At 35.6% G+C, this 288,358-nt stretch overlaps 7 protein-coding genes, 5 long non-coding RNA genes and 4 pseudogenes across 71 annotated transcripts; 10 read left to right on the top strand and 6 right to left on the bottom strand.

Moving 5' to 3' along the window:
- Positions 1-10,557: 10,557 nt before the first annotated feature.
- On the bottom strand, positions 10,558-14,198 carry LOC126723944 (disease resistance RPP13-like protein 4). The gene is made up of 2 exons (XM_050427966.1): positions 13,985-14,198; positions 10,558-13,026 (listed from the first exon to the last, which is right to left on the bottom strand). Exon 2 carries the CDS (start codon positions 13,018-13,020, stop codon positions 10,702-10,704), a length of 2,319 nt encoding a protein of 772 aa, XP_050283923.1. The 5' UTR covers positions 13,021-13,026; positions 13,985-14,198; the 3' UTR covers positions 10,558-10,701.
- A 44,152-nt stretch (positions 14,199-58,350) lies between these two features.
- On the top strand, positions 58,351-61,276 carry LOC126722744 (uncharacterized). Its single transcript, XM_050425896.1, has 7 exons — positions 58,351-58,974; positions 59,062-59,403; positions 59,498-60,127; positions 60,214-60,280; positions 60,706-60,762; positions 60,883-60,887; positions 61,196-61,276. Exons 1-7 carry the CDS (start codon positions 58,351-58,353, stop codon positions 61,274-61,276), a joined length of 1,806 nt encoding a protein of 601 aa, XP_050281853.1.
- An 11,669-nt stretch (positions 61,277-72,945) lies between these two features.
- Positions 72,946-75,831, bottom strand: LOC126724321 (uncharacterized). Its single transcript, XR_007654922.1, has 3 exons — positions 75,709-75,831; positions 75,430-75,499; positions 72,946-73,388 (listed from the first exon to the last, which is right to left on the bottom strand). It is a non-coding gene; the product is annotated as an uncharacterized LOC126724321 (long non-coding RNA).
- An 888-nt stretch (positions 75,832-76,719) lies between these two features.
- On the top strand, positions 76,720-81,946 carry LOC126722743 (stromal 70 kDa heat shock-related protein, chloroplastic-like). The gene is made up of 6 exons (XM_050425895.1): positions 76,720-76,740; positions 76,967-77,179; positions 80,129-80,271; positions 80,330-80,455; positions 80,665-80,854; positions 81,212-81,946. The coding sequence occupies exons 1-6, from the start codon at positions 76,720-76,722 to the stop codon at positions 81,449-81,451; spliced, it is 933 nt and encodes a 310-aa protein (XP_050281852.1). The 3' UTR covers positions 81,452-81,946.
- A 13,508-nt stretch (positions 81,947-95,454) lies between these two features.
- On the top strand, positions 95,455-97,154 carry LOC126724317 (uncharacterized). The gene is made up of 3 exons (XR_007654916.1): positions 95,455-95,670; positions 96,656-96,751; positions 96,831-97,154. It is a non-coding gene; the product is annotated as an uncharacterized LOC126724317 (long non-coding RNA).
- A 503-nt stretch (positions 97,155-97,657) lies between these two features.
- On the bottom strand, positions 97,658-98,158 carry LOC126724328 (uncharacterized). Its single transcript, XR_007654928.1, has 2 exons — positions 97,990-98,158; positions 97,658-97,889 (listed from the first exon to the last, which is right to left on the bottom strand). It is a non-coding gene; the product is annotated as an uncharacterized LOC126724328 (long non-coding RNA).
- A 19,700-nt stretch (positions 98,159-117,858) lies between these two features.
- On the top strand, positions 117,859-120,477 carry LOC126724322 (uncharacterized). The gene is made up of 5 exons (XR_007654923.1): positions 117,859-118,786; positions 118,945-118,969; positions 119,173-119,253; positions 119,584-119,904; positions 120,397-120,477. It is a non-coding gene; the product is annotated as an uncharacterized LOC126724322 (long non-coding RNA).
- A 168-nt stretch (positions 120,478-120,645) lies between these two features.
- On the top strand, positions 120,646-122,897 carry LOC126724287 (stromal 70 kDa heat shock-related protein, chloroplastic-like; annotated as a pseudogene).
- A 131-nt stretch (positions 122,898-123,028) lies between these two features.
- On the bottom strand, positions 123,029-124,932 carry LOC126724325 (uncharacterized). The gene is made up of 3 exons (XR_007654925.1): positions 124,800-124,932; positions 123,958-124,023; positions 123,029-123,172 (listed from the first exon to the last, which is right to left on the bottom strand). It is a non-coding gene; the product is annotated as an uncharacterized LOC126724325 (long non-coding RNA).
- An 11,175-nt stretch (positions 124,933-136,107) lies between these two features.
- Positions 136,108-285,663, top strand: LOC126724263 (putative disease resistance protein RGA4). 46 transcript variants are annotated; one of them, XM_050428791.1, is made up of 31 exons: positions 136,129-139,818; positions 140,069-140,157; positions 140,316-140,404; positions 140,761-140,849; positions 140,944-141,253; positions 143,288-144,261; positions 144,701-144,760; positions 144,865-145,276; positions 189,465-189,544; positions 189,697-189,777; positions 189,864-189,961; positions 190,082-190,256; positions 190,378-190,537; positions 191,193-191,525; positions 191,684-191,741; positions 235,167-235,240; positions 235,335-235,434; positions 235,506-235,628; positions 235,991-236,094; positions 236,221-236,640; positions 236,776-236,888; positions 236,975-237,090; positions 237,234-237,273; positions 237,372-237,557; positions 237,887-238,004; positions 238,140-238,207; positions 238,701-238,764; positions 239,058-239,159; positions 239,266-239,354; positions 239,687-240,024; positions 240,754-241,313. In XM_050428791.1, exon 1 carries the CDS (start codon positions 136,143-136,145, stop codon positions 139,755-139,757), a length of 3,615 nt encoding a protein of 1,204 aa, XP_050284748.1. In that variant the 5' UTR covers positions 136,129-136,142; the 3' UTR covers positions 139,758-139,818; positions 140,069-140,157; positions 140,316-140,404; positions 140,761-140,849; positions 140,944-141,253; positions 143,288-144,261; positions 144,701-144,760; positions 144,865-145,276; positions 189,465-189,544; positions 189,697-189,777; positions 189,864-189,961; positions 190,082-190,256; positions 190,378-190,537; positions 191,193-191,525; positions 191,684-191,741; positions 235,167-235,240; positions 235,335-235,434; positions 235,506-235,628; positions 235,991-236,094; positions 236,221-236,640; positions 236,776-236,888; positions 236,975-237,090; positions 237,234-237,273; positions 237,372-237,557; positions 237,887-238,004; positions 238,140-238,207; positions 238,701-238,764; positions 239,058-239,159; positions 239,266-239,354; positions 239,687-240,024; positions 240,754-241,313. The 46 variants fall into 46 exon arrangements, 45 of the variants coding, with proteins under 45 accessions (XP_050284760.1, XP_050284761.1, XP_050284762.1 ...); XM_050428790.1 differs by having other exon boundaries at positions 235,335-235,407; positions 235,522-235,628; positions 237,887-238,207; XM_050428786.1 differs by having other exon boundaries at positions 235,335-235,407; positions 237,887-238,207.
- Positions 149,727-205,305, bottom strand: LOC126724294 (uncharacterized). 12 transcript variants are annotated; one of them, XR_007654860.1, is made up of 7 exons: positions 205,211-205,305; positions 204,952-205,096; positions 204,774-204,843; positions 201,711-201,799; positions 201,552-201,612; positions 201,004-201,090; positions 199,918-200,338 (listed from the first exon to the last, which is right to left on the bottom strand). XR_007654860.1 is itself a non-coding variant. In XM_050428889.1 (4 exons), the coding sequence occupies exons 1-3, from the start codon at positions 203,763-203,765 to the stop codon at positions 201,576-201,578; spliced, it is 372 nt and encodes a 123-aa protein (XP_050284846.1). In that variant the 5' UTR covers positions 203,766-203,780; the 3' UTR covers positions 200,785-201,090; positions 201,552-201,575. The 12 variants fall into 12 exon arrangements, 3 of the variants coding, with proteins under 3 accessions (XP_050284846.1, XP_050284845.1, XP_050284844.1); XR_007654861.1 differs by lacking the exons at positions 199,918-200,338; positions 204,774-204,843; positions 204,952-205,096; positions 205,211-205,305 and adding exons at positions 149,727-150,183; positions 203,520-203,765 and having other exon boundaries at positions 201,711-201,934; XR_007654866.1 differs by lacking the exons at positions 199,918-200,338; positions 201,004-201,090; positions 201,552-201,612; ... (2 more) ...; positions 204,952-205,096; positions 205,211-205,305 and adding exons at positions 149,727-150,168; positions 150,877-150,963; positions 151,459-151,519; positions 151,617-151,705; positions 203,529-203,760.
- On the top strand, positions 156,300-189,072 carry LOC126724310 (stromal 70 kDa heat shock-related protein, chloroplastic-like; annotated as a pseudogene).
- On the top strand, positions 205,836-210,827 carry LOC126724312 (stromal 70 kDa heat shock-related protein, chloroplastic-like; annotated as a pseudogene).
- On the bottom strand, positions 223,233-228,502 carry LOC126724291 (wall-associated receptor kinase-like 8). Of its 4 annotated transcripts, none has more exons than XM_050428884.1 (3): positions 228,355-228,502; positions 224,318-224,390; positions 223,233-224,230 (listed from the first exon to the last, which is right to left on the bottom strand). In XM_050428884.1, exon 3 carries the CDS (start codon positions 224,158-224,160, stop codon positions 223,507-223,509), a length of 654 nt encoding a protein of 217 aa, XP_050284841.1. In that variant the 5' UTR covers positions 224,161-224,230; positions 224,318-224,390; positions 228,355-228,502; the 3' UTR covers positions 223,233-223,506. The 4 variants fall into 4 exon arrangements, with proteins under 4 accessions (XP_050284841.1, XP_050284838.1, XP_050284840.1 ...); XM_050428881.1 differs by having other exon boundaries at positions 223,233-224,144; XM_050428883.1 differs by lacking the exon at positions 228,355-228,502 and adding an exon at positions 225,467-226,058.
- On the top strand, positions 250,841-254,353 carry LOC126722741 (putative disease resistance protein RGA4). Its single transcript, XM_050425894.1, has one exon. The coding sequence runs from the start codon at positions 250,841-250,843 to the stop codon at positions 254,351-254,353; it is 3,513 nt and encodes a 1,170-aa protein (XP_050281851.1).
- Positions 257,984-260,336, top strand: LOC126722740 (stromal 70 kDa heat shock-related protein, chloroplastic-like; annotated as a pseudogene).
- Positions 285,664-288,358: the final 2,695 nt, after the last annotated feature.

Genomic DNA, 288,358 nt, shown 5'->3' with positions numbered 1-288,358 from the left:
ATTGTGTAACTCCAACTCATCAGATTAATATCCAACAATTAATTTTGTAACACCCACTATATCAGAAAAATGGACCTAATTAATCAGATTAATTTAGGTAATAGCTAATCCAAGTTACAACAAAATATACACATAAAAAAAGAAAAAAGAAAAAAAGAGAGGTACTTGGCAAGGAAGAGTGTTCTTTCTAGTAGAGCTTTGGGCTTGAACACTTTGTGCAGAGGTTGTTCAAGACATACGACATTTGTTGGGCTGTTGTATCTTGGGGGAGACAAGTTAGAGAAGGTCTGACCGGTTACAAAGTTTAGCCAGCCAAGGGCTTGAATCTCCTTAGAGAGGGCGAGTGCCGCACCTCAATCCAAATAGGGTTGTGTAAATTTTCTCTTTATATTAATAATATTCAGAAGTATTATTCAGTTTCTCGTTGTGTTATTTCCATTATTATTGTGTTTGCACCAACACCTATTTTGACACCCTTGATTTCCTTATTTCTTTTAGCTTGCATCAGGGCAATGGAAAGGACATTAGCACATAAAGAAAAAGGTAAGGGGATAAGGGATCGCCCTATCTGAGACCTTTGTCAGGTTTAAAAGATTGTGATGGACTACCATTGATTAGGAGGATATAGGTAACTGTGGTCACACATTCCATAATCCAATTCACCTAAACCGGGCTAAAATTCATGGTTAAGAGGATAGCCCTCTAGAACAACCAATCAACCCTATCATAAGCCTTGCTCATGTCAACTTTCATAGCAACAAAACCTTTTTTTCTACCCCTTTTTTTTTCCAATAAGTCAAAAACTTCATGAGCAATGAGGATCAGTAATAGTTCTCCCTTGAATAAAAGCATTTTGAAAAAGGGGTAATAAGGCTATCCATTAAAGGTCTAAGTCTACTAACTAGTAGTTTTGAGATGACTTTGTAAATGACATTGCATAGGCTAGTAGGTCTAAAATGTGAAACTTCCTCAGGAGAGTTGGTTTTGGGAAGAAGAGTGATAAATGAGTGGTTAAGGGATTTGAGAAGAGAACCTGAATGGAAGAAAGATTGCATAGAGTTAAAGATGTCGTGCTTGACAATGCCCTAAAACTTCTGATAGAAGAGAGCAGGTATACCATCAGGACTTGGAGCTTTACGAAGGCCAGGAAGGAAGACAATGTTCTTAATTTCTGCAATTTTAACAGGAATCTCCAAGCAGAATTTCATTTGTTAAGTAAGCAGGGTAGCTAGCTCCTACTAAAGATGCTGCAAATGTCTAGATTCTATAGAGTGAAAGTGATGCTTAAAATGATTCAGCAAGATGATTTCAATTTCTTCTGGATTTTTAGTGAGAATTCCTTCAAAGTTCTTAAGCTGTATGATACACGTTCTTGCCCTTCTTTGCTTAACCACAGTTTAAAAAAACTTAGTGTTTCTATGCCCTTGAATAACCCAAGTATTGCTAGCTTTTTGAGCCTACATTAGTTGTTCACGTTCTAGCAGGAGTTCCAAATTTTCTCTAATTTCCTTTTCACTGCGAACATCATCAAGACATTGGATGGCATTTTGAATGGATTGCAAAAGTTTTTGTTGGTGCCAAATTTCTTGTTCAACCTTTACAAAGACTTGATTATTCCAAGTAGTAAAACCCTTCCTCACTTCAGTTAATTTGTTCTTCAAACAAAAGCCTCTTGAACCAAAGCTTGATGTGTTCCAAACCTGTTGGACCACATTTTGCAAGTAGGATGGGTAAGCCACATAAACTCAAATCTAAAGTTTCTTTTCCTAAAAGGGGTTTGAAACTCAAAATCTAAGATAATTGGGCCATGATCAGAGTGCAGAATAGGAAGGTTGTGAATAGCATAAATAGAAACCAAACATGGAAAAAAAAAAGTGTGTGTGTGTGTATATATTGATTAACATTTTGGTTTGATTAATTAATTTTTGGGATAATTACACTTTGCCCACCTGTGGTTTGCGTCTAATTCTATGTGCCTACCCGTGGTTTCAATTTTGACACTTTACCCACCTGTGATTCTCACCGTGAGTGTGCCGTAACCCACCTCTCCACTTCCTGTTACTCTAACACAGAATAAGTAAAAAACAAACCCCAAAATGGATCAAAACACTCTCACTCAAATCTTGAACATAAAGAACATGAAGAACATAACAAAAATTTGAAAAATTACAGGAAGTTGAACCCAAAATAAAACATCTAAATCATCAATAATAAAAAATTACTCTAAACTCCTTCGATGATGCTAGACAACTCCTCCGGTTCTAGAACACCTGTCATATATACCAACAAAGTCATGCTCCTCACAATTGAACTTTAAACAAAAAGCTTCCATATTTTCGAGTATATGCAGAAAGCATACTTGCACTTGTGAAAAAGCACTATCCCACGCTAAACTTGTGGCGAGCTCGATTCAAAGCTATTCAAAAACTCAATTTTAGTAAAAAAAGCAAAGATCAATTTGGCATCTGAAACTTTTTTCTCTTTACATATGTTTAGTATGAAGCAGTAAGTTTTTCAAAAACCTATATCACTCTCACTCAAACCCACTGCCCACTGCCCCTGCCACCAGCCACCACAACGCACTGCCATAGCCACCACCGCCCACAACCTCAAACCCCAACCACCAAAACTACAAACAAGTCACAAACCCAAAATCAAACCACAAACAAATCACAAACAAGTCATAGACTCTAACCCACAACTGTTGAACCACCAAAACTACAAACAAGTCACAAACCCAGGCAGTGAAACCAAGTGGTGGTATCGGGATTTGGCGTCTCTGTCGGGTTCTGATTCGGAGTCTAGGTGTTTTAGGTGGACTGATCAGACCCACACTGATCAGAGACCGACACCGAACTCCAAGCAATTGACCCACGCCGTTCCCAGGAACTCGAAGAAGGGTGCGGTTTCGTCGCAGCTGAATCCAGATGAAGATGACATGTTTGGTTGTGGGAATTGGATGGAGATCTATTCTTGGGTTTGGATCAGGAAGAAGTTCAAGGAGTGGCCGGTGAAGGTGATGAATGATTGATTGGATTTGGAGTCACTCACGGCCACGGGAAACAAACCAAATAGTCGTTGGGGTGTGCTAGTTGTGATTTGACGCACAAGGTGGCTTTGATTGTGAAGTTTATAGCTTTGTTGGTTATTTTGGATGATTTAGATGTTTTATTATTGATGATTTAGATGTTTTATTTTGGTTTCAACTTCCTGTAATTTTTCAAATTTATGGTATGTTTTCATGTTCTTCATATTCAAGATTTGAGTGAAAGTGTTTTGATCCGTTTTGGGGTTTGTTTTTTACTTATTCTGTGTTAGAGTAATGGAAAGTAGAGAGGTGGGTTACGGCACACTCACGGTGAGAATCACAGGTGGGTAAAGTGTCAAAATTGAAACCACGGGTAGGCATATAGAATTAGAGGCAAACAACAGGTGGGTAAAGTGTAATTATCCCTTAATTTTAATTATATTAATGGAAAATTTTGGAATTACTTTGTCCTCAACTTTTTTATTTTAATCGTGCCACTAAAACTAAAATCTTGGTTCAATCGTGGTACTACTATGAATGTGAATTATGAAGTTTGTTTCTTAAATGTGCCAGTATATTTAGGCATATTTCTCTGCTCTCTTCTTGTAACACCCCCTGATTTTATTACTAATATAATTCTAATACGCAAATAAAAAAGGAGGCCCACAATTAAATGGATTTAAGTGATTTGGGCCTAAGATATTTAAATCTGATAATTATTATGGTATAAGAGACCTAAGTGAGATGGCATAAGTAAATATATATGGGCCTTGACAAGCTCTAAAAAAAAAAAAATTCTAGCCTTTTTCCTATTAAGTTACACGTGTATATACATAAGAAGGTCTCTTTTGTTTCAGCCACAATACACGATTAAGGTTTTCTTTTCTTCTATGCGGCTGTGCATGGAAACCTGCAGGTATGATTTTCTCATGCTCTAAATTTAAGAAGTTGGAATATTTCAATGGCTAGCAATTGTTCCCACACCTATATGAAGCATCTATTATTTTCATAATTGATAGAAAAATACATGCTGCTGTTATGGATTTAAAGCTATGATTATATTAATGGGAAAAGGATGCTTTGTGGTTATTTTATAATTGTATATGGCCTCACTAATTTCACCACCATCTGTCATGCACCTACACCCCTGTCATTGTCCAAATATGTGTCCAGCAATATTCTTATGTCTTGCGGCATCAAGGGATTTATGGTGGCAGATATAGGTAGACACTATAATTTGAATAGATGTGAAAATTTTGGAAGCATGATGAACAAGTTCCCAAATGGGGTATTTCAATGCTCCCATCTATCAACTTAACAACTGCAACTCCAAGTAGTGATGGCCATGAATTCAATAGCCAAGCCCACTAATAAAGCTGAAGTGTATTTCAAGAAACTAAACACGTCTGTAGGCTTTAATGTTGATAGATTAATCTATTTAAGTGTGAAAACAGATTTTTAAGTGGGAAATTTGTGTATTGATGAACCTATTTTTAGTGTTGCTAGGTTCTAATTCTACTGATTTATTGTGACTTAAAGGTGGTTGATTTCATTTTTGCAACTAAGAGGTAAGTGATGTTTACTAATTTTGGAGGGCTTTCCCAATATAGTTTTGATTATCAAACTATTCTTATATCAAAGAAATATGTTGATATTCTATAAATATATTGATATCCTATAAATGTTTGATGTGCACATTGTATGGAAACGTTGACTATTTATTATGTGAAAAACTTGTGCGACAACCTAAACTTATTCAAATTTGTATGTGTGGAGGAAATTGTTGTATTTTTGAGTATTATGCTTGGATTATTTGTTGTGAACATCTTGAAATTTGTTTTGAATACTATGGCAAGTCATGATTAAAAGCTCAGTGTTGTATTTAGTTCTTAGCAAGGGACAATCAAACTGTAACTAGTTCTTAGCAAGGGATGGTCCTAGAAAAGGGGGACAATGCACAATTGGTAGCTTCTTAGCAAGGGAGTATACCAATAAGGATTTGAAAAGAGAGCTCCTTAGCAAGGGAGTGCACCTTCAAGTTCCAAAGGAGTTATCCTTAAGAAAAGGGAAAAAAGGAGGTTCCAACACTAAAAGAGGATAGCACAACTCTGTCAACGGGACGTAAACGTCGACCACAAGAAAAGTCTAGGAAATTGTTTGTATAATGGTGTGGTATATCATAATGGCTCACAATACAATGATATTTTTATATGAAATATTTGATGTTAAAAATATTGATGGGTTATAAGTTATAACCTTTATTTAAAAAGGTTTGTTCCCACACCCCAATGTTAGTGAATTCCATTTATTGAGTTATCTCACCCCATTTTATTCCCCTTTACAGATACATTAAAGGGATCATTGGAGTAGAGATTCTTGAAAGACAACAATTACAAATTATTTTATGAAACTGAGGATTTCATTATTATTTTTATGGTATTGAATATTGTACTAGAGAATTATTTTGAGGATATTTTATCTTTGGTGAAATTAGAGCTCTGACAATTGTGATGAGATTTTAGGTTGTTGGTTGCATTTATTTAATATTTTTATGGATTATTTAGATTGAATAGACATTTATTATTTATGATTTGGGGCATTACACTTCTCATTTTATTTTTTTAATTTCACTTTGTTTAGTTAGCTATGTCTTCATCGATGGATCTCTCTCCACAAACCTATTCTAATGAAATCTTGATCAATGAGAGTATCACCACCACCTTGCTTGCTCATCTCCCTCAAGTCTAGGACTTTGTCCCTTAATCTAGCAGCAATAATGACACAACTGCAATGATGAGTAACTTTCACCAAAAGCAATAGGTCGTAGATTCAAGTCCTACCTCTTTAATAATTTGAGAGTAAGATTTCTATGAGAGATCGAGCCTTCGGCCTGTTTTTGGTCTTAGGCCAAACTTATGTGACTATGTGGAGTCATGTTACTAACACTCAAAAATGGAGGTTCGGCTGATTATATATTTCACTTTAGATTAATAGTTTTACAATGGAGTTGCTACTTACTTAATTATTGGAATAAATAAGATAACAAAATTTGAAAAATTCCTCATTTTATTGATTTGCAAATGAATGTACATTGATCATAGGAAATTACATGACTTTGGTCCTAAATACAATCTAAGTACATGGCATTGTTTCCTAGTTACAATCTAGAGTTTGAAAATTACATGGATAAGCAATTGATCTACTTATTCTTGATCTAAGGTCGAAGGCTATGTAATAAGATGGGAAGGTGTTAGGCACTTATCTTGCCCAGTGAAACCGATCTTTTAGACTATGGTGGTCAATATTTATGTCATATCATCCAACATGTTGTCAATCAATTGCATATTCATTTTTTGCTTGAATTTAATGTGTGTGCATGCGATCAACCCTAATTCAATTTAATAATCCTTGCATTTGGATTGAAAAATAAATTCTAGTGAATATGTGTGAATGGTGATATCCTATATTAAAGGATTTGAGAGAATAAGAAACTAACATGTTTTTCATATTTTGGATGTGGATTTAAGATCAAAACTAATGTCATGCATGAACATGTGATGAACAACTAAGAACATATGAAGAATGCATATGAACATTTAAAAACATTCAAATATATTCAAGGAATTTAAATATTCACGAGCATGATTTATTCTTAAATTCTCATCATAGAAACATTTAAAATAAGTTAGGGAAATGGATTATACTTGCATGCAAGATCCACATGGTGGAGGAGGCTCTTGGTGGAGGTCCTAATGGTGGAGTAGAAAAGAAGAACTAGGAGAGGGAGAGCGAGTCTCATTCAATACCTTAGGTTTCAGGAAGATCAAGATATGACAAGACTACTATACTTTACTAGAACTCTGAGGAAAAGCTAAAGAGAAGGACCACAAAGAGGCACCGAAGGGGATGAGGGATCGACCTCTACCATCGGGCGAGGAAAGAAACCCCTTTTTCCCCTCCCTTAAGATATATGGCATGCTTTACTAATATAATAGAAAGTCAAGGCTCTGGGCAACGAGTAGGATGAAGTGGAGCATTTGACTTGCGCATTGTATAAGTGCTTAAGGCTCCTTCGGGCCATGGCCACAACTATTATATATGAATGGAATGAAAGAGATGATGGATTTATGTAGTAGTGGTGGAGAATATATGAATGAAATGACATTTAATGAGGGTTGACAAAGGATCAAAGAGAATCATAAACTTAGACCCTATTTCATACTTTGGGGAAAGCTGGTGCATTAAATTTGGGGGTTGGTGGGAGTGGTAAGCAAGCATAATGACTAAGAATTCGGTTTTTCCCGTAGCTCATGTAATAGCCCATAGAGCCAAATTTAAAAAATCATATCCTGCTTAATTCTGATCGAAATTGTCTTGTTCTTATACTCAAATTGAAGCCCTAGATGTCTAGTTTTTGGAAAAATTAACCTCAATCACAAAGTCAAAATATTCTGAGAAATATCAACGAAATTGTAAGCAGAGGTCATTTTTTGGAAAATTAATTTCAGCATAATTAACATTAATAGACCCCAAATTAGTTTCCAATTAACTTTAATAGGCTCCATTCACTTCCATTTCAGACTTTATTAGTTCCAAATTTACCCCACTTAAAAAGATAATTACACAAATACTCATTGAATAATTAATGCCTGATTATCTAATTAATCTAGTGTGTGCAACCTTACCATAAGATGTAGTCCTAGCCAATCAAATTATGACACGTCATTAATATCAAATTGATTATAATTATGATCAATTAGAATCAATTGTTCATAATCATATATAGTCAGACTCAATTTGTGATAATGCATCTCGGTCATTAAAACTTAATTTGATGATAATTTTTAATTTGATAGTTCGATTAGGGCTTATGACTAGTCAATTTAATCATTACAACATCAAGATCATTTTGATGAAATGAAATTAAGGATCAAGTGGCCACAATTAAGATGCCTATTTCCAAGGTGAAATTACCTGTTTACCCTTCATGTGAGGTTAAATGCAAGTCGCAAAATGGCGTGTCAACAATTGCGTACCTGTAACATGATGTTTAAAGAGATTGTATGATGTTTTTAATTTTTAAATAAACTTAAAAGTGCCTATGGTAATTCTTTTTACCTTAACTTTAATTTCCAAATATTCAAAAGGTGGGTTATTGCCAAAAAAAAAAAAATTATAGAAGAATCAAAAAAAAGAAAAAAGAAAAAAGAATAGCGACAAATAAAATTTGCAAATTGGGAATGGGATGTTTAATAGAACATTTTGTATAAGCGTAAAAACTATTTCACAAACATTATTGTACACTCTGGACTGATGAATAGGCACACAGATGGATGCTCGGCAGAGAGAAAATTCAGAGAGTGGAGATTGAAAAAGTGAAAAACTGATTTGTGATGGGCTATTTATAGAGGCCGGAGGGGGAAGAGAGTGTCCAATCAACCATAAATGGGGCTTAGTTAGCGAAGAAACTTTATAGATGCCAACGCCAACTGACACACGCGTCGCCTCGGTTCACGAACCGTCAGGCAATGATGACAGCTGAACCAAACGGCCCAGAACGGCACGCCTTTTGAGAGTGCATTAATGGATTTCTGAGGCTGCCCATACTTCCACCTGTTAACCTACTAAAACGTAAGTGCCTTTTGGATTCCTTGATTCTTCCCAGTAGCCGAGCATGAATCAAGGGGGGGCTAATGTATAGCACCAAGGTACCCAGATCCCTTTGGGCCCTGAATTCTGATCTAGCAACGTGGCCCATGGCCCCAATCTCTTTCTACCTAAAACCCCAGTTGAAACCCACACAAACTGCAGGCCCAAGTTTTGTCACCTGATCCTTGCTTGGCAAAACATTCCCGAACAATAAAGAAAGAATAATGTCCGAACACACCATCCATAGCATGCCCGACAGCACTTAGGAAGCACTGTTTCTGGCCAAGTCTGCTGGAGCTGAAACCAAGTTCCAATGCCACTTTCACCACATTCCACTCCCACCTAACCATCCACTGACAATTGATAATATTGGACCTCAAATTGCACTAACTATGGTAGTAATCATGATTTCTCCACTAATCTAGAGCTATAAATATGAGAAGTTGGGGATAGGAAATGGTTGTTGAAAGGTTCTCAAGAAAACAGAGAGTAAAGAAAAAGAGTGATTCAGAGGTAGAGGGCGAGAATGAAAGAGGCAGTTTCGTTGAGTCTCTGTGCTGAGAACAACCCAACGTAGGAAATCCTAAACCCACTTTACAAATAAGTTGTGAGCCCAAGTGAGGTCAGGCCCAACAGCCTCATTTTAGGTGCGCACAGACTAAATAAGTTATAAATTTGAATGATTAAGGATTTTTATTTTATTTTTATTTTTTCAAATAGGTTTTTTTTGTTGAATAATTTGTTCACTTTTTGTTTGGTTTAGCTTGTTTTTTTTTTTGGATTTTTTTTTTTGGTTATTTTGGCTAAATTTTATTGTTGTTATTAAGCCTTTTTTTTTTTTTTTTTTAGGGGTTGGGGGGGGGGGGGGGGGGTTAAGGAGTTAAAGATTATGTTTTAGGGCCAAAATTTGTTTTGGAATAATGCTATGTCCATGATATTTTTACAACAAATATTACGCAACAAGCTATTATTGAAAGGTTTAAAAGTGGTGTCAGTATTGGGCCCAAATTAGAATCAATAACTACTTACTACATAAGATTTGTTATGAAATTATTGTAACATTGTTGTAGAGTAAAGGTGTTCAACATTTTTATTAGGATGGTTACAATAGGTTAATTTAGTATATAATTTTTTTTTTGGCAAATATATATACATATTTTTGCAAGTCTGGGTGGTCCAGTGACTACCCCCTGGCTTAGAGGTGGAGCTACCACTATGTACACACTAGTCATTATTTCTGTGCGTTTCAAGTGTGTATTAGGTCTGTCCATGGGTTGGGTTTGTGCCCAACCTGGAATCAACTCAACAACTTCGAGTGATAGGGAGATTGACTAGCCATCAACCATAGGGAACCATGGGTTGATTCGGTTTTGTTTTGGATGGACAGCATTGGTTTCAGTCGAAATCGATGGAGCAGCAACGACGATGAGATCTTGCCGAGAACTAGTTGGATCTCAACGGATCTCATCAAGAACTGGCCAGATCTCGACAGATTTGGACAGATCTTAACAGATTTCGTCGAGATTTGGCCAGATCTTGACAGATATCATCGAGATTTATGGTTGAGAGAAGGGGAGAGCAATGAACGGTGACCTTTGGAGAAGAGTTCTATTGGGTCAGTTGGAGTCAGTTTTTCATGCGAAGACCTGCCAATCAACCTGCCAGATTTGAATTCTAAAAATGGAAATCCATTGCCCGAGCGTTGCCTACAGTAGGTCAGGCGGTTTTTGGTCCAGGTCGGACAGTTAGGGTGGGTGGTTTGGGTCGCAGGTCAGGATGGACAGCCCTGTGTATAATAGGGTGTGTAATAAACACCCCCCAAACTATATAGATCATTCTAGATGTAGTACACTTTAATGTAAAGCTATGCAAGAAACTAATGGTTCAGAAAACTTCATGAAAATACAGACATGATTGTGTAGGAACAAATTGAATGAGAATTAACCAGAAATACACAACATTTTGATATTGTCAATCTTTTAAAGAAACAACCAGGTGAATTGATAATGTATTGGTGACATTGCTCAATGCTTCAGCCACACTCCAAACTCATCACGTGGCCAAGTGAGATTAGGGCATTTGACATTCTCCAAGAAAATCAACTTTGGAAATGATGTCTGCAGTTCATCCCAGTCCATATCAAATGCATTCAGGTACTTCAAACGTAAAATCTCAACTGTCCACATGTCACTTCCCTCTGGCATTTGCCTTAAATTCATTTGCCTTAAATTATTTAGTTTTCCTCCTCTAATGTACAGTTTCTTTAGGCTCTGCGGTTTTCCGGGTATCAACCACTCAGGTGTTCCTGTGTGAGGAAAACACAGAAGTTCGAGTTTCTCTAGTTTTGTAGGAAGCTCCAGTGGATTAGTGTTTCTCCTCATTGCTAGCGTGCGGTTGAGTTTTCTTGGTGCTCTGGTGGCTACTCCACTGTCGCGCCATGCTATTGCTAGCTTTCGTAGCTCCTCCAACTTATTTAGATCCTCTAGCTCTTTGATTGTAGGGAAATCCATACAGCTTGTATTGACGCTCAACTTTCTTAGCTTCTTTAATCCTATCAAATCCCCAAGAGTACACGAGTCTCTCTTTTGAGGGAAACACATTCCCCCAAGAAATCGCTGTGGCAGGCCCTGATGATCATCATCTCTGTCACTTTCCACATTACCAATTACAAACCCCTTGAGGACTTGGAGTTCTGAGAGAGAGGCTAGCGCCTTGGGCATGCCATCTAGCAAGTAACATTCTGAAATATCCAAGTGTGACAGCTTCTTGAGTAAGGCTATCCCATCTGGAAGTGCCTCTAGATTGTGACAGGCTTTGAGATCTAAAATTTTCAAATTTGTTAGCTTGCCTATGGAATTGGGAAGCTCATTCATTCTAGAAATTCCTTGTAGGCTTAAAAGCCTTAAATATTTCATATTCTTCAACCCTTGTAAGAACTCAGTGCTTTCTACTTCAATGTGATTCTCTAGTGAGCCTTCCCTTACAATGTGATGCTGATCTGAGCTTTGCTCTTCAATGCTATGCTGATCTGAGCTTTTCCACCTTCCCAAATAAAGAACATTGATATTTTTCATCTTTGAAAACCAATCCACAATGTTGTCATTTTTCATCTTTGCAGACCACTCAAATCTGAGATCAGGAAAAGACTCATTAACATTGAATATAGTATGTAGTTTTTCTAGATCTAATTTAGGAGCTAATTCTTGCTTTAAAGTTCCATTTTCAGCCTTCACTAAACATGCCCTGTTGCACCGCAAAGATTTTATGGTTGGATTCCCATTAGAATCATAATGAAGGAGTTGAGCCTCCTGGGCGAGCATAATAACCACACAGTGCACCAGATGCTGCATCTTAAACCTGTCTGCAATCAGTTTGTGCCTTTCTTTAACTGGCTCAATAAAGCCCTTCACCTCAAGTTCTGTAAGAATCTCATCAGAAATATTTTCAGCTGTCTTTTCTCCGGTGACTGGAGGATCCACTAAACACTCTCCGACCCACCAATTTATCAAAAGCCTCCTCTTTACTACCGTATTTGCTGGAAGTACAGCAAATGACAACAAGCAAAGCTTTAACCTAGTATCAAGGTCCTTAAAAACTTCCTGAAATTCAGTGAAAACTGAGGTACTAAGAAACTTATGACTCACATGAAGGCCATGTAATTCATCAACTTCACCATCAGACCCATTAGCCGGCAAAGAATATCGATGGCCATCAGAATTTGTAGAAAACTTTTTAGGTCGCCACAATGGAAAGTTTAACTTCACCTTCAACTTCAAAGCATCTTTCAAGATTGCACTAAGCTTGTCTTGAACTTGCTTGTTGGGGAAGGAATCATTAGGAGCTTCTACAACTACCCTGGAGATGTCATCAAGGCAGCATTTAAGCTTCTTGATTGGTCCACTTGGTCCACCTGGTCCATCAGCATCATGTTCAAAATTCTTGAGTTTGCTGAAAGCATCTTTAATTTGATAAAGATCTTTCTGTAACTTATCAAATTGACTGCGTGTAATGCGATACTCATCAAGTAAATGACTGTTGTTGATGTTGTTGAGATAACTACTGCCACTATTGTTGTCAGTAGTGGTGGTGTTGGTGTTGTTGTTGAGATCACTACTGCCACTATTGTTGTCAGTGGTGGTGGTGGTGATGGTGGTGTTGCCGTTGGTGAGATCACTACTGCCACTATCGTTGTTGTTGTTGTTGTTACTGCTGCTGCATTGAGGAACAGAGTCCTTGTATTTAGGGAGACGAGCAAGCAAGGTGGATAAGGTGGCAATGACGTTCTCAATGGTCAAGACTTCATTAGAATTGGTTTGTGGAGAGGGGTCTACAGGTGGAGACATAGCTAACTGTGCAAAGTGAAATTGAAAAACGGATGTGATAAGAGAGCAGAAAACTATGCTTGAATATACTGGCACATTTAAGATACTATCTTCACAATTCACAAATCACAATCATAGTAGCACCATGGCCAAGCTTTAGTTGAGGACAAAGTAATTCCAAGAATTTCCATTAATGAAAGTAAAATTAATTAATCAAACCAACGTGTTAATTAACCACACACACACACACACACATACATGTGTGTGTGTGTGTGTAAACTTTTTTTTGTCATCCACTCATCCTTAAGATACTTCAAATTCTAAGGTGACAATAGAAGTATATATTTCAAACAAGTAAAAGACAAATAAAAATAATCAATATATACTCTTTATTAGATTAAGTTAATAAGATTAACCTAAATATACGATATTCAAATAAGTCATTTGATTACAGTGAAATGAAAAATAAATTAACTTAGAAATTTCAAAAGTATGCTAATAACCTTGAAATTTTTTTATGTTCTTTATTTTTAAAATTGACTTAGAAGTATCAATGATTATTCTTTTTTCCTTAGCTTTCATTTCCAACAATTCAAAAGATGCAGGGTTATTGCCCAAAAAAAAAAATAATTAAATAAAACGTACAAAAGTGTATATAACATTGTCATTGTGAAAGAATAATAAAATAAAATAAAATAAAAACAACAGCAGCAAATAAAATTTGCAGATTTGCAATGGTTGTTGTAATAATATACCATTTTATAAGTCTAAGCTAAACATAAGGGAAAAAAAGTTATTGATTATATATTGAGAGAATTAAAAAATAAATTAGGAACATATTTCCATGCAAATAAGCTATGATGTTGATCTAAAAAAAAAAAAAAAACAAATAAATAAGAAAACAAGAGAGACAATGTAAGAGACAAATAAAAATAAAACCCAGATTCCTCAGACACAAATTATTTTCAAATAAAAAAAAAAATACCGATGAGCGAGTGATGATGCTTCAAATCTTGAATGGGTTTTCTTGAACTCAAGCTCTGAATATCTACGGCGGAGTATTAGTGAAAAAGTGCTATGTTCCCAACCAGCATGCAGGGATTTAGTTGTGATGAGTAGAGACTAGAGAGACTTGTTTTGAGAAACAGAGACTAGAGAGACTGATAAAGACTTCCAATAGTGACTGTAAAAAGATGGTAAAGTAAAGAAAGCATTATAAAGGATCCAAATCTAACCTGTGCAAAATTAGTTAAATATTAATTGCAGGTACACAATTTGACAGACCTTTTCTTTTTTTTTTCTTTTTTTTTTTTTTCAGGTACACGGTAGAAACAATTTGACAGAACTTAAAGAGCGTACGCAAAGGAAAATGGTATCTTATCCAATTTTATCACTTTAAAAAATTATTTTATCAATTATATTATACCATTTTATAATATATTCAATATTTTTATTTTTATTTTTCTATTTTACTTATTAAAATAATATATACTACCTACTAAAATAATATAATATATTTCAATACAACTCTCTCTCTCTCTCTCTCTTCCAATTTATCAATTAAAATATATTATAATTTTTACAATTGTGTTACATTTAGGATGATACTGTAACACAATTGCCAAAAAATTTACCATTCGGCATTTCACAAGTCTGGTTGCCTACACCTTTTTGAGCCTTGATTGTACTTTTCTCCTACATTTCCTATTTGCAATTGCCAATGGGAAAGCTCTTATAACCTATAGGTATTGTAAAAAATTTGACGGACCTTTATAGCCTATAGGTATTGTAAAAATTTATTTAAGTAGGCTAAAATTCTCCCTCAAAAAAAAAGTAGGATAATAGACTAGTACATTTATTAGCTAAACATGTTTTTGGCATAGTTGATTTTACTGCTTAGATGGAAGAGAATCATTGCTTTATTAAAAACTAGCGTTGGCTGCACGTGTAAGGCATGTGCTACCTCAGTAACGAGAAAATTAATATAAATTTTGTGTGTGAAATCGTGAATTTTGACTAACTTAATTTGATTATATTAAAAAAGAAGTTTAAGAATACAACAAAATATCACAATATTTTTACAATATCTTCATTTTTAGGATCCGAATAGATATTTTTTTATTTTATTTGAGAGAAATGCTACATTCATAATATTTTTAAAACAAATTCTAAATGACAAATTATTATTAGTTTTAAACTAATAACATTGTTATTGTTATTCTCAAAACATTTATTTTCAGTTGTGGTTGGTCACAGTCTCATATTTTATTATTTTATTTCAATTTGTAAGAAATTGATACTTCAATATTTGTAAAAATATTGTGATATTTGTTATGTTAGTATAACAATATATATGCCAACTTACATAAATATTTAAAAGAAAAAAAAAATCGATTGCTGGGAAAAAAAAAAACTTTAGGCACGGTAGAAATTAATGTTAAAATGTTTTAGACTTGGCATTTTTTTATTTGATTTATAAGAAACTGAGATTTCAACAATTGTGAAAATATTATTGTGAGGACACAAAATCTGTAACGGCCCAGCGACGATGTTGGGCTCGCACACGGAAAGTCCCTCACAATAATATTTGTAGAGAGTGGGGTTAAAAAGCCAGCGTTGGATCACAGGATGGCATTTTGGGCCGGACTTTAGATGAACCAACATGAGATAAAGCTTTGGGCTGGATATTCAGGCCCTTCGATCTTGTATTGAGGAGGATCTGGCTCCTCGGATACTGTCCGAGGAGCGGTGGTGTTGTCCCCGATTGCCCGTCGGCGGGCTTTTTAGGTGATGTCCGGCGTATATTCTTCAGACATTCTCTTTCATCAAGTTCTTTTTCAGGAGCTCCATGGGAGTCCCCTCTTTGGTCACATAACATTCTCTTTTATACTAGCCTACGTTCGTTGTCCTTCGTCCACGTGTAGGGTCGATCTCTCCTGGACAGATATCTGTCCCATCAGTCTAGTCCAAAAATTGCTATAGATGATCCATAAAGCCTAAGATCCCGGCTCTGTTAGGGGCAGTGTCATGTCAGGGAAGGGTATTAAAGACAACTTCCCCAGGATATTTTCTGATCTTTCTAGCGTACTCGTGTTTCACTCCTACCCCTGAGATTTTGGGCCTGCCGAGGACGAAACCGTCCTCGGCTATGTCTTCGGGCTATTTCTATGTTTCCTAGTTTCGAGCGTGGGTCCTGACCTCCTTCAGTTTAAAACCTGTGGGCTTCCTATAAGCGTGTGGGCCGGACCCATAAATTATTGGACCCCACATTAGCCCCTCAAAATCCTGCTGTCCGACATCATGGTAGGACAGGTGGATTTTGATGATGTCAAGCCCTTATTGCCGTTCACTTTCTTCGGATCTTGATCAATTCTGGCGACTCTTCCCCTCCACAAGGAACGCACCGGTCTACGAGGCGTTTTTCCTGGATTTACGCACGTTGCCGTTATACTGCGTGATTATCTGCAGCGTGTCTTTAATGCCTTCCCATTTACGAGGCTTCCCAGATGTGACGGTTTCTGATGGTGTGGGAGGACGAAGCGGCGCGCTATACTCTGAATTCCCCTGGGGATCTGAGTGCGTCACGTACCCCCTTCTTCGTTCCCTATATAAAGAGAGAAGAGTGAGGGTGACACTCTCATATCTGAATCCCTCACGTTCCTCTCAGAATCCACTTCCTCCATCCGGTTACTTCCTATTCCATAATACCTCTCTCATAGTAATCCACCATGAACAGATCCTTCTTTTCTCAGAAATACCATGTCCTGATAAAACTTGAGATGGCTCGGTCGGGGCAAGGATGGCGGAGGCTTAAGATTTGCCTCCCCATTCTTTTAGCCAAAATCCGAAGCAGGGACTCGTCACACCCCATTTCTGGTGTGACTGAGTCGAAAACCCCCCTTGTCATCTCCATCTGCTCTCTCATGAGCATACCTAATATGGCTCCCCTTCTCCCTCTTTTGCTCCTTTTACTTTCTTTTCATTGCTTCCCTCTTCTTCTCCTCCTTCCCGCTCATGTCCTCCATCTTCTTTTTCCCTTGCATTCTTCAGTGACAAGAGCTTGCTGAAGTGCTTCCATGTCTTCTAATTCTTCTTCCTTCTCCTTCATTATTTTTGTATAAGGATCTTCTCCTGATATGAACAGTTCTGAGGCATAGATTTCAGAGAGACTTTGAAGACGAGTTCAGAAGACACTTGATGGTTTACTTATTTGTGTTACGGATGTTGTTACTGTTTTAGCAGCTCAATTTTTTTGTATAGGCTTGTTTAAGCCCTTCCTTGTATGTTGTAACAGTTTTTCATATCAATAAAAGTGATTGTTACTCTATTTCGTATGTCTTGTCTATATATTTTAACAAATGTGAAAGCGCTGTTCGGCACAGTAGTATAGCATTTGAATCAATAATAACTAAGGCCAAAGTAATCGTTCCTAAAAAGATGTCACGATAACTCTAACAAAAATATTATTTAACATGGCAATCCGACCAGTAAGGAATGAGACTTATCTTAAAATTGGTCGTGATGTGTGTTAAATGCTTCGATAAGATGTAAGAAGTAGCTATCCGAGGACGTGCTACCCACCGGATGAATGGCCTCTTTTGGTTGACGATCATTAGGTTGTTCTGCTATTTTCATGATACGCGAGACTTAACCCTTTCCAGTATTGAAGCCGAGAAATTTCTTCATTCGGGCAGTTGATCTCCCAATGAGCCTGAGTCCGAGGACTTTGTAAAACCTGGGTTTTGTTCTAGACTTATGCGTTTTATCCTATGTACTTGACTTTTTCCCTTTAAGCTTGAGTCCGAGACTTGGGTCTTTATCGGTACTAGGTTTTCCCTTTTTAGCTTGAGTCCGAGGACCATGCAAGCCTTAGGTTTTGTCCGAGACCGATGTCTGCATTAGTACTTGGTTTCTCTTTTAGCTTGAGTCCGAGGACCATGCAAGCCTTAGGTTCTGTCCAAGACCAATGTCTGCCTTAGTACTTGGTTTTCCCTTTTATTGAGTATTTCCCGAGGTGCCAAACAGGGTGTCCGTGGGCCTTCACGCAAAGCGGGCCTGGGTCGCGAATCCAATGAGCCCGCGTATTAAGAGATATTTCTGCAACCTCTGGCCATGCAGTACTTTTCTGACGCCCCAAAGATCGAGGCGCGCCTTTACGAGGCTCCCTCAGTCTTTTGGCTGCAGTTGACGTTGGAAGTTGAGCCAAGACCACTTTGTCTGTAGCGCTCCTTGGGACGCCGCGTGAGTTGACTGCCACTATCTTGTCTTTTCAAATAAATAGGAGGGAGAAAGGGTTGCTTTATATATACGCCCAGTCTTTTAGTTTTCTCCCACATCAGGCTTCCATATCCGGAGTTCTCCCTTTTTGGCATAACATGTTGAAAGTGAGGGTTGGGAAGAAGGAAGTGTCTTCGCCGCAGAAGCGTCGTGCCTTCATGAAGCTTATAACAGTAAGGTATGGGCGCAGGAAGCACAAGTTCAGGAGAGTATTCCATCTCCACCGAGGGAGAACGGCGTCTCTCCCTCTTTTAGCCAAAATCCGAAGCAGGCTCTGTTCATGCCAGCACTTTGGTATGGCAGAAGAAGGGTTTTCCTCCATCAGCGCCTCTGCTTTGCGGCAGGTGTATATTTAGAGAAAGCCCCATCACCTCCAACTCCCTGCACCTTTTCTTCAACGGTGTCAGGTTCAAGTCGGGTCTTTTTGGCTGCCTGAGTTATGGGCATGTAAAGGTGCAGGGGAAGAATAAGGTCTCGGAGCTGTAGCCAACCTTTCCTCCGACATACCTCCTCGGCTTTCTCCAGCTTTCTTGTATTTTTCTTTTTTTTTCTTTTTTTTGTGTAGTAAGCTCTGACGTAGGCCGACTCCAGCTTTTCGTTTGTACACTGTACTATTTCTTCATCGTAATAAAAATGGAAATTGATTTACATGTTTTAAGCGTTGATCTAGTGGGCCACACAACTTTGTGAACGAATGTGCTCTATGTATGTGTTGTTTTGAGAATATTTGTGATAAAGCTACTTTGAAGCATAATCTAATCGAATCTCATCTGTCAGCACTATCAAGCATCATACCGATAATTTGTAATAAATCAAACTTAAGAAACTCACCGGGATATCGGTTGGACATTCTGTGATAAGCGTGTGAATGTCGTCCAAGGCTGATGGTTTAATAATAATCCATCCGAGCAGTCGACTGGGAGTTTGGGAGCTCCAATGGCGCTTTTGTGTAGTTGGTTTCCCTCATTGATTCTTTTTAAGTAGTTGGTTTCCCCAGAGGCTTGGGTCCGAGGATCATGCAAGGCCTTGGTTCTGTCCAAAACTTGTATGATTCTTTGTAAGTAGTTGGTTTCCCCAGAGGCTTGGGTCCGAGGACCATGCAAGGCCTTGGTTCTGTCCAAAACTTGTATGATTCTTTGTAAGTAGTTGGTTTCCCCAGAGGCTTGGGTCCGAGGACCATGCAAGGCCTTGGTTCTGTCCAAAACTTGTATGATTCTTTGTAAGTAGTTGGTTTCCCCAGAGGCTTGGGTCCGAGGACCATGCAAGGCCTTGGTTCTGTCCAAAACTTGTATGATTCTTTGTAAGTAGTTGGTTTCCCCAGAGGCTTGGGTCCAAGGACCATGCAAGGCCTTGGTTCTGTCCAAAACTTGTAAGATCTCTTTGTAAGTAGTTGGTTTCCCCAGAGGCTTGGGTCCGAGGACCATGCAAGGCCTTGGTTCTGTCCAAAACTTGTAAGATCTCTTTGTAAGTAGTTGGTTTCCCCAGAGGCTTGGGTCCGAGGACCATGCAAGGCCTTGGTTCTGTCCAAAACTTGTATGATTTCTTTTTTGTACTTGGTTTCCCCACAGGCTTGGGTCCGAGGACCATGCAAGGCCTTGGTTCTGTCCATTACTTGTAAGATCTCTTTTTTGTACTTGGTTTCCCCACAGGCTTGGGTCCGAGGACCATGCAAGGCCTTGGTTCTGTCCATTACTTGTAAGATCTCTTTTTTGTACTTGGTTTCCCCACAGGCTTGGGTCCGAGGACCATGCAAGGCCTTGGTTCTGTCCATTACTTGTAAGATATCTTTTTTGTACTTGGTTTCCCCACAGGCTTGGGTCCGAGGACCATGCAAGGCCTTGGTTCTGTCCATTACTTGTAAGATATCTTTTTAAGTAGTTGGTTTCCCCAGAGGTTTGGGTCCGAGGACCATGCAAGGCCTTGGTTTTGTCCAAAACTTGTAAGATCTCTTTGTAAGTAGTTGGTTTCCCCAGAGGCTTGGGTCCGAGGACCATGCAAGGCCTTGGTTCTGTCCAAAACTTGTAAGATCTTTTTGTAAGTAGTTGGTTTCCCCAGAGGCTTGGGTCCGAGAACCATGCAAGGCCTTGGTTCTGTCCAAAACTTGTATGATTTCTTTTTTGTACTTGGTTTCCCCACAAGCTTGGGTCCGAGGACCATGCAAGGCCTTGGTTCTGTCCATTACTTGTAAGATCTCTTTTTTGTACTTGGTTTCCCCACAGGCTTGGGTCCGAGGACCATGCAAGGCCTTGGTTCTGTCCATTACTTGTAAGATATCTTTTTTGTACTTGGTTTCCCCACAGGCTTGGGTCCGAGGACCATGCAAGGCCTTGGTTCTGTCCATTACTTGTAAGGTATCTTTTTTGTACTTGGTTTCCCCACAGGCTTGGGTCCGAGGACCATGCAAGGCCTTGGTTCTGTCCATTACTTGTAAGATCTCTTTTTTGTACTTGGTTTCCCCACAGGCTTGGGTCCGAGGACCATGCAAGGCCTTGGTTCTGTCCATAACTTGTAAGATCTCTTTGTAAGTAGTTGGTTTCCCCAGAGGCTTGGGTCCGAGGACCATGCAAGGCCTTGGTTCTGTCCAAAACTTGTAAGATATCAGCCCCTAGACCATGGCGGGGGGGATTTGGCCTGAAGCCGGGAGCCCCTAGAGCTGTCCGCGCTGTTGACACTGCAGGGCGTAGCCCCTAGCAGAAATTCGGGTCGGAGCAACGACGGCATGTCGCCGGAGACGGAGGGAATTCCACAAACCTCAGCTGGCTAGAGAGTTGACTCAAACACCTCCTACGCCAACGCGCAAGCCTTCCCACAGACGGCGCCAATTGTGAGGACACAAAATCTGTAACGGCCCAGCGACGATGTTGAGCTCGCACACGGAAAGTCCCTCACAATAATATTTGTAGAGAGTGGGGTTAAAAAGCCAGCGTTGGATCACAGGATGGCATTTTGGGCCGGACTTTAGATGAACCAACATGAGATAAAGCTTTGGGCTGGATATTCAGGCCCTTCGATCTTGTATTGAGGAGGATCTGGCTCCTCGGATACTGTCCGAGGAGCGGTGGTGTTGTCCCCGATTGCCCGTCGGCGGGTTTTTTAGGTGATGTCCGGCGTATATTCTTCAGACATTCTCTTTCATCAAGTTCTTTTTCAGGAGCTCCATGGGAGTCCCCTCTTTGGTCACATAACATTCTCTTTTATACTAGCCTACGTTCGTTGTCCTTCGTCCACGTGTAGGGTCGATCTCTCCTGGACAGATATCTGTCCCATCAGTCTAGTCCAAAAATTGCTATAGATGATCCATAAAGCCTAAGATCCCGGCTCTGTTAGGGGCAGTGTCATGTCAGGGAAGGGTATTAAAGACAACTTCCCCAGGATATTTTCTGATCTTTCTAGCGTACTCGTGTTTCACTCCTACCCCTGAGATTTTGGGCCTGCCGAGGACGAAACCGTCCTCGGCTATGTCTTCGGGCTATTTCTATGTTTCCTAGTTTCGAGCGTGGGCCCTGACCTCCTTCAGTTTAAAACCTGTGGGCTTCCTATAAGCGTGTGGGCCGGACCCATAAATTATTGGACCCCACAATTATGATAATAATAAGTGTTGTAACATTTTCTTAAAACGTTTATTTTCGATTGTGGTTAGTCATAGTCTCATATTTTATTATTTTATTTCGACTTGTAAGAAATTGACACGTCAATAATTGTGAAAATATTGTGAAATTTGTTGTGTCAGTTTAACAATATATATGCCAGCTTACATAAATATTTCAAAGAAAAAAAAAACACAGACCGATTATTAGGAAAAAAAAAAAAAAAACTTTAGACACTGTAGCTACAGTGCCAGTTGAATAAACCAAAAGCACTATAACTCTAATGCTATCCATCAATGATAGTTTACCTATGATTTGTTGTGAAATTAATGTTAAAATATTGTGGATTTAGAATTTTTTCATTTGATATATAAGAAACTGAGATTTTAATAATTGTGAAAATATTGTGATAACAATAAGTGTTGTGACATTTTTTTAAAAATATTTATTTTCAGTTGTGGTTGGCTACAACATTATATTTTATTATTTTATTTCGACTTGTAAGAAATTGACCTGTCAATAATTGTGAAAATATTGTAAAATTTGTTGTGTCAGTATAACAATATAAATGTCAGTTTACATCAATATTTAAAAGAAAAAAAAACACAAACCGATTACTGGAAAAAAAAAAAAAAAAAAAAAAAAAAAAAAAAAAAAAAAGACTAACTAAACCAAAACATTGTTGTAGCTATAGCGCTGCACAATGCAAAAACACTAGATGTACAGTGCCAAGACGCTGTGCGCGCATTCACGCTTTTATTATAAACATTTATTTTTAGTTGTGGTTGATCACAGTCTCATATTTTATTATTTTATTTTGATTTGTAAGAAATTGACACATCCATAATTGTGAAAATATTGTAAAATTTGTTGTGTCAGTATAACAATATATATACCAGCTTATATAAATATTTAAAAGAAAAAAAAAAACACAAACAAATTACTTTTAAAAAAAATTAGGCACTGTAGCTACAGTGCCACTTGGTACTGTATCTACAAGGCAAAAATACTATACTAATAAGTGTCACAACATTTTCACAAAATATTTATTTTCAGTTGTGGTTGGTCACAATTTCATATTTTATTATTTTATTTTGACTTATAAGAAATTGACATCTCAATAATCGTGAAAATATTGTAAAATTTGTTGAATCAGTATAACAATATATTAAAAAAAATACAAACAGAAGACTAAAAAAAATGCAACTACTGTAGCTATAGTGCCAAGCGGCACTGGAGCTGCTGTGCAAAACTTAAACAAAAGGGTTGAAAATAAAAAAAGCAAAGTGCCTCACCAAAGCACTGTTGCCGCTACAGTGTTTGCACAGTGCAAACACTCTGAGTGCACAGTATCGAAGCACTGTAGCGGCATTGGCGCTTTTATAATATAAGATCTTTACTATCTTTTTCACATTTGTAATAAAATTTCAGTCTTCCCATAAAAAAAAAAATAAATAAAAAAATAAATAAATAAATAAAAAAGAAGAAGAAGAAGTAGGGCTCGATGGGCTTATAAAATATTTTGACTAGGACTTCCTTTCATAGTTTATGTGCACAGTAAGTGTCTTAATGTACAAGGGTACTAAATACAATCCAAACCCAATTACTTTAGCCTGCAATAATCCTTTATAGTGAAAGTATGTCTCATTTGTAACTTTCTCCATAAGTAAATTCCTCAAAGCCTAATCATAAGTTAATAAATTATATTATATCCGACTAAATAATTTTGCTAAGAAAAAAGGTCAACCACATTTTAGGGAAACAAAATCAAATCCATCTGCAAGAAAGATGCTTTGACATTATTGTTGGTATAAAAATGGTTGACGACAATTTAAAACTGTTTCATGTAAGTATTGTCATTATTCATTACATGGACCGTACTCTACTCAAGTTTTTAATTTTGTCAATTAACATTTCAAACTTATGAAACTATTTCATTTGGAAGTCTCTATCTATATTCATTATTTATTTACCTTATTATGTACATTTTGTAGAGCAAAATAAAAGGGGAACGGTTGATACGAAAATTATGTTTCACCAAGGTAATCAAATTCTATATTTAGATAATCACTCTCACACTCTAAGCTAAACTTTCTCTCTCTAAATAGGGCATCTCTTCTTTGATCAATGGCCATTAAATTGATTTATGAATAAGACCTATGTGAAACACAACCTTTAATTAATGAATTCTAACTTTATATGGTCTATTAACTTCATAAGTATAAATGCTTGTGGGGTGTGGGGCGTGGTGGGGTAAGAACTGGGGTTCAAGTCTTCAAAAGGTAGTTTCACACACATATATGCTTAGATTAGGTTTGAATAGAATTTCTATATTGTAAAAAAAAAATAATAATAATAAAAAAAAAAAAAAAAAAAAAAAACGTTTCAAGGCATCTATCCATCCTTATTATTTATTTACATTATTTGGACAATTTCACTGATTTGGGATAATAATTGAAAAAATTAAAAACCTTAAACCTAATCTAAAATATAATTTTTTTAAGGAAAAATCTAAAATATGATATAAACTTTGGATCTTTATATATGTAATTTACTCTAAAAAAAACTATGTATATATTCGGAAAGCGTTACAAGGAAGGGAGTATACGTACTAATGGGCCAATCCAAGTAATGTGGGCCCAAGTTGTGTCAAAAAGCAAAAGCTCAGACCTGGCAGACTAGCATTGAAGGATCTCAAAAACATGTTTCCATAGCCATTTTGGTTTAGGGATTAAATTATCAATCGTGCTATTCACATTTTCTTACTTCTATAATTTTGTGTGCTAACATAGAATAAGACACCACACAATATGTGGATGTATCTTCAAAATACTATTATCAGAATTATAATGTTTAATGAAAATGTTTGCAGATTTATTTCTCAATTGGAACTACAATCAAATTGAATTATAGAGACTAGTCCCAACATTGAAAAATTATTCACTTTGATAACAACTTAGAGTATTCTCATCAGCTCTCTTATAAAAAATGCTATTTTGATACACCAAAAACCTACTTTATTATTTTAGCACATCATTTTACAATATATCATTTATTAAATATTTAATCCTTCAATTCTATACATTAAAATAATATATTAACTACTCCCTATCATCGTCATTGTCAACAACAACAACAACGACACAACCACCACTGCCGCAACAACGGCCACCAACAACTACTGTCGCAACAACACCGATAGCCACCACTGGCACAAACCCACATCCACCAAACCAAACAAACACACATCCCAAACCCACATCCACCATCGACACAAACCCACATCCACCATCAACACAAACCTACATCCACCAAATTAAACAAACCCACATCCCAAATCCATCAAATCTTTTATAAAATTAATTACAATTTACACTAAAATCATAAATTGAATCGGACATACACCAAGACATTTTGGGTGGGTTTAAGCTAGACATACACCGAGACATTTTTTTTTCTCTCCTCCTTCAGTGTTTGTTACCTTTCAAGAGCGACAATCAAATCAGGACAACCACCTCCGTCGCCGTCGCTGATGGAATTTTTCACTTCCAGCTACCGTGTCCTTCACACTGGAGTTTCTCTTCGTCGCAAAGTGGGCCAGTGATTAGTGGTGAGCTTGGGCAGTCTTTGTCTCTCGACGTGGTGAGATCGACGAGGTGAGATCGGTGTGGCAAGATCAACGAGGTGAGATCGGCATGGCAAAACGACGTGGCGAGACGGTGATGAGAATGCCAGATAGAGAGAGAGAGATGTGTTGCAAACGGAGAGAGAAAAAAATGAATTAAATAAGCCAAACAGTGTTTGGCATTGATGTCCGTACCGTCTCAAATGACGGTATTATAGATATGTGTCAAATTTTTTGAGATTTGGAATAGCTGATGAGTGTTGGTTTTTGGTGTTTAGTGTGCCAAATGCCAAATCCAAATGCCAAATATTTGGCATTTGACACACCTAATGAGACTGCTCTTAGCAAGGACTTTTGGAGAGGGACATTGAACAATTATTTAATGGATGTATCTTTAAAATAGTTGCATCTGTTTCACTTGAAGTAATCACGGAACATAACATGATGACAACAATACCTACTAGTCATATATAAAAAATAATGCACAAATCGGTCCTTGCCAGGCATAAAGATTTTTTAAACTAGGATGGTGCCTTTTCTTGGCAAGAAGGGCACATTGTGTCTGTAGACCTTGAACTAATTAGTATTAACAAATGAAATCAATTAATTCAATTTTAGAGCTTTTAGTACAAAGTTCAAGGAACAATTGATAATTTAAGTACAATTTTAAGTAAAAATGCATCTGACAATTAGAAGATATTAAGTAAAAATTTTCTTCTTAAAAAAAAAAAAAGTACAAATGGGTTTTCTGTATAGTGAGCTAGGTAGCTGAAATGGGTTTTCTTTATAGCGAGCTGTGAAGTCATTTATTTTATTCAAGCTGGATAAGAAAAAGGGGGGGGGGGGGGGTTTAGGAAATGATGGAAGAAAAAGGGTAGCTGAAATCACGTTGAAAAGCCACTGTTTACTGAAGCAAGACCTGGTGGATATGTCTGTCTGTCTCAGATTATAAAAACCAGCATTTTTTCCATGATTAATGACAAATCAGTTAGCTCATCCAGTAAAATTTATGATGCTTGAATAAAAGATTTATAGTTCAATCAATGCTTACACTAAAAACTGATTTTTTTTTTTTTTTTTAAAAGACATTTTGATAAATTTGCTCATCGTTTGTCCATGCATGCTGGAATTATTGATGTATTAGACTATTAGTAGATGAATAGTAGATTTATTTATTATTATTATTTTTTTTTAAGGACATACAAGAAGTAAGAAGTGGCGAACTATAAAAAAAAAAAAAGAAGAAGAAGAAGAAAAAAAAAAAAAAAAAAAAAAAAAAAAGTGGCATGAACAAGACCGGAGAGTTCTTCAAATTATAGAATAAAGCAGAACTAAAAATCGAAGTGGGACATTTAAACAAAACAAAACCCTGAGACTGTGTTCTCCTTAGAGCAGCCAAGGCATCCATATACACCTATGCACAATGCACTTCCCTAGTTACATGCTTGACTTCTATGTGAGGAATCAACTGCAATAGAAACCCATAAAAGTAAATGGTTTGGGTTCGTTCACATTTTATCTTGTCAAAACATTTACAAATTAATGTGAGAATCATTGTGATTGGTTTTGGTTTAATAAGTGTGATCCACTATTGTCCAACATTATTGTACTCCAGAAATATCGTCTAATTACTCATTGGCAGCCTAGAAACTACTTTCTTTTATTTGATGATTTTGGTCACAATTTTTATGAATTTTCTTTTACGCTGTAATGGTTTCCATGCAACCCCCAAAACAAAGTGATGACATGATGCTATTTCACATGATTAGTTGCAGTGGAAAATTAAGCATTTCGGATGCATGAAAAAAGAATAAAGATATAACTATTGCTGAAACAAAAATTATATTTCTTCATCATGAATGGTTTCTTCTACAATGTTTCATTAATTAGGATTCATCATAGAACCCACTTTTAGTACTAAGGAAATTCTTAATTACTCTTGGAGTATAGTAAAATAGTGGTTTTTATTCTCACAGTAATGGTGAACTTCACCATGAATTTAATAAATAGACCTCATCATCAATGAAGAGAAGAGAGTACTAATTAATGAAGAGAAGAGAGTACTAACTATTATGCTCCGACAGTACCTAAAAATCACTCGTACTTCAATGTGAGTGCATTTGCATTGAGAGAGTGTAAAACCACCCAAATTACTATTTTACATCTAAACACGCCCAAATTGCACTTTACTCTAGTTGTTATTACTAAAACTTTTTAGTAATTGTGAATAGAAAGTTGGTATATTTAGCAGTAGTTGTAAAACAATATATATTATCTCTCTCTTCTCTCTCTTTCTTTATTTAATGACTTTTCTCTTCTCTCTCTTATTTTATTGTATAGTTATATTTTTAATGTGTTAGATGTTAAATAAAAATTAGGATGTTGGGTATATTAATTGCAAAGTAATATAGTATAACAGATAAAGTAACTTTTTAGATGGTAAAATAGCAATTTTATACAAACCCAAATATGAATGTTCAATGGTGTGAAAGCAACTATTCATTAATGTGAAAATAGAATCACCTTGTTAAAATTTCCTTTTATTCAACTTTAATTAAGGAATGAAGCAAATGCATACATTTGAAGGTTTGGAAGCATTTCAAGCATTTCCATAAATTCATTACTTTGGAAGATATATGGTAGTTACCACCCCCCCCCCCCCCCCCCCTCTCTCTCCAAATATAACTAAATATTAATGGTTGGACCGTTGGAGTATAACTATAAAGTAATTAAACAGCAAAGTAGCTGACTTTATTATTATTTTTAATTAATGAACTGACAAGTGATTTTTTTCTTTCAGTTGATGAGTATTGAATTTACAATAAATGTTAATCAACTATCAACTTATTTATAAGGGTAAATTGTAAAGTACTCTCTTAAATATTTAAGGTTGCTTGGATTTTACATCTTAACATTTAAGAAATAGAATTTTACAGCCTAAAATTTAATTCCTTTAGCAAAACTTTACCATATGATAGTGACTCGCTTATGTGGCAGTTAAATGGCATGCAGTAGATGTGTAATGTTTTTTTTGTCAAATCACACTCCAAAACAAAGTCGTTTCAAAGAAAACAAAATGGCACTACAGGCAGCTTCCAAAACAGCGTCGTTTGGACGAAAACAAAACACAATATTAGCTAGCAATGACCCCATTTCACCAGAACTAAATTCCCAACTCATCGCCTTCAATCTGAAGCGATCTCTCACCATCGTCGGCGAGTTGGAACAAACAAGATGGAGATGCTTTGTGGGGAGCCATCTGCAGTAATTATTAGTTAATTCAAATGTTTAATTCTACAAAGTACACAAAACGGAACCTTAGATTAAGAGAGCTTACTGTGCTAGATGAGATGAAATCCATGGAGGTACTTGCTTTAGTAATTTTTTTTTGATTATTTGGGTACAAATGGCATCCTTAAGGGCCAAAATACCCTCTGTAACTTGTGAAACTGTTGGCCTCCCTGCATAAATTTTTGGTCATATGGTAGTTCTCATTTTGCTAAGTTTTTTTGCTTCTCTCTGGTAGTTTATATTCTGAGAAGAGAAGAAGCTGACCGAAGAGGATGAACCAAAGAGGGCTACGTGAGTGGGGACTAGGGAGCATCAGCAAGTTTGGGAATGGGTTTTGGATTTCTGGTGGAATGGCGCCGCAACACTTGTTTTGTGGTTTGACCTCAACCAAAACGGCGTAGATCAGTAACCCAGGTGTCGTAGAATTCAAAGATACGTGGAGCCACCTCGTTCTGGGAGTGTGATTTAGCCAAAAAAAAAAAAAAAATTCCACATCAATTACCAGCCTGTTATTTATCAGCCACATATATGAGTCACTAATGAAGAAGTGGGTTTTGTTAACGGAATGAAACTTTAGGGTGTAAAATTTAATTTTTTAAATGTTAGGATATAAAATTCAAGCAACCTCAAATGTTAGGGGTGTACTTTGCAATTTACCCTATTTACAATGTTCCATCAAACTATCAGTTTACTCAATTGACACCTTAATTCGAAAGAAATGTATCAATATAGTGGAGATAAGATTCGAATTCATGATTGTATGTTTTGTGATAAGGGTAATTTTAAAAAAGGTGTTAAACTCGTTCACATGAGATAAAGCAGTTGGTCTCAAAGAACCTGTCAGCCATATTATAAAAATGACGACATTGTGAGGCTGATGAGTCTTTTTCAAAGCCGACGACTCCACCTCAAAGCCAACGACATTTAGGTGGGACAACTAGAATGCCTAGACGTGGTAGGAAACTGACGGAAGGAAGCTGATGGGGATAAAGAAGCTTTTCACGGATCCAGCGTGGTTTTGCTTAGAATCCACGAATGAGTATATAAGGAAACATCTTATGCCCTACGGTTAACCCTAATTAAGAGGGTCCCTATAAGGAAAGGATTCCGCAAGATACGCTCATTAACGAGGATCTTCCCCACAAGGAAAGATCCTCTCCACCAAGAAATGAATGTCAACTGTACACTACTATAAAAACCTCAAAGCCCTCACAAACTAAGGTACGCATAATTTACCCCAACTTTGGCACTCTAGAGTTGTGAAAGTTTTTTAACTTAACATTTGGAAGGAATTTGGTCGGTATTACTCTCTGCAACGTCTTCTTTATTTCTGTTTTGCAGGTTCTGTTTAGAGCACATGAGGACCGTGCGGCTCACTGACAATTTTTGGCATCATAATTTTGTTACCAACTTACCATGGTATTTTTTTTTCTTCTAAAGTCTTAAGCTACTAGGAGTTTGATGAATTTAATCATTTAACTTTGAAGCTCCCAAAAGCTATACCTCAAAACCATGAAACTTCAGTTTAATTCATGTTCTATTTTTTTTTTTAAAAAAAAACTTTGATTAATTTAGTCTCTCCACATTCCACATTATTCTATTATTATTACGCTCCATCATATATGAATGATCAAAGTTTTATGCTTGCTACTACATGATTTGAGAATGGTACAGGTTAATGAATAAAAATTGTTTATTTCGATATTGGTTATAGTTTCTTCATATTGAATAGTCACTCAGTGTTGTAATCAAGGAATATTTCTTTGGAATTCAAACATTGCTAACCGATGGAAAGGGGTGATCACACCATAGCTATGATGGACTCCTTGGCCCCAAATCTCTAACTTTGGAATTTGTATGGTGATGAATCTATCATGAATAAGAAGCTTTTGTTTGGAGTTTGAATTTATTTCAATTTTCAAATAGAATCATTTGTAGAGACATGTTTACAGGTGAATGGGCACCTAAAGCATCTTAAATAGATGCACATGGATTGGTCTATACCCTTAGATTCTAGTCTTATTATTGAGATGAACACACAGGTGAGACAGGACCACTTGCTCTAAAAAGGGCCTACATAATACATAGAGGAGAAACAAACCAAAACTAGTAAGGTACATTGGCAGGATTAGGTGATGGTGTTGAAGCTGGTCGTACCATGTGTGGGTAGAGAGCAAAGTTATATTCGTAACAAAGTAGTATAGTTGCTAGCATAATGGAATAGATATGGTAGAATATGACTTTATATTGCGCACCAAATATTCTTTCTATTTATATATACAAAACAAAAACTATCCAATCAAATTACCCAAACCTAAATCATATATAAGCCCTTAATTTTTTAATAAAAAAATTACCTATAGGGATTTCGACAGCTTGATGGTAGTGGGAAGCCAGGATGACGGTGGTGATGGCCTCTCAGGTTCCTCTCACTCTTACAAATATTTTGTCAATCTTACAAATATTTTGTCAATCTTAGATTTTTTATTTTAAAATAATAAAAATAAATAAATCTTTAAAGTCCCCCAAAAAAATTGCTCTAGGCTTCAAACTTGAAAGCTGCATTTTGTTATCATTTTTTTCTTTACATTATTTGTATAATTGAGATTTTTGTATGTTATAAGACCTTCAAAATTAAAAGAAAATATACAAGTTTATTTAGAAACGGTTTATTTAACTTCTTTTTTTTTGTTTTTTTTGGCTAAAAAAAATTCGCTAAAAAAGTGTTAAAAGATAGAAGCAAACAAAACACTATGCTTTTCCCCATAACTTGCATCAAAAGTGGACAAAACACATCATTCGCTAGTGCCACCGACGCCTCTAGTCACAACCATCCAACTACCTTTCAAACTCCAACAAAGTCCAATACTCTCTCTCATTTTTTTCTTGGTTTTCTCAAAAACTTAACATTATGATTGGTTTTGATCGGTTGAGTGCTTGCTTGTATGATACTAAGACACGTAAGAGTACTGGTGTCTAACGATGCGAATAAGACACTCCCATTTCCTCAACCACGTGAATGTAGGGCCATGATCATGAGCCTTCTCTAGAGTTTGGATCAGAAGAAAACTGTACGGATCGGCCTTGTGACCATTCGTTTCATAGCTTTTTTTTTTTTTTTTTTTTTTTTTTTTTTTTTTTTTTTTTTTTTTTTTTTTTTTAAGTATGACCGTATGACCGAATATTTTACAAAAAGTGATACCTACGCAATGGGCAGATTGTTACGAGCTGAAACACTACCACTATTTAGCAAAAAAAAAATAGTAATTTATCATTATTTTGAAAATATATAAAAATTTATTATCTTTTAAAACTTAAGTATGTGAAACTCAAATTTGCCGTGAAACTTGAGTTTAAGTTCTAAAAACTCGAGTTAAAAAGATATAGTCTGAAAAATTTTTAAAGTTTTTTATGGTTCTGGATTTTATGGAACTCATGTACCATAAAAAATTTTCAAAATTTTTCAATGGTACTTGAGTTCCATAAACTCGAGTATCATGGAAAACTCAATTTTGCCAAACTCTAGTACTCAAAAATTGGTAGATCCCTACATATTTCTAAAACAGTGGTAGATTGTAATATAGTTTGCCAAAATGTGCTATTTGGCTATTTGTGCCTTGTTACGGTCTTTTAACTTAAATATACCAATGAAATTACTTTCTTGCTCGACAGTAATAGCAAGCAAAAACTTATTACTTAAAATTTGTTGTAAAAATATTATAGATATAACATTTCTCATATTTTACAACTTTATGAAAAAAAAAAAAAATAAAATAAAAAAAAAACAAAAGCAAAAAATAAGAATTGAACTATCCACTAATTTGAGTACCTTTTGTTTTGATGCTCATTGACCTGACTCGGGTTCGGTCGTTTTAACAATGCGGTGAATAGCATATAAATTCAATGAGTGTGTGTATAGTTATAAGGGCATGTATGATTTGAATTTTTCAATGGGTATATTTTTTTATATTATTTATTAAATAATCAAATATCATTTTTAATTGTGATCTAATCAATATCAATATCAAATATCATATATAATAGCAAAAGCCTTTTCCTGCAATTAAGGAGGTGTTGCCATGTAGGAAAAATACCCATCTAAAATTATGCCACATATACAGTTTAAAAGGTTGGAAAGACCGATTGTTACATGGATTGAAAGCCCATTACACCGTATGAGGGAAAAAAAACGTATAAAAACCCAAATTACGGTTAAGAGAGAGATACTTTGCAGAAATACAAGAAGTACTAAGAAAGAGAACAATGGAGAGAGAGATTCGATCTATCATAGATGGTGGAGAGAGAAAAATCTAAGAAGACAGTTAGGCCTTTGCCACCATTAGACCACCGTACCGTCCACCGGTATAGTCTCTGTTTTTTTGTACCGAAGGTCAACATACTACTTTCCTCTTCAAATACTGTTTTTGTTGTTTGAAAGATTGAAAATCCTCACCAATGCTTTTCCTATTCAAATTAAAACTTTAAATCTTCAATATATCTGTGTTTTTGAATTCAAAACTGGCAGTTCCCTTTACTTAATTTTCTAGGGTTCTTCTTTTATATCTGTATTTTTTTATTCTCTTTCTTTGGATGCTTTGGTTTCAAATTATCCCTTTATATATATATATATATATATTTGCTGTAACATTAGGGATTTTGCCTTTGATTTTTTGTGGTAGAAAAGCCCAATCATTACATTGTTTCGATCTCAATCGTTACAAAGTAAGGCAAAAAAAAAAAAAAAAAAAAAAAAACATAAAAACCCTAAAACGGTTTGAAAATTGACATCAGTGATAAACTTGTCTGTTTGGCCCCGCATCAATCCCAATCAACCCGATAAAAAGAAAAAAAACGAAAATCAAAAACTTCCATTGCCATATATCCATAATACTCTCAATTTCTCTCAAGATTAGAATTCACATAAAGGTTTACTTCCTCAAAATGTCTACTGTCCTTCCGAAACTGCTATTGGTTAGTTTTTCTCTTTGCTTTTCAGTCTATACATTAAATTAGATCAGTTTTTAATAATTTGGCTAGATTGTTTTTTATTTTGTTGAGGTCTAAAAAGGATCATAGTGAAGGAAGCCCAAAAGAATGAGTCAAGCCCAAAAGGAAAAATCAAGCTAAGCCCAAAGTAGCAGATGTAGGAGACCCATGAAGGAATAAAAAGGCCCAGGGGATCTTGAAGCCCAGACGAAAAAGCATCCAAAAAAAAGAGAACCATGGTAAGGGATAAGAAGCAAGGATCCTCAGGAACCATCAAGAGGCGCGGATCCTTTCAGGCACAAAGACAAAGGAAGACTAGGACAGCTCGAAAGAAAAAGACAGAAGAAGAAAAACAAGAAACAAAAGCAAAAGAACGCAAGCGCCAGTAGAACCCAGCGACCTCTCATGGCACAGACAGAAAAAGTCTCGGGGAATCAGAACAGGAAAGCACAAAAAAAAGAATGATAACAAGCGGCTTTCAAGTTGGCAGAACAGGATTCCGCCCAGATGGGAAAGAAAAAGGAAAAGTGGAAAATGCCAGAAACGGGGATGCTAAGAAGGGCATACCTCAACACATCCCAAAGAAGATGGCCAACCAGGAACTTTCAAAAGAATTAGAGCTGAAAGAAGGAAAGAATGAGAAAAAACGGAAATGGGACTTACCGAGATGATGGGTACAGGACGTGCTCTGTTTGCAAAAGGGTAAAACAGGGGAACCAACGGTTCCCCGGGAAGACCAAAAACTCCATTATAAAAGGAAGGGATGGGTTGCGAAGAAAGGGCAGCGAAAAAAGAGAGAAACACAAAAAAGAAGAGATTTTCTAGAAAAACTATCAGTAAATCTGTGGTGAAGAGAAAGAAAAATACCAAGGGAAAAACAAATATTGCTTCCCGGTATCCTGTAAAAGCCACAATTGCACATACTCGGATTCAAAGAGAATCAAACTTTGCAAGTTTTGAAGGCTGACATAGCCACTTAAGACTGTAATTTTTGAGCTTGATTGAACCTTGTATCACGTCCTAGTGAGCTTTCTGTAATTTAACAGACAATGTATTAATGAAATATGCTTCATATTTCCCAGGATCCCCTCAGCATTAATTTTTTTATCGCTTTGCTAATCCTGTTTCTTTCCTTCTGAATTTACCTTGTCGATTTTTTGGCATTCTTCGATACGAATATCCTTGCTTGTCATTTTTTATATTGTCAGGAGCATCCCCTGTATTCCACTTGATTCTTAAACAGCTCGTTAGTTACGGTGAGTCAAGGCCCGGTTCACCAAACCTTTTATTTAGGCCCGAGATCCTTGGGCCTGAGTGTCACAAAAAAGGGCACTCTCACATTTTGGCGACTCCACTGGGGACTGGGCAAAGAAGAAGGAAGAAGCAATCCCTTCACAGAGTATGCCTCTGAGACAAAGAAACAGTAAAGGAACTAATGTGCCACCTACGGCCTCTGAGCCTGTAGGAGAAAACGAGGTAGCTTCCAGGCAAGGAGGCGGGATACCCCTGGTAGAACAGGAGGTTGTGTCAGAACAAAGACACGCAGGGCAGGAACTAGAACTCGTAGCCAGGATGACAGCAATGTTGAAGGTTCTGGAGCAAGAAGTTCGTATTCTCAAAGAGGGCAGGACACAGGAAATCAGAGACAATGTTCCCCCTACTGGCCACCAAGATGGGACGTAGCCAGAAGGAGGGTTAGCAGTGGTAGGAAGAGCCAACCCTCAGTACTTAACACTAGCAGATGTCAATGCCCTCCTGGAGCAAGAAAGGGAAAAACTATCAGGGATCCCAAGCAATTCTCTCGGGATCCCTCGTTCCCTCCAGAACTTCTTGGCCAACCATACCCTAAGGGGTACGAACCCCCAAAGTTCCATCCTTTCGATGGAAGAAATGGAAGTGTCGTGGAACATGTGAGTAGGTTTGTCCATACTATGGGCCCCTATGCAAGAGACAGAGAATTATGTCTAAGGAAGTTCGCCAAGTCCTTAGTGGATAGGGCATACACTTGGTACACCACGCTAAGACCCGGGTCCATCAAAACCTGGGATGAGATGATGGAAAAATTTGGCGCCAAATATTACCCTGGTGAAGACAAGATCACTTTCCAGAATCTGCAAATGGTGAGGCAGAGACCTGAAGAGGATCCCGTCTAATTCATTAAAAGATTTGAAGATGTGTTCCTAGACTGCTATGGGGACCATGAAGAAAAGGAGCTCGTGGAAACCTGTGTAGCCAACATGCTTTTTGATTACAGGCTCAACCTTGAAAATCTATGTATCACGCAGTTTGCTGACCTGCTACAGAGAACCAAGAGGACGACGCAAACCATGAGGACAAAAAGGCTGCCCGCGTCCCAAGCTATGACAGCATCAGTTTGAGAGAAAAGGAAGAGACCAGATGGGAAGGTGTTCGAGGAACCACCGGTGATCCCATGTACAGCTGAAGAGTTAAGCCATGTCTTAGACAAATGGATCGGAGATGGTGTTGTTAGGCCATTCATTGTGTCCAGGCCACCAACTGAAGAAGAAAGGAAGAACCCTTTATTTTGCAGAATCCATAATTATGTCAAGCACTCCACCAAGGATTGCTGGACCCTTCGCAGACTCTTCCACAAAAATTTGAGGGAAGGAACCCTGGAACTCACTCAGAAGGAGCCAGAAGTGCAGAGGAACCCCTTGCCTAATCACAAAGGAAAAGGGGTGGTAGCAGTAGTAATACATGGGAACCCGGCAGAAGCAGGAGAATCTGAAGGATCCTTCCACCCGAGCACAGTCAGGACCCTCCAGAAGAATCTTAAGTTCAGGTCACTATTCAATCAATTAGGATTCGGACCAGAAGCAAGAAGAGTGGCCACAGAGTCTCTCATGAGCATAGCGGCAGATTCAGGGATGGAATGCTTTACAGCAGAGTCACATGCTAGTCGAGCTTTCCTGGAGACAACTAATGCAATAACCTTCACTGATGAAGACATGGAGATTGAGCACCCAGACCACCGTAGACCCCTTTATCTAATGGCCACCATAAACGGCGTTCAAGTCAGAAGAGCACTGGTGGACACGGGGGCATCACTCAATCTCATAGCCTTGAGTACCCTGGAAGCTGTGGGCTTAGTTGACAGAAGGATCCTGGGGGCTCCCATGGAAATAACGGGATTCTGAGGATCGGTAGAATCAACAGAAGGATACGTGCAGCTAGCCTTAAGGGTAGGGCCAATAGTAGCCCTGACAAGGTTTCATGTGATTAATGCAGAAGCTTCTTATCATGTGTTGCTGGGACGCCCGTGGCTTCATAAACATCGCCTTATTCTATCAACGTTCCATCAATGCATTAAAGGGAGACTGAATGGGAGGCCCATAAGGATCCCTGCCAACCATAATCCTTTCAGCCAGGGAGAAGTGAACTTTGCAGAAACGATGTTTTATGATGAATTGGAGCCAAATGTTGAGAACCCCACCCCGGGGACCCCAGGGACACCTATCCTAGAAGAAGAAGAAGGAGGGAGGGGCACCCGTGACCTGAGGAACCTTCTGGAAAGAAAAAGACAAAAAAAGGAGCCCAGCTCTTCAGGATCCCGAGAATGTGTGGTGGTGCGGGAACCTGGGGGGAGGCTAATCTATCGTTTGTGAAGGTGCACGGGACCCGAATGCATTATGCAGGAAGGTCCCGGACCACCAAGCTGCATGATGGCCCAAGATGAAATTCCAGAAGAACCAGTTAAGGAGGCCCAAATTCAGCCTGAGGAAGAATTAAAGGAAATAGATTTGGGAATAGAACCGGGATCCCGAAAGCCTGTCTTCATTAACAATCAATTGGTGGCGCAAGAAAGGAAACAATTGGTAACCTTGCTTCAAAAATACAGAGATGTGTTCACATGGACCTATGATGAGATGCTTGGTTTAGACCCAGGGTTGGTAGTCCATTCTCTTAATGTGGACCTAGGGATGAGGCCAGTAGTTCAACCGGCTAGGGTCTTCCACACTAAGGTAGAAGCTCAAATAGTTCAAGAGGTCAAAAAATTGCTAACAGCTGGTTTTATTAAACCCATCCAACACCCAAAATGGCTTTCCAACATTGTACCTGTGAAGAAGAAAAACGGTCAGATCCGTTGCTGTGTGGACTTTCGCAACTTGAATAAGGCATGTCCTAAAGATGAATTCCCCTTACCCAATATTGACCTCCTTGTAGATTCAGCTGCAGGAAGCTCAATGTTCTCATTTATGGATGGGTATAGTGGGTACAACCAAATCCGCATGGCTGCCAAAGATGCAGAGAAGACGGCATTTAGAACTCCAATTGGGAACTTTTACTACACTGTAATGCCCTTTGGCCTAAAAAATGCGGGGGCTACGTATCAGCGGACCATGACAGCCATTTTCCATGACATGATGCACGAGGAGATGGAAGATTATGTAGATGACATTGTGGTAAAGTCAAAGACCAGAACAGGACATTTCCAAGTACTTGAGCAAGTCTTTGAAAGATGCAGGAAGTACAAGTTACGTATGAACCCCATGAAGTGCGCCTTTGGAGTGTCTGCTGGAAAGTTCCTTGAGTTTCTGGTACATCACAAAGGCGTAAGTGTGGATCCAGCCAAGGCCACAGCTATCGCCACAATGAGAAGACTAACTACTGTTAGGGAACTCAAAAGCTTCCTGGAAAGGGTCTCTTATATTAGGAGATTTGTGCCTGGTTTGGCCTCAGCTACAGTAGGTCTATCTAAGCTGTTGAAAAAGGGGAATGAATTTACCTAGGGGACGGAGCAGCAGGAAGCTTTTCAAAGAATTCAGGGCATCATGAATCATTTGCCCACCCTCCAGGCACTAGTACGTGGGCGACCTCTGCTGCTATACTTAGCATCAAACTCCTAGGCAATAGGAGTTTTGCTGGCACAAGAAGACGACCAAGGGAATGAGCAGCCTGTATATTATGTAAGCAGAACACTCAAGGATACCGAGACCAGAATAGAGAAAGCCTGCCTAGTGATCATTTATGCGTCCCAAAGGCTAAAGAGGTACTTCTCAGCTCACCAAATCCTTTTGGTAACCAAGTCCCACCCCATAAAAGCACTCCTGCACCAGCCCCTTCTTACGGGAAGAATAGCACAATGGCTAGTGTTGCTCTCTCAATATGATATAGGCATAAGAACTCCCAAGGCTGTCAAGAGCCAGGCCATAGCAGATTTGCTAGCTCAATTCCCAGGAAAGGAGGAAGGCCCGCTGAGCGAAGAAATCCCTGGTGAGGTAGCAGTAATGGAGATCCCAGGGAAGAAATGGACCATGAGATTTGACGAGTCGGTTACAACAACTTCAAATGGGGTAGGAATTGTACTAAGTTGTGAAAATAGGGATATCATGCCCTTGTCTTTCAAGCTTGGTTTCTCGTGCTCTAATAATGCAGCTGAATATGAGGCATACTTAATCGGGTTAACTATAGCACTCAGCATAGGAGTGAAACATATGAGAGTGTTCGGAGATTCCAATCTTGTAGTCTCCCAAGTGAAAGGTGACTTCGCGTTACGGGAATAAAGCTTAGCAACCTACAGGACTTGGGCACAAAGACTAGAGATGGAATTCCAGACCTTTAGCATAGAGTACACTCAAAGAAGTGAAAACAGGTTTGCTGATGCGCTCGCCACCCTGGGATCCCAAATACCATTTAATGGGAGAGATACGCTGATAAAAATAGGAAGGCAGGAACATTCTATTGTAAGGATCCTCCAAGGGATGTACCCTGGAGAGTCCAAACAGTGGGACTGGAGGGACGAAGTCAAAGAAAAGATGAAAGAGGCAGGGCCTAGAGGGAACATCAAAGAACTAATGGATTACACTTAGATAGAAGGAGAATTGTATAGAAGGCTGCTAGGAGGAGTATTGTCCAAATGTATCACCGAGAAGGAAGGAAAGTCGAAACTAGAAGAATTACACGCCCAAGCATGTGGAGTTGCAGAAGGTCAGCCTATATAGAAGGATGCAACGCATGAGGTATTACTGGCCAGATATGGACAAGGAAGCAGCAATTATACAGGAGAAATGCCAGGAGTGTCGTTTGGCAATTGATAAAGTAGAAATCTACGCGGTGTTTATCGCAGAAGATTGGCGGGTTCCTTTCATAGGATACCTGGCTCAGGGGATCCTGCCTACTGACAGAGAACTGGCCCACAAGCTCAAAAAGCTAGCAGGTAGGTATTTCCTGCAGAACGACATCTTATTCAAAAAGGGATACCATGGGGATCCCTTAAGGTGCCTAAGACCAAAGGAAGCTAGAGAAGTAGTCAGAGAAGTACATTCTGGAGATTGTGGAAGTCACCCGGGGAAGAGAAGGCTGTACAAGCAATTACTGTTGTTGGGATATTACTAGCCAACGATGAAAAGAGACTCTGAGGAGCTGGTCAAAACATGTCATGCTTGCCAAGTCCTTGGAGATGCAATTCACACTTACCCAAATGTTCTACAGGATATGACGACACCATGACCTTTTCACACTTGGGGGCTTGATCTCATAGGGCCTATAAACCCTCCATCCAATGGTTATATATGGATCCTGGCAGCCACCGAGTACTTTACAAAATGGGTAGAGGCCATCCCTTTGAAAAAAGCCACTGGAACAGCCGTAGCAAATTTCATTCGAAACCACATCATTACAAGGTTCGGAATCCCCAGAAGATTGATCAGTGACAACGGAACCCCATTCATAAACAAAGATATGAAGGGGTTAACTTAAGCATACCACATCAAGCATGGGAGATCTACCCCATACTACCCATAAGGAAACGGCCAAGCTGAAGCTACTAATAGGGTAATGTTGAAGATCCTTAAGAAAATGAAGCATGAGTATGAGTATGGAGGGAAATGGAGTGGCCATCTAGCAGATGTACTTTGGGCATGTAGAAGCTTTGTAAAGACAGCCACAGGATTCTCCCTATTCTCCCTGGTCTATGGAATAGAAGCCATTAGCCCCGTGGAGTTAGTCATTCCTACACATAGGGTAGTTTTGGAGGAAAATCAAGGAGAAAGTGAGGACACAAACAATGAAAAGAGGCTAGCAGATCTGGAAGGGGTAGAAGAAGAAAGAGAGCTGGCCAAGAAAAGAAGCTAGAGGTACCAGCAAAGAATGACCAGAGCATATGCACAAGCAGTACGCCCAAGAATGTTCACTGAAGGGCAATTAGTACTAAGGATGGCGGAACACATGAGGAGGAACCTGCTAGGGCCTTCAAAGTTCATCCCAAAATGGGAAGGACCCTATATCATTAGTGTAGCTCATGAGAGTGGGTATTATTACCTTACCAAAGAAGATGGGACAGTCCTGACAGAACCCATAAACGGGAAATGGCTGAAACAATATTATGCATAAGGACGAGGGGATCCTAGTACCTCAGGGTCCTTTTACCAGCTTCACCATCTGCTAAGTTTTTTATTTATTTATTTATTTATTATTTTTTAATCTTTTTATTTCAGCCTTTATCATGAATTCTGGTCTAAAATGATTTTGTTCAGGAACATATGATAGATTGACACTTTGTGGTCAATACTGCACTAAATGATTTTTTCTTTGTTCCTTAAAAATGACCATATTTTAATGAAGTTCTTTTTTCTTCAATATTTAAGTCTTTCTTTAAATATTGCAAAGACCAAGTTTGGATAGATTTAAGGGAGGATGCCTGAGTCAAAAAAGAAAAAAGAAAAAAGGTATGTAATACCCTTTTACATATGGCCCAGGATTCACCTCACAGATAATTTCAAATACCCCACAGACAGTTCCAAGTGCATAGGTCTAGGATCACAGATAAAAGTAAAGTATCCAAGATACCTAGCCTAGCACTTGGCAAAAGGGGGGAACCTGTCAAAGTTCATGAACTGGGACCGTATCTCAAAAATATATAAGATACCAGTGTACCCAGTTCAGTACTTGCATAATAGATTACCAGGTACCTGGACCAGAACCTACAGTGAAGCCTGTGGAAACCATGGTCCAGGACTCAGGAAAGAAAAGAGAAAAGTCATAGGAAAGAAAAGGCAATATATCAAAGAGAAAGGCAGATTCACATACTAAGAAATGAGAAGCAGTTTTGAAACACCAAAAAAAAAAAAAAAAAGAAACAAAGAGGAAAGCAATGTTAAAAAAAAAAACTTATACAACCCCAAATTGTTTATGTAAATCTAAAGTAAGCTAAGGAATAAGGCCGGCCAACAGGGAGGCATCCGGAGAAATAACAGGCACAGTCGAAGTAGAAAGGATCCTCTGCCGCTTGACCTTCAAGTCTTGTAAAACCTTGTGAGCATGAGCCAAAACTTCCTCAGCAGCAGCTATCTTGATGTCTATACTCTTGGATGATTGCCTCTGAAACAGCATATGAGCCAACAGACGCAAGTGATCCAACAAAAAAGACAAATTTAACTTGGCCTCCAGAAGGTCTTGGACCACCCCTCTCCACTCCAGAAGCTTTTCTTCAGACAAAGAATCTACAGAAGAATTCCTCAGGGAAACCAGCACAGCACATAGCAACTCCATCAAAATATTACCCAGAAAAAAGCCTTCCTTAAAGCCACTGGTGAAATCCCCGTGACTCTTGAGCAGACTCTCTAACAGCGGCAGGCCTTCAACAGGAACAGAGAAGCGCAGGAAGCTGCCATAAGAAGACCCAAAAACATGGAAATGGCTGGCAGGAAGACTGTTAAATTCCAAGAGATCAAAGCGAGCCAGGAAGGAGGAAAGCCTTGAATCAAGATCTGAGGCAGCCACTCTCGAGGCGTCCCCCATCATTGTGTCACCACTTGCAAAGACTGGAGGACTTGCAGCCTTTCGCTCTGGCTGGAGATCAGCAATTCGAACAGGTCTCACAATTCCTTCGGGGATAACAGGCTCAGAATCTGTAAAGCCTGTATCAATATTCAAAAAAGAAAAGAAAAGGAAGAACAGATTTAGTCTTAAAAAAGAAAAGGGGAGAAAGAAGGACAAACCAGTATCGGCTTCTTAGGGCAGAGCCTCTTCTTCCTGATCCCCTGATTTCCCCGAAGATTTTGGGAAAGAACATAAGGCAAGTTGGAGAAAGGATGAAGAACCAATGACAAAATGGCTAAAGGAAGGAAGAGATGCAGGGGGCTTCGCCATTTTTTTTTTAAAAAAAAAGAGAAGGGCGAAGGGAAGGAAAGAAAGGAAAAAGAAACACAGTGGGAGTAGCTCGCACTCACCTTCTGAACTTTCTGATTCTAAAGAAGAGGCAACACTGGGAGCAGACTTCTCACTGGTTTGACCTAAAAGGAGAAAGAAAAGAAGGAACTTAAAAAAAAAAAAATTGAAAAGGAAAATAGAGATGTAACGCTATTTCAAGGAAACATGGCTCACCTGTTTGTTTGGATAGAGGAGTGTCTCCCAAAGCGCCTTTATCTGACAATGTTTGAGGAAACACAGTCCTGATGGGACTAGGAGTGCGCTTAAGATGGGGACTTTGAGATGTAGGGAACTTAGAGGCTTTGGGATCCTGAGAATCCTGGGAACCCTGCATCGGTTGCCCGGTTTCCTCAGCCAGACCACCAGTAGGGGGCTCCTCCCCCACAGTAGAAAAGGCAACAGAAAGAGCTGTGACAGTTTCCTCTCCCAGAGCCTTGCCGGTCATAGGAGGAGATACCTCCACCTAGAGGAAGAAGAGGAGGAAAAAAGCAGTGCCAAGTAAAAAACAACGGGGTAATGCTAACAACACAGTGCCAGAACAAAAGGGAGATAGCATAAAAAAAAAAAAAGAGGGGGGGGGGGCACACATACCACGTCGTCACCAGAAGATTGGCTTTTTCCCTTCTTGTAATCAAACTTGCGTTTGGACTGCAAAGGAAACCACCACTCGTCAGCAAAATAGAAATAAGTGCAACAAGGTGAACAAGTGAAAAAGAGAGAAGAAGGAAAGAAGTCTTGCCCTTTTCTCTCTCTCTATAGATTCTCTGGAAGTCTTTTGCTTACTACGAGTACGCCCAGAGGGTTCTAAAGGAGGCTGGGATACAAAAACAGAGGATCCTAAAGAACCATGGATTGAAGCAGTCACAGGAACCTAGGAAAAAGAAGACTCTACCTTGGTCTTCTTCCGGGTCCTTGAAGCCAAAGGTTCCCCGACATCCTTGCCTTCCTGAGATGCCAAGTGTGTTTGAGATTTCCCAATTTTTCTTCTTTTCGTCTCAGAACCTATCTGCACACTCTCTGTGCTTTCATCAACATCAACAACTTTCATTTTTTTCGGCCTGACATCCTTACCTTTACTGGGAGCGGTGGCGGCACCTATTGTCTCCACTGCACCTTTCTTGATAGGCACTCCAGAGGAAGTGCCAATGACGAGACTATAACCCAGCCAAGTCTCAGGAAAATCCTGTGCATAAGTCACCTAACCTCCCCCGGAGGCATGCCACTCTGCAAACCCAGTCTTGCAGCTTGCAGCAGCAGAAACAATCCCAGCAGTAGGAAGGGATAAACGCCTATTGGATGTCGGAGCAGAAACAATACTAAGATTCGGGGTTTCCCGAACTGTGCCGGAGCCAACATAGTCAACGAAAGACTTCTGTACTCTTCTCCAATAACTGGTATAGCCACTAGAAGCAAAGACTCCTCTCTGGGAGTTAGGCACTGCAAATTGTGGGCTCCTCCGTGACCAATAAGAAAAGGCCTGCAGCCTCAGAAAAGGATCCAAAGAAGGAAGGGACGGCACCACGTCCTTAAAAACTGGAGGAATGTCCTGGTCAAAACCAAACTGTCGGAGCACCCGGTGTGTTGAATAATGGGTATATTTTGGGCCACTTGAAGAAGGCATAGGAAGCCAAGAGGGGCTAATGCAGGCAAGATAAGCCAGACTGCCCTCATCACCACGGCGCAAGTCAAAGGTATTACCTGTAGAAGATAAAAAAGAAGACAATACAGAATCACACGCAAAGCCAGGGCCAAACTCACGAGGGGATCTCCAATGTAAGTTTCCTGCTTGGTCAAATAATTCCACAAGATTGAGGCCACCACCTTTCAAGCTAATCCAACGAAAGATAATGGGAAAGGCATCAGTAGAATTGCCACAAAGACCCTTCACTATGTCAGGGGATCCTTGGAATTTGTCCTTCACAAATTTCAAATTCTTGCATCTGGCCAAAGTAGCTGCAGAACGGTCCCACATGAAAATCTGAAGGATAGCACAGTGAAGAGATGAGGTAATCACATAACAAGAATCACCCTCGGTCTCATCTCCATGAAGCTGGTCCAATTGAGAGTAAACATGACCCAAAAACAGAGGGGCCAAAGGATATTGGGTACCTCGAGCCAACTTGATTGCTAACGGAAAAAAGGAAGACTTAACTTCGTACCCAGGAAGCTCACTAAACAAGAACTTGCTAAGCCAAAAAGCCAGAAAACCGACCCACCTCACTTCCTTATCTTTCTCACGAGAGAGGGTCATCACCCATTTCCCCATTCTAGCTGGCTTACCACCAGAAGAGGCAGCACGACCACCAAAATGACCAAACAATTTATCTTCCACCACGAGATCCTCCCCAGAAAGGTTGATATCAAAGGGGCTCTCGTCACCAAATACCGGGAGGAGGAAGTTATTAACCACATCTTCCAAGGTAATCATCAATTCACCAACAGAAAAGAAAAAAGTATGAAAGGAAGGGCACCAACGACGTACCAGATGCCTGAGCCCTTTGGTGTCTCTAAAGCCCTCAAGGTTTCTAGAAATAGCCACTGCCTTTAGCATACCAGCGCGCTCTAAGCGACCCATAAACTCAGCATCAGACAGTTCCTTGTCTACCCAGATAGGCCAGCCCTGAATTTTTCCCGGGACAAAATCAAAGAAGATAGGAACCGCCTCTCGAACTCCTTGTCTAATCTGAAGGTCAAAAATCTCTCTAGGGTCAGGAACCTGGGCGGAACCGGCGAAACCCGCTTGGCCAGAAAACATCCAAGCATGAGGAGATGGAGGAGCCTCACCATGAGATACATGAGGGAAAAATGAACTGAGAGAATACCAATGATCCCGTAAAGGGAAGGCCGGACGTTCGGTAACCTCGCGAGAATCACTTGGAGCAGAACCAGAAGAACTTTCGCCCTCAGAAGGACTGGGGGTACTCTCTCTCCTCTTTCGAGAAGAAGAAAAAGCCATTGGAACAACACGTACAATGAGAAGAGAAGAGATTAAAAGTGCGAAAAGGGGGAAGACCGGAGTAACAGAGAAGAAGAGAAAAAGAAAGAGAAACCCAAAGAATGAAAGACTCAGAGAAGCAAAGTGATAAGATGAAACGGCTACAAGAAAGGCGCAAATAGCAGTTGGAGAAGACAGTGTATGGAAAGATGCGCCAGTTGCCAAAAAATTTAATTTGAAGAAGGGATTAATCAGCGGTTATTAATGAGAAGTAACGGGAAACGAGAAAAGTGGGTAGAGGAATTTTACCTCAAATACTCAACTGCCACGTCCCGTGCAAAGAGGAAACTGCAAGAAATAATAATTATAAGGGAACGCAACACGCAAAAAGGAGGTGACCAAAAGCAGCAGGCCGGGATCCCAAGTAAAAAGGAAGGGAACCCAGTAGAAGTTAAAAAAGGGGGATCCTACGAAAATCTTAGAAAACCTAAATCACTCACGCGTGAGCTTCAGGCAACCCACGAGCTCGAGGGGCTAAATGTTGAGGTCTAAGAAGGATCATAGTGAAGGAAGCCCAAAAGAATGAGTCAAGCCCAAAAGGAAAAATCAAGCTAAGCCCAAAGTAGCAGATGCAGGAGACCCATGAAGGAATAAAAAGGCCCAGGGGATCTTGAAGCCCAGACGAAGAAGCATCCAAAAAAAAGAGAACCACGGCAAGGGATAAGAAGCAAAGATCCTCAGGAACCATCAAGAGGCGCGGATCCTTTTAGGCACAAAGACAAAGGAAGACTAGGACAGCTCGAAAGAGAAAGACAGAACAAGAAAAACAAGAAACAAAAGCAAAAGAATGCAAGCGCCAGTAGAACCCAGCGACCTCTCATGGCACAGACAGAAAAAGTCTCGGGGAATCAGAACAGGGAAGCACAAAAAAAAGAATGATAACAAGCGTCTTTCAAGTTGGCAGAACAGGATTCCGCCCAGATGGGAAAGAAAAGGGAAAAGTGGAAAATGCCAGAAACGGGGATGCCGAGAAGGGCATACCTCAGCACATCCCAAAGAAGATGGCCAACCAGGAACTTTCAAAAGAATCAGAGCTGAAAGAAGGAAAGAATGAGAAAAAACGGAAATGGGACTTACCGAGATGATAGGTACAAGACGTGCTCTGTTTACAAAAGGGTAAAACAGGGGAACCAACGGCTCCCTGGGAAGACCAAAAACTCCATTATAAAAGGAAGGGATGGGTTGCGAAGAAAGGGCAACGAAAAAAGAGAGAAACACAAAAAAGAAGAGATTTTCTAGAAAAACTATCAGTAAATCTGTGGTGAAGAGAAATAAAAACACCAAGGGAAAAACAAATATTGCTTCTCGGTATCCTGTAAAAGCCACTATTGCACATACTCGGATTCAAAGAGAATCAAACTTTGCAAGTTTTGAAGGCTGAAATAGCCACTCAAGACTGTAATTTTTAAGCTTGATTGAACCTTGTATCACGTCCTAGTGAGCTTTCTGTAATTTAACAGAAAATGTATTAATGAAATATGCTTCATATTTCCCAGGATCCCCTCAGCATTAATTTTTTTATCGCTTTGCTAATCCTGTTTCTTTCCTACTGAATTTACCTTGTCGATTTTTTGGCATTCTTCGATACGAATATCCTTGCTTGTCATTTTTTATATTGTCAGGAGTATCCCCTGTATTCCACTTGATTTTTAAACAGCTCGTTAGCTGCGGTGAGTCAAGGCCCGGTTCACCAAACCTTTTATTTAGGCCTGGGATCCTTGGGCCTGAGTGTCACAAAAAAGGGCACTCTCACAAGGTCTAAAAAGGATCATAGTAAAGGAGGCCCAAAAGAATGAGTCAGGCCCAAAAATCAAGCTAAGCCCAAAGTAGCAGATGCAGGAGACTTGAAGCCCAGACGAAGAAGCATCCAAAAGAAAAAAAAAAAAAAAAAAAAAAACCACGGCAAGGGATAAAAAGTCAGGATCCTCAGCAACCATCAAGAGGCGCAGATCCTTTCAGGCACAAAGGTAAAGGAAGACTAGGTCAGCTCAAAAGAAAAAGATAGAAGAAGAAAATAAGAAACAAAAAAGCAAAAGAACACAAGCGCTAGTAGAACCCAGCGACCTCTCATGGCACAGACAGAAAAAAAATCTCGGGGAACCAAAACAGGGAAGCACAAAAAAAAGAATGATAACAAGCGGCTTTCAAGTTGGCAGAACAGGATTCCGCCTAGTTTGGAAAGAAAAGGGAAAAAGTGGAAACTGCCAAAAAACAGGATCCCGAGAAGGGCATACCTCAGCACATCCCAAAGAAGCTGGCCAACCAGGAACTTTCAAAAAGATCAGAGCTGAAAGAAGGAAAGAATGAGAAAAAACGGGAAATGAGACTTACCGAGTGATAGGTACGGGACGTGCTTTGTTCGCAAGAAAGCAAAACAGGGGAACCAACGGTTCGCCAAGAAGACCAGAACTCCATTATTAAAGGAAGGGATGGGTTGCGAAGAAAAGGGCAGCGAGAAAAGGAGAGAAAAAAGAAGAGATTTTCTAAAGAAAACTATCAGTAAATCTATGGTGAAGAGAAAGAAAACGCTAAAGGGAAAACGAACATTGCTTCTCGGTATCCTGTAAAAGCCACTATTGCACATACTCGGATTCAAAGAGAATCAAACTTTGCAAGTTTTGAAGGCTGAAATAGTCACTCAAGACTGTAATTTTTGAGCTTGATTGAATCTTGTATCACGTCCTAGTGAGCTTTCTGTAACTTAAGAGACAACATATTAAGAAATATGCCTCATTAATCCCAGGATCCCCTTAGCATTAATTTTGTACCATTTTGCTAATCCTGCTTCTTTCCTTTTGAATTTACCTTGTTGTTTTTTTGGCATTCTTCAATACGAATATCCTTGCTTGTCATTTTTTTATTTGTCAAGAGCATCCCTTGTATATCACTTGATTCTTAAGCAGCTTGTTAGCTTCGGTGAGTCAAGGCCCGGTTCACCAAACCTTTTATTTAGGCCCGGGATCCTTGGGCCTGAGTGTCACAGAAAAAGACACTCTCACATTTTGGCGACTCCGCTGGGGACTGGGCAAAGAAGAGGGAAGAAGCAATCCTTTCATAGAGTATTCCTCCAAGACAAAGAAACAGCAAAGGAACTAATGTGCCACCTATGGCCTCTGAGCCTGTAGGAGAAAATGAGGTAGCTTCTAGGCAAGGAGGTGGGATACCCCTGGTAGAACAGGAGGTTGTGTCAGAACAAAGACACACAAGGCAGGAACCAGACCTCATGGCCAGGATGACAGCAATGTTGAAGGATCTGGAGCAAGAAGTTCGTATTCTCAAAGAAGGCAGGACATAGGAAATCAGAGACAATTTTCCCCCTACTGGTCACCAAGATGGAACGCAGCCAGAACAAGGGTCAGCAGTGGGAGGAAGAGCCAACCTTCAGTACTTAACACTGGCAGATGTCAATGCCCTCCTGGAGCAAGGAAGGGAAAAACTCTCGGGGATCCCCAAGCAATTCTCTCGGGATCCCCCGTTCCCTCCAGAACTCCTGGGCAAACCATACCCTAAGGGGTACGAACCCCCAAAGTTCCATCCTTTCGATGGAAGAAATTGAAGTGCTGTGGAATATGTGAGTAGGTTTATCCACACTATGGGCCCCTATGCAGGAGACAGAGAATTATGCCTAAGGGAATTCGCCAAGTCCTTTGTGGATAGGGCGTACACTTGGTACACCACGCTGAGACCCGGGTCCATCAAAACCTGGGATGAGATGATGGAAAAATTCTGCGCCAAATATTATCCTGGTGAAGACAAGATCACTTTCCAAAACCTGCAAATGGTGAGGCAGAGACCTGGAGGGGATCCCGTCCAGTTCATTAAAAGATTTGAAGATGTATCCCTAGACTGCTATGGGGACCACGAAGAAAAGGAGCTCGTGGAAACCTGTGTAGCCAACATGCTTTTTTATTACAGGCTCAACCTTGAAAATCTATGTATCACACAGTTTGCTGACCTGCTACAGAGAACCAGAAGGACGGCACAAACCATGAGGACAAAAAGGCTGCCCGTGTCCTAAGCTATGACAGCATCAGTAGGAGAGAAAAGGAAGAGACCAGATGGGAAGGTGTTCGAGGAACCACCAGTGATCCCATGTACAGCTGAAGAGTTAAGCCATGTCTTAAATAAATGGATCGGAGATGGGGTTGTTAGGCCATTCACTGTGTCTAGACCACCAACTGAAGAAGAAAGGAAGAACCCTTTATTTTGCAGAATCCATAATTATGTCAAGCACTCCACCAAGGATTGCTGGAACCTTTGCAGACTCTTCCACAAAAAGTTGAGGGAAGGAACCCTGGAACTCACTCAGAAGGAGCCAGAAGTGCAGAGGAACCCCTTGCCTAATCACAAAGGGAAAAGGGTGGTAGCAATAGTAATACATGGGAACACGGCAGAAGCAGGAGAATCTGAAGGATCCTTCCACCCGAGCACAATCAGGACCCTCCAGAAGAATCCCAAGTTCAGGTCATTATTCAATCAATTAGGATTCGGACCAGAAGCAAGAAGAGTGGCCACAGAGTCTCTCATGAGCATAGCAGCAGATTCAGGGATGGAATACTTTACAGCAGAGTCACATGCTAGTCGAGCCTTCCTGGAGACAACCAATGCAATAACCTTCACTGATGAAGACATGGAGGTTGAACACCCAGACCACCGTAGACCCCTTTATCTAATGGCCACCATAAACGGCGTTCAAGTCAGAAGAGCACTGGTAGGCACGGGGGCATCGCTCAATCTCATAGCCTTGAGTACCCTGGAAGCTGTGGGCTTAGTTGACAGAAGGATCCTGGGGACTCCCATGGAAATAACAAGATTTGGAGGATCGGTGGAATCAACAGAAGGATACGTACAGCTAGCCTTAAGGGTAGGGCCAATAGTAGCCCTGACAAGGTTTCATGTGATTAATGCAGAAGTTTCTTATCATGTGTTGCTGGGACGCCCGTGGCTTCATAAACATCGCCTTATTCCATCCACATTCCATCAATGCATTAAAGGGAGACTGAATGGGAGGCCCATAAGGATCCCTGCCAACCATAATCCTTTCAGCCAGGGAGAAGTGAACTTTGCAGAAACGATGTTCTATGATGAATTCGAGCTAGATGATGAGAGTCCCGCCCCAGGGACCCCAAGGGCACCCATCCTAGAAGAAGAAGAAGGAGGAAGGGGCACCCGTGACCTGAGGGACCTTCTGGAAAGAAAGAGACAAAAAAGGGAGCCCAGCTCTTCAGGATCCCAAGAATGTGTGGTGGTACGGAAACCCGGAGGGAGACTAATCTACCGTTTGTGAAGGTGCGCGGGACCCGAATGCATTATGCAGGAAGGTCCCGGACCACCAAGCTGCATCATGGCCCAAGAAGAAATTCCGGAAGAACCAGTTAAGGAGGCCCAGATTCAGCCCGAGGAAGAATTAAAGGAAATAGATTTGGGAACAGAACCGGGATCCCAAAAGCTTGTCTTCATTACCAGTCAATTGGTGGCTCAAGAAAGGGAACAACTGGTAACCTTGCTTCAAAAATATAGAGATGTGTTCGCTTGGACCTATGATGAGATGCCTGGTTTAGACCCAGGATTGGTAGTCCATTCTCTTAATGTGGACCCAGGGATGAGGCCAGTAGTTCAACCGGCTAGGGTCTTTGACACTAAGGTAGAAGCTCAAATAGTTCAAGAGGTCAAAAAGCTGCTAACAGCTGGTTTTATTAAACCCATCCAACACCCAAAATGACTTTCCAACATTGTACTTGTGAAGAAGAAAAATGGTCAAATCCATTGCTGTGTCGATTTTCGCAACTTGAATAAGGCATGCCTTAAAGATGAATTCCCCTTGCCCAATATTGACCTCCTTGTAGATTCAGCTGCAGGAAGCTCAATGTTCTCATTTATGGATGGGTATAGTGGGTACAACCAAATCCGCATGGCTGCCAAAGATGCAGAAAAGACGGCATTCAGAACTCCAATTGGAAACTTTTACTACACTGTAATGCCCTTTGGCCTCAAAAATGCGAGGGCTACGTATCAGCGGACCATGACAGCCATTTTCCATGACATGATGCACGAGGAGATGGAAGATTATGTAGATGATATTGTGGTCAAGTCAAAGACCAGAACAGGACATTTCCAAGTGCTTGAGCAAGTCTTTGAAAGATGTAGGAAGTACAAGTTACGTATGAACCCCATGAAATGTGCCTTTGGAGTGTCTGCTGGAAAGTTCCTTGGGTTTCTGGTACATCACAAAGGCATAAGTGTAGATCCAGCCAATGCCACAACTATCGCCACAATGAGAAGACCAACTATTGTTAGGGAACTCAAAAGCTTCCTGGGAAGGATCTCCTATATTAGGCGATTTGTGCCTGGTTTGGCCTCAGCTACAGTAGGTCTATCCAAGCTGTTGAAAAAGGGGAATGAATTTACCTGGGGGATGGAGCAGCAGGAAGCTTTTCGAAGAATTCAAAGCATCATGAATCATCTGCCCACCCTCCAGGCACCAGTACGTGGGCGACCTCTACTGCTATACTTAGCATCAAACTCCCAGGCAATAGGAGCTTTGCTGGCACAAGAAGACGACCAAGGAAACGAGCAGCCTGTATATTATGTAAGCAGGACACTCAAGGATACCGAGACTAGGTACCCCAGAATAGAGAAAGCCTGTCTAGTGATCATTTGCGCGTCCCAAAGGCTAAAGAGGTACTTCTCAGCTCACCAAATCATTTTGGTAACCAAGTCCCACCCCATAAAAGCACTCCTGCACCAGCCCCTTCTCACTGGAAGAATAGCACAATGGCTAGTTTTGCTCTCTCAATATGATATAGGCATGAGAACTCCCAAGGCTGTCAAAAGCCAGGCCATAGCAGATTTGCTAGCTCAATTCCCAGGAAAGGAGGAAGGCCTGCTGAGCGAAGAAATCCCTAGTGAGGTAGCAGTAATGGATTCCCAGGGAAGAAATGGACCATGAGGTTTGACGGGTCGGCTACAGCAACTTCAAATGGGGTAGGAATTGTACTAAGTTGTGAAAATGGGGATATCATACCCTTGTCTTTCAAGCTTAGTTTCTCGTGCTCTAATAATGCAGCTGAATATGAGGCATACTTAATCGAGTTGACTGTAGCACTTAGCATAGGAGTAAAATATATGAGAGTGTTGGGAGATTCCAATCTTGTAGTCTCCCAAGTGAAAGGTGACTTTGCGTTACGGGAACAAAGCTTAGCAGCCTACAGAACTTGGGCACAAAGGCTGGAGCTGGAATTTCAGACCTTTAGCATAGAGTACACTCAAAGAAGTGAAAACAGGTTTGCTGATGCGCTCGCCACCCTGGGATCCCAAATACCATTTAATGGGAGAGATACGCTGATAAAAATAAGAAGGCAGGAACATTCTATTGTAAGGATCCTCCAAGGGATGTATCTCGGAGAGTCCAAACAGTGGGATTGGAGGAACGAAGTCAAAGAAAAGATGAAAGAGGCAGGGCCTAGAGGGAATATCAAAGAACTAATGGATTACACTCAGATAGAAGGGGAATTGTATAGAAGGCTGCCAGGAGGAATATTGTCTAGATGTATCGCCGAGAAGGAAGGAAAGTCGAAGCTAGAAGAATTACACGCCCAAGCATGTGGAGTTTCAGAAAGGGTCAGCCTATATAGAAGAATGCAACGCATGGGGTATTACTGGCCAAATATGGACAAGGAAGCAGCAATTATACAGGAAAAATGACAGGAGTGTCGTTTGGCAATAGATAAAGAAGAAAGTTACGCGGTGTTTGTTGCAGAAGATTGGCAGGTTCCTTTCATAGGATACCTGGCTCAGGGGATCCTGCCAACCAACAGAAAACTAGCCCACAAGCTCAAGAAGCTAGCGGGTAGATATTTCCTGCAAAACGACATCTTATTCAAAAAGGGATACCGTGGGGATCCCTTAAGGTGCCTAGGACCAAAGGAAGCTAAAGAAGTAGTCAGGGAAGTACATTCTGGAGATTGTGGAAGTCACCAAGGGAAGAGAAGGCTGTATAAGCAATTACTGTTGTTGGGATATTACTGGCCAACGATGAAAAGAGAGAGAGTGAAAGTGAAAGAACACAAGCGCTAGTAGAACCCAGCGACCTCTCATGGCACAGACAGAAAAAAAACCTCGGGGAACCAGAACAGGGAAGCCCAAAAAAAAGAATAATAACAAGCGGCTTTCAAGTTGGCAGAACAGGATTCCGCCCAGTTTGGAAGAAAAGGGAAAAAGTAGAAACTGCCAAAAAACGGGATGCCGAGAAGGGCATACCTCAGCACATCCCAAAGAAGGTGGCCAACCAGGAACTTTCAAAAAGATCAGAGCTGAAAGAAGGAAAGAATGAGAAAAAACGGGAAATGGGACTTACCGAGTGATAGGTACGGGACGTGCTCTGTTCGCAAGAAAGCAAAACAGGGGAACCAACGGTTCCCCGGGAAGACCAGAACTCCATTATAAAAGGAAGGGATGGGTTGCGAAGAAAAGGGCAGCGAGAAAAGGAGAGAAAAAAGAAGAGATTTTCTAAAGAAAACTATCAGTAAATCTGTGGTGAAGAGAAAGAAAACGCTAAAAGGAAAACGAACATTGCTTCCCGGTATCTTGTAAAAGCCACTATTGCACATACTCGGATTCAAAGAGAATCAAACTTTGCAAGTTTTGAAGGTTGAAATAGCCACTCAAGACTGTAATTTTTGAGCTTGATTGAACCTTGTATCATGTCCTAGTGAGCTTTCTGTAACTTAACAGACAACGTATTAATGAAATATGCCTCATTAATCCCAGGGTCCCCTTAGCATTAATTTTGTACCATTTTGCTAATCCTGCTTCTTTCCTTTTGAATTTACCTTGTTGTTTTTTTGGCATTCTTCAATACGAATATCCTTGCTTGTCATTTTTTTATTTGTCAGGAGCATCCCCTGTATATCACTTGATTCTTAAATAGCTTGTTAGCTGCGGTGAGTCAAGGCCCGGTTCACCAAACCTTTTATTTAGGCCCGGGATCCTTGGGCCTAAGTGTCACAGAAAAAAGACACTCTCACATATTTATATTCCTGATTAAGGTGACTGAGTTAGATGTGTGGATATCTATTTATGGTGTCCGGTTAAAACTCATATATATAAAAGAAGAGACCTCATGTGGGAGAGCATGAGATTCTATCAAGTGGCGTCTTTTATAGCTCTATTATCTAAGCCATCCATCTGTTTTGTTTTTTTTGTTTTTTGTTTTGCCTTTTTTTTTTTTTTTTTTTGCCTCCTTTTGTTTTGGTTTCAAGTTATTACATTTACACCTCATATGTTATTACTCCTCCTCACTCCTTAAACGTTTAGGGGGTGTTTGGCAGAGTAGTTTGAGAAATGTTATTTGTAGTTTTTTGAAATACATGTGGGTGAAAAAATGTATAATATTGTTTAAAATGTAAAAATGTGAATTTGAGATATTAGACCAAATAGGCCCTCAAACTTTCAAGTATACCATTAATTTAGCCCTGCAACGTCTAAGGGCATCTCCAGTAGCTTATTCAAATTTTTGTACTGTTTGGAGAATAAACAGTGACATTTAGCTTTTACCTACTCACTTTTTCAAATATACTTTCCAACAAATTCTCTATCTCATTATATTATTTCTTCATTCATTGTTTATTCTTTTTTTAATCACCATTTATTCTTTTTTTAACAACTATATATTTCAATGAGAAGTATTATATTCACAACATTTTATGCAATACTTTCACAACAAAATTTATGTAGAAAGTTGTTACTAGTTCTAATTTGAACCCACCGTTTAAATTATTTTTTTACTCGCCAATATTAACTAATAATAATCTGTTACTTAAAATTTATTGTGAAAATATTATGAAAATATTGTGGTAGTATTTTTCAATTATGATTTTTTATTTTTTAAATTATTTTTCTTCCTTTCATTTCATTTTCATCCATTCACGTTTCATTTCTTTTTTCTTTTTTCTTTTTCTTGCTTTTCTCCTCCACACAAGTGTCCAACCCCCCTTCTTTTATTTTATTTTTCACCTCAAGAACATTCTAGCAACTCATTTGCTTCACATCAGAGAGAGAGAGAGAGAGAGAGAGAGAGAGAGAGAGGGCAAGCCGGTGGAGATCGAGGTCGCCGAAAGGACAAGTCGGTGGAGATCGGCGTTCACCACGCAGCGCTACCACGTCTGCCGCCCCACCGTCGCTCATCCTCCTCCCCACCACCTGGGTCAAATCAACGTTCTTTTTTTTTTTGGCAAAAAACACATTTTGGTCCCTACATTTTGAGCCGATTCCCGTTTTAGTTCCTAAGTTTTTTTTTTACCGCTTTTAGTCCCTCTCCTGAAAAACGGTTCCATTTTAGTCCCTACCGTTACATTATAAACGGATATTACTGATGTGGCAAACGGCATTGATAATCAATAATAAAATAATGTCTACAGTGTCACTGTTAGTTACTCCCACCCTTACTAGTCACGTGCCACTCACGTGACGGTCCCTAACCAAACAAAACCCCAAATCACCCAAATAGATCTAACAGCGAACTTGCTGAAAATCCCTAATCTCTTACCTTACTCGTTGCTCATCACAAGACCGATCAAAGAACCCACAAATCGGCAAGCACAAAAATCCCATAAATCGGCAAGCACAAAAAACCCACAAATCGGCAAGTTTCAGTGTGTTTGTGCTGAGCAGATTGCGAAGGTTGTATTTCTCTCCAACTCTCTCTCTCTCTCGTTATGTTATGAATGCCATTTTAAGTGCTGGGTAATCGTTCTGGGTTTCAATCTCAGTTGTTGGGTTTTGAGAATTTGAGAATTTTGAGATATTGTGTTTTGTTATTGCTCTGGAATTTCAATCTATCTCTGTTTCTCTCTCGTTGTGTCTCACTTTCACTCTCTCTCTTCCTCTCTCCCTTTATAACTTTTGTAGTGGACATAATATTGACCGTGATAGTGGAATATTGTTAGGATTTGCATTGTTTGGCTGTTGCGTGTTGCTTTTGTTATTTGCGGCTCTGTTTGTTTTACTTTTGTTTATCAGGGACCACATTACTGACTGTATTTTTGTTGGTAATTGCATTGTTTGTCTGTATTATGTGTCACTATTATTTATCAGGGACCACTATATTGATCTTTGATAAACCGTGGAATCTTTGTGTTGGTATTTGCATTGATTGTCTGTATTGTGTCTTGCTTTTCAAGAAGTGGCTGGGTCCATGTGATCCCTTTGTTGGTATTATATGCTTTTTTATTTGTTTATTAGCCTAAAAAAGTATTATTAATATCTGTTTTCATTTTCATTTTGTTTTCTTCCCGTGACTTGCATGTAGGATGAATGAGCTTTTTACTCTGCATGTCCACCATGGTGGGCATTTCATGTGGAACCCTCAAGTGTATGTGGGAGGGACAGTTGATATAGTGGATAATTGTGACCCAGATAGGTGGTAAAAAGTAGAGATTGAGAGTATATGTAGGGATTTTTGCTACTCTGAAGTAGATAAGCTATAGTATAAAATGCTTGGTGTGGACCCAGAGCGGTCAAATTTCCATCAGGTGGTTGATGATGATGCTGCTATGTTCATGACTGACTTAGTGAAGGGATATGGGGAGATTCATGTCTTTGTGGAGCATCCAGTGCATGAACCAGTTAAGTTACCAATGGAGGATTTTGATCCCTTAGCTGCTGGAGTACTTGGTAGTGAAGTAGAAGGTGTAGGTGTAGAGGTTTTTGCTAGTGACAGAGTGCTTCAAAATGATAATGAAGAGTACAAACCTGATTTTTCACAATTTGGAGGCCATGATAATGCTGAATTTGTTAATGTTGACCATGGTGAGCCACATGAGGTAGATGATGAGCAAGTTTGTGCTAGGAGGGCTGGCAAAGCACCAGTTGTTGATGACCAAGTTAAGGAGAGTAGTGAGGGCAGTGAGGATGAGAGGAGTGACTTAGAAGAAGAGCCAGAACCAGAAGTGCAACCAATGAATATTGGTGAAGATAGTCCTGATAGTTGGGACAATCAAGCTGAAGATGCTGAGGTTGAAGCAAGACAAATGGGTGGTGGTGTCATGAATTCTGACTATGAGAGTGAGGAGTTGCTTAGCCTTGATGAATCATCATCAAGCAGTGAGGGTGGTGATGATTCAAGTGATGATGACATCCCTGTTGCTGAGGTTGACAATTCTATTAGGAGCAGCAAATATCCAATCTTTAGGCCAGTAGCCAAAGCTGAGAACCTTAGGTTTGAAAAGGATATGTTGTTCATCCCAGCTAAACAATTTAAAGATGCTATAACTGATTATGCAGTCCATGGTGGGTGGGGTATAAAATTTGTGAAAAATGACTTGGTGAGAGTGAGAGCCCGATGCTAGCCAGGGTCCAGTTTTGTTGCCTACCTTGCAAAGGTGCCAAGGGAGAAGAGTTTTAGATTGAAAACACTGAACATGGAACACACATGCAGCAGAAGCTATAGAAATCCAAGGTGCACAACATCATACATTGGGAAGAAGTTAGTGAAGAGGGTTAGGAGACAGCCTGGCATAAAGCTTAAGGATATTCAGGAGGCTGTGCATGAGAAGTATGTGGTTAACATAAGTGCAGGCAAGGCAAGTAGGGCTAGAGAGAGAGCTCAAGATGTTGTTGATGGGACCCACACTGCACAGTTCAACCAACTATGGGAGTACTGTGATGAGTTGAGAAGGTGCAGTCTTGGGAGCACAATATTGATGAAGGTGCATACTTATGAGGACGGTGATTTGGCAGCTGAGCATGGATTGGCAACCGGGCTGCCATATTTTGAAAGAATCTACATCTGCCTTGAAGGTTGCAAGAAGGGCTTCTTGGTAGGGTGCAGGCCAATCATTGGTCTAGATGCATGCCATTTGAAGACCAAGACAGGTGGTCAGCTGATGTGTGCTGTTGGCAGAGATCCCAATGATGAATACTTCCCATTCGCATATGCAGTAGTAGAGGATGAAACAAAGGACACTTGGACCTGGTTTCTTAATTTATTGCTTACTGACATAGGAGATGACAACAAATGGGTGTTCATATCTGACCAGCAGAAGGTATGCTGGTAGCTTTATTGCTTGTTGAATTATTTGTAGTTAATGGTAGCTTCATTGCTTGCTGAATTAAATGATTGTGCTTTGCAGGGGTTGGTGAACACCTTTGTTAACAATTGGCCACAGTACGAGCACAGGATTTGCTGCAGACATTTATACCAAAATTTGAGGAAAAATCATCCTAGTGTCCATATTAGAGACCTTTTTTGGAAAGCAGCCAAGGCTACCTATCGGCAAGCATTTGAGAGGGCAATGAATGAGCTAAAGGAGGTGGATGAAGATGCATTCAAATGGCTGCAATCTCAGTCAACAACTATCTGGGCTAGGCACATGTTCAAAAGTGATCGCCAGAGTGACACAGTCTTGAACAACATGTGTGAAAGCTTCAACAGCACGATAGTTAAGTTCAGGAGCAAACCTATAATCACTATGGTATGCATAATTCTCCTTTTCATGTGCATTATGATCCATAGACCTATGTAATTCATGAATGATTAATTCTCCCTTTCTCTCTATGTGCTTATAGCTTGAGTGTATTAGGCTATATCTGATGACTAGATTTCAAGCAAACAGAGAAATGATTACGAAGGTGGAATCTGAGTTGTGTCCTAAGATAAGGAAAATGCTGTACAAGGAGAAGTTGGCATGCAGCAAGTGGATAGCATGTTGGGCTGGTCGTATGAAGTTTGAAGTGAAGAATGGGCTTGAGAGTTTCATTGTGGACTTGGAAGAGAAGAAATGCAGCTGTAGGAAGTGGGACATAGTTGGCATACCATGTTGCCATGCCATTTCTTGCATATTTTTCAACAGTGAAGATGCTGAAAAGTATGTCAATGCTTGCTACAAAAGGACTATCTACATTAATTGCTATGAACCCATTATAGAGCCCATCAATGGCCAGAATATGTGGGGACCTAGTGGATTGCCACCTGTGCAACCCCCTATCAAGAGGAGACCTCCTGGCAGGCCTAAGAAGAAGAGGGCACTGGAGCCTGATGAACCTAGAAGTCACAGAAAAAATAGAGGCCTAGGCATCTCAAAACAATGCAAGTTATGTGGGAAATTAGGACACAACAAGAGGAGCTGCATGGGAGAAGTAAGAGGGAACTCCTCCTTGCCTGGGAGTGCATCCCAAGCCAGTAGGACCACTAGAAGGGTAAGTATACACTTTGACTTAGATATCCTCATTGTTTTATTTTTCAGTTGGCAAACTATTAATTGTTATTGTGCTTATGCTTGCAGGCAGCCAAGGATGCTCAGCCAACAGTACACAGGGCACAACCAAGCTCTAATGATGATATGACCACAAGTGCACCTCCACCCCCCCACTGATAACCAGTCCAATCCAAGACCAAAAAAACAGAGGAAGAGAAGTGCAGTCACTACTGAAACCTTGAATGCAACTGGGAATGCAGCAAGATATATGACAGCAATGAGATCTGCTAAAAGATAGCAAACTGAAGCAGGACCTTTTTTTTTGTTGTGCTATATGTTGAAGCACTCTTCATATATTTATGTAACTACTAGAACAATTGGCATATGTTTATGGGCTGACCAAGTCCTTTTTTTTATGAATGTGTTTGGTAGACTTTGTCCCATATTTTGTAATTATTGTGGTACACCAAAAACTACCATTGGTGTTAAATATTTTGTAATTATTCTCCCATTGTTATGATGATTCAGCTTCCATTATTCAGATTTGCTTTGCTAGTTTTTAGCTTTGGTTTTTAAAAGGCTTAAACTCAAATTTGCTGGTTTTTAGCTTTGCTGGGCAGTTTGGTGATTATGCAGGTTTGGTGAGCATTGGAGTTTAATGTGCTGGGCAGTAGCCAGTTTAATGTGTAATGATGTATGATGTATGAATTAATGTGTAATGATGTAATGATGTATGAATAAATGTATATTATGCAGGTTTGGTAAGTTATGCAGAAATTATGCAGATTTGGTAAGTTATGCAGAAACTATGCAGGTTTGGTAAGTTATGCAGAAACTATGCAGGTTTGGTAAATTATGCAGGCTGCTGGTGATGCTAAATATTTTGCAGCCAGCTCCTTTAATACATAAAGAGCTGCCTCTTTTATTTTGCAACCAGTTGCTCTCTAAATTGCTGTCAAATTGCAGTATCAAATTGCTTTGTCAAATTGCTGTTTCCATTCAAAATTGCAGTGTCAAATTGTTGTGTCAAATTGCTGTGTCAAATTGCTATTTCCATTCAAAATTGCAGTGTCAAATTGTTGTGTCAAATTGCTGTCTAAAACAGGATGCTTTCTCAAATTGCACAGTTAATATCAAAATTGACAGTTGATGCACAGTTAATATCACAAACTGCTTTGGCACAAACACTTAACAATAATGTAATAAATTGGTACACAAATCATAGATTAATTAAAAAGACCATATTCCATTGCTAAAGTCTTGGATTGCAAAGAGAATTACACCAAAAAATCAGGCCTTTTCCCACTACTACAAACCAACACATTCCAATACAAATTATGGTCTTTTTCCACTTATACATACACCAAAATTCAAGCCTTTTGCCACTAATACATACAACAAAATTCAGGCCTTTTTCCACTAATACCTACCCACCTAATGACCCATTTCTCCCCCCCCCCCCCACCTATTTAGCCAACCAGAAGAAGCATCAAACAAAGTAGCATCCCACTTATCACCAGAGACAGCCCCAGGCAAATGAGCAGCCTCTTCTCTCTCTTCCTGTAGCCTACAATGGCAGCTTCAAGGGTCAAAATCCGTTGCCTCTGCTCCGGAATCAGCACCTTGCCACGCTCGCAGATTTCATCATCAAGCCACTGAAAAAATTTACACTTGCGTCCAACCTGACACCTAAGGGCCAGATAAATGATGTTAAATGAACAACCAAAATCATGAAAAACAATAACAAATAGTATTAGCAAATACTACCTTATCAGAAACTAAAATAGTATTAGCACAATGTTCTTGTATTAGCACAATTTATATTGTCAGCAACAAGTTGAGTTTTTTTTTTTTTTTTTTTTCCTTAAATTTTTTAAAATTTTTATTTATTTAAGAAAAGAAATTCTGGGTTCCCAAGACAAGAAAACCAACTTGGGTTTTCTCTACAAATTAGCAAAAAAAATTTGGTAGTCAAATATTATGAAGCTGTGTTGGTTTAAGATCAAAATGACGGTCTTAGCGAGACAATAATGAAAACTAAGAGAAATAAAAGGTCTGTAAATGAAAGAGAGAGGGGTTAGACTTAGACTAAAGGGGATTGCAAGATTGAAACCAAAATGAAGAAGGAAAACAGAAAGGCTAAAGGGAACCTAAAGTGCTTCCAAAGTTAAAAACCCAGAAATTTAAAAACATTACAAAGAGAGATACTACCTTACCCAGTAATTTCGACAACCGTAGAACCTTCTTCCAGGGTTGTCAAATGTCCACGAAATGACCACAACGGGTCTCTCTAAGCAGAAGCATCGGGTTGGGCCCCTTTTCCTCAAGCTTCCACTCGATGACATCGAGCTTGAATCCATGGAAAGCAGTTGATTTGAAGATGGTTTTCGGCTGTGTGGTGAGCGAGGAGCAATTGATTTGAAGGTGTTTTTGAGTTTGTGACTGGTGAGGGACTTCAATCCGTGTGGTGACTGATGAGCGAGGAGCTGAGGAAATTTGGGGGTTAGGGATTTCTATTTGGGTGATTTGGGGTTTTGCTTGGTTAGGGACCGTCACGTGAGTGGTAAGTGACTAGTAAGGGCGGGAGTAACTAACAGTGGCACTGTAGACATTATTTTATTATTGATTATCAATGCCGTTTGCTACATCAGCAATATCCGTTTATGATGTAACGGTAGGGACCAAAATGGAATCGTTTTTTAGGAGAGGGACTGAAAGCGGTAAAAAAAAAACTTAGGGACTAAAACGGGAATCGGCTCAAAATGTAGGGACTAAAATGTGTTTTTCGCCTTTTTTTTTTTTCATACTTGCTTGTTCTGATTCAAATTTATTTTAAGAATTGGATTTTGTTTTGTGTTTTGTGTTTGGATACTGTGAGAAACGGGGTTAGATTGGCTTGTTCTTCTTCTTCTTCCCTTTTTTTTTTTTTTTTTTTTTTTTTTTTTTTTTTCCATATTTGCTTGTTTTGATTCAACTTTATTTTAAGAATTAGATTTTGTTTTGTGTTTGGATTATGTGAGAAACGGAGAGAATGAGAGAAAAAAAGAAATCTGGAGGAGAGAGAAAGAATTGATATAATAATACCTGAGATAATTTTTTAAGCAAAAAAATTGATTTGAAGTTGTTACAGTATTCTCTAGATTTAGAGAAGTTCTGTAGCAACTTCAAAAAAAAAAATTTAGAGAATCTGTGTGTTTAGAGAATCCCCTGGAGCATGAACGGTAGCATTTGGTGTTCCAAAAATAGATATACAATAACTGTTAGAGATGCTCTAACCCTTCATTTGCCCGCCCCTTGCGATTATCCAAGTTATATTTTAGGCTTTACCATAGTTCCAGCCCTGGGTCTTAACAAAGTCTTAAAATTTCTTTCATTTTTTCATCTCTCATGCCTTTTCTCTTCGCTTTGCAACATCACCAGCATACCTTCATCACCATTGTCAAACAAATTTGCAACTTCACCATCATCTATTGAGCCAAACTGAAAAATTTTCACAGAAGAAACTGAAAACCCAAAACCCACCATTTTAGCCAAACGGATATCCTAGACCACCTACCACTACCACGAGACAGCCCAAATCTCCACCATTGTTACCCATGTTGCCATCGATCTGCAACCCAAATCCCCCATAACACCACCACCCAAAGCTGATGCTTTTGACCTGAGGAGGTGGACGGTCATCAGAAAAAGGATGGGTATCTATTTGTTTTGTGGTTCAAAAGGTGAAGTTTATGGCCAAGAAAGATATCTTAAATCTTTGTTTTGGAAAATTTTCTTTCATTACCTTCTCGCATGTTTATACTCTACAATTTTCAGGATTTCAATTTGGCTAATATGGTGGGTTTGTGAAATCTTTTCAATTATTCTTCTCAATAAGATGATATTGGGTATTGACTGAAATCTATGTTAGCAATGTGCAGGTCTTCATTGTTGATTCAAAAAAAAAAAAAAAACCTGGTGGTTCTGCCTCTACGGTTTTGGTGATGATACTGGGGAGAGAGAAGAAGAAGAAAGTGACGTCGAAACTTAGAAACTGGAAAGAGAATGAAATAAAACAATAATGAGAAAAACTGTGGTTGACATACCTTCTTTAAAACTATTTTAGATGAAATAGTTGCCAAGTGTTACTCATCTCCCATTACAAACTTACAGATAGTGAGCCTCTCATCGCATTTGAATATGGAAATGTGAGTTCCTCCTAAGTCCTAAGATTAAGATCTTAACATGACATGTATGTACAAACATTCGGCAGTATTCTGTACAACATGTACTACATAGACAAGAAAACAAGAAAAAAGAATTGCACTATTCTAGGGATATCTAACCAATCCTTTATGTAGATTTAGAAGTCACAACTTTGTATTCAATTTTTTTTTTTATGAATTTTGTGCTCCACTTTATAATCCTAGCCGTGTCTTGCTTTAATGGCCAAATTCATTTGGATGTGGTGGTGATTTGTTTGTTGTGAAAGTTTTGGAGTTATGTGGTTGAGAAAGAGAGGAACTGTGAGATACAGAAGTATAACCTTTTACAATCACTTCTCTTCTTTTCTTTTTTACATTGGTTCTCCTTTTTACTTCTTTTTTTTCCCTCAAATCTTTAACTAAACGTTTTCACAACTCAAAATCTTGATGTATTATTGGACACATTGAGCTTCAAACGGGTACTCCTAAGGTAAATCTCTAAAATCTATGAAGTTCAAACATGATGAGTAAGGGTTTGAAATTTTATTCTTTTTCCCCTTTTGAAAATTTATTCTAGAAAAGTGATTGCTTTCCTAGGTACGTAAGAGGGAACACAAATACAACGCTTTAACAAAAATTAACTAAATTTATTTATTATAAATTTGTCTCTATAAATCAATAGAGGGTTAGGTTTTAACTATGTTGTTATCAATCTAACATTAGAGTTTTCAATTTTGACGTGTTGAGTTTTTTTGTTGGAATTACATATAGCTAAAAAAAGGTGGTTTACAAAATCTCATGACAAAGGCAACGACAAAGGATACAATCATATCCAATTGCTCTCTCTCTCTCCACAATTCACACCTTTGCCAAAATCACAAATATATCATCAAAATTAGAATATCCCTTTCAGGCCAGTTTTATTTTTCCCCATTGTTTCCTTTGGATGTTATTTTTAATGTTTTCCAGCTAAAAGGAACTTTGCCTTTTTTAATTAATAATAATTTATAATTTTAAGGCATGCAAATGCTTATATTTGGCAATCTGCTATGTATACTAATGAAGTTTTCTATGTATGATGAAGAATTGAAGATTTGAAAAGATTTAAGGGATCATCCAAATTTATATGTTGGAATTACTTTTTAGCCATTGCATTTGTGACTTTCAAATAACTGCATATTGCAAATGGTCATGTTAATATTAGTTTGGGATACTTACTAAAAATAAGTGTTTTCAAATCTAAACTTGGTAGATTTGGCACTAATTGCACTCATTAGAATTTTTAGTTTTAATTTTGAGCTTTAATAAGATCTGATTAAACATTGACGTTAAAATAGGAGCTTTTTTTTTAATATATTTTAAATATATTTTTTTATTTCTCATTACTTAAATTGAATAATTATAATGGATATATGTATGTATGCAATTTATAATTGTTGTTGTTGTTGTTTTTTTTTTTTTTTTTTTTTTTTTTTTTTTTTTTTTTTATGATGAACTCATTACTATTAAAGTTTTATAACAATTATGTTATAACACATATACAACATTCTCCAAAATCATCTTACATAAAACATTATAACTTACTAGTTATACATTAATCAAGAGTTTAATCTCCATTCATATATTTTTAATGACTAGAAGTATACAATTAAAAACGGCTAATTTATTATTTTTTGCACTGAAACATTCATTTAAAACTCTTACCATTTTTGAACTAGTAAACAAGGAGAGAGCGATCGAGGAAGCTAGTTTTTCATGTATAATAACTGATATGAGTATCTGTAAAAGCTATTGATTTTAGGGAGCTCTTAACCCCATTTACATCCCGCAAGATGCAATGTCCTCAAAAAGCAGGAAAATTCAAATTAGAATACAAAAGACCTCAAACAATGTTGCCCAGAACATGTCATCACAGCTCCATATTGACAAGAATGGAAGCCAAAAAAAACCAATTATATAAATAGTTCCAAATATATCACAGTTGGTGGGGGGGGGGGGGGGGGGGGAACCATACAGCTAGGTAACAGCACGGCTATTTACACGTCCATTGCTAAAAATCATTATCCCATTAATAGACAACTGATGAGAACTCTCAAACATACCCATCCAATGCATGAAGATTTTATTACTTTGATAGAAGATGCACCTTGATAAATAGTATAGCATGCCCAACACTCCATGTCCTGGTCCCCTCCAGCAAGCAAATCTGCGTTAATGATAGCATTGAGAGGTTCAGAGAACAGTGACTAAAAAATATTACTTAGTGTCCGTTTGGATACCACTTATTTTGCTGAAAACTAAAAATAATTAAAAAATTACTATTCACGCGTGGGTTATTGTTCATTTGCCTGTTTGCAATGTTCATGAGAGGCATTGGTCAGTTAAAAAAAAAAAAAAAACCAAAAACAAAAAATGCAAACGCAGGAGAAATCATCCGTATCCAAACTATTACTGCATATTTCATTTGGCATGAGTTGTAAGAACCGTCCAATAATTTCATGTCAATCCAAGTTATCAATATAAACTTAGAAATAAGAACCAATCATCAAGTCAAATACCAAGGTCAAACCCACAACTTGTTACTTTTTGTGGAAGGCACTTGACATCACACCAAGACCCAACCTCCAAATCACTTTGTTGGACCAAAAAAATACCGAAACCAAAAATTCCCAACACCCATAACAGGTAGAATCAAACATCTCACCATTGAAAGGTGAATAAATACAACTAGGCAGCAGAGGCAATGGAACCAGAATATATATTTGTAAAGCAAAGAGACATTGAAGGTCACTTCTGGGGTCCAATTGAGCAACCATCAACTTACACAATTCTTAGAAAAGCATATAAATATCTCTGTTGCATCATACCTCAAAAATAACTGGAGTGCCACATTGGCATTTGAAAAGAACTTAGCAATTGAAGTGGCGCACGATTTCTCCATATCATTAGATTTCCTGCAATATGAATACAGGTTCATGCAATTAAGACACTTTTTGCAATTGATGAAACTGGTGCAACTGATAACCAGTTTTTTGGCAAAACCACAGTGCTAAGGTGGTATCATAAGTTTATAACCATCAAGACAATCCTTTAGATTCAGTGAGTACGAGAGCATGCCATTATTGAAAACTTTCCTGATGGCCAACAAAGCCATTATTTGTCAAAGACTGATATGTTTTGCTCAATATAAATGACTGCTAATGCATTCCAAGTAGAGGTCATGTAAAACCCTTGCACCACGGGTACACAGTATACTAATTTACTTTTATTTATTAGTTTGAGTTCTTGTTGGAATAAAAAATTTCCTAAAATTAAGGAACATCAACAAATTAATCCACAGGTCAAGTCCTAATGTATAAATACTTTTACTGAAAGCAGAATCCAAGTCATAACTTCATACTTACTCTAGACTATAAAACAACATCTGTTCACCTTATACGCATGTTACCAAGGAACTCTGACAGCTTGGCAATAACCAAAACTCAGTGAGCATGGGAATATGAAATTATTTAAGGGAAAAAGAATAACAACAAAAGGTACAGACAAAACCTAATATTTTTAGCTATCACAGTTTCTCCATCTTTAGACCCAAGATGACGTAGAACTACCTCCTCTAGACGGCCATCTTGATATGCATGCTGCAATAAGAGAACATCTACGCAGAAAAACCTAATGAGGCTCTGAACTTATTACATGGCATGCAACCCCCATAACCAAAATAGGGGAAATGAAAAGCAGATGCATATACTTTCAAGCTGAGAAGGCTCATAAACCTGTATAGAGAAAAATGATGTAGCACAGAAAATGAGTATATTTGTAACATGACATACAAGTCACGAAGATGAGCCTTCTGTAACAACCCGTATTTGCAAACAAACCACTTCATAAAGCTAGTCCACAGAACCCTTTACTGAAGGTTTTCCAAAAGAAGCTCAACAAGCTTAGTAACCCCTCTTCCACTCATGGGAAATAAATATAACAAATATAACATTATACACCGCAGTGGTAATCACTTCACCAGCCATGTTTGTCAAATGTCTTTGTTAGGACATATGTGTTTTACTTGTTAAGAACATATATCATTTTTTTATGTAATTAGCTAATCTTTTGATAAAACACACTTTACTTGTAATTGGGTAGATCTGGGTGTTTTTAATACTTCAAGAAACAAGGTTTCAAGATCAAGTGTTGAAGTTATTCAAGTTTGTCCAAGAAACAAGCTGAATAGTGCAAATTTATTAAAGCTCGACAGCTACATCTATCGAACTTAAGAAAGCCGTCTCAGCCCGTGTGCTCGACAGTTGCTCAACAGCTCATATCTGTCGAGGTTTAAGAAAAATAGATTTTCTGTTCTGTTCTTTGGGAGTCATCGTTTTTAACATCTCTAATTCAAAACCGAACGTGAAACTTTGGTTTCATTCGGCTCCTTTATGAAAGATGGACAAATTTCACATATGTCAGATGTGAACTAAATTACATAAAAAAAGAAAAGAAATTTCGGCCCATAACATCTATGTCAGCTTTTCTGTTTGAATACATTCAAAACAAAACCCGCTTTATAGATGATCCCTATAGAACAGGGAATTTATTCTATTCTTTTTATATTTCTATTCTAACTTAAATTTAGATTTTAATAATAATAAATATATATTATTATGAATTTGGAATAATTGTCCTATTATTATTTAATATTTAATATTAGCTATTCGAAATTATTATTTATTATTAGAATTATAAAAAATTATAATCATTCAATTTTAATAATAATAAAATTGTTATTATCAAAAAAATATTATTATGAAAATAGTATTATAAATATTATAGAAAATTTCTACTATTTATAAATAATAATATATTATAAATATAAATAAATAGTATAATAAAATTATTTTAGTTAATATATATAGATTTTTTAATTTCATTTTTAAATAGTTAAATCCTAACCTTAGACATATAAAAGGATTATTTTAAGGGTCTTCAAAGAGTTCACAAGTTGCACGAGCATTGAGAAAAGTTTGTTCAAGCAAATTGTGACCGGAGACAAAGTTTCGCCCTAGTTCATCATTCTTGAAAAAGTTGCTGTATATGTGCACCATAGGGTTTTGTAATCAAGCATCTTCTTGATCTTCATCTTGGATAATTGAAGAAGTTTGCAGCCAACAACCTTCTTTAGTTGGTAATTGAAGTCGCGTACTGGGATTCGCACAATTGGTTAGTCACGTACTTAGGAGCCGTGCATCAAAATAAGAAATTGTCACTACAAAACAAGTCCAATTGGGTATTGGGGTAAGGGTTCAACTGTAGGTTGTTATAAGGTACTGAGTTTCCTTTACTTGTAACCGCTTGTTGTGATAATAGTGAAATTTCGGGAGTGATGACCTTAAAATCACCTAGTAGGGTTTTTTCCGTGTAGGTTTTTGCCGTGTAGGTTTTTTTCATTCGTAAACAAATCACTGTATCAGTTTATTTTCCACTACATACTTTAGTTATTGGTGATTTGTTTGTGTTACCACGCACTTTGCATATTAATTTGATTAATTAATAACTTGGTTAATTAATTAATTTAATCACAAGGGGTCAATACGTTTTTGGTCTATTAGTCTTAAAATATCAAACCGTAAGGAGCATAAACTCACTAAAAAGAGAAAATGTGTAAAAGGAATCTGAAGTAGAGAATCTTCTCTCCTTGGAAGAAATCTCATGGAGACAGAAATCTAGGATGTTATGAATAAAGGAAGGAAATAATAATACTAAATTCTTCCATAAGATGGCTAATTCCCGTAGAAGGTTTAATCATCTGAGTACTTTGGAGGCAGATGGGGTGATTTATGAGGAGGAATCTGAGGTGGCTACTCAAGTAGTAAAATTTTATAAAAATTTGTATTAGGAGACAGAGGAGTGGAGGCCTTTTGTGGAAGGTTTGGAGTTTGATCAGATAGATGGGTCGGAGAGGGGTTGGCTTGAAAGGAGATTTGAGAGGGAGGAGATTCTTTTAGCTGTTAATGAGCTGGCTGGAGATAAAGCTCCAGGTCTAGATGGTTTTTCTATGGCTTTTTTCCATCATTGTTGGAGAGTGGTGGAAAGTGATGTTCTAGCAGTTTTTGAGGAGTTCTATAATCATAGTAAGTTTGAGAAATCTTTGAACGTTACCTTTATAGCCCTTATTCCTAAGAAGAATGATGCTTCCAATATTCGAGACTTCAGGTCTATTAGCTTGGTGGGGAGCTTCTACAAGATCTTGTCTAAGGTGTTGGCAAACCGCTTGAAACTGGTCTTAGATCAATTGATTTCTGAGTCTCAGAATAGTTTTGTGGGAGGTAGATAGATTCTTGACTCAGTTCTCATTGCCAATGAGTGTGTTGATAGTCGAGTGAAGAGTAAGATCCCGGGGGTCATTTGTAAGCTAGACATTGAGAAAGCTTATGATCATGTGAATTGGGAGGCCCTTCTAGATCTTTTGAAGAGAATGGGTTTTGGGAAGAAGTGGTGTAGGTGGATTCGCAATTGTATTTCTACTGTCTAGTTTTCTATTTTGATTAATAGGGCTCCAGCTGCCTTTTTTGGGAGCTCGAGGGGTCTGAGACAAGGGGATCCGCTATCTCCAATGTTGTTCTTGGTCATGATGGAGGTCTTGAGTAGAATGTTGAAAAGAGTTGAACGTGCTGGCTTAATCAGGGGTTTTAAGGCTAATGGAAGACGGGGTGTAGGGGAATGTGTCTCGCATCTTCTGTTTGCGGATGATACTATTCTGTTCTGTGATGCGGAAATGGAACAGATCCTTCATGTGCGGATGCTTCTCCTTTACTTTCAGGCTGTGATAGGTTTGAAGGTTAATCTCTTGAAGAGTGAGATGGTTCCTATAGGGGAGGTTAATAATGTTCATTCCTTGGCAGAGATTTTGGGTTGTCGGATTGGGTCTTTGCCTATGACCTACCTTGGTATGCCGTTGGGGGCTTCCCATAAGTCCCCTTCTATTTGGAATTCTATCTTGGAGAAAATTAATCGGAAGTTGGCTGGATGGAAGAAATTGTATTTGTCAAAAGGTGGTCATCTGACTCTTCTTAAGAGTTCGCTTTCTAGCCTTCCTACTTACTATTTATCTCTTTTTACCATCCCTTCGCATATGGCTAAAAAGATTGAGAAGATTCAGAGGAATTTCCTGTGGGAGGATTCGAAGATGCATTTGGTGGGGTGGGATAAGCTGTGTGCTCCTAAGGCTAATGGTGGTTTGGGGATAAGGAAATTAACTACTTTTAATAGAGCCTTACTAGGAAAATGGTTATGGCGGTTTGGGGTTGAGGAGACTCTTTTTTGGAGGAGGGTTGTAGCTTTGAAGTTTGGGGAAGAGTGGGGGGGATGGTCTTCCAAGCTAGCTAGGGGTGTTCATGGTTGTAGTTTATGGAGAAGTATCTGAAAAGGTTGGGAGGTTTTTAGCAAGCATATCCGGTTTGAGGTAGGGGTGGGGAATAGAGTGAAGTTTTGGACAGATCAGTGGTGTGGGGATCCACCACTCCATCTATCCTTCCCGGTAGTGTATGGGATTGCCACTAATAGAGAGGCATCTATGGCCTCTTCTCTCAAACGGTTGGGGACTGAGACTTGGAGAAGCCGGAAGGTTCTGTTACTTAGGGATCCAAATGATTGGAAGATGGGAGAGGTGGATGAATTCCTTCATACCTTGGGTTCTAATTTACCTCATTTTGAGCAAGGTGACCGTATGATATGGAAATTGTCGAAGAAAGGGGATTTTAACATCCGCTCGTTCTACGATAGGCTTCGAAGTCCCTTGCCTATTTTCTTTCTTTGGAAAGGTATTTGGAAGGTTAAGGCTCCTACGCACGTCTCTTTCTTTGTTTGGACGGCAACTTGGGAGAAGATTCTTACAGGGGACATTTTGCAATGTAGAGGCTTTGATTTTGTTGACTGGTGCATTATGTGTCGTTGTAATGGGGAGACGGTGAATCATTTGCTTCTTCATTGTGAAAAAGCTTATAAGTTGTGGAGTTTGGTTTTTAGATCTTTTGGGATTTCTTGGGTTTTGCCAAGATCAGTTGCAGATACGCTTTTCAGTTGGTGGAATTGGTTGGGAAAGCACTCTTCTAGCATCCGGAATCTAGCTCCGCTGTGCCTAATGTGGTGTATTTGGAGGGAGCGAAATTGGCGAACTTTTGAGGACAGGGACAAATCCGATGACCAGTTGCTTGCTTATTTTAGTGGCTCTCTCTTTGATTGGTCTAGGGCTTGGGGACTTACCTCTAGTGATTCTCTCCCTTTGTTTCTTTGCTCTCTCCTTTGTAATTAGCTCTTTGCTGTTTTCTGTTTGTTTTTGTGTTTCTTTTCTTTTTTTTCTGTTTGTTTCTTCCTCTGTAATCTTTGCTCTGCCTTGTATTTTCATGAGGTAGTTCTTGAATATACTTCTTTCTTAATTATCAAAAAAAAGAAATTGAAGTGTACATGTCAAACTACGAGAAAGTTCTTTGCTTACAAAGTATCCAAGGAAACTGAGCACCATTAATGACAAACATAAAATTATTATGTGCTCCAGCAATCAAATATCTACCAAAGAACCTACACTCCCAGGCTTATTGACATCAACATTAGATAATGCCAGTAATCATCCCAAGCAGAAACAATCTAACCCCACAGGGAAACCAAGATATCAATTATAAATAATAGTATCTTGTCATAATATAGAGTTCAAAAACTACAAGCAAGTCTTTCTGCTAATGCAAAGGGTAGTAGGCTGACAAAATGCCAACACGGCAATTTTTAGAAAATCCCCACAGACAATCAACATGATTACAACTGGCTATATCTAGTAGCTCATGGGCTATAAAAATCTTCTTCATCACTTGATGAGTCAGATGTATCCAGAATCAGATCCCTTAATAAAAGAGCCATCTCCAAGGATGTTAATTCTTCCATGGGGTCAAGAGCTGTCTCGGAGGTTGTTAATTCTTCTATGGAGTTAACATATCAAACGTCCACAAAACCAGATCTTCGTGGAGGGGGCCTTTGTGGAGGGGGCGAAGGGGGCCTATGATGTCTCCAAGTGTATGAGCCTGGCTTGACCTTATGCTGGAATACAACAAACATTCTACCCATTAAAGGAGTCATAAAGCAACCCTCTCCTAGATGGAAGTAAATTACGAACAAAAGGTGTATAATTCTTGGAACAACATTGACTAGAAGCCATTTTGACAGCAACTCTAGGAACATCAATAATACAACTGCCACAAAAAAAGAAATAGACCGTTTGTGCCCCACCTATACTTATTGATAAAGCCAGAAAATAAACCACAGAGACTCAGAAAAACAAGCACAAAAGAGAGAGAGTATGAGAGAACAAAATTGTCACATTGTTTTAGAAAATGTTAGTTTGCTATGCTCACCTTTGGTGAGGTAAGCAATTTGTAATTTTGTAGATGATTATATTAGTTCCTAGCACAGAATACAGATACAGGACACTTGAAATGCACAATGTAGCAACCAACTGCCTCTTATGCAGATTGGTACCTCCCACGCACATACGTGCTTGGGGTACAGGGAAGGGAGGGTTTCCGGTACAGGGAAGGGAGGGTTTCCGGTAGTAGCATTAGGATTTCTAACCAATAAAAAAAATAATATAATAATAATAAACCAAAGTAAGAAAGAAGCATGTTCAATGGGGAAACTTGGGAGGCCTTACTGAAAAGCAAACAGGAAAGTACCACTAGTACTATAACATCCTTAGTGACATAGGGGTATACTGGTGCTTCGGAGATAATCTAGTGAGAAGGGGATATGAAATGCGGATGTCTGAATTACAGGCAAAAACGTCCTGAGGTGCTGGCAGTTGCAGGTTATTGGTTCCTCAAAGTGCTAAGAAGAACAAGAGTAAGATGTAAGTTGTGAAGACAAGGGGTGGTATTCCAATCTGTGTGGTCACGGTGTTGGTAAAGTACGTGGTTAAATGATAAAATTTACCATATCCCAATAGCTTAAGCTTCTGGGGCAATTTAACACATGTTCTTTTTTTCTTTCCACTCTATTAATAAATTTACAAAACAAGGACATGAACTTATAACTTATAAGCTTATTTGTGTACACTAATTAGTAATTTATGATTAGAATGCTACATTTAGATACATAATAATACCCTACTCCTTGTTTAGGTTGCATATATGTAGACACATGTTTAAACAAAATAGATACACCATGTCGCAAACTATTAAAATCCCAGGTGCTAAACAAAATAGCAATCAATGTAAAATATAATTTCAAAATTATAAATAATACATAACTAAATCTCCTATGGTTCATCTAAGGCAGGTTTCTTCTATAACTTCAAAAAGAAAAAAAGTTAATAAATTATCCCCTGGTCTTCCAGTTACCACTAAGCAAGCCCAGTTAATCACACTCTTAAAGTCTTACCACAAGTAACTGGACTACAGGCTTCATTTTGCTGTTGAGATGCAACCCAAAACAATAATAACACTAAAGACAACAGCATCAACAACAATAATACATCAAATCATCATTAAAGATTATGATATGTGAAACAAAAAGGTGAACGCCATAGGCCATGTTCACTGGAATGTGGAATGATAGGAGAAGGATTGTATATAATTGTATAGATGATTTCCTTAAAAGTAAGAAAGTTGCATGATTTTGATATCAGTCATTATGTTTCTTTAGAAAAGGGGAAGAGAAGGGAAGAAATGATAAGAAATTTTCAGATTTCCAAACTTGTATATCTGAACTAAAGCATAACCTATCTTATATTCTTGTGTAAAACACCATAGTGTTCAATTAAGCAACGGAGCATGCATTCAACTGCTCAAAAGATAATTAAAAGAAAACCACAATGACAAAACAAGTCATCAACCAACAAAATGCAAAATACAACAATTATAGAAAACCACCACATCTTCACTGCAAAATCCCAGAAGATCAAGAATCAATGAGACATAAATCTTTACTAACACAGAATAATAAATTTCCATTACACTAAAGAAAATCAAATTTGATTATATGTATAGCATACAAGTAAAACCGTTGCACTTAAGATTAGTTAAACCAGAAACCTTTGAAAAATGAAAATCGCAATAACTATTTATCTTATTAACATTCACGTTACCTTATAAAATCAACTACTCCCAAATGGGCGGTTTCCATTCCCAAAATCGAAGTGCTTGCAATCAATGGACCTGCAAGAGAGACAATAACAAATTACAAAACAGAGAACAACAATATGCGTTCACAATACTTCAATTGTTAGTTATCTAAATTGTTTATCAGTTTCTTGAATTTACTACCAACACTTTCAAAAAAATTGACTAAACAGTATCTGAAAGTCGCAAGATCTAGATGATTCCGTGTTACTAGAATGTTACTAATACAGATCTAGTACTATTACCGAAACGAGAGATTGGCGTGCATTTGTTGATGAAGATGAAGCAGAAGAATGGCGTCGAGAAGCTTTAACATGTTCGTATCTGCAACGACTACTACCATATGCACAAAGTCCTTTCTGATAATAAATTTCTACCGGTGGGTTTTTTAAAAGCCTAAAAGGGCAACTACTAAACAAAAGAACAAACGACGCCGTAATGCAAAGCGTGTTCTGCATGTGGGGCTTGTAAACGACGCCGTGTGCTTAAATGAAGCACGCGATTAGCACATGAGCTTTCAGTGCTGATCCTCTTACAAATAAGTGTAAGTTTGGATCCACGTTTACTTTTGCGTTTTGCGTTTTGTTTTTTTTTTTTTTTTTTTTTTTTTTTTCTTTTCTACACGCGTTTCAGACTTTCAGGAGACAAGCGCAACAGTAGAGTACTGTTTGGCCCTGATTTTTTGACTTTTCTGTCAATCAGTGGGTCCGTGCACTGTTTATGGACCCACAAATTTCATTTTTTATCAATTTTTTCATTAAAAATGGGTCCCACAGTACTATTCACACATTTAAAAATTATTTTGCTACAGTGTTTTCAGTTTTCAGTTTTCAGTTTCAACAAAATAAGTTCTATCCAAACACACCCTAAGTCTTTACAAATAATAAGCCAAAAAAAAAAAAAAAAAGTGGCGACTTTAGCACATGTTCAGGTATCATGATAGGAAATGTTTAATAAAATCATTTAATTATTAGCATATTGGAGATAATTTGAATTTGGATCATCTGATGTTTTGTATCCTGAGAAACTATTACTTAGTTTCAAAAAAAAAAAAAAAAAAAAAATCTTTATCTCTATCTCTTCTCTTCTACATGCTTGTTTTGTAATGACGGTTTCGGACAATCCCAAAAGCTGTTTTCCGTCGAAATTTCATATGAGAAAGAGAGAGAGAGCGCTATGTGAGCTCAAGAGTGAGAGATTTTGTTTAGGCAAGTGACCTACACTGATAAGGTAAAGCTGGGCCTGGGTTTTATCGAATGGTTTCCTTTCTTAGGCATGTGAGTTTTCACTAAGTTCGGCCTTTTGTTTAGGCTTATGAGACTGATAACTTATAGGACCAACCCATTTTTTAACCTTGGATTGATAGAGAGTATGATTACCAGCAAAGTTTGTTTGTTTGTTTTTTTTTTTTTAATTAAACCTTTGGAGGATGCATCCAAGTTTCTGAATGACGAGGTGAGTAAAGCAGTGATCACAGTGCCTGCAAACTTTAAAGATTCATAGAGGACAGCTACGAAAGATGCAGGTCGCATTGCAGGGTTAGACGTCCTGCGAATAATCAATGAACCTACTGCTGTTTCGCTTGCTTATGGGTTTGAGAAGAAAAACAATGAGACCATTCTGGTTTTTGACCTTGGACTTGGAGGTGGTACTTTTGACGTTTCAGGTATGCCAATTGCTTTGTTACTCCTCTTATTGGATTTTTCTTTGTTTTTGGTAAGTTACATGCACACCCATTGCCCTTTTTATGAGAGGAGTAAGGTAGAGTTCATTGACTTTTTTCCTTTGCTCCTGCTAATCCGCCTCATATGTTTGTTTTTACTTATTTTGTAGAGAACTATCCTTGTGGACTGTAGTCAAGGCCGGCCCAAGCCTAGGCAAGTTAGGCCTAGGCCTAAGGCCCACCAAAAAAACAAAATTCCTTAGGGGAAAAAGCCCCACTTTCAACCGTTAAAGATCCAAATTTTTATAAAATTACATTTATATATATATATATATATATTAAAGGTTGGGCATTTTTTTTATTAGTAATGTTAAGAATACTGCAAATTTTACTATTGGCTTACAAATTACCATGTTATTAATCACAAAAAAGTGACTTAAACATTCAATAATTAAATTGATAAAGTTCATAAATGAGAGTCAATGTCACACTACATTTTGAACATTTTATAGTGCTTTTAGTACATTTTTCCTTTTACTATTGTGCACCCTTGGTGCGGTGGTCACTTCACAGGTATAAGTGCTTGTGGAATGTGGGGGGTAAAGGCCGGGATTCAAGTTTCCAGGAGGGAGCTTCACACATATATACACTTAGATTAGGCTAGAGCAGAAATTCTATCATGTTAAAAAAAAAGGATACATTTTTCCTTTTCATTTCTATTAAGACTCTTAAAGTATGAGACCAATAGAACCCTAACCCAATTGAAACCCTAAAATATTTCAAAAAAATGTTGCAAATTTGTTAAATCATCAATTATAGATTAATCTCCTCTAATAGTTTGAGACTTTAATTTTTGTAAATTGATATCCTACAAAACCACACACCAAATAATATCTATCTCTCTCTCTTTAAAATAAGATATAAAATTAAAAATTAGATTATAACTTTACTTAACTATGCATCGTCATATATCCAAAATATAGTATCTTTTTTAATCATAATATATTTTTATTTATTTTTATTAATATTTATGGTTCAAGTTCTACTATAATATTCAATTCTCTATATGAAATTAACATTAGTTTAGTTGGTATAGTTCATCAAATTATGTATTTAATGTCAAATTAGCCTTGATTTGATTAGTATTAAATAATTTTGTTTAATTAATATTTACATTAAAGGCCTCGCATAAATTTTTTGCCTTAGACCCCAAATTATGTTGAGCTACCCCTGATTGTAGTCAGGTTGTTCCATTTGCATATGCAAAGTAGAATCTTTTGGGTTATCCCCTATGTATTAGTTGTGGTCATTGCCTCAAATGCCTGCTAAATTGGAGATTTACAAGTTCCAAGTCACTCATTCTATGTGTTATAATTTAGTGAATTTAGTGAGTTTGACAAATATTAATGTTTGAAATTCTTCCCAGGTTGATTATCTGAGAGGTGGGGCTATGCAATAACACAAATGAGATGACTACATGTGTGAGTGATTCCTCCACATTTTGGTGTGCCTTGTATTCTTGTATCTATTCCTAGCTATCTTAGGTATTAGATAATATGGATGCTTTGTTGATAACTTACATGCTTGACCATAGGTTAACAATAATAGATTTCCTCTCATTCACTCTCTTTATTCATTTGTTCTTTGGGGGATGATAAGATCTTTATCCAAACCAGAGGAATTCTTTAGGGCAGATTACAGAGAACTAGCAGCTTTGCTGCAAACTATTCCATAAAAGTTTGGTACGGCTCCTTTGGTGTTGTACATTGGGTTCCTCAATCGAGTTCAACTTGATGGCTGCATTGACCACTTGGGACTTACAAAAATGGAATGAGGTCCTTGGGACTTATTGTTGATAAAGAGCAACTAGCAGCTTGGCTGTTAGCAAAAGAACCAATTAAAGCTTCCGTCATCCTCTACAAATTACACATATATATTTTTGACACAACCAAATTGCAAAAAACGAACCAGGACCAATTAGAAATAATCAGCATGCCTCAAATTTTCTCACGAATTGAGTCAGGACTTCTCTCTATAGCATTTTGGGATTTTTGGGCAATGATTTGAACGTTTTAATTGATTTTGCTATGCCCTTTAATGTAATTTGAAATCAAGCTTTTTTTTTTTTTTTTTTTGAGGAGAAATTTCTGAAATGGGTTTCTAGTTCAGGAACTTCTTTCTTGGTATAATTGTCTTTAGATAAATGTTGGCCAATCTTTACAAGGCATAGCTCATTTTTTCTAGTTTGTGGGATTATACCGTTGCATGAAATATAGCTCAGGTTCAGATGTTGTTCTTTCAGCTGCAGTTTGGAAGCTCTATTTACAGTGTTGTAAAAGGTTTTACCTATCTTGCTGCATTGGCATCTGCTCCCCAACTGTAATTTTAAGTATTATATTAAGGTATTATGTTGAGGGAGATTGCTAAAAAATAATTGAGGAAAGTCTTAGCCTCTTAGGAATACATATGAAGCAAATTAACTAGCACAAGGTGGTAATGTGACAATCCATACATGTGTCAATGAGCATTCAATGAATATGTGGTATTTTGTGATTCCCGAAATTAAATCTTCCAAAAGCAGTTTTATAGATTAAAAGAGTGACATGGACCTTGTGATTTCGAAACATCTGATCTCTTAAAAGGTTTTTGAATAATGGTAGTTAGGTAGCATACAATCATTTGAACACCATGCCCTTTCACAACTTTTACCTTTTTGTTACCATTGCTATTGGATCCCGGTCCTTTAATTAAATTAAACAGCATATATAAGAGATAGTTTTACCAGAATTATGAATATATGGACTATAGTTTTCTAAAAATAGCACACTAATAAGATGTGATTTTTCACTTGTTTTCTTTTGGTGCACAAGGAAATTGTTAGTCAGGAGATGATTTTGACAGGGCTTGAACAAGACAGATGAATAGAGCTTTTGCCATTCTTTGTTTTCTGGTCTGTTAGTTGTTACTAAAATTACACGTCTATATTCTATAATCTTAAACAGAGAATTGTTAATTGGCTTGCCCAAAACTTTAAAAGGGATGAAGGAATAGACCTTCTGAAAGACAAGCAAGCTCTACAACGTTTCACAGAGACTGCGGAGAAAGCAAAGATGGAGCTCTCATCTCTAACTCAGACCAGTATAAGGTATGTGACAATTTCTATGCCTTCTTTATATAAATGGATCTCTCTTTTTGGCATGATCATTGAGGAAAAGCTTTCTTTTTTACAGTTTACCTTTCATTGCCGCCACTGTGGATGGCCCAAAACACATTGACACCACCCTAACAAGAGTCAAATTTGAAGAATTATGTTCAGATTTGCTAGACAGGTATGTAAGTTGAAAACTGCTACTCTGTGGTTGCTCTCTATGCATGTTCCAAAATGGAATAATTCTCATATGAAATATCAATGTGTGTTTGATTTCCATTACTGGAGTTTGCTGCCTTTTGATTTAAAACAGTATGTTTTTGCCAATATGAATACCTATCTGCCTGCATAAGTTCAATGGATTACAACTGAAATCTATTTTTTCCTTAGGCTACGAGGACCAATTGAAACTGCCTTGAAAGAAGCAAATCTTTCCTTCAAAGATTTAGATGAAGTAATCCTTCTTGGTGGTTCTACTCGCATCCCAGCTGTTCAGGAGCTTGTGAGGAAGATGACTAGAAAAGAGCCCAATGTCACTGTAAATCCTGATGAAGTTGTTGCTCTTGGGGCTGCAGTTCAAGTTTGTCCTTATCTTGTTGAGATAAACTACCACTTAAGCGGGTTGCAACATTTTGAATTTTTTAATTTTTTTAATAGGAGGTAGAGCAGTTGAACTCTCTGATATGAAGATATGTTACTACCTGTTCTAATAGCTTAAGCTACTAGAAATGGTGAATTGAATTATTTAACAATTATTTTAACATGCTCTAATTTTTTTTTCTTAGTCTATTTGAAAAATAAATGACTATGTATCTCTATTTCTGATATTATTTGTTGTAATACTTATTGATATTGCATAAATTGTTGAGGCATCAATATTTATTTTGGTCTTTCTTTCTTTTCTTTTTTATTTATTTATTTATTTTTATTTTTTCAGGCTGGTGTTTTAGCTGGAGAAGTTAGTGACATTGTGCTCTTGGATGTCACTCCATTGTCTCTGGGACTCGAAATTTTGTGTGGTGTAATGACAGAGATTATCCCAAAGAACACAACTTTGCCAACTTCCAAATTAGAGGTGTTCCCCACTGCGGCAGATGGGCAGACCAGTGTAGAGATTAATGTCTGTCAGGGTGAGAGAGAGTTCATGAGGGATAACAAGAGAATGGTGATGATATGATCAATGTAGATTTCACAGATAGTGAGCAACTCTTAGAACTTCAATTCTGACCACGCATACTTGCATACTTGTATAAGTTCTATGTTAGTTTGTGATTTTGCCAAGTATGATGAGTACATTTTCAAATGTGCTTTAGAGTTGGGGTAGTTATTAATGGCATAAAACTTGGCAGAAGGTTTAGTCTCTTCAATTGCTAGTTTTTTTTTTTTTTTTTGCTAAATAATACGAATTTATTAAGAGGAAGACCTAGGGACTAACCCATCTAGCTTCTCCACCGGCAAAAGAAAGGTAGGATTAGAGGAGATGGGAATGGCATTGGTACAAAGCAAAACATGATAATTACCCAACAAGTGGACTAGTTAGAAATTTCTTTGTAATGAATAGTTAGAAATTTCTTTGTAATGAAAAGATTCGTTGCATGTATTTGTTTAAGAACTTTTATTTGTAATCGTTCATTCGGTGAAATTGAGGATGAAGACAAAAGTTTTTTGTTCACTCAATCAACTTCACTATACACATTTACAAATTTTGGTCAAATGATCGGTTGAGCTAATATAAGAAAAATTTATAAGTTTGGACCAAACTCAACATTATACGAACTAATCACAAATCCAAGCAATGCATGGGAATAAATAATTATTTTATATTGTAATATAATGTATAATTTTTTCCCTACATAATCAACTTTATATGTGAAGCATAAAAAATCAAAAAATAAAAAACAAAAAAAAAGTTAAAATAAAAGAAATAGTGACACGTTAGATGTATTATAAAATTTTAGTACTGTCTTACAAACTAATGTATCAAATTTTTAATTAATTAATTGTCATGTCCCTACGTATCCGACCTTATTTTCAAATATATATTCTTATATCAAACACATTTTTCTTGCGTGTTGTACTTCATAGTTCTGAGCATCACTAAAAGCTGTCTCATGCTTTGTAAGATTGTAGTTTGTGGGATCACAAGGAGTGTACCTGCCTGCCTCAGTTGAAATTGTGTGGCACAGATCTTCCATGCCATAATTGCTCTCAATTGCTTGAGTTGAGAAGAGGCCAAAAAGAGAGAGTCTAGGTAAATATTCACGCATGCTTCAGACCAATCTTTTTATTATATTTTGCATCTAATTGTTCAATTGAAACTCTTACTATTTTTAAGTAATTATGCGAAGGGAGAGCCATAGAGGAAATAGCTGCCTAAGCATAACTAGGCCCTAGTCTTTCATGTATGACAACACCACAAGAGAAAGAGATACGTTGTGGCTTTGGGTTTTTTTTTTTTTTTTTTTTTTTATAAAATATTAAAAATTATATATAGTAACTATTTGGTCCGGTCCAGTCCGGGACCTGGACCGAAAACTATATGGTTGGATTTTTTAAAAGCCTAAAACGGCAACAACTAAACAAAAGAACAAACGACGCCGTGTGCTTAAATGAAGCATGCGATTAGCACATGAGCTTTCAGTGCTGATCCTCTTGGCATTATTTACCACACAAATACGAGTAATTCTTAGTGACTTTCATTTTAGGGCTAGTGTTTTAGCTGGAGAAGCTAGTGACATTGTGCTCTTGGATGTCACTTATTACTTCCATTTTTGATCTCTTTATTTCTGATATTGTCCACTGTAGTACTTATTAGAACTTGCATTAATTGTTGAGATAGTTGAGGCATTAATATTTATTTTTTTGACTTTCATTTCCGGACTTGAAATTTTAGGTGGTGTGATGACAAATTATCTGATGGAACCCAACCTTACCAGTTTCCAAACCAGGGTTTTTTTCTTTTCCACTGCAGCAGATGAATATAAACGAGTATCAAGGTGAGAGAGTTCTCGAGGGACAACATATCTCTTGGAAGCTTTCGCTTAGATGGCATCTCACATGTGCCACTTGGAGTTCCTCAAATTTTGGTGAAATTTGGTATTGATGTCGAGGGAATTGGAATGAAGCAGGATATTGCTATAACTGGTATTAGCACGTTGCCAAGTGAAAAGGTATGTTTTGAAAAAACTATTGTTATGAAGAGTGTTTGGTATTTGTTCAAATTAAAGTTTTTGGTTAATTTGGGCCTTGAATGATCCTGAAATCCAACCTAGCTTAGCCGAATATAATTATCTAACCATCTAAGAAATAATTGAATATATATATAACAAATGCAACTATAGAAATATAAGAGATTGCATCACCAAACTCCAAGTAAATCAAGACTCATTTTTGTATTAGTGCATTTTACTACTTAGATATTTTATACTCCTATTACCATAGCCATTGTTGGCAGGGAATGATTTTTCTTGTTTATATGCTAATTTGTATTTTCTAAATAAAAAAATTAAATAAAAATTCTTTATTTCTTAATCTTTAATTTTGATTTTATAGCTCAAGGGCTTCTTCTTCTTCTTTTTTTCTTTTTTTCTTTTTTAAATATTTGTTACCCCTTTCAATGATGCTACCATGGTCTTCAAGAACCTATATCTTTCTTTTCTTTTTGAAATCTCAGCATTTCTAGCATCTATGTTTTTCGATTAATAAATAAATAAAAATAAATGGAAACATTCACATTTTATATTAGTAACCCAATTATGTTACTAAACCCCATGTTTGCATGTACAAAATAAAAATGTTGCAGGTGGATAATTTGTCAACTGCGGTCCAGTATGAAATTGATTCTATTATTGCGGTCCATTATATTATGTTATGTGGTACATTATATTTGTCAACTGCGGTCCATTATTTTATGTTGCAGGGTCTTAAATTGATTCTTTTTGTAGGTTTTCTTTTCAAGTTTAGCTGCAATAAAAAAATAATAATAATAAAAAAAACTTTATTTTTGGGTTGAAAAGTATGAAATTTATTATATTTGGGCTAAAATCTTTAGTTTTGAGTTAAAAAAGAAAAACTAAAATAGAGATTAGAAATTAGAATTATGAACCTAAAAATGCAATAAAAATGATAAATATTCAAACATTTAATTCGGTCCATATTGGTTCTATTTGGTCCATTTTGTCATCTTCGGTCCAATTTGGTCCCATTCAGTCCTATTTAGTCCACTCTGTCCACTAAAATTCTATTCGGTCCAGTACGTCTTATTCAGTCCACTTCGGTCTAATTTGGTCCATCTAGTCCACATTGGCTCTATTTTGTCCACATTAGTCCTATTTTGTCCACTTTGGTCAACTGCGGTCCACTCAGTCGACATTGGCTCTCTGTGGTCCACATTGGTTCTATTTGGTCCATTATATCCACTTTGATCCATGTCGGTCCTATTCAAGCCATTTAGTCCATTTTGTCCACTTTGGTTCTATTCGGTCCATTATGTCCACTTCCATCCTACTCAATCCATAGTACTCCTATTCGGTCCAGTATGTATACCTCGGTCCTATTTGGTCCAATGTGGTCCCATTAGGTCAATTTTGTCTACTTTGGTCTTATTCAGTAATATTAGGTCCTATTCGGTCCTATTTAGTCCTTCTGTCCACTAATGTTCTATTCAGTCCAATTCAGAACATTCGGTCTTATTCAATCTATTTAATCCACATTGGCCCTATTCAGTCCACATTAGTCCTATTTTGTCCACTTCGGTCTAATTCGGTCAACTCAGTCCACATTGACTCTATTCGTTCCATATTAGTCCTATTCAATCCATTCTGTCCACTTTGATCCACTTCAGTTTGATTCAGGCCATTTAGTCCATTTTGTCCACTTTGGTTCTATTTGGTCCATTCTGTCCACTTTGGTTCTATTCAGTCTACTTTACTCCTATTCGGTCAACTTTGGTCCAGTATGTCCACTTGGTCCTATTAGGTCCAATTTGATCCCATTCGGTCCATTTTGTCCAGTTGGGTCCTATTCCGTCCATTCGTTCTAATTCGGTCCTATTTGATCCACCTTGTTCCTATTGTTGATGTAACACAAATTATATTTACTGTCACATTAAATTACTTTTATTTTGTTAATAAAATCAGTAGTTCTATAACATTTTTTTTGCAATGACTTTTGGGCCCTCAAATTTTGCCATTGGCCCATTACATTGTAGTGATACCTTGCATGGGCCTGAAGGCTAGAATAGCCCTCCAATAAATGATAGAAAAACAAAATAAAAAATTATAAATTTATAATAATCCATGAATTCGACACTTCTATTTGCAACATATAAATATCGTGGTACTCACCTGGTTCCTGTGGTTCGTCAGATCTTAAACTACAAAGTTCATGGTAGCTAGAATTGTTGATTTGTTATAAACTTTCTTTTAGTTCTTTTGTAGAGCTATATATTATCCAATGATTTGTTGTGACAATAAACACTGATTTGGTGTTTGATTGGGTTGGATCATTGGATGTCAGTGCCTCATCTTATCATTTTCTTTGACATATTGAACCAAAGATGCATATCTAACGTTGGTTTAAATAGGCTTATTTGATGCATTTTTTATTTGTTAAATTGGGTTTGGATTTAGGTCCAACGTTTCAATGTATTGGATTCAACACAAATAAGAACAATTTTTATTTATTGAATTTAAATAAAGTATTATATGTTTGATTTTTTTTTTTTTTAAAAAGACAAAACATAAATAATTAATGATATGGAGGATGTTGCTAATTTAAATGTTGAATAAAATAGGATGAGAAGAAAAAATAGTAAAAATGAAATGTATAGCGATAAACACCAAATTATTTTAGTTATGCTCTGTAATAAAATAACATTATTTTATATACTATTTTTATAATGCAATAGGATAATATTTGACAATCAATGAGAATAAAAAAGATAACAATATAAAACTCAAAACTAAATCGTATCAACTCAAAGGAGAATTCTAAAGAATACAAAAGTTCATCAACCAAAAGTAGAGTTGCAAGAAAAAAAAAAAAATATATATATATATATATAGAGAGAGAGAGAGAGAGAGAGAGAGAGAGAGAGAGAACCTTTTGTGTGTGAAAAAATAGAAAATCATGTATGGAATGAGAGAGGGAATAACAAATTTATAATACGAGGATAAGAATAAAAAGAGTAAAAAATAAGGCAAAACTACATTGTTAGTCCTTGAAATTTATCTTATGAGCACAATTAGTCTCTTAAGTTTCAAGTGTGCGCTATTGGTCTCTTAAATTTGAAAAATTAATAGTATTAGTCCTTCTATTAGATTCCATTAATAATATTGCTTAGAAGACAAAAGTTTGGTGTTCACTCGATCAGCTTCACTGTACACAGTTACAAATTTTGGTCTAATGATCAGTTGAGCTAATATAAGAAAATATTTACAAGTTTGGACCAAACTCAACATTATTCGAACTATTCGCAAACCCATGCAATGCATGGGAATAAATAATTATTTTATATTGTAATATAATGTATAATTTTTTCTCTAAAATTTTTTGAAGATAATTTGTTCTTTCTTAAAATTAAAAAATTTCTATTCAGTCCAATTAGGTTTACTTCATTCCAATTCGGTCTACTCAGTCAATTTCAATCCCCCTTCAGTCCATTTTAGACTAATTGGGTCTTAAATTGATTCTTTTTGTTGGTTTTCTTTTCAAGTTTAGCTGCAATAAAAAAATAATAAAAAAAAACTTTATTTTTGGGTTGAAAAGTATGAAATTTATTATATTTGGGCTAAAATCTTTAGTTTTGAGTTAAAAAGAAAAACTAAAATAGACATTAGAAATTAGAATTATGAACCTAAAAATGCAATAAAAATGATAAATATTCAAACGTTTAATTCGGTCCATATTGGTTCTATTTGGTCCATTTTGTCATCTTCGGTCCAATTTGGTCCCATTCAGTCCTATTTAGTCCACTCTGCCCACTAAAATTCTATTCGGTCCATTAGGTCTTATTCAGTCCACTTCGGTCTAATTTGGTCCATCTAGTCCACATTGTCTCTATTTTGTCCACATTAGTCCTATTTTGTCCACTTTGGTCAACTGCGGTCCACTCAGTTGACATTGGCTCTTTGTGGTCCACATTGGTTCTATTTGGTCCATTATATCCACTTTGATCCATGTCGGTCCTATTCAAACCATTTTGTCCATTTTGTCCACTTTGGTTCTATTCGGTCTATTATGTCCACTTCCGTCCTACTCAATCCATAGTTCTCCTATTCGGTCCAGTATGTATACCTCGGTCCTATTCGGTCCAATGTGGTCCCATTAGGTCAATTTTTTCTACTTCGGTCTTATTCAGTAATATTAGGTCCTATTCGGTCCTATTTAGTCCTTATGTCCACTAATGTTCTATTCAGTCTAATTCGGCACATTCGGTCTTATTCAATCTATTTAATCCACATTGGCCCTATTCGGTCCACATTAGTCCTATTTTGTCCACTTCGGTCTAATTTGGTCCACTCAGTCCATATTGACTCTATTCGTTCCATATTAGTCCTATTCAATCCATTCTGTCCACTTTGATCCACTTCAGTTTGATTCGGGCCATTTAGTCCATTTTGTCCACTTTGGTTCTATTTGGTCCATTCTGTCCACTTTGGTTCTATTCAGTCTACTTTACTCCTATTCGGTCCACTTTGGTCCAGTATGTTCACTTGGTCCTATTAGGTCCAATTTGATCCCATTCGGTCCATTTTGTCCAATTGGGTCCTATTCCGTCCATTCTTTCTAATTCGGTCCTATTTGATCCACCTTGTTCCTGTTGTTGATGTAACACAAATTATATTTACTGTCACATTAAATTACTTTTATTTTGTTAATAAAATTAGTAGTTCTATAACATTTTTTTTGCAATGACTTTTGGGCCCTCAAATTTTGCCATTGGCCCATTACATTGTAGTGATATTTTGCATGGGCCTGAAGGCTAGAATAGCCCTCCAATAAATGATAGAAAAACAAAATAACAAATTATAAATTTATAATAATCCATGAATTCGACACTATTATTTGCAACATATAAATATCGTGGTACTCACCTGGTTCCTGTGGTTCATCAGATCTTAAACTACAAAGTTCATGGTAGCTAGAATTGTTGATTTGTTATAAACTTTCTTTTAGTTCTTTTGTAGAGCTATATATTATCCAATGATTTGTTGTGACAATAAACACTGATTTGGTGTTTGATTGGGTTGGATCATTAGGTGTTAGTGCCTCATCTTATCATTTTCTTTGACATATTGAACCAAAGATGCATATCTAACGTTGGTTTAAATAGGCTTATTTGTTGCATTTTTTATTTGTTAAATTGGGTTTGGATTTAGGTCCAATGTTTCAATGTATTGGATTCAACACAAATAAGAACAATTTTTATTTATTGAATTTAAATAAAGTATTATATGTTTAATTTTTTTTTAAAAAAAAGACAAAACATAAATAATTAATGATATGGAGGATGTTCCTAAATTTAAATGTTGAATAAAATAAGATGACAAGAAAAAAATAGTAAAAATGAAATGTATAGCGATAAACACCAAATTATTTTAGTTATGCTCTGTAATAAAATAACATTTGTAGGGACACAAAATCTTCAACGGCCCAGCGACGATGTTGGGCTTGCACGCGGAAGGTCCCTCACAATAGTATTTGTAGAGAGTGGGCTTGAAATGCCAGCGTTGGATCACAGGAGGACGTTTCGAGCCGGACTTTAGGTGAGCCGATATGAGAAAGAGCTTTGGGCTGGATATTCAGGCCCATCAATCTTGTATCTAGGAGGATTTGTCTCCTCGGATCATGTCCGAGGAGCGATGGTGTTGTCCTCGGTTACCCGTCGGCAGGTTTTTAGGTGTTGTCCGGCGTATATTCTTCAGGCATTCTCTTTCATCAAGTCTTTTTTCAGAAGCTAGATGGGAGCGTCCCCTTTTTTGGTCACATAACATTCTCTTTTATACTAGCCTACGTTCGTTGTCCTTCGTCCACGTGTAGGGTCGATCTCTCCTGGACAGATATCTGTCCCATCAGTCTAGTCCAAAAATTGCTGGAGATGATCCATAAAGCCTAAGATCCCGGCTCTGTTAGGGGCAGTGTCATGTCAGGGAAGGGTATTAAAGACAACTTCCCCAGGATATTTTCTGATCTTTCTAGCGTACTCGTGTTTCATTCCTATCCCTGAGATTTTGGGCCTGCCGAGGACGAAACCGTCCTCGGCTATGTCTTCGGGCTATTTTTATGTTTCCTAGTTTCGAGCTTGGACCCTGGCCTCCTTCAGTTTAAGACCGGTGGGCTTCCTATAAGCGTGTGGGCCGGACCCATAAATTATTGGACCCCACATTAGCCCCTCAAAATCCTGCTGTCCAACATCATGGTAGGACAGGTGGATTTTGATGATGTCAAGCCCTTATTGCCGTTCACTTTCTTCGGATCTTGATCAACTCTGGCGACTCTTCCCCTCCACAAGGAACGCACCGGTCTACGAGCCGTTTTTTCCTGGATTTACGCACGTTGCCGTTATGCTGCGTGGTTATCTGCAGCGTGTCTTTAATGCCTTCCCATTTACGAGGCTTCCCAGATGCGACGGTTACTGATGGTGTGGGAGAACGAAGCGGCGCGTTATACTCTGGATTCCCCTGGGGATCTGAGTGCGTTGCATACCCCCTTCTTCATTCCCTATATAAAGAGAGAAGAATGAGGGTGACCCTCTCATATCTGAATCCCTCACGTTTTTCTCAGAATCCACTTCCTCCATCCGGTTACTCCCTATTCCATAATACTTCTCTCATAGTAATCCACCATGAACAAATCCTTCTTTTCCCAGAAATACCATGTCCTGATAAAACTTGAGATGGCTCGGTCGGGGCAAGGATGGCGGAGGCTTAAGATTTGCCTCCCCATTCTTTTAGCCAAAATCCGAAGCAGGGACTCGTCACACCCCATTTTCTGGTGTGACTGAGTCGAAAACCTCCCTTGTCATCTCCATCCGCTCTCTCATGAGCATACCTAATATGGCTCCCCTTCTCCCTCTTTTGCTCCTTTTACTTTCTTTTCATTGCTTCCCTCTTCTTCTCCTCCTTCCCGCTCATGTCCTCCATCTTCTTTTTCCCTTGCATTCTTCAGTGACAAGAGCTTGCTGAAGTGCTTCCATGTCTTCTAATTCTTCTTCCTTCTCCTTCATTATTTTTGTATAAGGATCTTCTCCTGATATGAACAGTTCTGAGGCATAGATTTCAGAGAGACTTTGAAGGCGAGTTCAGAAGACACTTGATGGTTTACTTATTTGTGTTACGGATGTTGTTACTGTTTTAGCAGCTCAATTTTTTTGTATAGGCTTGTTTAAGCCCTTCCTTGTATGTTGTAACAATTTTTCATATTAATAAAAGTGATTGTTACTCTATTTCGTATGTCTTGTCTATATATTTTAACAAATGTGAAAGCGCTGCTCGGCATAATAGTATAGCATTTGAATCAATAATAACTAAGGCCAAGGTAATCGTTCCTAAAAAGATGCCACGATAACTTTAACAAAATTATTATTCAACATGGCAATCCGACCAGTGAGGAATGAGACTTATCTTAAAATTGGCCGTGATGTGTATTAAATGCTTCGATAAGATGTGAGAAGTAGCTATCCGAGGACGTGTTACCCACCGGATGAATGGCCTCTTTAGGTTGACGATCATTAGGTTGTTCTGCTGTTTTCATGATACGCGAGACTTAACCCTTTCCAGTATTTAAGCCGAGAAATTTCTTCATTCGGGCAGTTGATTTCCCAATCAGCCTGAGTCCGAGGACTTTGCAAAACCTGGGTTTTGTTCAAGACTTATGCGTTTTATCTTATGTACTTAACTTTTTCCCTTTAGGCTTGAGTCCGAGACTTGGGTCTTTATCGGTACTAGGTTTTCCCTTTTAGCTTGGATCCGAGGACCATGCAAGCCTTAGGTTCTGTCCGGGACCAATGTCTGCATTAGTACTTGGTCTTCCCTTTCAGCTTGAGTCCGAGGACCATGCAAGCCTTAGGTTCTGTCCGAGACCGATGTCTGCATTAGTACTTGGTTTTCCCTTTTAGCTTGAGTCCGAGGACCATGCAAGCCTTAGGTTCTGTCCAAGACCAATGTCTGCACCAGTACTTGGTTTTCCCTTTTAGCTTGAGTCCGAGGACCATGCAAGCCTTAGGTTCTGTCCGGGACCAATGTCTGCATTAGTACTTGGTCTTCCCTTTCAGCTTGAGTCCGAGGACCATGCAAGCCTTAGGTTCTGTCCGAGACAGATGTCTGCATTAGTACTTGGTTTTCCCTTTTAGCTTGAGTCCGAGGACCATGCAAGCCTTAGGTTCTGTCCAAGACCAATGTCTGCACCAGTACTTGGTTTTCCCTTTTAGCTTGAGTCCGAGGACCATGCAAGCCTTAGGTTCTGTCCGAGACCAATGTCTGCATTAGTACTTGGTTTTCCCTTTTAGCTTGAGTCCGAGGACCATGCAAGCCTTAGGTTCTGTCCAAGACTTTGAGTTCAGATTTTCCCTTCCATTGAGCATTTCCCGAGGTGCCAAACAGGGTATCCATGGGCCTTCACGCAAAGCGGGCCTGGGTCGCGAATTCAATGAGCCCGCGGATTAAGAGATATTTCTGCAACCTCTGGCCATGCAGTACTTTTCTGACGCCCCAAAGATCGAGGCGCGCCTTTACGAGGCTCCTTCAGTCTTTTGGCTGCAGTTGACGTTGGAAGTTGAGCCAAGACCACTTTGTCTGTAGCACTCATTGGGACGCCGCGTGAGTTGACTGCCACTATCTTGTCTTTTCAAATAAATAGGAGGGAGAGAGGGTTACTTTATATATACACCCAGCCTTTTAGTTTTCTCCCGCATCACGCTTCCCATACCCGGAGCTCTCCTTTCTTGGCATAACATGTCGAAAGCGAGGGTTGGGAAGAAAGAACTTCCTCCGCCGCAGGAGCGCCATGTCTTCATGAGGCTTATAACAGTAAGGTATGGGCACAGGAAGCACAAGTTCAGGAGAGTACTCCATCTCCACCGAGGGGGAAAGGAATCTTCCCCTCTTTTAGTCAAAATTCGAAGTAGGTTCTGTCCATGCCAGAGTTTTGGTGCGGCAGAAGAAGGGTTTTCCTCCATCAGCGCCTCTGCTTTGCGGTAGGCGTATATTTAGAGAAAGCCCCACCACCTCCAACTCCCTGCACCTTTTCTTCGACGGTGTCAGGTTCAAGTTGGGTCTTTTTGGCTGCCTGAGTTATGGGCAGGTAAGGGTGCGGGGGAAGAATAAGGTTTCGGGGCTGTAGCCAACCTTTCCTCCGACATACCTCCTCGGCTTTCTCCAGCTTTCTTGTATTTTTCTTTTTTTTTTTTTTTTTTTTTTTTTTCTTGTGTAGTAAGCTCTGACGTAGGCTGACTCCAGCTTTTCGTTTGTACACTGTACTATTTCTTCATCGTAATAAAAATGGAAATTGATTTACATGTTTTAAGCGTTGATCTAGTGGGCCACACAACTTTGTGAACGAATGTGCTCTATGTATGTGTTGCTTTGAGAATATTTGTGATAAAGCTACTTTGAAGTATAATCTAATCAACTCTCATCTGACAGCACTATCAGGCATTATATCGATAACTTGTAATAAATCAAACTTAAGAAACTAACCGGGATATCAGTTGGATATTCTGTGATAAGCGCGTGAATATCGTCCAAGGCTGATGATTTATAAATATTCCATCCGAGCAATCGACTGGGAGTTAGGGAACTCCGATGGCGCCTTTGTGTACTTGGTTTCCCCATAGGCTTGGGTCCGAGGACCATGCAAGGCCTTGGTTCTGTCCAAAACTTGTATGATTCCTTCTAAGTAGTTGGTTTCCCCAGAGGCTTGGGTCCGGGGACCATGCAAGGCCTTGGTTCTGTCCATTACTTGTAAGATCTCTTTTTTGTACTTGGTTTCCCCACAGGCTTGGGTCCGAGGACCATGCAAGGCCTTGGTTCTGTCCATTACTTGTAAGATCTCTTTTTTGTACTTGGTTTCCCCACAGGCTTGGGTCCGAGGACCATGCAAGGCCTTGGTTCTGTCCATTACTTGGAAGATCTCTTTTTTGTACTTGGTTTCCCCACAGGCTTGGGTCCGAGGACCATGCAAGGCCTTGGTTCTGTCCATTACTTGTAAGATCTCTTTTTTGTACTTGGTTTCCCCACAGGCTTGGGTCCGAGGACCATGCAACGCCTTGGTTCTGTCCATTACTTGTAAGATCTCTTTTTTGTACTTGGTTTCCCCACAGGCTTGGGTCCGAGGACCATGCAACGCCTTGGTTCTGTCCATTACTTGTAAGATCTCTTTTTTGTACTTGGTTTCCCCACAGGCTTGGGTCCGAGGACCATGCAAGGCCTTGGTTCTGTCCATTACTTGTAAGATCTCTTTTTTGTACTTGGTTTCCCCACAGGCTTGGGTCCGAGGACCATGCAAGGCCTTGGTTCTGTCCATTACTTGTAAGATCTCTTTTTTGTACTTGGTTTCCCCACAGGCTTGGGTCCGAGGACCATGCAAGGCCTTGGTTCTGTCCATTACTTGTTGGAGATCAGCCCCTAGACCATGGCGGGGGGATGTGGCCTGAAGCCGGAAGCCCCTAGAGCTGTCCGCGCTGTTGACACTGCAGGGCGTAGCCCCTAGCAAAAATTCGGGTCGGAGCAACGACGGCATGTCGCCGGAGATGGAGGGAATCCCACAAACCTCAGCTAGCTAGAGAGTTGACTCAAACACCTCCCACGCCAACGCGCAAGCTTTCCCACAGACGGCGCCAATTGTAGGGACACAAAATCTTCAACGGCTCAGCGACGATGTTGGGCTTGCACGCGGAAGGTCCCTCACAATAGTATTTGTAGAGAGTGGGCTTGAAAGGCCAGCGTTGGATCACAGGAGGACGTTTCGAGCCGGACTTTAGGTGAGCCGATATGAGAAAGAGCTTTGGGCTGGATATTCAGGCCCATCAATCTTGTATCTAGGAGGATTTGTCTCCTCGGATCATGTCCGAGGAGCGATGGTGTTGTCCTCGGTTACCCGTCGGCAGGTTTTTAGGTGTTGTCCGGCGTATATTCTCCAGGCATTCTCTTTCATCAAGTCTTTTTTCAGAAGCTAGATGGGAGCGTCCCCTTTTTTGGTCACATAACATTCTCTTTTATACTAGCCTACGTTCGTTGTCCTTCGTCCACGTGTAGGGTCGATCTCTCCTGGACAGATATCTGTCCCATCAGTCTAGTCCAAAAATTGCTGGAGATGATCCATAAAGCCTAAGATCCCGGCTCTGTTAGGGGCAGTGTCATGTCAGGGAAGGGTATTAAAGACAACTTCCCCAGGATATTTTCTGATCTTTCTAGCGTACTCGTGTTTCATTCCTATCCCTGAGATTTTGGGCCTGCCGAGGACGAAACTGTCCTCGGCTATGTCTTCGGGCTATTTTTATGTTTCCTAGTTTCGAGCTTGGGCCCTGGCCTCCTTCAGTTTAAGACCGGTGGGCTTCCTATAAGCGTGTGGGCCGGACCCATAAATTATTGGACCCCACAACATTATTTTATATACTATTTTTATAATGCAATAGGATAATATTTGACAATCAATGAGAATAAAAAAGATAACAATATAAAACTCAAAACTAAATCGTATCAACTCAAAGGAGAATTCTAAAGAATACAAAAGTTCATCAACCAAAAGTAGAGATGCAAGAAAAAAAAAAAAAAAAATATATATATATATATATATAGAGAGAGAGACAGAGAGAGAGAGAGAGAGAGAGAGAACCTTTTGTGTGTGAAAAAATAGAAAATTATGTATGGAATGAGAGAGGGAATAACAAATTTATAATACGAGGATAAGAATAAAAAGAGTAAAAAATAAGGCAAAACTACATTGTTAGTCTTTGAAGTTTATCTTATGAGCGCAATTAGTCCCTTAAGTTTCGAGTATGCGCTATTGGTCTCTTAAATTTGAAAAATTAATAGTATTAGATTCCATTAATAGTATTGCTTAGATGGCTAGCGGAAAAGTAATTAATCGTGTTTTTAATGACATGGCATTTTCTTAATGAAAAAATTAACAAAAATGATCTTATACGTAAGAAACAAACTGACCCTGTCAAAACCCCATTCAGCCATTCCCCATCTAATTCTGAGATGCACGAGAGAGAGAAGGTGGCCTAGTCCTAGATGCCGCTGTGATGCTGCCTCCCTCCACTGAAAATGGTGACCTCTTGCCTCACGCTTCCTCCAAGCGACAGCCACGGCCACGGTAGCCTCCTCCTTCACGCCGCTTGCACAGCCTTGCCGGTCCTTCATCCTCCCATCTCCGGCCAACCCATCTTAGGTATTACGCTTTTTCCTCTCTGCAACCCAGTTAAGCGCAATATGTATGGCCATGTATGAATTTTTTGACTCCTTAAAAAAAAAAATTGAATTTTTTGTTTTTGTGTTCGTGTCAGATTGGACACTTTTGTGACTAAGTGCATACAAGTTAATATTTCCCCCCCTTTTTTTTGAAATTATGAATTTGTCATATTATTTTATACAATGTGCTGTGTAGCTTAGAAAATTTTATTTTAGAATAAATCCATACACATTAGAACCGCATTTCAGTAATGGTGAACCCTTTATGAATTCATACCACAGGAGGAGATGAACGACATACTGTTTATGTTTAAATCCGTTTTGATAAACTCATAAAAGAAGGTTTGGCATTTTTTTTGGGTTGTTTTGCTTGGTGGGAAAGTTGAGGAAATTGAAAATAACAGAATTTTTATACTTTGCACATAAGCTACTTGTATTGCGACCAAAAAAAAAAAAAAAAAAAAAAAAACCCAATTACTTTAAGATGAACAATTCAGAGAAAACAATTTGGTGCTACTCTTCTGGTTATTGCTTCTTCAAAGTATTTCCAACAATACAAAATATGAACATAATCTGTCTTTCCACCAGCCCTTGCAACCCACACAAAAACAAAACATGTACAACGGCGGTAGCTACGTCAATTGTATACTAGTTTTAAGATGGTGGCAAATGCTTACATTAGTAAAAGAGTATCATATGAAACCCTTTAATTACACAATATACATTCCCAAAACCATATGTTATATTAAGCAATAAGCATTGAATGCTTAAATATCATCATGAATTCTAGTATTCCTTTTCCCCTTTCTGCCCTGCACTAGGGGCAGAGGGCACTCTATATTTATATTTTCAGAAAAAACATGTTAGTCAGAGCAGTAAAAAACAACCTGTGAGTGATTGTCTCATATGAAAACGACATATTTATAGTTGTTAATGAACTAAAATGAAAGTATAATGCATTTCAGTTTAGGAAAGGAGATGTCACAACAAAAAGTAAGCCATCACTTCAATGTCAAGTAGCACAGACTGGTGGAGTATATCGAAGTCAACCAGCACCTCAGGTTATTATTTTTTTTGTAAGTAACAACAAAATTGCCTTCATTGTTTTTACTAGATTAATATTTTTGCGCACTTTCTCAGGTTAGAGACACAAAGAGTTACAAGAAGTTACAGCTTTGGAGTGTTAGCAGAAATAATGGCTGTTGCAAGACATCCAAAAGAATTACAAAATCTTATATGAATGCACAAGAGCATAAATGAATAAGATTGCTTGTGAATTAATGTGCAAAAGTGAAGGCCCTTATGGAGATAAATGTGTATTTGAAGTGGATGGAATACTTATATATTTTTTGTTATTTTTGAAACAATTCGAGGGTTACCACTGTTTGGAACAAATTTTTTGTTATTGTCTGACACTGTTTGAGGATTACTACTATTTGGAACATTTTGAATGGTGGAATTTAATGATGCTTGTTGAAACCTTGTCAAATGATGCAATTGGCTAGTCTCTCTTTTAAAATTATATTGCTATGTTGTTGAAGCTTGAAGGCAAAATCAACATAACACTCTAAAAAAGGCAAAGTAGTGGACCTTTTGGAGACTTTAGTACTGAATCTTATGTGTAGCCATTGTGCTATGCTTTTGCATAAGTTGACGTCACCCTAATTAACATTAAGCTAGGTACAATAACATGGATGTGAAAAATTTTCCATTAGCTTTGATAGATTAAATGCAGGTGGAGACAATGGTACTAGACTACCAGTGAAGCTACTCCATATGCCGACTCCATGTCAATAACATTGCATGATTTAAGTATTTCAGTTTGACGCCTCACACTTTTCCATCCTCCAATTGACAATAAGAATTTGTTTACATTGTATAATAAAATTACTTTTTTTTTTTAATTTATTTATTGAAAAAAATAATAATCCAGTAGACAATACATAATTAATTTGAGATGAACCAGATAAATGAGCAACACTTTATTTATAAGACATTATTATTAAACCTTCTCACTTGTAAAATTCCTATGAAGAACAACTTTAAAAATCCATATCTTCAAGCCTTGTAAACTACTCCAAAATAATTTTTTGTCTTCTTCTACAGACCTCTTCCCCCATAGCCTGATAGCAACAATCCTGGCTTAGCTGCACGACATATACCAATCCGGGTATCCATGTCCTTCCTCTCCACATCAAGCTGTAAAGTCATGGAAGCATAATTAAAATTCAATTCAAGAACTGAGTAATATATTGGTCTTAAAGGTTAACAAAGTAAGACGAGTCACAAGACATATTACCTTGGGGGACTTTCTCACCAAACTTCATTTGGCTTTAGCTCCTTGTAGATGCCCATTAGGTTAAGTTAATTTTTAGCCTCTTCCATTTCTTGTTCTTGCAATTTGTTGATTATTTCCAGGAGCTCTTTCGTGTAATCAATGGTGTCTCCGTGAATAGATGTTCTGTCCATCTGCTAACATTCACATTATTCTATTTAATCTTAAAACGTCATTGTTTTAATACTACTGCTCACTTTAAGCTAATTAATACTCACATAAGCTAAAACAATGACCAACTTGTATTAACTTGTATGCACTTAGCCACAAAAGTGTCCAACCTGACACGAACCCAAACACAAAAAATTCAAACATTTTTATTTAGGAATCAAAAAATTCATACATGGCCCTACATATTGCGCTTAACCGGGTTGCAGAGAGGAAAAAGCGTAATAACTTAGATGGGTTGGCCGGAGATATGAGGAGGAAGGACCGGCAAGGCTGTGCAAGCGGCGTGAAGGAGAAGGCCACCGTGGCCGTGGCTGTTGCTTAGATGAAGCGTGAGGCAGTAGGTCACCATTTTCAGCAGAGGGAGGCGGCATCGCAGCGGCATCTAGGGCTAGGCCACCTTCTCTCTCTCGTGCATTTAGAGTCAGATGGGGGAATGGCTAAATGGGGTTTCGATTTGGAACCTATATTAATTTTGGAATTAGGGTCAGTTTGTTTCTTACGTGTAAGATCATTTTTGTTAATTTTTTCCTTCAGAAAATACCACATCATTAAAAACATGACTAATCACTTTTCCATTAGCCACCTAAGAAATATGACTAACGGCATCTAACAGAAGGACTAATACTATTCATTTTTAAAACCTAAGAGACCAATAACACATACTTGAAACCTGATGGACTAATTACACTCACAAGAGAAACTTTAAGGACCGACAATGTGGTTTTGCCAAAAAATAAAGGAAGATAAAGGGGTAGAAAAATAATGATATTAAGTTAGAGAGTAGTGGAAATATGAAAAGTTAAAATGGAATTGAAAATTTAATAATAAATAAGAATAGTTAAAAATAAGATAAATATGATATTTTGATTGTAATATAATAGAGTTTTTAATTCACTTTAAATGATAAAAAAATCATATAAAAAATTGGGGAAAAAAAATAATGACATAGCTGCTAATATGGCTTAATTGGAGCGTAGCAATAATAAATACTACGCTTCAATTTTTAGATATGTATAGATTAGACTCAAGGCCATAATTCATTAACAAGTAATAATCTATTAAATCTTACGAGAAAGGCTAGATAAGCAAGCTAAAGAAAGCTTTTGGTGTCATGCACACTTAACTTCTCCATCAACACCTATAGGATAAGAATTTACATTTTCTAGCACCAGCAACTCCCTGTACATGTGGGATTGCTTACCCGAGTGCACACCTAATCAACTTTTTATGTCAAGCATTAAAAAAAAAAAAGTTAAAATAAAAGAACAAGTGACATGTTAGATGTATTATAAAATTTTAGTACCATCTTACAAACTGATGTATCAAGCTTTTAATTAATTAATTGTCACGTCCCAACGTATCGGACCTTATTTTTCAAATATATATTCTTATATCAAACACATTTTTCTTTCAAGTGTTGTACTTCAAACTTCTGAGCATCACTAAAGCTGAGTCTCGTGCTTTGTGAGATTGTAGTTTGTGGGATCACAGGAGTGTACCTGCCTGCCTCAGTTGAAATTGTGTGGCACAGATCTTCCATGCCATTATTGCTCTCAACTGCTTGAGTTGAGAAGAGGCCCAAAAGAGAGAGTATAGGCAAATTATCACGTATGCTTCAGAGCTAAGGCAGCATATTATTCTTTACTCTTTAGAATGTGACATAGACATTAGAATAGTCGGTGGACTGGTTGAGCACATGAGCTCGTTAAAGAAAGTAACAGGGGCCACTAGTTCACTACACAACCAAATCAGTAAGAGTAAGAGTGTGAATTTGACCCGTGGAGCTTGTAATGAACTAACCAAAAGCTTGTAGTTTTTGGTACTTTGATAATGTGATTATTTGGATAGACCCATCTTTTGTGGGTGCTCTACACACAAAAATCCTTATGAATTTGATGTTTTTCGTAATGGTTGTAGACTTCCTTTAAATATGTAACGTTACATCAATAATATTTTCGCAACAAATCTTAGGTTGCAAACTGCAATTGATAAGTAAAAAAGTGATATCAACGGTGAGCCTAGATTAGAATCAATTATAATCAATAACTTAGAACTTGTTGTGAAAATATTGTGGACATAAAATTACTCTTAAAAATTAATCTTAATTCAAGTTTAGAGGAGAAATATCTATCACATATGTAACGACTTAAGGAAAAGCGCTAGTCATATCTGGGCTATACCTCAAAAAGACTAGTCACAATTGAAACTCCTTGTAGTTGTTAATAAAACCCAGATTTACCTAGTAAATACCTGCTGTGGGACTCATCACACACCCACACATATCACACAATCAATTAATCAATTTGGATCATCACAATTTCCCCCACTTAAATCCCTAACGTCTTCGTTAGGGCCCACTTTGTGGGGTAGTGTCTTCGAGCCCACACAAGGTTACCGAACCAGCTCTGATACCATATATAACAACCTAAGAAAAACCGCTAGCCACATTTGCACTATACCTCAAAAGGACTAGTCGCAATTGAAGCTCCTTACAGTTATTAATAAAGCCCATATCTACCCAGTAAATACCCAATGTGAGACTCATCACACACCCACACACATCACACAATCAATCAAATTGGGGCATTACAATCTCCCCCATTTAAATCCCTAACGTCCTCGTTAGGGCCCACTTGGTGGGTAGTGTCTCTAAGCCCGCACGGAATTACTGGGCTGGCTTTGATACCATATGTAACAACCCATGGAAAAGCGCTAGTCACATCTGCGCTATACCTCAAAAGGACTAGTCGCAATTGAGGCTCATGGCAGTTGTTAATAAAGTCCAGATCTATCTGGTAAATACCCGATGTGAGACTTATCACACATCCACACACATCACACAATCAATCAAATTGGGACATCACAATCTCCCCCACTTAAATCCCTAATGTCCTTGTTTGGACCCACTTTGTGGGTAGTGTCTTTGAGCCCACACAGGGTTACCGGATGGGCTCTAATACCATCTGTAACGGCTCCGCCCCAACTGTGTAGATATTGTCCGCTTTGAGGTCCATGTCTCTCACGATTTTGTTCTCCTTCAAAGCACACAGTAATGGGGGAAAAGGACTCTACATATTAAAGGAAGGTCACTCCTTATAAGCACATTCCCATGTGCTTCCCTAGGAAATGTGAGATTCCATGGATTACAAGACCCCCCTTTGGGTCACTACAATATTTTATAACGGCCCTGCCCCAACTGTGTAGATGTTGTCCGCTTTGAGGTCCATGCCTCTCACGATTTTGTTCTCCTTCAAAGCACACAGTAATGGGGGAAAAAGACTCTACATATTAAAGGAAGGTCACTCTTTATAAGCACATTTCCATGTGCTTCTCTAGGCGATGTGAGATTCCATGGATTACAAGACCCCCCTTTGGGTCACTACAATATTTTATAACGGCCCCGCCCCAACTGTGTAGATATTGTCTGCTTTAGGGTCCATACCTCTCATGGTTTTGTTCTCCCTCAAAGCACACAGTAGTGGGGGAAAAATCTTCTACACATTAAAAGAAGGTCACTCCTTATAAGCACATCTCCATGTGTTTCCCTAGATGATGTGAGATTCCATGGATTGCAAGACCCCCCTTTGGGTCACTACAATCCACCCCCATTACGAGCACACGCGTCCTCGCGTGTGGGACGACATTTCCGGTTAGGGCATGACTCTGATACCATTTGTAACGATTCCACCCCACCTGTGTAGATATTGTTCGCTTTGGGTAAACAAAACCGTGAAAGTCATGGACCCTGAAACGGACAATATCTACACAGTTGGGTCGAGACTGTTACAACATAAATAAAGAGTGGGGCTATTATTAAATAAAAAAAGAAAAGAAGAAGAAGATAGATATATTTCATTGATTTGAAATATTTGTTACATAAAAAATGACTCTCGACAAGAGGAAAGAAAAAAAATATCAGTACATATTAGTTACGGCTTTTGATAGCAAAAATCTTAAATATAATAAAGTAAACAATATATCGATTTCTATACTACAACTTTTGGGAAAGTAATTCCTAGTTAGATTTAATTATTTATATATTTTTCATAGCTCAATCCTATTCAAGATTTTTTCTAGCATGCTCTTGAGTCTATTTGTACCTTTTCACTAGGGCTAAAATGCCAATAGTGACATGGCTGGGTCATTTGCATTAATATCATTGAGTTCCATATTATAACATAAAATGTATAACCTATCTTTTATCATTAAATTTTCTCAAAAAAAAAAAAAAAACTTTTTGTCATTAAAAAAGAAGTGGGTAAGTCAGATGATGAAAAGTATTTTTTTTTTTGAAATCACGAAATTTATTTTTAAATTTTTTCAACAGTAATACTAATTTTTTTTTTTTTTTTTTTTTTTTTAAGGATAAGATACTAGTTTGGTTCGAAAATAGATTTTCATGTCCAATGGGCTCTCAACTCTCTACCCTTTGATGGGTCGAAGTGAGAGTTTAGAATGGTGGAGCCAATTTTGGTTTAGAGCTGTTGTTAATGGACGAATCTGCCCCTGGATCATAGCACAGGACCTGGTGATAACTAAAAGGGGTAAAAGGGTAACATCGAATGTTTATCAATGGTAATCGATATATTTGTAATCGAGTACCTTGTAAATTAACACAGAGTCACAATCAATCACATTACTTTGTTTTTATCCCTCTCACTCTCTCTCTCTCTCTCTCTCTCTCACTCATGCTTCAAAGCTCAGGTATGACAAATTTCTGGCTCTCACTCTCACTCTCACTCTCACTCTCACTCAGTCACTCTAGCCCATCAACATTTGATTTATTTTGGTTACCCAGTTGAGAGAATTTATGGGTTTTGGCATGTATGTCTGCATGTAGTCACTAACCACGTTTACAAAGATATTCATGGAGTTTTTCTATACAATTCTCTTCTTTCAAAATTTCTGTAAAATTCTGTGTCTTTCGGTGACTCTGATTGTTAGGAGTACTTGGAATGTGGTGAGGAGAGCTCAGTCAACTGGAAGGAAGGTTGCTGGAATTTGGAAAAATGGGTTCAAATACTCTGTAAGTCATTGGATTTCTTCATTATTGTCGCGACTGGGGTCATTTTGGTTCAGTCATTTGTGTTACTTCTTTGTGCTAGTTGCTCACTTCTTGGAAGATTATTGAACTTTTCTGCAATGAGATTGTGTGTGTAATGTCATTTGGGTTTGAATGGAAATAGGTGCTACCACGAGTATTGGTGCTAAATCCACAACAAAACCTCTCCAACCAGCCATAAGTTGTTAAAGCCTTAAACAATTTATTAGTATTTTTATTAAGGCTAAAATCCAAACGAAAGAAGCATCTGTGTAATGAAAAATTTCATTGTATATACTTCACTAAGAACTAACACTACATAAATTGTAGGATTCACAAAAATCAAATTATTATTGAAACAGGGCCAACAAGGGTTATTTCCGTGTTGCCTTCGGCTTCCAATATTTTCTCTACTGGGATGGGAACTGCTTAGACTTCTTGGATTCATTGAACTTTTGATAGTTTTTCCGGTATTTTACTTCTTTTTTATTTCTTTAGGGGTTTCACCACCTTTTTTGTACTTTTTAATTAAATACTATTAATTAAAAAATGTTTTTTTTTTTTTCTTTTAGGTACTAAACAAAAAAAAAAAAAAAAATCAAGACACAATAAATTCAACCTATTAAAGTACATGCCAAACAATACTCGCATAAAATTACAATTCAATCCTATCAACCCAATCCAAAACATTTCAGTATTCTCAAGCTGCTCTTATGCTAATTGACTACAGGTCTGGCCGTTTAAGAAATTCATTTGACTCACCTAGAAAGCCACAAATCTTGAATTTTATAAAAATTGAATCGTGATCACCAACTAATTGTGCTAACCTGGGGTTAATTGAATTTTAGAAGCTGCTCTTATCCAAAACTGAATTACCTTGAAAAAAGTCTTTCTCCTGTTTGGCAGTGAAAGATTTATCCAAATGTACTATTAGTCTTGACCTGCCACAATGCATGTAACAAATAGCATAGGATGTCTCCATGGCAATTCTCACATGGTCAAGCCATGAGATCAGGCGAGGAACCCATTTGCCTTTACCATGGAGATTATCAAAAGAGTGTTGTGGAGATGAGCTCAAAAACCAGGATGGGAGTTTCAATTTCCAGGCAGCAACCATAGAGTCTGCAAACATTCTTGTTACTGATCAATTGTTTTATTGCAACTTGATTTAAGAAGAAATCTGTTGTCTTCTCAAAGGACCAAAGTCTAAGAGGGCCTTTGACTTTAATAGCAACTTGCCGTTCATCTAGTTTTCCTTTGTAGACAGTTCCAATTTCAGCACCAAGTATTAGATTAGGATCATAGTTATTTGTAGCTTGTCGGATGTCCTTGCCTCCTTGGCAGAGAAAACCCTGATTGTCTCTATATCTCTACCTTGGTTGCAGGAGATTTGCTTCTCTAGTAAGATTGCTCCATTGTGGATGAAGTACTCTTCTTTGGCCTCAAATACCTGCATTGCTTTCTACATCTTGATTCTCTTCTCTGTCAATAGAATCATTGAGCAAGTGACCATCACTTCATATATTCCATCTCATATTTCTTCTATTACAAATCAAAGAGTACATAATCTCCACCAAAAAAAAACAAAAAAACAAAAAAACAAAACAAAAAACAAAAACATAAAGTTAGTGAAATAGTTTCTTGATGTTATTTTTAATTTGGAATTAAAATACATTAAGATTTTCTCACCTTTTATCATCCCCATTATGCTATTCCAAAGACTCAGAACCTGAAGCAAGAGAGTATTCAGGAGAATCTTAACCTACATCAACAAATAATAGTATAGTAAGCACATGTATCTTTTAACTAAAATTACCTCTAAGATATACTAGAACTAAGTCTCTTCTAATCATGATATATTTATGTAATGATAAGCAATTGGCCTAAATCCATTTTAAGTGGATAGTTAACTCTCCATAATTCATATCATGAGTAGAGGAGAAAATTCACATTTGGAATTAAAGGGGGAAATTTCAAGTACCTATAGAGAAAGGCCACCAAAGGAACCAAATACTCATCAGGGTGCATTCTTAATCTTTACCAATAACCTAAAATTCTTATTGATGCTATTAGCAGTTTTGTTGCAGATTGTACCAAAAAGCAATGTTACAATTTTGGTCATATTCTGCATGTAGTATTAGTCATAATTTGATACTTCATGACAAACCACAACACAAGCAATCCAAAGTCCAAATCCATACTCCAGCCACATGTTGTTAAAGCCTTAAGCAATCTGTTTGGGTTTTTGTGAAAGCTAAATTCCAAGATAGAAATTTCTTTGAGTTGGCTGAATGAAATCAATTCTAAGGGACAGATCAAACCAAGCAAAAAAAAGAAGCCTTTTAACAGTTCCAAACAAATAAAACCTCCTTGCATACTTTAACATAAAGCAAATCATGTTATATGGAAAGGACAAGAAAGAAATATATATAAGAATTAGAATTCTAGTTTATTCAATTTGAACTACCTGTCAATGTATCATGCCTTTACTAATGAGCTTGTGCTTAAGGACTGCTAAATAAAGACAACCTAGAAGCCTAATTCTGAATGGAAGAAAAGAACACGGGATAGAACAATAAATCGATATACCTTTGACTATAAAAGCTTTCCATTTTGATGTTTACTTGCTTTCCAAAACATGATTTCTACTGCATTTCAAACACCAACAATGTGCTTTGTCTTGCCATTCTTTTTTTGTACATTGAAATGAAGGAACCAAAACAGTACAAGAAGAAAAGAGTATAAGATTCAGAGTTCGCTGCCTGTTATCCAAGCTAATGTTCATAAATAACTTACAGGCAAGGGCTGCTAGGGATCCAGACTTTGCCAAGACATCCATCCACCTGTCAAACCCAAACATGTGTAAAATTGTTGAATGTCCTTCACCACAGCCTCTCTATTGGCCAACTCTGCCACCTGATTGTAAATTCTAAGAATACTAACAGAGAAATCTCAAAGCTAGAAGATGCTATGTAATAGCCAATAGGGGAACATCCTGAAAGCTGGAATATATATTTTTGCCGTTTAGTTGATATGTGCCATTCTCATGATCTCCATTTCCCATTTCTGATTTTTCCTCTCATTTTTTTTTTTAAATCAATTTATTAAATACAAAGACATTCACATTTTATTAAAGGAAGGCTGTCATTTCAACCATCCCAATAGTTTGAAGTTAGAGAATGGATGGTATGTCAAGGAGGCTTTCTTGGAGCTTCTAGATCAATAATAGATTCTTTTGCTTAAAAATTAAAATTTTGTTTATTTATTTATTTATTTTTATGTTATTTACGATGCTCTTTTGATATTATAGCAATGGGGATCACTTCTAGGTGTGATGCCTATCAATTTATATGTGAATATCATTCATTTTACAATTCTATGAAAAGGTACAAAGTCACTTTGCTTGGTGTTAGGACTTAGGAGGTTCAAAGATGAATGCAATATCTACATAGAGCTTCTGTTCATGTATAATATGTATTTGACTTGCATGCATGCACGTACAATTAATGGAATTCATTCTTGAAAATTTGTGAGTGTCATGTTTATTTTGTGAATATCCACAAAAGGATTAAAAAGGGTTGAAAATTTGTGAGTGTCATGTTTATTTTGTGAATATCCACAAAAGGATTAAAAAGGAAGAAAAAGCTCAGCTGAAACAACCAGCCATGGACATGCACCTTCTCTATTTTTTCAAAAGAAGCTTGGATCCCCTGCATTTCCTTCTCCTACCCTTGCAGCTTAACTCCAGTAGGATTGGTTGCCAATTGGGACACTCTCTAAAGGTCTACACTTGATTATCCTGCTACTGTCAATGGTTTTCTTTGTTTTTTGAATTGTTAGTTACCCTGCACATTAAAAGCAAACTTTTACAATACAAGATCACATTAGTAGCAAAGAAAAGCTCTTTATTCATGGTTGTCTTGTGAGAGTGGTTCTACACCACCTTTGTAGTGAAAATTTCTTCTTGTCGCCACCCATGGATGTAGGCCAAAGGCTGAACCACGTAAATTCTTGGTGATCTCTCTTGTATGTGGTTTTTTTTTTTTTTTTTTTTTTTTTTTTTTTTTTTTTTTTTTTTTTTTCGCTCATAATATTTAGTTGTGAGATTAGCCAATCTAGAACATTCAATCTATGGTTAGCCTAGCCAACTCAGTGTTGGGTTGATTCTGGTATTACACTTGGGTCATTTAGATCAACTAGGAAAATAGCTAATGGTGATGATATGATCAATGCAGATTTCATGGATAGTGAGGAACTCTTAGAACTTCAATTCTGACCATGCATACTTGCATACTTGTATAATTTCTATGTTAGTTTGTACAGGCTATGTTAGTTTGTGATTTTGCAAAGTATGATGAGTATATTTTCGAATGTGATTTAGAGACGGGTAGTTGTTAATGGCATAAAACTTGGCAGAAGGTTTAGTCTCTTCTATTGCTAGTTTTATTTATTTATTTTTATTTTTATAATTTTGCTGAATAATACGAATTTATTAAGAGGAAGACCTAGGGACTATCCCATTCCCATCTACCTTTTCCGTCGGTAAAAGAAAGGTAGGATTAGAGGAAATGGGAATAGCATTGGTAAAACCAGGAGTGTTGCTTTGGCTTCAGGGCAAAGAGGATTACCTTTTACATCAATCCCAGTCCATGCATGAGTGATGTTACCTAAATGGTTTCGGAAGAGTGTAGCAAGGTAGACATTGTTTAGTCTCACAGTAGCATCGGATTTTAAGGTCAAGAGGATTCGTCTTTCAAATATTTCACAGGGTTTGTATTTGTAAAATTTGGCCTATAGTATATAGCTTTCAAAAAAATGTTAATTAAAGTGTAATATCTTGTAGGACCCCATTACACCTTGTGTTTCCTATAGTGTACTATTCTATGGCTGAAATAATGTTTGCAATGGAACATTACAAATTGGGTAAAGTAGCCCTCCAATTAAAGTTGTTTCTTTATAAAAGATTTGCCAAATAAGATCAACTTGTCACCTTCTCAGTTTTTATTAGCTCAAGATTTCTATGTAAGTAGAAGCCTGTGAAACCAATGGTACCGAGGGAGCTGTCATCTGCTAGTGGCTATTGTTGTTTATGCTATATCTCAAGCATTTGTATAGAAAGAACGTTGGAGACAATTCATTATGGATTATATTATAATCAAGTTTTATCTTCATTCTCATTCTTCCATAAACAATTCAAACTACAATTGGTGTTTTCCTCCAATCTTATTAAGTTTTTTTTTTTTTTTAATCGTAGGACAAAAACGTAACGAAAACAGATAGATGGTCATTATAAATTTTCAAGAAAGGGAAAAAAACTTCTTAAATTTTAAGGGAAAGAATTGAAAATAGATTATATTTCAAGACTGGAAATAATAATTTTTTTGCCAAAATATTATTCAAGAGTTTAAATCATCTCGGTTCATATTATTTTCATGTCTAGAATTTTATACAAGTAAGAAAAACTAATTTTTTTAAAAAAATTATATTTTGCATCTAATTGTTCAATTGAAACTCTTACCTTTTTAAAGCAATTAAGTAAGGTGAGAGCCATAGAGGAAGCAGTTGCCTAAGCATAGCTAGCCCCTAGTCTTTCATGTATAACAACACCACAAAAACAAGTGAGGCGGAGAATGAGAGAGAGATCATGGGAGATGAGAGAGTTTTTGGGTTTTTAATTTTTTAATTATATATATATATATATATATAAATATAAAACATTAAAATTTATATATAATTAGCCACTATTTGGTGTGGTCCAGTCCATTATGGGACCAAGACCGAAAACCAATATGTGTATATGGTATAAAAGGGCAACAACTAAAGAACATACGATGCTGTAATACAAGTGTAACATTTAGTAATGCACGTGGGACCTATAAACAACGCCATATTCTTTCACTTGGTACGCATTCTATGCTTCAAAGAAACTGACAGCATTTCTTGTTAAATTTAACTCATCTTTTCAGCAACCAAACTATTGAATATTGCTTTAGAATTCTACTTTGAAGGGTTCATATTATAAACTGTTATTAATTTTATTTTATTTTTTTTAAATACATGTTCAATTGTGTTCTGTTAACAAAGACAATTATGTGAAGGAGGAGACTGAGTTTTAATGTCATCGATGTCATTAGCTTTCTTGGGGAGCAGATGTGACTAAATTACACTCCAATTTCGATCAGTTCTCACTCAGGGGCCCAAATTTTGGACATGGTCTGCCATTATTGGAAAGAATGATATGACTGGGACAATAATTTTCAACTAAGCCTGTGGTTAACTGCAGAAGGGGCCGAAGGCCCAAGAAACTCAGCCTCCTCCTTCACTGCAGCATTACTTTCTACCTCTCCTCTCACTCTTTCAGCGTTCCTTTGGCCACTAAGAAAAAATGATTGAAACTATCTAATTATTACCAGTTCAATATTTTCTGCGATCTTATTTGCTTCAATTCAACCTTTTCGTTTGCTTGGAGATTTATGGTAAGGAAAAGACAATGTGGCCATGTGGGCTTTGACAAAAGGAAATGGTCCTATCTACTCTTTAAGCACTGGATGAGTCTCCTTCAGCTCTTTGGTTCGTGGAGTTCATGCTCGCTAAGCATTGGATGCCTCCAAGCTAAAGAATTATCTCCACAAAACACCACCCCCCCACCCCCCCCAAAAAAAAAAGTTTATTATAATTTGACTACAAATGACTTTAAAGGAATTTTCTCCAACCTGTGTTATTCATAAAATTATTCACCTGTATTAAGTCACATAACTCATGAATTTATTTGAACAAGTTTTTTTTTTTTTTTTTTTTTTTTTAGTTATTGGGTGTATTGTAAAGTGAGGTTATAAATAAATAAATGCTCTAACTTCAAAAAAAAAAAAAAAAAAAATTCTAGCCAGCTTAGTATTAAAAAAAAAAATTGTTTTTGTATTTGTATTTGTTGGTAAATGATTGCATCTTAATGTATCTAGAAACAATGATTTTATGTATTTATAATTTTTTTTAGTACTATATAGATGCATATTTGGAGTTTTTTTTTTTTTAAATATTCTGACCTCTACTAGCTTAAAATCCTAGATCCGTCCTTGTTTCTATGACTAGTTAATGTCAAGAGGATTCATTTAAAAAATATATATATCTCAAGGTTTGTATTTGTAAAAATTGGTTTTCCAAGTCCTCACCAAATCCAGTGTTATTATTATTATTATTATTTCTGATTTGGTGTATGTTGAATTGTGATAAGAGACAATTATCTTGTTGATCATATAATTGAGATAAATTGATAGTTAATTAATAATTTTGTTACATTTAATAAAAAGGTCTGAAACATATTTTTCAATTGACATGAGAATAGTTTGAATTAATACATAGGGTTCAAAACCAGATTTTTAGCATTACCATTTTTCTTTTTGAATGTATCAAGGTTAAAAGAGATAAACCACTTGTCCTGCACTTTAATTAATGTAATATATAAACACACACGAAAAAAATATAAAATCTTGATATTTACATGTGGGAAAATTTATATTTAGAGAATCTAATAAAAAAATTGATGGTAGACTTTGGCATTACATTTACATGTTAGATTTGGCTTAGAAGCATGATCTTTCACAACTTATCTTATGCCCAGTACTATTTGATATGAAAGTTTCATTAAAGCAAAATCTAAAGCCACGAATTTTCAAAAAAAAAAAAATCTAAAGCCACGAGAGAAAAGAAAAATATTTCTCTAAGATCTAATCTATTTCTTTTATTAAAAAAAAATGTGGGCTAAAACTACAATAACATATATACTCTTTTGTAGGAAAATTTTGTAAAATAATGATATGGTGACTGTTACATTGGTCACTCCAGGATTAAAGTGAAATCCTGATTCCAATCCTATTCCAAATGAACCCAAACTTTTTAAATATAAATAGTAATTTATTCAGCAAAAAAAATATATAAATTGTAATTTATTTTTTTCATTTTAAGTATCAATTAACAGATATTAACAAAAAAAAAGAATAATACATATTCATTAACATAATTGAGAAAATAAATCATTGTACAAGCATTTAAATGATGGCTATAAACCTGAAAATTTTCAAAAAAGAAATGTACATTTATTTTGGTTTATTTTATGAATTCGTACAATGCTTTTTTTTTTTTTTTTTAATTTCAACTTGTACTACTGTATACCTTAAAATGATCCTTGAATGTTGAGTCATTGTCTCCGGGATTTTCAAAATCAGTGCTCCTTTTATGAATGAGGAATTTGTATTTGGCCCAACTAAGCATACTAAAATATCTAGTGGGTTTGGACAATTTAAGCTGGGGAAATAAAAATAATGTGAGGAAAGAACAGAGGTACACATTGTTTTCTTTGTTTTATAGAAGCCTAAGGCTTATGTTCACTTCACATGTTCAATGTTTTAGACTATTTTTTATAGGCGTAACTGCACTTTTAGTCTCTACATTTTGACGTTTTTCCACTTAGTCCTTACATTTTATTTTTTCCACTTTTAGTCCCTAAACCAATTAACGCCCTTCATTTAAGTCCTTAAAACACTGTTCTGTCACCAAATTAACGGGAAGACTGACAGATTAATAAAATATTATTAAAAAAATTATTTAACATTTTTTATATGCCAAAATTTAAAAAAAAAATTTTAATTACTCAATTTTAATTTAAAAAAAAAAAAAATTATTTTCTTTCAAACAAAAATTTTACTTTCTTTTAATTAAAATGAATTTTTTTAATTCCAATCTTCTTCTTTTTTTTCCAGAAGATCACCACCGAATCAAACCCAAGCAAAAAGAATAACAACCCAGTAAAGCAAAAGAATAACAACCTAGCAAAAGAACATTATTACTTAAACCCAGATCAAACCCAGCAACCAAGAACACAAATCCAGCAACCAAAAACTCAAACCTAGATCACAACAACACAAACGAAAAAAAGAAAAGAAACAGAGACCAAACACAAACACAGACCCAAAGTTCTTCGTGTTCTTCCCAGATCAAACCCAGTAATCGAGAACACAAATCCAGCAACCAAAAACTCAAACCTAGATCACAACAACACAAACAAAAAAAAGAAGAAAAGAAACAGAGACCAAACACAAACACAGACCCAGATCACAAATAGAGATTAAACACAAACGAAACCCAAATCACAACCCAAGCCAAAATCATCAGCGAACCCAACCACCGATCCATGTTCACAACACCCACATGCAAGCCTCCAAATTTTTCCCATTGTTTTCACGGCATCAAGACCCCACGGCCTCCATGATCAAAACCTCAAAGATCAGCCTCTTGATCTGCTCGCCGCTGGTCAATATCGGGCTCCAATACCAAATCGGTGACTGGGTTTTGTACAACGGAGCCATAACTACACAGAAATAAACTGGGTTTTCTTTCTAGGGTTTCGTACACCTAATCAACGGACCTTCTTGATGGGTTTGATGGGTCGATGGCAACGGCAACGGCGACGGCAACGCGGACCTTCTGGGGTTTCTTTCTTCTACGGCAACGGTGACCTCATCATTGAGTCTTGAACGAGTTCGACGGCGGTGACCTCATCACTGAGTCTTGAACGAGACCAGAGAGAGTTTGGGTCAATCAGAGTTTGAATCAGATCGGAGTTTGGCGGATCAGCGAAGATGAGATTTTGAGATTAGAGAGACTTTCCATCCATGGAGGGTGAGGAGAGAGAGAGTTTGAGAATAGAGAGAGAAAAGGGTTTCAAAGTTGAATGTTCTTCTGAACAAAAAAAAAAAAAAAAAAAAAGAAGAAGATTGGAATAAAAAAAAAATTCATTTTCATTAAAAAAAAAAAAGTAAAATTTTTGTTTGAAAGAAAATAATTTTTTTGTTTTTTTTTTTAATTTTTTAAATTAAAATTGAGTAATTAATTATTTTTTTTGATTTTGGCATTTAAAAAATGTTAAATAATTTTTTTATTAATATTTTATTAATCCGTCAGTCTTTCCGTTAATTTGGTGACAAAACAGTGTTTTAAGGACTTAAATGAAGGGCGTTAATTGGTTTAGGGACTAAAAGTGAAAAAAATAAAATGTAAGGACTAGAATGGAAAAACGTCAAAATGTAGGGACTAAAAGTGCATTTACGCCTTTTTTATATAAGATGGAGAAACAAAAATAATGCAGGAAAATAATAGATTACATGCAATTTTCTTCTGGTGTAGAAAAGGGACTAAGGCCTTATCTTCACATGAAAATATAAGTAAAGATGACTGAAATTCAAGAATTTGGGTAAAGATCACTCTCAAATTTCAATTCAAGACGGTGAAATGGAAATACTGCAAGGCACAAGGGACCACACGGTTTTCTCTTGATATTAAGGGGACCAATATTGTTGACTATTTTTCCTTCTTAAATAGCTTTCTTTTTATCATTAACAATAGTCATTTTGGCATCTGAGAGCTGTTGATGGAAATGGGAGGAATAAGACATAAAAATTCCCTTCTTTTGCGTTCCATGGGTTTATATTTTCCTTGTTTCTTTGATATTTTGGTGTTAGTTCAATTCTCAAGCTTCTCACTTTAATTTTATGACTACATTTCTTCTAATTTGATGATTTTGTCATCATTATTGGAAGGTGACTTTTAAACAAGTAATACGAGAGACACAGTTCTTTTTACAACATATCTTATTAAGAAGGTAAATTATGAGTGGAGCAACATCACTTTTGCATGAATTCTATTATGCATCAATCATCGCATGTTTTATTATTATTATTTTTTTATAATACAACATGCTATGTTAAAAAAGTTGTAAAAAATTGGGAAAAAGTTTAGTTTGAAACTAGATAGTTTGGACTTTGGAGCTATCTTCCTTCATGTTTATTTCCATTTTCATGTTAGCCTTACGGTTTATTTATGTTAGTAATCTAACCATTTACTAGCAAATAAGTGGTGTCTATTAAGTCAGGTCAACGATATTATGGAATTTGTCACCATATTACTAGTGGAAATGGACGACAAAGCCTATATAAAAACCGAAATTAAATATAAAGAGTCTAAATGAGATGTAAGAGGCTAAATTAAATACTATCCCAAACTTTAAGGAGCCAAAAATGTTCTTTAATTAAAATATTTTTTTATAATAATAAATTAATTCAGCATAAAGTTAGATTAGAAAATTAATTTTTTGAAAAGAAAATTGAAAGGGATATAAACTAATTATCATTTGCAAAATAGGAGACTCAAAACCCTTTTATTTGCCTACATTTCTACAGAGAGAGAATCCATGCAAGAATTATTTCATCACACTAAAAGCTAGACTTACTTAATTGGATTTTGAGCATATGATCTTTATTCTCTCTTAGTCTCCTAAGGCTAATGTATCACTTTTTCCATTTGTTTCTCGCCTCACCTAAATAGTGAAAAAGGAATGCATTCATTCATTTAATAATATCTCAAGGCTTATATAAGATTAACCACAACAAAGAAGAGATAACCACTTGGCCTGTGTTGCCTTTTCTAAAATTTAAATTTAAAAAAAAATCTACTTGAGCTGCAATTTGATCTTTTTTCTCTTGTAATTAACCCTGTACAACATATTTTATTTCCACCATGTATACTAGCATACAACTCCATGCAAACGCATGGATGCATTTAAAACTAAACAAAAATTTTATTACAAAAATATAAATAATTAGTCAAATTAATTTTTTTTAAAGCATGTAACACATGCATTCATGCATACATATAGACACATTTAAAATTAAACACAATTTTTATCATAAATTATAGATAATTAGTCAAATAATTTTTTAAAAGTAAACGTAATTATTCACATATTAAAATTCTTACCTAAATTTAATACTACTTATGATCATTTTTTTTTCTAATTTTTAATAAGATAGAACGTGTGGTGATTTTTGTTATGTGATGATTTTTATTTTATTTATTTTTTGAGAAACATGTGGTGATTTTTATTGAGTATATGTGATTTTTTTAATAGTTTATTAATATTAGATTCTTAGTATTATGCACTTATTAACTCACTTGACACAAAGATTAAAAAACTTAAGTAGACACATGGCACAATCTTAAGTGGATAATTATGGTGTAGTTCCTACATAAATTTAGACTCATGGTGCAAAATTGGATTATAATTTCAAATTCTAATTCAATTTTCTCTAAGCTTTATCTATTAATATATATATATATATATAGATAACTTATAAATTTGAATTTTTTTTAGTTATATGATTATTGTTTTTATGGTTTATTATAATGGACACTTCGTTTTCTACACTAAATTAACTAATTTGGCAAAAAAAATTTAAAAATTAGATTAGATGGGACACATGGCGCAAAATTAAACTCTGATTGAAATTTAATTTTTACACTAAATTAACTCACTTGGCACAAAATTCTAAAATTTAAATTAGATGAAACACATGACGCAAAATTAGACTCTAATTGAATTCCAATTTGAAATTTAGGGTCCGTTTGGATACCACTTATTTTGTTGAAAACTGAAAACTAAAAACACTGTAGCAAAATAATTTTTAAATATGTGAATAGTGTTGTGGCCTGTGGGACCCATTTTTAATGAAAGTTTTGTTGAAAAAAGAGGTTTGTGGTTCCTGTGAATAGTACACGGGACCCACTGAACAGTGCATAATCATGTGAAAACTAACTTCTAAAAAAAAAACAAAAAACGTGAAATGCAAAAACGCAAAGATGTAGACGTGTATCCAAACGGATACTTAATTGTATTTTCTCTTTGCTTTACCTATTATTATATATATATATATAGATATAGATATATAGATTTGGTCTTTTCTCTCTTGTAGAAAATTGAAATGATAGAGAGTAAATCTGAACAGTCATGCTAGCTGGAGCACTACAGGACAAAATAGGACAACTGGCCATACAGTTATCTCGCGACTGGATCTCACGACTCAGTCAAGTCGCGAGGCCAAGCCGCGAGCCACCCCTGTTTTGAAAAACCTGACGTTTCACATTCTCTTCTCACCCTAGTATAAATACCCCTCATACCCACAAATGAAAGAGAGCTTCCAAAGAGAATTTTGAGAGAGAAACCCTAAAGTAAAACAAGATTGATTCATCTACAATCTTTACATAAGAGTCTCTTCAAATTCCTCAACTCTCTTCCTCTCCATTGTCAAATCCTTGAGAGGCATTTTTACCAAAACCTTTTCCTCACCATTTCCATTACTGTGAGAGGGCTGTTTGGTGTTCTGGGAAGCAGTTAGGAAGGAACCAATTTACATTGGTTGATGCTATGGTCAAGTAGCGGAATCCGGGAAGCTAGAAAAGAAATAGGTTCGGCGCAACCTCGTTGGAGCAAGAAGCTTGGAGGGATTAGGTGCACTGGGTAGATTAGGCTTGGAGGGTCTATTGCTGTCCATGTATCCCAACTACATTTTCTAGTGGATTGTTTACCGCTTGGAGAGCGGCGGAAAGGTTTTACGCCGAGGGCTTCGGTTTCCTCTTCGATAACACATCGCGTGTTGTCTTTGTGTTTGCATCTTCCTTCCCTTTTATCTTTGCCTTTTATTATTTACTATGGGTTGTGATTTTAATTTGGCTTAGATTGTTTACCAATTTTGTTTTATAGCTTTTGTTCATTTTCCGCACACTAGTTGTTTGACGTAAAGCTTGAATTGGTTAATTTGTAAATTGGGGGTCTAAACGTTCAAGGGTGTTTTTATACTATTTGAACTTTCATTTTGGAATGATTCCAGGCAGAAATTGTTGAGGAATGGTCCAAGACTGCTCGCATCCTAAATTGAATGTATTTCAGAAGGATATACTTCAGGTCCATACATCTCCTTTAAATTCATCTTTCTTTGTTAATAAATTATCTAAATTCCTCTTGTTTTCCTTCAATTAGAAGTATAATTTGTGTGCAGAATGTGAAAAATCTGGGAATATAAAAACAGACCAAAGTTTGTGATCTCCAAAAGGAGTTAATACTACAATTATGTAAGACTTAAATGAAAAAAATCAGTGGTAAATCTTTTGTTTTTTTTCCTTTCATTTATACTTTTATTTTTGTATGTTCTCAAACTTATATCTGGCAGTTTGGCATGGATAAAGATCACAACAAGGTGTCAACAGAAGAGTTGTTCCTTTTCAAGAATGGCTTCATTATGCGCATAGCTGATTTCTTAGTGAAGCTATTGAAAAATCTCAAACCTAAACAAGTAATTATTTCAATTCACTATATTTATTTCTTAATTAAAATAGGTTGGCCATGATTCTCAGTTTGTGGCTCTAGTTTCTGTAACTTACTTTACTCTGTATCAATATGAATCATAAAATGAGTAATAAAAATCAAGTTGTTCTCTACAATCTAACTATAAATGTTTATTTAGTTTTATCTCATTATATCGTTAGGAAGATGTTTCATAACACAGTTATTATTGAGAAAAGAAAAATCTTGAGATCTAGTTAGTTGATCAGAAGGATTTAACACCACTACTTTCTTAAATTCAGGCATCTCCTTACTAAATTCACTTTGAATTTACCAAATACTGGCTCTCATCATTCTTCCTTTTTATTTTAGGTTTAGTGAATTCATCAATTATTGAATTCACTTTATATATCTTATTTCAAAGATTAGGTTTTGCAAGTTGGTAGAAATTGTATTATTTTCCCCTCTTTTCCCTTTTTTTAAAGTTAATTCTCAAACTTATTTTTGATAGGTTGAATTGGATGAAGACTGTAGCTTGGTGTTAGCAACAATATTACCACCTATCTTCAGTTAAAGTTCAATTTCAGGGAGACTTGCTCTTGGACTTTTCAGCAACACTCTGTGAAACCTAAAGCTTATTGCGAACTTTTTTTTTTTTTAATCTTAGTGTAGTTGTTTCAATAACAAACAAACTCATTGTCATTTTCTTTTCTTCTTTTTTTGCTTATCAAATTGTAACTCTTTCACCTATATACATAACAGTACTATTATGCATCCATTTGAACTTGGTTACAAGAACTATCATGAGAAATATTTTATAGGGATTAAGCATCTAGCAAATAACGATTATCTGAAGAATTTGAATCTTCTGTGGAAATATGATGATGGGATGTATTGCTTGGATTCTTTCAGAATTTGAGAAGTTGATGTAGGTATGGAAGTCAGTTAGACTTGTCTATAATTAAATGTTACATTTGATTATAATCAAATTTGAAGAATCTTGACTTGTGATCAAATGCATGAATATTTATATATACAGAATAGGCAATGAACCTTTATTCTGTTAGGATTTTACTATGCAATTCTTGGGGTTGGAGTGGAGGGTTTAGGATATTTTCTACCTTGGGTGACACTCATCCAAGAAGCAATGGTTTTGACAATGTTGGAACAGGAGAAACTGGTAGATCTTTAGTTTTTATTCTTTGTTTTCTGATTTATTGTTAGTTTTTACTAAATTACACCCTTACATTCTATAATTTTTAATAGAAAATAGTTGATTGGCTTGCTAAAAACCGTAAGAAAGATGAAGGCACAGATCTTCTGAAAGACAAGCAAGCATTTACCATGATGAAGCAATCATCTATGACTTAGACTAATATTAGGTATGTGGCTATTTCTATGCCTTCTTTAAGTTGATCTTTCTATTTGCCTTGATCATATAGAAAAACCATTTGCTTTTCCAGTTTACCTTTCATTGCTGTTGCTGCTGTGGATGGCCCAAAACACATTGACACCACACTGAAAGGGGTTGAATTTGTAGAACTGGGTTCAGAATTGCTGGACAGGTATGCCTACTAACAATCGTTACTCACATGTGAAATATCAATGAATGTTTGATTTCCATCACTTCAATGGATTAATGTTGCAGTCTACTTTTTCATAGGCTTTTATCACCTGTTGAAATTGCCTTGAGAGATACAAAGCTTTCCTTCAAAGATATAGATAAAGTAATCTCGTTGATGGTCTAACTCGCATCCCAACCATTTAGGAGCATGAGGAAATGACTGGAAAAGAGCCAAATGTGATTGTAAATCCTTATGAAGTTGTTGCTCTTGGAGCTATAGTTCAGGTTTGTCTTCTTGTTCTTCTTTTTAAACTCTTTATTTATGGAAGAAAACGTAAAGCTCTCTATTTTTGATATCATCTACTGTTGTACTTATTAGAATTTGCACTAATTGTTGAGACAGTTGAGGCATCAATATTTATTTTAGTGACTTTCATTTCAGAGCTAGTGTTTTAGCTGGAGAAGTCAGTGACATTGTGCTCTTGGATGTCACTTATTACTTTCATTTTAGAGCTCTCTATTTTTTATATAGTCCACTGTAGTACTTATTAGAACTTGCATTAATTGTTGAGATTGTTGAGGCATCAATATTTTATTTTGTGACTTTCATTTCAGGACTTGAAATTTTAGGTGGTGTGATGACAGATTATCTGAAGGAACCCAACCTTACCAATTTCCAAATCAAGGTTGTTTTCTTTTCCACTGCAGCAGATGAATATAAACCAGTATTAAGGTGAGAGAGTTTGTGAGGGACAACAAATCTCTTGGAATCTTTTGCTTAGATGGCATCCCACATGTGCCACATGGAGTTCCTCAAATTGTGGTGAAATTTGGTATTGATGCAATGGTATCCTTTCGGTCACTGTAGTTGACAAGGGAATTGGAAAGAAGCCGGATATCGCCATAACTGGTGCTAGCACCTTGTAAAGTGATGCAGTATGTTTTGAAAAAACTGTTGTTATGAAGTGTGTTTGGTATTTGTTCAAATTAAAATTTTTGGTTAATTTGGGGCTTGAATGATCCTGAAATCCAACCTATAGCTTAGCCGAATATAATTATCTAACCATCTGGGAAATAACTGAATATATATAACAAATGCAACTATAGAACTAGAAGAGATTGCATCACCAACTCCAAGTAAATCAAGGCTCAATTCTTTATTTGTGCATTATACTTCTTAGATATTTTATAGTCCTATTACCATAGCCATTGTTGGCAGAAAATGTTTTTTCATGTTTATATGCTAATTTGTATTTTCTAAATAAATAAAAAACTTTATTACTTGGTCTTTAATTTTAATTTTTTAGTTTAAGGGCTTATTTTATTTTATTTTTTTTTTCTATTTGTTACCCCTTTCAATGATGCTACCATGGTCTTCAAGAATAGGTAATGAACCTTATATTTTTCTGTTACGTTTGTACTATGCAGTTCTTGAGGTTGGAGACTCATCCAAGAAGCAATGGCTTTGACAAGGTTGGAACAAGAGAAACTGGTAGACATTTAGTTTATATTCTTTTTTTTTCTTTTTTCTTTTTCTGATTTTTTGTTAGTTGTTACTAAATTACACCCCTACTTTCTATAATTTTCTATAATTTTTAATAGGTTGATTGGCTTGCTGAAAACTGTAAGAAAGAAAAAGGCATAGATATTCTGAAAGGCAAGCAAGCGTTTACCATGATGAAGCCGTCATCTCTGACTTAGACTAATATTACATATGTCACTATTTCTATGCCTTATTTAAGTTGATCTCTCTATTTTCCATATCATATAGAAAAACCATTTGCTTTTCCAGTTTACCTTTCATTACCGCTACTGCTGCGGATGGCCCAAAACACATTGACACCACACTGACAGGTCAAATTTGCAGAACTGTGTTCAGATTTGCTAGACAGGTATGCCTACTGACAATTGTTACTCGCATATGAAATATCAATAAATGTTTGATTTCCATCACTTCAGTGGATTAATATTGCAATCTACTTTTTCATGGCTTCCCAGCCATTTAGAAGCATGAGGAAATGACTGGGAAAGAGACTAATGTGATTGTAAATCCTTATGAAGTTGTTGGTCTTGAAGCTATACTTTAGGTTTGTCCTGTTGTTCTTTTTTCCTCTTTATTTATGGAAGAAAACGTACTGCTCTCTATTTATGATATTACCTACTGTAGTACTTTTTAGAATTTGCACTAATTGTTGAGACAGTTGAGGCATCAATATTTATTTTAGTGACTTTCATTTCAGGGCTAGTGTTTTAGCAGGAGAAGTTAGTGACACTGTGCTCTTGGATGTCACTTATTAGTTATTACTTTCATTTCAGAGCTCTCTGTTTCTAATATTGTCTACTGTAGTATTTAACAACTTGCATTAATTGTTGAGATAGTTGAGGCGTCAATATTGATCTTTTTTTACTTTTGTTTTAGGACTTAAAACTTTCAGTGGCGTACTGACAAAGATAATCTGAAGGATCACAACTTTACCGATTTCCAAATCATGGTTGTTTTCTTTTCCACTGCTGCAGATGGATGGACCAGTGTAGAGATTAACCTCTATCAAGGTGAGAGAGTTTGTGAGGGACAACAAATCTCTTGGAAGCTTTCACTTAGATGTCATCCCACATGTGCCACATGGAGTTCCTCAAATTGAGGTGAAATGTGATATTGATGCCAATGGTATCCTTTCAGTCACTTCAATTGACAAGGGAATTGGAAAGAAGCAAGATATTGCCATAACTGGTGCTAGCACCTTGCCAAGTGATAAGGTACGTTTCGAAAAAACTGTTGTTATAAAGAGAGTTTGGTATTTGTTCAAACTAGAGATAGCAAGTTTTAGTTCTCAACAGAAGGCATGAATTAGTATCTGGTGGTTGAAGCTTGTTGTGTCTAGAGATATTTTTAGAATGAGTTGGAAATTAGAATTTTTGGTTAATTTGTGGGCTTGAATGATCCTGAAATCCAACCCATCTGAGCCGACTATAATTATCTAACCATCTGAGAAATAACTGAATATATATAACAAATGCAATTATAGAACTATAAGAGATTGCATCACCAAACTCCAAGTAAATCAAGGATCATTTATGTATTAGTGCATTATGCTACTTAGATATTTTATAGTCCTCTTATGATAGCCATTGTTGGCAGAAAATGATTTTTCTTGTTTATATGCTAATTTGTATTTTCTAAATAAAAATTGAAATTAAAAAATCTTTTATTTCTCAATCTTTAATTTTAATTTTATAGCTTAAGGGCTTCTTTTTTTCTATTGCTACCCCTTTCAATGATGCTACCATGGTCTTCAAGAACTTGTATCTTTATTTTCTTTCTGAAATCTTAGCAATTCAAGTATCTATACTGTATCAAAATGTGAACCAAGATAAAAAGAAACATTCAAATTTTATATTCTACTGCTTGTTATGGTTGCAGAATTGAAGCTTCTATAAGTACCTGTAAACCTAACCTAATTATGTTACTAAAATTGCATATGGATAGGATGGTTAGAGAAGCTGAAAAGTTTGGTAAGGAAGACATGGAAAAGAGGGATGCCATAGACACAAAGAACCAAGCTAACTCAATTTTGTACCAAATTGAGATGGAACTTAAAGAGCAGGGAGACAAAAGTTCCTGAACCAATCAAGGAGAAAGTAGAAGCTAAAGTGGAAGACCTCAAGGATGCCATCTCTGGTGGATTAGACCAAGCCATTAAAGCTGCAGTGGTTGACCTGAATCAAGAAATTATGTAACTGGAGCTGTCAACATGACGTGACTTTGAATTGGATTCCTATTAAAAGTCTATTAACTTTTCCGGATTATCTTCTTCAGTTCTTTGCATGCACTGCAACAATTGTCTATCCTAAATTTTAGGACTACAGCTTTGTTGCTGTTGTAGTTGTAGTATGACAATATCTCTTTTATATTGAGTAATTTGGGTGTATTAGGGTTTGGGTTTGTAACGCCCCAAAATCATAGGCAATAAAAGTCTATTTAATATGAATAATCCATAAAAAATATTAAATAAAAGAAACTAGAAACCTTGAATCTGATTACAAAAGTCAGAGTTCTAATTCACCAAATACAAAACTTCCTCAAAATAATTCTCCAATACAAAGTTTAATGCCATAAAATAATAATAAAATCCTCAGTTCCACAAAAATAATTTGTAACTTCTGTCTCCCAAGAATCTCTACTCCAGTAATCCACCTAATGTATCTGTAATGGGAAATAAAGGGGGGTGAGATAACTCAATAAGTGGAATTCACTAACATTGGGGTGTGGGAACAAACCTTTCAAATAAATAATTCTTTCAACAGATTCACAACTTATAACTCACCAATATTTTGTCATCAACTATTTCATGTAAAAGAAAATAATATCTTTATATTGTGAGCCATCATAATATATATATTGATACCATCACATAAACAATTTCCTAGGCTTTTCTTGTGGTCAACGTTTGCGCCCCGTTGACAGGGTTGTGCTGTCCCCTTTTTGGGACTGGAACCTCCTTTCATCCCATTTCTTAAGTATGGCTCCTTTGGAACCTAAAGGTACACTCCCTTGCTAAGGAGCTTCCTTTTGGATCCTCAATAGTATGCTCCCTTGCTAAGGAGCTATCAAATGTGCACTGTCCCCTTTTGGGACCGTCCCTTGCTAAGGACTAGCTGCAGCATGATTGTCCATTGCTAAGGACTAAATACCATACTGAGCTTCTAATCACGACTTGCCATAGCCCATAGGTTTTCAAAACATATTCAATATGCTCACAAAATAATCCATTCATACTTCTCAAAATATAAAGACATATTCACACATACAAGTTTAAATAAAATTAGGTTGTCCCACAAGTTTTTCATAAAACGAATAGCCAATGTGCACATCAAACATTTGTAAAATATTCATTTATATATAGAATATCAACATATTCTTGCATATAAAATAGTTTAATAATTAACACTGTTTTGGGAAAACCCCCAAAATTAGTAAACACCACTTACCTCTTAGTTGCAAAAATAAAAGAAATCAACCTCCCTTGAATCACAACAATTCAGTAGAATTAGAACCTAGCAACACCAAAAATAGGTTCATCAATACACAAATTTCCCACTTAAAAATCTATTTTCACTCTTAAACAGTTTCATTCTACACAATATTAATTTATCCAAAATCCTCTATTTATTCACCTAACTATCCAATTCACTTTCAGCTTTGATCAGATTTTTGGACTTACAAATACCGCTGCATGATCATATCTTTTGGCTCTACCGAATCATATTTTGGCTTAAAATTCATTGCTGCATAATCAGATTTCTTTTTGGGCTTAAAAAGTTGCTGCATACTCAGCGGCTTAGAGATGATAAATTAGTATCACTAGAGGTAGAGGTAGGTATCAAATAACATAATGTGGCCCTTTTCCATTAATGTAATCTATGCATGAAACTTTAATGCAGCAGAAAGATGGACATGAGATCAACGTAATATATGCCTTAATCTATCCATCCAATGCCTAGTATTCCCTTGATGCCACCAAAACACAAGGAAGTTGCTGGACACGTATTGAACAAGGACAACGTGAAGATACATGGGGATGGGTGGTGACATTTAGTGATGCCATAAGCGGTCATATAATGTTCACAGAAACCCTTTTCTTATCAACATAATCGTATCCTTAGCTCCATAACAGCAGCCCCTATTTTTATTATTATTATTATTATTATTATTAATATTTTATTTTTTCTATTAGGTACGCCACTAACAAATTTTTCCTATAAGATTGGAAAGAAAAGCTAGCCATTAAGTATCACAATTTTCCCAAGTTTAGAGTAGAAGAGAGTCATACCTTTAGTCTCCACTCATAGCCACAGTGAAGCAAAGCAAGGTTCAGAAGTGTGAAGCGGCTTAAGCAAAAGGAGGCACCATCAGTAAATACACGTGTATCTTATGAGGAAAAAGGCTAGGGTTTTCAAGGCCCATGTATTTACTTATGTCACTTTACTTGGGCTTCCTATTCCATAGTATTTATCTTCTTTTTAATACCTTAGGCTCAAATTAATTTAATCCATTTTAATTATAGGCCTCCATTAAAAATTTACGTATAATAATTTAATTGGTATCAAAATTATGGGGTGTTAGCTAGACATGGCAAAACGGGTCAGAATTTTCTGACCCGATCCGACCCGACCCGAAAAATACCCGACCCGAACCCGATTTTTTTGACCCGAAGCAAAAACGGGTTGACCCGTGACCCGACCCGTGTTTTTTGCGGGTCAACCCGACCCGACCCGCGACCCGATCCGAACCTGAACCATTTTTTTAAAACTTTTTTTTTTTTGGTAAAAAAAATGGTGAAATTAAGACAATATTGGTTTAATTGTTTATTATGAACTTTAAGAAAACAATTGATACATTTACATAACTGCATGCAAATTAATTGAAAAATAAATGGTTGAGCATTCTGTAATGAGTAAAGATTTTTAGATATCAAATAGTAAAGTACATGCCAAGATAATCTGGTTACAGTAAAGTTAAAAACAGATTTAAAATTGTAGATATATGTGAGACACATTCACAAGTGTGAAAATAGTAAAGCCAAAGTATCAAATTAGCATAAATTATGAATGCTTAGATCTATTTTTTAACAATTTATGTTCAAAATAAACGGCTTTTCAAAATAAATTATGATATTTCCTAGAGTGTGTGCTGCTTAACAATGATATGATTTTCATAAAAGAGACTAGGTATAAATAAGTAAGCAATCAAACTTTAATGTATATCTCAAATTGAAATAGAGTGTCAACCACAATTGATAATAGATTATAAAATTAATTTTTAAAATTGTAACTTTCTTATATGTTTTTATTCTTTATCAAATGAGTTATCCAATAAGTCATTTGTAATTTTTTTTTTTTTTTGGGAATGTTAATATTGTGTAAAAATAAAACTTGTATATTTGTTTTACTTATCTTTGTCTTGTTTTGTTTTAGATAGCAATGTTAGGATTTGTATAATTTTAAAATTATTGAATAAGTATTAATAAGTTTAACTGAGTTTATTCTTGATATAAGTAGTGAATTCAAAATAATGCATTTTACATCAAGTAATATGTTGCATAACTATCCAAATGGCAAATACATATTGTTTTCTTTATTAAAAAAATAAAAAAAATAAAAGAAATAAAAAATGAAAAATTTCATGTGAAAAATACGGGTCAACCCGACCCAACCCGACCTGACCCGCAACCCGATTGACCCGAACCCGTTTTCAACCCGCTTAAAATGACCCGTGACCCGATTGACCCGACCCGAACCCGACCCGACCCGCCCGCTTTGCCATGTCTAGGTGTTACAGGGTTTTATGAGAATTCTATCATACCACCTTTGTATTTTCCATATTTGTTAGTGGAACTTTCTCCTTGTCTTCGCCTGTGGATGTAGGCCAAAGGCCAAACCACGTATATCCTTGACATTCTCTCTTGTGCGTGATTGTCTATTTTTCTATGTTTTTTTTTTTTCAATTATTTTTTTGAGTTCTTTTTAAAACCCATAATATTTTAACATTCCTATTAAAGACAACACCATTCCTATTCTTCCATATGTTCCAAATGGCAAAAGGAAATATAATTTTCCAAGGAGGTTTCCTTGCAAGGTGATTAGTGTTCATCCTACCATTCATATCTAACCAATCATGCAGGTTAGACAACCAAAAGCTGAGATTTCTCGGCTGCACACCAAGCTGCCTCCACACCGATTGAGACCAAGGGCAGTCCCTGAGAGCATGTAAAATAGATTCATCTTCCCTTCTACAAATGGGACACACCACATCTTCCGTCACACTTCTCTTAGCAAGGCATTCCTTCACCCTAATGCTATTATGAGTGCATTACCATATGAAAGTTTTAATGCGTGGTAAAGTTAGAGCTTTCCATAGCCATCTTGCTGTAAAAAGAGAGGTTGTATTTGCCCCCATTGCAACTTTGTAAGCACTCTTAAGCTCAAAACAGCCCTTCGGGTTCTCAGCCCAAGCAAGTTTATCACCGCCTCTACTAGTAAGGGAGAAAGGTGTAGCTTGGAGCTTCTCCTTAATGTCTGTAGGAAAAACAAATGGCATACAACTCCAATCCAAACCCGAATCCCCCAAAATATCTTTAATTCCCCAATTGGCTGCATCCCAAGGCAAGGGCCCCTGAATGAGGTGCCTGAGAGGACCTTCCTTTAACCATTTACCATACCAAAAGCTTATGGTACTATTCCTCCCTACCACCCAAAAACTCCATTTCATAAAAACTTCTCTTCCTTTTTTAAAAGCAACCCAAACTTTTGAGCAAGGCAACTTATCTGCATTTGCCAAATTCACCCTTCTATTATTGCAATATTTTGATCTTAAAGCTTGAGACCAAGGAGCATCATTCTCAGTATGGAACCTCCAATTGAGTTTGGCTAGCATGGCTATATTCCTCCCCCTAGCTGTTTGTAGGCCTAGACCCCCTTCTTCCTTTGTCTTTGTAACCTTCTGCCATCCGACCTAATGGATCTTTCTTGCTGATTCTGAAGTGCCCCACAGAAAATTACGATTAACTATGTCTATACCATCTAGAATTTTCCCCGGTAAAATAGTACACTGCATGACATATGATGGTATGGTCACTGTGGAAGCCTAAATGAGAACATTCCGCCTAGCCAAAAATAGTAAATTGGCCTTCCACCCCGCAAGTTTCTGCTTAACCCTCTCCAATATGAAATTGTAATCATGGGAAGAGGCTCCTGGCACCCTCATAGGGATTCCTAAATACTTCCCAATGTTTGGAGTGGATGTAAAACCAAGGACATCGCTCAACGACTCCCTAGGAGAGAAAAAAACTCTAAACTTTGCTTCACTCACCGATTGACCAGACAAGCTGCAAAACATATCCAAAACATCTCTTATTGCTAAGCAATTGTTGAGGTCCACTTTGGCAAAAAACACAAAGTCATCCACAAAGAGCAAGTGAGAGAAAGCCGAACCACTTTGAGAGACTTTAACTGATTGCCACAATTTATTACTGCATTTCTCCTCAATGAGTTGATCAAGGAAATCCATGCAAAGGATGAATAGGTAAGGGGATAGAGGGTCCCCTTGCCTTATCTCTCTAGAAAGGTAAATCGGATCAAGCACTTCACCATTTACCATAATCGAAGTAGAGATCGTCGAAACACAACTCATAATAACCTCAATAAGATCCAAGGGAAGGTTAACTCTAAAAAGCATATCTCTAATGAAACTCCATTCGAGCTTATCATAAGCCTTTTCCAAGTCAATTTTTAACACCATATAACCCACCTTTCCTCCCTTCTTACTGGAACAAAGGCAATTTAGAAGGGAGAAATGAGCTTGTCTAAGAAAGGTCTCAGTCTAGTCACTATGATCTTTGTAACAATTTTATAGACTATATTACATAGACTTTTCAGTCTATAATTTCTTAAGGTCTTCGGACTTTGAATCTTTGGTATAAGAGTGATATGAGTCCTATTCAAGTAATCAGGAACTCTTCTCTCTGCAAAGACCCTTTTCACTTCATCACTTACAGAACTTCCCACTATCAACCAAAAATCTATGGAAGAAACCTGAATGCAAACCATCCGGACCCAGAGCTTTGAAAACTTTCAAAGACCACAAGACAACTCTTATCTCATCTTCGGTTGCAATCCCACTAATACTAATCATCTCCTCATCCGAAAGTTTGGCCTGCCACTAAGAGGCCGACGAAGCTACCCTAGGAACACTAAAAGCATCAGCAGTGGGGCTTGTATATGCCAAATGTTAGGAACATTTGGCATTTAAGCCCTAAAACTGCTCAACAATGGGAAGGCCATATTGTATATGCCAAAAAAATTTTGAGATTTAGCTATAGTACCATCTCAAATGTAAGATGGTACTGTAGCTGAATGGTATAAAGAAAAATATTTTTTTAATACTCTCAAACCGTTTTAAAACCCGGTAATTTCTCTCTCCTCTCTCATTTTTTCTCTTTCTTTTCTCTCTCTTCCTTCTCTGTTTCTCATCCCCTCTCTCTCTCGCCATTTTGAAGCTTCTCTCTTGGAGCTCACGCCGAATCACCAAGCTAGATCGGAGCTCACGCCTGATCGAATTTATAGATCGGCGTGGTGGCGAGGCTGGTGGCGCGGCTGCGATGGGCATGGTGGTTGGAAGTCAGCGTGGTGGAGATCGGCGTGGAGACCGATGAGGAGCTCGGCATAGAGACCGATGTGGAGCTCAGCATAGAGACCGGCGTTTGGTGGTGTTGACATGATGGCCGGTTTCTGGGTTTGGTGGCCGGCATTTGGTTGGTTGAGTTGCTATGGGTTTGCTGGGTTTGGGTCGGATTTGGGTGGCGTTTGGGTGGTGTTTGGGTTGGCATTGGGTGGTTGGATTTAGGTCCGATGGTTGTGATTTTTTCCGATGGGTTGGGGGATTTGTTCCGATGGGTTTGATGGTGGGTTTCAGTGTTTGCTGGGTTTGTTTGGGCAGAGGGTGGGTCTCCACCTTTTTCCTTCCCCGACAACTCTTTCTCTCTTTCATTTTTCCTTCTCCGCGTGAGTCAACAAAATCAACTTCCTTCAAGCTTCCCAGCGGTGAATCCGCTTCCTTCGAGCTTCGGCGGTGGTGGGTCTGGTTTTTGACCGTGGGTTGCTGTGTGTGTGTGTGTTTTTTTTTTTTTTTTTTTTTTTTTTTTTTTTTTTTGTGGTGTTGATGGGTGGAGAGGTTGGTGGTGGTGGTGTTGACTGTTTTTTGACCGTGGTTGCAAGGTTTACTTTTGACTGTTTAGTGTGTGAGACAAAAATATTGTGGGTTTTTTTGTTTCTGTTTTGGTTTGGGTGTTAGGGGAAATTCTTGATATAAACGAAAATTTGTGTGAATTAATGTGAAAGTTGATTGATTTAGATTTGAGGGAATGAACCCAATTTTTGTGAATCGTTTGTGTGTGTGTGTGTTGGCTCGATTGATTTGGAAATGGAGTTCGATTTTTTTGAATCGGTGTGGATCGTGGCGGGTCGTGGTGGGTTGTGGTGGCTCAGGGGCTGAGGATTGGCGGGTATGGAGTTTTGGGTTAATCTATGGGTTTGATTTTGATTTTAATTTTGTTAATCTATGGGTTTCTGGGTTTGGATGGCCATGAGTTTGTGGCTGGTGTTTCTGGGGTTTCAAGAAAACGAATAGTTTGGGTATGTTCTTCGTGGTGGTGGTAGCAGCAGTTGGTTGCAGAGGTTATTTGGGGATTGGGATTTTGTTTTTATTTGGGTTTTAGGATATATTATTTTATTGTGTAAAAATATTATTTTAATGAGTAGGATAGGAAAATAAAAGTTGGGATGTTGGGTGTATTGAAAAATGGTATGGTATAAGTAATAAAATAGCTTTTTGGGATGGTAAAATAAGATGAGATATGAGATCCGGATGTGGATGCTCTAAGGAAGGAGGATGTGAAAATCTCCTTAAACCCATCCCTAATGTGCTCCTTTACTCCGTTATCCTCATAAATCCATTCTCCCACTGCATTTTCTATAGCCAAAATATGGTTTCTTTTCCTTCTTACCAGAGTAGAGACATGGTAGAAGGCGGTATTTTTATGCCCTTGTATCATCCAGTTTACTTGAGACTTGAGAGCCCAAAGTTCCTCTTCCTGACTAAGAATAGTGTCAAGCTCTTTCACTAACTCTTTCTCAAGGTTTAAGAGGAAATTTGAAGGTTTAGAAGCTACTGCCCGCTGAATACCATTCAATCTTGCCATGATATTCTTCTTTTTAACAAAAATATTACCAAAATGGTTTCTATTCCACTCGGTGGCATTTTTTGAAAAGAGATCAATTGCCTCTCCAAGATTTTAAGGCTGCCTCCAAGCCTGAGATACAATGTTTGGAAAGGTGGGATCCGTCAACCAACAGGTTTGGAACTTGAAAGGTCTTACTCGCCCTCTATTAGTTCTTGGAAGCATGTCAAGTATGATAGGACAGTGGTCAAAATGGCACCTTGTGAGATGAATAACTCTAGCATCCAAGTAAAGCAGACACCAGCTAGGATTAACGAAAAATCTGTCAATTCTTTCTTGGATAAGAGCATGGATCTCCCTTTTATTCATCCAAGTGAATCTCTGACCAGTAAACCCAATATCAATCATGTTGCAGTTATCCAGGCACTCCTTGAATAGCAAGGAGCTACTAACCCCAACAGCCCTACCCCCAAACTTATCCTCAGCGGCAACTCATGAAGCTCTGCGACTTTATTTAGATTATTCCATAAGATACGCCTTTCGGCACTCCTAGGACTAGCATAGATTGCAGAAATTAACCACTAGAATTAGAATTTCGTACCTTAACTACGGCATGTATCTCCTGCTTGGTATTGGACAACAAGTTCACCTCCACCCTACCTGAATTCCAGAGCATCCAGAGACCACTAACATACTCGATGGTATTCGTGTGAATCCCACCATCAAAAGGAAAACGGTCAGAAATCTCCCTAGCCCTCTCAACAACAACTTTTGTTTCCCTCTGAATTAAAATAGCTGGATTCTGATTTCGAATCAATTCTCTGACATGCCCTCGGAAAGTGGGCTTCAAAGCGCCCCTACAATTCCATATAATTACATTCATGAGGTACAAGAACTAAAGGGTTGGGACACTTATCAACAGGAGGTCGTGACATGACCTCCTCCCTCAAGATCCATACCCTCTGCTTCAACAACTTCATAATTTGCCCCTCCCTTGAAAACCTCATCAAGAACCGTTGAATCACACCCAACCTTCTCTCTAGCATTCTCTCCACAAAATAAGGCTTCACTACACACAATAAGGCCTCAACACTTCCATCAAACAAACTAGCCACCGAGTGCCCACCCTCGCGCTCTTCTCTGTCACAAAACCCTCTAAACTCGAAACCCACCTCCAGCCCAGGCGTGACTGGTGGATGAAGCTCTCTTCTTTGTTTAGACTTGCCATCACTCTCAACTTAATGCCGATTTTCCTGAGAAAGACACTTTATGGGCTGTGCTAGAGAGGAAAGCACTTGGCAACTACCAGCTGTGCTTTAGAAAGTTTCTTTATGAACCCTAGCTCATGCAATGGCTTTCTTGCCTTTGACCGAAGCTCTATGGTCCAGCTTACTCGAAAAAACCTCTGCCTCAGTCCACTCCTTATTGTTACCCACTTCATGATTCTTTGGGCTTTTAACCAAGGAAGCTTGGGCCTGGGAATTACCACTCCTACCTACGTTTAAACCAACATTTTCCATATGGGCTTCATTGGTGGGCTTTTGATCTGCAAGTTTCCTCTTCGATTCCCTGCTCGGCCCATCACTGAACTTGAATTTCCCAGTAACGTTGTTGAACCTTGCTTCAGTAACGTTCTTTCTTAGCTCCTGCTTCAACTGACCGTTACTCATCCCATTATGGGACCCTCCACCACCCTAAAATTTTGTCCCATTCTTCCAGCGTGATACAACAGTCCACGGTCCGTATGTACCTGACTGTACCTCCTCATGCACATTCTCATGCATGATCTTGCTGGGCTCCACCTCAGGCCCCACTTTGTCGACACACGCTCATCACATGGTTGTCCATCTGAAATCCCATCCTCCTTCATTTCAAGCACCGTCGGCGATGGCTCAGCTTGGATTGTATATGGACAATTTTCTTTATGGTGGCCGATTCTACCACAAGAAAAACACAACCTCTGTGATCCTTCGTAACAAATAGGTTGTTCGAATTTCCCAATTAAAACTGCAGTAGATAGTAGCTTATCCCTATCAACTTGTACACAAATTCTCGCATATCTACCTCTCATTTCCATAGCAGTGTGTAAGTCTATTCACAGTACATTACTGATGGAATTTCCAATATGCAGAAGGGCCTCAGGATTACAGTATTCAATTGGTAATGCTTTTAGCCGTATCCAAACAGCGATTGAAGTGACGTTAGCTGATTCCAGGCGAAAATCTGGCTCCCAAGGTCTAATGGAGAGAAAGTGTTCTCCAATGAACCAAGGACCTTTTTTGAGAATGGATTCATAATCATCTTTCAGAGAGAAGCGGGTGAGATAGAACCCATGCTCCAAGTTAACACAGTCCAACCTCCCAATCGGTTTCCATAAGGAAGGGAGCCTATTGTGGAGAAAGTTAAGCCCCACCGATCCGCCATACACCTTTACTATAAGAGCTTTTGACCATGGATTTCGGATACGCTTCTTTAGATCCCTTGAGAACTTAACAGCTATAAGCCCTTCACATAGGTTATCTATTTCTTCATCCAAGTCCGCCTCATCTTCCATGAGCTCACCAAAGCAAAAAGCTTGCGTGAACGCACCAAGAATTTCACCAACAAGTTTATCTTTGGAAGTAGACGATCCATTCCATGGCCCCTGACCATGGTTTGGTGATGACAGGCCCGACTCTGATCCCGGTTCTTCCCTGAATCCTGCGTGCTTCACGTCTTTTACTTTTTTGTTACTACGAGCTAGCTCTTCTTGTTCTTCTCGCGAGAGGGACAGGGAATGGGAGCTCATAGTTCACTTACAAATCATGATATTTTAACATTCAAACTTATGTGAACATGCTTTCTGGAAACCCTTTCCCACAATTGTCGATCTATATAGCCAATCCAGTCAACCCGATGTTGGGTTACTTTTGGCACGACATTTGTGTCATTTGGATCAACTGGGAAAACAATTGGTGGGAGTGATTAGATTGTTGCAGATTTCACTAACAGAACTTCTCCTTACAAATTTGTATTTTCTATGTTAGTTTGTACAGGCTATGTTGGCTGTGATTTTGCAAAGTATGATGAGTATATTTTCAATGTGATTTAGAGAATTGGTAGTCTATGGGGCATCCTCTTGAAAGAATTAATAAAAAAATTGGAGCTTGTACGTTTTTTTTCAATGCTACATTTGGTTAAGTAGGTGGTTGATTTGTATAATCAGAGCCACCAAGGCTTATTTATTTTAGTTTTCCATGATGATTTTGCATCAACAGTGTATATGAAATAAGTTTTTAGCGCCATACAAGTGCATCAAACGTCTTACTTTCAAGTTTTAATGCGCAGTAGAACTACTTAAATTAGTGGACTGGAAACTAAACTAATTATTACCAGTTCAATAATTTTTTGCGATCTTATTTGCTTCAATTCAACCTTTTCGTTTGCTTTGAGATTTATGGCAAGGAAAAGACAACGTGGCCAGGTGGTCTTGGACAAAAGGGAATGGCCGTATCTACACTTTGAAGGACTGGATGGGCCTCCTTCAGCACATTGGTTCGTGGAGTTCATACTCCCCAAGCGCTGGATGCCTCCAAACCTAGAATTATCCAAAAAAAAAAAAAAAGTTTGTTATAGTTTAACTACCAACGACTTCGAAGGAATTTTCTCTAACCTATTATATCATTATTCATAAAATTATTCACGTCTATTAAGTCACATAACTCATGAGCTTATTTAAACAAGTCTCACGACTTTTTTTTAGTATTTTCTATGGCTAGTTGATGACAAGAGGATTAATTTTTTAAAAAAATATATCACAATGTTTGTATTTGTAAAATTTGGTTTTACAAGCCCTCACCAAATCCAGTGTTATTATTATTTTTATTGCTTACTTTATGATTTGGTGTATGTAATTGTGATAAAATACAATAATCTTGTTGATCATATAATTGAGATAAATTGATAATTAATTAATAATTTTGTTACATATTTTATAAAAGGGTCTGAAACATATTCTTCAATTGACATGAGAACAATTTGAATACATAGGGTTCAAAACCAGATTTTTAGCTTTAGCATTTTTCTTTTTGAATATATCAAGTTTTAAAATTTAAAGAGATAAACCACTTGGCCTGCACTTTAATTAATGTAATATATAAACAAACACAAAAAATTATAAAATCTTGACGTTTACATGTTGGAAAATTTATATTTAGAGAATCTAATTAAAAATTAAATATATAATTATTTAATAGAATGGTAGACTTTGTCATTACATTTACATGTTAGATTCGGCTTAGAAGCATGATCTTTCACAACCTATCCAATGCCCAGTACTATTTGTAAGAAAGTTTCATTAAAGCAAAATCTAAAGCCATGAGAGAAGAAAAATATTTTTCTAAGATCTAATCTAGCTATTTCTTTTATTTAAAAAAAAAAATTGTGGGCTAAACTACAATAACATATATACTCTTTTGTAAGAAAAATTTGAAAAATAATGATATGGTGGTGATTGTTACGTTGTCACTCCTGGATTATATTAAAGTGAAATCTAGGAGTGAGCAATCCTATTCTAAATGAGCCCAAACTTGTTATATATAAATCGTAATTTATTCAGCAAAAAAATATAAAAATTGTAATTTATTTTTTTCATTTCAAGTATCAATTAACAGATATTAACAAAAAAAAAAAATTTCATTAACATAATTGAGAAAATAAATCATTGTACAAGCATTTAAATGTTGACTATAAACCTGAAAATTTTCAAAAAAGAAATATACATTTGTTTTGGTTTATTTTATGAATTTGTACAACGCTTTTTTTTTCTTTTTTTTTTTTTAATTTCAATTTGTACTTCTGTATACCTTAAAATGGAATTAAGCAGTCGGACAAAACCTAGTGGAGCGCTTCTATTATGTTCTATAAGTTTTTTGAATTATGGTTCCTCTATAGGTTATATCTACTTCTACTTCTACCAACTATAAAAAAAAAAAGAGCCAATAGCTCTAACTATAGTGCTCTTGGTTTGGTCAAGTGTTATGTTTTTGTTGAGCCAAAACGATTTGTTTGGGTGAAGTGTGAAATCAAAATAGGATTAGAAAGAAAAAGAAGGAAGGGAGAGACCAAGTCAAAGACAAAACTTAGATTTTGATAAATGTCGTATGGGAGTGGGTGGGTAGTAAAGACGGATAGGATAAACACAAAAAGTACTGTTTGAATGATGGTATCACTGGCACAATAATTTTTCGGCTACTGGACAAAATTTCTAACTATGCCTCTGTCCCACTTGTTTTCTTTTGGTTTTTATTTTTTTATTATTATTATTATTATTTTTTTTTTTTTTTTTTTGATAATCTGCAATAACATTAAACCAGATAAGGAGAACAAGGTTTATTTTTTTTTTTTTTTGGTTGTTTTTTCTCTGCATGATTGTACCAAGAAAATGACCATAGGAAATGAATGATATCGATGACATTCGTCCACATTAAGAAACTCGGTCTCCCTTCACTGCAGCATTACTTTTACACAAACTTCATCACTTCTAGCCAGCATTCATCTCTCTCTTTAAGCGTTCCTTTCAGCTACTACCAAGAAATGGCCGAAGCAATCCTCTTTGGTCTTGCACAGAAAATTATTGAAAATCTGGGCTCTCAGACTTTCCAAGAGATTGGATCACTCTGGGGTGTTAAAGATGAGCTTGAAAAAATCAAGAACACCGTTTCCACGGTCCAAGCTGTACTTCAGGATGCAGCGGAGCAGCAAAGTCATAACCATCAAGTCAAGGACTGGCTCCAAAAGCTCAACGATGCAGTTTATGACGCAGATGACTTGTTGAGTGAGTTTTCAACTGAAGCTACAAGGCGAAGCATGGTGAGTGGGAATAAAGTCACAAAAGAGGTACGCACTTTCTTTTCAAAGTCAAACCAACTAGCTTTTCGTGGTAAGATGAGTCGTAAAATAAAGGCAATGAGGCAAAAGCTAAATGCAATAGCAGAAGATAAGAACAAGTTTAACTTGGAAGTAGACAACGTAGAGAACAATGCTATGAGTAGGAAGAGGGAGACTCACTCTTTTGTTCCGGGAGAAGATGTTATTGGGAGGGATGAGGACAAACAGAAGATCAAAAACCTATTATTTGACTCTAATGTAGAAGAGAATGTTTCGGTCATTCCCATTGTGGGGATCGGGGGCTTAGGGAAGACTACACTTGCTCAATATGTGTACAATGATGAGAAAGTTCAAAAATACTTTGAGTTAAAAATGTGGGCATGCGTCTCTGATGTTTTTGATTTGAAAATAATTATTGAAAAGATAATAGCTTCTACTTCTGATAATGCACTAGCTGGAAACCTTGTAATAGATCAGTTGCAAAGTCAACTTCGTAAAAAAATTGATGGAAAAAAATACTTACTTGTATTAGATGATATATGGAATGAAGATCCTGAAAACTGGCGTGAATTGAAAAGTCTTTTAATGGGTGGTTTCAAAGGCAGTAAGATTATAATAACTAGTCGTCTTAGATTGGTTGCAGATATTACATGCAAAGTTCCACCATATTTTCTCAATGGTCTGTCGCAAGAACAATCTTGGGTTTTATTTAGGCAAGTAGCATTTAGAAATGGGCAAGAGGCCAACAATCCTAAACTCGTGACAATTGGAAAGGAGATTGTAAACATGTGTCAAGGGGTACCACTTGCTATAAAGTCCATAGGAAATCTGTTATACTTCAAGGAAGAAGAGTCTGAATGGTCATTCGTGAAGGATAATATAGAAGCAAATGTAATTCAAGAGAATGGAATTTTACCAATTTTAAAGTTGAGTTATGATCATCTCCCATCACATTTAAAGAGTTATTTCACTTATTGCTCTTTGTTTCCCAAAGATTATGAGATGGATAAGGAAACAGTAATACAACTATGGATAGCACAAGGGTTTGTCCAATCATCAATCAAAAACCAACAATTAGAGGATGTTGGTAATGAGTATTTCAAGGATTTACTTTGGAGGTCATTCTTTGAGGAAATAAATGTATATGGAGACCTAAAATACAAGATGCATGATTTAATTCATGACCTTGCAGAAGCTATTGCAGGTGAGGAGTGCCGGCTCATTAGTTTTGATGGCAAAAATATAAATGAAAAAAATCGTCACGTATCATGTCCATTATCTATTAACTCATCTTTTACTGAAACTTTAAGGTTGTTGGTTAAAGCAGTAAAGGTACGTACATTTCTTCTTACACATAGGTGGTATGAATTGGTTGACTTGCCAGATGTCTTGCTAGATGAGTCAATGCTGAATACAATTATTTTGAGTTTCAAGAGCTTGCGTGCATTAGATTTACATGCATTGAAGATTACATCAATACCAAATTCTATAGGGAAGTTAATACATCTAAAGTATCTTGATGTTTCTTTTAATGAGGATATTGAAACTCTCCCTGACTCAATTACTACATTGTTGAATTTGCAAGTACTAAAACTTTATGGTTGTACAGGTCTTAAAGAATTACCCAAAAAGTTTAGAGAATTGGTTAACCTCAAACATCTTTATAATCATGGTTGTGATAATTTGAGTCATATGCCTCGTGGATTAGGGCAAATGACTTCACTTCAAACATTACCATTATTCATTGTGAGCACCTCCTCCCACATTGGTGGATTATGCGAATTGAAGAAGCTAAACCTGCGAGGAACATTAGAGATCTCACATTTGGAACGGTTGAAAGAAGCTAACTCAGAATCCATTGTTGTGAATTTAAGGGAGAAGCAACATCTTGAAAAATTGATATTAAAATGGTATCATCAAGATCAAGTAGATAATAATGAAGATGTGAAGTTATTAGAAGACCCCCAACCACACAAAAATCTCAAATATTTGGAAGTGTATCAGTATAAGGGTGTGAAATTTTCAAGTTGGATCTCTTCTCTCATAAATCTTGTTGATTTAAGGATAGAGAGTTGTAAGAGATGCCGATATCTGCCACCATTGTCTCATCTCCTCTCTTTAAAATCTCTAAGGCTTATCACGATGAATGATTTGGAGTATATATCCGACAATGATATGAGTAACGAGGTGCCTGCTTCATCCACAACATTATCGACACCGTTCTTCCCATCTCTAAAGTCACTCACAATAATTGAATGTCCTAATTTGAAGGGATGGTGGGGGAGAACAGGGAGGGATTTAGTTGCAACAACATCTGCGTCAACACCAGATCATCAACAAGATCAGTCTCACAACTCACTGCCTTTATTTCCTCTTCTTTCTTCTTTGGGGATTAGTAATTGCCCTGAAATGACTTCCATGCCCCTGTTTCCCAATCTCGAAGAATCTCTATATTTAGAGAATGTCAGTTCGAAGCCTTTGCAAGAGACAATGTCAATGACTTTTTTAGTTCCCTCTTCCTCCTCTTCATTATCCTCTTCTTCTCCTCTCTCCAAATTAAATAAAATGACTTTGGATTCTATAGAAGATATAGAGTCTCTTCCGGCTGAGTGGGCACTATATTCTCTCAAGCAACTACGAATTGGGAATTGCCCTAGACTAACAATTGTCAATTGCGAGGAGTTCGATCCATTAAGAGACATGCATGATGATGGCATGGAATGGCGATGGCTCAATTGTCTCCGTCATTTACGTTTCAAAGGCATTCCGAAAATGAAGTCTCTCCCTGTGGGTCTTCAATGTATTTCCACCCTAAAACAGCTCCGCATTTCAAACTGTCCAAATTTAATGACTTTGCCGGAACTCACCTCACTTGAATATCTTGGGATTTACAGATGCGAGCCTAATCTGACATCACTTCTTGAGATTAGTTGTCTCACTTCTTTACGGTGGCTGCGGATTGATGACTTTCCCAATTTGATTACTTTCCCCGAATCAATTAGGAATCCAATCTCGCTTGAAAAGCTTTCCATTGTGGAATGTCCCAATCTCACAACACTACCTGATGATGGCTGTCTCAAGTCTTTACAAAAACTGGAAATTCTTGCTTGTCCTCAGTTAACGGAAAAATACAAAAATAAAATCGATAAGGATTTCCCTAATTTGGAAATCAGATGGAAGTGGTGAGACCACAGCAGCAAACGGCTCTACTTCGTCTTCTGCAACGGCCACTCCCCTCTTTCACTTGGTATGCATTCTATGCTTTCAAAAGAAACTGAGCTTTTCTATTCTGTATATATTCAGTCCTGGTATAATTGAATTGGTAATTTGTTTAGGTTTTCTGGTAATTAAAAATCAGACACGTTTATTTATTTATTTTGAAATTGGAACAGCTTAACTGCAGAGACATAAAGGATTTCTTGTTAAATTTTTATTGATCATTCAGCAACCAAACTTTTAAGGGTTATTACTATAATTTTCTTTGATTTTTGATGTAGATTTAATTGGAAGCACAGAACAAACGGAGGTGTAAGTATCTGGGCATGTTCAGAACCTTAGGAACAAGTGCAACGAGTCCATGGCTTAGGTGATTATCTTGTTTTTTGTTTCATTCTCTTTTCCCTTTGCATACAAATTTCATTCTAGATATGATTCTCATTTGTTTGTTCATTCTAATGATTTCTGCCTTTATATAAACTACAAAATGACACTTCTTTGTTTGGGTTCTTGATTCTGAATAAACAGAGTAAAATCTGGCACTTGTTAAATTTGATAACATTCTGGTGAATGATCTTTATTGACAACGACCCTCTAGGAAGCTGTTTTATATTCAGGTATTTGCTATTTTGTTAGCTTTAACACTTTATCAACAAACAAGAATATCCAGTGTGGTTTTTGGGTTCTTACATTATGGCTGATTTTTGTTCACTGTACAATGATAACATAGTTTGGACATGCAGAAGTACTGTGATGGATTTTACTTTATGAACAATATTTGGATAAGAAGATAGGATCAATAAAATAAAATTATAGAGTTATACATAGTTTGTCATTTGAAAAAGGAGAAAGAAAATCAATTGAATTCTCACATCAAATGCATAGTTCTTTTATTGTAAGCCAAACTGACATAAACAGAATATTGAAAACTTTGTTTTATTTTCTTTTCCTCACTTTTCTGGAATGATTCCAGGCAGAAATTGCTAGGGAAATGGTCCAAGACTGCTCGCATCCTAAATTGAATGTATTTCAGAAGGATATTCTGGTCCAATTTAACTACAGGTCCATACATCTCCTTTAAATTCAGTTTTCTTTGTCAATAAATTATCCAAATTCTGCTTGTTTTCCTTCAATTAGAAGTATAATTTGTTTGCAGAATATGGAAAAGCTTGGAATATATATAAGAACAGATTGGAGTTTGTGATCTCCAAAGCAAGTCGTTGCTGCAATTATGTTTGCCTCTAATGAAAAAATCAATGGTAAATCTTATTTTTTCCTTCATTTATATTCTTATTTTTGTATGTTCTCAAACTTATATCTAGTAGTTTGGCTTGGATAAAGATCACAAGAAGGTGTTAACAGAAGAGTTGTTCCTTTTCAAGAATGGCTTCATTATGTCCGTAGCTGATTCCTTGGATATTTGACGATTTCTTTGTGAAGCTATTGAAAATTTTAAACCTAAACAAGTAATTGTTTTAACTCACTATATTTATTTCTTAATTAAAATAGGTTGGTCATGATTTTCAGTTTGTGCCTTTAGTTTCTGTAACTCACTTCACTTTGTAACCATATGAATCAAAAAATTTGTAATAAAAATCATGTTCTCTACAATGTAACTATAAATTTTTATTTAGGGTACGTTTGGTAAAGTGTAATAGCAATTGTAATGTAATAGCTATTCCTATGGTTTAACTTTACAGTTGTTTGGTTATGTTTTTATTACCTGTAATAATCATTCCATATGAATCTCTATTCCTTAAAATGAGGAATAGACATTCCTTATTAAAAGTGCTGAATCCCTATTGCCTTGCTAAACGTAATACGCTTTGCTTAAACAAAATTCCCAAAATTCCCAAAATCCCCCTCTACCCGCCTTCTCCAAAAATTTCTTTCTCCTTGCTCTGAACAAAAATCCCAAAATCCCCCACTACCCATATTTTCTCCAAAACTTCTCCTTGCTCTGTTAACAAAATTTCCAAAATCCCTCACTACCTGCATCTTCTCCAAAATTTCATCTCCTTCCTAAATTTTCCATCTCTTTCCTCTCTAAAATTTTATTTTCCCGCTGCTAGAGATCTATTTATATGGGTATTGTCTTTCTTTCACCCTCAGTTGCTGCTCCCTCTTCTCAAGGAATTTTTTTTTTCCTTCTTCCCTTAGGTCTGCGATTTCCACAGGTATTGCACCCTCTCTCTCTCTTCTTTTCTCATTTATTTGTATGGGTATTTCCTTTTACTCACCCTCAGTTGCTGCTCTCTCTTGTTAGGATTTTTTTTTCTGCCCATAGATCTGCAATTTCTACAGGTACTGCTCTCTGTTTCTGCTATCCATATCAATTTCTTTTTTTTTTCTTTCTTTTTTGACATTATATCAAATTTGCCATAATTGATATTTGTATAGCTGTGAGGTTCTGTGAAGCAAAGATTAGAAACACTGAGCGTAATCAGCCAACCAATCTAAAGCAAATCAATATAATATATATATATATATATATATCACGGTCAGCCAGCCAATCTAAAGCAAATCAATATAATATATATATATATATATATATTTTAACAAAAGATTTTTATATATCACGGTCAGCTAGCCAATCTAAAGCAAATCAATATAATATATATATATATATATATATCACGGTCAGCCAGCCAATCTAAAGCAAATCAATATAATATATATATATATATATATTAACGTGTCTAATATATACTATATGTAATATGTGGGGATCCTAAGCTCCTAATAGAAACAAAGAACGTACATCAATAAAAATGAATGAATGGGATTTCAAATTGAGATATTTAGTTGTTGGTAGTATTTACAGTTGAAAGAATAATGAAATAGTGATATTGTTTGTTGGGCAAATTTTACGGGTGTTAGACAACGTTGAGAATAAAAAAAAAAAAAAAGACAAGTTAATTTTAGTGCAATGAAATGAAAGTAATCCAAAAAAAAAAAAGAAAAAGGATTGGGTTTATTAAACCAAAAAAAAAAAAAAAAAAAATCATTAGAGGTCTCCATTCCAGATTGGGATTATTAAAGCAATCCTTATAAAAAATGTATTTATTATAATAAGGGCATTTTAGGTAATTTCATTTAAAAAGCTTTCATTACATCGTTTTAAGATGTTGTACCAAACATGTGGAATACATATTCAGGGTTCTATTACTATAGGGTTACCAAACAACTGAATAGGAATAATTATTACATTACAGCATCTTCCATTCCTTGTAATAGCTATTCCTATTCCTATGTAATTATCATTACAGTCTACCAAACGTGCCCTTAGTTTTATCTCATTACATTGTTATCTGGGAACTGAGAAGGGATTTTTTTTTTTTTTTTTTTTTTTCCACTTATTGAGAAAAAAAATCTTGAGATCTGGTCAGTTGATTCAGAGGGATTCAATGCCACTACTTTCTTACATTCATGCATCTCCTTTCTAAGTTCACTTTGAATTTACTAAATACTGATTCTCTTCATTCTTCCTTTTGTTTCAGGTTTAGTGAATTTATCAGTTATTGAAATCTGCATGTAGGAACTTTGAATTTGGAAACAAACAGTTTTTAGTGAATTTACTGCAACTAGAAGAAGATAATATGGTGCATATCTCACTCCTATCTTAATATATCTTATTACATAGATTAGGTTACTTTGTTCTTTTGTTTTGAATTTTTGGAAAATTTATTGAAAGATGGTAGAAATTTGGAATTTTTGGAAAATTTAGGTAAAATAATATTCTTAAGAAATTTGGAATCTTGGAGTGATTTCTATAGCATTCGCAAACAATATTCAGAAAAGGTCTTTGTTTGTAAAACTTGAGATTAAAAACTATAGTTTCTTTGGTCTCCTTAGGATTCTGTCTTATGTCCTAGATTTTGATTTAAGATGGCAAATCTTTTTGTAATATCGTTTAAAGTTTTTTTTTTTTTTTTTTTCCCTCCTTTAGAGAAATGAAAAATGTCTCTCAAGTGTTATTTGCTTTCCATTATTCATGGTTTAAGAGGAAGTGGTATGCCAATTGCTTGTTGCATGCTACTTGATTTTACAGCATCTTTAATGTTTGTTTGGGTCCTTTAGGATTTTAAGGATCACATGCTTGAAAAAGCCTCTTTTGAATACCAATATTACTTACATCAACATATGCCTGATTATCTTTCTAGTTTCTTCTAACATGGTAATTTATCTCAGAGGTTCACTAGGTTTTGGTGAAGAAGCATTACAATCTCTTCCAGGGAAAGTTGGGCAATAGGTACTTATTATGTATCTAGTTTTGTTACACCTGCTATGGTCATTTTTTTCTTCTTAATTTAAAAAATGTTATTTGAATTCTTGCATTGCGATACTAGTTGGGAATCTCATATAAACCCTGTTTTCTTTATTCTATGTTATGCACAGGATGTAAATGATCTACTCATAGCTATAGATCATGTCATTGACAAGGGACTCGCTGACAACCCACTTGATTGGTCAGGTGCTTTAATTATGAAATTTGTATATTTTTACTTCCCCTCTTTTTTTTTTTCTTTTTTTTGGTAATTTAATTTATCTCTCAATCTTTCCTCCTATATCCCTTGTGCCTTCCAAGTTTTATTTGTTTTGAGTCTAGCATTTGATTGTTAAGATATCTATTACCAGCTAGTGGTTTTCCACAAAGAAATCTCTTCCATTATGGATTAGATAGTTGAGAGATTAGTGCAAGTCAAACTTATAAGTGGGCTACTTGTCCTACATGGACCGGTGGTCTTGTGTGTCACGTTTTTATCATTTCTCTCTGTTTAATTCATGGTGCACTGCATGCAAATACTTGGTAAAGTGGATGTTATGATTAATGATACACATTCATATTTGATTTCTCAAATGAACTGGGGCTCACTTAAGAATCAGATCATATTTTTTTTCTAATGCTGCAGGCACCAGAAAAGTTTGTTGTTGCTGCTCTGAGGAATCCTGTTTGTAATTTTGCATTGATGGTTGGTACAACAGATATCCCTAATCGGTGCTATTTGTTTTCTAGTATTATTTCCCTCTTTTTTCCTTTTTTTCTAATGTTAATTCTCAAACTTATTTATGATAGGTTGCATTTGGATGAACTGTAGCTTGGTGTTAGCAACAAGATTACTACCTATCTTCAGATAAAGTAAAATTTCAGGGTGGCCAGTTCTTGGACTTTTCAGCCACCCTCGGTGAAAACCTAAGCTAACTTTTATCCTAGTGTAATTTTTTCAATAACAAAACAAACTTGTGATGATTTTTTTTTTTCTTTTTTTCTAATGTGTTTCAAATTGTAACTCTATTACCTATATAGTATATACATAACAGTACTTTAATTACAAGAACTATCATGAGAAATATTTTATAGGGATAAGCATCTAGCAAATGCCAATTACCTAGAAGAATCAGATAATCTGAAGAAATTTCTTTGGTAATCTGATGATGGGATTTTTTGCTTGGATAGTTTCAGGATTTGAGAAGCTGATGTAGCTAAGGTACTGATCAGTTACACTTGTCTATAATCAAATTTGAAGAATTCTGAGCTGTGACATGTAAACATATACAGAATAGGTAATGAACCTTAAATACTTCTGTTATGTTTTTCCCATGCAGTTCTTCATGTTGGAGATGGAGTATTTGAGGTACGTCCTACCTTGGCTGACACTCATCTAGGAGGCGATGATATGGACAAGGTTGAAACAAGAGAAAAGAGTAGATCTTTAGCTTATATTCTTTGTTTTCTGATTTATAGTTAGTTGTGACTAAATTACACCCTTACATTCTATAATTTTTAATAGAGAATAGTTGATTGGCTTGCTGAAAACTTTAAGAAAGATGAAGGCATAGATCATCTAAATGACAAGCAAGCTCTACAACGTCTCACAGAGACTGCTGAGAAAGCAAAGATGGAGCTGTCATCTCTGACTCGGACAAATATTAAGTATGTGCCTGTTTCTATGCCTTCTTTCTTTATGTTGATCTCTCTCTTTGCCATAATCACAGAGAAAAAACATTTTCTTTTCCAGTTTACCTTTCGTTATCGCCATTGTGGATGGCCCAAAACACCTTGACACCATGCTGACAAGTGCCAAATTTGACGAGCTGTATTCAGATTTGTTAGACAGGTATGCTTTTTGGCAATTGAAATTTTTACTCCATGGTTTGGCACCATGCATGTTCAGAAATAGAATAACTCATATGCAATATCACTGTATTTGTTTTATCTCCATCACTTCAGTTTTCTTTCTTTTGATTTTGAACTCTCTTTTTCTGTCATCTGGTAGTCTACTTGCCTCACCGGATTACAACTGCAATTAACTTTCTCATAGGCTTTCCTCCAAAGATATAGATGAAGTTGTTGCTTTTGGGGCTGCCGTTCAGGTTTGCCCTTTTCCTGTTATTCTAGTGTTTTTTTTTTTTTTTTTTTTTTTTCCACGTATTTGTGTCAGTTTTATTTCCAGACTCTTGTTTTTTAGCTGGAGAAGTTAATGACATTGTGCTCTTGTATTTCTCACCATAGAAGCGCTTGAAAACTTTGGGGGGGGTGCAATGACAAAGATTATCGCAAGGAACACAATTCACCAACTTCCAAATCAGAGGTGTTCTCCACCACAGCAGATGGACAGACCAGTGAAGGGATTAACGTCTATCAGGGTGAGAGAGAGTTCTCTGTCTATCTAAAAAACGGATGAGAGAGAGTTCATGAAGGCCAACAAATCCCTTGAAAATTTTTTTGTAGAGCCAAAACCAGTGCTAGCACCATGCCAAGTGATGAGGTATGTATTTGCAAAAACTATCGTGAATTTGGTTTTTGTTTAAACTAGATATAACAAGTTTTAGTTCTTAACAGAAGGCATGAATTAAAATCTGGTGGTTGAAGATGTTGTGGCCAGAGATACTATTAGAATGAGTCTGAATAAGCCTGAATCCCAAACTATCTTGCTAACTATAATTATTTAATCTATTTGAGAAATAACTAATACATATATCAAGAAAAATTTAAACCATTAGTGGAATATGCCGCTTTCTAATAATTTATATTGTAGCACAAGGAGCTTTTTATTTATTTATTTATCACCCCATTCAATCATGCTACCATGTTCTACAAAGAACCTACATCTTTCATTTCTTTCTAAAATCTCAGCATTTCAAGCGTTGTTTTTCGATTTGAAAAAAAAAAAAAAAAAGGAAGCGTTCACATTTTTTATTATAACCTGTATACGTAACCTAATTATGTTACTAACCCCATGTTTGTATGTACAAAACAAAAATGTTGCAGGTGGATAGGATGGTTAAAGAAGCTGAAACTTTTGCAAAAGGAAGACAAGGAAGAGTGGGATGCCATAGATAGAAAGAACCAAGCTGACTCAGTTTTGTACCAAACTAGAAGCAACAAAAAGAGTTGGGAGACAATGTTCCTAGTTGACAAGGAGAAAGTAGAGGCTAAAGTGAATGAGGTCATGGATGCCATCCCTGGTGGATCTACCCAAGCCATTAAATATGCAATGGCTGTCTTGAATCAAGAAATTATGTAACTGGGGTAGTCAATGTTGATGTTGTTGTGTCTTTGAATTGGATTGTCTATTAGCCATTTTTCAAATTGATTCTTTGCATGGATGACAACTATTGTTTAGCCTTGAATTATGTTAAGAGTTGAAAGGGAACTCTTTGATATAGAGTTATTTGGGTGTATTGGGGTTTGGGTTTGTGAGAGTGGTTCTACACGACCTTTGTACTCTCCATATTTGTTAGTGAAACTTTCTCCTTGTCACCGCCCGTGGATGTAGGCCAAAGGCCGAACCACGTAAATCCTTAGTGTTCTCTCTATTGTGTGATTGTTTATTCTTCGTTTGGCTTTCTTTTTTTTTTTTCTTTCAAAATAGTTGTTTGTGAGATCTTTTGAATTCTAAAGCCATAATAATTTTTACAAATAAATCTTACATAGGAGTACCATCCAGATACCATTTTCTACAAAAGTCAATCTATAGTCAACCCAACCAACTCAATGTTGGGTTGCTTCTGGTATTACACTTGGGTCATTTAAAGTAACTGGAAAAACAGTTGATGATGATAATATGATCAATGCATATTTCACGGATAGCAAGTAACTCATAGAACTTCAATTCTAACCACGTATACTTGCATACTTGTATATTTTCAAATGTGATTTAGAGAATGGGTAGTTGTTAATGGCATAAAATTTGGCATGAGCTTAGTCTCTTCTTTTTCTAGTTTTTATAACATATAAATATATATATATATATATATATATTTATAATTTTGCTGATTAATACAAATTTATTAAGACAAAGACCTAGGACCAACCCATCTACCTTCTCCACCGATAAAACAAAGTAGGATTAGAGGAGATGGGAATGGCACTAGTACAATTATAAAAGGGGGCTGAAGCAACAAGGGAATGGGCTAAACTATTTGAGGATCTAATAACCTGCCGAAAGGAAATATAAGAATTTTGAATTTTGAGCGGAGGTAGAATTTTGAATGGATCCAATAACATTTAGGGGACGTTTGGTTCATTGTAATGTGTCATTGATATGATGCATATTATGATGATATAACATTAAAGTTTTTGGTTTTTTTTCTTTTTTTTTTTTCTAACATTACCATAATTTTAAATTATAAAATATATCACACTGTTTTAATCTCATCGCCTTTCTAAACAATATAATGTTGTATTCTTGTATTGAGATTACATTAATGTAAGATTACAATAACTTAATATTACAGCATATGCAACATCACTGTCAATCAAACGCCCCTTTGGAGTGTTGCCTTCAAAAAAAGATGTAGTCCAAACAAGCATATAATGAACTAGAAACAACCAAGAGTGTCGCTCTAGCTTCAACACAAAGAGGATCACCTTTTACATCGATCCCTGTCCATGCATGAGTGATGTTGCCTAAATGTTTAGGCAGATTGAAGCAAGGTATATATTGTTTGGTCTCACAGCAACATCAGATTTTAAGGTCATGAGAATTCCGTCTTTGAAATATTTCACAAGGTTCGTATTTGTAAAATTGTTCCATAGTATAGCTTTGAAAACAATGTTAATTAAAGTGTAATATCGTAAAGCAGCCCTCCAATTAAAGTTTTTAATGTATAAAAGATTGGCCTAGTTAGATCGAATTGTGAAACTACATACTGAGATCATTGTGATGGCACAATAAGCCACTTTTCAACTCTTTTGCCACTATTGCATATGCACTAGTCACCTTCTCAGAGCTCAAGATTTCTATGTAAGGAAGCAGCCTGTGAGACCAATGGCAGCTGGAGGTTTCATTTAATTATATCTTTTGATTGTCTTTCTTAAGATTTAAAAGGTTTTATTTTTGTCCATAAACAATTAAAATGTTTTACAGCCAGTGTTCCCTTCCACTCTTGTTAATTTTTTTTACAGGTTTAATAAAAAGATTAAAAAAAAAATTAAACAAAATCAAAGCCATATTTCAAAGATAAGCTTTTCATTTCCAAAACAATCTAGATTCTATTTTGTTTTCCAAAATATGCATTCTGTAATACACACCGATAGAAAACATAACAGCGAATAGATATACGAGGGACATTATATATTTTGGGGACAAAAATAGAATATAAATTATATTTCAGGACCGAAAAGAATATTTTTGTCCAAATTATACATTAATCAAGAGTTTAAACTTCATTCATATGTTTTCAAGGCTAGAATTATACAATTAAACCACGGTGTACTATTGATGTGATGGTCACTCCACAAGTATAACTGCTTGTGAGGTGTGGGGGACAAGGGCCGAGTTCAAGTCTCCCAGAAAGAGATTTACACACATATACAATTAAATTAAGTTAAAGTCAAATTTCTATCTTGACGACTAATTTTTGGTTATTTTGCACCTAAACGTATATTTGAAACTCTAACCATTTTTAAGCTAGTGAGCAAGGAGAGAGTGAGAGAGGAAGCTAATCTTTCATGTATAACAAGTGATATAAGTATCTATAAATGAAATTGATTTTAGGGAGCTCTAAACCCCATTTACATCCTGCAAGATCCAATGTCCTCAAACAGCAGAAAAATTCAGATTAGAATACAAAAGACCTCAGACAATGTTGCCCAGAACATGTCATCACAGCTCCATATTGACAAGAATGGAAGCCAGAAAAAACAATTATATAAACAGTTCCAAATATATCACTGTTGGTGAGGGAGAACCATTCAACTAGGTAACAACACGGCTATTTGCACGCCCATTGCTAAAGATCATTATCCCATAAATAGACAGCTGATGAGAACTCTCAAACATACCCATCCAATGCATGACGATTTTTATTACTTTGATAGAAGATGCACCTTGATAAATAGTATAGCATGCCCAACACTCCATGTTCTGGTCCCCTACAGCAAGCAAATCTGTGTTAATGATAGCAATAAGAGGTTCAGAGAACAGTGACTAAAATATAATACTTCTAAAAAAAACAATTTCCTCATCTTGACTTTTTACTGCCGTTTCTTTTAATCATAAATTAATTAAAAAGAAGTGACATGGAGAAAGAATTCCTAGGATTCACAGATTTGTAGAAGAATCTTGCAACCTTATTTGTATGGCACATGTAAATCCTAACAAAAGCTTGTGACCTATAAACTATTACTGCATATTTCATTTGCATGAGTCGTAAGAACCGCCCAATAATTTCGTGTCAATCCAAGTTATCAATATAAACTTAGAAATAGGAACCAATCATCAAGTCAAATACGAAGGTCAAACTCACAACTTGTTCACATAAAAAAAAAAAAAAAAAAAAAAACCCACAACTTGTTACTTTTTGTGGAAGGCACTTGACATTGCACCAAGACTAAACGTCTAAATCTTTGTTGGACCAAAAAAAATACCGAAACCTAAAATTCCCAACACCCATAACAGGTAGAATCAAACATCTCACCATTGAAAGGTGAATAAATACAACTGGGCAGCAGAGGCAATGGAACCAAAATATATATTTGTAAAGCAAAGAGACATTGAAGGTCACTTCAGGGGTCCAACTGAGCAACCATCAACTTACACAAATCTTAGAAAAGCATATAAATATCTCTATTGCATCATACCTCAAAAACAACTGGAGTGCCACACTGGCATTTGAAAAGAACTCAGCAATTGAAGTGGCGCATGATTTCTCCATATCATTAGATATCCTGCAATATGAATACAGGTTCAAGCAATTAAGATACTTTTTGCAATTGATGAAACTAGTGCAACTGATGACCAGTTTTTTTGCAAAACCACAGTGCTAAGGTGGTATTATAAGTTTATAACATCAAGACAATCCTTTAGATTCAGTGAGTACGAGAGCATGCCATCATTGAAAACTTTCCTGATGGCCAACAAAGCCATTATTTGTCAAAGACTGATATTTTTTGCTCAATATACCTAGCATGTCAATGACTGCTAATGCATTCCAAGTAGAGGTCAGGTAAAACCCTTGCACCACGAGTACACAGTATACAAATTTACTTTTATTTAATGTTTGAGCTCTCGTTGGAATAAAAAATTTCCTAAGATTAAGGAACATCAAATTTTTTTTTTTTTTTGATAAGTAAGGAACATCAAAAAATTAATCCACAGGTCAAGTAGTAATGTACAAAATACTTGTACGGAAAGCAGAATCCAAGTCATAACTTCGTACTTACTCTAGACTATAAAACAGCATCTGTTCACCTTATACGCATGTTACCAAGGAACTCTGACAGCCTGGCAATAACCAAAACTCAGTGAGCATGGGAATATTAAATTATTTAAGGGGAAAAAATGGACTGAGCAGAATAACAACAAAAGGTACAGACAAAACCTAATATTTTTAGCTATCACAGTTTCTCCATCTTCAGACCCAAGATGACGTAGAACTACCTCCTCTAGACAGCCATCTCGATATGCATGCTGCAATAAGAGAACATCCACGCAGAAAAACCTAATGAGGCTCTGAACTTATTACATTGCATGCAACCCCCATAACCAAAATAGGGGAAATAAAAAGCAGATGCATATACTTTCAAGCTGAGAAGGCTCATAAACCTGTATAGAGAAAAATGATGCAGCACAGAAAATGAGTACATTTGTAACATGACATACAAGTCACAAAGATGAGCCTTCTGTAACAACCCATATTTGCAAACAAACCACTTCATAAAGCTAGTCCACAGAACCCTTTACTGAAGGTTTTCCAAAAGAAGCTCAACAAGCTTAGTAACCCCTCTTCCACTCATGGGAAAGAAATATAACAAATATAAACATTATACACCACAGTGGTAATCACTTCACCGGCCATGTTTGTCAAATGTCTTAAAATATCAAACTATAAGGAGCATAAACTCACTAAAAAGAGAAAATGTGTAAAAGGAAGACCTTTAAACAGGAAATTGAAGTGTACATGTCAAACAACAAGAAAGTTCTTTGCTTACAAAGTATCCAAGGAAACTGAGCACCATTAATGACAAACATAAAATTATTATGTGCTCCAGCAATCAAATATCTACCAAAGAACCTCCACTCCAAGGCTTATTGACATCAACATTGGATAATGCCAGTAAGTCCCAAGCAGAAACAATCTAACCGCAGCAGGGAAATCAAGATATCAATTATAAATAATAGTATCTTGTCGTAATATAGAGTTCAAAAACTACAAGCAAGTCTTTCTGCTAATGCAGAGAGTAGTAGGCTGACAAAATGCCAACACAGCAATGTTTAGAAAATCCCCACAGACAATCAACATGATTACAACTGGCTATATCTAGTAGCTCATGGGCTATAAAAATCTTCTTCATCACTTGATGAGTCAGATGTATCCAGAATTAGATCCCTTAATAAAAGAGCCATCTCCAAGGATGTTAATTCTTCCATGGGGTCGAGAGCTGTCTCGGAGGCTGTTAATTCTTCTATGGAGTTGAACATATCAAACAGGTCATCCACAAAACCAGATCTTCGTGGAGGGGGGGCCTTCATGGGGGGGAGGGGGGGGGGTGTGTGGCCTGTGATGTCTCCAAGTGTATGAGCCTGGCTTGACCTTATGCTGGAACACAACAAACATTCTACCCATTAAAGGAGTCATAAAGCTAACCCTCTCCTAGATGGAAGTAAATTACAAACAAAAGGTGTATAATTCTTGGAACAGCATTGACTAGAAGCCATTCTGACAGCAACTCTAGGAACATCAATAATACAACTGCCACAAAAAAAGAAATAGACCGTTTGTACCCCACCTATACTTATCAATAAAGCCAGAAAATAAACCACAGAGACTCAGAAAAACAAGCACAAAAGAGAGAGTGTGAGAGAACAAAATTGTCACATTGTTTTAGAAAATGTTAATCTGCTATGCTAGAGCCTTCAGTGAGGTAAGCAATTTGTAATTTTGTAGATGATTATATCAATTCCTGGCACAGAATACAGATACAGGACACTTGAAATGCGCAATGTAGCAACCAACCGCCTCTTATGCGGATTGGTACCTCCCAAGCACATACGTGCTTGGGGTACAGGGAAGGGAGGGGTTCAAGTAATAACAACAACAACAACAACAACAATAATAATAATAATAAACCGAAGCAAGAAAGGAGCATGTTCAACAGGGAAACTTGGGAGGCCTTAGTGAAAAGCAAACAGGAAAGTACCACTAGTACCATAACATCCTTAGTGACATAGGGGTACACTGGTGCTTCAGGGGATAATCTGGTGAGAAGGGGATATGAAATGCAGATGTCTGAATTGCAGGCGGAAACGTCCTGAGGTGCTGGCAGTTGTAGGTTGTTGGTTCCTAATAGTGCTAAGAAGAACAAGAGTAAGATGTAAGTTGTGAAGACAAGGGGTGATATTCCAATCTGTGTGGTCACAGTGTTTGGTAGAGATGGCATCAACATAGTCAAGTGAAAGGGTATATTCTCTTTTCTAGGTATTATTTTATTCATGTTATTAAAAGTATGTGGTTAAATGATAAAATTTACCATATCCCAATAGTTTAAGCTTTTGAGGCAATCGGTAATTTAACACGTTCTTTTTTCTCTCTACACTATTAATAAATTTATAAAACAAGGACATGAACTTACTTATCAAAAAAAATAAAACAAGGACCTGAACTTATAACCTATAAGCTTATTTATTTACACTAATTAGTAATTTATGATTAGAATGCTACATTTAGATACATAATAATACCCTACTCCTTCTTTAGGTTGCATATATGTAGACAGGTTTAAACAAAATAGATACACCATGTAGCAAACTATTAAAATCCCAAGTGCTAAGCAAAATAGCAATCAACGTAAAATATAATTTCAAAATTATAAATAATACATAACTAAATCTCCTATTGGTCATCCAAGGAAGGTTTCTTCTGTAACTTCAAAAAGAAAAAAAGTTAATAAATTATCCCCTAGTTTTCCAGTTACCACTAAGAAAGCCCAGTTAATCACACTCTTAAAGTCTTACCACAACTAACTGGACTACAGGCTTCATTTTGCTGTTGAGATGCAACCCAAAACAATAATAACACTAAAGACAACAGCATCAACAACAATAACACATCAAATCATCATTTAAGATTATGATGTAGTACTTTTTCCAAAGCCAGGTTGATCCAATAAAAAATACTTATCTCAATAATCTAGGATGCATACTAATCTACCAAAAAGGAGGACCATTCTGATATGTGAAACAAAAAGGTGAACGCCGTAGGCCATGTTCACTGGAATGTGGAATGATGGGAGAAGGATTGTATATAATTGTATAGATGATTTCCTTAGAAGTAAGAAAGTTGTATGATTTTGATATCAGTCATTATGTTTCTTTAGAAAAGGGGAAGAGAAGGGAAGAAATCATAAGAAATTTTCAGATTTCCAAACTTGTATATCTGAACTAAAGCATAACTTATATTCTTGTGTAAAACACCATAGTGTTCAATTAAGCAACGGAGCATGCATTCAACTGCTCAAAAGATAAATAAAAGAAAACCACAAAGACAAAACAAGTCATCAACCAACAACACGCAAAATACAACAATTATAGAAAACCACCACATCTTCACTGCAAAATCCCAGAAGATCAAGAATCAATGAGACATAAATCTTTACTAACACAGAATAATAAATTTCCAGGTAGTAAAGGATGCTTACAATAACCATTACACTAAAGAAAATCAAATTTGATTATATGTATAGCATACAAGTAAAACCGTTGCACTTAAGACTAGTTAAACCAGAAACGTTTGAAAAATGAAAATCGCAATAACTATTTATCTTATTAACATTCACGTTACCTTATAAAATCAACTACTCCCAAATGGGCAGTTTCCATTCCCAAAATCGAAGGTCATAAAAATTCCAATCATTTTTAACCCCTACGGCCCTACCCCACCCAATTTAGGTGTCCCAAAAAAAAGAATGCTGATTAAAAAATCTTCATTTCAGCTCCCAGATTTTCTTTGCCACCAAACAAAAGTCAGAAACTTCAACCCAAAAATGAATAAATCAATTAATTTCTAGCGGTCCAGTCTGGGACGTGCACGGAAAACCTGTACGGTTGCGTTGGGTTTTTTAAAAGCCTAAGAGGGCAACTACTAAACAAAAGAACAAACGACGCCGTAATGCAAAGCGTGTTCTGCATGTGGGGCTTGTAAACGACGCCGTGTGCTTAAATGAAGCACGCGATTAGCACATGAGCTTTCAGTGCTGATCCTCTTACAAATAAGTCTTTACAAATAATAAGCCCAAAAAAAAAAAAAAAGAGTGGCGACTTTAGCACATGTTCAGGTATCATGATAGGAAATGTTTAATAAAATCATTTAATTATTAGCATATTGGAGATAATTTGAATTTGGATCATCTGATGTTTTGTATCCTGAGAAACTATTACTTAGTTTCCAAAAAAAAAAAAAAAAATATCTTTATCTCTATCTCTTCTCTTCTGCATGCTTGTATTGTAATGACGGTTTCGGACAATCCCAAAAGCTGTTTTCCGTCGAAATTTCATATGAGAAAGAGAGAGAGAGCGCTACGTGAGCTCAAGAGTGAGAGGTTTCACGAGGTTGCAAAGTGAAAAAAATAAAGCTGTGAGAGAATAGAAGCAGTATGTGCTGGCAAAGTGGAAACGTTTTTTTTTTTTTAATTGTTGCAGTAAATTTCAGAAAAACAACGTATTTTTGAAGTTCTTTACGCGTGCTTACTGCGCGTGACGATCGATGAAATCGATGGATACCTACTTTTTTTTACTTTGGACTGAAATTTGTCACCTTTTGATTTTAGAAGCCAGGTGACCACAAACTGTGACCGCGCGTGGGAATTGTTGCATTTTAAAGTGCATTTGTGTTTTGTTTTTTTTTTTTTGATAATCATTTGTGTTTTGTTAAACGGCAATGCGTAGTGCTAATTTAATTGGTAACAATTTTGGTAGCTTTTGCATGTACTAAAAAAGTAAAAGTATATAATGTGGGCAAGTGACCTACACTGATAAGGTAAAGTTTGTTTGTTTGTTTAACCTTGGATTGATAGAGAGTATGATTACCAGCAAAGTTTGTTTGTTTTTTTTTTTTTTAATTAAACCTTTGGAGGATGCATCCAAGTTTCTGAATGACGAGGTGAGTAAAGCAGTGATCACAGTGCCTGCAAACTTTAAAGATTCATAGAGGACAGCTACGAAAGATGCAGGTCGCATTGCAGGGTTAGACGTCCTGCGAACAATCAATGAACCTACTGCTGCTTCGCTTGCTTATGGGTTTGAGAAGAAAAACAATGAGACCATTCTGGTTTTTGACCTTGGACTTGGAGGTGGTACTTTTGACGTTTCAGGTATGCCAATTGCTTTGTACTCCTCTTATTGGATTTTTCTTTGTTTTTGGTAAGTTACATGCACACCCATTGCCCTTTTTATGAGAGGAGTAAGGTAGAGTTCCTTGACTTTTTTCCTTTTCTCCTGTTAATCCGCCTCGTATGTTTGTTTTTACTTATTTTGTAGAGAACTATCCTTGTGGACTGTAGTCAAGGCCGGCCCAAGGCCTAGGCAAGTTAGGCCTAGGCCTAAGGCCCACCAAAAAAACAAAATCTTTTAGGGAAAAAAGCCCCACTTTCAACCGTTAAAAACCCAAATTTTTATAAAATTACATTTATATATATATTAAAGGTTGGGCATTTTTTTATTAGTAATTTTAAGAATACTACAAATTTTACTATTGGCTTACAAATTACCATGTTATTAATCACAAAAAAGTGACTTAAACATTCAATAATTAAATTGATAAAGTTCATAAATGAGAGTCAATGTCACATTATATTTTGAACGTTTTATAGTGCTTTTAGTACATTTTTCCTTTTATTATCGCGCACCCTTGGTGCGGTGGTCACTTCATAGATATAAGTGCTTGTGGAGTGTGGGGGGGGTAAGGGCCGGGTTCAAGTCTCCAAGAGGGAACTTCACACACATATACACTTAGATTAGGCTAGAGTAAAAATTCTATCATGTTAAAAAAAAAAAAAAAAAAAAGGTACATTTTTCCTTTTCATTTCTATTAAGACTCTTAAAGTGCGAGACCAATAGAATCCTAACCCAATTGAAACCCTAAAACGTTTCAAAAAAAATGTTGCAAATTTGTTAAATCATCAATTATAGATTAATCTCCCCTTATAGTTTGAGACTTTAATTTTTGTAAATTGATATCCTACAAAACCACACTCCAAATAATATCTATCTCTCTCTCTTTAAAACAAGATATAAAATTAAAAATTAGATTATAACTTTACTTAACTATGCATTGTCATATATCCAAAATAAAGTATCTTTTTTAATCATAATATATTTTTATTAATATTTATGGTTCAAGTTCAACTATAATATTCAATTCTCTATATGAAATTAATATTAGTTTAGTTGGTATTGTTCATCAAATTATGTATTTAATGTCAAATTAGCCTTGATTTGATTAGTATTAAATAATTTTGTTTAATTAATATTTACATTAAAGGCCTCGCATAAATTTTTCGCCTTAGGCCTCAAATTATGTTGAGCTACCCTTAATTGTAGTCAGGCTGTTCCATTTGCATATGCAAAGTAGAATCTTTTGGGTTATCCCCTATGTATTAGTTGTGGTCATTGCCTCACATGCCTGCTAAATTGGAGGTTTACAAGTTCCAAGTCACTCATTCTATGTGTTATAATTTAGTGAATTTAGTGAATTTGACAAATATTAATGTTTGAAATTCTTCCCAGCTTGATTATCTGAGAGGTGGGGGTATGCAATAACACAAATGAGATGACAACATGTGTGAGTGATTCCTCCACATTTTGGTGTGCCTTGTATTCTTGTATCTATTCCTAGCTATCTTAGGTATTAGATAATATGGATGCTTGACCATAGGTTAACAATAATAGATTTCCTCTCATTCACTCTCTTTATTCATTTGTTCTTTGGGGGATGATAAGATCTTTATCCAAACCAGAGGAATTCTTCATGGCAGATTACAGAGAACTAGCAGCTTTGCTGCAAACTATTCCATAAAAGTTAGTTACGGCTCCTTTGGTGTTGTACATTGGGTTCCTCAATCGAGCATGCTTGACCATAGGTTAACAATAATAGATTTCCTCTCATTCACTCTCTTTATTCATTTGTTCTTTGGGGGATGATAAGATCTTTATCCAAACCAGAGGAATCCTTCAGGGCAGATTACAGAGAACTAGCAGCTTTGCTGCAAACTATTCCATAAAAGTTTGGTACGGCTCCTTTGGTGTTGTACATTGGGTTCCTCAATCGAGTTCAACTTGATGGCTGCATTGACCACTTGGGACTTACAAAAATGGAATGAGCCCCTTGGGACTTATTGTTGATAAAGAGCAACTAGCAGCTTGGCTGTTAGCAAAAGAACCGATTAAAGCTTCCGTCATCCTCTACAAATTACACATATATATTTTTGACACAACCAAATTGCAAAAAAAGAACCAGGACCAATTAGAAATAATCAGCATGCCTCAAATTTTCTCATGAATTGAGTCAGGACTTCTCTCTATAGCATTTTGGGATTTTTGGGCAATGATTTGAACGTTTTAATTGATTTTGCTATGCCCTTTAATGTAATTTGAAATCAAGTTTTTTTTTTTTTTTTTTTTTTTTTTTGAGGAGAAATTTCTGAAATGGGTTTCTAGTTCAGGAACTTCTTTCTTGGTGTCATTGTCTTTAGATAAATGTTGGCCAATCTTTACGAGGCATAGCTCATTTTTTCTAGTTTGTGGGATTATACCGTTGCATGAAATATAGCTCAGGTTCAGATGTTGTTCTTTCAGCTGCCGTTTGGAAGCTCTATTTACAGTGTTGTAAAAGGTTTTACCTATCTTGCTGCATTGGCATCTACTCCCCAACTGTAATTTTAAGTATTATATTAAGGTATTATGTTGGGGGAGATTGCTAAAAAATAATTGAGGAAAGTCTTAGCCTCTTAGGAATACATATGAAACAAATTAACAAGCACAAGGTGGTAATGTGACAATCCATACATGTGTCAATGAGCATTCAGTGAACATGTGGTATTTTGTGATTCCCGAAATTCAATCTTCCAAAAGCAGTTTTATAGATTAAAAGAGTGACCTGGACCTTGTGATTTCGAAACATCTGATCTCTTAAAAGGTTTTTGAATAACGGTAGTTAGGTAGCATACAATCATTTGAACACTATGCCCTTTCACAACTTTTACCATTTTGTTACCATTGCTATTGGATCCCGGTCCTTTAATTAAACTAAACAGCATACATAAGAGATAGTTTTACCAGAATTATGAATATATGGACTATAGTTTTCTAAAAATAGCACACTAATAAGATGTGATTTTTCACTTGTTTTCTTTTGGTGCACAAGGAAATTGTTAGTCAATGATTGTTGTGGTCTGTTATGTTTTAAATCTGCAGTTCTTGAAGTTGGAGATGGAGTATTTGAGTTACTTTCCACATCAGGGGACACTCATCTAGGAGGAGATGATTTTGACAGGGCTTGAACAAGACAGATGAATAGAGCTTTTGCCATTCTTTGTTATCTGGTCTGTTAGTTGTTACTAAAATTACACGTCTATATTCTATAATCTTAAACAGAGAATTGTTGATTGGCTTGCCCAAAACTTTAAAAGAGATGAAGGAATAGACCTTCTGAAAGACAAGCAAGCTCTACAACGTCTCACAGAGACTGCGGAGAAAGCAAAGATGGAGCTCTCATCTCTAACTCAGACCAGTATAAGGTATGTGACAATTCTATGCCTTCTTTATATAAATGGATCTCTCTCTTTGGCATGATCATTGAGGAAAAGCTTTCTTTTTTACAGTTTACCTTTCATTACCACCACTGTGGATGGCCCAAAACACATTGACACCACCCTGACAAGAGTCAAATTTGAAGAATTATGTTCAGATTTGCTAGACAGGTATGTAAGTTGAAAACTGCTACACTATGGTTGCCCTCCATGCGTGTTCCAAAATGGAATAATTCTCATATGAAATATCAGTGTGTGTTTGATTTCCATTACTGGAGTTTGCTGCCTTTTGATTTAAAACGGTATGTTTTTGCCAATATGAATGCCTATCTGCCTGCATAAGTTCAGTGGATTACAACTGAAATCTATTTTTTTCTTAGGCTACGAGGACCAGTTGAAACTGCCTTGAAAGATGCAAATCTTTCCTTCAAAGATTTAGATGAAGTAATCCTTGTTGGTGGTTCTACTCGCATCCCAGCTGTTCAGGAGCTTGTGAGGAAGATGACTGGAAAAGAGCCTAATGTGACTGTAAATCCTGATGAAGTTGTTGCTCTTGGGGCTGTAGTTCATGTTTGTCCTTATCTTGTTGAGATAAACTACCACTTAAGTGGGTTGCAACATGTAGGATTTTTAAATTTTTCAATAGGAGGTAGAGCAATTGAAGTCTATGATATGAAGATACGTTACTACTTGTTCTAATAGCTTAAGCTACTAGAAATGGTGAATTAAATTATTTAACAATTATTTTGACGCTCTAAATTTTTTTTTTCTTAGTCTATTTGAAAAATAAATGACTATTTATCTCTATTTTTTATATTATCTGCTGTAATACTTATTGATATTGCATAAATTGTTGAGGCATCAATATTTATTTTGGTCAATTTTTTTTTTTCCAGGCTGGTGTTTTAGCTGGAGAAGTTAGTGACATTGTGCTCTTGGATGTCACTCCATTGTCTCTAGGACTTGAAACTTTGGTTGGTGTAATGACAAAGATTATCCCAAAGAACACAACTTTGCTGACTTCCAAATTAGAGGTGTTGTCCACTGCGGCAGATGGGCAGACCAGTGTAGAGATTAATGTCTGTCAGGGTGAGAGAGAGTTCGTGAGGGATAACAAATCCCTTGGAAGCTTTTGCTTAGATGGAATCCCACCTGCCCCACGTGGGGTTCCTCAAATTGAGGTGAAATTTGATATTGACGCTAATGGCATCCTTTCTGTCACAGCTATTGACAAGGGAACCAGAAAGAAGCAGGATATAACCGTAACTGGTGCTAGCACCTTGCCAAGTGACAAGGTATGTTTCTAAAAACTATTGTTATGTAGAGGTTTGTTACATTTTTAAACTTGAGATATCTAGTTGTAGTTCAAATTAGATTTGTTTTTTAAATGAGTTTGAAATCAATATGTGTGGTTAATTTATGGGTTTGAATAGCCTAAGCATAACCTATCTTAGCTGACTATAATCAATTAACTACACAAGGAATAACTGAGTATACATAATAAATGCAACTGCAGAACTATGAGAGATTTTATCACCAAACACCAAGTATATCAAGAATAATTTGTGTATTATTGCTATATGCTGCTAACATATATTATAGTCTAGAACCATAAAACATAATCTTGTTTGACTCCATCATCAGTAACCAATTTGACTAGTGTACTGTGCACACATTGGCTGCATGTTTGGTGAATAGGAATAGACCCAAAAATGGAATTCCTATTCTATAGCTAATTAGTTGTTTGATTGCATTTTCATTACAAAGATTCTCTTAAAGTGAGGAATAAGTATTTCATACCAAAAGGACCCTTATAACTATTCCTCAACCTTCATAATAGCTCAGAAGAATAAACATCACTAGATTCACTACACACCAAGTAAATCAAGAAAAATTTGTGTTAGAGCTATCTGCTAGTTACATATATTATACTCCCTAGAACCATAGCCATTGTTGGCAAAAAAATGATTTTTGTTTTTCTTGTTTTTATGCTAATTTGTTGCTAAATGATGCTAATTTGTTTTTCTTTTTTGATCTTTAACTTTGGGGTCTTTTTTTCTTATATTTAATTTTATTAGCTATCCCCTTCAATGCTGCTACCATGTTCTCCAAAGAACCTATATCTTTCTTTTCTTTCTGAATCTCAACATTTCACGTAGCTATGCTTTTTCACATATCAACCATGATAAAAGGATGTTCTACTACTTGTTATTGTTGAAGCTATTATTACCACATATAAACCTATTCTATTTATGTTACTAAATCCAAACTTTGGATGTACAAAAAAAAAAACTGCAGGTGGATAAGATGGTTAAAGAAGCTGAGAAGTTTGCAAAGGAAGACAAGGAAAAGAGGGATGCCATAGACACAAAGAACCAAGCAGACTCAGTATTGTACCAAACTGAGAAGCAACTTAAAGAGTTGGAGACAAAGTTCCTGGCCCAGTCAAGGAGAAAGTAGAGGCTAAAGTGAAAGAGCTCAAGGATGCAATCTCTGGTGGATCAACCCAAGCCATTAAAGATGCAATGGCTGCACTAAATCAAAGTTATGCAACTAGGACAGTCAATCTATAGCCAGCCTGGCCAACCGGATGCTGATCCCGCTTCTGCTACCGCACCAGGGTCATCAAGATCAACTAGGAAAACAGCTGATGGTGATGATGTGATTCCAGGCGGAAATTGCTGGGGAATGGTCCAAGACTGTTCGCATCCTAAATTGAATGTATTTCAGAAGGATATACTACAGGTCCATACATCTCCTTTAATTTCAGCTTTCTTTGTTAATAAATTATCCAAATTCCTTCAATTAGAAGTATAATTTGTGTGCAGAATATGGAAAAGCTGGGAATATAAAAACAGACCAGAGTTTGTGATCTCCAAAGGGAGTCAATACTGCAATTATGTAAGACTCATGAAAAAAATCAGTGGTAAATCTTTTTTTTTTTTTTTCATTTATACTTTTATTTTTGTATGTTCTCAAACTTATATCTGGCAGTTTGGCATGGATAAAGATCACAACAAGGTGTTAACAGAAGAGTTGTTCCTTTTCAAGAATGGCTTCATTATGCACGCAGCTGATTTCTTAGTGAAGCTATTGAAAATTTTCAAACCTAAACAAGTAATTATTTCAACTCACTATATTTATTTCTTAATTAAAACAGGTTGGCCATGATTCTCAGTTTGTGGCTCTAGTTTCTGTAACTCACTTTACTTTGTATCCATATGAATCATAAAATGAATAATAAAATTCAAGTTGTTCTCTACAATCTAACTATAAAATTTTATTTAGTTTTATCTCATTATATTGCTATCTCATTATATTGTTAGGAAGATGCTTCATAACACCGATATTATTGAGAAAAGAAAAATCTTGAGATCTGGTCAGTTGATCAGAGGGATTTAACACTACTTTCTTAAATTCAGGCATCTCCTTACTAAATTCATTTTGAATTACCAAATATTGGCTCTCTTCATTCTTCCTTTTTATTTCAGGTTTAGTGAATTCATCAGTTATTGAATTCTGAATGTGGAAGCTTCGAATTTGGAAACACAGAGTTTTTTGTGAATTTACTGCAACTACAAGAAGATAACTGGTGTAAATCTCACTCTTATCTTTACATATCTTATTTCAAAGATTAGGTTTTGCAAGATGGTAGAAATTGTATTATTTTCCCCTCTTTTCCTTTTTTTTTTAAAGTTAATTCTCAAACTTATTTTTGATAGGTTGAATTGGATGAAGATTGTAGCTTGGTTTTAGCAACAATATTACCACCTATCTTCAGTTAAAGTTCAATTTTAGGGTGACTGGCACTTGGACTTTTTAGCAACCCTCTGTGAAACCTAAGCTTATTGCAAACGTTTTTTTTTTATTATTTATTTATTTATTTTTTAATCAAAGTGTAGTTGTTTCAATAACAAAATAAACCCATTGTCCTTTTCTTTTCTGTTTGCTTATCAAATTGTAAATCTTTCACCTATATACATAATAGTACTATAAAGCATCCATTTGAACTTAGTTACAAGAACTATCATGAGAAATATTTTATAGGGATTAAGCATCTAGCAAATGACAATTATCTTAAGAATTTGAATCTTTTGTGGAAATATGATGATGGGATGCATTGCTTGGATTCTTTCAGAATTTGAGAAGCTGATGTAGGTATGGAAGTCAGTTAGACTTGTCTATAATTAGATGTTACATTTGATTATAATCAAATTTGAAGAATCTTGAGTTGTGATCAAATGTATGAATATTTATATACACAGAATAGGTAATGAACCTTTCTTCTGTTACGACTTTACTATGGAATTCTTTAGGTTGGAGATGGAGTATTTAGGATATTTTCTACTTTGTGTGACACTCATTCAAGAAGCAATGGTTTTGACCAGGTTGGAACATGAGAAACTGGTAGATCTTTAGTTTATATTCTTTGTTTTTTGATTTATTGTTGGTTACTACTAAATTACACCCTTATATTCTATAATTTTTAATAGAAAATAGTTGATTGGCTTGCAGAAAACTGTAAGAAAGATGAAGGCACAGATCTTCTGAAAGACAGGCAAGCATTTACCATGATGAAGCAGTCATCTCTGACTTAGACTAATATTAGGTATGTGGCTATTTCTATGCCTTCTTTAAGTTGATCTCTTTATTTGCCATGATCATATAGAAAAAACATTTGCTTTTCCAGTTTACCTTTCATTGTTGCTGCTGTTGTGGATGGCCCAAAACACATTGACACCACACTGACAGGGGTCGAATTTGCAGAACTATGTTCAGATTTGCTGGACAGGTATGCCTACTGACAATCGTTACTCGCATATGAAATATCAATGAATGTTTGATCTCCATCACCTCAGTGGATTAATGCTGCGATCTACTTTTTCATAGGCTTTTATCACCTGTTGTCTCTCAAAGCTTTCCTTCAAAGATATAGATGAAGTAATCTCGTTGATGGTTCAACATGCATCCCAGCCGTCTAGGAGCATGAGAAAATGACTGGAAAAGAACCAAATGTGACTGTAAATCCTTATGAAGTTGTTGCTTTTGGGGCTATAGTTCAGGTTTGTCTTCTTGTTCTTCTTTTTTCCTCTTTATTTATGGAAGAAAATGTAAAGCTCTCTATTTCTGATCTAATCTACTGTTGTACTTATTTGAACTAGTGGATGTCCTGCGCGATGTGCGTGTTCATTATTAGTTATATTATAATTCTCATATGTGTTATAATGTTTGGAAACTTAATTTTGATTATGTATTATACATCTCTAAAATAATGAATGAAAAAACTTGTAACACAATATATCCATAAGCAACCGTTATTAATTTGTCTCTAAAAATGCCACTATATGCCCTTTTTTGTTTGATCAGGTGTACATGTATATTTAGTTTTTACATTTGACCGTTTCCAATATAAAATTTTTTATTATTTCCTTTTCTTTCTTTTAGAATTTTTTTTTTTTTATAATAAAACACGTGAACTTTTGAAGGCTAAACATCTAAGATTTAAGGTTTATAATTTCTAATTTGCAAAACTAAATATGCATGCCAAGAGATTAAATATAAAACAATAATTGAAAAGGGAAATATAAACTTATACTATTTCATATCTTACGTTTAATTTTACTTACATCTAAGTACCTTAATCACTTAGATTTAAACACTTTCCAAAAATATAAATAAAGACTAAAAACACATACCTTTTAGGAACCCCATATGTTATTAAAGTATTGTATCAAGCTTTGATAGTGTTGTTAGGAAGTTAGATCATATGCACCTGAAACTAAGGCCAATTTCATACTATTGTTGATACTAATTTCACACTCTTTGTCTCTCTATCTCTCTAGTCCTATTTTTCTTTTGGCATTTTGATATTTTGTGAAACTGGAATAAAAGAACATGAAAACTAACATTGAATGGAGAAAACCTTTCATTTTTTAAATTAATGAAATTAAAAGTGGAAGAGTTCAAGAAGTTGAAAAAGGGAGTAGGATCAAATCTTTTAATTTTCTGCATTTATGGCTTAAACTAATCATTGATAAGAAGGTGGGAGATGAAAGACTAAAGGAAAAAGTACTCATACAAAGCGCCACATGGCAGTACCTCATGCACTTTCGCATGAGGTCTCTGCTTTTATATATATATTGATGATTTGCACTAATTGTTGAGACAATTGAGATATCATTATTTATTTTAGTGACTTTCATTTCAAGGCTAGTATTTTAGCTGGAGAAGTTAGTGATATTGTGCTCTTGGATGTCACTTATTACTTTAATTTTAGAGCTCTCTATTTTTGATATTGTCCACTGTAGTACTTATTAGAACTTGCATTAATTGTTGAGATAGTTGAGGCATCAATATTTTATTTTGTGACTTTCATTTCAGGACTTGAAATTTTAGGTGGTGTGATGACATATTATCTGAAGGAACCCAACCTTACCAATTTCCAAATCAGGGATGTTTTTTTTTTCCACTGCAACAGATGAATATAAACCAGTATCAAGGTGAGAGAGTTTGTGAGGGACAACAAATCTCTTGGAATCTTTTGCTTAGATGGCATCCCACATGTGCCACGTGGAGTTCCTCAAATTGTGGTGAAATTTGGTATTGATGCCGATGGTATCCTTTCGGTCACTGCAGTTGACAAGGGAATTGGAAAGAAGTGGGATATCGCCATAACTAGTGCTAGCACCTTGTAAAGTGATAAGGTATGTTTTGAAAAAACTGTTGTTATGAAGAGTGTTTGGTATTTGTTCAAATTAAAATTTTTGGTTAATTTAGGGCTTGAATGATCCTGAAATCCAACCTATAGCTTAGCCGAATATAATTATCTAACCATCTGAGAAATAACTGAATATATATAACAAATGCAACTATTGAACTAGAAGAGATTGCATCACCAAACTCCAAGTAAATCAAGGCTCAATTCTTTGTTTGTGCATTATACTTCTTAGATATTTTATAGTCCCATTACCAAAGCCATTATTGGCAGAAAATGTTTTTTCGTGTTTATATGCTAATTTGTATTTTCTAAATAAAATTAAAAAACTTTATTACTTAATCTTCAATTTTAATTTTTTTAACTTAAGGGCTTTTTTTTTTTTCTATTTATTACCCCTTTCAGTGATGCTACCATGGTCTTCAAGAATAGGTAATGAACCTTATATTCTTCTGTTACGTTTGTACTATGCAGTTCTTGAGGTTGGAGACTCATCCAAGAAGCAATGGCTTTGACAAGGTTGGAACAAGAGAAACTGCTAGAAATTTAGTTTATATTCTTTGTTTTCTGATTTTTTGTTAGTTGTTACTAAATTACACCCTTACATTCTATAATTTTTAATAGGCATAGTTGATTAGCTTGCTGAAAACTGTAAGAAAGATGAAGGCACAGATCTTCTGAAAGACAAGCAAGCATTTACCATGATGAAGCAGTCATCTCTGACTTAGATTAATATTACGTATGTCGCTATTTCTATGCCTTCTTTAAGTTGATCTCTCTATTTTCCATGTCATATAGAAAAACCATTTGCTTTTCTAGTTTACCTTTCATTACTGCTGTTGTTGTGGATGGCCCAAAACACATTGACACCACACTAACAGGGGTCAAATTTGTAGAACTGTGTTCAGATTTGCTGGACAGGTATGCCTACTGACAATTGTTACTCGCATATGAAATATCAATAAATTTTTGATTTCCATCACTTCAGTGGATTAATACTGCAATCTACTTTTTCATGGCTTTTTTTACCTCTTGAAAGTGCCTTGAGAGATACAAAGCTTTCCTTTGAAAATATAGATGAAGTAATCTCGTTGATGGTTCAACTTGCATCCCAGCTATTTAGGAGCATGAGGAAATAACTGGAAAAGAGCCCAATGTGACTGTAAATCCTTATGAAGTTGTTGCTCTTGGGGCTATAGTTCAGGTTTGTCCTGTTGTTCTTTTTTCCTCTTTATTTATGGAAGAAAACATAAAGCTCTCTAATTCTGATATTATCTGCTGTATTACTTATTAGAATTTGCACTAATTGTTGAGACAGTTGAGGCATCAATATTTATTTTAGTGACTTTCATTTTAGGGCTAGTAATTTAGCTAGAGAAGTTGGTGACACTGTGCTCTTGGATGTCACTTATTAGTTATTACTTTCATTTCAGAGCTCTCTATTTCTGATATTGTCTACTGTAGTATTTAACAACTTGCATTAATTGTTGAGATAGTTGAGACATCAATATTGATATTTGTTTTCATTTCAGGACTTAAAACTTTAGGTGGCGTACCGTCAAAGATTATCTGAAGGATCACAACTTTATCGATTTCCAAATCATGGCTGTTTTCTTTTCTAGTGCTGCAGATGGATGGACCAATGTAAAAAATTAACCTCTATCAAGGTGAGAGAGTTTGTGAGGGACAACAAATCTCTTGGAAGCTTTCACTTTGATGTCATCCCACATGGAGTTCCTCAAATTGAGATGAAATGTGATATTGATGCCGATGGTATGCTTTTGGTCACTTTTGTTGACAAGGGAATTGGAAAGAAGTAGGATATTGCCATAACTGGTGCTAGCACCTTGCCAAGTGATACGGTATATTTCGAAAAACTGTTTTTATGAAAGAGAGTTTGGTATTTGTTCAAACTAGAGATAGCAAGTTTTAGTTCTCAACAGAAGGCATGAATTAGTATCTGGTGGTTGAAGCTTGTTGTGGCTAGAGATATTATTAGAATGAGTTTGAAATTAAAATTATTGGTTAATATGTGGGCTTCAATGATCCCGAAATCCAACCAATCATAGCCGACTATAACCATCTGAGAAATAACTGAATATATATAACAAATGCAACTATAGAACCATAAGAGATTGCGTCACCAAACTCCAAGTAAATCAAGGCTCATTTCTTTATTTGTGCATTATACTTCTTAGATATTTTATAGTCCTATTACTATAGCCCTTGTTGGCAGAAAATTATTTTTCTTGTTTAAATGCTAATTTGTATTTTATAAATAAAATTAAAAGGTTTTAAAAATCTTTTATTTCTTAATCTTTAATTTTAATTTTATAGCTTAAGGGCTTCTTTTTTTTTCTATTTGTTACCCCTTTCAATGATGCTACCATGGTCTTCAAGAACCTGTGTTTTTTTCTTTTTTTTCTTTTCTGAAATCTCAGCAATTCAAGTATCTATACTGTATCAAAATGTGAACCAAGATAAAGGGAAACATTCACATTTTATATTCTACTGCTTGTTATGGTTGAAGACATGAAGCTTTTATAAGTACCTGTAATCCTAACCTAATTATATTACTAAAATTGCATGTGGATAGGATGGTTTGAGAAGCTGAAAAGTTTGAAAAGGAAGACATGGAAAAGAGGGATGCCACAGACACAAAGAACCAAGAGACACAATTTTATACCAAATTGAGAAGGAACTTAAAGAGCTGGGAGACAAAAGTTTCTGGCCCAATCAAGGAAAAAGTAGAGGCTAAAGTGGAAGACCTCAAGGATGCCATCTCTGGTGGATCAACCCAAGCCATTCAAGATGCAATGGCTGACCTGAATCAAGAAATTATGTAACTGGAGCAGTCAACATGACATGACTTTGAATTGGATTTCTATTAAAATTTTATTAAGTTCTTTGCATGCACTGCAACTATTGTTTAGCCTAAATCTGTTGAGGATCCATCGCCGGCCCCAACATTTTGGGACTATGGTTTTGTTGCTGTTGTAGTTGTAGTACGACAATATCTCTTTGATATTGGGTAATTTGGGTGTATTGGGGTTTGGGTTTTGTGAGAATTCTTCCTCACCACCGTTGTATTTTCCATATTTGTTAGTGGTACTTTCTCCTTGTTGCTGCCCGTGGATGTAGGCTAAAGGCCAAACCACATAATTCCTTGGTGTTCTCTCTTGTATGTGATTGTCTATTTTTCTTTTTTTTTCTTTTTTTTTGAGTTCTTTTTATATTTCAACTTTCAAACTTATGTGAACGGCTATCCGGAAGCCTTTTCCCACAATTGTTGATCTATAGCCAATCCAGTCAACTTGATGCTGGGTGGCTTCTGGTACTACACGTGTCATATGGATCAACTGAGAAAAACAACTGATAAAGATGATTAAATTGATGCAGATTTCACTGATAGAACTTCTCCTTGAAAATTTGTGTTTTCTATGTTGGCTGTGATTTTGCAAAGTATGATGTGCATATTTTCAATGTGATTTAGAGAATGGGTTGTCTATGGGGCATCCTCTTGAAAGAGTTAATAACAAAATTGGAGATTGTACGTTTTTTTTCAATGCTACATTTGGTCAAGTAGGTGGTTGATTTGTATAATCAGAACCACTAAGGTTTATTTATCTTAGTTTTCCATGATGAATTTGCATCAACAGTGTATATGAAATAAGTTTTTAGCGCGTCTTACTTTCAAGTTTTAATGAGCAGAAGAACTACTTAAATTACTGGACTGAAAAGTAACTATTTATTACCGGTTCAATATTTTATGCGATCTTAATTGCTTCAAATTCAACCTTTTCATGGTAGGTGGTGGAGAGTTGACGCCATTCATTTGCTTTGAGATTTATGGTAAGGAAAAGACAATGTGGCCATGTGGGCTTTGGCCGAAGGGATTGGTCGTATCTACTCTTTGGAGGACTAGTGGGCTTCCTTCAGCACTTTGGTTCGTGAAGTTCATACTCCCTAAGAAGCATTGCATGCCTCTAAGCCTAGAATTATCCAAAAACAACAAAATAGAGTTTAATACAGTTTACCTCAGCTTTGAAGGAATTTTCTCTGACCTATTATATTTCATAAAATTATTCATGTGTATTAAAGTCACATAACTCATTAACTTATTTAAACAAGTTATGTGACTCATTCTTTTTAGTCTCTTTTATGGCTTTTTTTTTTTTTTTTGGTAAATTCTATGGCTAGTTAATGTCAAGAGGAATAATTCTTTTCAAATATACCACGAGGTTGGTATTTCTAAAATTTGGTTTGGTCTAGAGTGTAGCTTTCAGAACAAAGTTAATTATGGTGTAACATCTTAAAAGGGTGCCATTTACACCTCTTGTGTTTCTTGCTCTAAACTCTCTAGAGCCCCTTGTCAAAAAAAAAAAAACTCTCTAGAGCCCATTATCATAGTGAATTTAATTTTCTTTTTGAGCTTTACTGTTTGCAGAAAGATCAAAATGGGTGGTTGAAGTAATGTTAGGCGAACTATGAATTAGGTAAAGCAGCCCTCCAATTAAGAGAAAATTATGAATCTACAAACTGAGAGCATTGTGATGGAACAAACAGGCACAATCAAGTCTTTTGCCACTATTGCCCATGCACTTGTCACCTTCTCAATTTTTATGGGCTCAAGATTTCTAAGTAGAAGCTTGTGAAACTAAAGGTACCTGGGGCTGTCATTTGTTGGTTGCTATTGTTGTTTATGGCTTTATGCTAGAACTCAAGCATTAGAAGGAAGGTGGGAGATAATAATTATAAGTTAAAATATAATTCAAGTTCTATTTTCATTCTCATTCTTAAAATTTAAAAGGTATTATCTTTGTCCATAAACAATTAAAATGTTCTACAACCGGTGTTCTCATCCACTCTTGTTATTTTATTTTTTTTTTTCAGGTTTTATGAAAGGATAAAAAAATTTTAAAAAAAAAACTCTAAACAATATTTCAAAGATAAGCTTTTCATTTCTAAAACATAGTCTTGATTCTATTTTGACTTCCAAAATATGCATTCAGTAATACACACCAATAGAAAACATAACAAAAATAGATAGACGAGGGGCATTACAAATTTTAAGCACAAAAATAGAACATAGATTATATTTCATGACTGAAAGGAATATTTTCGCCCAAATTACACAACGATCAAGAGTTTAATCTTCATTCATGTTTTTCATGGCTAGAATTATACAATTAAAAATGGCTAATGTTTTTGCTATATTTTGCATCTAAACGTTCATTTGAAACTCTTGTTACTATTTTTGAGCTAATAAGCAAGGAGAAAGCGAGAGAGGATGCTAGTCTTTCATGTATAACAACTAACAAGTGATATGATTATCTGTAAAAGCCATTGATTTTAAGGAGCTATTGCCATACAGCTACACGCCTATTTGAACATCCCTTACTAACAATCATTATCCCATAAATAGTCAGACAGTCTAAGAAAGAGAGTAGAAATGAGAGAAGAGAGAGAATGAGAGTGAGACGTGGTGAGATGAGAGAGTTTTTGGGTTTTTATATATATAAATTATTGTATAAGTTTTACTAATGTATGCACTTGAGGCATATATTAATAAACCATTTTAGGAAATATTTTTTGGGAAAATTAAAAAGTAACCAACAATTTTGATAGATTTTTCAGTTTCCTATAATTTTTTATTTTCTAAAATAGATAATTAATATATACCGTAACCAACAATTTTGATAGATTTTTCAATTTTCTATAAAAAAAAATTCTAAAATAGATAATTAATTTATACCATAAGGGCATATTAACCCCCATCTAGAATTTTGCAACAACTAATCTAAAGAACAAACGACAAAGAAAAGAGGGATGTCATTGACACAAAGAACCAAGCTGACTCTGTTTGGTACCAAACTGAGAAGCAACTAATTAGAGCATTAATATTGGTATATTTTCTGACCATGCATACATACTTAGATCTAAGCTTGCTTAGCTTTAAAGGGAGTAGAGCACATGGCTATATGCTATCTGATAATGGGGAGTTCATGTGTGCACTAAATTATTTTGATAGGGGGAGACTGGGGTGTAGTTTATGTATTAATGCTCTCTACGAATTTGATTTTGATAGTCTAAGAATGTATTGACCCATTATGATAAATTAACCAATTAATTAGCCAAATTAATTAATTAAGTCAATTAACATGTAATACGCGTGGTAGCACAAACAAATCACCAACTTAGTTAAATACAGTAGAAAATAAAGTTGACATGGTGATTTATTTACGAATGGGGAAAACTTCCATGGCAAAAACCTCACTGGGTAAATTTAAGATCACCACTACTGAGAATCTACTATTATCAAAACAAGCAGTTACAAGTAAAAGAATCCCAGTACCTTATACCAACCTACAGTTGAACCCTTACCCCAATACACAATTGGACTTGTTCTATAGTGACAATCTCTCCTTTTCAATGCACAGCTCCTAATACGTGACTAACCAATTAATGCACAAATCTAAGTACGTGACTAACACACCAACTTGAGAAGGATGTTGGCTGGCAAGTTCTTTAATTCATCCACACGATGAAGATCAAGAAGCTCCTTGATTACAAAACCCTACGGCGTACAAATGCAGCAGCTTCTTCAAGAGAAAGATGAACTAGGGTATATGTCTCCGATCACAATATGCTTGAACAAAACATTTGTATCAAGTTTCATCAACTGAGACGACCCTTAAAATAATCTTTATATATGTCTAAGGTTGTGAAAAAAGAAACCCTATACAAATACACGTGGATATGCATGAAATCATATCTGAAAAATTGATTTTCGTAATTCTCAATAGATACAGTTGTCGAGCTTATCTGTCGAGCTTATCTGTCGAGCTTCACATTTTAAATCTCGATAGATACATCTGTCAAGTTTTAAAATATAGCACTTCTTCACTTGATTTCACTTGATTCTTGGACAGATTTGCATGGCTTCAATACTTGAACTTGAATTATTAAACACATCCTAGATCTACCTAATTACAAGTAAAGTGCATTTTGTCAAAGGATTAGCCAATTCTAAATAACATATATTCTTAACATGATTCACATATGTCCTAACAATCTCCCTCTTTGGCAATGACAAAACCACAACAAACAAATTAAAATATGAGAGAAGTGAAAAGAAACCCTATACAAATACATGTGGATATGCATGAAATCATATCTAAAAAATTGATTTTCGTAATTCTCAATTGATACAGCTGTTGAGCTTCACATTTTAAATCTCGATAGATACATCTGTCAAGCTTTAAAATATAGCACTTCTTCACTTGATTTCACTTGATTCTTGGACAGATTTGTATGGCTTCAATACTTGAACTTGAACTATTAAACACATCCTAGATCTACCCAATTACAAGTAAAGTGCATTTTGTCAAATGATTAGCCAATTCTAAATGACATATGTTCTTAACATGATTCACATATGTCCTAACAATCTCCCTCTTTGGCAATGACAAAACCACAACAAACAAATGAAAATACGAGAGAAGTCATAAATCACTCAACTCATACTCACTTGTTGAATATAATAAAATCTAATCCTAACATCCTAACATAAACTCTTGAAAAACTTTGCAAGAAGAGAGTTCATGGCAAGATAGACTTTGACAACCTGTATTTTTGAAACACTTTAAACAAAACTCATCATGGCATCTTAGTGTGAAACAAAGATAAAAGATTGCATACAATTAATTAGAAGCATGTGCATAAAGAAAGAAAAGAACAACACATGAAGAGATAGGTGAAAGAAAGTAATAATAACCTCATCAATATATATATATATATATATCAAAAAGAGTACAAGGTTTGCTATCACAATGTAAGAACAATGTGTCAAGAAAGTAAAGAAAAGAAAAGATACAAAAAGTCATCATTACATCCTCAAAAGATAAACACTCCCCCTAACAAAAATATCTCCTATACTAACTCTTCCTCTAAGTACATGACTACTTTCATACCCAAAACTACTCCCATTTTTTGTCACGAATGACAAAGGGCAAGTCATTGAGAAGCAGTCATCTCATCATCACTGAAAGAGCTAGCATCCTCATCCTCATCCTCAACAGCATCACCACCATCGAAGTCACCATCATCGTCCTTGTCCTCAGATACCTCTAGAGAAGGAGAAGGAGACTCTACGAAGCCGCCAAGGTGAGCCTATTGTCGTGCAATGCGACCAACACGAGTGTTCACTTGATACAACTTAGTAGTGAGTGTATCAAGGCGAGCATCCATGCGCTGAAGCTGCGCCATGACCACCTCGAGGGTCACACTACCCGCAGAAGAAGAAGGAGTAGATGTAGATGGAGTGAAAGAAGCTGGAGCAGTCACCGTCTCGGTCCATGGCCACTTTGGTTGAAGCAAGGCCTCGCTCAGTCTAACGGTCGCCGCGTTAATGGCACACATAACAAATAAGTAAGGAGACTCAAGATAAGAGATAAAGGAGTGGCAAAGGATCCTCGTGATAGCAAAAGGAAAGATAAGCTTATCACAGGTCGTCGTATCCTTACAGACATCTATAAGGGAAAGTATGAAGTGAGAGGAAAAGTCTATGGTAAGTCTCTCAAGAAGGGACAACAAAAAGCGAGCACGAGGCTCAGTAATTGAATTATAGTGAGACAAGGGATGTAAAACAAATGTCATCACCATATTTAGAAATCTCGGACCTTTTGCAAAGCCCGAGCAATGGGTGTTTTGATGTTCACCCCAAGATGAGGGTGTCTCACAGAAAAGAGACATAAGCTCGTCTTTAGACATAGTCTTAAGATGACGACAGCCGGGGCAGTTAGCAAACTCTACCCTCAGAACATGTAGAACCTCAGATATAAGATCTAGAGTGACTACTATACGAGTACCTCGAACGCAAGTGATGAAATGAGGTATGGAGTAATCAAATTCATGTATATTGGAGTAAAACTTCTGTATGATCACGGAGGGACAGCTGACTAGGATGTCACAAAAGGACTCCCAACCCCTACTGTGAATGACAGTGGGTAAGTCAGTATCAAAAAAATTCGAAAGGACAACTTGGAGTTCCGAATGAATACCGCGTCAAGAAAAGTTCTCTAAAAAGTCCTGATAGGCTTTATCATCACAGAACCTGACATAAGAAGGAGAAGGATCAAAAGAAGACAATGCCCCGAAATGAAGAGGGTTCTGGGATGGAGTAGACTTGCACTTGGGTGCCATGCATTGACTATCTGAGAGAGAGAGAGAGAGAGAGAGAAGCAGAAGAGTACCAAACAATATCAATATCAATAAGAATGAAAGAGAGGTACGTATATATGAAAAATGCATGAACATGTGACATGCAACAATAAAAACATCATGGGCTCAGCCCAATCCAAACCTACCAGTTGACAAGATTTCAACATGGAAAACACACATCTGTAATGCATGAAACATTGTGAAAATGCAAATGTGATGCAATGCATGAGCATATAGGACCATTTAAATATAACCCAACCCAAAAATTTCACAAAAACTTCATCAATTTTGAAAAACCCCAAAAATTTTCCAAAAACCCAAAACTTAGGTCAGAATGAATGAAATGCATGATCCAGGAGAGAAAAAAGATCATACCAGAGGGAAAAATGCAAGGATTAGGCCAAAATCCAAGTGGGGAAGATGAAGAGTTTGAGTGAGAAGTGTTTGGGAGAGAGAAAAGAGATTTTCTATTGAGAGAAATTAGAGAGAAATGAGAGAAAATCGCGCTGAGGCTTTATATAAAAATATGAATCTCGATGGATGGAGAGCTATTGAGCACTAATTCTCGACAGATTTATCTATCGAGGTGCTATCGAGAGCTATCCATAGCAAAGAGACCTCGATGGATCGAACAGCTATCGAGCAGATAGAAAGTTCCTCAATGGATTGAGAATCTGTCGAGAAGCTATAAGACAAATTCTCAAAAGCTTTGATAGATCAATATTGCGTTAACTTTTGTCGAGAAAGGAAGATCAAGGAGCTCGATAGATAGCTTAGCTGTTGAGATGTGTAAAAATAGTTTTTCAAAGAAGAGAAAAACACAGAAATGAATGCAATCAAGCAAGCTATTCAACCAAAGATCTAAACAACATTTTAAGCTCTCAAAAACATCTCTCAACAAGAAAAATGTTAAGCATTTAGATCCAAAACACACACACACACGCACTAAACAAGTCTGACCAATTTTATATTTCAAAAACAAGTCAAGACAATTTAGTAAGCATACATTAACACGTGTATTCCTTGTGATGGCCAAATCACATTGTACCTGCACATGTATCAAAAGTAGCAAAGAATATTGCGTGTTGTGTGTGAAAAACTTTGCAAAATTGCATAAATGTTTACATGTTATGACGATTTGAGATATGAGAAAATCAATTTAACTCACACACAATCATAACTGCTTGATGGGGACTATCACCTTCAAGGTACATCCTATAACTTCCACATCTCCTAGAAGACACGCTTGCAATCATATCTAAAGCATTTTGATTCTTTTTGCTTTTATTTTTCTTTGCATATTTTTCTTTTGAGCATAAGATGCATGGGCATGTAAAAGAAAGAAGGAAATACCTAATTATGTTAAGCTCTTGACATTACACTTTTGCTATGCCGAAGCATACTGATGTCATTTCATGATTAGCGAGCAACAGTGGTAAGATGGTTATTAATGCCTTTCTCTTAGGATTTTTTAGTCCTTCCTGTCAAAAAGAGTGATACAAGTGTTAAGTATAAGAGATTGCTTAATCTTACTCGTCTCAAACATGAGCCACAAAGCTCACTTGCTTAGTTGTGCGTAGAGATGCTCATTCAAGTTACAAATGATACAAAGTTTAAAAAACTTTGTTTCAATGGCCATCCAAGGTACATAAGTACCAATGTACATAAAACATACACTGTTTTTATATTTTCCTGATTTTCAAATTTTTTTTTTTTTTATGAAAAAAAAAAATAAAGCAATCTGGAAAAAGAAAATGTTAAACAAAGCATAGATAAAAACTAGACTGACTCAAAACACACAAGTAATGTATAACCAAAAGGAGAGGGAGAGAGAGAAAAGTGACTAAATCACTTAGAGCCTTTTTCCTTCCACACCTTGGAGAATTTTTCTGTTTAGCAAACCCTTGATCCGGCAGTGAGGGGGAAGAATTAAAACCGTTCAAGTTCAAAAGGAACATGAGAGCTTTGAGAAGATCTCCGAGAAGAGTAAAAGAGGATGGAAACTAATTCTGGATTCCAAATGAGATCTTATTATTGCTCTTTTGAGTGGTTAACCACTTGTAGCAATTAAGTCGAGTATGTCTAGTAGCTCCACAGTGATGACAGAGATGCTGCTTCTTCTGTTTAGGCTTTTAGTTATTGCCCTTCTTAGCCCTAGGGTTTTTAGTCTCTTTCTTATCAAGCTTAGGGGGTGCTCCTAAGATAGATTTACCCTTGTCTATGTTCTCACTAGTTAAAGTAGTTTCGACATCATTGTTCTCAGATTTAACATTATTAGCAGGAGAAACAAACATAGTAGTACTAGAAGAAGCAATATTAGAAGAAGAGAAATCATACCCCAAACCAGTTCGATCAGAAGCAGAGTTTTCAAAGCTGAGCATCTCATCAAGTTTTGCACTTGAAGTCATCTCCAACTGAGCTCTGACTTGAAACAACTCCGCTTCAAGCTTCTTGGTTTTCTCAGCCAAGAAATTGTTCTCAAATCTTAAGGCTCCAATGGTTTGATTAACTTCATCAAACTTCGTGGAGATTTCTTCTTGTTTAAGCTCTACATCACTGAGCTTCTTGGTGGCCAACTTATACAATTTCTCATGCTTTTTGGAGACCTTGTACTATTTAGCATAGGCTGTACGGCTGTCATCCTGTTCATCCAGCTTTTCAATTTTAGACTCTACCAAGTCCTCTTCTTCATTAACTTCTTCAACAATCCCCTCAGTAGGATTCACAGTGGCAATGAAGGCATTTAGGATTCCATCATCCTCATTATCCGAATCATCCTCAAGTTCAATGTCACTTAAGGTAGCAGCAAGGGCCTTGCTTTTCCTAATAGTCTTAAGATACGTTGGACACTCTTGTTTCATATGTCCAAATCCTTGACATCCAAAACACTTTGTTTCAGAGGGAAATGTGTACTGATTGCTATCCTTAGCATTCTTCTTCCCTCTATCTTGGCTCTTGAACTGTGAAAAACTGGGTTGCTTTCGGTCCTTGTTAAATCTTTTACTATTGGCATTCTTCGTGAACTTTTTAAACTGCCTTGTGATGTAGGATTTCATTTTAGAATCTTCATCATCAGAAGACTCATCAGTGTCACTACTTTTGGCCTTCAATGCCATGCTCTTATCCTTACTTGATTTCCTAATCCTTGTCAAACCTAACTCGTAGGTCTGCAGGTTGCCAACCAACTCTGTCAAAGGAATTTTGTCAATGTCCTTTGATTGCTCAATTGTGGTGATCTTGGCATGAAATCTCTCAAGTAGAGATCTGAGCACCTTTCTAACAATCTTAGGTTTGAGAATGGTTTCCCCAAGATTAAAGGCTGAGTTCACTATGTCCTTGAGCTTGGCATAGAACTCATTGAACAACTTATCCTCCTCCATCTTAATCTCTTCAAAGCTCGTGGTTAGCCTTTGAAACTTTGAGTCCTTGACAGCCTTTTTTCCTTCATAGGTTGTCTGGATGATAGTCCATGCTTCCTTCGCAGTTTTAGTAGAGGATATCTTCTTGAACTCTTCATTCGTGACCGCATTGAATAAAGCATTCAATGCCCTACTGTTAAAGTTTGCCACTTTGATCGTAGCATCATCCCAATCAGCCGGCGCTTTCTTTGACTTGGTCCAACCTATCTCCATAGCTTGCCACACTTTTTCATCTAATGATTGCAAAAAAGCTCTTATGCGTACTTTTCAGTATGCATAGTTAGTGCCATCAAATAAAGGAGGTATAATTAACGATTGTCCTCTATCCATGACAACAGAGGTCAATGGATCACAGAGCAAAGATTAACCCTAATCAGAGTGTGCCTACTCTGATACCACTTGATAGGCCAAGAATGTATTGACTCTTTATGGTAAATTAACTAATTAATTAGCCAAGTTAATTAATTAAGTCAATTAACATGCAATACATGTGGTAGCACAAACAAATCACTAACTTAGTTAAATGCAGTGGAAAATAAAGTTGACACGATGATTTTTTTACAAAGGGGGAAAACTTCCACGGCAAAAACCCCACCGGGTGAATTTAAGGTCACCACTTCCAAGAATCCACTATTATTAAAACAAGCGGGTACAAGTAAAGGAATCCCAGTACCTTATACCAACTTATAGTTGAACCCTTACCCTAATACACAATTGGACCAATTCTATAGTGACAATCTCTCATTTTCAATGCACGGCTCCCAGTATGTGACTAACCAATCGATACACGGATCCAAGTACGTGACTAACACACCAACTTGAGAAGGATGTTGGCTGCAAAGTTCTTCAGTTCATCCACACTATGAAGATTAAGAAGCTCATTGGTTACAAAACCCTACGACGTACAAATGCAGTAACTTCTTCAAGAGAAATATGAACTAGGGAATATGTCTCTGGTCACAATATGCTTGAACAAAACATTTGCATCAAATTTCATCAACTGAGACGGCCCTTAAAATAATCCTTATTTATGTCTAGGGTTGTGAGAAAAGAAACCCTATACAAATACACATGGATATGAGTGAAATCAGATTTAAAAAACTGATTTTCATAATTCTCAATAGATACAGCTGTTAAGCTTATCTGTCGAGCTTCACATTTTAAATCTCGATAAATACATCTGTCGAGCTTTAAAATATGGCACTTCTTCACTTGATTCTTGGACAGATTTACATGGCTTTAATACTTGAACTTGAACTCTTGTTCGTTGAAATATTAAACACATCCTAGATCTACCCAATTACAAGTAAAGTGAGTTTTGTCAAAAGATTAACCAATTCTAAATGACATATGTTCTTAACATGATTCACATATGTCCTAACAGATTTGATAGCGAAATTGTGTTTCTCTTGAATATTCCTAAATTCATATGAAAAGTATCTTTTCTATCAAAGCTTTATGTAAAGCTACTGGATTAATTTACAACTCGTGTCTTTATAACCATTAAGTTGTCTAGGCGTTTTTAATATGTTTGTTCAAGCTTTCAACAAGTTTTTTGTTTCAAGTTTTATTTTATTTTATTTTTTTATTTTTTTTTAAATTGAGTCCCTTTAGTAATAGTAAGTCTTCTCGGAGTTTTTTTACTCTGGATGAGTCTGTATTGGGATGTTTTGTCACAAAATGGCCAAGGGGGATTTTGTTAGATTTTTAGTGTTGAACAATTCCATAAGATTTGTTTGTAATGAATTTCAAGTTTATTGATGTTTTATCACAAAAATTTAGAAACTCATTCTGTAAAGTTGTAATTTACAACTATTTTATGTTGGTTTTAATTTCTTGTCAAATTTGATTGTAATTTCTTCAATCATATTTCCCTATATGTATGTGGGTTTTTAATTGTAAGGGATGAGTGTGAGAGAGTGTGAAGACTCAAGCTTAAAATGATGAACAAGTGAATTTTGCGAGTGTCTCGCGAGAAGCCTACCCGCGAAAGAGCCATGTGTAGAGCATATGACTAGAAGGTGAAGAGTCATGCCAGCCTGGAGGTTTTCACGAGTGTCTCACAAGAAAGGTCATCCCACAAAATACTCGCAAAACATTTTGTTTGGCAAAATGTCATGTTTTGTTTCACCAAGTCTTTACTCACACTATATACACCATCATTACCCACAAATTGTAAGGAATGCTTTTTAGAGAGAAAACCCTAGAAAATACCCTTGAGAGTTAGAGATTGTTATACCCACAATCATCTACACATTTCCTTGTGGTTTTCCTTAACTCCTACCTCTCCATCTCTATATCCTTGAGAGGTTGATAGCCCAAATATTTATCACACTCATTCTAAGTGTCAAGTGAGATTTTGGTGCTATTGGGAAGCATTAGAAGGAGCCATTCATTGGCGGATGCAATCGGGCTAAGTTGCGAGATCTGGAAAGCTAGAAAAGACAAGATTCCAAGAAGCCAGTTGGTAGCAGGAGCTTGGAGGGCTTAAGTACATTGGGTACACTAGGCTTGGAGGGTCTTTTGTTATTCATGTACTCCAACTTTATTCTCTAGTGGATCGTTTCAAATTGGGGGGTCGTAGAGAGGTTTTTCACCGAGTTCTTCGATTTTCTCTTCGATAACACGTCTCGGTTTTATCTTGTGTTTGCATCTCTCTTCCCTACCCTTTAAGCTTTTCTTTTATTGTTGATATTGGATGAATATGGCTTAGGGTAGTGTTATCAGTTGTTTGCGTTCATTTACTCTTATTCCACACTTAGTCTAAGTTATAGTAAAAGCAATCTAGCCGTAATTTTTATTTGAGGATCTGAACAAGCTCTTGTGTATTTACACGAATCCAAGCTTTCTCACTCGATATTTTCTGAAGACTCGACTCACATTGTGCTTCAAGTACTCTTGAGATAAAGTAAGGGAATAAAACATGACTTTCTTGAGTTTGAACACATAGCAAAAGGGTAAATAAAAAAACTTACTCCAGTATTTACTATACTGTTGATGCGTGTTATGTTAAAGTGTTTTTCAACTTTCAAATGAGTTTGATTTAGTTCAACCTTCAATGCAACAAGTCTCTTATCCTAAACTACAGGATTCAAATTCAAATCGTGCCCCATCTATACTAAAATAGCCAATTAGTGATTATCATAGACTTCAAATCTTAATACATCTTAAAGAGAAAAGAAATAATTAAAAAGCTTCCTTCTTTTGTGATTATCCGTTCTTGTTATCTTGGCTGGAAAGTAAAGCATTGAACTCAACAATTAAATGATTCTAATTCTGCCAGAGAAGTCCGAATACAGATGGGAATAATATGATAGGGGGGAATAATATACCATAAACACTTACGAGGTGCATGGCGTGCCTTTGAGGTAAGTTGGGGAATAATACATTGCTTCCTGCTTTGGAGCTTACTGACTTTGTTCATTCCAGCTTTCTCTTTATGTTTTAGCATCTCTTTCTGTTTCTGTTGCTCTCATTTTTGGACAAAGCTTTAGATTCTTGAAAATTACAATACTCTAAAGAAAAGTAAATTCTTGTCAAATAAAGATAAAAAGAAATAATAATTGTAACATTTGTCCACTCTAAAACTCGGACTTCCTTCTTCACATCAACAATACCTTCACTCATACTTCATCACATTAAGCCCACTCTCTAGCATTCCTCTCTCTCGCTCTCTCTCTCTTTAAGCGTTCCTTTCAGCTACTACCAAGAAATGGCCGAAGCAATCCTCTTTGGTCTTGCACAGAAAATGATTGAAAATCTGGGCTCTCAGACTTTCCAAGAGTTTGGATCACTCTGGGGGGTCGAAGGTGAGCTTGAAAAACTCAAGGACACTGTTTCCACAATCCAAGCTGTACTTCAGGATGCAGCGGAGCAGCAAAGTCATAACCATCAAGTCAAGCACTGGCTCGAAAAGCTCAACGATGCAGTTTATGACGCAGATGACTTGTTGAGTGAGTTCTCAACTGAAGCTACAAGGCGAAGAATGGTGAGTAAGAATAAAGTTGCAAAAGAGGTACGCACTTGCTTTTCATGTTCAAACCCACTTGCTTTTCGTTATAAGATGAGTCGTAAAATAAAGGCAATGAGGCAAAAACTAAATGCGGTAGCAGAAAACAGGAAAAACTTTCACCTGAAAGAATTCCATGGAGAGACAAATGTTGTGAGAAGGAAGAGGGATCCAACTCACTCATTTGTACGTGAAGAAAAAGTTATTGGGAGGGAAGATGATAGAGAGGCTATCATAGGCCTATTATTTGACTCTAATGTAGAAGAGAATGTTTCGGTCATTCCCATTGTGGGGATCGGGGGCTTAGGGAAGACAACACTTGCTCAATATGTGTATAATGATGAGAAAGTTCAAAATTATTTTGAGTTAAAAATGTGGGTATGCATTTCCGATGTCTTTGAGTTGAAAATAATTATTGAAAAGATAATAGGTAATGCACCTGGAAATCTGGAAATGGATGAATTGCAAAGGCAACTTCGTCAAAAAATTGATCAAAAAAAATACTTACTAGTATTGGATGATGTATGGAATGAAGACCGTGGAAAATGGCTAAACTTGATAGATATTTTAATGGGTGGTTCAAAAGGAAGTAAGATTATAATAACCACTCGTAGTAGATTGGTTGCAAGGATTACACACACAGTTTCACCATATATTCTTAAAGGTCTCTCCGAAGATCGGTCATGGTTTTTATTTGAGCAAGTGGCATTTAGTAAAGGGCAAGTGACCAATAATCCTACATTAGTTACAATTGGAAGGGAGATTGTAAAAATATGTCAAGGGGTACCCCTTGCCATAATGTCCATAGGACATGTGTTATATTGTAAGGAAACAGAATCTGAATGGTTACTCGTGAAGAATAATTTACTAGCAAATGTAATGGAAGGAAATGAGATTTTTCCAATTTTAAAGTTGAGTTATGATAATCTCCCATCACATTTAAAGAGTTGTTTTGCTTATTGCTCTTTATTTCCCAAAGATTATGAGATGAATAAGGAAATAGTGATACAACTATGGATAGCACAAGGGTTTGTCCAATCATCAAACAAAAATCAACAATTAGAGGATGTTGGTGATGAGTATTTCAAGGATTTACTTTGGAGGTCCTTCTTTGAAGAAGTAAAGACTTACAAAGGCTTAAGATACAAGATGCATGATTTAATTCATGATCTTGCACAAGCTATTGCAGGCGAGGAGTGCAGGCTTGTTAGTTTTGATGGCAGAAATATTAATGAAAAAAATCGTCATGTATCATGTCCATTTCGCATTGACTCATCCTTTATTGAATCTTTAAGGTTTTTGGTTAAAGCAGTCAAGGCATGTTCATTTCTTCTGACATTTAATGAGACATACTCCGGTGCCTTGGAGGAGTCAATGTTGAATACAATTATTTTGAGTTTCAAGAGCTTGCGTGCATTAGATTTACATGCATTGGAGATTACATCAATACCAAATTCTATAGGGAAGTTAATACATCTAAAGTATCTTGATGTTTCTTTTAATCAGGATATTGAAACTCTCCCTGACTCAATTGCTACATTGTTGAATTTGCAAGTACTAAAACTTTATGATTGTAAAGGTCTTAAAGAATTACCCAAAAACTTTAGAAACTTGGTTAACCTCAGACATCTTTATAATCATGGTTGTGATAATTTGAGTCATATGCCATGTGGATTAGGGCAAATGACTTCACTTCAAACATTACCAATATTCATTGTGAGCACCTCCTCCGACACTGGTGGATTAGGCGAATTGAAGGAGCTAAACAACCTGCGAGGAACATTAAAGATCACACATTTGGAACGGTTGGAAGAAACTAACTCAGAATCCATTGTTGTGAATTTAAGGGAGAAGCAACATCTTGAAAAATTGATATTAAAATGGTATCATCAAGATCAAGTAGATAATAATGAAGATGAGAAGTTATTAGAAGACCTCCAGCCACACCAAAATCTCAAACATTTGGAAGTGTATCAGTACAAGGGTGTGAAATTTTCAAGTTGGCTCTCTTCTCTCATAAATCTTGTTGATTTAAGTATAGAAAATTGTAAGAGATGCCGATATCTGCCACCATTGTCTCACCTCCCTTTTTTAAAATCTATATGGCTTGCTAAAATGAATGATTTGGAGTACATATCCGATAATGATATGAGTAAAGAGGTGCCTGCTTCATCCACAATATTATCAACAACGTTCTTCCCATCTTTAAAGTCACTCACAATAGAGGTATGTCCTAATTTGAAGGGATGGTGGGGGAGAACAGGGAGGGATTTAGTTGCAACAACATCTGCGTCAACACCAGATCATCAACAAGATCAGTCTCACAACTCACTGCCTTTATTTCCTCTTCTTTCTGATTTGTGGATTAGTAATTGCCCTGAAATGACTTCCATGCCCCTGTTTCCCAATCTCGAAGAATCTCTATATTTAAACAAGGTCAGTTTCAAGCCTTTGCAAGAGACAATGTCAGTTTCCTCCCTTACAAGCTTTGGATTCTATAGAAGATATAGAGTCTCTTCCGGCTGAGTGGGCACTATATTCTCTCAAGCAACTAGGAATTTGGGATTGCCCTAGACTAACATCTATGTCTGGAGCGGTGCGTAATCTCACCTCCCTCTGTTCGCTAACAATTGTCAATTGCGAGGAGTTCGATCCATTCAGAGACATGCATGATGATGGCATGGAATGGCGATGGCTCAATTGTCTCCGTGAATTACGTTTCGAAGGTATTCCGAAACTGAAGTCTCTCCCTGTGGGTCTTCAATGTATTTCCACCCTAAAAGAGCTCCGCATTCCAAACTGTCCAAATTTAATGACTTTGCCGGAGCTCACCTCACTTGAATATCTTGGGATTAAAAGATGCGAGCCTAATCTGACATCACTTCTTGAGATTAGTTGTCTCACTTCTTTACGGTCGCTAAATATTAAAGACTTTCCCAATTTGATTACTTTCCCCGAATCAATTAGGAATCCAATCTCACTTGAAGAGCTTTCCATTTGGAGATGTCCCAATCTCACAACACTACCCGATGATGGTTTTCTCAAGTCTTTACGAAATCTGAGCATTTGGGAGTGTCCTCAGTTAGCTGAAAAATACAAAAATAAAATCGAAAAGGATTTCCCTAATTTGGAAATCAGATGGTTGTGAGACCACAGCAGCAAACGGCTCTACATTGTCATCTGCAACGGCCACTCCCCTCTTTCACTTGGTACGCATTCTATGCTTTCAAAAGAAACTGAGCTTTTTCTCTATGCTACGTTGATTTCCATCATTTTCAAAAGAATCTGTCACTTTTTCGAATTCTATTCTTTAAAAATCAGAGACTTTTATTTATTTATTTTGGTATTTTGTTTAGGTTTTCTGGTAATCAAAAATCAGAGATTTTCTTGTTAAATTTTATTGATCTTTCAGCAACCAATTTTATTTACACTGCTCAATTTTTTTTTTTTTTTTTTTTACTAATAAAAAATTTGTAATGTTTTTGACTCAGAATGAATCAGAATGAAAGGAGGTGTATGTATCTGGGCATATTCAGAACCATATGAAAAAGTGCAACAAGTCAACAGCTAAGGTGATTATCTTATTTTGTGTTCATTCTTTTTCCTTCACGTAAAATTTCATTCTAGATATGAATCTCATACTAAGAGGGGACCCAAGAGGGAAGATGCATAAATCCACATTTGTTTGTTCATTCTATTGATTTCTATCTTTATATAAATTATAAAATGACACTTTTATGTTGCGTTCTTTAGGCGAAGTATACTCGGGAAGGCAGTACTCAATTTCAAGCGCTTAACTTCTTCAAAAAAGCTACACTCTCTTGTTGTTTGATGGTCAGGGGAAGCATTGGGAACCCCAATTTCTTTCTTCGGAGCCGTTTCTTTTCCTGTCCCCTGCCCTGGCATAGTGCTTTGCTTCCGGTTCTTCGGAAAAATCAACTGACTTCCACACTTGTCATATATTCCATACATCACACTAAATAGATTGAAGTCTGGCACTTGTTGATATTTTGATAACATCTGGTGAGAGATCATTATTTGACAACCACCATCTAGGAAGCGGTTTTATATTCAGGTATTTATTATTTTGTTTGCTTCAACTCTTTATTATTACTACCTATTTATATCAACAAACAAAATATCCAGATATGGTTTTTTGGGTTCTTACATAATTGCTGGTTTTTGTTCACTGTACAATGATAACTTAGTTTGGATTAAAAAAATCAATTGAATTCTCACATCGAATGCATAGTCCTCTTTTTTGTAAACCAAACTGACATGAAACATGATATTAGAAACTTTGTTTTATGTTTTTTTCTTCACTTTTTTGGAATGATTCCAGGCAGAAATTGGAGGGAAATGGTCCAAGACTGCTCGAATCCTTAATTGAATGTATTTCAGAAGGATGTTCTGGTCCACTATTACTACAGGTCCATTCATCTCCTTTAAATTAAGTTTTCTTTGTAGATAAATTATCCAAATTCCTCTTGTTTTCCTTCAATTAGAAGCATAATTTTTGTGCAGTATATGGAATATAAAAACAGACCAGAGTTTGTGATCTCCAAAGCGAGTCGATACTCCAATTATGTAAGCCTCTAATGAAAAAGTTGTTGGAAATTTTTTTTTTTTTTTTTCTTTCATTTATGCTTATTTTCGTATGTTCTAAAACTTATTTCAGGTAGTTTGGCATGGATAAAGATCACAACTAGGTGTTAACAGAAGGGTTGTTCCATTTCAAGAATGGCTTCATTATGCTCGCAGCTGATTCCTTGGATATTTGACAACTTTTTAATGAAGCTATTGAAAATTTTCGACCTAAACAGGTAATTATTTCAACTCACTATATTTATTTCTTAATTAAAACAAGTAGGCAACGATTCTCAGTTTTTAGCTTTAGTTTCTGTAACTCACTTCACTCTGTAACCATATGAATCATAAAATGAGTAATAAAAATCATGTTCTCTACAATGCAACTATAAATTTTTATTTAGTTTTATCTCAGTAAATTGTTATCTGGGAACTGGGAAGGGAAAAAAAAATGTTTTTCACTTAGGTAGATGCTTCATAACACCAATATTATTAAGAAAAAAAAAATCTTGAGATCTGGTCAGTTGATCAGAGGGATTTAACGCCACTACTTTCTTACATTCATGCATCTCCTTTCTAAGTTCGCTTTGAATTTACCAAATACTGGCTCTCTTCATTCTTCCTTTTTGTTTCAGGTTTAGTGAACTTATCAGTTATTGAATTCTGTATGCAGGAACTTTGAATTTGGAAACAGACAGTTTTTAGTGAATTTACAGCAACTACAAGAAGATAAATAGGTGCATATCTTACTCCTATCTTTATATGTCTTATTACATAGATTAGGTTACAGGGTTCACTTGTTTTGAATTTTTGGAAATTTGATTGCAAGATAGTAGAAATAGTATTATTTTCCTATCTTTTCCTTTTCCTTAAGTTAATTCTCAAACTTATTTTTGATAGGTTGAATCAGATGAAGACTGTACCTTGGTGTTAGCAACAAGATTACTGCCTATCTTCAGTTAAAGTTCAATTTCAGGGTGACTGGTTCTTAGACTTTTCAGCCACCCTTTGTGAAACCTAAGCTGATTGCAAACATTTATCTTAGTGTAATTGTTTCAATAACAAAACAAGCTTGTGATGAATTTATTTATTTATTTTTTTTTTTCTAATGCTTTTCAAATTGGAACCCTTTTACCAATATACATAACTGTACTTTAAAGCATCCATATGAACTTAATTATAAGAACTATCTTGAGAAATATTTTATAGGGATTAAACATCTAGAATATGCCAATTATCAAGAAGAATCAGATAATCTGAAGAAATTTCTGTGGAAATCTGATGATGGGATGTATTGCTTGGATAGTTTCAGGATTTGAGAAGCTGATGCAGCTAAGGTACCAGTTAAACTTGTCTATAATCAAATATTGTGTTTGATCATATTCAAATTTGAAGAATCCTGAGTTGTGACATGTAAATATATAAGGAATAGGTAATGAACCTTATATACTTCTGTTATGTTTTTCCTATGCAGTTCTTGAGGCTGGAGATGGAGTATTTGAGGTACGTCCTACCTTGGCCGACACTCATCTAGGAGGTGATGATTTCAACAAGGTTGAAACAAGATAAATTAGTAGATCTTTAGCTTATATTCTTTGTTTTCTGATTTATTGTTAGCTGTTACTAAATTACACACTTACATTCTATAATTTTAAATAGAGAATAAACTTTAAGAAAGATGAAGGCATAGATCTTCTGAATGACAGGCAAGCTCTACAACGTCTCATGGAGACTGCTGAGAAAGCAAAGATGGAGCTGTCATCTCTGACTCAAACCAATAATATTAGGTATGTGGCTGTTTCTATGCCTTCTTTCTTTAAGTTGATCTCTCTCTCTTTGCCATAATCACAGAGAAAAACATTTGCTTTTGCAGTTTACCTTTCATTATCGCCATTCGGATGGCCCAAAACACATTGACACCATGCTGACTAGTGTCAAATTTGAAGAACTGTGTTCAGATTTGTTAGACAGGTATGCCTTTTGACAATTGAAATTATTAGACATATGTAATATGACTGTATTTTTTTTTATCTCCATCACTTCAGTTTTCTTTCTTTTGATTTTGAACTCTCTTTTTCTCTCATCTGGTAGTCTAATTGCGTGCTTAAGTTCTCTGGATTACAACTCATAAGCTTTAAGCACCAGTTGAAACTTCCTTGAGAGATGCAAAGCTTTCCAAAGATATGGATGTAATTCAACTTGTATCCCAGCTGTTTAGGAGCTGAAAAATATGGATGAAGTTTTTGTTCTTGGGGCTGTAGTTCAGGTTTGTCCTTTTCTTGTTATTATCTAATCCAACTTATTATTTTTTGTTACTTTTATTTCCAGACTCGTGTTTTTTTGCTGGAGAAGTTAATGACATTGTGCTCTTGGATGTCTCACCATAGAAGGACTTGAAACTTTGGGTGGTGTCAACTTCACCAACTTCCAAATCAGAGGTGTTCTCCACCGCAGCAGATGGACAGACCAGTGAAGAGATTAATGTCTATCAGGGTGAGAGAGAGTTTGTGAGGGACAACCAGTGCTAGCACCATGCCAAGTGATGGGGTATGTATTTGCAAAAACTGTTGTTTTGAAGAGAATTTGGATTTTGCTCAAACTAGATATATCAAGTTTTAGTTCTTAACAGAAGGCATGAATTAGAATCTGGTGGTTGAGGACGTTGTGGCTAGAGATATTATTAGAATGATTTTGAATAAGCCTAAAACCCAACTCTCTTAGCTAACTATAATTAATTTATCTATTTGAGAAATAACTAATTATATATCAAGAAAAATTTAGACCACTAGTGGAATATGCTGTTTTCTTATATTATAGTTCTAGAACCATAGCCATCGGCAGTGGCTGCGAATCCACCCTCCCCCCTCCTGTTTATGTTCTAATTAGTGTGTAGACTGAAAAATGCTTTTATGTCTTCATTTTTTTTAACTTCAATGTTTTTTTTCTTATAATTTATATTGTAGCACAAGAAGCTTCTTGTTTTTATATTTATTACCTCTTTCAATGATGTTACCATGTTCTACAAAGAACCTACATCTTTCTTTTCTTTCTGAAATCTCGGCATTTCAAGCATATATGTTTTTCAATTTAAAAAAAAAAAAAAAAAAATGGAAACGTTCACTTTTTTTATTAGTACCTGTAAACCTAACCTAATTATATTACTAAACCCCATGTTTGTATGTACAAAATAAAAATGTTGCAGGTGGATAGGATGGTTAAAGAAGCTGAAAATTTTGCAAAAGGAAGACAAGGAAAAGAGGGATGCCATAGACACAAGGAATCTAGCTGACTCAGTTTTGTACCAAACTAGAAGCAACTAAAAGAGCTGGGAGACAATGTTCTTAGCTAGACAAGGAGAATGTAGAGGCTAAAGTGAATGAGGTCATGGATGCCATCTTTGGTGGTTCTACCCAAGCCATTAAAGATGCAATGGCTGTCCTGAATCAAGAAATTATGTAACTGCGGTAGTCAATGTTAATGTGAATTTGAATTGGTTCAGAACCTTAGGAACAAGTACAACGAGTCCATGGCTTAGGTGATTATCTTGATTTGTGTTTCATTCTCTTTTCCCTTTGCATAAAAATTTCATTCTAGATATGATTCACATTTATTTGTTCATTCTAATGATTTCTGCCTTCATATAAACTACAAAATGACGTTTCTTTGTTTGGGTTCTTGATTTTGAATAAACAGGGTAATATCAATAACATTCTGGTGACAACTACCCTCTAGGAAGCTGTTTTATATTCAGGTATTTGTTATTTTGTTAGCTTTAACACTTTATTATTACTACCTATTTTTATCAACAAACAAGAATATCCAGTGTGGTTTTTGGGTTCTTACATTATGTCTGATTTTTGTTCATTGTACAATAATAACTTAGTTTGGACATGCAGAAGCGCTTTGATGGATTTTACTTTAAGCACACTATTTGGATACAAAGATAGGATCAATAAAATGAAAATATAGAGGTAACCAGTTGAATTCTCACATCAAATGCATAGTTCTTTTTTTTGTAATATCACTGTATTTGTTTTGTCTCCATCACTTCAGTTTTCTTTCTTTTGATTTTGAACTCTCTTTTTTTGTCATCTGGTAGTCTACTTGCCTGCTTAAGTTCACTGGATTACAACTGCAATTAACATTCTCATAGGCTTTGAGCACCAGTTGAAACTTCCTTAAGAGATACAAAGCTTTACTTCAAAGGTATCAATGAGGTAATTCTACTCACATTGGGATTTCCAATTTGTGCTTATCAACACTAGGGTGCTTGAGTTAATCAATTTGCTTCCAAATCAAACAAAAAAGTCAAATAAATATTCCAAAGTCAACAACAAAAAGGGGAAGGTTGGCCTTACTCTGCTCAAATCATAATGTTTTCATATATACATATACCATAAAAATGTTAATTAACTATCCTAATCCTATTTAGTAAATCAAATTGTAATGTTTTTGACTCTTATCACTTTTGAATTGGAAACACAGAATGAAAGGATGTGTATATATTAGAGGCATATTCAGAACCATATGAACAAGTGCAACAAGTCAACAGCTAAGGTGATTTTCTTGTTTTGGGATCATTCTATTTTTCTTCACATGAAAAAACAAGTAGAGCTCTCTATTTCTAATATTGTCTATTTTAATAGTTATTGGAACTTGCACTTACTGTTGAGGCATCAATACTTATTTCTGTCTCATTTATTTCCAGACTGGTGTTTTTTAGCTGGAGAAGTTATTGACATTGTGCTCTTGGATGTCTCACCGTGGAAGGACTTGAAACTTTGGGTGGTGTAATGACAAAGATTATCCCAAGGAACACAACTTCACCAACTTTCAAATCAGCAGAGGTGTTCTCCAGCACAGCAGATGGACAGATCAGTGAAGAGATTAATGTCTATCAGGGTGAAAGAGAGGTAGTTATCTCTCTGAAAAAAGGGTGAGAGAGAGATCATGAGGGACAACAAATCCCTTGGAAGCTTGTGCTTAAGACACCAAAACAGGTGCTAGCACCATCACACCATGCCAAGTGATGAGGTATGTATTTGGAAATACTGTTGTTTTGAAGAGAGTTTGGATTTTATTCAAACTAGATATAGCAAGTTTTAGTTCTTAACAGAAGGCATGAATTAGAATCTGGCGGTTGAAAATGCTGTGGCTAGAGATATTATTAGAATGAGTTTGGATAAGCCTGAAACCCAAACTATCTTAGCTAACCATAACTAATTTATTTATTTGATAAATAACTAATATATATATCAAGAAAAATTTCCCCAAAAGCCGGTTTATGTTCTAATTTGTATATAGACTGAAAATTGCTTTTATGTCTTCATTTTTGTAACTTAAAATTTTTTTTTTCTTATAATTTATGTTGTAGCACAAGGAGCTTCTGAAATCTCAGCATTTCATGCATCTATGTTTTTAGATTAATAAATATATAAAAATAAATGGAAACGTTCACATTTTATATTAGTAACCTAATTATGTTACCTTAAAGCCCATATTTGTATGTACAAAATAAAAATGTTGCAGGTGGATAGGAAGGTTAAAGAAGCTGAAAATTTTGCAAAAGGAAGACAAGGAAAAGAGGGATGCTGTAGACACAAAGAATCAAGCTGACTCAGTTTTGTACCAAACTAGAAGCAACTAAAAGAGCTGGAAGAAAATGTTCCTAGCTAGACAAGGAGAATGTAGAGGCTAAAAGGTCATGGATGCCATCTCTGGTGGTTCTACCCAAGCCATTAAAGATGCAATGGCTGTCCTGAATCAGGAAATTATGTAACTGTGGTAGTCAATGTTGATGTTTAGCTTTTATCGGATTGACTTCTTTGCATGGACGGCCACTATTGTGTAGCCTTGAATTATGTTATAGTTGAGAGAGAACTCTTTGATATAGAGTTATTTGGGTGTATTGGGGTTTGTGTTTGTGAGAGTGGGTCTACACCACTTTTGTACTCTCCATATTTATTAGTGAAACTTTTTCCTTGTTGCCGCCCGTGGATGTAGGCCAAAGGCCGAACCACGTAAATCCTTGGTATTCTCTCTTGTGTGTGGTTGTCTATTTTTTTTTCTTCGCTCATATTATTTATTTGGGAGAACTCTTCTAGTACTCCATTTGGGTCATTTAGATCAACCGGTAAAGCAGCTAATGGCGACGATCTGATCAATGCAGATTTTACTATAGCAAAAAAATGCTAATTAAAGTGTAATATCTTATAGGATCCCATTACACCTCGTGTTTCCTATAGTGTACTATTCTATGGCTAAAGTAATGTTTGCAGTGGAACATTACAAATAGGGTAAAGCAGTCCTCCGATTAAAGTTGTTTCTTTAAAAAAGATTTGCCTAATAAGATCAAATTATGAAAGAAACTAAAAACTGAAAGCATTGTGAATTGTGATGGCACAAACAAAGCAAATATCAAGTCTTTTGCCACTATTGCCTATGCGCCTGTCACCTTCTCAGTTTTTATGAGCTCAAGATTCCTATCTCAAGCATTAGAATAGAAGGAACGTTGGAGATAATTCATTATGGGTTAAAATATAATCAATTTTTATCTTCATTCTCATTCTTCCATAAACAATTGGTGTTTTCCTCCAATTTTATTATGTTTTTTTTAATTAATGAAATGACAAAAAAAAAAAAAAAATTAAACCATATTTCAAAGATAAACTTTTTTTCATTCCTAAAATAGTCTTGATTCTATTTTGATTTTTGATCCCTAAAATATGCATTCCATCACACAGACAAAAAAAACATAACAAAAATAGATAGATGGACACTATAAATTTTCAAGAACAGGAATAGAACCTCTTAACTTTTAAGGGAAAGAATAGAAATATAAATTATTTCAAGACCGAAAAGAATATTTTTGTCAAAATTATATGTTAGTCAAGAGTTTAAATCATCTACTTTCATATGATTTTCATGTCTGGAATTTTATAAAAGTAAGAAAGACCAATCTTTTTATTATATTTTTCATCTAATTGTTCGATTGAAAATCTTACCATTTTTAAGCAATTAAGTGAGGTGAGAGCCATAGCTAGCCCCTAGTCTATCATGTATAACAACACCACAAAAACAAGTGAGACAGAGAATGAGAGTGAGATCATGGGTGATGAGATTTTTGGTTTTTTTTTTTTTTTTTAATACAAAATATTAAAATTTAAATATAGTTGGTTACTGTTCTGTCTGGTTCAGTCCGGTCCAGTCCATTATGGGACCACGACTGAAAACATATGACACTGTAATACAAGTGTGACATTTAGTAATGCACGTGGCACCTATAAACAACGTCATGTTCATGGTCAAGAGATGTATTCATGTTCTCTTTTCTATGTATTAATGTTGTAAGTGCTAGAAAATTGATGGCTCAAGCCCACTGAGAATAGTGAGGCCCTTACCTTAAAATTAAGCCCAAAACAATATAATTTGTATAGAGAATGGGAAGAAGATTATGATGTAAGTTTAATTAAGTTTAGGTCTAAGGCCGAAGATCCAAGTAAGAATGGAAGAAATTGATTCAAAGAGTAATTAATATTAATACTATCCTTGGGTCAGTCTGAGGATGAGTTCTTATACAAGAATTCTATGTAAGTCTTAAGCTCTGTCCTCCACTACCATTCTAGTCCTTATCTTCTTAATCATGTTCTCTTAGAAAAATCCCAAGGTCCCTTTAATTGGGGAGTTCCCCTCTCTTTTATACACTCTTTCCTTTGCATTCTAGCCCTCCACTTGTATACTTCAAGGCTTTCCTTAGGACATTTGTCCCATCAAAGTTCTGCTAAAGGTGGTAAAAGGGGCTACTTAGCTGTGAATTTACTGTTCATATGTCATTTCTTCATTAATGCAGCTAATAAAGTTGTTGCTATGAATTTAATGCAGAGGTAGTAGGTAAGCTTTTACAGGAAACTTCTCCCAGCTGCCTTGGCCCTCTCCTAGAAGGCTACTTCTCCCACTCGGGCGCTCACGAGAAATTGTGCACCTTCCCATCCTCTTCTCGGGTTGAAGGTGCCTTACAAATGAATCGATGAAGGACATATCGCTCCTAGTCCTCCTCATCCTCGAACCCCCACAAATGTATTCGTGTTCTTCTTTTTTCTTTCCACACACTATTAAAACATTTATAAAACATGGACATGAACTTATCTATACTATCCTTTTAAATTCAAAAAGAGAAATCTTAAAATTTAGGTTTTTTTTTTCCCCTTAATGTTAATCTTTTTATTCCCTAAAATTTGGCATTTTTTTTTTTAATTCCTTTTTCATCCAAATAAAACACCAATATATTTTTTTTTTTTTACTAAGAAAACTCCTACACTTTTAAACACACGTTCAAAAAATAAATTACAGTTACTGCTTAAAAATTTTTAGAAAAAAAAAAAAAAAGCCTTTGAGCACGTGCAATGCGCATGCATAGAGGCTAGTAAATTATAAGCATATTTTTGTACACTAATTAGTAATTAATGATTAGAATGCTACATTTTGATACAGAATAATATCTAGTCCTTGTTAAGTTGCATATATGTGGACACATTTTAAAACAAAATAGATACACAATGTAGCAAACTATTAAAATCCCAGGTGCTAAACAAAATAGCAATCGATGTAAAAAATAATTTCAAAATTATAATGAAGATATAACTAAATCTCCTATGGTTCATCCAAGGCAGGTTTCTTCTGTCACTTCAAAAAAAAAAATGTTCATAAATTATCCCTCTGGTCTTCCATGCATTCAACATGTTAGATTCGGCTTAGAAGCATGATCTTTCACAACCTATCCAACGCTCACTACTACTATTTGAGAAGAAAGTTTCATTAAAGCGAAATCTAAAATCATGAGAGAAAAGAAAGCTATTTTTCTAAGATCTAATCTATTTTTTTATTAAAAAATGAAAAACAAAAAACCATTGCTTAAAACTACAATGACATATATGCCCTTTTGTAGAGAAAATTTGTAAACTAACGATATGGTGTTGGTCACTTCTGGAGTAAGGCAAGATCTAGAGTCCAATCCCAATCCAAATGAACCCAAACATATTAAATATAAAGCATAATTTTTTTTTTTTTCATTTCTACTATCAAGTTTATTTTATGAATTTGTACAATGCTTTTTTTATCTTTTTTTTTTTTTTTTAATTTCAATTTGTACTACTATATACCTTAAAATGATCATTGAATTTTGAGTCATTGTCTTTGTCTCCAGGATTTTGAAAATCATTGCTCTGTTTATGAATGAGCTTAGACACTAAAACAAGTGCTAGCACCATCACACCATGCCAAGTGATGAGGTATGTATTTGCAAAAACTGTTGTTTTGAAGAGAATTTGGTTTTTGTTCAATCCAGATATAGCAAGTTTTAATTCTTAACAGAAGACATGAATTAGAATTTTGTGGTTGAAGACGTTATGGCTAGAGATATTATTAGAATGAGTTTGAATAAGCCTGAAACCCAAACTATCTGAGCTAACTATAATTATTGAATCTATTTGAGAAATAACTAATATATATATCAAGAAAAATTTAGACGATTAGTGGAATTAGCTGCTTTCCCCCTTTGTTTTTGTTCTAATTTGTATATAAACTGAAAAATGCGTTTATATCTTCATTTTTGTAACTTCAATGATGCTACCATGTTCTACAAAGAACCTACATCTTTCTTTTCTTTCTGAAATCTTAGCATTTCAAGTATCTATGTTTTTGGATTTTTATTTTTAAAATGGAAACATTCACATTTTTTATTAATACCTGTAAACCTAACCTAATTATGTTACTAAACCCCATGTTTGTATGTACAAAATAAAAATGTTGCAGGTGGATAGTATTGTTAAAGAAGCTTAAAATTTTGCAAAAGGAAGACAAGGAAAAGAGGGATGCCATAGACAAAAAGAACCAAGCTGACTCAGTTTTGTACCAAACTAGAAGCAACTAAAAGAGCTGGGAGACAATGTTCCTAGCTAGACAAGGAGAATGTAGAGGCTAAAGTGAATAATGATGTCAAGGATGCCATTTCTGGTGGATCTACCCAAGCCGTTAATGATGCAATGGCTGTCCTGAATCAAGTAATTATGTAACTCTGATGGTCAATGTTGATGTGAGTCATGTGACTTTGAATTGGGTTGTCTGTTAGCTTTTTTCGGATTGACCTCTTTGCATGGACGGCAACTATTGTTTAGCCTTGAATTATATTAAAAGTTGAGAGAGAACTCTGTGATATAGAGTTATTTGGGTGTAATGGGTTTTGGGTTTGTGAGAGTAGTTCTACACCACCTTTGTACTCTCCATATTTGTTAGTGAAACTTTTTCCTTATCGTCGCCTGTGGATGTAGGCCAAAGGCCGAACCACGTAAATCTTTAGTGTTCTTTCTTGTTTGTGGTTGGCTATTTTTCTTTTGGGATTTTTTTTTCTTCATAATATTTGTGTGTGAGATCTTTCTAAAGACATAATATTTTTATAAATAAATCTTATGCGGGAGTGCTATCCGGATAACCTTTCCCGCAATAGTCAATCTATAGCCAGTCTAGCCAACTTAGTGTTGTGTTGCTTCTGGCACTACACTTGGGTCATTTAGATTAAACGAAAAAACAACCAAATGGCGATAATCTAATCAATGCAGATTTTACTGGTTGCGAGTAACTCATAGAACTTCTATTCTGACCATGCACACTAGTGTAATTTCTATTTTAGTTTGTACAGCCTATGTTGCTTGTGATTTTGCAAAGTATGGTTATGGTGTGTATATTTTCAATTTCATTTAGAGAATGGTTAGTTGTTAATGGCATAAAAGTTGGCAGACGGTTTAGTCTCTTCTATGGCTAGTTTAAATATATATTGCTGAATAATATGAATGAATCCAATAACATTTTGAATGGATCCAATAACATTCAGGGTGTTGCCTTCAACAAAAATGATGTAGTCCAAACTCCAAACCAGCATATAATGCTCAAAAACAACCAAGAGTGTCGCTTCGGCTTCAGCCCAAAAAGGATCACCTTTTACATCGATCCCAGATTCTCAGTCCATGCATGAGTGATGTTGCCTAAATGGTTTCGGCAAATTGCAGCAAGTTATACATTGTTTCACAACAGCATCAGATTGTAAGGTCAAGAGGATTCTAACTTTCAAATATTTCATAAGGTTTGTATTTGTAATATCTGGCCTATAGTATAGCTTTCAAAACAATGTTAATTAAAGTGCAATATCTTAAAGCAGCCCCCAATTAAAGTTTTTTATTTATTTATGTATAATAGATTGGGCTAATAAGATCGAATTGTGAAACTACAAATTGAGAGCATTTTGAAGGCACAAACAAGCACATTTCAAGTCTTTTGCGACTATTACATATGCACTTGTCACCTTCTTAGTTCTAATCAACTCAAGATTTCTATGTAAGGAAGCAGCCTGTAAACAAATGGCACTTGGAGGTTTTAATTGATTATCTCACTTTCTACTTTGAATTTCATTCTTAAGATTTAAAAGGTTTTATTTCTGTCCACAGACAGTTAAAATGTTCTACTTCTGGTGTTTTCGTCAAATCTTGTTAATTTTTTTTACGTGTTTTAAAAAAATCATATTACAAAGATGAAGTTTTCATTTCTAAAAAAGTAGTCTTGTTTCTATTTTAATACCCAAGATACGCATTTCGTTCAACAGACAGACGGAAAACATAACCAAAACAGATTGATGAGGGACATTATAAATTTTATGGGCAAATTAGAAATGTAGAATCCTAGACGAAAAGATTATTTTTGCCCAAATTATACATTTATCAAGAGTTTAATCTCCATTCATATATTTTTCATGACTAAAATTATACAATTAAAAACGGCTAAAGTTTTTATTACATTTTGCACCAAAACGTTCATTTTTGAGCTAGTAAGCAGGGAGAGGGCGAGAGAGGAAGCTAATCTTTCATGTATAACAAGTGATATAAGTGTCTGTAAACGCTATTGATTTTAGGGAGCTCTTAACCCCATTTACATCCCGCAAGATGCAATGTCCTCAAACAGCAGGAAAATTCAGATTAGAATACAAAAGACCTCAGACAATGTTGCCCAGAACATGTCATCACAGCTCCATATTGACAAGAATGGAAGCCAGAAAAAACAATTATGTAAACAGTTCCAAATATATCATTGTTGGTGAGGGAACCATACAGCTAGGTAACAGCACGGCTATTTGCACGTCCATTACTAAAAATCATTATCCCATAAATAGACAGCTGATGAGAACTCTCTCAAACATACCCATTGAATGCATGACGATTTTTATTACTTTGATAGAAGATGCACCTTGATAAATAGTATATCATGCCCAACACTCCATGTTCTGGCCCCCTCCAGCAAGAAAATCTGGAGTCTATGATAGCATTGAGAGGTTCAGAGAAAGTGACTAAAAAATATTACATTAAAAAAAAAAAAAAAAACAATTTCTTCATCTTGACTTTTTCCTGTCGTTTTTTTTAATCATAAATTAATTAAAAAGGAGTAACATGGAGAAAGCATTCCTGGGATTCACAGATTTGTAGAAGAATCTTGAAACCTGATTGGTACGGTAAATGTAAGTCCTAACAAAAGCTTATGACCTATAATAAGCTATTACTGCATATTTCATTTGGCATGAGTTGTAAGAATCACCCAAAATTTTCATGTCAATCCAAGTTAACAATATAAACTTAGAAATAAGAACCAATCATCAAGTCAAATACCAAGGTCAAACCCAAAACTTGTTACTTTTTGTGTAAGGCACTTGACATTGCACCAAAACCCAACCTCTAAATCACTTTGTTGGACCAAAAAAATACTGAAACCTAAAATTCCCAACACCCATAACAGGTAGAATCAAACATCTCACCATTGAAAGGTGAATAAATACAACTAGGAAGCAGAGGCAATGGAACCAAAATATATATTTGTAAAGCAAAGAGACATTGAAGGTCAATTCTGGGGTCCAACTGAGCAACCATCAACTTACACAAATCTTAGAAAAGCATATAAATATCTCTATTGCATCATACCTCAAAAACAACTGGAGTGCCACACTGGCATTTGAAAAGAACTCAGCAATTGAAGTGGCGCATGATTTCTCCATATCATTAGATATCCTGCAATATGAATATAGGTTCAAGCAATTAAGAGATTTTTTGCAATTGATGAAACTGGTGCAACTGATAACCAGTTTTTTGGCAAAACCACAGTGCTAAGGTGGTATTATAAGTTTATAACCATCAAGACAATCCTTTAGATTCAGTGAGTACGAGAGCATGCCATCATTGAAAACTTTCCTGATGGCCAACAAAGCCATTATTTGTCAAAGACTGATATTTTTTGCTCAATATACCTAGCATGTCAATGACTGCTAATGCATTCCAAGTAGAGGTCAGGTAAAACCCTTGCACCACGGGTACACAGTATACAAATTTACTTTTATTTATTAGTTTGAGCTCTTGTTGGAATAAAAAATTTCCTAAAATTAAGGAACATCAAAAAATTAATCCACATGTCAAGTCCTAATGTACAAATACTTGAACAGAAAGCAGAATCCAAGTCATAACTTCATACTTACTCTAGACTATAAAACAGCATCTGTTCACCTTATACGCATGTTACCAAGGAACTCTGACAGCCTGGCAATAACCAAAACTCAGTAAGCATGGGAGTATGAAATTATTTCAGGGAAAAAAAATGGACCGAGTAGAATAACAACAAAAGGTACAGACAAAACCTAATATTTTTAGCTATCACAGTTTCTCCATCTTCAGACCCAAGATGACGTAGAACTACCTCCTCTAGACGGCCATCTCGATATGCATGCTGCAATAAGAGAACATCCACGCAGAAAAACCTAATGAGGCTCTGAACTTATTACATTGCATGCAACCCCCATAACCAAAATAGGGGAAATAAAAAGCAGATGCATATACTTTCAAGCTGAGAAGGCTCATAAACCTGTATAGAGAAAAATGATGCAGCACAGAAAATGAGTACATTTGTAACATGACATACAAGTCACAAATATGAGCCTTCTGTAACAACCCGAATTTGCAAACAAACCACTTCATAAAGCTAGTCCACAGAACCCTTCACTGAAGGTTTTCCAAAGGAAGCTCAACAAGCTTAGTAACCCCTCTTCCACTCATGGGAAAGAAATATAACAAATATAAACATTATACACCACAGTGGTAATCACTTCACCGGCCATGTTTGTCAAATGTCTTAAAATATCAAACTATAAGGAGCATAAACTCACTAAAAAGAGAAAATGTGTAAAAGGAAGACCTTTAAACAGGAAATTGAAGTGTACATGTCAAACTACAAGAAAGTTCTTTGCTTACAAAGTATCCAAGGAAACTGAGCACCATTAATGACAAACATAAAATTATTATGTGCTCCAGCAATCAAATATCTACCAAAGAACCTACACTCCAAGGCTTATTGACATCAACATTGGATAATGCCAGTAATCATCCCAAGCAGAAACAATCTAACCCCAGCAGGGAAACCAAGATATCAATTATAAATAATAGTATCTTGTCGTAATATAGAGTTCAAAAACTACAAGCAAGTCTTTCTGCTAATGCAGAGAGTAGTAGGCTGACAAAATGCCAACACAGCAATGTTTAGAAAATCCCCACAGACAATCAACATGATTACAACTGGCTATATCTAGTAGCTCATGGGCTATAAAAATCTTCTTCATCACTTGATGAGTCAGATGTATCCAGAATTAGATCCCTTAATAAAAGAGCCATCTCCAAGGATGTTAATTCTTCCATGGGGTCGAGAGCTGTCTCGGAGGCTGTCAATTCTTCTATGGAGTTGAACATATCAAACAGGTCATCCACAAAACCAGATCTTCGTGGAGGGGGCCTGTGATGTCTCCAAGTGTATGAGCCTGGCTTGACCTTATGCTGGAACACAACAAACATTCTACCCATTAAAGGAGTCATAAAGCTAACCCTCTCCTAGATGGAAGTAAATTACAAACAAAAGGTGTATAATTCTTGGAACAGCATTGACTAGAAGCCATTCTGACAGCAACTCTAGGAACATCAATAATACAACTGCCACAAAAAAAGAAATAGACCGTTTGTACCCCACCTATACTTATCAATAAAGCCAGAAAATAAACCACAGAGACTCAGAAAAACAAGCACAAAAGAGAGAGTGTGAGAGAACAAAATTGTCACATTGTTTTAGAAAATGTTAATTTGTTATGCTAGAGCCTTCAGTGAGGTAAGCAATTTGTAATTTTGTAGATGATTATATCAATTCCTGGCACAGAATACAGATACAGGACACTTGAAATGCACAATGTAGCAACCAACCGCCTCTTATGCAGATTGGTACCTCCCAAGCACATACGTGCTTGGGGTACAGGGAAGGGAGGGGTTCAAGTAGTAGCATTAGGATTTCTAACCAACAACAACAACAACAACAACAACAATAATAATAATAATAAACCGAAGCAAGAAAGGAGCATGTTCAACAGGGAAACTTGGGAGGCCTTAGTGAAAAGCAAACAGGAAAGTACCACTAGTACCATAACATCCTTAGTGACATAGGGGTACACTGGTGCTTCAGGGGATAATCTGGTGAGAAGGGGATATGAAATGCAGATGTCTGAATTACAGGCGGAAACGTCCTGAGGTGCTGGCAGTTGTAGGTTATTGGTTCCTAATAGTGCTAAGAAGAACAAGAGTAAGATGTAAGTTGTGAAGACAAGGGGTGATATTCCAATCTGTGTGGTCACAGTGTTTGGTAGAGATGGTATCAACATAGTCAAGTGAAAGGGTATATTCTCTTTTCTAGGTATTATTTTATTCATGTTATTAAAAGTATGTGGTTAAATGATAAAATTTACCATATCCCAATAGTTTTTAAGCTTTTGAGGCAATCAGTAATTTAACACATGTTCTTTTTTCTTTCTACACTATTAATAAATTTATAAAACAAGGACATGAACTTTTTGATAAGTGAAAACAAGGACATGAACTTATAACTTATAAGCTTATTTATGTACACTAATTAGTAATTTATGATTAGAATGCTACATTTAGATACATAATAATGCCCTACTCCTTCTTTAGGTTGCATATATGTAGACAGGTTTAAACAAAATAGATACACCATGTAGCAAACTATTAAAATCCCAAGTGCTAAGCAAAATAGCAATCAACGTAAAATATAATTTCAAAATTATAAATAATACATAACTAAATCTCCTATTGGTCATCCAAGGAAGGTTTCTTCTGTAACTTCAAAAAGAAAAAAAGTTAATAAATTATCCCCTAGTCTTCCAGTTACCACTAAGCAAGCCCAGTTAATCACACTCTTAAAGTCTTACCACAACTAACTGGACTACAGGCTTCATTTTGCTGTTGAGATGCAACCCAAAACAATAATAACACTAAAGACAACAGCATCAACAACAATAATACATCAAATCATCATTAAAGATTATGATGTAGTACTGTTTTCCAAAGCCAGGTTGATCCAATAAAAAATACTTATCTCAATAATCTAGGATGCATACTAATCTACCAAAAAGGAGGACCATTCTGATATGTGAAACAAAAAGGTGAACGCCGTAGGCCATGTTCACTGGAATGTGGAATGATGGGAGAAGGATTGTATATAATTGTATAGATAATTTCCTTAGAAGTAAGAAAATTTGATTATATGTATAGCATACAAGTAAAACCGTTGCACTTAAGATTAGTTAAACCAGAAACCTTTGAAAAATGAAAATCGCAATAACTATTTATCTTATTAACATTCAGGTTACCTTATAAAAGCAACTACTCCCAAATGGGTAGTTCCCATTCCCAAAATCAAAGTGCTTGCAATCAATGGACCTGTAAGAGAGACAATAACAAATTACAAAAGTGAGAACAACAATATGCGTTCACAATACTTCAATTGTTAGTTATCTAAATTGTTTATCAGTTTCTTGAATTTACTACCAACACTTTCAGGAACTTTGACATGCATTTGGCGTGCATTTGTTGATGAAGATGAAGCAGAAGAATGGCCTCGAGAAGCTTTAACATGTTCGTATCTGCAACGACTATCATATGCACAAAGTCCTTTCTGATAATAGGTGCAAATCTGTGACCAAAAAGGCCAGCAAGTGTCAATGATAAAGAAAGAAGGGAACCTTACTAAATGAAAATTAATGGGCAGATAGATATAATGAAATGAAGCTGAGATAAAAAGATTTACGTTATGTGGAGGATCCTTCCAATCATGTGAAAACTCACAATGCTCCCCTTTCAGACACGCCCCATGAGCAAAGAACTTGCAGAGAACCCCTACCCCACCCAATTTATGTGTCCCATAGAAAAAAGAAAATGGAAAAAAAAGAATGCTGATTAAAAAATCTTCATTGTATTTTAGGTATCACGAGGTTGCAAAGTGAAAAAAATAAAGCTGTGAGAGAATAGAAGCAGTATGTGCTGGCAAAGTGGAAACGTTTTTCTATGTTTTTTTTTTAATTGTTGCAGTAAATTTCAGAAAAACAACGTATTTTTGAAGTTCCTTACGCGTGCTTACGGCGCGTGTCGTTCGATGGAATCGATGGCTACCTACCTTTTTTACTTTGGATTGAAATTTGTCACTTTTTGATTTTAGAAGCCAGGTGACCACAAACTGTGACCGCGCGTGGGAATTGTTGCATTTTAAAGTGCATTTGTGTTTTGTTAAACGGCAATGCGTAGTGCTAATTTAATTGGTAACAATTTTGGTAGCTTTTGCATGTACTAAAAAAGTAAAAGCATATAATGTGGGCAAGTGACCTACACTGATAAGGTAAAGCTGAGCCTGGGTTTTATCGAATGGTTTCCTTTCTTAGGTATATGAGTTTTCACTAAGTTCGGCCTTTTGTTTAGGCTTATGAGACTGATAACTTATAGGACCAACCCATTTTTTAACCTTGGATTGATAGAGAGTATGATTACCAGCAAAGTTTGTTTGTTTTTTTTTTTTTTTTTAATTAAACCTTTGGAGGATGCATCCAAGTTTCTGAATGACGAGGTGAGTAAAGCAGTGATCATAGTGCCTGCAAACTTTAAAGATTCATAGAGGACAGCTACGAAAGATGCAGGTCGCATTGCAGGGTTAGACGTCCTGCGAATAATCAATGAACCTACTGCTGCTTCGCTTGCTTATGGGTTTGAGAAGAAAAACAATGAGACCATTCTGGTTCTTGACCTTGGACTTGGAGGTGGTACTTTTGACGTTTCAGGTATGCCAATTGCTTTGTTACTCCTCTTATTGGATTTTTCTTTGTTTTTGGTAAGTTACATGCACACCCATTGCCCTTTTTATGAGAGGAGTAAGGTAGAGTTCATTGACTTTTTTCCTTTTCTCCTGCTAATCCGCCTCATATGTTTGTTTTTACTTTTTTTGTAGAGAACTATCCTTGTGGACTGTAGTCAAGGCCGGCCCAAGGCCTAGGCAAGTTAGGCCTAGGCCTAAGGCCCACCAAAAAAACAAAATTTCTAAGGGAAAAAAGCCCTACTTTCAACCGTTAAAGGCCCAAATTTTTATAAAATTACATTTATATATTAAAGGTTGGGCATTTTTTTATTAGTAATATTAAGAATACTACAAATTTTACTATTGGCTTACAAATTACCATGTTATTAATCACAAAAAAGTGACTTAAACATTCAATAATTAAATTGATAAAGTTCATAAATGAGAGTCAATGTCACATTATATTTTGAACATTTTATAGTGCTTTTAGTAGATTTTTCCTTTTACTATCGTGCACCCTTGATGCGGTGGTCACTTCACAGGTATAAGTGCTTATGGAGTGTGGGGGGCAAGGGCCGAAATTCAAGTCTCCAAGAGGGAGCTTCACACACATATACACTTAGATTATGCTAGAGTAGAAATTCTATCATGTTAAAAAAAAAAAGGGTACATTTTTCTTTTTCATTTCTATTAAGACTCTTAAAGTATGAGACCAATAGAACCCTAATCCAATTGAAACCCTAAAATATTCAAAAAAATGTTGCAAATTTGTTAAATCATCAATTATAGATTAATCTCCCCTAATAGTTTGAGACTTTAATTTTTGTAAATTGATATCCTACAAAACCACACACCAAATAATATCTATCTCTCTCTCTTTAAAACAAGATATAAAATTAAAAATTAGATTATAACTTTACTTAACTATGTATCGTCATATATCCAAAATATAATATCTTTTTTAATCATAATATATTTTTATTTATTTTTATTAATATTTATGGTTCAAGTTCAACTATAATATTCAATTCTCTATATGAAATTAACATTAGTTTAGTTGGTATAGTTCATCAAATTATGTATTTAATGTCAAATTAGCCTTGATTTGATTAGTATTAAATAATTTTGTTTAATTAATATTTACATTAAAGGCCTCGCATAAATTTTTTGCCTAGGCCCCAAATTATGTTGAGCTACCCCTGCTTGTAATCAGGTTGTTCCATTTGCATATGCAAAGTAGAATCTTTTGGGTTATCCCCTATGTATTAGTTGTGGTCATTGCCTCAAATGCCTGCTAAATTGGAGGTTTACAAGTTCCAAGTCACACATTCTATGTGTTATAATTTAGTGAATTTAGTGAGTTTGACAAATATTAATGTTTGAAATTCTTCCCAGCTTGATTATCTGAGGGGGGGGGGGGGGGGGGGGGAGGGGTATGCAATAACACAAATGAGATGACTACATGTGTGAGTGATTCCTCCACATTTTGGTGCGCCTTGTATTCTTGTATTCCTAGCTATCTTAGGTATTAGATAATATGGATGCTTTGTTGATAACTTACATGCTTGACCCTAGGTTAACAATAATAGATTTCCTCTCATTCACTCTCTTTATTCATTTATTCTTTGGGGGATGATAAGATCTTTATCCAAACCAGAGGAATTCTTCAGGGCAGATTACAGAGAACTAGCAGCTTTGCTGCAAACTATTCCATAAAAGTTTGGTACGGCTCCTTTGGTGTTTGTACATTGGGTTCCTCAATCGAGTTCAACTTGATGGCTGCATTGACCACTTGGGACTTACAAAAATGGAATGAGCCCCTTGGGACTTATTGTTGATAAAGAGCAACTAGCAGCTTGGCTGTTAGCAAAAGAACCAATTAAAGCTTCCGTCATCCTCTACAAATTACACATATATATTTTTGACACAACCAAATTGCAAAAAACGAACCAGGACCAATTAGAAATAATCAGCATGCCTCAAATTTTCTCATGAATTGAGTCAGGACTTCTCTCTATAGCATTTTGGGATTTTTGGGCAATGATTTGAACGTTTTAATTGATTTTGCTATGCCCTTTAATGTAATTTGAAATCAAGCTTTTTTTTTTTTTTTTTTTTTTTTTTGAGGAGAAATTTCTGAAATGGGTTTCTAGTTCAGGAACTTCTTTCTTGGTATCATTGTCTTTAGATAAATGTTGGCCAATCTTTACAAGGCATAGCTCATTTTTTCTAGTTTGTGGGATTATACCGTTGCATGAAATATAGCTCAGGTTCAGATGTTGTTCTTTCAGCTGCAGTTTGGAAGCTCTATTTAGAGTGTTGTAAAAGGTTTTACCTATCTTGTTGCATTGGCATCTGCTCCCCAACTGTAATTTTAAGTATTATATTAAGGTATTATGTTGGGGGAGATTGCTAAAAAATAATTGAGGAAAGTCTTAGCCTCTTAGGAATACATATGAAACAAATTAACAAGCACAAGGTGGTAATGTGACAATCCATACATGTGTCAATGAGCATTCAGTGAACATGTGGTATTTTTTGATTCCCGAAATTCAATCTTCCAAAAGCAGTTTTATAGATTAAAAGAGTGACCTGGACCTTGTGATTTCGAAACATCTGATCTCTTAAAAGGTTTTTGAATAACGGTAGTTAGGTAGCATACAATCATTTGAACACTATGCCCTTTCACAACTTTTACCTTTTTGTTACCATTGCTATTGGATCCCGGTCCTTTAGTTAAATTAAACAGCATATATAAGAGATAGTTTTACCAGAATTATGAATATATGGACTATAGTTTTCTAAAAATAGCACACTAATAAGATGTGATTTTTCACTTGTTTTCTTTTGGTGCACAAGGAAATTGTTAGTCAGTGATTGTTGTGGTCTGTTATGTTTTAAATCTGCAGTTCTTGAAGTTGGAGATGGAGTATTTGAGTTACTTTCCACATCAGGGGACACTCATCTAGGAGGAGATGATTTTGACAGGGCTTGAACAAGACAGATTAATAGAGCTTTTGCCATTCTTTGTTTTCTGGTTTGTTAGTTGTTACTAAAATTACACGTCTATATTCTATAATCTTAAACAGAGAATTGTTGATTGGCTTGCCCAAAACTTTAAAAGAGATGAAGGAATAGACCTTCTGAAAGACAAGCAAGCTCTACAACGTCTCACAGAGATTGCGGAGAAAGCGAAGATGGAGCTCTCATCTCTAACTCAGACCAGTATAAGGTACGTGACAATTTCTATGCCTTCTTTATATAAATGGATCTCTCTTTTTGGCATGATCATTGAGGAAAAGCTTTCTTTTTTACAGTTTACCTTTCATTACCGCCACTGTGGATGGCCCAAAACACATTGACAGCACCCTGACAAGAGTCAAATTTGAAGAATTATGTTCAGATTTGCTAGACAGGTATGTAAGTTGAAAACTGCTACTCTGTGGTTGCCCTCTATGCATGTTCCAAAATGGAATAATTCTCATATGAAATATCAGTGTGTGTTTGATTTCCATTACTGGAGTTTGCTGCCTTTTGATTTAAAACAGTATGTTTTTGCCAATATGAATACCTATCTGCCTGCATAAGTTCAATGGATTACAACTGAAATCTATTTTTTCCTTAGGCTACGAGGACCAATTGAAACTGCCTTGAAAGATGCAAATCTTTCCTTCAAAGATTTAGATGAAGTAATCCTTGTTGGTGGTTCTACTCGCATCCCAGCTGTTCAGGAGCTTGTGAGGAAGATGACTAGAAAAGAGCCCAATGTCACTGTAAATCCTGATGAAGTTGTTGCTCTTGGGGCTGCAGTTCAGGTTTGTCCTTATCTTGTTGAGATAAACTACCACTTAAGCGGGTTGCAACATTTTGGATTTTTTAATAGGAGGTAGAGCAGTTGAACTCTCTGATATGAAGATATGTTACTACTTGTTCTAATAGCTTAAGCTACTAGAAATGGTGAATTGAATTATTTAACGACAATTATTTTAACATGCTCTAATTTTTTTTTCTTAGTCTATTTGAAAAATAAATGACTATGTATCTCTATTTCTGATATTATTTGTTGTAATACTTATTGATATTGCATAAATTGTTGAGGCATCAATATTTATTTTGGTCTTTCTTTCTTTTCTTTTCTTTTTTTTATTTTTATTTTTTATTTTTTCAGGCTGGTGTTTTAGCTGGAGAAGTTAGTGACATTGTGCTCTTGGATGTCACTCCATTGTCTCTGGGACTCGAAATTTTGTGTGGTGTAATGACAAAGATTATCCCAAAGAACACAACTTTGCCAACTTCCAAATTAGAGGTGTTCCCCACTGCGGCAGATGGGCAGACCAGTGTAGAGATTAATGTCTGCCAGGGTGAGAGAGAGTTCATGAGGGATAACAAGAGAATGGTGATGATATGATCAATGTAGATTTCACAGATAGTGAGCAACTCTTAGAACTTCAATTCTGACCACGCATACTTGCATACTTGTATAAGTTCTATGTTAGTTTGTGATTTTGCCAAGTATGATGAGTACATTTTCAAATGTGCTTTAGAGTTGGGGTAGTTATTAATGGCATAAAACTTGGCAGAAGGTTTAGTCTCTTCAATTGCTAGTTTTTTTTTTTTTTTTTTTGCTAAATAATACGAATATATTAAGAGGAAGACCTAGGGACTAACCCATCTAGCTTCTCCACCGGCAAAAGAAAGGTAGGATTAGAGGAGATGGGAATGGCATTGGTACAAAGCAAAACATGATAATTACCCAACAAGTGGACTAGTTAGAAATTTCTTTGTAATGAATAGTTAGAAATTTCTTTGTAATGAAAAGATTCGTTGCATGTATTTGTTTAAGAACTTTTGCTTGTAATCGTTCATTCGGTGTAATTGAGGATGAAGACAAAAGTTTTTTGTTCACTCAATCAACTTCACTATACACATTTACAAATTTTGGTCAAATGATCGGTTGAGCTAATATAAGAAAAATTTATAAGTTTGGACCGAACTCAACATTATACGAACTAATCACAAATCCAAGCAATGCATGGGAATAAATAATTATTTTATATTGTAATATAATGTATAATTTTTTCTCTACATAATCAACTTTATATGTGAAGCATAAAAAATCAAAAAATAAAAAACAAAAAAAAAGTTAAAATAAAAGAACTAGTGACACGTTAGATGTATTATAAAATTTTAGTACTGTCTTACAAACTAATGTATCAAATTTTTAATTAATTAATTGTCATGTCCCTACGTATCCGACCTTATTTTCAAATATATATTCTTATATCAAACACATTTTTCTTGCGTGTTGTACTTCATAGTTCTGAGCATCACTAAAAGCTGTCTCATGCTTTGTAAGATTGTAGTTTGTGGGATCACAAGGAGTGTACCTGCCTGCCTCAGTTGAAATTGTGTGGCACAGATCTTCCATGCCATAATTGCTCTCAATTGCTTGAGTTGAGAAGAGGCCAAAAAGAGAGAGTCTAGGTAAATATTCACGCATGCTTCAGACCAATCTTTTTATTATATTTTGCATCTAATTGTTCAATTGAAACTCTTACTATTTTTAAGCAATGCCATTTATCTGGGAGCCCCTCTGTTTCTTACCTGATCCCCGAGAAAGGACTTCAACTATCTCCTTAACAAGCTCGAAGGAAGACTGGCAGGATGGAGAAGTAAGACCCTTTCATGGGCTGGAAGGTGTACCCTCATAAACTCAATTACTCAAACCACCCCCAACTACACCATGTCTTCTTTTAAAGTTCCAAACAGCATTTGCAACAATTTGGATGTGCTATCCAGAAAATTCTGGTGGAAACCAAAAGAGCCGAAGGGTAAGTATCTAGCTCTGAAATCTTGGGATAAGTTGTGCACTCCGAAAGATAAAGGAGGGCTTGGTTTTAAAAAGGCCAAGGACATTAATAGTGCATTGCTAGCTAAATTAGCATGGATGATCGCCTCAAAGCGGGATAGCCTATGCATGTCAATTCTAAGAGCCAAATATAAAGTCAAGGAGGGATGGCTGCATGAAAACAATTCAAAACACAGCTCACCAATATGGAGAGCTATTGAAGAAGTCAAGTCAATAATTGTAAAGGGTGCGTGCTACCTAATAGGCGACGGAGCGTCCATTAATGTGTGGCAAGATCCTTGGGTACCTTGGATTGATGGGTTCCGTCCCAAACCCAAAACCCAGGATGACCCAAGAAACCCTCTAATGGTATCTCATCTCATGGATCAAGAGACTTGAACATGGAAAGCTAATCTCATTCAGAATATCTTTGATGTAGAGTCCTCAAAAGCCATCCTCTCTATCCCTATCTCTTTGAGGCCGAAACCAGATAAGCTCATCTGGGTCCACAATCCAAAAGGAAATTTCACAGTTAAGTCAGCTTTTCGTACTGTTACAGAACAAAACCTCCTTGCCATAAACTCCGATGTTGACTGGAAAAAGATATGGAGGATCAAGGCCCCCGAAAGAGTCAAGATGCTAGTTTGGAGAATCGGCGCAAACATACTCCCGACCAATGAGAATCTTCAACGAAGAATAGCCAATCTGGATGATTTGTGTCCACTGTGCCACCAAGAAATTGAATCCACTGTCCACCTTTTCCTCCAATGCTCAATAGCTAGAGCGTTGTGGTTTTCTTGCTGTTGGGGTTTTAAACCTGAAGACCAATCATGCTCTACTAGTGGAGATATCATGAAACTACTCACTGATCCACCACAAGCCCCATGCCCCCTCGATGAGAGTTGGATCATCACTCTAAACATGGCCTTTGTTCTTGACGAAATTTGGCGGGTAAGGAATCAGGTAGTACACCATGGCGGAGTCATAGATATTCATGCATCCATCAAGCTAATCCATCATAAGCTGGCAGAATACTCCTTGGTAAGGTCTTCTAGTGTCCCTTCCCCCTCTAGCACTGTGGCCTCCCTTCTCAAATGGAATCCACCCCCCCTCGGTTGGATTAAACTCAACACTGATGCAGCCATAGGTAAACATAGCAACGCAATTGCCGTTGTAGCAAGAGACCACAAAGGTGAAGTATTGAAGGTGTGGGCAAGATCTACTCCTACATGCCCCCCTCTCAGAGCTGAAGCATCTGCCATTCTCTGGGCTATCCAGCTTGCTAAAGTTGAAAAATGGCCACACATAGTCATTGAGGGAGACGCCAAAAATTGCTTTGATCTTTTATCCTCCTCGCCAACTGCTCCGGATTGGTCTATTAGTAATACTGTCAGTAGCATCCTTAGTCTTAGAGAGTTTTTTCTTAATTGTATTTTCAATTGGGTCAAGAGAGAGTGTAATTCAGCTGCTCACGCTACTGCTAAGCTCTCCCTTTCATCTTCTAGGTCCTTTTGTTTCAATAAACTCAGTCTTCCAGATGTCTTAAGGACAATTTGTGAGGTTGACTGTAGTGCCTCCACTTCTTTTTGATTTATATATATATTGAAGTTTATCAAAAAAAAAAAGCTGCCTAAGCATAACTAGGCCCTAGTCTTTCATGTATGACAACACCACAAGAGAAAGAGAGACGTTGTGGCTTTGGGTTTTTTTTTTTTTTTTTTTTTTTTTTTTTTTTTTTTTTAATATTAAAAATTATATATAGTAGCTATTTGGTCCGGTCTGGTCCGGTCCAGTCCGGGACCTGGACCGAAAACTATATGGTTGGATTTTTTAAAAGCCTAAAACGGCAACAACTAAACAAAAGAACAAACGACGCCGTGTGCTTAAATGAAGCATGCGATTAGCACATGAGCTTTCAGTGCCGATCCTCTTGGCATTATTTACTACACAAATACGAGTAATTCTTAGTGACTTTCATTTTAGGGCTAGTGTTTTAGCTGGAGAAGCTAGTGACATTGTGCTCTTGAATGTCACTTATTACTTCCATTTTAGATCTCTCTATTTCTGATATTGTCCACTGTAGTACTTATTAGAACTTGCATTAATTGTTGAGATAGTTGAGGCATTAATATTTATTTTTTTGACTTTCATTTCCGGACTTGAAACTTTAGGTGGTGTGATGACAAATTATCTGAAGGAACCCAACCTTACCAATTTCCAAATCAGGGTTTTTTTCTTTTCCACTGCAGCAGATGAATATAAACGAGTATCAAGGTGAGAGAGTTTTCGAGGGACAACATATCTCTTGGAAGCTTTCGCTTAGATGGCATCTCACATGTGCCACTTGGAGTTCCTCAAATTTTGGTGAAATTTGGTATTGATGCCGAGGGAATTGGAATGAAGCAGGATATTGCCATAACTGGTATTAGCACCTTGCCAAGTGAAAAGGTATGTTTTGAAAAAACTGTTGTTATGAAGAGTGTTTGGTATTTGTTCAAATTAAAGTTTTTGGTTAATTTAGGGCTTGAATGATCCTGAAATTCAACCTAGCTTAGCCGAATATAATTATCTAACCATCTGAGAAATAATCGAATATATATAACAAATGCAACTATAGAAATATAAGAGATTGCATCACCAAACTCCAAGTAAATCAAGACTCATTTCTGTATTAGTGCATTTTACTACTTAGATATTTTATACTCCTATTACCATAGCCATTGTTGGCAGGGAATGATTTTTCTTGTTTATATGCTAATTTGTATTTTCTAAATAAAAAAATTAAATAAAAATTCTTTATTTCTTTATCTTTAATTTTGATTTTATAGCTCACGGGCTTCTTCTTCTTCTTCTTCTTCTTCTTTTTTTATTATTTGTTACCCCTTTGAATGATGCTACCAGGTCTTCAAGAACCTATATCTTTCTTTTCTTTCTGAAATCTCAGCATTTCTAGCATCTATGTTTTTCGATTAATAAATAAATAAAAATAAATGGAAACATTCACATTTTATATTAGTAACCCAATTATGTTACTAAACCCCATGTTTGCATGTACAAAATAAAACTATTGCAGGTGATAGGATGGTTAATGAAGCTGAAATTTTTGCAAAGGGAAGAAAAGGAAATGAGGGATGCCATAGACACAAAGAACCATGCTAACTCAGTTTTGTACCACACTAGAAGCAACTAATATAGCTAGGAGACAACGTTCCTAGCTTGACAAGGAGAACGTAGAGGCTAGAGTGAATTCACCCAAGCCATTAAAGATGCAATGGATCTACCCAAGCCATCTCTAGTGGATCTACCCAAGCCATATAAGATGCAATGGCTGTCTTGAATCAAGAAATTATGTAACTGTGGTAGTCAATGTTAATATGAATTAGAATTGGATTGTCTGTTAGCTTTTTTCGGATTGACTTCTGTGCATGGACGGCAACTATTGTTTAGCCTTGAATTATGGAATTTTTTTTCTAAATAACAATAAATATTAAAAAATTTAGTTAATTGTCAAGTCTCAAAACAATGTTGAAAACTAGCATCTCGAGTGTCTAAAACTCGAGTTCCAAGATAAAAATCGAGTTTTAAAGACTCGATTTCCACAAATTGAATAAAAACGCCGCTATAGGTCTATAAAACGTCACTATAGGGCTTAAAAACTATGCTTACAAAAAATTTTATAGACCTATAGTGGCGTTTTAAAAACTTTAAAAACTCCCTAAACTTATACTTACAAAAATTTTTTTGCAGAAAAACGCCGCTATAGGGCTTTAAAACGTCACTGTAAGACTTAAAAACGCCACTATAGGTGAAATTTTTTTTGCATGAAACTCGAGTTTTAAAGACTTGAGATCTACGTGACATTTTCACACTCGCAAAGCGAGTCTTTTGAACTCGAGTTCTAATAGGATCTCGAGTTTCTAAAACTCGAGATGCTATTTTCCTTTATTGTTTCAAACGTTGTCTAACTAACTATATACAATCCTTTTGCACTACTATTTTGCACATTACCTCTGAATTATGTTAGAGTTGAGAGAGAACCATTTGATAAAGAGTTATTTGGGTGTATTGGGGTTTGGGTTTGTGAGTGGTTCTACACCACCTTTGTACTCTCCATATTTGTTAGTAAAACTCTCCTTGTCACCGCCCGTGGATGTAGGCCAAAGGCCGAACCACGTAAATCCTTGGTATTCTCTCTTGTATGTGGTTGTTTATTTATTTATTTATTTTTTTCCGCTCATAATATTTATTTGTGAGATTTTTCTAAAGACGTAATATTTTTATAAATAGATCTTAAGCAGGAGTGTATCCAAATACCCTTTCCCACAATAGTCAATTTATGGTCAGCCTAGCGAACTCAGTGTTGGGTTGATTCTGGTATTACACTTGGGTCATTTAGATCAACTAGGAAAATACCTAATGGTGATGATATGATCAATGTAGATTTCACCGATAGTGAGCAACTCTTAGAACTTCAATTCTGACCACGCATACTTGCATACTTGTATAATTTCTATGTTAGTTTGTGATTTTGCAGAAGGCATAAAACTAGGCAGAAGGTTTAATCTCTTCTATTGCTAGTTTTTTTTTTTTTTTTTTTTTTTTGCTAAATAATACGAATTTATTAAGAGGAAGACCTTTGGACTAACCCATCTACCTTCTCCACCGGTAAAAGAAAGGTAGGATTAGAGGAGATAGGAATGGCACAGGTACAAAGCAGAACAAGATAATTACCCAACAGGTGGACTAATTAGAAATTTCTTTGTAATGAAAAGATTCGTTGCAAGTATTTGTTTAAGAACTTTTATTTGTAATCGTTCGTTCGGTATAACCGAGGATGAAGACAAAAGTTTGTTGTTCACTTGATCAACTTCACTGTACACATTTACAAATTTTGGTCAACTGATTGGTTGAGCTAATATAAGAAAGAATTTTCAAGTTTGGACCAAAGTCAACATTATACGAACTAGTCGCAAATCCACGCAATGCATGGGAATAAATAATTATTTTATATTGTAATATAATGAATAATTTTTTCTCTAAAATTTTTTGAAGATAACTTGCTCTTCCTTAAAATTAAAAATTTTCTATTCAGTCCAATTATGTTTACTTCGGTCCAATTTGGTCCACTCAGTCAATTTCAGTCACCCTTCTGTCCATTTTAAACTAATTGAGTCTTAACTTGATTCTTTTTGTAGGTTTTCATTTCAAGTTTAGCTCCCAAAAAAATTTTCTTTATTTTTTGGTTGAAAAATATGAAATTTATTACATTTGGGCTAAAATCTTTTTTTTGGAGTTAAAAAAAAAAAACTAAAATAGAAATTACAAATTACAAATATGAACATAAAAATGCAATAAAAATGATAAATATTCAAACGTTTAATTCGGACCATATTGGTTCTATTTGGTCCATTCAATCCTCTTCGGTCCAATTTGGTCCCATTCAATCCTATTTAGTTCATTCAGTCCACTAAAATTTTATTCGGTCCAATTCGGCCCATTCGGTCTTATTCAGTCCAGTTCGGTCTAATTTGGTCCATTGAGTCTACATTGGCTCTACTTAGTCCACATTGGTCCTATTTTTTCCACTTCAGTCTACTGCGATCTACTCAGTCCACATTTGCTCTCTTCGGTCCACGTTGGTCGTATTCGGTCCACTTTGATCCACGTCAGTCCTATTCGGGCCATTTGGTCCACTATGGTCTGATTCGGTTCATTTTGTACACTTTGGTTCTATTCGGTCTATTCTGTCCACTTCGGTCCTATTCAATCCACAGTACTCCTATTCGGTCCAGTATGTCCACCTCCATCCTATTCGGTCCAGTGTGGTCCCATTAGGTCCATTCTATCTACTTTGGTCTTATTCAGTCCTATTAGGTCCTATTTAGTCCTTTTGTCCATTAAAGTTCTATTCGGTCCAATTTGGCCCATTCCGTCTTATACAGTCTACGTCGGTCTAATTCGGTCCACTCAGTCCACATTGGCTCTATTCGTTCCACATTGGTCCTATTCGGTCCATTCTGTCCACTTCGGTCCTATTTAGTCCACATTACTCCTATTCAGTCCACATCGGTCCAGCATGTCCACCTCGGTCCAAATTCATGCTGTTCGGTCCATTTTGTCCACTTGGGTCCTATTCCGTCCATTCGTTCTAATTCGGTCCACCTTGTTCCTATTGTTGATGTAACAAAAATTATACTTATTGTCACATTAAATTACTTTTATTTTGTTAATAAAATTAGTAGCTCTATAACATTTTTGTTGCAATGACTTTTGGGCCTTCAAATTTCTCCATTGGCCCATTACATTGTAGTGATACCTTGCATGGGCCTGAAGGCTAGAATAGCCCTCCAATAAATGATAGAAAAACAAAATAACAAATTATAAATTTATAATAATTCATGAATTCAACACTTTTATTTGCAACATATAAATATCGTGGTATTCACCCTGGTCCCTGTGGTTTATCAAATCTTAAACTACAGAGTTGATGGTAGCTAGAATTGTTGATTTTTTGTAAACTTTCTTTTAGTGCCTTTGCAAAACTATATATTATCCAACAATTTGTTGTAACAATAAACACTAATTTGGTGTTTGATTGGGTTGGATCATTGCGTGTTAGTGCCTCATCTTATCGTTTTCTTTGGCATATTGAACCAAAGATGCATATCTAACGTTGGTTTAAATAGGCTTATTTGTTGCATTTTTTATTAGTTAAATTATGTTTGGATTTAGGTCCAATGTTTCAATATATTGGATTCAACACAAATAAGAACAATTTTTATTTATTGAATTTAAATAAAATATTATATGTTTAATTTAAAAGAAAAAGAGACAAAATACAAATAATTTAATGATATGGAGGATGTTGCTAAATTTAAATGTTGAATAAAATAGGATAAGAAGAAAAAATAGTAAAAATGAAATGTATAGCGATAAACACTAAATTATTTTAGTTATGCTATGTAATAAAATAACATTATTTTATATACTATTTTTATAATGCAATAGGATAATATTTGACAATCAATGAGAATAAAAAAGATAACAACATAAAACTCAAAACTAAATCGTATCAAATCAAAGGAGAATTCTAAAAAATACAAAAGTTCATCAACCTAAAGTAGAGATGCGAGAAAAAAAACCAAAAACAGGAAAAAAAAAAAATATATATATATATATATAGAGAGAGAGAGAGAACATTTTATGTGTGAAAAAATAGAAAATAAATACTACGCTTTAGCTTTTAGATATGTATAGATTAGACTCAAGGCCATAATTCATTAAAAAACAATAATCTAATAAATCTTATAAGAAAGGCTGGATAAGCAAGTCAAAGAAAGCTCTTGGTGTCATGCAACACTTAACTCCTCCATCAATGAACCTATAGAATAAGAATTTACATTTTTTAGCACCAGCAACTCCCTGTACATGTGGGATTGCTTACCCTTGTGCACTCTTAATCAACTTTATATGTCAAGCATAAAAAATCAAAAAAAAAAAAAAATAAAATAAAAGAATAAGTGACACATTAGATGTATTATAATTTAGTACCATCTTACAAACTAATGTATCAAACTTTTAATTAATTAATTAATTAATTGTCCCTACATATCCAAACTTATTTTTCAAATATATATTCTTATATTAAACACAATTTTCTTGCGAGTGTTGTACTTCAAAGTTCTGAGCATCACTAAAAGCTGAGTGTCATGCTTTGTGAGATTGTAGTTTGTGGGATCATAAGGAGTGTGCCTGCCTGCCTCAGTTGAAATTGTGTGGCACAGATCTTCCATGCCATAATTGCTCTCAATTTTGAGTTGAGAAGAGGCCAAAAAAGAGAGTCTAGGCAAATTGTCACACATGCTTCAGAGCTAAGGCAGCATATTATTCTTTACTCTTTAGAATGTCACATAAACATTAGAATAGTCAGTGGACTGGTTGAGCACATGAGCTCGTTAAAGAAAGTAACAGGGGCCACTAGTTCACTACACAACCAAATCAGTAAGAGTGAATTTGACCCGTGGAGCTTGTAATGTACTAACCAAAAGCTTGTAGTTTTTCGTACTTTGATAATGTGATTATTTGGACAGACCCATCTCTTGTGGGTGCTCTATACACAAAAATCCTTATGAATTTGATATTTTTCCTAATGGTTGTAGACTTCCTTTAAATATGTAACGTCACATCAATAATATTTTCGCAACAAATCTTAGGTAGCAAACTGTTGTTGATAAGTAAAAAAGTGATGTCAACGGTGAGCCTAGATTAGAATCAATTATAATCAATAACTTAGAACTTGTTGTGAAAATATTGTGGTCATAAAATTACTCTTAAAAATTAATCTTAATTCTTTTTTTTTTCTTTTTTGAGAGAGTTTCAACTTATAGTATCCGTTCCTGATGATAGCTTTTTATCACCAAACTAAGACACCAATCAGTTTTTAGTGTAGGCGAGGATTGAACCCCAGATCTCTTATTCAACCATCAGAGACTTTACCAGCTAAGCTAATTAGAACCCACATTAATCTTAATTCAAGTTCAAAGGAGAGATCTCTATCACATAAATAAAGAATGTGGCTATTATTAAATAAAAAAAGAAAAGAAGAAGAAGGTAGATATATTTCATTGATTTGAAATATTTGTTACATAAAAAAAATGACTCTCGACAAGAGGAAAGAAAAAAATATCAAATATATATTAGTTACGGCTTTTGATAGCAAAAATCTTAAATATAATAAAGTAAACAATATATCAATTTCTACGCTACAACTTCTGCGAAAGTAATTCCTAGTTAGATTTAATTATTTATATATTTTTCATAGCTCGATCATCTGTTCAAGATTTTTTCTAGCATGCTCGAGTCTATCTGTACCTTTTCACTAAGCCTAAACTGCCAATAGTTATATGGTTGGGTCATTTGCATTGATATTGATGAGTTCCATGTTATAACATAAAATTTATAACCTACCTTTTATCACTAAATTTTCTCCCAAAAAAAAATTTTGTCATTAAAAAAATAGGGTAAGTCAGATAATGAATTTTTTTTTTTTTTAAATCATGAAGTTTATTTTTAAATTTTTTCAATAGCAATACTAATTTTTTTTTTTAGTATAAGATATTAGTTTGGTTCGAAAATAGATTTTCAAGGCCAATGGGCTCCCAGCTCTCTACCCTTTGATGGGCCGAAGTGAGAGTTTACAATGGTGGAGCCTATTTTGGTTAAGAGATGTTGTTAATGGACGAATCTGCCCCTGGATCATAGTACAGGACCTGGTGATAACTAAAAGGGGTAAAAGGGTAACATTGAATTTTTTTCAATGGTAATCGATATACCGGAAATCGAGTGCCTTGTAAATTAATAGAGAGTCACAATCAATCACATTGCTTTGTTTTTATCCCTCTCCCTCTCTCTCTCTCTCTCTCTCTCTCTCTCGCTTCAAAGCTCAGGTATGACAAATTTCTGGCTCTCACTCTCACTCTCACTCTCACTCAGTCACTCTAGCCCATCAACATTTGATTTATTTTGGTTACCCAGTTGAGAGAATTTATGGGTTTTGGCATATATGTCTGCATGTAGTCATTAACCACGTTTACAAAGATATTCATGAAGTTTTTCTATACAATTCTCTTCTTTCAAAATTTCTGTAAAATTATGTGTCTTTCGGTGACTCTGATTGTTAGGAGTACTTGGAATGTGGTGAGGAGAGCTCAGTTAATTGGAAGGAAGGTTGCTGGAATTTGGAAAAATGGGTTCAAATACTCTGTAAGTCATTGGATTTCTTCATTATTGTTGCGACTGGGGTCATTTTGGTTCAGTCATTTGTGTTACTTATTTGTGCTAGTTGCTCACTTCTTGGAAGATTATTGGACTTTTCTGCAATGAGATTGTGTGTGTAATGTCATTTGGGTTTGAATGGAAATGGGTGGAACACCCTTTCCAAATAATAATAAATATCAAAAAATTTAGTTAGTTGTCACGTTTCAAAACAATACTAAAAACTAGCATCTCGAGTATCTAAAACTTGAGTTCCAAGATAAAACTCGAGTTTTTAAGTCTCAATTTGTAAGCGAATGGGTCTGATGTGGAAAAAAATTCACGTGGAAATCGAGTTTCAAAAACTCGATTTCTATAAATGGTAGAAATACGCCGCTATAAAGCTTTAAAACGTCATTATAGGGCTTAAAAACGCCACTATAGGACTCTCAGAACCTGGTATGGGGTGATCACACTTATAAATTTTTTTGCAGGAAAATGCCGCTATAGGGCTTTAAAACGTCATTATATGGCTTAAAAACGCCACTATAAGACTCCCTGAACCTAATATCGGTTGATCACACTTATAAAAAAATTTTGCGAGAAAACGCCGCTATAGGGCTTTAAAACGTCACTATAGGACTTAAAAACGCCACTATAGGAGATTTTTTTTTTTTTTTTTTTTTTTTTTTTTTTTGCATAAAACCCGAGTCTTAAAAACTCGAGATCTATGTGGCATTTTCAATCCAAATCGTCTAGCCAAACACTCGCAAAGCGAGTCTTGGGGACTCGGGTTTTAATATGGATCTCGAGTTTCTAAAACTCGAGATGCTATTTTTCTTAGAACTTTGAAACATTTCCTAACTTACTACATAGTTGCCCCTCACACTACTAGTCTGCCCATTCCCCGAAATGGATGCTACTACCACATGAGTATGGGTGCTAAATCCATACTCACGACCCAAACCCACAACAAAACCTCTTTATCTAGCCACAAGTTGTTAAAGCCTTATACAATCTATTAGTATTTTTATTAAGGCTAAAATCCAAAAGATAGAAGTTTCTTTGTAATGAAAAATTTCATTGTATATACTTCACTAAGAACTAACACTACATAAATTGTAGGATTCACACAAATCAAATTATTATTGAAATAGGGCCAACAAGGCTTATGTCCATGTTGCCTTCGACTTCCAATATTTTCTCTACTGAGAACTGCTTAGACTTCTTGGATTCATTGAACTTTTGATAGTTTTTCTGCCATTTTACTTTTTTTTTGTTTCTTTAGGGTGTTCACCACCTTTTTTGTGCTTTTTAATTAAATACTATTAATTAAAAAAGGGTTTTTTTTTTCTTTTAGGTACTAAACCAAAAAAAAAAAAAAAATGAAGACACAATAAATTCAACCTAGTAAAGTAAATGCCAAACAATAGTCGCATAAAATTACAATTCAATCCAATCAACCCAATCTAAAACATTTCAGTATTCTCAAGCTGCTCTTATGCTAATTGACCACAGGTCTGGTCGTTTAAGATATTCATTTGACTCATCTAGAAAGCCACAAATCTTGAATTTTATAAGAATTGAATGGTGGTCACCAACTAATTGTGCTAACCAAGGGTTAATTGAATTTTATAAGCTGCTCTTATCCAAAACTGAATTACCTTGAAAAAAGTCTTTCTCCTGGTGCAATTGAAACCACAAAACCAAAATTAGATAGTTTGGCAGTGAAAGATTTATCCAAATGTACTATTGGTCTTGACCTGCCACAATGCATGTAACAAATAGCATAGTATGTCTCCACGGCAATTCTCACACGGTCAAGCCATGAGATCAGGCGAGGAACCCATTTGCCTTTACCATGGAGATTATCAAAAAGAGTGTTGTTGGAGATGAGCTCAAAAACCAGGATGGAAATTTCAGTTTCCAGGCAGCAACCATAGATTCTGAAAACATTCTTGTTACTGATCAATTGTTTTATTGCAACTTGATTTAAGAAGAAATCTATTGTCTTCTCAAAGGACCAAAGTCTAAGAGGGCCTTTAACTTTAATAGCAACTTGCCGATCATCTAGTTTTCCTTTGTAGACTGTTCCAATTTCAGCACCAAGTATTAGATCAGGATCATAGTTATTTTCAGCTTGTTGAATGTCCTTGGCAAAGAAAACCCCAATTGTCTCTATATCTCTACCTTGGTTGCAGGAGATTTGCTTCTCTAGTAAGATTGCTCCATTCTGGATGAAGTACTCTTCTTTGGCCTCAAATACCTGCATTGCTTTCTCCATCTTGATTCTCTTCTCTGTCAATAGAATCATTGAACAAGTGACTATCACTTCGTATATTCCATCTCATATTTCTTCTATTACAAATCAAAGAGTACATAATCTTCCACAAAAAAAAACATAAAGTTAGTGAAATAGTTTCTTGATGTTATTGTTAATTTGGAAGTAAAATACTTTAAGATTTTCTCACCTTTTATCATCCCCATTATGCTATTCCAAAGACTCATAACCTGTAGCAAGAGAGTATTCAGGAGAATCTTAACCTGCATCAACAACTAATAGTATAGTAAGCACATGAATCTTTTAACTAAAATTACATCTAAGATATACTAGAGCTAAGTCTTTGCTAATCATGATATATTTACATAATGATAAGCAATTGGTCTAAATCCATTTTAAGTGGATAGTTAACTCTCCATAATTCATATCATGAGTAGAGGAGAAAATTCACATTTGGAATTAAAAGGGGGAAATTTCAAGTACCTTCAGAGAAAGCCAACCTAAAATTCTTAATTGATGCTATTAGCAGTTTTGTTGCAAGTTGTACTAGAAAGCAACTTTACAATTTTGGTCATACTCTTTATGTGGTATTAGTCATAATTTGATACTTGATGACAAACCACAACACAAGCAATCCAAAGTCCAAATCCAAATCCATACTCCAGCCACAAGTTGCCTTAAGCAATCTGTTTGGGTTTTTATGAAAAGCTAAATTCCAAGATAGACATTTCTTTGTAATGAAAAGTTTAATTGTATTTTGTTTAAGAACTTTTATTTGTAATCGTTCGGTGTAATTAACAATGAAGACAAAAGTATCTTGTTCACTCAACTTCATTGTACACATTTAAAAGTTTTGGTTAAACGAACTTATGATCAATTGAGTGAATATAAGAAAAAATTTAGAAGTTTGGACAGAACTCAACATTTAGTTCAAATAGACCATAAAATAAAGACAAATGACAACTATATGTACTTTAAGTTCTTTAAATTTCCCCTGATATCCTTCAGCCAGCACTTAATCCATGCCTGAATTGAGTAGGCTGAATGAAATCAGTTCTAATGGACAGATCAAACCAAGCAAAAAAAAGTCTTTTAACAGTTCCAAACAAATAAAACCTCCTTGCATACTTTAACAAAAAGCAAATCATTTTATATGGAAATGACAAGAAGGAAATATATATAAGAATTAGAATTCTAGTTTATTCATTTTGAACTACCTGTGAATGTGTCATGCCTTTACTAATGAGCTTGTACTTAAGGACTTCTAAATAAGGACAACCCAGAAGCCTAATTCTGAATGGAAGAAAAGAAAATGGGATAGAACAACAAATCGATATACCTTTGACTATAAAAGCTTCCCGTTTCAAAGTTTACTTGCTTTCCAGAACATGATTTCTACTGCTTTTCAAACACCAACAATGTGCTTTGTCTTGCCATTCATTTTTTTGTACATTGAAATGAAGGAACCAAAACAATACAGGAAGAAAAGAGTATAAGATTCAGAGTTCGCTGCCTGTTATCCAAGCTAATGTTCATAAATAACTTACAGGCAAGGGTTGCTAGGGATCCAGACTCTGCCAAGACATCCATCTACCTGTCAAACCCAAACATTTGTAAAACTATTGAATATCCTTCACCACAGCCTCTCTATTGGCCAACTCTGCCACCTGATTGTAAATTCTAAGAATACTAACAGAGAGAAATCTCAAAGCTAGAAGATGCTATGTAATAGCCAATAGGGAACATCCTGAAAGCTGCAATATATATTTTTGCCGTTTAGTTGATATGTGCCATTCTCATGATCTCCATTTCCCATTTCTGATTTTTCCTCTCATTTTTTTTTTTTTAAATCAATTTATTAAATACAAAGACATTCACATTTTATTAAAGGAAGGCTGTCATTTCAACCATCCCAATAGTTTGAAGTTAGAGAACGGATGGTATGTCAAGGAGGCTTTCCTGGAGCTTCTAGATCAATAATAGATTCTTTTGATTAAAAATTAAAATTTTGTTTATTTATTTATTTATTTTTATGTTATTTACGATGCTCTTTTGATATTATAGCAATAGGGATCACTTCTAGGTGTGATGCCTATCAATTTATATGTGAATATCATTCATTTTACAATTCTATGAAAAGGTACAAAGTCACTTTGCTTGGTGTTAGGACTTAGGAGGTTCAAAGGTGAATGCAATATCTACATAGAGCTTCTGTTCATGTATAATATGTATTTGACTTGCATGCATGCACATACAATTAAAGGAATTCATTCTTGAAATTTTGTGAGTGTCATGTTTATTTTGTGAATATCCACAAAAGGATTAAAAAGGAAGAAAAAGCTCAGCTGAAACAACCAGCCATGGACATGCACCTTCTCTATTTTTTCAAAAGAAGCTTGGATCCCCTGCATTTCCTTCTCCTACCCTTGCAGCTTAACTCCAACAGGATTGGTTGCCAATTGGGACACTCTCTAAAGGTCTACACTTGATTATCTTGCTGCTGTCAATGGTTTTCTTTGTTTTTTGAATTGTTAGTTACCCTGCACATTAAAATCAAACTTTTACAATACAAGATCACATTAGTGGCAAAGAAAAGCTCTTTACTCATGGTTGTCTTGTGAGAGTGGTTCTACACCACCTTTGTACTCTCCATATTTGTTAGTGAAAATTTCTTCTTGTCGCCACCCGTCGATGTAGGCCAATGGCTGAACCACGTAAATTCTTGGTGATCTCTCTTGTATGTGGTTGTTTATTTTTCTTTCCTTTTTATTTTATTTTTTTCTCACTCATAATATTTAGTTGTGAGATTAGCCAATCTAGAACAGTCAATCTATGGTCAGCCTAGCCAACTCAGTGTTGGGTTGATTCTGGTATTACACTTGGGTCATTTAGATCAACTAGGAAAATAGCTAATGGTGATGATATGATCAGTGCAGATTTCACGAATAGTGAGCAACTCTTAGAACTTCAATTTTGACCACGCATACTTGCATACTTGTATAATTTCTATGTTAGTTTGTACAGGCTATGTTAGTTTATGATTTTGCAAAGTATGATGAGTATACTTTCAAATGTGATTTAGAGACGGGTAGTTGTTAATGGCATAAAACTTGGCAGAAGGTTTAGTCTCTTCTATTGCTAGTTTTATTTTTTATTTTTATTTTTTTATAATTTTGCAAAATAATACGAATTTATCAAGAGGAAGACCTAGGGACTATCCCATCTACCTTTTCCATCGGTAAAAGAAAGGTAGGATTAGAGGAGATGGGAATAGCATTGGTAAAACCAGGAGTGTTGCTTTGGCTTCAGGGTAAAGAGGATTACCTTTTACATCAATCCCAGTCCATGCACGAATGATGTTACCTAAATGGTTTCGGAAGAGTGTAGCAAGGTATACATTGTTTGGTCTCACAGCAACATCGGATTTTAAGGTCAAGAGGATTCGTCTTTCAAATATTTCACAGGGTTTGTATTTGTAAAATTTGGCCTATAGTATGTAGCTTTCGAAAAAATGTTAATTAAAGTGTAATATCTTGTAGGACCCCATTACACCTCGTGTTTCCTATAGTGTACTATTCTATGGCTGAAGTAATGTTTGCAGTGGAACATTACAAATTGGGTAAAACAGCCCTCCAATTAAAGTTGTTTCTTTATAAAAGATTTGCCAAATAAGATCAACTTGTCACCTTCTCAGTTTTTATTAGCTCAAGATTTCTATGTAAGTAGAAGCCTGTGAAACCAATGGTACCGAGGGAGCTGTCATCTGCTGGTGGCTATTGTTGTTTATGCTATATCTCAAGCATTTGTAGAGAAAGAACGTTGGAGACAATTCATTATGGATTATATTATAATCAAGTTTTATCTTCATTCTCATTCTTCCATAAACAATTCAAATTCTCTACAATTGGTGTTTTCCTTCAATCTTATTAAGGATTTTTTTTTTTTTTTTTTTTTTAAATCATAGGACAAAAACATAACGATAACAGATAGATGGTCATTATAAATTTTCAAGAAAGGGAATAAAACCTCTTAAACTTTAAGGGAAAGAATTGAAAATAGATTATATTTCAAGACTGAAAATAATTTTTTTTTGCCAAAATATTATTCAAGAGTTTAAATCATCTCGGTTCATATTATTTTCATGTCTAGAATTTTATACAAGTAAGAAAAACTAATTTTTTTAAAAAAATTATATTTTGTATCTAATTGTTCAATTGAAACTCTTACCTTTTTAAAGCAATTAAGTAAGGTGAGAGCCATAGAGGAAGTCGTTGCCTAAGCATAGCTAGCCCCTAGTCTTTCATGTATAACAATACCACAAAAACAAGTGAGACAGAGAATGAGAGAGAGATCATGGGACATGAGAGAGTTTTTGGGTTTTATTATTTTTATTTTTTTTATATATAAATATAAAATATTAAAATTTATATATAATTAGCCACTGTTTGGTGCGGTCCAGTCCATTATGGGACCAAGACCGAAAACCTATATGTGTATATGGTATAAAAGGGCAACAACTAAAGAACATACGATGCTATAATAAAAGTGTGACATTTAGTAATGCACGTGGGACCTATAAACAATGCCATGTTCTTTCACTTGGTACGCATTCAATGCTTCAAAGAAATTGACAGCATTTCTTGTTAAATTTTACTCATCTTTTCAGCAACCAAACTATTGAATATTGCTTTAGAATTCTACTTTGAAGGGTTCATATTATAAACTGTTATTATTATTATTATTTTTTTAAATACACGTTCAATTGTGTTCTGTTAACAAAGACAATTATGTGAAGGACTACTGAGTTTTAATGTCATCGATGTCATTAGCTTTCTTGGGGAGCAGATGTGACTAAATTACACTCCAATTTAGATCAGTTCTCACTCAGGGGCCCAAATTTTGGACATGGTCTACCATTGTTGGAAAGAATGATATGACTGGGACAATAATTTTCAACTAAGCCTGTGGTTCACTGCAGAAGGGGCCCAAGGCCCAAGAAACTCAGTCTCCTCCTTCACTGCAGCATTATTTTCTACCTCTCCTCTCACTCTTTCAGCGTTCCTTTGGCCACTAAGAAATAATGGCTGAAGCAATCCTATTTGGTCTTGCACAGAAAATGATTGAAACTATCTAATTATTACGAGTTCAATATTTTCTGCGATCTTATTTGCTTCAATTCATCCTTTTCGTTTGCTTGGAGATTTATGGTAAGGAAAAGACAATGAATGTATCACTTTATCCATTTGTTTCTCGCCTCACCTAAATAGTGAAAAAGGAATGCATTCATTCATTTAATAATATCTCAAGGCTTATATAAGATTAACCACAACAAAGAAGAGATAACCACTTGTCCTGTGTTGCCTTTTCTAAAATTTAAATTATAAAAAAATCTACTTGAGCTGAAATTTGATCTTTTTTCTCTTGTAATTAACCCTGTACAACATATTTTATTTCCACCATGTATATTAGTATATAACTCCATGCAATCGCATAGATGCATTTAAAACTAAACCAAATTTTTATTGTAAAAATATAAATAATTAGTCAAATTAATTTTTTTTAAAGCATGTAACACATGCATTCATGCATACATATAGACACATTTAAAATTAAACACAATTTTTATCATAAAATAAAGATAATTAGTCAAATTATTTTTTTAAAGTAAACGTAATTATTCACATATTAAAATTCTTACCTAAATTTAATACTACTTATGATCTTTTTTTTTTCTAATTTTTAATAAAATAGAACGTGTGGTGATTTTTGTTATGTGATGATTTTTATTTTATTTAATTTTTGAGAAACATGTGGTGATTTTTATTGAGTATATGTGATTTTTTTTTAATAGTTTATTAATATTAAATTCTTAGTATTATGCACTTATTAACTCACTTGACACAAAGATTAAAAAACTTAAGTAGACACATGACACAATCTTAAGTAGATAATTATGGTGTAGTACCCACATAAATTTAGACTCATGGTGCAAAATTGGATTATAATTTCAAATTCTAATTCAATTTTCTCTAAGCTTTACCTATTAATATATATAGATGACTTATAAATTTGAATTTTTTTTAGTTATATGATTATGTTTTTTATGGTTTATTATAATGGACACCTCGTTTTCTACACTAAATTAACTAATTTGGCAAAAAAATTTAAAAATTTAGATTAAATGAGACACATGATGCAAAATTAAATTTTAATTGAAATTTAATTTTTACACTAAATTAACTTACTTGGCACAAAATTCTAAAATTTAAATTAGATGAGACATGGAGCAAAATTAAACTCTAATTGAATTCCAATTTGAAATTTAAGGTCCGTTTGGATACCGCTTATTTTGCTGAAAACTGAAAACTAAAAACACTGTAGCAAAGTAATTTTTAAATATGTAAATAGTGTTGTGACCTGTGGAATTCATTTTTAATGAAAGTTTTGTTGAAAAAAGAGGTTTGTGATTCCTGTGAATAGTGCACGGGACTCACTGAACAGTGTATAATCACGTGAAACCTAACTTCTAAAAAAAAAAACAAAAAACGTGAAACATAAAAACGCAGAGATGTGGACGTGTATCCAAACAGATACTTAATTGTATTTTCTCTTTGCTTTACCTATTATTATAGATATGATATATAGATTTGGTAGATATGTAGAAAATTGAAATGATAGAGAGTAAATTTGATCTTTTCTCTCTTGTAATTAACCCTGTACTTATTATTAGATGGAAAAATGAAGAAGTAAAGGGATATTTTCATAATTTTCTTTTCAAGTGGAGGAATAATTTTGTAATTTTCTTCTAAGATATAATTTTTCTTAAAAGACAAAAATAGGTTAGCTAAAATTTTGTAACTTTCTTCGAAGATATAATTATTGTACCATTTTTATTAGTTCTCAGAGGCCCAACTTTTGGACATGGTCTACCATTAGAAAGGATGTTATTAATTGTACAATAATTTTCCAGCTATTGGACAAAATTTCCAACTAAGTCTATGACCCACTCATTTTCCATCACATCACATTTGAGTTATGATCATCTCCCATCACATTTGAAGAGTTGTTTCACTTATTGCTCTTTATTTCCTAAAGATTATGAGATGGATAAAGAAACAGTGATACAACTATGGATAGCACAAGGGTTTGTCCAATTATCAAACAAAAACCAACAATTAGAGGATATTGGTGATGAGTATTTTAAGGATTTACTTTGGAGGTCCTTCTTTGAAGAAGTAGAGAATTACAAAGGCTTAAGGTACAAGATGCATGATTTAATTCATGATCTTGCAGAAGCTGTTGCAAGCCAGGAGTGTAGGCTTGTTATTTTTTATGGCAATAATATTAATGAAAAAAATCGTCATGTATCGTGTCCATCTTATATTGACTCATCTTTTAGGGAAACTTTAAGCTTGTTGGTTAAAGCGGTCAAGGTACGTACATTTCTTCTTACATATGATAATCATGTATCTGGTGCCTTGGAGGAGTCAATGTTGAATACAATTATTTTGAGTTTCAAGAGCTTGCGTGCATTAGATTTACATGCATTGATGATTACTTCAATACCAAATTCTATAGGGAAGTTAATACATCTAAAGTATCTTGATATTTCTTTTAATGTGGATATTGAAACTCTCCTTGACTCAATTACTACATTGTTGAATTTGCAAGTACTAAAACTTTAAGATTGTAAAGGTCTTAAAGAATTACCCAAAAAGTTTAGAGAATTGGTTAGCCTCAAACATCTTTATAATGATGGTTGTTATAATTTGAGTCATATGCCTCGTGGATTAGGGCAAATGACTTCACTTCAAACATTACAATTATTCATTGTGAGCATCTCCTCCCGGACTGGTGGATTAGGTGAATTGAAGGACCTAAAAAACTTGCGAGGAACATTAGAGATCACATGTTTGGAACAGTTGGAAGAATCTAACTCAAAATCCATTGTTGTGAATTTAAGAGAGAAGCAACATCTTGAAAAGTTGATACTAAAATGGTATCCTGAAGACCAAGTAGAAAATAATGAAGATGAGAAGTTATTAGAAGCCCTCCAGCCGCACCAAAATCTTAAATATTTGGAAGTGTATCAGAACAAGGGTGTGAAATTTTCAAGTTGGGTCTCTTCTCTGGTAAATCTTGTTAATTTAAGCATAGAGAATTGTAAAAGATGCATATATTTGCCACCATTGTCTCATCTCCCCTCTTTAAAATCTCTAATGCTTGATACGATGAATGACTTAGAGTACATATCCGATAATGATATGAGTAAAGAGGTGCCTGCTTCATCCACAACACCATCAACAGCGTTCTTCCCATCTTTAAAGTCACTCACAATAGAAGAATGTCCTAATTTGAAGGGATGGTGGGGGAGAACACTAGATCATCAACAAGATCAGTCTCACCACTCACTACCTTTATTTCCTTTTCTTTTTCATTTGCAGATTATTAATTGCCCTAAAATGAATTCCATGCCCCTGTTTCCCAATCTCGAAGAATCTCTATATTTATATAATGTTAGTTTGAAGCCTTTGCAAGAGACAATGTCAATGAATTTTTTAGTTCCCTCTTCCTCCTCCTCATTATCCTCTTCTTCTCCTCTCTCCAAATTAAATAAGATGACTTTAGTTTCTATAGAAGATATAGAGTCTCTTCCGGCTAAGTGGGCACTATATTCTCTCAAGGAACTACACATTCGAAATTGCCCTAGACTAACATCTATGTCTGGAGCGGTGCATTATCTCACCTCCCTCTGTTCGCTATCAATTGGCAATTGCGAGGAGTTCGATCCATTAAGAGACATGCATGATGATGGCATGGAATGGCGATGCCTCATTTGGCTCTGTGATTTATATTTTAGTGGCATTCCGAAACTGAAGTCTCTCCCTGTGGGTCTTCAATGTATTTCCACCCTAAAAAAGCTCATCATTTCAAACTGTCCCAATTTAATGACTTTGCCGGAACTCACCTCACTTGAATATCTTGAGATTAAAAGGTGCGAGCCTAATCTGACATCACCTCTTAAGATTAGTTGTCTCACTTCTTTACGGTCGCTGGATATTGGAGACTTTCCCAATTTGATTACTTTCCCCGAATCAATTAGGAATCCAATCTCACTTGAAACGCTTTCCATTTGGGGATGTCTCAGTCTCACAACACTACCTCATGATGGTTTTCTCAAGTCTTTACAAAAACTGGAAATTTGGAATTGTCGTCATTTAGCAGAAAAATACAAAAATAAAATCAATAAGGATTTCCCTAATTTGGAAATCGATTGGGGGTCTTGAGACCACAGCAGCAAACGACTCTACTTTGTCTTCTGCAACGGCCACTCCCCTCTTTCACTTGGTATGCATTCTATGCTTTCAAAAGAAACTGAGCTTTTTACAATTATGTTCTCTATGCTACATTGATTTCCATATATTTAATTAGAATCTGTCACTTTTTCGAATTCTATTCTTTATAGAAACAATATTATATATATTCAACCCTTGTATAATTGAATTGGTATTTTGGGTAATTTGTTTAGGTTTTCTGGCAATCAAAAATCAAAGACGTTTATTTATTTATTTTGGAATAGCTTAATTGCAGAGACATAGGATTTCTTGTTAAATTTTTATTGATAGTTCATCGACCAAACTTTTAAGGGTTATTACTATAATTTTTTTTGATTTTTGATGTAGAATTAATTGGAAGCACAGAACAAACGGATATGCAAATATCTGGGCATGTTCAAAACCTTAGGAACAAGTGCAATGAGTCCACGGCTTAGGTGATTATCTTGTTTCGTGTTTCATTCTCTTTTCCCTTTGCATACAAATTTCATTCTAGATATGATTCTCATTTGTTTGTTCATTCTAATGATTTCTGCCTTTATATAAACTACAAAATGACACTTCTTTGTTTGGGTTCTTGATTTTGAATAAACAGAGTAATATCTGGCGCTTGTTAAATTCGATAACATTCTGGCGAATGATCACTATTGACAACTACCCTCAAGCAAGCTGTTTTATATTCAGGTATTTGTTATTTTGTTAGCTTTAACAACAAGATTCTGTTTGTAAAACTCTTATATAAACTCATCTATGTAAGTTTATAAAATTACAAAACCGTGGATGTAGGCCTTTTAAAAATATTTTATTGTTTATCTCTTTGTTTTGGGTCTTTTGTTGATGTGACGTGTGTCTAATTTGGCTTGGCTCTTTTGCTAACCCGGGTTTAGTTTGGGAAGCGAAATCTGCTACTCACGTCTACACAAATGATGAAGACTAGCTGTTCGTCTTAAGATTAGGTGGGACTTACCAAATCTGCAAAAAGAGGGGGGAACACAGCTTATGAAATCATACCTTAGCAGCTAAAAAGGTAAGGTAATTTAAGAGTAATGTGATGAAGGAGAAAGAGACACTCATGTTTGTGCACCCAAATAATGCTTATAAAGAAGTGTTTCCAATCTACTAAAAATGTAGGAAAGTTTAATGATGTATATGTGTATATTGGCTTGTATATTGTGTTTTGCTCTCATTAAAGGATTTGAAAAATGAGAAGGAAACCTACAGCGTTTGCTGGATATTAGCACTCACTCAGTAGCATTGAGTGGTGAACACTCTAAAAGTGGTAGACGAAACCCTTTTGCTAACTGGTGCTAACCTTATTGGCCCAGTCTGGTTAGTTTTTGCTAGTTAGAGACTTTATAGGCTAAATTAGTGGGTTCTTGAGCTAGACTTCGTGGGCACAGATTTAGCTAATTTCATAGGGTTGTTTTGTCAGCTGCATGGGTCAACAACATTAACAGGTTTTTTATTTTTGTTCACTGTACAATGATAACTTAGTTTGGACATGCAGAAGTGCTGTGATGGATTTTACTATATGCACAATATTTGGATACAAAGATAGGATCAATAAAATAAAAATATAGAGTTAACCAATTGAATTCTCACATGAAATGGATAGTTCTTTTTTTGTAAACCAAACTGACATAAAACATAATATTAGAAACTTTGTTTTATATTCTTTTCCTCACTATTTTGGAATGATTCCAGGCAGAAATTGCTGGGGAATGGTCCAAGACTGCTCGCATCCTAAATTGAATGTATTTCAGAAGGATATACTTTAGGTCCATACATCTCCTTTAAATTCAGCTTTCTTTGTTAATAAATTATCCAAATTCCTCTTGTTTTCCTTTAATTAGAAGTATAATTTGTGTGCAGAATGTGGAAAAGCTGGGAATATAAAAACAGACCAAAGTTTGTGATCTCCAAAGGGAGTTAATACTACAATTATGTAAGACTTGAATGAAAAAAATCAGTGGTAAATCTTTTGTTTTTTTTCCTCTCATTTATACTTTTATTTTTGTATGTTCTCAAACTTATATCTGGCAGTTTGGCATGGATAAAGATCACAACAAGGTGTCAACAGAAGAGTTGTTCCTTTTCAAGAATGGCTTCATTATGTGCACAGCTAATTTCTTAGTGAAGCTATTGAAAAATCTCAAACCTAAACAGGTAATTATTTCAATTCACTATATTTATTTCTTAATTAAAACAGGTTGGCCATGATTCTCAGTTTGTGGCTCTAGTTTCTGTAACTCACTTTACTCTGTATCCATATGAATCATAAAATGAGTAATAAAAATCAAGTTGTTCACTACAATCTAACTATAAATGTTTATTTAGTTTTATCTCATTATATCATTAGGAAGATGCTTCATAACACCGATATTATTGAGAAAAGAAAAATCTTGAGATCTAGTTAGTTGATCAGAGGGATTTAACACCACTACTTTCTTAAATTCAGGCATCTCCTTACTAAATTCACTTTGAATTTACCAAATACTGGTTCTCATCATTCTTCCTTTTTATTTCAGGTTTAGTGAATTCATCAGTTATTGAATTCTGAATGTGGGAGCTTCGAATTTGGAAACAGAGAGTTTTTTGTGAATTTACTGCAACTACAAGAAGATAAACTGCTGTAAATCTCACTCTTATCTTTATATATCTTATTTCAAAGATTAGGTTTTGCAAGATGGTAGAAATTGTATTATTTTCCCCTCTTTTCCCTTTTTTTAAAGTTAATTCTCAAACTTATTTTTGATAGGTTGAATTGGATGAAGACTGTAGCTTGGTGTTAGCAACAATATTACCACCTATCTTTAGTTAAAGTTCAATTTCAGGGAGACTTGCTCTTGGACTTTTCAGCAACACTCTGTGAAACCTAAAGCTTATTGCGAACTTTTTTTTTTTTAATCATAATGTAGTTGTTTCAATAACAAACAAACTCATTGTCATTTTCTTTTCTTCTTTTTTTGCTAATCAAATTGTAACTCTTTCACCTATAGACATAACAGTACTATTATGCATCCATTTGAACTTAGTTACAAGAACTATCATGAGAAATATTTTATAGGAATTAAGCATCGAGCAAATGACGATTATCTGAAGAATTTGAATCTTCTGTGGAAATATGATGATGGGATGTATTGTTCGGATTCTTTCAGAATTTGAGGAGCTGATGTAGGTATGGAAGTCAGTTAGACTTGTCTATAATTAAATGTTACATTTGATTATAATCAAATTTGAAGAATCTTGACTTGTGATCAAATGCATGAATATTTATATATACAAAATAGATAATGAACCTTTATTCTGTTAGGATTTTACTATGCAATTCTTGGGGTTGGAGTGGAGGGTTTAGGATATTTTCTACCTTGGGTGACACTCATCCAATAAGCAATGGTTTTGACAATGTTGGAACAGGAGAAACTGGTAGATCTTTAGTTTATATTCTTTATTTTCTGATTTATTGTTAGTTGTTACTAAATTACACCCTTACATTCTATAATTTTTAATAGAAAATAGTTGATTGGCTTGCTGAAAACCGTAAGAAAGATGAAGGCACAGATCTTCTAAAAGACAAGCAAGCATTTACCATGATGAAGCAGTCATCTATGACTTAGACTAATATTAGGTATGTGGCTATTTCTATGCCTTCTTTAAGTTGATCTTTCTATTTGCCTTGATCATATAGAAAAACCATTTGCTTTTCCAATTTACCTTTCATTGCTATTGCTGTTGTGGATGGCCCAAAACACATTGACACCAAACTGACAGGGGTCGAATTTCCAGAATTGGGTTCAGAATTGCTGGACAGGTATGCCTACTGACAATCGTTACTCGCATGTGAAATATCAATGAATGTTTGATTTCCATCACTTCAATGGATTAATGTTGTAGTCTACTTTTTCATAGGCTTTTATCACTTGTTGAAATTGCCTTGAGAGATACAAAGCTTTCCTTCAAAGATATAGATAAAGTAATCTCGTTGATGGTTTAACTCCCATCCCAACCGTTTAGGAGCATGAGGAAATGACTGGAAAAGAGCCAAATGTGACTGTAAATCCTTATGAAGTTGTTGCTCTTGGAGCTATAGTTCAGGTTTGTCTTCTTGTTCTTCTTTTTTCCTCTTTATTTATGGAAGAAAACGTAAAGCTCTCTATTTCTGATATCATCTACTGTTGTACTTATTAGAATTTGCACTAATTGTTGAGACAGTTGAGGCATCAATATTTATTTTAGTGACTTTCATTTCAGAGCTAGTGTTTTAGCTGGAGAAGTTAGTGACATCGTGCTCTTGGATGTCACTTATTACTTTCATTTTAGAGCTCTCTATTTTTTATATAGTCCACTATAGTACTTATTAGAACTTGCATTAATTGTTGAGATAGTTGAGGCATCAATATTTTATTTTGTGACTTTCATTTCAGGACTTGAAATTTTAGGTGGTGTGATGACAGATTATCTAAAGGAACCCAACCTTACCAATTTCCAAATTAGGGTTGTTTTCTTTTCCACTGCAGTAGATGAATATAAACCAGTATCAAGGTGAGAGAGTTTGTGAGGGACAACAAATCTCTTGGAATCTTTTTCTTAGATAGCATCCCACATGTGCCACATGGAGTTCCTCAAATTGTGGTGAAATTTGGTATTGATGCGATGGTATCCTTTCGGTCACTGTAGTTGACAAGGGAATTGGAAAGAAGCCGGATATCGCCATAACTGGTGTTAGCACCTTGTAAAGTGATGCGGTATGTTTTGAAAAAACTGTTGTTATGAAGTGTGTTTGGTATTTGTTCAAATTAAAATTTTTGGTTAATTTGGGGCTTGAATGATCCTGAAATCCAACCTATAGCTTAGCCGAATATAATTATCTAACCATCTGAGAAATAACTGAATATATATAACAAATGCAACTATAGAACTAGAAGAGATTGCATCACCAACTCCAAGTAAATCAAGGCTCAATTCTTTATTTGTGCATTATACTTCTTAGATATTTTATAGTCCTATTACCATAGCCATTGTTGGCAGAAAATGTTTTTTCATGTTTATATGCTAATTTGTATTTTCTAAATAAAAAAAAAACTTTATTACTTGGTCTTTAATTTTAATTTTTTAGTTTAAAGGCTTATTTTATTTATTTATTTTTTTTCTATTTGTTACCCCTTTCAATGATGCTACCATGGTCTTTAAGAATAGGTAATGAACCTTATATTCTTCTGTTACGTTTGTACTATGCAGTTCTTGAGGTTGGAGACTCATCCAAGAAGCAATGGCTTTGACAAGGTTGGAACAAGAGAAACTGGTAGACATTTAGTTTATATTCTTTTTCTTTTTCTTTTTTTTCTGATTTTTTGTTAGTTGTTACTAAATTACACCCCTACATTCTATAATTTTTAATAGGAATAGTTGATTGGCTTGCTGAAAACTATAAGAAAGAAGAAGGCACAGATATTCTGAAAGACAAGCAAGCATTTACCATGATGAAGCCTTCATCTTTGACTTAGACTAATATTACATATGTCGCTATTTCTATGCCTTATTTAAGTTGATCTCTCTATTTTCCATATCATATAGAAAAACCATTTACTTTTCCAGTTTACCTTTCATTATCGTTGCTGTTGCGGATGGCCCAAAACACATTGACACCACACTGACAGGGGTCAAATTTGCAGAACTGTGTTCAGATTTGCTAGACAGGTATGCCTACTGACAATTGTTACTCGCATATGAAATATCAATAAATGTTTGATTTCCATCACTTCAGTGGATTAATACTGCAATCTACTTTTTCACGGCTTCCCAGCCATTTAGGAGCATGAGGAAATGACTGGAAAAGAGACCAATGTGACTGTAAATCCTTATGAAGTTGTTGGTCTTGAAGCTATACTTCAGGTTTGTTCTGTTGTTCTTTTTTCCTCTTTATTTATGGAAGAAAACGTACTGCTCTCTATTTCTGATATTACCTACTGTAGTACTTTTTAGAGTTTGCACTAATTGTTGAGACAGTTGAGGCATCAATATTTATTTTAGTGACTTTCATTTCAGGGCTAGTGTTTTAGCAGGAGAAGTTAGTGACATTGTGCTCTTGGATGTCACTTATTAGTTAATACTTTCATTTCAAAGCTCTCTGTTTCTGATATTGTCTACTGTAGTATTTAACAACTTGCATTAATTGTTGAGATAGTTGAGGCGTCAATATTGATCTTTTTTTACTTTTGTTTCAGGACTTAAAACTTTCAGTGGCGTACTGACAAAGATTATCTGAAGGATCACAACTTTACCGATTTCCAAATCATGGTTGTTTTCTTTTCCACTGCTGCAAATGGATGGACCAGTGTAGAGATTAACCTCTATCAAGGTGAGAGAGTTTGTGAGGGACAACAAATCTCTTGGAAGCTTTCACTTAGATGTCATCCCACATGTGCCACATGGAGTTCCTCAAATTGAGGTGAAATGTGATATTGATGCCAATGGTATCCTTTCAGTCACTTCAATTGACAAGGAAATTGGAAAGAAGCAAGATATTGCCATAACTGGTGCTAGCACCTTGCCAAGTGATAAGGTACGTTTCGAAAAATTGTTGTTATGAAGAGAGTTTGGTAGTTGTTCAAACTAGAGATAGCAAGTTTTAGTTCTCAATAGAAGGCATGAATTAGTATCTGGTGGTTGAAGCTTGTTGTGGCTAGAGATATTTTTAGAATGAGTTGGAAATTAGAATTTTTGATTAATTTGTGGGCTTGAATGATCTTGAAATCCAACCCATCTGAGCCGACTATAATTATCTAACCATCTGAGAAATAACTGAATATATATAACAAATGCAACTATAGAACTATAAGAGATTGCATCACCAAACTCCAAGTAAATCAAGGATCATTTATGTATTAGTGCATTATGCTACTTGGATATTTTATAGTCCTATTATCATAGCCATTGTTGGCAGAAAATTATTTTTCTTGTTTATATGCTAATTTGTATTTTCTAAATAAAAATTGAAATTAAAAAATCTTTTATTTCTCAATCTTTAATTTTAATTTTATAGCTTAAGGGCTTCTTTTTTTCTATTGCCACCCCATTCAATGATGCTACCATGGTCTTCAAGAACCTGTATCTTTATTTTCTTTCTGAAATCTCAACAATTCAAGTATCTATACTTTATCAAAATGTGAACCAAGATAAAAAGAAACATTCAAATTTTATATTCTACTGCTTGTTATGGTTGCAGAATTGAAGCTTCTATAAGTACCTGTAAACCTAACCTAATTATGTTACTAAAATTGCATGTGGATAGGATGGTTAGAGAAGCTAAAAAGTTTGGTAAGGAAGACATGGAAAAGAGGGATGCCATAGACACAAAGAACCAAGCTAACTCAATTTTGTACCAAATTGAGATGGAACTTAAAGAGTAGGGAGACAAAAGTTCCTGAACCAATCAAGGAGAAAGTAAAAGCTAAAGTGGAAGACCTCAAGGATGCCATCTCTGGTGGATTAGCCCAAGCCATTAAAGCTGCAATGGTTGACCTAAATCAAGAAATTATGTAACTGGAGCTGTCAACATGACGTGACTTTGAATTGGATTCCTATTAAAAGTCTATTAACTTTTCCGGATTATCTTCTTCAGTTCTTTGCATGCACTACAACAATTGTCTATCCTAAATTTTAGGACTGCAGCTTTGTTGCTGTTGTATTTGTAGTATGACAATATCTCTTTTATATTGAGTAATTTGGGTGTATTGGGGTTTGGATTTTGTGAGAATTCTGTCATACCACCTTTGTATTTTCCATATTTGTTAGTGGAACTTTCTCCTTGTCTTCGCCTGTGGATGTAGGCCAAAGGCCAAGCCACGTAAATCCTTGACATTCTCTCTTGTGCATGATTGTCTATTTTTCTATGGTTTTTTTTTTTTTTTCAATTATTTTTTTGAGTTCTTTTTAAAACCCATAATATTTTAACATTCCTATTGAAGACAACACCATTCCTATTCTTCCATATGTTCCAAATGGCAAAAGGAAATATAATTTTCCAAGGAGGTTTCCTTGCAAGGTGATTAGTGTTCATCCTACCATTCATATCTAACCAATCATGCAGGTTAGACAACCAAAAGCTGAGATTTCTCGACTGCACACCAAGCTGCCTCCACACTGATTGAGACCAAGGGCAGTCCCTGAGAGCATGTAAAATAGATTCATCGTCCCTTCTACAAATGGGACACACCACATCTTCCGTCACACTTCTCTTAGCAAGGCATTCCTTCACCCTAATGCTATTACGAGTGCATTGCCATATGAAAGTTTTAATGCGTGGTAAAGTTGGAGCTTTCCATAGCCATCTTGCTGTAAAAAGAGAGGTTGTATTCGCCCCCATTGCAACTTTGTAAGCACTCTTAAGCTCAAAACAGCCCTTCGGGTTCTCAGCCCAAGCAAGTTTATCACCACCTCTACTAGTAAGGGAGAAAGGTATAGCTTGGAGCTTCTCCTTAATGTCTGTAGGAAAAACAAATGGCATACAACTCCAATCCAAACCCGAATCCCCCAAAATATCTTTAATTCCCCAATTGGCTGCATCCCGAGGCAAGGGCCCCTGAATGAGGTGCCTGAGAGGACCTTCCTTTAACCATTTACCATACCAAAAGCTTAAGGTACTATTTCTCCCTACCATCCAAAAACTCCATTTCATAAAAACTTCTCTTCCTTTTTTAAAAGCAGCCCAAACTCTTGAGCACGGCAACTTATCTGCATTTGCCAAATTCACCCTTCTATTATTGCAATATTTTGATCTTAAAGCTTGAGACCAAGGAGCATCATTCTCAGTATGGAACCTCCAATTGAGTTTGGCTAGCATGGCTATATTCCTCCCCCTAGTTGTTTGTAGGCCTAGACCCCCTTCTTCCTTTGTCTTTGTAACCTTCTGCCATCCGACCCAATGGATCTTTCTTGCTAATTCTGAAGTGCCCCACAGAAAATTATGATTAACTCTATCTATACCATCCAGAATTTTCCCCGGTAAAAGAGTACACTGCATGACATATGATGGTATGGCCGCTGTGGAAGCCTGAATGAGAACATTCCGCCCAGCCAAAGATAGTAAATTGGCCTTCCACCCCGCAAGTTTTTGCTTAACCCTCTCCAATATGAAGTTGTAATCATGGGAAGAGGCTCCTGGCACCCTCATAGGGATTCCCAAATACTTCCCAATGTTTGGAGTGGATGTAAAACCAAGGACATCGCTCAACAACTCCCTAGGAGAGAAAAAAACTCTATACTTTGCTTCACTCACCGATTGACCAGACAAGCTGCAAAACATATCCAAAACATCTCTTATTGCTAAGAAATTGTTGAGGTCCGCTTTGGCAAAAAAACACAAGGTTATCCGCAAAGAGCAAGTGAGAGAAAGCCAGACCACTTTGAGAGACTTTAATTAGTTGCCACAATTTATTACTGCATTTCTCCTCATTGAGTTGACCAAGGAAATCCATGCAAAGGATAAATAGCTACAGGGATAGACGGTCCCCTTGCCTTATCCCTCTAGAAGGGTAAATCGGATCAAGCGCTTCACCATTTACCATAATCGAAGTAGAGATCGTCGAAACACAGCTCATAATAACCTCAATAAGATCCAAGGGAAGGTTAACTCTAAAAAGCATATCTCTAATGAAACTCCATTTGAGCTTATCATAAGCCTTTTCCAAGTCAATTTCTAACACCATATAACCCACCTTTCCTCTCTTCTTGCTAATGGAATGGATGACTTCTTGGGCTATGATTGCATTGTCAATATCCCTTCTTCCCAGAACAAAGGCAATTTGGAGGGGAGAAATGAGCTTGTCTAAGAAAGGTCTCAGTCTAGTCACTATGATCTTTGTAACAATTTTATAGACTGTATTACATAGACTTATCGGTCTATAATTTCCTAAGGTCTTCGGACTTTGAATCTTTGGTATAAGAGTGATGTGAGTCCTATTCAAGTAACCAGGAACTCTTCTCTCTACAAAGACCCTTTTCACTTCATCACTTACAAAACTTCCCACTATCAACCAAAATCTATGGAAGAAACCTGCATGCAAACCATCCGGACCCGAAGCTTTGAAAGCTTTCAAAGACCACAAGGCAACTCTTATCTCATCTTCCGTTGCAATCCCACTATTACTAATCATCTCCTCATCCGAAAGTTTGGCCTGCCACTAGGAGGCCGACGAAGCTACCCTAGGAACACTAAGGAAGGAGGATGTGAAAATCTCCTTAAACCCATCCCTAATGTGCTCCTTTACTCCGTTATCCTCATAAATCCATTCCCCCACTGCATTTTTGATAGCCAAAATATGGTTTCTTTTCCTTCTTACCAGAGTAGAGACATGGTAGAAGGCGGTATTTTTATGCCCTTGTATCATCCAATTTACTTGAGACTTGAGAGCCCAAAGTTCCTCTTCCTGACTAAGAATCGTGTCAAGCTCTTTCACTAACTCTTTCTCAAGGTTTAGGAGGAAATTTGAAGGTTTAGAAGCTACTGCCCGCTGAATACCATTCAATCTTGCCATAATATTCTTCTTTTTAACAAAAATATTACCAAAATGGTTTCTATTCCACTCGGTGGCATTTTTTGAAAAGAGATCAATTGCCTCTCCAAGATTCTAAGGCTGCCTCCAAGCCTGAGATACAATGTTTGGAAAGGTGGGATCCGTCAATCAATAGGTTTGGAACTTGAAAGGTCTTACTTGCCCTCTATTAGTTCTTGGAAGCATGTCAAGTATGATAGGACAGTGGTCAAAATGGCACCTTGTGAGATGAATAACTCTAGCATCCAGGTAAAGCAGACACCAATTAGGATTGACGAAAAATCTGTCAATTCTTTCTTGGATAAAAGCATGGATCTCCCTTTTATTCGTCCAAGTGAATCTCTGACCAGTAAACCCAATATCAATCATGTTGCAGTTATCCAGGCACTCCTTGAACAGCAAGAAGCTACTAGCCCCAACAGCCCTACCCCCAAACTTATCCTCAGCTGACAGAGTTTCATTAAAATCACCCGCTATGAACCATGGAAACTCATGAAGCTTTGCGACTTTATTTAGATTATTCCATAAGATACACCTTTCGGCACTCCTAGGACTAGCATAGATTGCAGAAATTAACCAGCTAGAATTAGAATTTCATACCTTCACTACGGCATGTATCTCCACCCTGTCTGAATTCCAGAGCATCTAGAGACCGCCAGCATACCCGATAGTATCCATATGAATCCCACCATCAAAAGGAAGACGGTCAGAAATCTCCCTAGCCCTCTCACCACCAACTTTTGTTTCCATCAGAATTAAAATAGCTGGATTGTGATTCCGAATCAATTCTCTAACATGCCCTTGGAAAGTGGGCTTCAAAGCCCCCCCTACAATTCCATATAATGACATTCATGAGGTACAAGAACTAAGGGGTTGGGACACTTATCAACAGGAGGTCGCGACATGACCTCCTCCCTCAAGATTCATACCCTTTACTTCAACAACTTCATAATCTGCCCCTCCCCTGAAAACCTCATCAAGAACCGTTGAATCACACCCAACCTTCTCTCTGGCATTCTCTCTGAAGGTTTCACTACACACAATAAGGCCATCGGCACTTCCATTAGACAAACCAGCCACCGAGTGCCCACCCTCGCGCTCTTCTCTGTCACAAAACCCTCTAAACTCGAAACCCACCTCCAGCCCAGGCGTGACTAGTGGATGAAGCTCTCTTCTTTGTTTAGACTTGCCATCACTCTCAACTTAATGTTGATTTTCCTGAGAAAGACACTTTACGGGCTGTGCTGGAGAGGAAAGCACTTGGCAACTACCAGCTGTGCTTTGGAAAGTTTCTTTATGAACCCTAGCTCATGCAATGGCTTTCTTGCCTTTGACCAAAGCTCTATGGTCCAACTTACTCGAAAAAACCTCTGCCTCAGTCCACTCCTTATTGTTACCCACTTCATGATTCTTTGGGCTTTTAACCAACGAAGCTTGGGCCTGGGCATTATCACTCCTACCTACATTTAAACCAACATTTGCCATATGGGCTTCATTGGTGGGCTTTTGATCCGCAAGTTTCCTCTTCGATTCCCTGCTCGGCCCATCATTGAACTTGAATTTCCCAGTAACGTTGTTGAACCTTACTTCAGTAACGTTCTTTCTTAGCTCCTGCTTCAATCGATCGTTACTCATCCCATTATGGGACCCTCCATTACCCTGAAATTTTGTCCCATTCTTCCTGCGTGATACAACAGTCCACAATCCGTATGTACCTGACTGTACCTCCTCACGCACATTCTCATGCATGATCTTGCTAGGCTCTACCTCAAGCCCCACTTTGTTAGACACATGCTCATCGCATGGTTGTCCATCTGAAATCCCATCCTCCTTCGTTTCAAGCACCGTCGGCGATGGCTCAGCTTGGATTGTATATGGACAATTTTCTTTACTGTGGCCGATTCTACCACAAGAAAAACACAACCTCTGTAATCCTTCGTAGCAAATAGGTTGTTAAAATTTCCCAATTAAAACTGCAGTAGACAGTGGCTTATCCCCATCAACTTGTACATAAATCCTCGCATATCTACCTCTCGTTTCCATAGCAGTGTGTGAGTCTATTCACAGTACATTACTGATGGAATTTCCAATATTCAAAAGGGCCTCAGGATTATAGTATTCAATTGGTAGTGCTTTTAGCCGTATCCAAATAGAGATTGAAGTGACGTTAGCTGATTCCGGGCGAAAATCTGGCTACCAAGGTCTAATGGAGAGAAAGTGTTCTCCAATGAACCAAGGACCTTTTTTGAGAATGGATTCATAATCATCTTTCAAAGAGAAGCGGGTGAGATAGAACCCATGCTCCAAGTTAACACAGTCCAACCTCCCGATCGGTTTCCATAAGGAAGGGAGCCTATTGTGGAGGAAGTTGAGCCCCACCGATCTGCCATACACCTTTATTATAAGAGCTTTTGACCATGGATTTCGGATACGCTTCTTTAGATCCCTTGAGAACTTAACAGCTACAAGCCCTTCACGTAGGTTATCTATTTCTTCATCCAAGTCCGCCTCATCTTCCATGAGCTCACCAAAGCAAAAAGCTTGCGTGAATGCACCAGGAATTTCACCAACAAGTTTATCTTTGGAAGTGGCCGATCCATTCCATGGCCCCTGACCATGGTTTGGTGATGACAGGCCTAACTCTGATCCCGGTTCTTCCCTGAATCCTGCGTGCTTCACGTCTTTTACTTTTTTGTTACTACGAGCTAGCTCTTCTTGTTCTTCTCGCGAGAGGGACAGGGAATGGGAGCTCATAGTTCACTTACAAATCATAATATTTTAACATTCAAACTTATGTGAACATGCTTTCTGGAAACCCTTTCCCACAATTGTCGATCTATAGCCAATCCAGTCAACCCGATGTTGGGTTACTTTTGGCACGACACTTGTGTCATTTGGATCAACTGGGAAAACAATTGGTGGGAATGATTAGATTGTTGCAGATTTCACTTACAGAACTTCTCCTTACAAATTTGTATTTTCTATGTTACTTTGTACAGGGTATGTTGGCTGTGATTTTGCAAAGTATGATGAGTATATTTTCAATGTGGTTTAGAGAATTGGTAGTCTATGGGGCATCCTCTTGAAAGAATTAATAAAAAAATTGGAGCTTGTACGTTTTTTTTCAATGCTACATTTGGTTAAGTAGGTGGTTGATTTGTGTAATCAGAGCCACCAAGGCTTATTTATTTTAGTTTTCCATGATGATTTTGCATCAACAGTGTATATGAAATAAGTTTTTAGCGCCATACAAGTGCATCAAACGTCTTACTTTCAAGTTTTATGAGCGGTAGAACTACTTAAATTAGTGGACTGGAAACTAAACTAATTATTACCAGTTCAATAATTTTTTGCGATCTTATTTGCTTCAATTCAACCTTTTCGTTTGCTTTGAGATTTATGGCAAGGAAAAGACAACGTGGCCATGTGGGCTTGGACAAAAGGAAATGGTCGTATCTACACTTTGAAGGACTGGATGGGCCTCCTTCAGCACATTGGTTCGTGGAGTTCATAGTTCATACTCCCTAAGCACTGGATGCCTCCAAACCTAGAATTATCCAAAAAAAAAAAAGAGTTTATTATAGTTTAACTACCAGCAACTTCGAAGGAATTTTCTCTAACCTATTATATCATTATTCATAAAATTATTCACATTTATTAAGTCACATAACTCATGAGCTTATTTAAACAAGTCTCACAACTCTTTTTTTTTTTAGTCTTTTCTATGGCTAGTTGATGACAAGAGGATTAATTTTTTTAAAAAATATATCACAATGTTTGTATTTGTAAAATTTGGTTTTACAAGCCCTCACCAAATCCAGTGTTATTATTATTTTTATTGCTTACTTTATGATTTGGTGTATGTAATTGTGATAAAATACAATAATCTTGTTGATCATATAATTGAGATAAATTGATAATTAATTAATAATTTTGTTACATATTTTATAAAAGGGTCTGAAACATATTCTTCAATTGACATGAGAACAATTTGAATACATAGGGTTCAAAACCAGATTTTTAGCTTTAGCATTTTTCTTTTTGAATATATCAAGGTTTAAAATTTAAAGAGATAAACCACTTGGCCTGCACTTTAATTAATGTAATATATAAACAAACACAAAAAATTATAAAATCTTGATGTTTACATGTTGGAAAATTTATATTTAGAGAATCTAATAAAAAATTAAATATATAATTATTTAATAGAATGGTAGACTTTGTCATTACATTTACATATATGTTAGATTCGGCTTAGAAGCATGATCTTTCACAACCTATCCAATGCCCAGTACTATTTGTAAGAAAGTTTCATTAAAGCAAAATCTAAAGCCATGAGAGAAGAAAAATATTTTTCTAAGATCTAATCTAGCTATTTCTTTTATAAAAAAATTAAAAATTAAAAAAAAAAATGTGGGCTAAACTACAATAACATATATACTCTTTTGTAAGAAAAATTTGAAAAATAATGATATGGTGGTGATTGTTACGTTGTCACTCCTGGATTAAAGTGAAATCTAGGAGTGAGCATTCCTATTCCAAATGAGCCCAAACTTGTTATATATAAATCGTAATTTATTCAGCAAAAAAATATAAAAATTGTAATTTATTTTTTTCATTTCAAGTATCAATTAACAGATATTAACCAAAAAAAAAAAAAAAACATATTCATTAACATAATTGAGAAAATAAATCATTGTACAAGCATTTAAATGTTGACTATAAACCTGAAAATTTTCAAAAAAGAAATCTACATTTGTTTTGGTTTATTTTATGAATTTGTACAATGCTTTTTTTTTTTTTTAATTTCAATTTGTACTTCTGTATACCTAAAAATGATCCTTGAATTTTGAGTCATTGTCTCCGGGATTTTCAAAATCAATACTCCATTTATGAATGAACTTGGGTGGACTTTTTTTGTGAGCTTCTATTGAGGAATTTGTATCTGGCCCAACTAAGCAACTAAAATATCTAGTGGGTTTGGACAATTTAAGCTGAGGAAATAAAAATAATGTGAGGAAACAATAGAGGTACACATTGTTTTCTTTGTTTTATAGAAGCCTAAGGCTTATGTTCACATCACATGTTCAATGTTTTAGACTATTTTTTATATAAGATGGAGAAACAAAAATAATGCAGGAAAATAATAGAGTACACGCAATTTTCTTCTGATGTAGAAAGGGACTAAGACCTTATCTTCACATGAAAATATAAGTAAAGATGACTGAAATTCAAGAATTTGGGTAAAGATCACTTTCAAATTTTAATTCAAGACAGGGAAATGAAAATAATGCAAGGTATAAGGGTTCACACGGTTTTCTCTTGATATTAAGGGGACCAATATTGCTGACTATGTTTCCTTCTTAAATAGCGTTATTTTTATCATTAACAAAAGTCATATTTGGCATTTGAGAGCTGTTGATGGAAATGGGAGGAATAAGACATAAAAACTCCCTTCTTTTGCGTTCCATGGGTTTATATTTTCCTTGTTTCTTTGATATTTTGGTTTTAGTTCAATTCTCAAGCTTCTCACTTTAATTTGATGACTATATCTCTTTTAATTTGATGCTTTTATTATCATTATTGGAAGGTGACTTTTAAACAAGTAATACTAGAGACACAGTTCTTTTTACAACATATCTTATTAAGAAGGTAAATTATGAGTGGAGCAACTTCACTTTTACATGAATTTACCATTGACAGGAATTTTATTATGCATGAATCACCACATTTTTTATTATTATTATTTTGCCTTCCATCATGTATATTTGATTAAAAAAATATTGGAATGGTAGAAAATATTTGCCTTCCATCATGTATATTTGGTAGAGACATAAAAATTGAAATGATGGAGACTAAATTATTATTATCCTTATTATTAAGTGGAATGACAGTAAGATGGAGAGATGATTTTGTAATTTTCTTCTCCAACTCATTTCTCTTCCCATTTTCTTCTCAAACTCATTTTACTTTCCCTTTTTCATTCTCTTGTTTTACACGTATTAAAATATAGTTAGTTAAGCCCAAATATTCCCTTTGAAAAATGAAATTTATTCCTTATAAGCCCCGTGGCCATATATGAGAATTTCAAAATGGAATTAACCAGTCGGACAAAACCTAGTGGAGCGCTTCTATTATATTCTGTAAGTTTTTTGAATTATGGTTCCTCTATAGGTTATATCTACTTCAACTTCTATCTACTTCTACTTCTACTTCTACCAACTATAAAAAAAAGAGCCAATAGCTCTAACTATAGTGCTCTTGGTTTGGTCAAGTGTTATTTTTTGTTGAGCCAAAACGATTTGTTTGGCTGAAGTGTGAAATCAAAATAGGATTAGAAAGAAAAAGAAGGAAGGGAGAGACCAAGTCAAAGACAAAACTAAGATTTTGATAAATGTCGTATGGGAGTGGGTGGGTAGTAAAGACGGATAGGATAAACACAAAAGGTACTCTTTGAATGATGGTAATCACTGGCACAATAATTTTTCGGCTACTGGACAAAATTTCTAACTAATTAAGCCTCTGTCCCACTTGTTTTCTTTTGGTTTTTATTTTATTATTATTATTATTATTTTTTTTTTTGATAATCTGTAATAACATTAAACCAGATAAGGAGAACAAGGTTGTTTTTTTTTTTTTGGTTGTTTTTTCTCTGCATGATTGTACCAAGAAAATGACCATAGGAAATGAATGATATCGATGACATTCGTCCACATTAAGAAACTCGGTCTCCCTTCACTGCAGCATTACTTTTACACAAACTTCATCACTTCTAGCCAGCATTCATCTCTCTCTTTAAGCGTTCCTTTCAGCTACTACCAAGAAATGGCCGAAGCAATCCTCTTTGGTCTTGCACAGAAAATGATTGAAAATCTGGGCTCTCAGACTTTCCAAGAGATTGGATCACTCTGGGGTGTTAAAGATAAGCTTGAAAAAATCAAGAACACCGTTTCCACGGTCCAAGCTGTACTTCAGGATGCAGCGGAGCAGCAAAGTCATAACCATCAAGTCAAGGACTGGCTCCAAAAGCTCAACGATGCAGTTTATGACGCAGATGACTTGTTGAGTGAGTTTTCAACTGAAGCTACAAGGCGAAGCATGGTGAGTGGGAATAAAGTCACAAAAGAGGTACGCACTTTCTTTTCAAAGTCAAACCAACTAGCTTTTCGTGGTAAGATGAGTCGTAAAATAAAGGCAATGAGGCAAAAGCTAAATGCAATAGCAGAAGATAAGAACAAGTTTAACTTGAAAGTAGACAACGTAGAGACGAATGTTATGAGTAGGAAGAGGGAGACTCACTCTTTTGTTCGGGGAGAGGTTGTTATTGGGAGGGATGAGGACAAAAAGAATATCATAGACCTATTATTCGACTCTAATGTACAAGAGAATATTTCGGTCATTCCCATTGTGGGGATCGGGGGCTTAGGGAAGACTACACTTGCTCAATATGCGTACAATGATGAGAAAGTTCAAAAATACTTTGAGTTAAAAATGTGGGCATGCATCTCTGATGTATTTGATTTAAAAATAATTATTGAAAAGATAATAGCATCTACTTCTGATCATGCACCAGTTGGAAACCTTGTAATAGATCAGTTGCAAAGTCAACTTCGTAAAAAAATTGAAGGAAAGAAATACTTACTTGTATTAGATGATATATGGAATGAAGATCCTGAAAACTGGCGTGAATTGAAAAGTCTTTTAATGGGTGGTTCCAAAGGCAGTAAGATTATAATAACTAGTCGTATTAGATTGGTTGCAGAGATTACACGCACAGTTTCACCATATTTTCTCGAAGGTCTGTCCAAAGAACAATCTTGGGTTTTATTTAGGCAAGTGGCATTTAGAAATGGGCAAGAGGCCAACAATCCTAAACTAGTGACAATTGGAAGGGACATTGTAAACATGTGTCAAGGGGTACCACTTGCTCTAAAGTCCATAGGAAATTTGTTATACTTCAAGGAAAAAGAGTCTGAATGGTCATACGTGCAGGATAATATAGAAGCAAATGTAATTCAAGGGAATGGAATTTTACCAATTTTAAAATTGAGTTATGATCATCTCCCATCACATTTAAAGAGTTGTTTCACTTATTGCTCTTTGTTTCCCAAAGATTATGAGATGGATAAGGAAACAGTAATACAACTATGGATAGCACAAGGATTTGTCCAATCATCAATCAAAAACCAACAATTGGAGGACATTGGTGATGAGTATTTCAAGGATTTACTTTGGAGGTCCTTCTTTGAAGAAGTAGAGACTTACAATGGCTTAAGATACAAGATGCATGATTTAATGCATGATCTTGCAGAAGTTGTTGCAGGCGAGGAGTGCAGACTTGTTAGTTTTGATGGCAAAAATGTTAATGAAAAAAATCATCATGTATCATGCCCATTTCATATTGGCTCATCTTTTACTGAATCTTTAAGGTTTTTGGTTAAAGCAGTCAAGCTATATACATTTCTTCTAACATTTAGTGAGATGAACTCTGGTGCCTTGGAAGAGTCAACGTTGAATACAATTATTTTGAGTTTCAAGAGCTTGCGTGCGTTAGATATACATGCATTGAAGATTACATCAATACCAAATTCTATAGGGAAGTTAAGACATCTAAAGTATCTTGATGTTTCTTTTAACAAGGATATTAAAACTCTCCCTGATTCAATTACTACATTGTTGAATTTGCAAGTACTAAAACTTTATGATTGTGAAGGCCTTAAAGAATTACCCAAAAAGTTTAGAGAATTGGTTAGCCTCAAACATCTTTATAATGATGGTTGTTATAATTTGAGTCACATGCCTCATGGATTAGGGCAAATGACTTCACTTCAAACATTAAAATTATTCAATGTGAGCACGTCCTCCGAGACTGGTGGATTAGGTGAATTGAAGGAGCTAAACAACTTGCGAGGAACATTAGAGATCTCACATTTGGAACGGTTGACAGAAGCTAACTCAAAATCCATTGTTGTGAATTTATGGGAAAAGCAACATCTTGAAAAACTGATATTAAAATGGCATCATCAAGATCAAGTACATAATAATGAAGATGAGAAGTTATTAGAAGACCTCCAGTCACACCAAAATCTCAAATATTTGGAAGTGCATCAGTACAAGGGTGTGAAATTTTTAAGTTGGGTCTCTTCTCTCACAAATCTTGTTGATTTAAAGATACAGAATTGTAAGAGATGTCGATATCTGCCACCATTGTCTCATCTCCCCTCTTTAAAATCTCTAACGCTTGACACAATGAATGATTTGGAGTACATATCCGATAATGATATGAGTAAAGAGTTGGCTACTCTATCCACAATATTATCAACAGCGTTCTTCCCATCTCTAAAGTCACTCACAATAAGGGCATGTCTTAATTTGAAGGGATGGTGGGGGAGAACAGGGAGGGATTTAGTTGCAACATCATCTGCGTCAACACCAGATCATCAACAAGATCAGTCTCACAACTCAATACCTTTATTTCCTCTTCTTTCTTATTTGCAGATTAGTAATTGCCCTAAAATGACTTCCATGCCCCTGTTTCCCAATCTCGAAGAACGGCTATTTTTATCGAATGTCAGTTTGAGGCCTTTGCAAGAGACAATGTCAATGAGTTTTTTAGTTCCCTCTTCCTCCTCTTCATTATCCTCTTCTTCTCCTCTCTCCAAATTAAATGATATGACTTTGGATTCTATAGAAGATATAGTGTCTCTTCCGGCTGAGTGGGCACTATATTCTCTGAAGCAACTACAAATTTGGGATTGCCCTAAACTAACATCTATGTCTGGAGCGATACGTTATCTCACCTCCCTCTGTTTTCTATCAATTGACGATTGCGAGGAGTTCGATCCATTCAGAGACATGCATGATGATGGCATGGAATGGCAATGCCTCATTTGCCTCCGTCATTTAGAATTCAGAGGCATTCCGAAATTGAAGTCTCTCCCTGTGGGTCTTCAATGTATTTCCACCCTAAAAGAGCTCAGAATTTCGAACTGTCCCAATTTAATGACTTTGTCAGAGCTCACCTCACTTGAATATCTTGGGATTGAAAGATGCGAGCCTAATTTGACATCACTTCTTGAGATTAGTTGTCTCACTTCTTTACAGTCGCTGGGAATTGTTGACTTTCCCAATTTGATTACTCTCCCTGAATCAATTAGGAATCTAATCTCACTTGAAACACTTTTCATTCAGTCCTGTCCCAATCTCACAACACTACCTGATGATGGTTTTATCAAGTCTTTACGAAAACTGCTAATTATTAATTGTCCTCAGTTAGCTGAAAAATACAAAAATAAAATCGATAAGGATTTCCCTAATTTGGAAATCGAATGGCGTTGAGACCACAACAGTAAACGGCTCTACTTCATCTTTTGCAACAGTTGCTCCCGTCTTTCACTTGGTACGCATTCTATGATTTCAAAAGAAACTGAGCTTTTTACAATTATATTCTCTATGCTACGTTGATTTCCATATTATATATATTCAGCCCGGGTATAATTGAATTGGTATTTTGTTTAGGTTTTCTGATAATCAAAAATCAGAGGTTTTCTTAAATTTTATTGATCTTTTAGCAAGCAAACTGTGTATTGCTTCCGATTTCTACTTTAAAGCATTATTATCATAACTATTAATATTATTGTTTTTAACTACGTGCTTTGTGTTCTGTTAACAGCTTCGTGGAGATAATTATCTGAAGAATTTGAATAAGTTTCTGGGGCAATATGGTCATGGGATAAATCACTTGGATAGTTTCAAGATTTGGGAAGTTGATGCAGCTAAGGTATTCAATTAGACTCATTTATAATCTAATGATTATTGAATTTTTTGGAATAGCATTAGGATTTCCAATTTGTGTTTATCAAAACAATGGTGCTTGAGTTAATCAGTTTGCTTTCAAATCAATCAAAAAATGTCTAACAATTGGAAAAAATGAACAGGGGAGGGTTGGCCTAACACTGCTCAAAATTAACAATCTTATACTGTTTTAGTAACTCAAATTGTAATGTTTTTGACTCTTCTTACTTTTGAAATTGGATGTAGAATGAATTGGAAACACAGAATGAAAGGAGGTGTATGTATCTGGGCATATTCAGAACCATATGAAAAAGTGCAACAAGTCAACAGCTAAGGTGATTATCTTGTTTTGGGTTCATTTTTTTTTCCCTCATGTAAAATGTTCATTCTAGATATTATTCTCATATTAAGATGGGACCCAAGAGGGAAGATGCATAAGTCCACATTTGTTTGTTCATTCTATTGATTTCTATCTTTATATAAATTATAAAATGACACTTTTCTGTTGCGTTCTTTAGGCGAAGTACACTCGGGAAGGCAGGAGTCAGTTTCAAGCCCTTAACGTCTTCAAAAGAGCTACCCTGTATTGTTGTTTGATAGTTAGGAGAAGCATTGGGAACCTCAAGTTCTTTCTTCCAAGCTGTTTCTTTTCCATCCCCCACCCAGGCATAGCGCTTCACTAAATAGAGTGACTCGGAAAAATCAACTGACTTCCACCCTTGTCATATATATTCCATACATCACACTACATAGAGTGAAGTCTGGCACTTGTTGATATTTTGATGACATTCTGGTGAATGATCATTATTGACCGGCCTCTAGGAAAGCGGTTTTACATTCAGGTATTTATCATTTTGTTTTCTTCAACTCTTTATTATTTCTCCCTATTTATATCAACAAACAAAAATATCCAGATGTGGTTTTTGAGTTCTTACATAATTGCTGATTTTTGTTCACTGTCTAATGATAGCTTAGTTTGGATTAAAAGTATGGCTTCATATTTTGAGTTTAGATATGTAGAAATGCCGAGATGAATTTAATTTATGTACAAGATTTGGATACAAAGTTAGAATGAATAAAAATATAAAGTTATGTATAGCTTGTCATTTGAAAGAGGAGAAGAAAATCAATTGAGTTTTCAAATCGAATGAGAGTTCTTTTTTTGTAAACCAAACTGACATAACATAATATTAGAAACTTTGTTATGTGTTCTTTTACTCACTTTTTCAGAATGATGCCAGGCTGAAATTGTTGGGAAATGGTCCAAGACTCTCGCATCCCTAGATTTGATACTGATTCAGAAGGATGATTTGGTCCAAAGATACTATAGGTCCATATATCTCCTTTAAAATTCAATACTTTGTTTAATCAAGTATTCAACTCCCTTTTGTTTCCCTTCAATTAAAAGTGCTGTGATTTTTCCATTAATTTGATTTTGTGAGTAGAGTATTGAAAAGCTTGGAATATGACAGCAGACAAGAGTTGGTTATTGCCCAAAGAGAGTCAAGTCTGCAAATATGTTGCCACAAATGAGAATGGTAAATATCTTTTTGACCTTTCTTTTGTATTTTATTAATGTATGTTCTCAAACTTATATCTAGTAGTGTGGCATGGATAAAAATCATAGCATGGTGTTAACAGTAAGAGGTGTTCCTTTTCAAGGATGGCTTCATCTTGCGTGCAGCTAATACTTGGGATGTTTGATGACTTTTTAGTGAAGCCTTAGGCTTTTTTGTTTATATTAAAAATTTTGTAACCAAAAAAGGTAATTATTTTTAACTCTAATTATTCTCAGTTTGTCACTTTCTACTCTGTAACCATATGAATCATAAAATGAGTAATCATGTTATTCTCTACAATATAACTATAATCTTTTATCTCATTATATTGTTATCTGGGAAGGGAAGAAAAATTGTTCTTCACTTTAGCAGATGCTTCACAACACCAATATGAAGAAAAAAGAAAGAACAAAAAATATCTGGTGTCAGTTCATTTAGAGGGTTTAAACTCCTATACTTTCTTATGTGCATGCAAGTCCTTTCTAACTTCACTTTGAATTTATCAAATACCAATTTGACTCTCTTTATTCTTCCATTTTGTTTAAGGTTTAGTGAGTCTAAGTTATTGGATTCTGATAAACAGGAACTTTGAATTTGGAAACAGGAAAGAGTTTAATAGTTCATGTATCTTCTAACCATACGGGGAATGGAAATTCACCGCAACTACAAAAAGATAAACTGGTACATATCTCATGCCTATCTTTATATATCTTACATTATGGATTGGGTTAAATGGTTCATTTGTTTTGAATTTTTGGAATTTTGATTGCAAAATGGTAGTATTAGTGGTATTAATTTCTTCACTTTTTTTTTTTTTTTTTTTCTAATTTCATTCTCAAACTAATTTCTGATAGGTTGGAAAGGACGAAGAGTGTAGCTTGGTGTTAGCAATGATATTAATTCCTAGCTTCAGTTAGAGCTTAATTTCAGGATGATTGGTTCTTGGACTTTTCAACCTCCCTCTGTGAAACATAAGCTTATTGAATATGTTCATCTTAATGTAGTTGTTTCAATAACAAAACAGGCTTATTCTCTCTTTTCTTCTTCTTTTTTTCTTTTCTTTTTTTTAATGCTTTCGAAATTGTAACTCTTTTTCCTAAATGCATAACAGTACTTTAATGCATCCAATTGAACTTTGGTACAAGAACTATCATGAGAAATATTTTATAGGGATTAAGCATCTAGCAAATGATGATTATCTGAAGAATTTGAATCTTCTGTGGAAATATGATTATGGGATGTACCACTTGGATATATACTTTCAGAATTTGAGAAGCTAATGTAAGTAAGTCAGTTAGCTTGTCTATAATTAAATGTTATGTTTGATTATAATCAAATTTAAAAAATCCTGAGTTGTGATCAAATGCAACTTATATTCTTCTGTTACATTTTTTCTACACAGTTCTTGAGGTTGGAGATGTAATATTTAAGATATGGTCTACCTTGGGTGACACTCATCCAAGAAGCAATGGTTTTGACAAGGTTGGAACGAGAGAAACTGGTAGATCTTTAGTTTATATTCTTTGTTTTCTGATTTATTGTTAGTTGTTACTAAATTACACCATTACATTCTATAAATTTTAATAGAAAACAGTTGATTGCTGAGAAGGCATAGATGACTTTGCTGAGAAGGCACAGATCTTCTGAAAGACAAGCAAGCTCTGGTCTTACAGAGACTGCTAAAAAGGCATTGATGAAGCTGTCATCTCTAACTTAGAGTAATATTAGGTATGTGGCTATTTCTATGCCTTCTTTCTTAAGTTGATCTCTCCATTTGCCATGATCACATAGAAAAACCATTTGCTTTTCCAGTTTACCTTTCATTACAACTGTTGCAGATGGCCCAAAACACATTGACACCACACTGATGGGTCAAATTTTCAGAATTGTGTTCAAATTTGCTAGACAGGTATGCCTACTGACAATTGTTACTCTCATATGAAATATCAATGAAAGTTTAATTTCCATCACTTCAGTGGATTACAAATACAATCTACTTTTTCCTAGGCTTTTATCACTTGTTGAAACTACCTTGACAGATACAAAGCTTTCCTTCAAAGATATATATGAAGTAATCTTGTTGATGGTTCAACTCGCATCCCAACCGTTTAGGAGCATGAGGAAATGACTGGCAAAGAGCCAAATGTAACTGTAAATCCTTATGAAGTTGTTGCTCTTGGGGCTATAGTTCAGGTTTGTCTTGTTCTCCTTCTTTTTTCCTTTTTATTTATGGAAGAAAACATAAATCTCTCTATTTCTGATATTATCTACTGTAGTACTTATTTAGAGTTTCCACTAATTGTTGAGAGAGTTGAGGCATCAATATTTATTTTAGTGACTTTCATTTCAGGGCTAGTGTTTTAGCTGGAGAAGTTAGTGACATTGTGCTCTTGGATGTCACTTATTACTTTCATTTTAGAGCTCTCTATTTTTGATGTTGTCCACTGTAGTACTTATTAGAACTTGCATTAATTGTTGAGATAGTTGAAGCATTAATATTTATTTTTGTGACTTTCATTTCAGGACTTGAAACTTTAGGTGGTGTGATGACAAATTATCTGAAGGAACCCAACCTTACCAATTTCCAAATTAGGGTTGTTTTCTTTTCCACTGCAGCAGATGAATATAAATGAGTATCAAGGTGAGAGAGTTTGTGAGGGACAACATATCTCTTGGAGGCTTTCACTTAGATGGCATCTCACATGTGCCACTTGGAAAGAAGCACGATATCGCCATAACTGGTACTAGCACCTTGCCAAGTGAAAAGGTATGTTTTGAAAAAACTGTTGTTATGAAGAGTGTTTGGTATTTGTTCAAATTAAAGTTTTTGGTTAATTTGGGCCTTGAATGATCCTGAAATCCTACCTAGCTTAGCCGAATATAATTATCTAACCTTCTGAGAAATAACTGAATATATATAACAAATGCAACTATAGAAATATAAGAGATTGCATCACCAAACTCCCAAGTAAATCAAGACTAACTTCTGTATTGGTGCATTTTCCTACTTAGATATTTTATACTCCTATTACCATAGCCATTGTTGGCAGGAAATGATTTTTCTTGTTTATATGCTAATTTTTATTTTCTAAATAAAAAAATAAAATATAAAATCTTTTATTTCTTAATCTTTAATTTTGATTTTATAGCTCAAGGGCTTTTTTTTTTTTTTTTTTTTTTTTTAATTTGTTACCCCTTTCAATGATGCTACCATGGTCTTCAAGAACCTATATCTTTGTTTTCTTTCTGAAATCTTAGCATTTCTAGCATCTATGTTTTTCGATTAATAAATAAATAAAAATAAATGGAAATGTTCACATTTTATTTTAGTAACCTAATTATGTTACTAAACCCCATGTTTGTATGTTCAAAATAAAAATGTTGCAGGTGGATAGGATGGTTAATGAAGCTGAAAATTTTGCAAAGGGAATGAGGGATGCCATAGACACAAAGAACCATGCTAACTTAGTTTTGTACCATACTAGAAGCAACTAAAAGAGCTAGGAGACAATGTTCCTAGCTACACAAGGAGAATGCAGAGGCTAAAGTGAATTCACCCAAGCCATTAAAGATGCAATGGATCTACCCAAGCCATCTCTGGTGGATCTACCCAAGCAATTAAAGATGCAATGGTTGACCTGAATCAAGAAATTATGTAACTGGAGCTGTCAACATGACGTGACTTTTAATTGGATTCCTATTAAAAGTCTATTAACTTTTCCGGATTGACTTCTTCAGTTCTTTGCATGCATTGCAACAATTGTCTATCCTAAATTTTAGGACTACAGCTTTGTTGCTATTGTAGCTATAGTATGACAATATCTCTTTTATATTGAGTAATTTGGGTGTATTGGGGTTTGGGTTTTGTGAGAATTCTGTCACACCACCTTTGTATTTTCCATATTTGTTAGTGGAACTTTCTCCTTGTCTTCACCCGTGGATGTAGGCTAAAGGCCGAACCACGTAAATCCTTGGCGTTCTCTCTTGTGTGTGATTGTCTATTTATCTATGGTTTTTTTTTTCAATTATTATTTTTATTTTTTTTGAGTTCTTTTAAAACCCATAATATTTTAACATTCAAACAAATGTGCTTCCTGGAAACCTTTCCCACAATTGTCGATCTATAGCCAATCCAGTCAACATGATGCTGGGTTACTTTTGGCACTACACTTGTGTCATTTGGATCAACTGGGAAAACAATTGGTGGGAATGATGTGATTGATGCAAATTTCACCGATAGAACTTCTTGCATATTTGTATTTTCTATGTTAGTTTGTACAGGTTATGTTGGCTGTGATTTTGCAAAGTAGGATGTGTATATTTTCAATATGATTTAGAAAATGGGTAGTCTATGGGGCATCCTCTTGAAAGAATTAATTAAAAAAAAATTGGAGTTTGTACGTTTTTTTAAATTTCTACATTTGGTCAAGTTGGTGGTTGATTTGTATAATCAGTGCCACCAAGGTTTATTTATATTTAGTTTTTCATGATGATCTTGCATCAACAGTGTATATGAAATAAGTTTTTAGCGCCGTACAAGTGCATCAAACGTCTTACTTTCAAGTTTTAATGAGCAGTAGAACTACTTAAATTAGTGGACTGGAAACTAACTAATTATTACCAGTTCAATATTTTTTGCGATCTTATTTGCTTCAATTCAACCTTTTCGTTTGCTTTGAGATTTATGGTAAGGAAAAGATAATGTGGCCATGTGGGCTTTGACAAAAGGGAATGGTCGTATCTAACTCTTTGAAGGACTGGATGGGCCTCCTTCAGCACATTGGTTTGTGGAGTTCATACTCCCCTAAGCACTGGATTCCTCCAAATTATCCAAAAACAACAAAAAAAAGTTTATTATAGTTTACTTACGGCTTTGAAGGAATTTTCTCCGGCCTGTTATATTATCTATATCCACTTTCCCTTAAAAGTTACCATGGCTTTTGAGTGGAGTTGTGGTGTGCCTTTGTATTTGAACCCCTTTTCCTCTCCATTGTGTGTGTTTGTTTCTCAATATATATATATATATATATACTAGCCTCTAAGCACGCGTGTGAGACTCTTCTATTTTTTGAGTAAATCTATATATATATAAAAGCAGAAGCTGAGAGAAAATGAGTTCCTAAAATTAAGGAGATAATGACAAATAGGAAAAATCCCTACCTAAAATTCAGACATGTGTAACTTTAAAAAGCGATACATTATATTGTTTTACCAGGTTAACACCGTTTGATTTTGGTTATGTATATATATTTAAAAAAAAGGGTTAAAATAAAATATAAAAAAAAAAAAAGCCTTAGCAACTAAAAAAAACCTAGCGATACAGAAAAGGGGAAGGAGAAGAAAAAACGCATGCCATACAGAGGAGACAGAGAGAACCACCACCGGTCACGATGAAAGGTCCAAGAGAAAAACTTGCGATAGGAGGAAAATAAAAAACCTACGATACTGAGATAGAGAAGGAGGAAAAAAAAATTATAACACAAATAGACCACCGTCTGTTCCATCACCGGACTTTGACAACCACCACGTTTACAGTTAAACCCAACCAAAAGCCTGATTAATACACCGATTGAAAGCCCGATCATTACACCGGTATAAGGATTTTGAGAATCTTGCCCTCAATCAGCCCTTCAAGGAGATATGTAACGTTGAATTATTAAACAGAGAGACGGGGAGAACGAGAACAATAGAGAGAGATTTGGTCAGGCATAGAGAGTGGAGAGAGAGAGAGAGAAAATCTGAGAAGAAGTTAGGCCTCTGCCACCATTAGATCCGTATCTCTACCGGTTAGTCTCTGTTTTCTGGTTCTTTAAATCTGGGTTTAAATATGATTTAGATCTGAGTATTTTGATTGGATTGGATTGGATTGCATTCAGGTTTTGAACTTTAATGTAATATGAAGTTCGACATAGAATGAATGTCTTAGCATTGTAATGTGAACTTTAATGTTCGCAGTAGTACACTAATATCTGATAATATGATATTGCCTGTTACGGTTTGTGTTAACCGATGTAAGTGCTAATATTGATGATGGTTGCGGCTAATGCATCGGTAAGATTCCTATTAGTATTGTAGTGTTGTGATTGGGTTTCGGTGTAAGAACGTATTAAGTTTAAATTTTTTAGTGTGTAAAATTCTTTGATTGCCAGATACGTGTACTGTAGTAACAATATTGCAGAAGTGCAGTTACATATACTGTGCGAATACTTTCTGCAAAGGTGGCTTATATATATATATATATATATATATATATGTTTGTACATAATTGTTATATTTGGAGTTTAGCCCTGATTGAACTATAATTATTTAACTATTATAGTTGCTTTTGGTTGATTGTAATATTACTCAAACTTGATTCCTTCTACTGTATAAGATTTATTTACTACGTTTGCAATGGCCTATAGGTATAAACGTTAAATTCACTACAACTTTTTCTTTTTTTCTTTTACGATTAAAAAGTTGGATTCAATGTCCCTTTTAAGGGTTATGTATTGTTTTGGTTTTACAATTTGAAATTCCCAAGTACTATTAATTATGCATTATTATTTGACTAATATTTTTCTGACTTGCTATTTGAAATTATCATGTAAATTTTGCTTGCTTAAAGTCAGATTTTTTTTTTTTAGTCTCTCACAGTAGGGCAGTACACACAAGAAGTGATTTGAAGAAACAAATTTTTAGTTGGTTATGATATTGCAACTTCACTCTAGACATTAGTTTTGGTGAATGGCTTTCATAAACCTGTAGCCATTATTTCCTTTTAAACATTTTGGTTGTAAAATTGAAATTGTCTTGCAAGTTTTAGTTCGGTGTGATTTATTGGGGTTCCTAGGAATAGCAGATTTGCTATTTGAAATTGTCATGTAAGTTTTAGTTGCTTAAATTCTGATTTTTTTTTTAGTCTCTCATAGCAAGGAAGTACACACAAGAAGTGATTTGAAGAAACTAATTTTTAAAATTTTTAGGGAATATTGGACACTATATGCTTAAATATACTACGTTATTAAAGTTTGAATATATGTAGTAGAAGTATGATAACTAAGTTTATGTTAGATGCAAAGTTCATTAATATGTACTATAATAGAAAATATTTTTCAATATAGTTTCAGAACAGTAAAGAATTTTGTTCCATATCATCTATTAACTCCAAAAGTGTACTTCTGATGCAGTCACTTTTTTTTTATTATCTGTTCCATGCAGTAACTTTTCTAATTGCGTTCTTGATTGAATAAATGTTTTGTGCAGACATACTATGATATTACTTCAGATAGCTATCTTGATTTCATGAAGAACTATGTGGTTAGGATTGGACCTTGGAAGGATACAATTGTTACTACCAAAAACCATTATTTGAATGATTTGTAAATGTACTTCAGATTCAATAGTTACTGATGTACAAGTTTTATAAGTTCTCAATAAATACCACTATTGTTTTGTTAAAAAAAAAAAAAAAAAATTGTGAAGGCCTTTTAAATTTTTTTTTTTTTAAATTATCAACTATCAAATATATTCAAGGGAGAAGGTGGAAGCAAATGGGATTGGGAAGAAGGAGGCCAAGGTGAACTGAGGTGAAAGGTATTGAATATCTGGGGAGTTTGGGAAGTTGGTACCGCTATTGGGTTTTTTTTTTTTTTTAATGTATTTTGTTGGGTTTGTTTATGTGAGGAATAATGATTAATGGGTATTTGTTTAATTATACATTGAACTAAATTTACAATGATGGGCATGGATATCTAATGTTATCTACACTTTTTTGTGTCCATTGTATTGGATTTAGCTGCCAAGGTTAGATCTTTTTGGGTCCTGTTTATTATGGTTGTTTTAGTGAGGAATAATGGTTAATTATGCATTGAACTTAATTCACAATGATCTATACTACTAGACATTGAGTACATTTTTGTTGTGAATTGATGTGGACTTGCCGACCGGTTATGCATGGCATCATAATTCGGCTTCCAAATTGGTTTGTAACAAAATTGCAATAGAACTTATAATACCTAGAGCAATTTTAATGTGAATTGGAATTATAGGAGAGGACACATTATATGAGTTTGTAATGTTACTATTAATACTGAATAAAGATGAGTTAAAGGGACTATTCTTTATAAAGGTTGCCTTTTAATATATTTTCTTCATGGTCTATATATTATCTAAATTATAGACCTATTATCTTGCCATTATGTAATTATTGTGTTCATTTTTTGTGTTAGGTTTCATCAAACTCTTGACAAATTTGGTGCTATATCTGTTTCTTACAGTGATATTTTGAATTCGCTTAATTTTTAGGTAGCTTATTAGATATAGGCCCCCAGAGATTAAGAACAAATGTCCCATCAAATTATCATTTACAACAAACCCTTGATGAATATCCTCCTCAATGTACTAACTCGACTTTGAAGATTAGTCCCAAATGTTTAGACAACGATGTTATACCAATTCATTGGATATATTTGCACTATTTTCTAAATGATTTCCACTGTAATAAATTGTTATTATTTGTTTCCTCTTATTTCTAAGTAAGTTATGATGTCTGTTAGTTGATGTCAAGTACACCAAGTTTAGATTTTTATGTCAATCTTCTTGCTCAAGTAAGTCAAGTTTTAATTGCTTTGAAGATATTGGATGGTTTTGAAGATATTGCATTTTTGCATGCAAAATAGAGAAGCACTCTAGAGAATTCCCTTCATTCAAACTCATTTGAACGCAGTGAAAGTAATACAAGTGGTGGTTGCTCATTTTATATGTTCCTCCAAGTGGTCTATTGGAGAATGGAAGTACATACATGATGTGATTTGAAGAGAGTAATGTTTAAAATTTTTAGTGGATATTGGATACTATATACTTAAATATACTAAATTATGAGAACTAAGTTTATGTTGGATGCAAAGATCATTAACATGTAAAATGATCCCGCGCATTGCGCGGGCTAAACACTAGTTTTAATAATTTACATCTATCATAATTTGGAATTACTATATTTTTCAATCACAAAAATTCTTAAGAGTGTGATGAATGTTATGGGTGTGTGTGAAATAAGAATCCCATTCCAATAAAGAATGATCTTAAGCTGCTTGTGTTTGAACTTGCAACATTGTCCTGGAATGGCAAGGATGAACCAAAAAAATAATGAACTTTAAGGAGAAAATTACTTACAAACTGAGTCTCTAAGTTCAACTTCCAAAGTTGCTAGATATTTGAGAAGTTAAAAAAAATGCAAGGATTTGGCTAATAATTCAATTCAGAGGACTGAAAAATCTTGCTCAACCAAAGGACGGTAATAGAGCTATCAAAAAAGAACCGATGTTAAAACAAACACAAACCCCAAACAATTTTGCGACCATCTAATAAGCTTTCTGTAAAAGTAAAATTTAAAAAACCAAATTTGCAACTATTAGATAAAATAAAAAATGCAAAACAATTCAGCAGACGCAATGCCCAACAAAATCAACAACAACTTAAAAAAGAAAAGGCCATACCTCAACATGCCTTGCGTTCGAGGGCTCAGGTGGCAACTCAAAATCCAAGATCTCTTCCTTTGGCACTACTGCTTTCTCAGCATTAGGATCCGGGGAAACCTATAGAATATCAAGCAAGTGATTATGTGAATATACAAATGCATTCAACTATTTCTAAGGACCAAAATTATCACAAAAACTTAGACACATACCAAAATTATCACAATAACAACTTTTTTAAGAAACTACCCTAAAATTTAGGATTTGAAATAGAGTAAACAATTGGTTTAGTGTTTGCTACTTTTTAGGAAAAAAAAATGTATCAAACATGCGTGAGATATATATATATATATATATATTGGCCAATTAATTTGCTGCTTTTTAGGAAAAAAATGTATCAAACGTGTATGAGATATATATATTTTGGCCAATTAAAAAATAAAGAAAGAAAAAGGTTTAAACGTCAAGTTTGTTTCTAAATAAGTGGGTTAGTGGAAGAGTAATCCTATTTTGTAGGCAATATTTTAGTGGAGGTTAAAGATGTATTTTTACTTTGTTGTCCTTTAATTCTGTCCCTACTTAAACTTAGGGCAATAGGGGTATTTTGGACCAAAAAAATCTGGTCCAAACAGGGACAGCCCCTTAAATAGTAGTATAGATAAAACCAAAACCTTTGAAGTTTCCACAATTTTTCACGTCAACACATTTTATTTAAATAAAATTATTTTTATTTAGTCCAAACTTAATAAGGAGTGAAACTCTAACTCTCTAACAAGTCAAACTTAAACTTAAACTCATCCTTTTCTTTTAAAGAAAATTATTTTGGTTTAATCCAAACTTAACAAGGAGTGAAACTCTATCTCTCTAATAAATCTAACTTAAACTCAAACCCAACCGTTGATATTATTATTATTATTATTATTATCTCTCTACTTCACTAATGTGGTATTTTATGATTGGGTGCAAACTTATAGTCATGGATTATTCTTTTGAATATAACCCAATTTTTTCTTATATTTTTTATTTTTTAGTCATATATATATATATATATATATTGTTTCAAAAAATTTTAAGCCATAAATCATTTGATTCTTTAATTTTTTTTTGGTTTTTTAGAAATTTTAATATCTATTTGTGAGTTATTTTTTGCAGTATCTAAAATTGTTTGACAAGTTTTTTGTAAGTCATTGCATGTTCAAGTAATGACTTCTTCATCAAATTGTAACACAAATTGAAGTCATATAAGAGCAAATCATGTAATGGTGTAGTTTCTTAATCAATTTAAGATTTTATAAAATTATTGAGTCTACCTTACAAATAGATAGGTTCTCGTGCATAGCACAGACTAGCGACTAGTTATTCATAAAATTATTCACATATAACTCATGAGCTTATTTAAACATGATTGGCCACAAACTGAATAACCCCTTGTGATAGAAATTAATTAATTAATTAGTCAAGTTATTAATTAATCAATTTATCATGCAAACGTGTAGTAGCACAAACAAATCACCAATAAACTAATAATGCAGCGGAAAATAAATAACACGGTGATTTGTTTACAAATGGGGAAAACCTAAAGGCAAAAACCCCACCGGGTGATTTTTAGGTCACCACTTCCGAAACTCCACTATTATCACAATAAGCGGTTACAAGTAAAGGAATCTCAGTACCTTACCAACCTACAGTTGAACCCTTACCCTAATACCCAATTGGACTTGTTCTGTAGTGACAGTTCCCCTTTCAGATGCACGACTCCCAGTATGTGACTAACCAATTGCGTGAATCCCAGTACGTGACTTCAATCACCAACTAAGAAAGTTGTTGGTTGCAAAGTTCTTCAGTTCATCCAAACGATGAAGATCAAGAAAATGCTTGGTCACAAAACCCTATGGTGCACATACACAACAACTTCTTCAAGAGAAAGAAATGAACTAGGGCAAGAACTTCGTCTCTGGTCACAATTTGCTTGAACAGAGTTTGCTCAAAGCTTATGCAACTTGTGAACACTTTGACATCCCTTAAACTGATCCTTTTATATATCTAGGGTTAGGAGAAAAGAAAGCCCAAAGACACATTCACGGATCCCAAGAAAATCATATTGAAATTCTGAAAATCTTAAACCTCGACAGATAGCAGCTGTCGAGAAGGTGTCGAACACACCGAATGAAGAATAGCTTCCTTAAGCTCGATAGATGTAGCTGTCGAGCTTTAATGATTTTGCACTCTGAACTTGTTTTCTTGAACAGACTTAAAAGTTTCAAAACTTGATCTGGAAACAAGGTTTCTTGAAATATTTAAAACATCCTAAATCTACCCAAATACAAGTAAAGTGCGTTTTGTCAAAGGATAAGCCAATTACATAAAATCATGACATATGTTCTTAACAAGTGAAACACATATGTCCTAACAATCTCCCCCTTTGGCAATCCATGACAAAACCACAACAAACAAATGAACATATGAGAGAAGTCATAAATCACTCAACTCATATTCTTGTTGAATACAATAAAATCTATCCTAACACAAACTCTTGAAAAACTTTGCAAGAAGAGAGTTTACGGCAAGTAAACTTTGACAACTTGTATTTCTGAAACACTTTAAACAAAACTCATCAAGGCATCTTTGTGTGAAACAGAAATAATAGATTGCATACAAGTATAAGAAACATGTGTATAAAGAGAGAAAAGAAACAACACATGAAGGGGTAGGTGAAAGAAAAACATACATCAATATAAAGAAAGAGATAAGTACAATGTATGTCTATAAATGGTCACAAGACCTCATGTACAAGAGTAATGTATCTAAAAAGAAGGAAAAGAAAAGATACATACATCCTCACTACATCCCTCAAAATGTATCAACACTCCCCCTAACAAATGATCCTATACTAACTCTTCCCCTAAGATGGACTACTCTCATACCAAAACTACTCCCATTTTTTGTCACGAATGACAAAGGGTAAGAGTGTCAAGTAGACATCTCATCGGCAGAGCTAGCATCTCCATCAGCATCATCTGAAGCATCATCGTCATCACCATCATCATCATCCTCATCCTCAGAAGCAGAAGCCACGAGAGAAGGTGGTGAAGGAGTAGCCTTAGGAGCAAAGCCACTTATAGACGCCTGTCGTCGTGCAATACGACCATCATGAATGTTCACCTAATACAACTCTGTAGAGAGTGTATCGAGGCGAGCATCCATGCATTGCAGCTGCGCCATGATATCTCCTAGAGACACATCGCCTGAAGAAGAAGGAGGAGCCGATGTGGATGGAGCCGAACGGGATAGAGCAAAATGGGAGGAAGGAGCTACTAAATCTAACTGCTATGACCGAAGCTGGGCCTCACTACGTTTAACGGTAGCATAATCTATGGCATATATGACGGTAAAGTGGTCGGAAGAGGGAAAAGGAATGGAAGAATGGCGAAGAATCCTTGTGATAGCAGAAGGAAAGATGAGCTTATCACGAGACGCCAAATCTAGATGAAATGAGAAAGGAAGTCTATGGTAAGATGCTCAAGAAGAGACAACAAAAATCGAGCACGAGGCTCTGTGATGGAGTTATAGTGAGAGAGGGGATGCAAAACTAAAGTCATCACCATGTTCATGAATCTAGGAACTTTAGCAAAAGGTCGACATGGTGTAAAAAGACACTCACCCCAAGAAGAGGGGCGCTCACAAAAAGTAGACATGAGCTCATCCCTGGACATAGTTCTCAGACGCTCACAACCAGGATAGTCAGGAAACTCTATCCTAAGGACTCGAAGCACATCCGTAACCAACTGCAGTGTGACAGGAATGTGCATACCTCGAACGTGAGTAAAGAAAAGAGGTACTGACTGATCAATCTCGTGCATGTTAGAGTAGAACTCTTGGATAAGCACTTGAGGACAGGTGACCGGGACGTCACACAGTGACTCCCATCCCTTATTGTGAATGACAGAGGGAAGGTCGGTGTCTGCAAAATCCGTCAAGATGACTTGGTGTTCCAAATGAATGCCTCGTTTAGAAAAGTTCTCCGAAAATGCCTTAAAGGCATCATCATCACGGAACCGAATATAAGATAGGGTAGGATCAGACGAAGAAGAAGCACCGGAACGAAGAGGATTTCGGGCCGAAGTGGATTTACGTATAGGTGCCATAGACACAACTAACGTAAACTGACAGAGAGGGAGAGAAAGAATGACAATCAGAAAAGTCCCAAACATTTTCAAATATATCAAATATATTGAAAAGAAGTACGTATGCATGGAAAATGCATGAACATGTAACATGCAAAGGAAATTGCAACATGGGCTCAGCCCAATCCAAACCTATCAGCACACAAACATATAGCACACATCTAAATACATGGCAATACCATTATAATGCTAATGTGATGCAATGTATGAGGTTTTAAACAAATTTAAGTGAAAACCCAACCCAAAATTTCAATGAAATCTCATCAATTTTGAAAAAGCCCAAAAATTTTCAAAAACCCCAAGTCCTAGGTTTCAAAACATGAAATGCATGAATGAGAAAGGATTAGAAGCTTACCAAGTGAAGAAAAACTTGAAAAACCTTGTAAAATTCTTGAGAACTAAGATAGGAGTGAGATTGGAGTGTTTTTGGGAGAGAAACAAAGAAGTATCGAGAGAGAGATCAATGGAAATGAGAAGCAGATTGCGCAGAGGCTTTATGTAGGAAAGTTAGTAAATCTTGACAAATGCAGGTATCGAGAGGTATCGAGCGATCTGTCGAGGAGGTGTCGAGGAAATGCTTGTTGACAACTGAGGTGTCGAGGACGTATCGAGAATCAACACATCAGACTTAAGAACAAAAGCTCGATCGATCCATTAGGTATCGAGAAGCTATCGAGCATACAAACCCAATCTCGATAGATCCACCAGGTATCGAGGTGTAGGTGAGATAGCGATAAGAAAAAGCTTAAGGAAGCTCGACAGATAGCCAGCTATCGAGGAGGTATCGAGGAGGTGTCGAGCCAGCTTTTAAAAACAGTTTTTCGAGATGTGAAAAACACAAACATGAATACAATCCAACATGCAACTCAACCAACGATCTAATCAACATATTAAACTCTCAAAAACATCTCTCAAATGAAAATTTAAGCACATGGATCTTCAAAAACACACACACACACACACACTAAACAAGTCTAACCAATCTTATATTTCAAAAACAAGTCTTAGACAGTTTAGTCAGCATACATTAATACATGTAAAACCTGGTGATGGCCAAATCACATTGTACCTGCACATGTATCAAAAATAGCAAAGAATATTGCGTGTCATGTGTGAAAAATATCGCAAGATTGTATAAGTGAATACATGTTATGGCGATTTGAGATATGAGAAAATCACTTTCACTCACACATAATCATAACTACTTGGTGGGGACTATCACCTTTGAGGTACATCCTATAACTCCCACATCTCCTAGAATACATGCTTGCAATCATGTTCAAAGCATTTTTGATCTTTTTGCTTTTGATTTTTTGCATATTTTTCTTTTAAGCATATCATGCATGGGCATATTAGAGAAAGAAAAGAAATACCAAATGATATTTGACATTTTAATTTTGCTATGCCAAAGCACACAAATGTCATTGACACTGCACTTTTGCTATGCCGAAGCATACAGGTGTCAAATTATGATTGGCGGGCAACAGTGGTGAGATGGTTATTTATGCCTTTCTCTCAGGATTTTTTTGTCCTTCCCTTCAAAAAGAGTGATATGCGTGTTAAGTTTAAGAGACAACTTAATTGTACTCATCACAAACACGAGCCACAAAACTTACTTGTTTAGTTGTGCATAGAGATGCTCATCTAAGTTATAAGTGATACAAAGTTTAGAAGACTTTGTTTCAATAGCCATCCAAGGTACATAAGTACCAATGTACACAAAACACACACTGTTTTTGTATTTTCTGATTTTTCTTCTTCTTTTTTTTTATAAAAAAAAAAAAAAAAAAACAAGCAAAAACTGAAAAAATAATCAAACAAAAACATGTTAAACAACCAAAGCATAGAAACTAGATTGACTCAAAACATGAAGGCAAAACACATAAGTAATGCACACACAAAAACAAGAAGAGAGAGAGAAAAGTGACAGAATCACTTGGAGCCCTTTTCCTTCCACACCTTGGAAGAACCTTTCTGTCTAGCAAACCCTTGAATCGGCGGTGAAGGGGAAGAATTAAAACCGTTCAAGTTCGAAAGGAATATGAGGGCTTTGAGAAGATCTCCAAGGGGAGCAAGAGAGGATTGAAGCTGATTTTGGTTGCCAAATGCTATCATGACGTTGCTCTGTTGAGTGACAAGCCACTTGTAGCAATTTGGTTGAGTATGACCGGCAACTCCACAATGATGACAGAGATGCTGCTTCTTTTATTTAGGCTTTTGAGAGTTAGCCTTTTTAGCCTTAGGGTTTTTAACATCTTTCTTCTCAAGCTTAGGGGGTGCTCCTAAGATAGATTTACCCTTGTCTATGTTCTCACTAGCTAATTTAGTTTTAATCTCATTGTTCTTAGTTTTAACATTATTAGCAGGAGGAACAAAAACAGTAGTACTAGAAGAAGCAGTATTAGAGGAAGAAAGTCCATACCCTAAACCTGTTCGATCTAAAGCAGATTTATGAATGCTTAGCATCTCATCCAGCTTTGCGCTTCAAGTTTTCTCCAATTGAGCTCTGACTTGAAACAGCTCCGCTTCAAGCTTCTTGGTCTTCTCAACCAAGAAATTGTTCTCGAATCTCAATGCTCTAATAGTCTGATTAGCCTTATCAAACTTTGTGGAAAGCTCCTCACGGTCAAGTTCCACGTCACTGAGCTTCTTGGTGGTTAGCCTATATAATTTCTCATGCTTCTCAGAAAGCTTATACAACTTCTCATAGGCTATATGGATGTCATCTTGATCATCCATCTTCTCAAACTTAGATTCCACCAATTCCTCTTCTTCAACCACATCTTCAATAATCCCATCAGTAGGATTAACAGTGGTTGTGAAGGCAATTAAGATTCCGTCATCCTCATTGTTGGAATCATCCTCAGGCTCAGTGTCGCTTAAGGTAACAGCAAGTGCCTTGCTCTTCCCAATGCTTTTAAGGTATGTAGGACACTCATGCTTCATGTGACCGAAGCCTTGACACCCAAAGCACTTAGGTCCTGAAGGAACAGTGTACTGACCACCTTCCTTAGCATCCTTCTTCCCTTTGTCTTGGCATTTTAACTGAGAAGAGCTGGATTGCCTGTGGTCCTTGTCGAAACCCTTTCCATTGGCGTTCTTCATAAACTTCTTAAACTGCTTGGTGATGTAGGACTTCATCTTGGAATCTTCATCATCAGAAGATTTAACTGTTTCACTGCTCTTGGCCTTCAGTGCCATACTCTTGCTTTTACCCGACTTGCCTATTCTTGTCAACCCTAGCTTATAGGTCTACAAGTTTCCAACCAGCTCAATTAGAGGAATCTTGTCAATATCCTTTAATTCCTCTATTACCATAATCTTGGCATGAAACCTCTCGGGCAGAGATCTAAGCACTTTCCTCACAATCTTGGGTTCAGGAATGGTTTCCCCAAGATTGAAGGCTGAGTTTACTATGTCCTTTAGCTTGGCATAGAACTCATTGAAAGACTCATCCTCCTCCATCTTTATCTCTTCAAAGCTTGTAGTGAGCCTCTGAAACTTTGAGTCCTTGACAGCCTTAGTACCCTCATAAGTTGTCTGGAGAATGGTCCAAGCCTCCTTGGCAGTTTCAGTGGAGGATATCTTCTTGAACTCCTCATTGGTGACAGCACTGAACAATGCATTCAAAGCTCTGCTGTTGAAGTTTGCCGCCTTAATCTTGGCATCATCCCAGTCGGCTGGCACTTCTGTAGGCTTAGTCCAGCCTATCTCCACAACTTGCCACACTTTCTCATCTAAAGACTGCAAGAAAGCTCTTATGCGTTCTTTCTAGTATGCATAGTTAGTGCTATCAAATAAAGGAGGTATGATTAATGACTGTCCTCTATCCATGACAAACAGGGGTCAATGGATCAACATAGCAAAGATTAACCCTAATTAGAGTGTGCCTACTCTGATACCACTTGATAGGCCACAAACTGAATGACCCCTTGTGATAGAAATTAATTAATTAATTAGCTAAGTTATTAATTAATCAATTTATCATGCAAACGCGTGGTAGCACAAACAAATCACCAATAAACTAATAATGCATCAGAAAATAAATAACACAGTGATTTATTTACGAATGGGGAAAACCTAATGGCAAAAACCCCACCGAGTGATTTTCAGGTCACCACTCTTGAAACTCCACTATTGTCACAACAAGCGGTTACAAGTAAAGGAATCCCAGTACTTTACCAACCTACAGTTGAACCCTTACCCCAATACCCAATTGGACTTGTTCTGTAGTAACAGTTTCCCTTTCAGATGCATGATTCCCAGTACGTACTAACCAATTGCACGAATCCCAGTACGCGACTTCAATCACCAACTAAGAAGGTTGTTGGTTGCAAAGTTCTTCAGTTCATCCAAACGATGAAGATCAAGAAGATGCTTGGTCACAAAATCCTACGTTGCACATACATAGCAACTTCTTCAAGAGAAAGAGATGAACTAGGGCAAGAACTTCGTCTTCGGTCACAATTTGCTTGAACAGAATTTGCTCAAACCTTGTGCAACTTGTGAACACTTTGACGGCCCTTAAACTGATCCTTTTATATGTCTAGGGTTAGGAGAAAAGAAAGCCCAAAGACACATTCACGAATCCCAAGAAAATCATATTGAAATTCTGAAAATCTTAAACCTTGACAGGTAGCAGGTGTCGAGCAGGTTTCGAGAAGGTGTCGAGCACACCGAATGAAGAACAGCTTCCTTAAGCTTGATAGATGCAGCTGTCGAGCTTTAATGATTTTGCACTCTGAACTTGTTTTCTTGAACAGACTTGAAAGCTTCAATACTTGATCTTGAAACATGGTTTCTTGAAGTATTTAAAACATCCTAGATCTACTCAAATACAAGTAAAGTGCATTTTGTCAAAGGATAAGCCAATTACATAAAATCATGACATATGTTCTTAACAAGTGAAACACATATGTCCTAACAAAACAAGTCTTATGACTCTTTTTTTTTTTTTTTTTTTTTTTTGGCTAGTTAATGACAAGAGGATTAATTTAAAAATATATATATCACAATGTTTGTGTTTGTAAATTTTGGTTTTACAAGCCGTCACCAAATCCAGTGTTATTAGTATTTTTATTATTATTTATATTGCTTACTTTATGATTTGGTTTATGTAATGGTATAAAATACATTTTTCTTGTTGATCATATAATTGAGATAAATTGATAATTAATAAATAATTTTGTTATATATTTAATAAAAGGGTCTGAAACATATTTTTCAATTGACATGAGAACAATTTGAATACATAGGGTTCAAAACCATTTTTATAGCCTCAGCATACAAACACCATATAAACACACGCAAAATATTATGAAATCTTGATGTTTACATGTTGGAAAATTTATATTTAGAGAATCTAATAAAAAACTAGATATATAATTATTTAATAGGATGGTAGACTTTGTCATTACATTTACATGTTAGATTCAGCTTAGAAGCATGATCTTTCACAACCTAGCTATCCAATGCCCAGTACTATTTGATAAGAAAGTTTCATTAAAGCAAAATCTAAAGCCATGGGAGAAAAGAAAAATATTTTTCTAAGATCTAATCTAGCTATTTCTTTTATTATAAGAAATGTGAGCTAAACTACAATAACATATATACTCTTTTGTAGGAAAAGTTTGTAAAATAATGATACGATGACTGTTACGTTGGTCACTCCTGGATTAAAGTGATATCCAGAGTCCAATCCTATTCCAAATGAACCTAAACTTGTTAAAGGTAAATCATAATTTATTTAGCAAAAAAAAATAAATTGTAAATGATTTTTTTTCATTTCAAGTATCAATTAACAGATATTAACAAAAAAGAATAATACATATTCATTAACATAATTGAGAAAATAAATCATTGTACAAGCATTAAATGTTGACAATAAACCAGAAAATTTTCAAAAAAGAAATCTACATTTGTTTGGGTTTATTTTATGAATTTGTACAATGCCTTTTTTTTTTTTTTTCTTTTTTTTAATTTCAATTTGTACTATTGTATACCTTAAAAGGAAAATGTTGGGACCACCGAAAATGGCACAACTTTGTGCCATTTTCGGTGGTCCTAGCACAACTCACCTTAAAATGATCCTTGAATTTTGAGCCATTGTCTCCAGGATTTTCAAAATCAGTGCTTTATTTATGAATGAGCTTGGGTGGACTTTGTTGCGAGCTTCAATTGAGGAATTTGTATCTAGCCCAACTAAGCCTACTAAAATATCTAGTGGGTTTGGACAGTTTAAGCTGGGCAAATAAAAATAATGTGAGGAAAGAATAGAGGTATGCATTATTTTCTTTGTTTTATGGAAGCCTAAGGCTTATGTTCACATCACATGTTCAATATTTTAGACTATTTTTGATATAAGATGGAGAAACAAAAATAATGCAGGAAAATAATAGAGTGCACGCAGTTTTCTTCTGGTGTAGAAAAGGACTAAGGCCTTATCTTCACACAAAAATATAAGTAAAGATGACCGAAATTCAAGATTTTGGGTAAAGATCACTTTCAAATTTCAATTCAAGATGGGGAAATGGAAATAATGCAAGGTATAAAGGTCCACACGGTTTCTCTCGATGTTAAGGGGACCAATATTGCTGACTAATCTTCCTTCTTAAATAGCTTTCTTTTTATCATTAACAAAAGTCATATTTGGTGTCTGAGAGCTGTTGATGGAAATGGGAGGAAAAAGACATAAAAACTCCTTCTTTTGCGTTCCATGGGTTTATATTTTCCTTGTTTCTTTGATATTTTCGTGTTAGTTCAATTCTCAAGCTTCTCACTTTAATTTGATGACTATATTTCTTCTAATTTGATGCTTTTCTTCTAGAGACACAGTTCTTTTACATCATATCTTATTAAGAAGGTAAATTATGAGTGGAGCAACATCACTTTTACATGAATTTACCATAGACGGGAATTCTATTACGCATCAATCACCACATGTAGTTTTATTATTATTATTTTTTTTTTATAATACAACATGCTATGTTAAAGAAGTTGTAAAAAATTAGGAAAAAGTTTAGCCCAAAACTAGATAGTTTGGACTTTGGAGCTATATTCCTTCATGTTCAATTCCATTTTCATATTAGTCTTATGATTTATTTCTGTTAGAATTCTGACCATTTACTATCAAATAAATGGTGTCTACTAAGTCAGGTCACCGGTATTATGATAGTTGTCACCATATTACTAGTGGAAATGGACGACAAAGCCAATATAAAAATGAAATTAAATATAAAGAGTCAAAATGAGATATAAGGGGCTAAATAAAATACTATCCCAAACTTTAAGTAGCCAAAAATGTTCTTTATTTAAAAGAAATTTTTTTAGAATAATAATAAATTAATTCAACATAAAGTTAGATTAGAAAAATATTTTTTTAAAAAGAAAAATTGAAAGTGATATAAACTAATTATCATTTGCAAAATAGGAGACTCAAAACCCTTTTATTTGCCGACATTTCTGCAGAGAGATAATCCATGCAAGTATTATTTCATCACACTAAAAGCCAGGCCTACTTAATTGGATTTTGAGCATATGGTCTTTATTAATCTCTCTTAAGGCTAATGTATCACTTTATCCATTTGTTTCTCTCCCCACCTAAATAGTGAAAAAGTAATGCAATCATTCATTTAATAATATCTCAAGGCTTATATAAGATTAACCACAACAAAGAAGTTATAACCACTTGACATGTGTTGCCTTTTCTAAAAATTAAAAAAAAAAAAAAAAAAATCCACTTGAGTTGAAATTTGATATTTTTTTCTCTTGTAATTAATCCTGTACAAAATATTTGCTTTCCATCATGTATGTTTGATGGAATTGGAAACGTAGAAAATTGAAATGATAGAGAGTAAAGGACTATTATACTGTACTTATATTATATCTTTTTTCTAAGATATAATTTTTTTTTAAAAGAGTAAAATTGGTTAGCTAAAATTGAGTTTACATGAGTTCTTAGTGGCCCAAAATTTGGACATGGTCTACCATTAGAAAGGATGATATGACTGGTAGAATAATTTTCCAGCTAGTGGACAAAATTTCCAACTAAGCCTGTGGCCCACTATTTTTCTTTCGGTGCAGAAGGGGCCCAAGAAAACTAATGACATCGATGACATTAGTCCACGTTAAAACTCGGTCTCTTCCTTCACTGCAGCATTACTTTCGCTCAAACTACATCACTTCAAGCCAACCCTCTACCTCTCCTCTCACGCTTTCAGCGTTCCTTTAGGCCAATAAGAAAAAATGGCTGAAGCAATCCTATTTGGTCTTGCACAGAAAATGATTGAAAATTTGGGCTCTCAAACTTTCCAAGAGATTGGATCACTATGGGGTGTCAAAGGTGAGCTTGAAAAAATCAAGAACTGTGGGCCAAAATGGCCAAATATCACCTTTTTTTAGAAATTTTTAGCAAAAAAACACTGTTTCGGAAATAAATGGCAAACTACCACTTCTTCTAGAACTCAAGTTTCAGAAACTCGAGTTCCTTATCAGTTCTGTCACCGTGGCACTGCTGAGTTGGAATTTGTGTGATTAAAAAAAAATTATGTGGTACCCGAGCTTGGTAAACTCGAGTACTATGCAACACAATACTCGAGTATACCAAGCTTGAGTACCTTTTATAAATAAAATGCAGAAAAATTTATTTCTACGGTACTCGAGTTTACCAAACTCGAGTACCGTGTATTTTTTTTTTTTTTTTTTTTTTGGGGATAATCAACAAATAAACATAAAGATAAAAATAAGTAGCTTTTTTTATGCTTTTATTTATTTAAATAGAAGCATTGTGAAATATAGAGATTTTAATTTCGAAATATGAATTTAATTTCTACATTAATTAAAATTGTTCAATATTTTCTCATAAAAATTGTTCACTGTTTTCTGTATAAACAATTTCTACGGTTTTGCATAAAATTATTTTATGTTCAGCATTATTTAAGAAATTGATCGCTCTCTTTTTTGCATAAATTATTTTTTGTTCACTATTTAAAAAATTGTTCACTGTTTTCTCATAAAATACCTAGTAAAGTCTTGTTTTCTAAATTTAAACGCCAAATCTGAATGCTTTTTCATGTTTGAATTTCACAATAATCGAATATATTTTTTTGCATTGATAAAATCTGTTTCTACATTAATAAAATTTTCTCTCTACACATCATATTTACTGTATATTCAAATCTGCTTATTGCATTCATAAAATCTGTTTTTTTGCATTAATTAAAATCGTTCACTGTTTTCTCATAAAAATTGTTCACTGTTTTCTGCATAAACTATTTCTAGCATTCTGCATAAAATTATTTTTTGTTCAGCATTATTTAAAAAAATTGTTCACTCTCTTTTATGCGTATATTATTTTTTGTTCACTATTTAAAAAATTATTCACTGTCTTCTCATAAAACACCTAGTAAAATCGTGTTTTCTAAATTTAAAAGCCAAATCTGAATGCTTTTTCATGTTTAAATTTCACAATAATCGAATTTGTTTTTCTGCTTTGATAAAATCTGTTTCTACGTTAATAAAATTTGCTCTCTACACATCATGTTTAGTGTATATTTGAATTTGCTTACTCCATTCATAAAATCTATTTTTTGCATTAAGTAAAACTGTTCACTGTTTTCTGCATAAACTGTTTTTAGCATTGGCGCAATTATTGCACTTAAATGGTTTTTTTGTTTTTTAAAATATGTAACCATATGAATAATGGACAAACTACATGAAAGAAAAATGAATGATTCGTATAAATCACCTAATGGTAAATACCTCGAAAAATTTGAATTTGTAAAAAAGTTCGAATTAGTTGAATGTAGAACAATTCACTAAGTAAAACTATTTTCTGCATTAAGTAAAAGTGTTCAATGTTTTCTCATGAAAATTGTTCACTGTTTTCTGCATAAAATATTTCTAGTATTCTACATAAATTATTTTTTGTTCAGCATTATTTAAAAAATTGTTCACTCTCTTTTTTGCGTAAATTATTCTCTGTTCACTGTCTAAAAAATTGATTGCTGTTTTCTCAGAAAACACTTAGTGAAATCATGTTTTCTAAATTTAAACATCAAATTTAAATGCTTTTTCATGTTTGAATTTCACAATGATTGAATCTATTTTCTGCATTGATAAAATCTGTTTCTACATTAATAAAATTTGCTCTCGACACATCATGTTTACTGTATATTCGAATCTACTTACTGCATTCATAAAATTCATTTTTTGCATTAAGGACAACTGTTCACTATTTTCTCATAAAAATTGTTCACCGTTTTCTGCATAAACTGTTTTTAGCATTGGTGCAATTATTGCACTTAAATGGTTTTTGTGTTTTTTAAAATATGTAACCATATGAATAATGGACAAACTCCATGAAAGAAAAATGAATGTTTCGTATAAATCACCTAATGGTAAATGCCTCGAAAAATTCAAATTTGTAAAAAAGTTCGAATTAGTTGAATGTAGAAATTCTAGAAAAATCGATGGAAACAGTTTATGCATTCAACTAATTCGAACTTTTTTACAAATTCGAATTTTTCGAGGCATTTACCATTAGGTGATTTATACGAATCATTCATTTTTCTTTCATGTAGTTTCTCCATTATTCATATGGTTACATATTAAAAAAAACACAAAAACCATTTAAGTGCAATAATTGCGCCAATGCTAAAAACAGTTTATGCAAAAAACAATGAACAATTTTTTTGAGAAAATAGTGAACAGTTTTACTTAATGCAAAAAACAAATTTTATGAATGCAGTAAGCAGATTCGAATATACAGTAAACATGATGTGTAGAGAGCAAATTTTACTAACGTAGAAACAGATTTTATCAATGCAGAAATACAAATTCGATTATTGTGAAATTTAAACATGAAAAAGCATTCAGATTTGGCTTTTAAATTTAGAAAACAAGATTCACTGGGTGTTTTATGAGAAAACAGCGAACAATTTTTTAAACAGTGAACAGAGAATAATTTACACAGAAAAGAGAGTGAACAATTTTTTAAATAACACTGAACAGAAAATAATTTTATGCAGAATGCTAGAAATAGTTTATGCAGAAAATAGTGAACAATTTTTATGAGAAAACAGTGAACAGATTTACTTAATGCAGAAAATAGTTTTACTTACTGAGCAGTTCTACATTCAAAAAATTTGAACTTTTTTACAAATTCGAATTTTTCGAGCCATTTACCATTAGGTGATTTATACGAATCATTCATTTTTCTTTCATGGAGTTTGTCCATTATTCATATGGTTACATATTTTTTTTTAAAAAACACAAAAACCATATAAGTGCAATAACTGCGCCAATGCTAAAAACAGCTTATGCAGAAAAGAGTGAACAATTTTTATGAGAAAACAATGAACAATTTTAATTAATGCAAAACACAGATTTTATGAATGCGGTAAGCAGCTTCGAAAATAGAGTAAACTTGATGTGTAGAAAGCAAATTTTATTAACGTAGAAACAGATTTTATCAATGCAGAAAAACAAATTCGATTATTTTGAAACTTAAACATGAAAAAGCATTCAGATTTGTCTTTTAAATTTAGAAAACACAATTTCACTAGGTGTTTTATGAGAAAACAGCGAACAATTTTTTAAATAGTGAACAAAGAATAATATACGCATAAAAGAGAGTGAATAATTTTTTAAATAATGCTGAACAGAAAATAATTTTATGCAGAATGCTAGAAATAGTTTATGTAGAAAACAATGAACAATTTTTATGAGAAAACAGTGAACAGTTTTAATTAATGCAAAATACAGATTTTATAAACGCAGTAAGCAGATTTGAATATACAGTAAATATGATGTGCAAAGAGAAAATTTTATTAATGTAGAAACAGATTTTATCAATGCAGAAAAATATATTCGATTATTGTGAAATTCAAACATGAAAAAGCATTCAGATTTGGTGTTTAAATTTAGAAAACACGATTTCACTAGGTGTTTTATGAGAAAATAGTGAACAGAAAATAATTTATGCAAAAAAGAGAGTGAACAATTTCTTAAATAATGCTGAACAAAAAATAATTTTATGCGAAATCGTAGAAATAGTTTATATAGAAAACAGTGAACAATTTTTATGAGAAAACAATGAACAATTTTAATTAATGTAGAAATTAAATTCATATTTCGAAATCAAAATCTCTATGTTTTACAATGCTTCTATTTAAATAAATAAAAACATAAAAAAAGCTACTTATTTTTATCTTTATGTTTATTTGTTGATTATCCCCAAAAAAAATATATATATATATATACGGTACTCGAGTTTGGTAAACTCGAGTACCGTAGAAATAAAATTTTCTGCATTTTATTTATAAAAGGTACTCGAGCCTGGTACACTCGAGTATTGTGTTGCATGTTACTCGAGTTTACCAAGCTCGAGTACCACATAATTTTTTTTAATCGCACAAATTCCAACTCAGCAGTGCCACGGTGGCAAAACTGATGAGGAACTCGAGTTCTAGAAAAAGTGGTAGTTTGCCATTTATTTCCGAAATAGTGTTTTTTTGCTAAAAATTTCCAAAAAAGGTGGTATTTGTCCATTTTGGCCAAGAACAGTGTGTCCACAATTCAAGTTGTACTTTCGGATGTAGTCGAGAAACAAAGTCATGACTATGAAGTCAAGGACTAGCTCCAAAAGTTCAACGATGTAGTTTATGATGCAAATGACTTGTTGAGTGAATTTTCCACTGAAGCTATGCGACGAAGAGCGGTGAGTGGGAATATAGTCACAAAAGAGGTATGCACTTTCTTTTCAAGTTCAAACCAACTAGCTTTTCGTGGTAAGATGAGTAGTAAAATAAAGGCAATGAGGCAAAAACTAAATGCGATAGCAGAAGATAGGAAAAACTTTTGCTTGGAAGAATATCATGTAGAGATAAATGATGTGAGTAGGAAGAGGGAACCAACTCACTCATTTGTACGTGAAGAAAAAGTTATTTGGAGGGAAGATGATAGAGAGGCTATCATAGACCTATTATTGGACTCTAATGTAGAGGAGAATGTTTCGGTCATTCCCATTGTGGGAATAGGGGGACTAGGGAAGACTACACTTGCTCAATATGTGTACGATGATGAGAAACTCAAAAATTGTTTTGAGTTAAAAATGTGGGTATTCATTTTCGATGTCTTCAAGTTGAAAATAATTATTGAAAAGATAATAGCATCTGTTAAAGGTAAAGCACCTAAAAATCGAGAAATGGATCACTTGCAAAGGAAACTTCGTAAAAAAATTGATAAAAAAAAAAAAAAATACTTTCTAGTATTAGATGATGTATGGAATGAAGACCATGGAAATGGTTAAACTTGAGAGATTTTTTAATGGGTGGTTCAAAAGGAAGTAAGATTATATTAACCACTCATAGTAAATTGGTTGCAAAGATTACACACAGAGTTTCACCATATATTCTCAAAGGTCTCTCCGAAGAACAATCATGGTCTTTATTTGAGCAAGTGGCATTTAGTAAAGGGCAAGTGGCCAATAAACCTACATTAGTTACAATTGGAAGGGAGATTGTAAAAATATGTCAAGGGGTACCCCTTGCCATAATGTCCATAGGACATGTGTTATATTGTGAGGAAACAACATTTGAATGGTTACTTGTGAAGGATAATTTACTAGCAAATGTAATTGAAGGAAATGAGATTTTTCCAATTTTAAAGTTGAGTTATGATAATCTCCCATCACATTTAAAGAGTTGTTTTGCCTTTTGCTCTTTGTTTCCCAAGGATTATGAAATGGATAAGGACACCATGATACAACTATGGATAGCACAAGGGTTTATCCAATCATCAAACAAAAACCAACAATTAGAGGATGTTGGTGATAAGTACTTCAAAGATTTACTTTCGAGGTCTTTCTTTGAAGAAGTAATAGATTCATATGGACTCCTAAAATACAAGATGCATGATTTAATTCATGATCTTGCAGAATCTATCGCAGGCGAGGAGTATAGGCTCATTGATTTTCATGGGAAAAATATTATTGAAAAAAATCTTCATGTATCATGTCCATTTTTTATTGACTTCTCTTTTATTGAAACTTTAAAGTCATCAATTAAATCAAAGAATATACGCACATTTCTTCAAACATGTGAAATGTATAGATTTAATGCTTTGGATAAGTCAATGTTGAATACTCTTATTTTGAGTTTCAGACGCTTGCATGCATTAGATTTACATAAATTGAAGATCACAAGAGTGCCAAATTCTATAGGGAAACCAATACATCTAAAGTACCTTGATCTTTCTTTTAAGGATATTGAAATTCTCCCTGAGTCAATTACTACATTGTTGAATTTACAAACATTAAAACTTTGTAGTTGTGAAGGTCTTAAAGAATTACCCAAAGACATAAGAGAATTGGTTAGCCTCAAACATCTTTATAATGATGGTTGTGATAATTTGAGTCATATGCCTTGTGGATTAGGGCAAATGACTTCACTTCAAACATTACAATTATTCATTGTGAGCACCTCCTCCCACACTGGTGGATTAGGCGAATTGAATGAGCTAAACAACTTGCGAGGTACATTAGAGATCTCACATTTGGAACGATTGAAAGAAGTTAACACAGAATCCATTGTTGTGAATTTAAGGGAGAAGCAACATCTTGAAAAATTGAAATTAAAATGGTATCATCAAGATCAAGTAGATAATAATGAAGATGAGAAGTTGTTAGAAGACCCCCAACCACACCAAAATCTCAAATATTTGGAAGTGCATCAATACAATGGTGTGAAATTTTCAAGTTGGGTCTCTTCTCTCATATATCTTGTTGATTTAAGGATAGAAAATTGTAAGAGATTCCGATATCTACCATCATTGTCTCATCTCCTCTTTTTAAAATCTCTAAGGCTTGACACCATGAATGATTTGGAGTACATATCCGATAATGATATGAGTAATGATGTGGAAAGTCTTGATTGTCCTCAGTTAACGGAAAAATACAAAAATAAAATTGATAAGGATTTCCCTAATTTGGAAATCGGATGGGAGTGGTGAGACCACACCAGCAAACGGCTTTACTTCGTCTTCTACAACGGCCACTCCCCTCTTTCACTTGGTATGCATTCTATGCTTTCAAAAGAAACTGAGCTTTTCTATTCTATATAGAAACAATATTATATAATTGAATTGGTAATTTGTTTAGGTTTTCTGGTAATTAAAAATCAGAGATGTTTATTTATTTATTTTGAAATTGGAATAGCTTAACTGCAGAGACATAAAGGATTTCTTGTTAAATTTTTTTTGATCATTCAGCAACCAAACTTTTAAGGGTTATTACTATAATTTTCTTTGATCTTTGATATAGATTTAATTGGAAGCACAGAACGAACGGAGGTGTAAGTATCTGGGCATGTTCAGAACCTTAGGAACAAGTGCAACGAGTCCATGGCTTAGGTGATTATCTTGTTTTTTGTTTCATTCTCTTTTCCCTTTGCATACAAATTTCATTCTAGATATGATTCTCATTTGTTTGTTCATTCTAATGATTTCTGCCTTTATATAAACTACAAAATGACACTTCTTTGTTTGGGTTCTTGATTCTGAATAAACAGAGTAAAATCTGGCACTTGTTAAATTTGATAACATTCTGGTGAATGATCTTTATTGACAACGACCCTCTAGGAAGCTGTTTTATATTCAGGTATTTGCCATTTTGTTAGCTTTAACACTTTATCAACAAACAACAATATCCAGTGTGGTTTTTGGGTTCTTACATTATGGCTGATTTTTGTTCATTGTACAATGATAACTTAGTTTGGACATGCAGAAGTACTGTGATGGATTTTACTTTATGAACAATATTCGGATAAGAAGATAGGATCAATAAAATAAAATGATAGAGTTATACATAGTTTGTCATTTGAAAAAGGAGAAAGAAAATCAATTGAATTCTCACATCAAATGTATGGTTCTTTTATTGTAAGCCAAACTGACATAAACATAATATTGAAAACTTTGTTTTATTTTCTTTTCCTCACTTTTTTGGAATGATTCCAGGTAGAAATTGCTAGGGAATGGTCCAAGACTGCTCGCATCCGAAATTGAATGTATTTCAGAAGGATATTCTGGTCCAATTTAACTACAGGTCCATACATCTCCTTTAAATTCAATTTTCTTTGTTAATAAATTATCCAAACTCCTCTTTGTAAGGTTGAATTTATTCAACCATCTAATTGGCTTTATTCCGTGCCAAATTTGCTTGTATTTCAGCATTTAGTAACCCTGTATTTAGGTGGGTTTGTTGTAAGGGTAGTGAGTGAGATAGAGTGAAGTTTGCTCAAGAGTGTGCAAGAAAACAGAGACTCGCGGCTGGGCCTCGCGGGTGACTCGCGACTGCAAGCCACCAAATGCAGCACACGTGCCAAGCATGCCAGAAGGTGAATAGTCATGCTAGCTGGAGCACTACAGGACAAAACAGGACAACTGGCCATACGGTTATCTCGCGACTAGATCTCGTGACTCAGTCAAGTCGCGAGGTCAAGCCGCGAGCCACCCCTGTTTTGTAAATCCTGACGTTTCACATTCCTCTCCCACTCCAGTATAAATACCCCTTTTACCCACAAATGTAAGAGAGCTTCCAGAGAGAATTTTGAGAGAGAAACCCTAAAGAAAAACAAGATTGATTCACCCACAATCTATACATTAGAGTCTCTTCAAATTCCTCAACTCTCTTCCTCTCCATTGTCAAATCCTTGAGAGGCATTTTACCAAACCTTGTTCTCACCATACTCATCACTGTGAGAGGGCTGTTTGGATTTCTAGGAAGCAGTTAGGAAGGAACCAATCTACATTGGTTGATGCTATGGTCTAGTAGCAGAATCCGGGAAGTTAGAAAAGAAAAAGGTTCGGCGCAACCTTGTTGGAGCAAGAAGCTTGGAGGGCTTAGGTGCACTGGGTAGATTAGGCTTGGAGAGTCTATTGCTGTCCTTATATCCCAACTACATTTTCTAGTGGATTGTTTACCGCTTGGAGGGCGGCGGAGAGGTTTTACGCCGAGGGCTTCGGTTTCCTCTTCAATAACACATCGCGTGTTGTCTTTGTGTTTGCATCTTCCTTACCTTTTATCTTTGCCTTTTATTATCTGCTGTGGGTTGTGATTTTAATTTGGCTTAGATAGTTTATCCAATTCTATATTATAGCTTATGTTCATTTTCCGTACATTAGTTGTTTGACATAATGCTTGAATTGGTTAATTTGTAAATTGGGGGTCTAACCGTTCAAGGGTGTTTTTACACATATTTGAACTTTCACTCTTATTTCCTCCAATTAGAAGTATAATTTGTGTGCAGAATATGGAAAAGCTTGGAATATAAAAACAGACTGGAGTTTGTGATCTCCAAAGCGAGTCGTTGCTACAAATTATGTAAGCCTCTAATGAAAAAATCAGTGGTAAATCTTTTTTTTTTTTCCTTTCATTTATATTCTTATTTTTGTATGTTCTCAAACTCGTATTTGGCAGTTTGGCATGGATAAAGATCACAATAAGGTGTTAACAGAAGAGTTGTTCCTTTTCAAGAATGGCTTCATTATGCGTGCAACTGATTCCTTGGATATTTGAAAAATTTTCAGCGAAGCTATTGAAAATTTTAAACCTCTAATGAAAAAATTAGTTGTAAATCCTATGGATTTGAGACCACAGCAGCAAAAGGCTCTACTTTGTCATCTGCAACAGCCCCTCCCCTCTTTCACTTGGTACGCATTCTATGCTTTCAAAAGAAACTTAGCTTTTTACATTTATATTGTATTACATTGATTTCCAGGAAAAATTTGGTATTTAGACTGTTTTTAGAAATTTTTTTTGTGAATAGTATGCGCATCAAACTATTTAGTTAGTTGGACTGATTTTGAAACTCGAGTTTGCCAAACTCGACTTTGGGCTAGAAAGCAAACATTATAGTGGCCTTTTTTTTGTGCCTATAGCAGCGTTTATAGAAAACGCCACTATAGGGTACATATAGTGGCGTTTTTGACAAACGCCACTAAAAAAAAAGCCACTATACTTTGAATTTTAGGTCGGAACTCGAGTTTGCCAAACTCGAGTTCCAAAATCAGTCCAACTAGCTAAATAGTTTGACGCGCATACTGTTCACAAAAAAAAAATTCTAAAAACATTCTAAATACCAAAATTTGCCTTGATTTCCATATAATTAATTAAAATCAGTTACTTTTTCGAATTCTATTCTTTATAGAAACGATATTATATGTATTCAGCCCTAGTACAATTGAATTGGTATTTTGTTTAGGTTTTTTTGTAATAAAAAATCAGAGACTTTCGGCAACCGAACTGTTGAATATTGCTTCAGAGTTCTACTTTAAAGGGTTATTATTATTTTTTTT

This window comes from Quercus robur, chromosome 4, assembly GCF_932294415.1.
Source record: "Quercus robur chromosome 4, dhQueRobu3.1, whole genome shotgun sequence".
Lineage (NCBI taxonomy): Eukaryota > Viridiplantae > Streptophyta > Magnoliopsida > Fagales > Fagaceae > Quercus > Quercus robur.
Note: the sequence above shows the minus strand (reverse complement) of the source record. Positions and strands in the feature narration are given on the sequence as shown.

What these genes read in the sequence shown, in the direction of transcription:
- LOC126723944 (XM_050427966.1), bottom strand. Translation starts at nt 13,020, where the DNA reads ATGTCTCCACCTGTAGACCCCTCTCCACAAACCAATTCTAATGAAGTC.
- LOC126722744 (XM_050425896.1), top strand. Translation starts at nt 58,351, where the DNA reads ATGGAACACACATGCAGCAGAAGCTATAGAAATCCAAGGTGCACAACA. An exon ending in GCAAACCTATAATCACTATG is followed by an intron (nt 59,404 to 59,497) that starts GTATGCATAATT and finishes ATGTGCTTATAG; the next exon opens with CTTGAGTGTATTAGGCTATA. An exon ending in TAATGATGATATGACCACAA is followed by an intron (nt 60,281 to 60,705) that starts GTGCACCTCCAC and finishes GGTTTTTAAAAG; the next exon opens with GCTTAAACTCAAATTTGCTG.
- LOC126722743 (XM_050425895.1), top strand. Translation starts at nt 76,720, where the DNA reads ATGGTTTCCTTTCTTAGGCAT. An exon ending in TGGTTTCCTTTCTTAGGCAT is followed by an intron (nt 76,741 to 76,966) that starts GTGAGTTTTCAC and finishes AAAGATTCATAG; the next exon opens with AGGACAGCTACGAAAGATGC. An exon ending in CTAACTCAGACCAGTATAAG is followed by an intron (nt 80,272 to 80,329) that starts GTATGTGACAAT and finishes TTTGGCATGATC; the next exon opens with ATTGAGGAAAAGCTTTCTTT.
- LOC126724263 (XM_050428806.1), top strand. Translation starts at nt 136,143, where the DNA reads ATGATATCGATGACATTCGTCCACATTAAGAAACTCGGTCTCCCTTCA. An exon ending in CCTTGCAGAAGCTATTGCAG is followed by an intron (nt 137,776 to 184,592) that starts GTGAGGAGTGCC and finishes AAGCTATTGCAG; the next exon opens with GCGAGGAGTGCAGGCTTGTT. An exon ending in AAAACTTTATGATTGTAAAG is followed by an intron (nt 184,983 to 231,822) that starts GTCTTAAAGAAT and finishes AAGATTGTAAAG; the next exon opens with GTCTTAAAGAATTACCCAAA.
- LOC126724294 (XM_050428887.1), bottom strand. Translation starts at nt 203,813, where the DNA reads ATGAATAAAATAATACCTAGAAAAGAGAATATACCCTTTCACTTGACT. An exon ending in AGGATGTTATGGTACTAGTG is followed by an intron (nt 202,897 to 203,519) that starts GTACTTTCCTGT and finishes GTTGTGTTCCAG; the next exon opens with CATAAGGTCAAGCCAGGCTC.
- LOC126724291 (XM_050428881.1), bottom strand. Translation starts at nt 228,387, where the DNA reads ATGGCTCTCACCTTACTTAATTGCTTTAAAAAG. An exon ending in TACTTAATTGCTTTAAAAAG is followed by an intron (nt 224,391 to 228,354) that starts GTAAGAGTTTCA and finishes TTGTTGATGCAG; the next exon opens with GTTAAGATTCTCCTGAATAC. An exon ending in CATAATGGGGATGATAAAAG is followed by an intron (nt 224,145 to 224,317) that starts GTGAGAAAATCT and finishes TTCTATTGACAG; the next exon opens with AGAAGAGAATCAAGATGGAG.
- LOC126722741 (XM_050425894.1), top strand. Translation starts at nt 250,841, where the DNA reads ATGGCCGAAGCAATCCTCTTTGGTCTTGCACAGAAAATGATTGAAAAT.